This window comes from Tyto alba, unplaced genomic scaffold, assembly GCF_018691265.1.
Source record: "Tyto alba isolate M040663 unplaced genomic scaffold, T.alba_DEE_v4.0 Super-Scaffold_2, whole genome shotgun sequence".
NCBI lineage: Eukaryota > Metazoa > Chordata > Aves > Strigiformes > Tytonidae > Tyto > Tyto alba.
Genome location: NW_024881282.1, coordinates 33118924 through 33343092, shown reverse-complemented (window position 1 = coordinate 33343092; position 224169 = coordinate 33118924). Strand labels below are relative to the sequence as shown.

Genomic DNA, 224169 nt, shown 5'->3' with positions numbered 1-224169 from the left:
GCGGCCACGTGCCCGCTCCCCTGGCACACGCGCGCCCGCTCCCACGGCACGCTCGCCTCGCAAGCTCCCCGCCAGCCCGCTTCGCACGCCCGTGATGCTGGGCGAGCTCACGGGCGCGCGGGGAACTGGTGCCCTTGCCACGGGCGTCCCGAGCTGCTGCCCCAGCTGCTCCCCTGCCACGGTGTGCTCCTCACCCACCGCCCACCGTGCGCGCGGGTGTGATACCTCGTCCCCCCTTCGCACGGGACACAGGCTGGCAGCTCCCCCTTGCCACGCGCGGACACGTGGACACATGGCAAACACACACCATACACAAGTGGGGCACCGCGCATCATAGGATAATTCGGGTTGAAAGAGACCTCAGGACAGGTCTGGTCCAGCCTCCTGCTCAAAGGCAGGTCAGCAAAGTGGTCAAACGAAGTTGCTCAGAGCTTCATCAGGTCTTACAGACCTCTAAAAGAACAGGGACTGTACAGCCTCCCTGAGCAACTTTTCCCCACGCTTGACTGTCTTTGGGGACTTAAAGATCTTCCTTGTATTCAAGCTGGACCCCTCTTGTTTCAACTTATGCTCATTGTCTCTCATCATCCCATTGTGCACCGCTGTGGAAAGCTTGGCTATGTCTTCTACCAAGGCTCCCAGGTCTCTTCCCACAGAGCTGTTCTCCATCTGGCAGGTCCGAAACCCGTACCGTGGCCTGGGCCTCTTCCTTCCCAGGTGCAGGGCTCTGCGTTTGCCCCTCCTGAACTCACAATGTTCCTGCAGGCCCAGCCCTCCAGCCTGCTTATGTCCCTCTGATGGCAGCCCTGACCTCCAGCACGTTGATTTTTTCCCCCTCCAGCTAGGTGTCACCTGCAAAGCCTGGTGTAGGCGCGCACCATCACCTCCTCCAGGTCATCAATAACCACGTTAAACGGGACAGGTCCCAGCACAGCCCCTTGAGGCAACCCACTGGGTACCAGCCCCTAGGCAGAGTCCAAGACATCAACAACTACTCCCAGCCTGACCAGCCAACCAGTTTTTTACCCATCTGCTTGTCCACCTACTGACACCGCACCGCCTTTATTTGGACATCAGAACACTGAGGGAGATGGTGTTGAAAGACTGGCTGAATTATGAGACCAACGACTTCCACTACTCCCGCCTCACCCACAAATCCAGGCATTTTATTGAAGAAGGTGATCACGTTGTTCAGGAATGATTTGCCCTTGGTAAATCCACACCGACAGTTGCCAGTCATCCTCTTCTCCTTCATGTGCCCAGAAATGTGTTTCAGGAGGACCTGTTCCAAGGCCCACATGGGTCTGACCAGCCTGTAGTTCCCAGGATCAACCTTTTGGCCTTTTTTTTTTTGACGAATGCAGTATTTATCATTCTCCAGTCACGTGGGACCTCCTCTGACCTGTACTTCTGTATCTAGACTCTCCTCCAACCAGCCTCCCAGACACAAGCCATTTCACAGCTGAATGGCCTCCTGCCTGACCAGTCCTGTACTTCATTTGGTCTGACCTGCAAATTTTCCTACAGGGGCGAATGTGGCTTCTCAGTTCTCCATTGCTTTGCTCCCGCTGTTCCTAAAAGAGACAGAGAGGGCTGCATCCCCGAGCCCCAGGATTGTTTCTCTTCTCCTTGGGCTGCCCATCCTCTCACTAGAGGCCTTGAGAAGTTCACACTGCTGCCAAAAGCCATCCTCAGTGCCATGCAGAAAGGGAGAGGGGAGCAGAGCTGTCTGATCCCACCCGTCCACGAAGATGGGATGGGGCTGCCCCAGCTGATGGCTCTGCCACAGGACATGGCCATGGGGCAAAAGCCCAAACAGAGAGAGGGACCAGTTCAGCTCCTTTTTTTTTCCAAAAAATACGAGGGATGGAGTTGCTTAGAGGGAGATGTGCTGCTTTCAAGGTGAGGAAGAATCCAGAAGACTTGGCAAGGCAGAGGTGATGCCCCTCCTGTATCCCTGCATCTTGCCCAGGCTGCTGGGACAGGTTCTTCCACCACCCCTTAGGCACTCAGGTGCCTTGGTGCCAAGGCAGCACTCAGCATGCAGCCGAGGAGGACGAGGCTACACGTCTTCAAGTAAGATTCTGCTGATTCAGCCCTGAGTCCAGCTCCTCCCAAGGAACCTTGGCCCTGTCCTGTGGTCCTCTGATACATCTGCTCTCTGGCTTGACACAGCTCTGCGGGTGTATTCCTGTTTGTTTGTTTGTTTTTTTTTTTCCATTTGGTCTTTTTTTTTTTTTTTTTTTTTTTTACCAAAGCAAGCCAGCGTGGGTGTAATAAAGAGAGTCAGTTGCAAACTGACAGAAGCTGGGAATACCACAAGGATAAAAAAGGCGAGGTATATGGAAAAAAGCAATAAAGGCCCTTAATTACAGGTGTGGCCAAGAGCAGCTCCTATTATTAATGTTGCCGACACTTCCCCTTTTAAGACCCTGTTTTCAGTTGCTTCTAACTTTGTCAAAATTTCACCACTGGAGGAGAAATTTTCCACAGAAAGTTGTTGCCTCAGCTTGAACTGGGCACATTTATTTCATTCTTTTTGAAAATGGTGGCCCACCACTAGCTTTCCTGGGTTGGAGGAAATATATATATATGGCCCAGGGGATGAAAGCTGCGGATCTTCTGCACTTTCAAGCAAGGGCTTGGCCTTGGGCAGGATGTCAGTTTTTGTGTCATGGAGGCTGTGTTTTGCCAAATCGGTGAAACACCGCTGCTCTCCCCCACTGTCATGGACAAATTACATGGTTTTGTTAAACACAGGAGGAAGACTTGCCACAGCTTCACAGCTACAAAGATTTCAGCCTCTGCTAACCTGCCCAACCCTCCCTTGGCTTCTGAGGCTGGCGTGACGGCATATGGGCTTTCCCACGGAGGAGCAAAGCTGAAGGGAACTGGGAGGGTTTTCCCTTCTAGGGCCGCATCCTGCTGCTCTGCGTCAGGCACGGGGCTGAATCTCTCAATGCTTCCATCTGCTCTGTGCTCCCAGCCACCTCTCTTTTGGCTTCTGGGAAGCCCAGAGGAGGAAAGCCCGTGATTTGAATAGGGAAGGGAGGAAACTCAAAGGGAAAGGACCAAAAATCTGTGGGAAAGCAAATAAGACTGGGAGGTGGATGAGACCAAGAACTGCAGGGAGATGCTGGGGCTGGTTGGGCAAGGGGCTATTGCTTGGGAGGTGCTGGAGTGACTTGGGCTGGGAGCAGAAAGCAGGGCTGGCCAGGGCAGTGAGATGGGAAAGGGGAAGAGCAGAGGGGTAGTGACCAGAGATGGGGAACGAGAAGAGCAGAGGAGGGGTGATCGGCAGTGGGGTGGGCAGGGGGGGGACAGGAAGGAGGCCGGTAGCACTCAAACCATTTGCCTGGGGAGTGGGAGATTCTGGTGACAAATGGGAACTGTGGATGGAAGGGAGATGCCACTGACCAACTGCCCGGGAAGGCTTGGACTGGCGACAGGGAGAAGCTTGTGTGGAGGAGGACAGCATGCGGTGGGAGGTCTGGGACTGACTGGCCAAGGACACACAGCTCAGCCAGACCGGTTCTGTCTGGGCAGGAGACTGGGCCCAGGGGTGCGGTGGGGGAGAGACAGGGAAGGGCAGGTGACGTGGACCTGGAAGGGGGCAATGGCCAAGCCTGGAGCCCAGGGCTTCACGGCAAGCCTGAAGAAGGGAAGCCAAAAGTGGGAAAGCTTGGAGGGGACAAGGGAAGCGGGGAGGACAGCTGTATCAGCTTGTGTTTCTGGGATCACAGATTTTTCCAGTGCCCAGACAAGTCTTCTCCCAAGTCTTCTTCCCTCGCCTTACTGATCCTGTGCTGTTACCCCAAATGCCACCCAGCAGTGCGTTTCACCTCTCGTCAGCCCTGCTTCTAACTGAGGACAACAGGCCATTGCTACTATCTGTTATATCAGAATACACATTTCTCATCACTGAGAACTGGCAGCACCAAGGCTGGCTGTACAACTGCCCTTCAATGTCCTCATGCATATGAATTATGGTTGACTCTTTAATTACGTGGCCACAGATTTATTTTCCACAGGACACCTGCAGCACACAGGTTAGATGGTGCTCCAGATGAGTCTGGGCTGTGTCATGAAGAAGGCTTTTTGCAGGGACTCAGCATCATCTCTTTTCCTGCCTAGCCTGCCCCCCCCCCCCCAAAAAAAAAAAAAAGTGTGAAGAAAAAGGAGTGACTCATTGCTGAGACAGTTGTGTGTTGGCCTGGATCCCTGCCCCTGCTGCGGATTTCCTACCTGATGCTGAGCGAGTCACTCACAGCAACATTTTCAGAGGTAGCTATTAGCTATGTTTTATTTATTTTGGCGTTTTGCTTTGTTTTTAGCCTTGTGCTATCCTGGGATCCCGATGTCTCATTTGCAGGAGTATTTATTGCTCCCTGCTGCATGTGAATGGGGACTTGCACTTGACTGTAGAAAAGGATTTAAAATGCAGAGCGCTCCGGCAAAGCGCTCAGATCGGCATCCCCACCTTGTAGGCTGCATCTGACCTTACATCCAGGAATTCTGGGTCTTCTCTAAAACGCTATTCTCTTGCTTGGTATATGTATTGAAAAGGCAAATCTATTATTATTTGGGAAGTACTGGGAAACTATAGAGTGTGTGTCCTGTAAAAAAAGACCCTCTAAACGTTAATAACTGTTTTTTGAGTGAGGGCTGTGTGTTCTGAATAAACTGTGAGTTAATGCTTTGAACAACTCCGTTCTGCTCTGTTGGATGTGTCAAGCCACAGGTACCTGCCTCCTTGGGAACCTCTGCTCTTGAATTGCAGGTGGAGATGCATTTGTTCTCATTTCTCATCTTTTCTTGCTTTCACTGGCCTTGTAGAACTTCAGCACAGAGATGAAGTTTTCTCTGCTCTTTCCCTGATTCCTCACGTTTTCCTAGCACAGGCAAGTCCCACTGTGAAGAAGTGTCTTTGGTCTTCAAAGCAGCATGCCCCTCTCCAGATAGTGGGTGAAATGGGATTCTGCTCACTGCCAATCAGGCAGAGTTGCCAAATGTGACCTGGCAGTTTCTCTGAGGTCTGCTAGGTCACTGGCGCTCAGCTTTCCCACGAGTTTTACTAGGTGCTATGAATATCATATGCAGTGACTCTGGAAGGCCACCCAGCAGTGACACTGTGAATAAACGCAGCATGTCTAGCCCTTCTTTCCTTTTCCTACCTGCGGAATGACATGGCAGGCAGTGGTGAGGCCAGCGGGGTGCCCAGGGAGGTATAGCCCCCCTGGATACACCAGCCCACCAGGCTCAGCCCAGGACACATTGCCACGGGTTCCCTCTACAGCGCTGCAGTGTGAGCACTAGGGACTGCCCAAGGACCTTCCCACGAGAACAGGAACAGGACAGCAGCCAACGGGCCTGCAAGCAGAGCCACCCCACACAGCCCATCTTCTGCTTGCCTACCCCCAGCAGCAGCACGCCCTGGATCATCTAGGGATGCTTTGGCCATGTCTGAACCCCGCGAGAGGTAGACACGAGGTATCCCAAGTGCAGGTCCCCCAGCTGCTGAGCTAAGGGGCTTGGCTGGAGCCTTGACTCCCTTCCACGCTCTACACCCAAAGATACTTCCCAGGCAAACTAGGGAGAAGGGATGAGGTGAGGGCTCTTGGGGTGTCATCCTGGCATGAGGTTATGAGTGTGGCTGTGGCTCACTGCTGGGTCTGGGAGGTTAGACAGCCTTCCAGGTGCTGTTGTTTAAACAAAGTGTTAGTGAGACTTTGTTGTTGTATTCTGGTGCCTAATATAGGACTAGACCCAAGGGGATGTTCATTTTCGGAGAGGTGCACAGAGAGCAAAAGATGCTTGTGGCTACTGCTGCACACCAGTTTGGTAACTGGAGAGGAATAGACATGACCCAGCACAGATTTTAAGCATGGATTCTCAAATTTCTTCCCTTCCCTTCCCTTCCCTTCCCTTCCCTTCCCTTCCCTTCCCTTCCCTTCCCTTCCCTTCCCTTCCCTTCCCTTCCCTTCCCTTCCCTTCCCTTCCCTTCCCTTCCCTTCCCTTCCCTTCCCTTCCCTTCCCTTCCCTTCCCTTCCCTTCCCTTCCCCTCCCCTTCCCCTCCCCTTCCCCTTCCCCTTCCCCTTCCCCTTCCCCTTCCCCTTCCCCTTCCCCTTCCCCTTCCCCTTCCCCTTCCCCTTCCCCTTCCCCTTCCCCTTCCCTTCCCCTTCCCCTTCCCTTCCCTTTCCCTTCCCCTTCCCTTCCCCTTCCCTTCCCCTTCCCCTTCCCCTTCCCTTCCCCTTCCCTTCGCCTTCCCTTCCCCAAACTCTCTCTAGCTGGGGTCCTGCTGCTTCTGTTACATATAACACCTATATTTTTTAGAATCTGGGGTAGGAGTTAGGTGTTGTACCACTGGAGCACTGACAGTCCTGATGAAGATGGGGCTCTGTGGTATGGCTGCTATGCGCATAGCTAAAACCAGCAGCCCCTGGCCCAGGCTCCCTAATATAAATCTCTCCACAAGAAGAGGTGTAACTAGGCAATGCTCAGAGAGAAGAAGGTGGGTGTTATTAGATCACATGGTTAGCCAGGCTAACAGCACTAAAAGCTTGATTACAATTCAATTAAGGGAATGTTTCTAATTAAAGAGTTCTTATTTTAAGCCCTAAATGATTAAAATAAAGGTAGCTGAAGTGTCCATACACACATTCCGATTTCATCCCCAAGGGCTGCACCTACGTTCGGGATTTCCGTAAATTCCCTCCCGCCGCCTCAGCCAGCAACAGAGGGAAAGCCACCATGGCCCCCGTCCCCCCAGACCCTGCACCTGCCTGCCAGGCAGCGTCACCCCGAAACCCGCTCCCACCAGCCACGCCGAGAGCCGCTTCTCCTGGGACCTGAATCAGACCCATCCCGCCAGGAGCCTTCCCTGTCAGAGCCTGCCTCGCTCAGCGCCTGTACGGGCCTGCCACTCGCAGCAAAGTCGCGAGCGGTGCCGGGCTCCGGCAAACTCCCTCTCGGCTGATGTGTACCCACCCAGGGTAGGAGGGCAAGCCCTCGGTCGGATTCGGCAGCGGCTGCGTACTTTATTACCTACCTTCCCATCTGTTTGCTGTTACATAAGCTCTGAAACTACCGAGGTTCAATGGAGCATGTGTAAGGAAGCGTCATTACTACAAAGAACTCAATTAAATTTTAACTTCTCAGAATGGAGACAAAGTTCTCTGATAAAACTGGCCCGGCAGTGAGAGAGGGAAACTGCGCTGGTTCCCAAAGGCTTGCACAGAACAGGAACTATTCCCTGGTCTCCACGGCCCATCAACTTGGTGCAGGCACTGGCCGGCGGTGGGATTCAGCGTGTTGCGGCCCCACCACCTTGGTACGACTTGAAGCAATGACTCCTTTCCGCAACCGCAGTGCCGGCAAGGTTGCAACTCGGGCCTCCTGGTGCCAACAGCCCGCGCTTCTGTTGCGTGTCTGGAAGTTGGGGGTCCCGGCCTAGATGCACCCAGCGGCTGGCCTTGTATGGGGGGCCCTTGAGCTCTCCCCCATCACGCTCATCTCCTCCACCCTTAACCTAACTGCAGGAACTGCGGTTCTTGACTTTGGGATGACTGCCGAAGCAGCTCCTGCCTAACGCGGCACGCTGTTGCCTGCGAAGCTGGGCAGCGTTTGGCTTTTGCTCCACAGGACCCGCTGCTCTTCCCTTCTCCCTCACGCCACGCTGGCCTCCGGCCTCCCCCTGCGCCCCCGCTCCCAGAGCTCGCAATGGCACCTCACTCCTCCTTTGCCCGTCCAGCCCCAACCTCCCACCTCCCAGGAGCCTCCAAACACTGCCCCAGCCTGGGCTCCCCTCCTACACCGCCATGAGGGTCCAATACACCCTGGCTGCCTCCCCCTGACTCAGCTGGCTCACCCTGAGCTACTCTGGGGCTCGCTGCAGCACGCGGTCCCCCAAACACGGGGGGGGGTCTGGCCCCCAAACACCCCAGGGTCTTGAGGGGTAACCCCGGCTTTGCGCCCATCTGCTGTGTCCACCCGCGTTAGGGTTTACGTGTGCGCGCCGACATTTGCAAGGCTGTGCACCCCAGGGGGTGCCCCCGGCTCCTGAGGGGCGCGGGCTGAGGAGCCCTGACCCTCTCGGTGGGGTTGGGGCGGCTCTGACTCCTCACGGGCCTTCCCGCTGGACCCCCGCTCGGCATCTGCCGCCATCGCGAGGGGAACCCGCTGCCCTTGTGTCCCAAGCGGGGGCCGAGGGCTGCTGACCCTGCTGTGGTGGTGACGGCGCCATATTAGGGCTGCCCCCCCCCCCCCCCCGGTCCCCCCCGCAGGAGGGTGCCACGGGTGGGCCGTTGTCCCACTCCCCCCCCGCAGCGCACCGCTGAGGAGAAACCTTCACTGGGGAGCCCGGCGGCTGCTGAAATGAAACATCCCCCCCCAAAAAACCACCCTGGGGCGGGCAGACCTCCCCCCCGCCGGGCCTGAAGGGGCCCGCCGGGCGGGAGGGCAGCGGGAACGGTGGCGGGCGGTTGCGCCTTTAACGGCGGGCGGAGGAGGAGGAGGAGAAGGAGGAGGAGGAGGAGGAGGAGGAGGAGAAGAAGGAGGGCCGGGGCTGTGCTGGGTGACATCAGTGGGTTTGGCTCCGGGGCTCAATGGAAACTGGGTGAGCGCCGGGCTGTGCCGAGCACACGCCGGCTGGAGGGGACGGCGAGCGGGCGGGAGGCGGCAGGCAGCGCCGCGCCGCGCCGAGCCGAGCCGAGCGAAGGAGGGACGCGCCGGGCACGGCCGCCACCAGCCCTCCCCAATCCTCCGTCATCCTTCCAGCCGCGGCCGCCTGGCCCCCTGACAGCCGGCGGAGCAGCAGCCCCACACGGCCCCCTTCCCGTCAGGGTGGGTATGGGGGGCGCCTGCCTCCATCTTGGGGCGCAAACCCCGGGGGAAAGGCGGCCCCTCCGGCTCTTTGTGTGCGCGGAGGGAGGGGGAGGGGGCGGGGGAGGGGAGGGCAGGGCGCGATGCGCTGGGCTGGGGGGTGGGGGGGGACAGCGGGGGACAAAAGCCCTTTATGTGGGGGCGCGGGGAGGGGGTCGCCCCCTCCAGCGGCGGCGGATTTTGGGGGGGGGGGGGGTGTGTGTGGGGTGGGGTGGGGTGGGGAACACGGCTTCCCCCCCTCCCCTTCCCTTCCCGTTCTCCCCCTGCCCGGGCCCTGCTGGGGGGACCGGGGCGAGCGGGGAGGGGGCGCCGTGCCGTTCTCGGCGGGGGGTCGCCCCCCGGGTGATTGAAAACACCACCCCCCCACCACCACCCTCCCGCTCACTGATGCTCCTTGTCTCCTTCCCCAGCCCCCCTCATCGCCTGTTTCGGGGGGCGGGGGGGGGGCTGTGTGTGGGGGGCTCGGTGTTTCCTTTTGTGCGGGGTGGGGGGGGCAGTCGGGGCGGGGGTCCGCGGCCGGGAGCGGGGGGGGGGGGGGGCACGGCGGGGAGAAGTTCAGCGCCGTTCCCGGGGGTGGCTGCTTTTTGTTACCTACCCGGAAAAATAACAGCCCGGGTAAGACTGTCTTCGCGTAGTGTTTTGCCTGTAGGGGGTGGGGGTGTAAGGGACATATTATTATTTTTTTGTTTCTCCCTGTTTTTCTGTTGTGGCTATTTCTTCCTCAAATGTAGTCCAAATGCTCTGTACGTGGGGTGTCTCTTCCCCCAACCCCCCATTTTATTTGCTACTCCCCTTTTTGTAAGAGTGAAAGGGTCTGGAGGGGTTGGGTGCTTTGCATTCCAATCAAAATGTAATTTTTCTCTTTTCCCTTCCCGTTTTTAAGCCAGTTCAAATTACTGTTTTGCCAGCCTCTTTCTTTATTCCCTTCACACACACACACAGACACACACACACACACAAAAAGCCATGTAAAGCCTTTATGGTCTGTGGGCAAAGCAGCCCTCGCTCCCCACACTTCCACCGAACGCCAGAGCGGTGCTGGGCTCACCAGCCTCCATTATGGAGCCGTGGATTTGGTTTTGCGTGGCCTTTGCTAGCCAGGGCATCTTCTCACTCCCGACCCCCTCAAGCGGGACCGAGGTGGCCTTCCTGGCTCCCCCCTGAGATGGTCCCCGCGTCTTTGGTCCCCATCAGTGCTGGCACAGCAGTGTGAGATCAACTCTTATCGTGTGTTTATATAATGGCCTTTGTGCCTGTACGTGGGTATTTTATATTATATAAAGGGGCTTGGTGCAAAATGGTGTGTGTGGGGAAGCAGCGCTGGTGGCTGGATAGTATTTTTTTTTTTTTTTTTGGAGGCTGTGTAGTATATTGTAGGTGTCTGTGTCATGTTGGATATTCACGTATGCAAACGCTCATGCAGAGCACACACTCACTTTGAGATTGTATGTGTGTTAATCCCTTATGGAAAACTAAATGGTTTAACTAAATGATTGCCCTGCAGCCCCTGGGAACGCTGCCTTGGCTGGAGAGTGCAGGAAGGGTGGCAGAGTGGGGGGGTTAAGCTTGCTGGGGGGGGTGTGTGCGAGGGAGGGCTTTTTAAATTTTACACCTATAAATAATATATAGAGTAATATAAATTTAATCTATAATAATATAAATTTTACATGTAAAATTTCCCTTCTTTTTCTTGTAATAGTAGACCTGAAGATCAGATGCTAAGGGCGGAAGCTGTAGATGGTGGGGGAACGTGTGTGAAGTAGAAGCAAATGTGGTAGATGTTTGAACTCCTGGAGCAGTTGCTGGGGGGTGGGATGTGTGTGTCCTGCCCCCTTACCATGAATCCAGGCTGTTGCACTCTGGCTGTCCTCCACCCAGGTTTTTTAAGCACACTTGTGTGTGTGTGTGTGTGTTGCGGGGGAGATAAGGCAAAATGACAGCTGTGTGAGACCATGATTTTTCACTCCATTATCCTGCTTCCCCGCTTCCACCCCTCGCCCTGGAGCATTTTTTAGATTCCCCTTTGGAGCCTGTTGCTTAATCAGCTAGAAGGGCTGCTGCCTCATTGTGTGAGAAACCCTTCTTAACCTGGCTCCTGCCTGTCCCAGAAGGGTGGGACCCAATTTAGGCTCGGGACAGTGGTGTTGCAGAGCAGTAACCGCTGTGCCCTGGTGTGGAGGGGACCCTGCTGGGACCTGTTGCCCGGCCTCTCCAGCTTGCTCGGCTCTGCTTGCCCCAGCTGGGAGCTGAGCTCAAGTGGAAGTGCTCAGGGTTCTCAGGCCTGGGCAGACATGGCCACGGAGGAAGGAGATTTGAGCGCTGTCTTCCTGACAGTGGTGTGACGGGTTCCTGGGGACACAGACCTTTGATCGTTTATTGGAGTAGGAGTGTAAGCAAGTCAGATGTATGTTAATGTGGTTATACAGAACAGCAGGCAGCGGATAAAAATCATGTCTGCTGCGCCCTCACCCAGGTATGCCTGCCTCCTGGTTCAGTTCCCAAGGCTCTGCCTACGTTCCTTGTAGTAAGAAAGTCAGAAATAGCCACAGGGTTTTGTAGACTTTAGACACACAGAAACCCACATGCATAAGTAAATACTAGGTGAGGGGACTCCACCTCTAAGTGTTTTTGTGTGTGGTTTCTGGTGACTGAAGCTATGCTTTCAGGGTTCACAATGTCCCTTGAATGCCTTGATAGGATTATTTCCCTGTATGTTTCCGTAGCCCATCCATTCCTCTTTCTGTAATCCCATCTCCTGGGGCAGGAGAATCAGCTCTGGGTTTATAGTATGCCCAGAATCCTGTAGCTGGGATTACTTTTTTTGTGCTTGTGTCTCACAAGGCTATTCCTCCCTTCTTTCCTGCAGTGATGCTTCCTTCCCAGTGAGCTCCAGCAAGGGAAAGTTCCTCTCACCTACTTGTGAAAACATGAATCATTCCTCACCTTTCCTGTCCCCAACAGGCTCTGTGTCTGCATTTTGCACGCTAATAATGTGGCATTGCATAAATTAGGAGTGTGGCAGATCCCTCTCAAAGGAGACGCGTTGGCTGTCTCAGGAAGAGCAGTGGTTCCTAGAGTAAGTCGGTGGCCATGGAAGAGGCAAGGGAAAGGGGGCTGTTAACAGGGGCACTGCTGGAGCTGTGTTTGGCCTGAAGTGGTTGCAGCAGAAGTTGAGGTTGGCAGGGAGAACAAACTCTGTGGCCGTGGTCCTTCCACCTAGTTGGTTTTCTATGGAAGGTGAGTAAGCTAAGCCTGGGCATGTTGATGTGGCACAGCAGGTCAAAGGGTTAGCTAATCACCTCAGGGAAAGGGCTGAGGGAAGGCCTGAGCTGCTAAAAACAAACAGCTGGCACACCTAGGTAGGCAACAGAGACAGAGGGACTCAGATAGACTGAAGGAGGTTGTGATCCCATCAGTAGAAGCGTGTGGAGATAAGCAAGTGGCATTCCTAGTCAGTGTGCGCCTCGCAGGGTTCAGTTCAGTGAGATGTCTCCTCCCTGTGCCGACCACTCCTTGGGTCAGTGGAGTTGCTTGTTCCTAGCAGTCTGTCTCTTGCAGTCCTTGGGTCCTGTGCTTCACTGTCACCAAAGTGCTGGTCTAGGACTGGGCCAGAGAGCGTTCCTTTTACGGGTTTATGATGCCTGTCCCTTCTGGTGCCTCGTGTGGTTATCACTGTCCAGGTTCCAGGTCCTGTAGGTTACATGTAGTACCACCGTCTCTTCATGGTAGTGTGAAGCGATCACCCATTGAAACCTTCTTAGGAGGGACTTCCTCCCCGCCCCTAGAATCTGAACAAAATGGTGGGGAGGAGATTCAGTCCTTCTTCATGCCCATAATGGGAACATGGAAAACATTCTTGAAGGGGTCATGTTCCTGCAGTGTTTCTAGCTCACGCTGTCTCTGGACATCCAGGAGGTCAGGGGAGGGGATAGAGGCTGTGTGGAAAGTGAAGTATTTAAACTGTACCTGGCCTCTGGGTGAAGTGGGGAGGTCTCTTCTGTAGTCTTAGATGATTCACTTCCTGTTCCTGCTCTGACGCTGTGCTTTCTGTGCTTCTTTTCTCAGCACGACTGAACCATGGAGCTTCGAGTGGGGAACAAATACCGGCTGGGCAGAAAGATTGGCAGCGGTTCGTTTGGAGACATTTACCTAGGTGAGTGTGAGTCTCTGTCCTTCCACCTGCGAAGTTGCCTTCCTCAATCGTGTCATTGTTCTGGGGTTGCTTTTCTTGCCTGTTCATATTTGTGGGCAGCACGTAATTTTAGAAGTGGTGGAGAGGAAAAGAACTTCAAGGAATACTGCTAGCTGCCGTGCGTCTTCTGATGGCAAAGAAAGTGGAATGAGCTCAGCTTTGTCTCACAAATATTGGACACACAGTAGTGTTTGATCAGATTGATTTAGATTCGGACTATTTAGGGCATATTTGTCATACGCCCTACTCCAGGTCTCTCACCTCTCTTGAGCACACCTTGGGGGGTGTGTGTGTGTATAAACTCTGGAAAGAGTGGGTGGTGGAAAGGGAGGAGATGGCCATTCCTTCAGGGTAGAAGGAATAAAGTTTTGGGAATACTGATAGTGGAAGAGGTGTTTCAGCACCTGTGAGAGGTCTGAGACCAGGAGGTGTAAAACAGGTCAATGAGGCTGGCCTAGTTAAAGTCCCAGGGCCCAGATATGTTAGATCTGTAATGGGATTTAGAGTTAATGTCTGGCATGACCTGGGCTGGGAGCTCAAAGGACAGAGCCCATGAGATGCTCTGTTTCCTGTTACCATGGCAGGTCACTTAGGGAGAAGCTCTTCCAAGCCAGCATGCTGATGAGTAGGTATGTGCCCTGATGCTTTGCCTGCTGATGTTTTTATTGGCTCAAACCATGTGGGGCCAGTGGCCAGACTACCTAGTAGCCTGACCGATCCCTCCATGAAAGCTGGTGTGGCTTTACCTATCATCTAGTTCTCACCTTGGCTGTAGTCCTGCAGGCCAGTAGAATTATTGTCCACTCCCTTCTTGGTGTTTGCACCCTTTGGGTACTTGCACATGGTCGTCATGTGCTCCTTGGCTTTTAATTAGCTCAGTTGAGTTGTATTTTGCTTCCCAGTACCTCCACCACTCCTCACTCTTGCTGCTCCTTCAATTTTTCCCAGTTTGTTCATCTGCTGAGCAGCTTGGAGCCCACACAGCATTCGAGGTGTGGCATTTCCAGTGTCTGGCAGTAAAGGGCTACCCTTGAGTGATCTGTAATGTGATGCCTCTGCATAGACTGCTTTGGGTCTCCTTGGCTTCCCCCATCACCAACACTGTATCAGGTTGCAGAATTGGCCTTAGCGCACTGTCAGCTGTATTGTAGGTGATCTCTTCTAGGTTCAGCAACATCTTCCCATCCCTCCCCAAGTTCCTTTCGTTGAATACCTCTAGTTCAGATTACTTTACCCTGTGTTTGTAAATCACCTGTTTTCTACCTCTAGCTTTTATCTCTAGTTCCCCCTTGCTTTATTATTCTTTCTTGATTGGTGTTGGCAGCTTCTCTTGATTAAGTATCCTGTGGGAATCATCAGTGGCAGACTTTGTTGCTACCTTTATCCAGAGCTTGAACAAAAATAATAAATAATGGATCTGGGATCCCAATTCCACTGTGTGCTGCCTTTACTGCAGCCTACTCCTGTATGCCACTCCTGTGTAGCCTTCCAGCCAGTTAATGTCTTGGGTAACAGTGCTTTTAATTCGCAGGTGCTAGGGATTGAGGGGTGATAGCCCTGGCACCGTATTTTCCACCTGTGCTAGGGCTTGAAGCCTTTCAGGCCTTCTCTAGGACAGTATAAATTGTCAGGATCTTGCAAAACATCTGGGGTACACATGGAGGAAGAAGGGAGATACTGAATGGAAAGAGCCGATATTGTATTCCTCTGCACCACATAACAGGTTGTCTACTGGTGCTGGAGGGGGGCATGGAAAACAGGCTCTGGTGAAGGGGTTGTGCCTGCCTTACCTGTCACCAAACAACATGAGAGTCAGGAAGCCCCAGTGCCCTAGTGTGGTGAGCACAGCGGGATGCCTCCAGCTGCCGAGTTCAACCAAGTTACTTGAATGCAGTATCAAAGCCCTTGTGATGTTATTGAGGTGCAAGCCAGCATGTTTTGAAGCAGTGATAGCGAGACTTCTTGGAGCCTGGGTGACTCCCCAGCCTGGAGGGATTGGGCATGGAGTCTCTGATGGTGCGTCTGGAGGACGCTTGCGCTCAGGCTGTCCTCTCACGGTCTGCTCTGCAGACAGAGGGACTCATTCACGGGGACTTCTCTACTGCACCGGATCCACCTCACAGTTCCCTCTCTTGATAATAGTGTGGAGACAGAGCAGAGACAGACAAGCCTTGTCTGTCTCTGGAGGCTGCATGGCTTATCCTCACCTCTTTCAGGATGTTAGTACCTTCACCTGCTTTGTAATCGGTAGTGGGTACTGTGTGCTATGCTCTTTGGGTTTTGTTTTTGGGTTTTCCTGTCAGAAGAAAACTTGAATTTCTACGTGGATGGACCCCTGTTAATTCTTGTCTGGGGCTTAGAGCGTAATGCCTTGCTTCCATGCCCTGCCTTGGGAACAGGTGAGCTAGGGGGGCATATTCTCCCCATGTTGGCTTGGGAGGGTGGGAAATGAGATCAGGCTGCCCGTGGACCTTGGCTAGCCCATTTGCCTCTCAAAATGCTCACTCAAAAGAACAAACCCCAGTTTGCAGAGGAATTGTGGAGACCTTTTGGGGGGAGAGGTGCTTTGTCAGAGGTGTTGGCCAAGAGGCAGGGCCGGGTTGCTGGATGTGGGTAGGAGCCTTTGGGGCTGGGATCCACTGGAGCGGGCATTGGCAGTGGAGAGGAGCTGGGGATGGTGGGGCAGACAAAGCATGCTGGGACCTGTGCTGGTTGGGGACAGTTCCTGGTGGCAGACTCCTCCCTTGCTGGGAGGGGAGTGCCTTCCCTTTGTTTCCTGGCCTGTTAACTCTCTCTTGCCCTATCTGACTTCTTCCATCTGTTCTCATCCCTCCATTCTTCCTGCGCCAGGGGGGGACGTGCCTGTTGGCTTGCATGATGTGCAAGGAGGGCGGTGTTTATTGTATCAGACATGCAGCAAGGTTTCCACTCCGAAAAGATCCTGTTTAGCCAGTGACATCCTCTGTCCCCGGGGCCCCGTTTCAAACAGCTCGTGATGAATGAGTTGAATTTGTGCAGCCCCCACAGCGGAGCGAGACTGGGGGTGGATGTTAGGAATTATCCCCAATCCTACATACGTCTCTCGAGTGGCTGAAGCAAAGCAGGCTCTGCTGTGCTTGTCTGAAACGTGGTACTTACCATTCTGGAGAGGGAGTGGAGAACTGTTGCTTTTGTACTTGTATCTTTAAAATAGATGGTGGTTAGAGCATGGAACAAAGGATCAGAGAGACTTCCGCCAATGAATTCCCTCCTTGCTTGTGATGATCTCAGTCTGGGCAGATCTCTAGCCAAAAAATGGTAGAGGGAGCAACCTGAAGACATACGGGGGCTTGGGGAGGGGGTGAGCCTAAAGTGTTCATCTGGTGACCCCCTCATTAAAGAAGAGCTCCTCATTAGGTCTGATTAGTCCTACTTTTGCTGTTCCAGCCCACAGAGTTGTTTCTTCTTTTTCTAAGAGACTGACACCTGTATCTGAGCTATGGAGAGTGTGGGGCTGAAGGCCATGTTGATAATTTGAATGGCATACTCACATTTTGCAGAATCTTTAGTTTTCTTGATGCTTACCCCTTCTTTCCCTTTTCCTGCTTTACATGCTCACAGATAACACACCCCACCTGCAGACAGCCTTGTAGAGGAGTGAATCGTCGTCTTCCTAAACACATAGGGTAACGTGGAATTGAGAACTCATTTATTTTTCCACGGTTTAACTTCCGGGAGTAGGGTTCATTCAAAATGCTACTGCTGCCAAAAGTCAGCAAGACTTATTGCATGTGTGTCAGCAGATGGACTAGGAGAGGGAAAAATTCCCCCCAGGGAACAGACACGGGAGCTGCTGCAGAGTATGTGGAGGAAAGTCTTCACAAAGGCATGGGAAAGAGAGAAGGGAAGGAAGGGTTCTCAGCTAGTTGGATGTCCTGGGTGTTTCCGTGCTGAATGAGGAGTAATGGTTGAACACTAATTTCAAAGGTAGATACTAGTCTAGGGTGACATTCTTACTGTGATCTGAGCCCCTTTTCCAGTTCTTTTCCTCCTTGCGCTCCTGATGCTTGTAAGAAGGATCCTGTGGTAGAGTGAAGGGAATGTACAGACTTGCTTTGCTGGCCAGCAGTTTAAGTGGAAAATGTCAGCATCTTCCCAAAAGTAACTATGGGACAAATGGCTCTAGCTCTCAGGATGGCTTTTTCCCTTTCCCTTCTCCTGGCTCTTGAGTAAAAACACTTATTAAATTCATCCTACTGCTCCTCCTTCCCCTCCCTCAGAGCACCCTAAATAATTCCTCTCCCTCCTTAGTGTTTACAGCCTTCAAATATTTGCAGACTGTTGTCATGTCCCATTCTTCCTCCCCACCCTTCTTAGTTGTATCTCTTGTCTATGTTACATATTTAGCTCTTTTAATCTTCCTTAGTAAATCAATCCCTCTAGGCCCTGATCGTTTTTGTTCCTCTCTTACAAATTCCTAGCAGCTTGTCTGTCTCGACCCGGCGCTGTAGTATCTAGATGACGTCTTTTTGCTAGCAGGCAGCTCTTGGCTAACTTTGTGTACAAGCCAGAACTCTTCAACAGGAGATGGATCTCCTTGGGATCAGGCCGGAGAAAGGATCCAGTTGTGTGAACACTTCCGTTTTTTCTTTGGTCCTTGGATCTAGAGGTGGTGTGTGAAAGAGGATGGATGGGGACATCTATCTGCAGCTGTCCTTGTGGACTCTGGAAATCTTCTCACAGGGATCAGGAGGCATGAATTAAACAGACCTATCAAAACTAGCTATGAGATAACTACAAAACATCACCTTTGACTCCACATCATGTTTGGCATGCATGTTTGTTTTATGACAGTGCCCATAAGCTGTTGTTGATCAGAGCTGGTCTCTGATTTGTGTTTGAGTGCAACTTTTAACACTTCCAGATACAAGGAAGGGCTTGTCTGTGTGCATGTGAGGCAGGCATGGGAGGAGGGGAGAGAGAAGCAAGTCTTGAGTGTCATTCCCGTGATCTGTGTACAGATCTTCATTCTTTCCATTTTAGGATGATGTGAAACATCTGGAATCCTCTCAGCTAGTATGAGAGAAAGACCAGCCTGTTCCTCCTTTGACAGTGCGCTTTGGGACCAGAGTGCTGGCTTTCGTGGCTGGCAGCTCAGCTCTTTTCAGAAAGAAGCGCGTGGGGTGGTGTTTTTATGTCACTAGCAATACCTTCAACAAAGGCGTCTGAGTAGCTTAATTCAGTACCGGATTCAGTTTATTTCTTCATGCTTCTAATATAGGATATAGCAAATGTTTCTGTGTTGGCAAAAGATAAAGGTATTATTAAAGCCCTCAGGAGAGGGAGAAGCTGGAGATTTGGGAATTGTCTGTATTGAGCAGGTCAGGGCTGTGGAGAAACCAGAGGTAGCTGGGAATGTTAGCAATGTCTCCTCCTGAACTAATTGGCTCTGTTGAAACGATGTACCTGAGGTAACCAGTAATTTTGCTCTGGAAGAGGTACTCCATATCACTGCCTGGGGGGTTGGCTTGAGTTCAGGGGCTAAGTGTATGATCAGGGACAGCTAAAACTTCTACTCAGTTTAGGTCCTGCTGATACATACAGATTGACCTCCCAAAGTCTGGCATTTTTTGAGATAACGAAGCAGTTAACACAGTGTAGGAGTGTCGTTCTAGCCTGGCTGCAGGATCAGAGTTGGTTTCTTGTTCATGTGCTGCTTTCTCAGCTTGCCTTTGCAAACGGCAGGGCTGGAAGCTCTGTATGAAGCTGAAGTGGCTGAATCTCATTTCTGTCACAGAGAATAAATTTCAGGGCAAATCTTAAGGTTTTGGCATCTGTATGGGCCTTGTTAAAAGTGTTTAGCTTCAGTGGAAGCTTGTACAATCTTCATTTCACCCTCATTTCTATGCAGGAGCCAATATTGCGACTGGTGAAGAGGTGGCCATCAAACTGGAATGTGTCAAAACCAAGCACCCCCAGCTCCACATTGAAAGCAAGTTCTACAAGATGATGCAGGGAGGAGGTGAGATGGGGAGGAAGGGATGGGGCTGGGGGAGTGGTTGAAGGAGGAAATTATTCTGGAGGGCCTTAGAAAGGAAATTATTTGGTGTTACATATGATCATCTCAGCAGGGGATGCAGCAGTTTTCCTCCATTCCATGGGTTTAATCTTTCTCTTTCCCCAGTGGGTATCCCCTCCATTAAGTGGTGTGGAGCAGAGGGGGACTATAATGTGATGGTGATGGAGCTCTTGGGGCCCAGCCTGGAAGATCTCTTCAACTTCTGTTCCCGCAAATTTAGTCTCAAGACAGTTCTGCTTCTGGCAGACCAGATGGTGAGTTTCCTCTGAAGCATTTGTGCCTACTCTCTTTTTCCATGCCTTCCCCCCCCATCCTCTCTGCTTAAGAACTGCTATATCCCAGGCTTTTTTCCTTTAGCAGCGACTGCCAGGTTTCTATATCTTGATGAAGCTGTGGGCCTGGAATCTAGGCACTGCTGGCTTTTCTTGATCTCCATCCCTTCTTCCTTCTCCTGCTGCTTACCCTGTATTAGCATTGCATGCATAGATGCTTTTGCCTGTGTGATGAATGACTGGCATCGCTAACTATCTTGACTCAACTGACTGTGCCCTGAGTTTAAGACCATTAGCTGTTGTGGACCCTCTGCTTTCTCAAACTGGCTAAGTTTGAAAGTTGACTGGTGTCAAAACTGAAGCTCAAAGTTCTAGTCCGTACGAACTTGGTTCCCATCCTTCTTTGTGATGCCAATGGTGACCTCCTCAGATGGAGGACTGGGCTGGTGTGCAGGGTTTAATTCCATCTCCATTCTTCATCTCCAGATCCTTCTGCCTCTAGAGGGTGTCTTTTTCCTTGGCTGTATCTCTGATATTCTCTGCAAAATGTCCCTTACCCCTGCTCTAACAGGCCAGTGTCCTGGACAGGGTACTTTTTTTAACAGATGCAGTTATGATAAGTTACCGTCTCACTCTTTATTTATTTATTTATTCCCATCTTCCAGATCAGCCGTATTGAGTACATTCATTCCAAGAACTTCATCCACCGGGATGTGAAGCCAGACAACTTCCTTATGGGCCTCGGCAAAAAAGGCAACCTAGTATACATCATTGATTTTGGTTTGGCCAAGAAGTATCGAGACGCCCGGACCCACCAGCACATCCCTTACCGGGAAAACAAGAATCTGACTGGCACAGCCCGTTATGCCTCTATCAACACCCACCTGGGAATTGGTGAGTCTGCTGTTGCTCCTTGGTGAGGCTTTCCAGGAGAGGTAGTGTGTCCCCAGGAGGAGGGGGTTGGGTTCTGTGCCTGGCTCTGCTGCTGACCTGTGAGATGGTGGGTAAATAACCATTAGGCCTGTGTTACCTCACCTGCCTTTTGTGGCACTCTGAGCTCCTGAATTGTCTACTGGTATGTGTTTTTAGTACAGAGGAGCCCTATTTCAGCAGCAAGGCTGTGACCTCCCTGACTTTACTGCTACTAACTCTGCCTTGCATGGTTTTTGCAAGCTGATTAGGTATGTAAAGGAGACATTCGCAGGCACTGAGCCTTTAGGGATATGTGCAATTGAAACCTCTCTTGTTGACGACTGAGTGCCTTCCTCAGTGATTATTCTGTAGCTGTCAGAGCTGGAGAATACAGGCCCACTGCAGTATGGTGATACTCCTGTTACTTACCACTGAGGATGGGGACGGCCATGTGCTGGAAATGTACCAGAAGCTGAAACAAGGGGAGGCTTCCTACTGCCTGGACATACAAGTTTTGTGATTGAGGATTGCTGTCATGGGCCTTCAGAATATGTGTGTGTCTATGAACCATGCTGCCCCGTTCACCACAGAGAGACTGAGGCAGCTTTAGTGAGGGAGGGCTCTGCCCTTAGTGTCTGTGACTAGTACTGTGGGGATAAAACTAGGCTGGGAAAGAGTGATGAGAGTTCCGCCAGGTCTTCTGCTGGTGGTGGCCAATCTCCCAGGTTTTGTAAAAATTTTGTGCAGTTTAGTACCCACTGCACTTAAACCTCCTGAAGTCACCCAAACTCTTGTCCTTCGAATAAGCCCCTGATGCACAATGCCTGGTTGCTGTGAGGAACAGAAGTGAAAACCTCTTGCAGTTTTGTCTTCTATTCCCTGAGCAGATACTATTCTCCAATGTGTGACCTTTTTCCCCTGCTTGGGCTAAACTTTGTCCACAGTGCGAGATTCTTAGTTAACATAGGGTCTGTTCTGAGCAGGCTGACTCGATTCTGCTATTGGTTGTCAAATCCAAAGAGCAGAAACACTGAAGCTGCCCTGCCTGTGGACCCGGGAAGGTATCTTCTGTGCTTGCAACTCAGTTCATACCTCTGGGAGAGCTTATTCTTAAATGCATAAGCTGGGAATTTGAAAATCAGAGCAAGGAGCTCAAACCTTTTGAACTAACAGCTGCTGCAGGATTTCATGTCCTCATTCTTCCTAGGGAAAGCTTCCCATTCTCCCCTCTTGCAGATGGTTTCTCAGAAATCTGGAGTCAAGACTTGACCTGCAGAAAATAAAGCAGTTTCCCACTGTCTTTGTTGCTTAATACTGGATAACAATAGACTGAAAATGCTTTATTTATATCAAAATGGGGAGTGTTGTGTGGTGAGAGTGGGCTGTGATCTTCTGACCTCTTCCATGTAGTAAAAATAGTTCTCGTAGGGCTTTCTGAGTTGGTCTTCTGTATTTTGGCTTGACCTGCTTATATTTAACTGACTCTTCATTGAATTCTCAAGCCAAGATTTCCACAGCCGTGGTAACTGCCACGAGGAGACATGCACAAAATAATTCTCGCTACTATGTCTGTCGACTGTTTTGTGTGTGCCTGTTCTGTCTGAACTGGTCACGAGAGGCTAAATGTCTGGTTGTGGGGTTGTGATTTTTTTTTTTGAAGGACTTAATTATTCATCCCACCCCAACTTAGCCCTTTACTACTGGTGCTTGTCTTGTGTATCAGGATGAACAAACAATGTCTGAACACTAATCTGAGGGCAAATCATATATGCCATTGGTTTGAGCACAGCCATCAGTCTCTCCGTGCCCTTTGCTTTGCAAAGATCTGGGCACGAGTTACTCTGTGCAACAGGTCTTGGTTGTATTATCTACATGTTGCAGATAGTTCCCCTGAATGGCATAAAGGTAACATGACTGGCCCAGAGAAAAGGGGATGGGGGTGTCAGGGCCGCAGCTGGAGTTCCTGTTTCTCAAGACCTTGCCACAGGGTGTAGGACAGACACGTTTGTGAGTTAGCAGCATTGCCATGGGAACCATCACTCTGAATTTTTTGACTTTTCAAAGACTAAATTCTCTGTCTTAATGTTACATTAATGCGGTTTAGGGAGAGGGAAGGAACCAGGTGCCGGGGTATTCATGTGATGGGAATAGCAAATGAATAAATGCCTTTATTTGAATGTGCAAGCTAAGGGTTGGGCATTCCAATGTCTGGAGGAAACACATTCTTTTCCCAGTGACCGGGTGAAAAAGTAGGAGGCGAGATCGGGGAGGGTTTCCACAGCTGGAGACTTGCTGTTGGGGGAGTCATTGGACTGGGCAGGCTTTGGTTCATGCATTCCAGTCAATTTTCACATGCTCTGGGGATGATAGTCCCTTGCACCCTCTGGAGCTTTTAAAGTCTGAAATAGATGCCCAGGGGTGCCCAGGAGACAGCCTTGGAAGAAGCCTGGTGGGCTCTGTCTGGATAGCAGGAGACTGAGGGCAGTTCCTCTCCAAATGCGTATCTTATCTGCCATCAGTGTAGGCTGTCCAGAGCATATTCTGCTCGTTCTGCCCTCTGTCACCCATTCCATATTTTTGTGTGTCTTTAAAGGCTGTTGCCATGCAGTGGGGAATGAAAGGGGAAGTGTAGTCCCAGCGTGTGCAAAATCAGATCTGAGTATGTAGTCAGGAAAACATCAGTTGGTTCAGATGGCTTGCAGCTGTGCCGGCCCCAGTGAAGACAGCTGATTTCTAGGGAGTCCTGAATGGGGACAGCATTACTTTGGATAGGAGCGAGTTGGGGGGAAGCATTATCCTAGGGGACCAGGAGGCACTTTACACTACAAAGAAACAAGTTTTGTCACAAACCTTACATCCGAGACAACCAGTCCTCAGTCTCCTGTCTTTGCCCAAATGTGTCTTCCCCAGGTAACTCACCATCCTGCTGCTGACTCAGTTCCTTCTGAGGACCCTGCTTTGGGAAGGGAGTGAGGGTGTGGGCTGGCTGGGAGCCTCCCTGGGAGTGGGAGGGAACTGGCAGCAGATTGCTTGCAGAGTGGGTTGGGTTTGAGAGGTCATGCTGGGTTGCGTGGGAAGGCAACTTTGTATTTTTTATTGGAAGGGGTTTTGTGAGTGAGGGAGGAAAAGGAGGAGTGTCTTATAGAAGTAGCAGTCCCCTGTCTACTGTAGGAGAGTTGAAGTTGCAATAAAATGGAGAGAGGAAGCATGATGTGGTGTCACAGGTCATGACTATAATCCTGCTTTTGGATTGACTGTCACTGGGCATGCATTCACGTCACTTATGTTTCTCTTTCTCTTCTCAAACTGTAAAGTGAGATCTTTGCCTGCGTCCCAGGCATGCTGTAAGAGTTAGTCAATGATTGTCAGGCTTCTAAAAGTGGAAAGTAGAGAGGTTAAATAATATTTTTGGTGTGTAGAGGTGAACTTTTTTTCCTAACTAACTAGTTACTCCACTTCTGCTGTCTAATGTTATCTAGTATCCTGTGGCTGCTGGTGTATGAGGCCAGGAAAAAAAAAATAAAGAAACTTGAAGATAGCTTGGGGATGTGTAATAGTAACTGAAGATGAAACAAAGAAATGGGATGTAGGAACTGTTGTTCGTCACTGTCATCCAACATTTAATTCAGGATCTTGTAGTTAGGGTTACAGGTGAAAGCTACTATGTTTTGAGGTAGCTTCTGCTTCAGGCTCCTCATGGATTTGAATCTCACTGAAATTGTTTGAGTGGGCTGCAGTGACCACATGTACCTGAGAAATGATACTTCAGGGATGCAACACAATCAGAAACTTATCATTCAGCATTTTAATAATTGAGTGTCCTGCTTACAGGTTTTTTTTTTTCATTGATCATATTGCTGTGTTAAGGAATAGTTAAGATGTGTTTGCATGCATGCAATAGATCCTAGTGATCTGCTCAGTTTGGTTTTGTAACCCCTCTCCTTGCGTCCAGTAAGGACGTGTAGCATCCCCCCACTGACTTGTCTCCCTAACCTCAAGCGTCTAATCCTGGCCTTCCCCAGATCACTAGGACTCTGCTTAGACACACAGTCATGGAATGTCTCATGTTCTGGGTGGGGTCAGTGGCTGTGCTCAAAGCTCCTGTGCTCCATGCAAGTGGAGGTGTGTGATCCAGCCTACCTTAAGCAGTATGGAGTTCAAGCAAGATTTTGGAGGCAAGATCCCGATTTATTTCTAAAAGGCTGATTTGTCTATTCACTAGATTCTTCTGGTTCCTACCTTGCCTTTTCCTACTCCTCTGAGGGGCACTTCTGTGCTTTAGAAGGGGAACCCACAGTTACAGGCTTTAAAGCTACAGCATGGAATAAGTCAGGGGCTGGCAAATTGCAGGATTGAGGTTATCTTCATCACCTGTGCTTTCAGGCCCTGGATGTGTGTTCTGATTCCCATTTCCACAGGCTTCCTGTCTCAGGATGTAGGTCATTATCAAATATTATTTAGTTTTATTTATTTGGTATTCATAGTGTGTAATCGCAGCCCTCTGAGAGTACATGTATCCCCGCCTTAGGCTAAATGCAAAACTGGGTTTCTTTTCCCTTCTCCCTTCATAGCATCTAAACATCTTCCAGCCACTCATGTAGTTATCTTTGGCAGCAGCCTGATAAGATTAGGAAGTATTAGTCCTTTTAAAGTGGGCAACTTGAGGCAGTAAGTTAGTGAGGTCAAAAAATGGTGTTATTTCTGCATTCTCCAAGCAGGATGCTTTGGGGATCTGCATGTCTGCTTTCCCTTCTACTCCTCTGTTAGAGCATGGTGTTTTTATGGCATTTCATCCGCTTTGAACCAAAGGCTCTCTCCTCTCAGTTATGGAGTGATGACACCCTCCTTTTCTTCTACAACCACAGTGGTTTTTTTTCCACCCAGTATTTTTAATTTGCCAGGCCTTCTAATCCTCAAACGCAAGGAGGTAATGAAAGGCATGGAGAAGAAAGGCCCATGGTGACCCACAGCTTGCGTTGGTACATCTGGACATCTAGATCTGTGACCTGTTACAGCTACTCCTTCATCAGGGTTCAGTTCAGCTGGCAGAGTAAGGGGTAGCTGTAGTAATCTACCGGCCTTTGGATGAGGTCAGGTGGTAGCACGTAACCAATACTGAGAATTAACCCACAGACCAATACATAATCTGCAGCATCTTCTAGGACACAGCACTGACTCTGGCAAAATGCGCTGTAGTAGTAAATGAATCTAAAAGACGAATCTCTAGTCTTTCCTCTACCCTTGTGCTCTCTCTCAAGCCGTATTTTGCCTCTCTGTTATTGATGTAAGTTGTTGTTCTCTTCAAGATGTAAAATATTTTCTTCGCAGTGTTTATTTTATTTTATTTGTAAGCATGTTGGAGGAGCTGGGAGGAGTTTCACAAGTTAACCGATCAACATTTTCAGTTGCTGAGATTCTGTACCAACTCCATTTTGAGCTAACTTGCAACTTAAAATGGCGTGGCCATTCCAGAGAACAAGTTCAATGTGGAATGTTTTTGTTGGGGAAACCATTTTATTTTTTGTTTTGTAAATAAGCATCTAAAAGCGAGCCCTTAAGGGCAACCCTTGCCCTGACTAGAGTTGGTAGTGATGCCAGTTACATAGTCATTCCTCGTTTGAAGGGGAACCTTTTGTTCAAAGTATACCTCTGTATTCATGCTTATTTCCTCCACAGCTTGAAAAATGCCACCAATCCAGAAAGATCTTTGCACAGTATTACATGTTAGGCTTCTCTGAACTATCAACAAAGTCATTTACCACGAGAAGGGGTCACTAGTTCCTAGTTTCTAACTTGTGTAAAGAGTATCAGCAGGTTAATTAGAAGATGTGTTCAAAAGGGTTGTGTTGGGCTTACCTCTGTTAGCTTTGTCTTTCCGTGACTACCTCTGCCATGACTAATCCTCAGGGTGAAGTATCATTCTGGGTGGAGAAGTGTAGGTGCCCTTCCTCTGGGACTGGGAAGAGCCAAGTAGTAGGCAGTGTCACTGCAGCACTACTCGAGCGGTTGAATTCTTGTGTGAATTAAGGTTTGTCCAAGTGAGGAGGTAGTCAGAGTAATTACTCATTTATGAAGTGGGCTGGGCTGTATGGGGCGAGGAGCACTTCAACTCCTGCAGTATGAACGTCCCTCCAGGAATTTGTACTGGAATGTCTTCTACAAGTTTGTCCATCCATAGAAATCTACCAAAGAAGAGAGGGGGGTTGTTTCTTTTGTTCCTTGTTCATCTCCAAAGCTGTATGATTGCCAAAACAGTTTTGGTTGCTGCTCACTCCTTGCCCCTTCGTAACTTCTTCCAACAGAACAAAGTCGCCGTGATGACCTGGAGAGCCTGGGCTACGTGCTTATGTATTTCAACCTGGGGTCGCTGCCCTGGCAGGGCCTCAAGGCTGCCACAAAGCGCCAAAAGTACGAGAGGATCAGCGAGAAAAAGATGTCAACACCCATTGAGGTGCTCTGCAAAGGGTACCCTTGTAAGTGCTCTCATCTTGATGGCTGTCTTGTCTGGTGCATGGCTTGCTCTTCTCCTGAAACCCCACGGAGTCTTGAGTCCTGAAGGGCAGTGGCCAGTACCCCCAGACCAGGATGTACTGTTGACACCAGTGATGAGAAGGTTAAGAGACCGGTGGTGATAAGGTTCTGGTTCAGAAGTAGGAAATGTAGACGTTTCTGTGGGGAGTCAAGTCTTGTTGTAATAAGGGCATGAGGGTGCTGAGAAGGATCTTTAGGACCTCAGAAATAGTCTGGAAGAGGGCTCAGCAGTGAGGTGAGAAGGTATGCTGATGATCCTGAGTTATTCTGGGTAACAAGGGCTGAGTGTGATGAATCCCAGAAATAACTGGACAATGAAGTGGCAAATGCAGTTCTTTGTAGGTACATATGCAGTAATGTATGTGAGGGGAGAGTAGAAGGCTTGGTCCTCATGTCACGTGCAGAATAGTAGGCTCTGAGCTGACCAGTGCCACTCATCAGTGAGCTGTTGCAGCTACAACAGGTGGTTCTATGAAAGCATCAACTTTTTGCTTAGTGGCTGTTGGGGAAAGCAGATGGGGTGTTAGGAATTACTAGGAAAGAAAAGAAGCCCAAACAGTGTGCATAAATCCATGGCCCACTCGTACCTTGCATGCACTGTGCAGCTCTGGTCCATCACACTATTTCAAAAGTGATGCAGTAGAACAGGAAAAAGGCCCAGGAAAGGCCAGAAGGGTGATCAGAGGTGAGGTGATTTCTATACAAGTAATGAGTTTGCCGGAGCCTGGAAAAGAGGTGATAAGTGAGATGATGAAAGTCTACATTCTTGTTATGCCTCCAGAAGTTTGAATGGGAGCTGATTTGGTGGTCCCAGTTCTTGTACTGTATCGTAAGAGAAACAAAGCTGGTTCCCACTAGCTTCAAAACAAAATGATGTGGTTCTTCACACAGCCAGTAGTAGATCCATGGAACTCCTTCCCAGAAGATATTGCGGATACTTAAAGCTTAAAGGAGTTCAAGGAGAGATTGGACAAATATGTGGAAGTGAGGTCCACTGAGGGTTACTAAATAATTAGAAACCACATCCAGATCAAGAAGTTCCCTGAGCTGAAAGTAGGTGGAAGCTGGGCTAATGTCAATGGAAGTGTCGGACGTGCTTGCCCCAGTCTTTCTCCTCTGTAGCTGTCTGCTGCTGACCACTGCTTAAGACAGGCTGTTGAACTAGGAGGCCATCTGGTCTGAGCTGAGCTTCCCAAAATTCATTCAGTAGGCCTGCATTCATACTCTCTTTCAGCAGGCTCTGTGACTTGCTACCTCTTGCTTGGAAAAGCAGCCAGCAAAAAATAGATGAATGAGCATTTCCTCTGGTAAATATAGGGATGGGGTTTTCTTGGTGGCCAAAGCACTGCAACCAGCAGGCTCCGGTTTGGTTACACAGCTCTGTGTTTGTGCCATCCTGGTCCAGCATGCTGCTGCTGAAAGGCTGTGGTGGTTCCACGGTGGGACTTTGGGGGGTTGAATGGTGTTCAACAACCAACTATTCTCTGCTCCTTCCAGCTGAGTTTTCGACATACCTCAACTTCTGCCGCTCACTGAGGTTTGATGATAAACCCGACTACTCGTACCTGCGGCAGCTCTTCCGCAACCTCTTCCACCGCCAAGGCTTCTCCTATGACTACGTCTTTGACTGGAACATGCTTAAATTTGTGAGTCTGTGTGGTGAAAGGGCTGGAGGGACAGGGGTTGATTTCTATCACAGTGATGGAAAAATCATGGAAAAGAGGCAGAGTTGTTTGATGGTGCTAAATACTGTTGTATTATTGAGCGTGTCTGATGTAACGTGTGTCAATAGATCTATAGGTAGGTAGAGATAATTTTTCAGGAGGGAACTCTGTTTGGAGGCAGGACACTGTTGTGGCTTGCAGTAACAGCTGTAGTACTATATACTTTCTTCCCTGTTTCCTCCTGGAAGAAAATGATGCCCTTTCTGGGTGGAGTGGAAGATGGGGGAGCGGAATGTGTTTTGGGGGTGGAGCTCTGCTTTCTTGGTGTGATGGCGCATAGTGTGTTTTCTGTCTGGGGCTGCTGCTGTCTCTCCTGCCTGACAGCCACGAGCAGTGTGGGGATTTATCTCCTCAGGGAGCAGCCCGGAACCCTGAGGATATGGATCGGGAGCGGCGAGAGCATGAGCGAGAAGAAAGGATGGGGCAACTTCGGGGGTCTGCCACGCGAGCGCTGCCCCCCGGCCCACCTGCTGGAGCCACTGCCAACCGTCTTCGCAATGTCACTGAGCCCATGGCCTCCACTCCCACCTCCCGAATCCAACAGTCTGGTGAGCTGGGGGAGGGTGCCACCCCTGTCACTGGGTGGAAACTAAAAACTATTGACTGATATTCTTGTTTCACGTTTCTCTGCCCCAACAGGAAACACATCCCCCCGAGCAATCTCGAGAGTGGACAGGGAGCGGAAGGTCAGCATGAGGTTACACCGAGGAGCTCCTGCCAACGTCTCCTCGTCTGACCTCACAGGACGGCAAGAAGTGTCACGGATTTCAGCATCACAGGTGAGTGCCTGCTGCGACATTAGTGGCCTTGGCCTGGATCTCCCAGATGGGCCCCACAGCGGTTTTTACCTGATCTGCTGGAGCTGACGTGAGCCTGAAGCTTCTAGTGTGGCGAGGGGAGTGGTACCGAGTTAGGCCTCCACTCTTCAGTTACATATTTTATGGAGGCCATGCTCAGTGCTGTCTTCTTAGCTCTGCTTTGCTTGGAGTAAGCCTTCATCTGGTTTTCTTCCAGACCGCAGTGGTCCTGAGAGAAACGTGCCACCTCTCTGTTTTGATGTCCTTTGTGCCTTTTTCTTCTTTTCCATCCCTTACCTACTCTTCTTTTTCTCTTATAGACAAGTGTGCCATTTGATCACCTTGGGAAGTGAGGAGCAATTGCCACTGGACCAGTGTTTGCTTAGGTGAGCTTGTCCTCATGTCTGGGATCCCCCAAGGAGAAAATTTCTGGCATTAGGGATTAGGTTATGGCTTTGACGTTGCTGTGGGGGATTGGTGTATTTCCTTTCCCTTTGCCTTACTTTGAGATGTTTTTTGGCTTCAGAAGGAAGAGTAAAGTCAGCTGCCAAAACCCTGAGGGAATAGATTATCTTGGTTATGAAGGTAGCTTCCATTTCTCCAGGAAGGTAGGGAAGGTGGAGAAGGTGCTAGGCCAGGGAGTCGTTTCTTTAGTTCCTAATGAATGCTTTTCTGCCATTGATAGCATTGGGGAGGAGGGTGCTGAGCATGTAATCAAGTGTGTGAGACTTTGCAGAGTTAGCGAGTGCCTCTTGTAGAGTAGATGACAGTAGCTGGACAAGGTAACTCCAAGGGGTGGCAGGAGTGTAGAAGAAAGGGCTGATTTAATTTGTTATACTCCAGTTGGCATTGGAAGCACTGGGAATAGCCTTTTCTCCTAACGCCTCTTCCCTTTTTCTCTTTTTAATTCTCTTTCTAGTGTCTTCACTGTATTTTTCTTTTAAAAAACAAAAAACCCAAAAAACAAACAAAAACCTAAAAAAGACAAAAAACACACACACAAAAAAAAAAAAAAAAAACGACAGAATTTCTTTTTGCCAACGACGAGGAGTCGAGCTGTGCCCCTGTGCTGGCGTGAGCCGTTTCCAAGGGGGCTGCCTACGTCCCCCAGCGCGAGCGCCTTCGAGAAGCTGACGACGCAGGAGCGGTGCGGGAAGACCTCCGCTGCCCCCCCAGCCCCACCCTGGCCCTACTGCTGTCCCTACTGGCTACCCCCAGTTCCCTCTCCTGCCTCTGCTCCTGGTTTTGGTTTCTCTCTTTTTTTTTTTTTTTTTCCCCCCTTCTTGGATACCTTCTCCTGCTTTTTTTTTTTTAATTATTATTTTCAAATCATATGGTTTCTAGCCATATAAATTTTAACTTTGCTCTCTCTTTTTTCTGAGGGCAAGGGATGGTGGGGGGTGTGGTTTTTTGTTTGGTTGTTTTTTTTGTTTTTGTCTTTTGTTTTTTTCAGGAGCCTTATGGGCCAGGAGGGAATCAGATTCCAGCCACACTTGATGGTAGAAGTCTGATTTTTATTATCATAACAGAATTTATTTTATCAAGCATTAAATGAATTTTAAGCTGTGAGGGGAATTGTGGCAACAGCCTAATAATTGACTCGGGCTTCCTTTCCTTGGATGGCTTCTCTGCGTTTTTTTTTTTTTTTTTTTTTTGGCTGTCGGGTGAAGTGCCAGACTTCCCTGATCCGAGCAATCCTCACACACCAAGGGATCTCTGTGGAGAGGCACCTGGTCCCATGGAGGATGAGAAGGCTGGAGCTTAAATACAGGGAGAAATACACTTCCCATCCGTGCAGTGGGGTCTTTTTTCGTCTGGCTGTGCGTGTTTTTCTATTTTTTTTTTTTTTTTTTAAATTAAAACTTGTTTTAATTCCTGCGGAGAGAGTGTGGGACTTGAGGAGAAGAGGGTGGCACACAGAAACTGAAGTTTGGTGTTTTCAGTGTGATGGTTCTTGCTCTCTCCTTCCCTCATGCAAACCCAAGTAAGATTCACCGTACATGCACAATCCCTTCCTGCCCTCTCCCACCTGTCTCCTCCCTCCTTCCCCCCCGACTTTAGTTGTTTTTACATATAATTTAGGAATACTCAAGCTGCTTTGTGGCACTTGGGGCTTTGAAACACAATGATCACCACTGCGACCTATGGCCTGTAGCAGACACACTGTCACTGTAGTGTGGAGCCGATGGGTTGTTGGCAGGGCGGGGAGGGTGGGGTTAGTCTTCGTTTTGTTTGTTTTTATCCTTTCTATTTAACACTTTATTTTTCCTCCCTATTTTTTTCCTAATTTATTTACCCCTCTTACTGTCTCTCTCTTTTTTTTTTTTTTTTTTTTTAATTAAAGAGCAAAACTTTTTATTACTTTGTAATTTAAAAAAACAAAAAAAAACCTGAAGAACTTTGGGGGGGATTTTGTACTTTTTTCCTGTGTAAATATTGGACTTTTTTGAGCTTTATCGTGGTTGTTAATTTGAAGTAATAAAGTAGAAAATGATAAAGTGATGCCAGCATCTGTCATTTCTTCTTCCCTGGCATCCTTGCTGGGAGTGACATCTTACACCCAGGAAGCACTGTTTTGTGGCTGAACCTGTTCGTCAGTTCCAGGAACAAGTTTGATCAGAATTACTGGAAAAAAAGGCACAGGGCTGGAGCACCTAAAAATAAATCTGAGCTGATCTCTGCAGTTGCAGCCTTGGAACAGCGAAAGCTATGTGAAATCTGATTCAGGATCTCTTGGTTCCTGGATTTGAGCCTCCGGCGTCCCGTGCGTCCGGCCTTCAGGAGGAGAGGGATGGGACCTTTCCACACCATTGGCTCTGGGTGTGCACCGAATTCGGCAGAGGTGGACCCTGGGTTTTGTGTTTTCTTGCTTTCTTCTGTCCTTAAATCATGGAGGAAGGGGAAGGAAGAGGCGTCAGAGCAGCAGCCCTGAGCGCCTGAGGACAGCACTGTGCCTGCCGTGAACATGCTGCACTCCCTGCGAAGTGGCACCTGCTGCTTTGGTGTCCGTGGTGGTGCGGTTTCTTTGCGTTTCTCTTCCTTTGGTTGCCTGACCTGTCTGGCAGTAAATTACTGAATTTTAATTATTGATTTATTTCTAAATTGCTGCACCTATAGTTAACACTTCCCTGCCTGTTCCTTGCAGGCTGCGTAAAACTCCTGAAATTGAATTTTCAGAAACACCTGCTGGGAATAAATGATGGATCTTCTTGACTTTGCAAGTTCCTTCCAAGCCTGTTCTCTGCCAGCTGAGCAGGAAGAGCTGCTCCTTCGTTTGCCTGCTGTGTGGGCCTTCCAGCTGCTCCGATGAGAGAGGTGGAGCAGGAGGAAAGCGAAGAGGAGGGTAGTTCGGGGCATGGCATATTGTCCTTTTGCCTCTATCACGCCTTGGGCCTGCCTCCATTTTGAGTGTAGCTTTGAGGGATCAGAGCGAAACTGGACTTTTTTTCCCCTCTAAATCTTGATTGCCGTGAGAAAGAGGAACGTCGCTTATGTGGAAGCCACCACCCACCTCCCCCCCCCCCGTGCTTTTGCTCCCCCGCAGGGCTGCGGAGGCAGCAGAGCCGTGAGCCGGCTGGTGGATTCAGGGGAGGTTGTGGGCGGATTCAGGGGAGGTTGTGGGCAGGAGCTCTGTTTTGGGGGAACCACGGCCATTTTGGGTGCATCTGTGTTTTGAAAGGTTTAAATGTGTTTAAAAGGCACATTGCCCCTCTATGGAAGCGGGAGAAAGTGTCATCAAACACATCCCGGGTGGGATATTGCCCTCCTCTTGCTAACACGGTCCTCCATGCAAGCATGGTTTTTGGGGCTTTTTTAAGTTTTAAAATCCCTTGTTGTGGCTTGGGTAGAAGTACAGCTTTGATTTCCACCACCTACGTGTATGTTTTAACTCCGAGTTAAAACCGGCTGGGAGGTAGAGGTGGAAATCTGCTCGGGGAGATCTTCCTGAGGCCAGCGCTGCCCTTAACCGGCCGGGGGTGCGGGGGAAGGGGCGCTGGAATCCCCGAGTGTCCCTCCCCACAAAAACCGCGGCCTGGGCGGGGGTTCCCCCCCCCCCAGCCGCGGGCGGTGCCGCCCCTTTAAGAGCCGGGCGGTTACGTCACCCCCCCTCTCGCCCCGCCCCGGGGAGTGGGCGGGGCGCACGGTGCTGTTGCGCAGGCGCGGAGGGCCGGGGTGGGCCCGGCGTCGCCATGGGCGCCTGAGGACCCCGGTGCCGGCGCCCGCCCGCCCGCCGGGCAGCGGGGCAGGGCCCGACCTGACCCCCCAACCCCTCGAACCCCAACGGGCCGAGCCCCGCCCGCCCGCCCGCTCGCCGGGAGGTAAGACGTGGCGGGGGCGTCTGTGGGCGCACGGGGCGGGCCTGAGGGGCTTCGGGCGTGCTCGTGTGGGGCTCCCGCGATTCACACACACACCCCCCCCCCCCCCCCCACGCCTGCCCCGGTGCGGCTGCGACCTCGGCTCCCCTCATCCCCCTAATCCTTCCTCCTCCTCCTCCTCCCGTTCCCCGCTGCGGCCCCCGGCCCTCTTCCCCATTCCCCGGTGCAGCCCGAGCACGTTCTCCGGTGTGCCCCCGCCCTTCCCCCTCCCTTCCCCTCCCCTCCCCGCCATTCCCTCTCCAACAGATCCCAGCGCAGCCCCCACAATCCCCCCGCGACGCAGCCCACGCAGTTCCTGCCCCAGAGCACCTCTCTGCTGCAGCCCACTTCATCTCCCCTGGCACAGGCGTGTGTCCGTCCCCCCCCCCCCCCGGTGCTGTCACCCTTCTTGGTGGCATTGGGCGGGTGTCACTGTGTGCACGGGTGTGTTTGGCGCCAGGCGGGCTGGGAGCACCGTGGACCCCAGAGCGGGACGGTGGGCACCAGGTTTGTGTTTGCGGTGCTTCCTCTGGTTCAGGCTGGACGGACGGATGGACGCCGCGTGTATGCGCTTGGGGTAGGTGTGCGAGGAGGCTGTTGCTGCGCCTGTGTGCTCCCTGCGTCGCGGGTGAGTTACGACGGGTCTTGTCTGGATGCACACGGTGGCTTGAAATTTCAAGTGTTCCGTGAGGGCTAATTCAGTCTTGGCAACTGCAGCGTGTAGTGGAAGGAGGGCTTTGGAGGAACATGTGCGTGACAGGGTTCTGATGAATTGTGATCCAGGAGAGGGACTGGAGTGGTTTCAGGGACAGCTCTGTGAAAGCTGCTTGGAACACCACAAAGCTGTCAAGAGTGGGAGGAGGAGGAGGAGGAGTGGGAAATCTAGAGGAAATACTGAAGATGGTTCCTCCTTACAGAAAGTTTGAAACTGTTCTTGACACATAAGGATCTTGAACAGGAGTAGTTACTGAAGACATAGACAGGCTTCCCCAGAGGCAAGACCATTTACCTCTGTTGAAGAGAAAAATAGAAGGCCTTGATCAACAGGATGAATAGAAATGTCTGTTTCCTATCCTGCAAGAAAAAGACAACAATCAATGAAAATGTAATAAAGCATACATCCCACTAACAAAGACTTGATTTTTTTAACACAATAGTTAACTGTACCATTGAACTGTGTTGCTGGAAGTTACCCTTGAGTTTAAGAGCTTATCAGCTTCCCTAAAAGGGATCAGAGATTTCTCTAGAAATGTTCATGCTATTCAGGCTTCTAATACTGAAGGTCTGTATTTGTATAGTACTTTGGGAAAGTATAAATTCTCACACTTTTAGGATGTTGGCTAAGTACTAAACAGTAGGGCTTTAGGGAGAGCTTTTCTTACGGTGAAGGTATTCCACAAAAGCCTACTTCAGCCTCTTCTTTTTTTTCCCACCATTGTCCCCAAGAAAATGGGCTTTGAATCTGCTCTGGTCTAGCTGGAGCAGTTTTTAAGTCCTTAATACCATCATTGTTATGGTTGTGTTGTAAACCTTAAGTGGCATGTATGCAGCAGGTGGCTACTTTTGCATCCGGAGCAGAAGTGATTCAGTCTTGCTGTAAAATGATCAGGAAAATGTTGCTACTGAAGCGAGCATTTCTAGGCAGTTCAGTGGTGTGGGAAGATGCTTTTGTTTGTATTCCGCTCGGGTCTCTATAGTCAGTTCAGTGTGCTGAACGGGTTGTCTTTTGGAAACACGGGCCAAGGGGAAGAACGCCTCCCAGTCACTCGGGCATCTTTTGTACTTCTATTTGTCCATCTTCTTGGGACACGTGGCAGTTAGAAGGGGAAGCACAAGCTGGTCAGAAAATAAAGTTCAGCGTGACTAGCTGGTTTGGCATAATGAAAGTGTTCTGAGCTCGCTGGCTTCTAACGAGATGTCAGAATCCAGCTAGAAATCTGCCTTGTTCTCTGTCAGCTTGTTTGCCTGTTTGCTAGTAGCAGGCCGAGAGATGAGCTCTTGCGGTTTGCAGTTTTGGGATTAGGGTTCTTTTCTTCTTGTGGATAAAGGAAGGGTGTTTTTTTTTTTTTTTTTTTTTTTTTTTTTCCCCAACTCAAAACAACTTTTGAAACATCTTTCCCCACTCTTCTCTCCCTTGTGCCCCCCCTCCAAAATGCCAGTCCTTTTCTCTATTCAGTACTACTGCTGAGTTAACTAAAACATCTAATAACCATGTTTTGACTTCAAGCAACAACCTTTTAATTTCCATGTGGTGGAATTTACCCTTCATCCCTCCTCCCCTCCTGTTTTGGGTCTGTGTTTAATTGGCTTATGTTTGCAGTGATGGAGATGAGCTCTTGCCTTGCTCCTTCTAGCAGAAGTGCCTGTTTAATTTTCCAGTAGCTTAAAGGATATCTTTTTGTTCTTGCAGCAATGGCTGGTGGGAGCAGTGAATTCCTCAGGAGATGTTTGTTATTTGGTCCTAGCTGCTTCAAGAGCCCGGTGTTGCATTGCTCGAAGTATTGCAGGAAGGTTGAGCTAAAATACGAAGTTGCAAATCAGACTTGCTGATTCTGAAGAGCTGCTGCTGTGACTAGTTTTCACAGGGTTTTCAGGCTAAAATTGAGGAAGCTAAGGTTTTAAAGCAGTGATGAATGTACAGGTTGGGCTGTCTGCAGAATCAAGAGAATAGTAGTCTCAGAGTAAAATTGCACTTAATCTTTATACAGTACAGCTTTCCTAGTACATGACTGCTGGTAGCTATCCATGTAACATAGCTGCTGCATGTTATTGAACAGCCAGGGCCGGGGAGAGAAGCTTTTTTCTGTTTTAGAGTTTGTGATTGTTTGCACTCACCAAGGCCCTGAAAAATTGAGGTGTTCATTATGTTTGGGTTTTGTGTGCTGACTTGCCCATCTGCTCTCTTGAAGCAGTGTGTGTTGTGTGCTGTTCTCACTTCTCAAACTCTTTGGGGTTTGCTTTCTCGTGGTGGAAGGGTGATTTCCTGCCAAGACATTGCACCCTACCAGAACAGTTCGGACTCTGAAAGTGGTTTGATACTGTGATAATATGGATTAAAACAGCTAGCTAAAGTAACTGTAAAATATGATAGCGCTGGGGCTGGAAACACCCTTTTGAAAATGTTTTTGGTGTTGTGGTGGTGGTGTTTTGTTTTATTTTTTTTTGCTTGTGTTTTTATTTTATTTTATGTTTTATTTTTCTTCCCCCCCCACTATGGACTACTTTGGGAAAGTGCAGCTGGAAATGTTTTTGGAGCAGCAATTCCTCAGAAAGGTTTTGGAGGTGAAATTCTGCCAGCTGAAGCAGTGAGCTGCAACCACATTCCAGGAATCTTGCTTCAGAGTATTCCTTGTCTAGGAAGAGGCAGGGGACTGGAGTACTTGCTTATAGTCAGCTTCTCTGTAGTCTTTAAAAATCAGCTCAACCTCCATGTGGTTTTTGTTTGTGATGGTGTAAGTAACGTGTCTGGGAAGGCAACAGAACAAGTTCTGTCCAGGGAAAATGCAGTGTATAGACAAGCCACCCAGGAACTGTGCTGTATCTGGGTGTGACCAGATCTTTATAGCCCTTGAGGGGCATAATTTACGGGAAGCCTGAAGAGGGAGATAACTTGCATGCTCTACCTGCAGCATTGAATGTCCTTTAACCCATAGAGTACCTGGATATTTGTCTCCTCACATTCAAATCTGTCTTTGGATTGAAAGGATGGGAATACTGCTGTTAGCATTTTACAGTCATAGTGCCTGGGGGTCTGACGATACTCAAAGGACCAGCTATTTGAGGATGTGGTATAATGGAGAGTGACCAAGAGTACAGGGAGATGGTGTCATGGCCTCAAATTTTTGTGTCTAACCCGAAAGCCTTCCCCTCTGCCTGGTTGTGTTGTACATCTGGCCCCCGGTTCAACTTTGTAGCAAAAAGGTAAAAAAAGGTCTTTTCTGGTTCAGCAAAGAAAATGACTGCAACATGTTATCTAGTGCAGCAGGGAGGCTTTGAGAAGGAGATGAGATGAAATAATACCTTAAAAGCTGACCTTGCTGGCCCATTGTTCCCTCCCCAGTCTGTGAAACTTGACATGGATGCTGTTGGAGGCTGCTGAGCTGATTGCTTGGGAGCCTGCAGTTGCCTTGTCATTCCCAGCACAGATGAAGCCCAGGCAGTAATGTAAGGAGCTGTGCCTTTGTCCAGGTTACTTAAAAGGAACCTGGACAAGCCAGTCACCTGAGATTCGAAGAGAGTGAATTTCTCTTCCTGGCTCACCACATCGTGTCTCCTCTTTGCCAGCTTTGCTAGGAAAGGGTGGTTAGTGATGGGTGAAGCTATTTGGTGCTGGTTGTCCCATGGGAGCTGGGAGTGACCTTTCTCCTTCTCCAAACTCTCCTGACTTTCAGACTTTCTTTCCCCTGTCCCAATGGCTTTGTGATGGCACTGATTTTACATCAGAGTTTTAAACTAGAAGTTATTCATATAAATTCCCATTTAGGCAACTTCATCCAACTGAGTAATTTAATGTTACGGTGTCTGGAAAAATTGGGTTGAAGTTTTGTCTTTTTTTAAGCACATACCCTCTCAGGTGGATGCTTGGTGTGCCCCTTTCTTTATAGAGAAGATGCGTTGCTGTTGCTGCCTGCTCGGATAGAGATGGGGGATTTCAGAATTGCCTCCAACTGTGTTTTAGTATCAGTTGGAATCTGTCAGCTTCCAACAGTATTGGCGACTTCTCTGCAAACCTCTGTGGTCAGCTTTGGTGCTGAGCCCGGAAAAGGTGAGCAGCTTCTAGCCACTCCTGTGGCCTAAGTAGCCTTCAGAAGAGGATGCTGGGCAGGTTTTCCCCTCTGCTGTCTGCTTGTTGTGCTTTAGCTAGCAAGGGTGAGAATGGTTTCTTCCCCCAGGCATTGCTTTCTGCCTGTGAGTTTTCAGAGGTAAGGTTTCTGTAAGGGAAGTGGTGTGTTGGGGTTCATTCTCTTAACTGACAAAGCTGTAAAGCTGATCTGTCTAGGGCTTAGCATTTTTGTGTGGGGAGGAACTCTCCTTTCCCAGGAGTCCAGGAATACAAAGCTCCTAATTCTGCTTTTAGAAGTTTGCATTTGTAGGGTTTTTATTTTTCTTGATGGAGTAACAGGGCAGGGAGAGAAGTGTGGAGGGGGCAATGTGGAACAGGAGTAATGAAATTAGGAGTTGGTGATTTTGGGGAATTAAGAGGATGTATGTGTCTTATGTCCAAAGTTTTGTTTTGTTTTTTTAAAAAAAAGGCAACAACCCACAAATAAAAAATCAGGTGGTATTTTATCAATAACAGAATGGCTTCCTAGTGAGTGGCTTTGGGTGTTTTATTGAGAATCACTGTTTTTACATAGCAGTGATGAGCACTGCAGGAGTATTTGCATCAGAGAATGATTGCTAGGGAAGTCAGACGTGCGTCTCCCTCATACGCATCGCTGCACAGTTGCCTGGGCTTGTGATAAGATGTCTGGCTTCTTCCAGCACATTTACTTGCTAAATTTAAGTATGAATCTGATCTGATAGATTATGTATGTTATATTTTGTGTGGAAAAGTATGTTCCAATATAAAAAAGCTCCCTTCGTGTGTGACTGTGACAAGTTCAGTGGCTTTTGATTCTGCTGTAGAGTTTGACTTTTGATTCTTCTTAGAGTAACTCTGGCAACTTTAAAACTGTCTCCTCTGTCTTAGCACTTGAAGATGGGAAACGATAAATGCGAGTGGTGGTGGAATAAGTTCTCATTTAACTTTGTTCTTGAGAATATGGAAAATGAAATGCAAACTTTCTCTGTCACGCCGGACACAAATGTTTGCAACACAGTCCTTTTTCTTGTCATCTCTTTCACCTCTGCCAGTTGCAGAATCTTTGTAGTCTTCCTGTATTTCTCCCCTGGGAGCAGAGGGCTTGACTGATTTTTGTGGAGAGGGGCTGGTGGGAATATGGGAGAGAGACAAAGTGCAAGGCCTATGTGTTCGATACCACTCTTGAAGGAGCAGTTGGAAGGTTGGGGAACATCCCATCTACTCCTCTCCCTCCCCCTTTCTCTTTTTCCTGTCCCCTTCCCAAAAAGGGACTGGATGTTGGATGTTGACCTATCACAATGTGGGTCAGTCCACACAAAAAAAAAAAAAAAAAAAAAAAGAGGAGGAGGAGGATGTGGGGAGGAGGGCTGTGTGAGTACAGCGAGACAACAGAAATTAATAGAGCAGAAAAAAACTCTGGAAAGAGGAGTGCACGGCTCAGGGTAAAAGGGTTTTATTGTTGATTCTGAGTTTTTAAATGGGTGCATGGGGAGGGGAAGCTGCTCTTTGGATGACTCTGTGGATTAGCAAAATGGGTGGGGGCTGTGTGAGTTGGAAGTGGGGAAGATTTTTGTGGTGTTCTCCGAGTTTTAATTTCCTTAAAATGAGAAAAGAAGATGCTTGGCCTTGTTGGAGGTTAAATTGTTTCTGTGTATGGTATGCTCTTATGTGTACGTAGGTGTTGGATCATTTCTTGAATATGGCCTAGTGGGTGTGTACCTTGCCCTGCGGTTTGGTCGTCCTGGGTGCCTGACTCCTCTGCTTCTGAGGTTAATGGTCTTCCTGTTCTGTTCATGATGACGCTACTGGTTTTATGTCCCAGTGACACTTTTCTCTTGTACTGTACTGACAGCTGTTTTGAAAACTGTGACAGAGCAAAAGCTCTTCAGCGTTCAGACTGTTTACTCCTCTGGAGAAATAACATTGCAAAGAACTGCATTTGGATCTGAATTTGTTGTGCAAAGTGCATTAAGCCGATACGAAGTGCAGTAGCTGTAGATTCAGTCACCATGTGTTTTTGTGAATCTGTCAAATGCCTGTCTTCTAGCCGAGCACATTATTGCTCATGTGTGTTTGGAGTTATATACGTGTGCCAGTGTATGAAGTGTATGTTGTGAGGTGACTTTCACTGAATTGAGGTTAAGAAAGCTTTGCCCTGCACGAGTAGTAAAATGTAAATAAGTTGCACTAGTAAAAATCGCTTGCCAGGTCACACACTTAACTCACAAATTGTTTTGGGAATGCTGTTGGAGAGCTTAAAAATGCACTGTTGGGACCTTTTCATGTCTCATAGCTAAGTAAACTAGATGCCTCCCCAGAGAACAAAAGCAGTTTAAGAAGTAATAAATGTAAAAGCATTTGATTTTCTTTTATCGCTATCACTGGTTTGAGCTGCACCAATGACTCTCTTACTGTATAATGTTATGTTATTTTGTTCTGACTCTCTGCCTTCTCCTTTTCCTACCTTTTGCCAGATCAGCTGGTGATGCCATGCCTTTGGGGGTTGAAAAGACTTTAAATCAATTATGAATTTGTAATATATACCTAGCACAATGGAAAGAGCTGATCCCAGTTGGCAAGTCTAGGCATTCTTATAATTAAAATAGTCTAAAATAAACCTTGAACCATTTTGTCATGTGTTCTTGTACTCCTTGTAAGTCTAGGGGACATTCTGAAACCCATAAGGCTCCTGCTTTCACTAATGTAAAGCTCTGGCTTGTGTCCTAATAGATGCAAAAAATTCAGACTTTAAATCAGCTACCACATGGCACTTCTGCATTGGTCTTTTTGGGTCCAGAATATGGATAATTCAATGGAGTAACTCTTGGAGGAATAAGAAGTTAAGAGGGGAATGGAAAATGGTTTTGTGGTATCTTAAAGTGCGGCATGGTAGATACTTGAAACTACAGTAAGTGTGGAGTAGGTTTTAAGGAGGAGCAATTTCTTGCCTCACAGTTTCCAGGAGAACCTTGCAGCCAGGTTGTGCATGTTTTATTGGATCGTGTTTTGTACAGCAGAAGGAGGCTTAGCTGTTAAGACTCTTTCATGGGATAGCTTTGTGTATCATTCTTTGCTCTCTCAGCAGTTTAGAAATGAAATACTTTTAGCCTCAGAGGAGATGATCTATTTTAAAAACACAGATTGTGCTTGCAGATGGCAGAGAACGGCTTCAGGGTCATGTCGCTTGGGGTTCCTTTTCCTACCAACATCAGGGCAAAGCAAGTGTGCTGTCGCCCGCAGCACAATGGAGCAGGTCTTGCTCAGAGTATGCAGCCCTCTCCTCCTTTACTAGACTCTGTGAATGAATATGTGTTCAGAAGTACCCCTAGGAACTGAAGGACCAAGCTTGAACGTTTCTTTCCTCCTCTTTCACCACTTCTGTTGTGTCAGAAATGGGGTGTATGTATTTATGTTTGTTGACTTTTATGTAGAAATAGCTCCTCCTTGGTGGTAACATTTTCCATGACTTTACGCAAGCCAGAAATTAATTTTTTTTGTTTTCACTTGTGCCACATCCCTTCTGTTTACTGTTTGGAGTTTATTTTTGGTGGAAGAAGCTGCCGTGTTAATGTTAGCCATTAAAGGTAGAAGGTGTCTGTCTCCAAAAGATACAGCAATGACAACCTGCTCCTGGTCAAGAATTACTGTGCTGCTGACTTTTTTGTGGATGCAGGCCCTGGGGATACATCCCTGCTACCTTTATGTCGGTGTGATGTGTCTAGCAGAACTGGTCACCGTGCAGGTTGGGAGCCCCTTCCCTATCAAGAATCTCAGTAACAGTGTTTTGAGTCTCTAGGTTTTTATCAGGATAGTTATCTTGATATAAATAGCATGTACTTTGCTTTATTTTCTTTTCTTCTCCTTGCATTGAGAGTAGACCCTAATACTCCTAAAGTGCTTTGAGAAGATCTGTTAGATAAGCCGGTACTAGGTTGGTGTTTAAGCTAATGCCGTAGCAGGACAAGGTCCTGTCTTGCTCTGATGTGCATAACTTGTAATGGCATCTGGGCAGGAACACATAACAGCTCGTTGGGAATGGGGGCATCATCTCTGGCTTCCACGTTTGGGGATGTTGGGTGCAGACCTCACACAGACCTAAGCACTGCCCGAAGCTCAAGTAGCCCACGTACAGGAGTCGTACCAGCTGATCCAAGCTTCCTGCAGCCATCCTGGAATACAAGTAAGCCTGTGTCCGAAAGCCCTGTGTGTTTACCCAGACATATTTTTCTGTGTGCATGTTTGCAGTTTCCAAAGTTTGGTGCTTTTCCTGGCTATTGTCTTGGTCGCTTGGGACATGCTATATTGCAGGTTACCTCCGGGGGGAGCAAGGCAGTCAGTTGGAGATGGGGAAAGCTTCAAGAGTGAAATTTAGAAGTGTTGAAATGTTTTCCTTTAATATATTTAGGAGAGCCCTCCAGAGAGGGAGATAAGTGTGCAGGTAGCTTTACTCTCCCTTGAAATGGGAGCAATGAGGTGGAGGTGAAAGAGATGAGAAAACAGGATATGGCAGCAGAGTAAGGAACTCTACAAAATTTATTATGCATTATATTGGTTTGGTTGGTATTACATTGATAATTCAGGTTTCTGGATGTCCCTAATTTTCCATATGGTAATGCCAAGTGTCTTCCTCATGGTTTGGTACCCTGCTGTGCTGGGAACTGTATGGACAGAGAACAAAAAGATAGTTGTCCCAAGGAGCTTAAAATGCGCAAGAAACAATGGAGAAATATAACCAGCTGGGAGGAGTAGACAGAAAAGAGATTGCAGCCAGTGGCCTAACCATTGCCAGGTTATTGTGCAGCTGGAGTAGCAAAGGGGGAGAATGAAGAAAATCGAGGTGAGTATGAAGTAGCTTTGTGGCTATTGGAAAAGTCCTTTTGCTCTGGGTGTGAGGGGAAGTGGGAAGGTATGTGTTATGGCACTGACGTGGACTGTGATGGAGGTAGGCGTCCAAGAAACAAGTATCAAGCACATTCACTGTGTCAGGTAAGAGGGAAGCTGCTTACACCAGGGTGCTCGGTCTGTAGCTTGTCCAGGCAGCGTGTTTGCTGTGACGTGCTCCCCAGGCACCACCTTTGCTGGAAGCCTGTTCTAAGGATGTGCTGGGCTCGTGTCACGTTGTACGGTGGGGAAGAGGCATCTCGAAAACAAGGCCTATTAAGAGAATTGCCGTGGTCCTCTCATGATGCTCTTTTTAACAAGGCAGAAGAGGAGCTAGCAGATTCTGAGCTGGTGGTAGTGAATAAACTGAAATCCATTCACCTGGTTAAGGCTCCAATCATCTGTGCTATTATCTATTTCTTGAGTATACTACAGAATTGCTCTTACAGTTTCAGCTTCTTGCATACAGTAGTCTTTCGTAATAGCCTTGTGGACTGCTTATACTTGTCACTGTAGCAATCGTGTATGGAACTTCAGGAGATTAGAAGGGATAATTTGGAAGGTACATGTTAATTTTGCAGATTTGGGAGTACGGTGTTTGTGTTTCACTAGCAAGGAGAATGAACTGCAAGATGATGATACTTTTCCTTGATTGTAAGCAAGTGATTAAAAAGTTGTCCTCAGAGGCAACGGAGGGGTGCTGATGGATGAGGCGGATTGGGATTTGGGGTGGGAGAAGTGGAGCCCTGGTTAAGAAAGTTTTTATGTTTTCTTTCAGAACACAGTGCTGGGAAGAATTATTAGTTTAAATGGCTGTGAATTAAAGGGGATTAGGTGAAGAATGATGTATAATCCTGTAATTAATGACAGTTGATGTATAATCACAAGGGGGCAGTGTTAAGGTTATGTATACAACTTGAACTTTTAAGTGTCCTTGCTTCTGAATACATAACCCTTGTCATATCAAAATGCTTGTTGATGACTTTTTGCTGTTTCAGCTGCTTTTAAAATGAGCGCAGAGAAGCAGAGGAATTGCCTTTCAGATCTTCAGTTCTGCTGATGTTACCCGTGCTTCATGTGGGTCTGTGCTGTTGGTGTGGCTCGAGTAGCTGGAGCATGGAGCTTCAGGTCCTCTCCCTCCTGCCACTGGTGGTCTGCGGTATAGATCCTCTCCCTGATGAACTTTAGGAAGGGCTTAGCAGCTTCCTCTCTTGCATAGCTCCCAAAGTGCACTGGGATGTGCGGGATTGCACCTGGCTGGACTTTATTTAGAGCTAGGTTAACCACAGGTGCATCTGCTCTGATTTCATTTTAGATGTGCATTTTGTGAGCTTAGTGGAAGTACTCTCAGCACTGTGAGTGTCCAGTCGCTTCAGAAGTCACTTGGGTGGAAATTCCTTTCTTCTCAAAGCAATAAATACCTTGCTACCTTGTGATATCTCCATCCAGCCTTCATCTCTCCAAATTTTCAGATATAGTATAGATAACATAATGTATGTGTGTATATGGTTTGAAACTCAAAACTTAACAGTTATTTCCTGTACTGATCAGGACTGGAAGGGAATTACCCTTCAGTATATGCAGTTATGGAAAGCTGTAACTCAGAGCAGGGATATTTTGTAAAAAGAATTACTGGAAAGAATGAAGAAAAGCTGAGTTTGGCAATTATTTTGTAAATTAAACCATAACAGTTGTGCAGCTCCCTCTATATTAAGGAAATATCTGCTTAAAGAAATCTGGATATTTCCCAGGATTTGTACTTGTTCTCTTCCCCCTGTGGAAGAAAGCAGAAATGAGGTGGAATGTGGCATAAGTAACACCAGAGTGCTGTGCACTGCTGGTGCAAGTTTGGTTTGGAAAATCATGTGCTGGAGGGGCCATTTGCACACCTTAGTGTACATGTGGAAATGATTTGCTCCTGGCCTTCTGCTTTTACTGGGTGCCTCTTCACCAGTTTGTGCTGTGACTTCAGGTAGAGCAAGGCTGGGGCAGTTTTTTTGCAGATGTACATTCTCTTTCGTGTTCTGCTGTGACCTGTCAGTAAATGACAAACGTGTCCTTCCCTGCTGCAGCTGTAAACTGTGGTGATGGATTGTTGGCCTTTCTAAAGCCCTTTCCATCTGCTGGTCTTAAAGGCCTGCGTAAGAGCTACGTCTTGTGCTTTTACAGAAAGGGTATCCCAAAAACTCTGAGGAGGTTATCAGCAGGAAGCAATATTACGCTGGTCCCCTTGATAACCACGTCATTACTACACTGCATTAGAAGCCGCTCTTCTAGTGGACATGACCAATGGTTGCCTGCTTGTGATCTTGGTTTAAGTGGATTATCTTCCTCCAAGCTGGAGGTCACATTAGAGCCTGCTTACAACCAAATTGGAAATAATTGATGCGTTAGATATTAGACCTTCAAGAATTTATTCCATTGAAAGAAAATAGCTTTTCATCCAGGAAATGACCAAGGGTCATGCTGCTTTGAAATCTTGCATATCCTTGTGTTCTGGGTGTGTTTTCATGGGTCAGCTGGCTTTGGAAAGCCAATCAGGTTAAAGTCACATCATGTAGAAAACAATGCTGAGTTAGTAGAATTAATGACAGACTGGCCAAGTGTACCATGCCATGCAGTATTTGATAAAAGCATCATTTTCATTCTTATTCTAGCATCATTTTCATTCTTATCCTACTCGGCACCTACCTTCCGATGAAGGTGCTTTGGGTTGAGTGAGGTTTTCAAAATGGCAGTAGGAGAGGTGAGAATTGCTCCCTGGAAGAATAAAGATGCTCTTCTTTCCCCCTTGCTGCGCAGTGACACTGTGGTGCGTATTTTTGTTGCCTGCTGCTGCTTTTTCTGCTGCCTTCCAGATGAAAGCATAAGATCAAGACTCTGGCTTTTCAAGACACAGCCGAATAGCCAGTGCTTTCATGGAAAGTAGAGCTGTTAACTTAAGTGTGCCTGTCATGGTCCAGTATGGGTGATTTAGATACTTCCTTCTGATCTCAGGTGAATGCTGTATTCATCTTGCTCTTAAAGATTTTTATTGCAGAAGGGTGGTGTCGGTGTCAGTGGCGGTGTTTCATGATCTTGGGGAGGCTGTGTTGCGAGTGGTAGAGAGGTTCCTGAGTACCACATGATTTGTTGTATCACGAGGGGTGGCAGTGGCAGACTTAATCCAGCTCCTGTTCGTAAAGCATGTGAGCAGCCTGGTGAAAGGCATGTGAGAGATGCAGAGTACTGTTACTGTTAAGCTCCTGAGTCCTTTCGGCTGGGTTCAATTGCTTTTTGGTTCTCTTCCTTGACAGGTCTTGGCTCGTGGCCGGCTGTCTAGCAATCGCAACTGGAACCTCACACCAAAAGGCACCATGATAGTGATGAGTGACGTCACTGCAGCCCCCAGACTGGGGTCAACTGCCACCACTCCAGCTGTGGCTCCCAACTTCTCCTGGATGCCAGAGGATGGCAGCCCCACAGCTGTGGAGCAGCCAATATTCCTCATGACCACCGCTGCTCAGGCCATCTCAGGTTTCTTTGTATGGACAGCTTTGCTCATCACCTGCCATCAGGTAAAATCCTATCACTCATACTTCTCATCCTTTTCTTTTCCTCACATGGAGGAACACATATGATTCCCTGGCACATCTCTGCCAGGTACAGCTGTGTGATGGGGATTTCCAGACTCTGGAGTGGTACCAGGGCCTCTTCTTTGGGGTCTAATATATAATCTATGCTGATCAAGGTGGCAACTTTTATATGAAGGCCTTTTTCTACCCAGGTTAAGACTGTTTCTGTAGGGTGAATGGAAAGAAAGCAATCTGTTTAAAACTAGCAGGTGTAAAACATTTGGCCATCTCTTGAGTGTTTGCAGAAAGGTGTGTTATCTCAAGCCATCCTTTCCCAGGTCTTGTAGCTGAATCTAGCCATTTTGTTATTGTGTCAGCTGTTAGCTAAATGATCATGGTCATCTGTTGCTTGACATACCTCCTTTGATCTCCTGTGCCAGTGGATTCCACAGGCTCAACTCTGCTGTGGAAAGGAGTAGCAGGAAATGTTTTGGTTTTCATTTTTCTCCCCTCCTCTTTCTGGGGCAGGTGTCCTGCGAGCCAGAACAAGTCAAACCCTGCATCCTGTTCCGTACCTCTCTTTCACACAGTTGTCATGTGAACTGAAAAACACAGTGGGGAAACGCAAGCCCTGTTATTTATCAACCTGTGTTTTGTACCTGTTGGTTTGTAGATTCCAGACTGATGACTAGGATCTAGAAAACTACAGCCTATTGATGGAATACAGGGGCTAGTGAAGTTCAAAAATGGATTAGTCACTGATGAATAAGAGTAACACCTGCAGTTTCACCAGCTTGGGTAACAATTACAAGTGCCATGGATCCTCCTGTTTCAGAGCACAAATTGATTGCATACTGAGGGTAGGAAGAAATCTTGCCTCTGCAGTATAGCATTGCACAGAAAGGCATTAATGCCCTTCTCCGAAGAATCCAACGGAGGTCAGTGCCAGCGAGACACTGTTGATTGAAGCGCACTGTTGTCCTGTTACAAGGCAGCAGTTCTCATGCTCTCGTAGGCGCAGGGATCACAGGGCTCTTGTGACATCTCAAGGGCAAAGCTTGGAGTCAGCTGAACTCCGGTGTCAGCTGTCCCTGTGCTGGGTGAGGTGTGTCGCTGGGATTGTCACAAGGGAAAAATATCCCTCAGGTTTGTTAGTTTATTTTCAACCTGTTCTCCTCAGGAAATGAGGCTTTTGTGAGCTTCTCCTGGGTTAGGGAGAGGAAACAAAAGTATTTTGAGCCCTTCAGTCAATTTTGACCAGATCTGTCCAAGAGGCAGGGAGAGACAAGCAATGGACAGTTGGGGAGAGACAAGCCCCTCTCCCTTATGAGGGAAAGGCAAGATTATCAATGTATGCTTTTGTTAGACTCTGAGGAATCCTCATGGCACTCCCAAATGCAGGGTGAAGCTTCAGACAAACGCTTGTGCCTCTTCAGACAGCAAAATTGGTCAGTCATGAGGCACGTATGTAATAAACTAGCTGTTATTAATTCCGGCAGTTGGGGCAGCAGCTTGATGAGGGTTGCCATACGGAGGCCTTGCCTCTGGAGAACGTGCCCTCTGCTGACTGTGGTTGACAGTACCCGCAACTCGAACTGAAGCTCTGGCCATGTTATTAGGCCATTACAGGAGTGGTGCTCATCTTCAGGGTGTGCTTGTGGTCAATACCTTTTTCCACGAGGTGGGTATTCTGTGAAAAAATATCTTAGGTGTGGGATTTAATGAAGGCTAACAAACTGGGTGGTGGGACTGGGTAGGGTGGGGACGTTGCACTCCCCCCAGCCAGTGACTTAGAGGGATTGGCATGTGTGCAGACAGTCAGACAAAACAGGCGGTGTGGCTGCGTGGTTCCTTTGAGCATGGTGCACGAGCTCAGTGCTCACTTGATGGCTGATGCTTCGTGGCTGTGCTGTCACTGATGTGCAGAATGGCACTTTTTGAGCAGACAGGCTGTGGCTTATCAGCTCTTGGCAGTGTTGTGAAGGTGTCTCAGGTTATTTCAGGTGAAAGTCTCGAAAGCATCCAAAATCTGCCAAGAGGGTAAGAGCATTTACAATGAGCATGTGCTTAAGTGCATGCACCTTCCCCCTGCAGAGAAAAGCAGCCTGCAGTGTTCTGAATCTTAGGTACTTAAAACAGGGTAGCAGGAATGTAGGATTGATAATTGGTAAAAAAGGTACGAACAAAAGAATATGGGCAAGGTGATGATAATAACAGCAAATTAATTCCCGATAAGAAACTAGATTAGAAATGCTTCCACTTCCTTTTCCTTCTCCTTCCCCCTCTCTGCAAACTAAGGGATGCTGTATCAATGCCATATGATAACAGTGATTTTTTTTTTTTTCTTTTTTTATGTTCATCACCTTGAGGCTGCTGGAGGCAATCAAGAGGTGATTTACTGAGTTTGTTTTTCCTGGCCCAGTTGGCTCTCCAGTTCTACCTTCTCTCTGTTCCGTATACCGCTGATCCTGGTCTCCCCTCTCCATCCTCTCAGATCTACATGCATCTTCGCTGCTATAGCTGCCCAAACGAACAGCGCTACATTGTTCGGATCCTCTTCATTGTGCCCATTTACGCCTTTGACTCATGGCTCAGTCTCCTGTTCTTCACCAATGACCAGTACTATGTTTACTTTGGCACAGTGCGGGACTGCTATGAAGGTAAGGAGAGAGTCAGACAGAAAAAGGGGGAGGTGGGGTACGTATCTACCCTGAGAAAACTTCTGCTTCTGGTTGGGAACATGGAGAAAGTATCGCTGTCACCTAATGGTGTGCCTCACTGGATGACCATGGCTTGCTCAGTGACTGAAAATCACAGAGTCATAGGATGGTTTGGGTCGGGCAGGACCTTTAAAGATCGTCTAGTGCAACGTTCCTACCATGGACTGGGACATCTTTCATTAAATCAGGTTGCTCAAAGCCCTGTCCAACCTGACGTGCTCCCTTGCTGGCCTCTGAGCATGACAAGATGTGTTGAGCCTTCCTTCCAATGTTCTGTAGAGACAAAGTTTATGATTTTCTTGGGTCCTCTGCTTCAGGAAGGTGTAAAGCCAAAAATCCGATTCTACCCGGGTCTAGCGAAGTATCGGTTAGTTCCTGGCTCTTCTAGCAGCACTTAATCAGCAGCCAGACAGTTTCTTTGCCCCGTTTTCCTGGTGCAGTTTGTTAGCAACATATTCTGATCCCATCCTGTGGCCACTTGTGTGCTTGCACAGGGCAGCACAGCCATCACGTGCTGGGGCTGGTGAAGTGATTTGGATTCCTGCAGGAGAGAGGGTGCCATGTTCAGGATGAGTTGCTGATTGCTTTGTTTTTGGCTTTCTGCTACAGATAATACCACTAGTGTTGTATGTGAGGGAAACAGTTACTCTCCAATAAATGCTATGTAAACTTCCCTCCTGATCTTATCCAGAAAGAAGCCTCTACCCACCCAGCAGGAAAAAAACTGCACTCTAGCGCTGTATTTTTTGAGGACAGTTTATCACCATACCCTCATTAAATCGTAACTCATTGGTGCGGTTATTTTGGTGAGATCTGCATTGCAGAGAGGTGCCCCTGGCCATGTGAACAAGTTAATCAGCTGAAGGGACCAGCAGGCCCTCCTTCACATCCACAACAATGCTCTGAGATGCAGCAGCAGATGGCAAATGTGCACACGTGATTCAGAAGGCATCTTTGGGCCTGCTTTTTTTTTTTTTTTTTTTTTTTCCTCCCTTTCCTGCCCTGTTTGGACGTGTAGGTCTAGCGGGAAGCCTGCTGCTCTGTAAAACTCCTCTCCTAGCAACAGCCAGTATCGCTCTGCCTCACTTGCTCAGGGAGTTTGCAAACATCCGAGTGTCTGCTCAGAAGGCAGCCCATGCTCCAGAGTTCACCTCGGCGTGTTGGGTTGTAGGAGAAGACTACAGGTGGAGGTGAAAGCACCTTTGGTCAGGAGGTTCTCTCCCTTGTCTTTTCTGGGGATCACTTTGAGACAGCCTTTTTGTTCTTCCCTTCCTTGCCATCCAACCCATCCTTTCTTTTTTGGGAAGATTTTAGGTTGCGAAGTGGAGAGGAGCTCTGTTAGGGAATGGGAGGAGAAGACCCTACTAATAAATTTTGGAAGTTGTCTTGGGCTATTTATGGGCTGCATTTTGTAGTATGCATTAGGAGGAGCATATTTTAGTGTTGCTCCTTCATGTGACTGAGCTTCTCTACAAACCTGGGTGTCGGTAACACAGTAGATTTTTTTGTTATGTTGATGTGATGAGCACCATCTGATGAATGTGGATCAGGAATGAGAGAAGAGTTATTTTTTTGCTGGTGTGGTGAGCTTTGACAGTTAGCACTTCTTTTGGGGGATGGAGGGACAGATATTTCCCCCTCCTTTTTTTTTTTTTTTTTTTGTTTTTTTTTGTGTTTTCTTCCTCTAATGTAATCATAGATTGTGGAATGGGCAGCTGGTATTGTAATGACCATATTAGAGGGCAGGGGTCACTGGAGGACAATAGGGAAAGCTCAGCTTTTCTTCCTCTGGGTGCTGAGAGCTGTCAGCTAAGTTGCAGGAAAGTTGCAGGCAAAAGGGGTTACCACGGTTATTTAATTAATTTTCCATGGTTGGTGTTTTCTCTCCTAATTAAGGCTTTTGCAAAATCATTGCTGTGTGAACATACCTAACTTTGTTCAATAACAAGGATTACAGGTGGAATAACAACATCCCAATTACATATACAGAAGCAGATATACCACTGGCTTTTATGTGTTGTAGCATTCTTGCCAGCTAGGCATGTCTACAAGCCATAAATATAATGTTTTGAGACTATGACCATTCTGAGGAGTGTTGAGTACCTCTTTTCCAGGGCATAGTTTGGATGCTTATAGAAGAATTAGAGTTGATGTCTGTCTCTGACTTTGGAAGTTCATCCACGTGAGAAAATTGACCTCAGGTCTATTAACTGACTGCTTGGTGAGGTCAGCTTCTCAGCACTGTACATGATTAGGCTTTTGTTCTTATTTCAAAGTTCCTCAAGACTTCTGTTTCCATTCCAAGTTATTTTCTCTTTGTATTATGTCAGTGCTTGGGGCCAAAACCAGGATTTGGGTGTTGGCATTCCAGGGAATTTCCAGGTACAGACCGTCATAGAAAATAATGTTGAAAGAAGGATCACCTGGTCTGTCATTTTGCCCCAAGACTGTATGTGGCAAATTTAAGAGTACAGTCCTTGCCCTAAAAATCTCACAACTGCATGAGGGTCCAACAGCAAATATAACAAAGCAAGAAAGTGGCAGACAGGACATGTACAAGGTTACTCCATGTACAATTAAGTGGGTTTGGATCCCATGAAAAGGAAACGTCTGTAGTTATGATGAAAGCCCTCCCCACAGTGTCTTTACCTCAGTTTATACATATCAGCAAAACAGTCCTGAAGAGAATTGAAATGGGGCAGAGTATTAGCGGTCAGTCTGAGATTGCTCTTCCTCATCTGTACTGGGTTGCTGGGGAAGGCAGAAAGAGGTGGCCTGAGGGGAAAGCTATTTATTCAGCATGCAATAAATTTCAGCTTTCTGAGGAAACAAAGCACAGAGCTTGTTTTTCAAAAGTCTCCATCAGACATGAAACCAGAGTTTCACTGGTTGGTAAAACCCCTCTGTTTCTCCAGCACTTACGTCTGTAATCTGGTTACCTCCGAGACAGAAACTGTTCATCACCTAAAAGGTTAAATACAGGAGATCAGATATGGTTGATGAATCAGAGATAACTTTTCCAAATTATTTAGTACCAGTGTAATGTCCTGGAATAATGCACAGGAACCCTGTAAAGAATGGCATCTTAGAGATGCCAAGTAAAACAGAGACTGACCAATGTTTTAAATGATTCTGTGACCCTTTTGGCATGAGTCATGGAGCTGGCCTGGGACCTTGGCCAAACTCCAGTTCAGATAGTCTTGTGAGTGCTGAGGTAGGACGATAAATGCAGTGAAAATAATCTGGAGTGCTTTGAAGGGAAAGATGCTGCATAAGCAGTCCCTGCTAATGTTTGGTCTGTTGCCTGTACTCTTGGTCCTTGCACCTGTTTTGAAGTTGGTTGCCATTTTACTCTGATTGATGTCTTTGCAGCCTTTGTAATATACAACTTTCTCAGCCTCTGCTATGAGTACTTGGGAGGGGAGAGCTCCATCATGTCTGAGATCAGAGGGAAACCAATTGAGTGAGTATTTATTGTGTTTACAGCATGACACTCTCCTCCTTCTGTGCCCATCTACCATACCTCTATCCCTGCCCAGAAAAACTGTGTCAGGTGGCAAACGTCTGCTGGGACTGGGCAGCATGGATGATGATGATGATTTACCAGTACCCTCCTTTGAGACAGATCAGGCTGATCACATCCTCTTGGGCAAGCTGGACTGATTCACAGCTTTTCTGGACACTTGCCTACTCCTTTGTTTCTTTTCTTATTCCCTTCTCCTCCTTTAAATCTTTTCTGTCTTCTGTTGGTTGTGTGTGCTTCCTCTAGGATCTGTGTTTCTCCCCGTGCTACTCAGTTAAAAAGAAAAAAAATAATAAATTGGAGTATGTAGTCAGGATGTTGTTTTAAACATGGCTCTGAAAGATGGTATGGCTGTAACTGTAATCATCGTTGGAAAAAACACCAATCCTGCAACTTTACTACAGAGAGGTAGACAAAGAGGATAGGAATCTTGCACTCTAGCCCAAATCTTGCTTCTGAACCCTGTCATCTTGTGTTGGCTCTTTCAGGTCCAGCTGTGTATATGGGACTTGCTGCCTGTGGGGAAAAACCTATTCGATTGGATTCCTGAGGTTCTGCAAACAGGTATGGGCCAGAGGAACTGTGCCATCCTCCAGAAGTGAATGAAGCGTGTGTGGGTGGCAATGGTGCCTTTTGCTGCTGAACTTCTGAGATGAGCACTCCTTTGAGGGGGTTTATAATAGCATTTTGAGAGGCCTGCAGACTGCTGAGGAGAGGGGGTGTTCCAAGGTTTTTTTGTTTATTTGTTTTGAATGATCTTAACATTTTCTACTCAACCCTGTGTAAGGTGGGCCTTAGCAAAAGACCCAGTTTATCTCCTGGATCTGATGTTAGTCCTGGGAAGAAATTCTGATTTCTTCTTCCCTTTCTGGATTGCAGAGGTCCCAACTTTGAGAAATTGATGGCTGTGTTGTGTTGCAGACACCCCACAGTTGTGTAACAGCCTCCTGAATTCCCAGTGCTGCTGTTGTGGTTTGGAGATGGAGAGCGGGTGGAGGTTAAGTGTGATGCAATGCTTTGTAGGAGGAATCGAGCATTGCTCACCATGTGTGTCTGTCTGTGCTGAATTGGGTATGTGGAGAGGGAGGGAATGGGACAGATCTAAACCTCGATACAGCCCTTGTCTGCTCATGCCAGGTCAGTCACCTCTGGCTGCCATGAAACAGCAGGTGAGTTTCAAGGCTTTGCTCACTTGCTGAAATGAACACATGAGGTTTCTTTGGAGACAGTGTGAAGCAGGTCTGCTTCTTTGAAAGGGCTCAGGTCATTGTAATTCCAGTCACTGGGTCTAGATATCTGCCCTGGCTTCTCTTCCACATCATGACCCATCTTCTGTGTGTTAGCAATATGCAGGAACATCAAAGGCACAATGCACCCTCACAGTAATATCCAGTGTTAATCTCTGCTGCACAGTTGACCTTTTTCAAAGGATCATATCTTTCTTTTCTCTGTTCTGCTTGTCTCTGTCCCATATTCTGTCCTCATGGCTTTCCGTTTTCTTCCCTGATAATTTCTTTTCTAATCTGTTCCCAGTATGCTGCTTTGCCTGTTTCTCTTGAGCTTCAATTGCATACCCTCTGTTCGATTCAATGCATTACCTATTCTTTTTGCTCCTAATGTTAACTTTTACCTTTTAAATATGTCATAAGCAGACGCAACACCCGTCAAGGTGAATGAGTGCTGGAGAAATAATTTCCCTTAGACCTCTTGTTTCTTATGTCGCACAGCCTCTGGCAGTTATCTCCACATGGGTTGCACCTGGCTGTATTTGGAAAAGTTTTTCACAACAGTGAAGACCAGAAGCATTTCTTTGGGGGGCTGGGGGTTGGTTCTGCTGCCTTATGCAAATTCTCAGCTCATTTGGTAACTCTGGCTTAGGTGGGTATTTTGCTTTTCCTTTGGTTCTATCTGGCAGCAATTCTTCTAGTCAGGCCTGACTGTTGCAAACTGTTAAGTCTGCTGTGGAGGCTGGGAGGGAGGTGTCTTGCAAAGGGATGTTTAAATACTTCCGTCCTTCATGGCGCGAGCTTAAATGTTGCCATGGTGAGAAATCTTTGACACCAAGACTCACTTTCTGGTACTTCTAGACTTCCAGGATTGTCTAGTAAGACCTTTGATGGCAAATTCCTGGGAAGGCTGGCACAAAAGGGCAACAGAGTGCATCTCAGTGGTGCTGATCTGTGTGTTATCCTCTGTCGTGATGGTGATAGGAAAAGTGCTGGAAGGAGCACCTTGCCTGCTTTATCCCTGTTCTCAGCATCTCTAACACTCCTGTTGCCTCCCACTACTACCTGTCCATTTTCTGTTCTTTCCAGCCCCTTTCACCCTGAAGGAATCTGTGTGTTACAACCATTCCTTCTTTCTGTCTTCACCCCCACCCCGAGCTGTTCTCAGGCAGGTGCCTGCTGTGGGTCAGTCAGTCTGCCTGCGATGCCGGCGGCTTTCCCAGCAGTCGGGTGGTGTGCTGGTGGCTGCGGTGTCTTATCTGGACAGCTGGTTTCCTTGAAGATGTCTTGATCAAGATTCTTTGCTGGGTGTGTGTCTGGTGACCCTCACAGATGGGTCATACACCATCCATGTGCTTCCTCTGTGCTGTAGCATCTTGTAGGGAAGCAACTAAAAATAGGACGTGGTGGTTTGGATTGCAGGGAAATGGTTAAAACATACCCAGATTGGAAGGAGGGGAAGCTCAGAGGACAGAGTTGTTTACGAATTAGCTTGACCTTTTCCAGTTCACATATTTACAGTGACTCACTAACTGGCATGTGCTGGGGTTTTTAATCTCCTTGAAGTCTTATGACCGCTAACAAATTGCATCGTATCCAAAGCAATTATTCCTGTTTGGTTTTGCCATCTTTCCATACACAGCCCTCCCCACATGTGTGCAGGTCAACACCTGCCCAGGCTCTTCCAGCCTCCTTCAGAGAGACTTGGGTGACATTTTTAGGGTCACAACCCTCCGCTGTCTTAGGACCTCAGAGTTTGACGTCTCCAGAAAGTTGAAGCATGGGGTGGCTTTGAGAGAGGATGAGTCCCAGTAGGAGCAGTGATTTATACTGGGAGAATGGATGGAGCTGATCCCAGGTGCTATGCAGCCTTTGGGGAGATTCAGTGAAGGTCGTGTGGGCGACAACTGAATAGTTCTAAACTTCTGTTTGGCAACACACATAGCTGTGTATACCAAATGCCTTAACATGGTGGCAGTTGTCAAAGTTCTTCCTCAGAGAGCTGGCTTCCCCTCCTATCCAGGGAACCATCTTGCCTGTCTTTATGGCAACTACGTATGGAAGTTTGCTTCCCTTCCCTGATATCCCTTTGTTAAATGTACCGCGTCCATACCGTAGCACAGGGTGGGATATTTTTTCTCAGACCATTACCATGCATAAATGTGCTGCAGCACAGCCTATGAAAGGCTGCTCTGGAAGAGAGCAGCTGAGCAGTTTCTAGGAGCAACCTACAGAGAGGTTTTAAGTAGACGGCGCACGTACATCTTCTGAATCTGCTTTATCTCCTGTCGGGTGCTGCAGTCCTCGAGCACAACTGATTAGCAAGCAGTGGGGTCGCACTCCTTGTTGGGGCTGGATTGCGTTGCACTGCCACGCTGTTCCAGTGGAGACAGTGTCATGGTGATTGTTTGGGAACTTGGCCTATTGGACCTTCTGTCTTCTCAGTTCCTTCTCTCTCATTCCTGTAGGCTACCCTGCAGTTCTGTGTGGTGAAGCCCCTCATGGCGATCAGCACAGTCATCCTTCAGGCCTTCGGCAAGTACCAGGATGGGGACTTTGAGTAAGTTTGTTTGTCTGGCAAGTGTGACTCGGCTGCCCCTTCTCTGCCCAGCTGTGCTCATGGCCCATGTGTGTACTGGGCCTTGAGAAAAGATGGGGGGACAACACGGGCTTGAATATGCGTGCGAGCAAAGAGGGTAGGGATAAGCCTCCTGGTTTCAGATTTTTTTCTACCTCAAGTTGGGGGAGGAAATGGGACAGGGAGGCAGGAAGGAAACAGAGTCTTAGAGGTCCCCAGTGGCAGTGGCAAGGAGAAAAGATCATGCTGGAATTTCAGGCATTTGTGTATGTCCTCTTTTCAGTGTAACCAGCGGCTACCTCTACGTGACGATCATCTACAACATCTCTGTCAGCCTGGCACTATATGCCCTCTTCCTTTTCTACTTCGCCACACGTGAGCTGCTCAGTCCCTATAGCCCAGTCCTCAAGTTCTTCATGGTGAAGTCTGTCATCTTCCTGTCCTTCTGGCAAGGTGAGCTGCTTTTCCCTTCCCTTAGTAGGCAGAAAGAGCTCTCTGCAGGGGCTCAGACACTAGAGTTGATAGATCAGATGCTGATGAATAGCCAGAATGTCTTTCTGTATTATCACTATATTTGATTTCTAGTCTTTCATTGCTTTTCTCTGGGAAACCTGTTTTGCTCATTTTCATCTTTGTTTCTGTGCTCCTGAATCCTCACTGTCGTTGTGTGTGTGCATATCTGCCTGGCAAAATCAGCTCTTTGGGTGAAGAGTCCTTTGCGTTCCTGGAACAATCGTAAAGCACAAGCTGCCAACGTTTTATCTGCATGCTGCCATTTTATTGATTAAAGTGGCACATCTAAAAATTTTTAATACTTTTTTTTTTTTTTAGTGCTCTATAAATAAAATTTTAATGGTATGTCTGTGATTCATGTGAAGCAGCAAGCTGGCTGAATGCAGTGTGTGCTGCCACAGAACCGCCACCAAGCGGAAGGACATTCAGAGTATACACACATGATGCAGAGGCACATTCAGAAAGCCAAAATTCCACCTTAGCTTAGTGCTTCTTACTAATTGGCTCTGAGCATTTCCCTGTTCAGTGCCCTACTTAAGTTAACCAAGTTGCACTTCAAAGACTAATCGAGTAGAAACTTTGGTGGAATTCAGGCTGTTGGAGTACGGCCCATCCTCCCTGTCTACAGGCAAACCAATAAGCTGTCTAGTTTATCATCTCGGGCTATCTGGTCACACGCTTTCTGCCTTCTCTGGAATTCTTCAGCCACCTGGCTATGGACAGGGAGAAATAGCGTTCTTGCAATGCTGTGTCAAAACCACTTTATGCTTAAAAGCTCTGTTACCTCAGTTTTTGCTGTAGCTAGTGAAAGTGCTGAGATCACAGAAGTACATGGAACTATCTGACTGCTTCTTACCCTTTTGGACTAGATTAAGTCCTGCAGCAGCTGGTTCCACAGATTATGCATCAGTTGAGAATAGAAGAGAGTCAGTGTTTGAACGTTCTTTGCTTAAACCTATTTATCTCATTTATTCGTTCTTTGCCTGTTGTACAGGTGAGTATGGATGGAAGTATCTAGCCCACTGGGTAGCTCCTGTGTTAAATGCTACATGACTAGGACATACAGCACAGACAGCTATTTCCATTCCTTACAGTTAGTATGCGATCGTGTTTTCTGCACATTTACATGAGCCTGTTGCTTTGTTTAGGGATGCTGTTGGCCATCTTGGAAAAGTGTGGTGCCATCCCCAAAATCCACTCTGCCACCGTGTCTGTGGGTGAAGGCACCGTGGCTGCTGGGTATCAGGACTTCATCATATGTGTGGAAATGTTCTTTGCAGCCATCGCCCTACGCCATGCCTTCACCTACAAGGTGTATGCGGACAAGAGACTTGATGCCCAAGGTAGGGAATACGCCAGCACAAGTGGCATGTCTGTTTGGTAGTGAGACTGGGTGGAGACTGGTCCCTCTAGCAACCAACACACCGATGTGACTGCCAACCTGAGTGCCTGGAAAAACATCACATCCCCTCCTCCGTGGTGTCTGAACAGAGTCATTGTGCAATGGCTCTGCAGGGCAGAAACCTTGCCTGAATTGCGTTGTTCCCTTTTCAGTTCCCCAGTACACCACCCACGAGAGGTTGTTGCAGACCTGAGGGCTGCAAGAAGTTGCATCCTTTTGGTGGAGTGGGTTTGTCCTTCTTCCTGTCTCCCCAAAGGGGAACTCCATCGCTCCAGATTGTGCAACAGACTGAAGGCAGGAGGGACAGGGTCTGAAACAGGCTCTGTTTTGAATCTGGCTCAGGAAGATGAGGCTGTGCTTTGGCAATATGTTTGGCTTGGAGGAAGAGGATCTTCCTCTAACAACTTGGTGAATGGCTGAGCTGCTAGAAATCTTATTCCGGGGAAGAAGGAGGTGAACATTATCTCTGGGAAAAGGTGGTTCTTGTGCCCAGTCAATGCAAGTACATTCAATGTTCCCCAGATAAAGGGGCTCCTTCCTGCCGGGGGGAGTGTGTGCTGAGGTGTGGGAAGAGAGCAGCCCTTGGGCAGTGTTCATGTAGGTGATGCCTCCATCCCAGCCAGTCTCAGAGGTTTTGCAAGGACAATGGCCACCGCTGGGAGAGATGAGATCTGTGGGTGATGAAAGGGTAAACTGCTGGCCAGTACAGTGGGGGATGTTTTGGTGGTGGGTCTTGTTCAGTTCTTGTTATTTCCTCTCTCTCTTTTTCTTTCTTTCTCTGTCTATCTCCTCTCCCTCTTATCTCTCCCTTGCTTTGGCCACTGGTCCCTGATGCAGCTGTTCCATCATATGGGCCATACGGTAGGTACAGCATGCTCTGTGTGTTTGTCTCCGTTGTTTTTTAACTGGGATGCTGTTCTGTCCTGATTCGCAGCCTGCCTGCTGCCTGCACTGTCCCTTGTTCCCCCTTCCTCGTAGGTCTGTAACTCGACTGCCTCTTACAGCTGCTTTAGGGTTGTCTGGATTGTAAGTTGTAAAACAGCCCTGTGGGCAGTGGCATGACACCTCGCTCTGTCAGGACCATGTGAATCTCTCCAAAGAGTTGCAGAGGCTCTCAAAGGAGCCGGTTTGTGCTCTCATCCCAGCCTCCCTTCGCTTTCCTAATTGGCACAGATGATCAGCATGCTTTGGTCATTTGGGGAGCTCATCCTCAGGACTGAGCAGAGCCAGAAGCCCACACTGGAAATAGGACCTAGAAGCCTTGAGAAATACCAACTCCTAGAAGGACACGCAGCCTTCCTCTGTGCTCAGCACTTGGGTGGGACAGTCTCCAACCGTTGTATTGTACTCCACACTATCACCGTGACACCCTCCACCTGTGGGGTGGTTCTGCCTCTAGTACTGCCTGTTCCCCTCCTTTCCCTCCTTTGCGCTGCTCTCCACTTTTATGATCTCTTTCCTGCGGGCACTTCCACACCACCTCTTAGTCTAATTTCCAGTGAGCGGGAATGGCAAATGCTATTTCGCCTATATTTTCAGAATTTCCTTAGATTTTGTCTTGTGAAACCCTTTACAGGAGCGCTTCCTTACCTGACTGTCTTTGTTGCACACCCAAGCCAGCACAGGTAGTGTGTAGTGAAGGTTGTCACTGGGGGTATGTCCCATTCTCATGGCATGTCCCCCATTTTGTGCTGAGGCTAGCTAGCAGTGGCTGGATTTAGGAGCACTACTGGTAAAACTGGATACCACTGGTGTGGCCTTTCTTCAGCAGCTGCTTAAGGAAGTCTGTAAAGTAACCTCTGCAGGATCTAGGACTGCATGTTCCCTGTTCTCCTTACCTTCATGTTAAGGGATGGGGGGGGAAGGCAGCAACATTCTTCACTTGTCCCTCCCCATCTTACCCCCAACAGGTCGCTGTGCTCCCATGAAGAGCATCTCCAGCAGCCTCAAGGAGACCATGAACCCCCACGACATTGTCCAAGATGCGATCCACAACTTCTCTCCAGCCTACCAGCAGTACACCCAGCAGTCAACGCTGGAGCACGGTCCACCCTGGCGCAACGGCAGTCATGTTATCTCGCGTTCCCACAGCTGCTCGGGTGCCCGTGACAACGAGAAGACCCTCTTGCTGAGCTCTGACGATGAATTCTAGGAGGGGAAACTGCCAGCACAGGCTGTCATTTTCTTCCTTTCGTTGTTTTTATTTTTTTTTAATTTATTGAAGCAGAAACACGCAAGTCATATCACTTCCTAGAGAGTGCAGATTGCAGAAGTGGGCACTTCCCATTAGCTTTTGTGGGTACAGACATGATGAGCAGTGTGGAGGTTGGGGAATGGCCAGGACTCCACTCTCAAGCCCGTTCCTTACAGCAGCAATTGACTGGAATTAATTGCAGCAAAGCTCCAGGGTTTGGGGCTCTGGCCTCCCACACCTGCACAGCTTGGTGTGGAGCGTGACTGACCAGAGCCTGGAGTTGTGGCCAAAAATGTTTTTGGTTTTTGTTTTTCCAGCTGGATAACCTGACTGAGTTGTATTCCTTTTCCTGAATTGTTGACGTAGGCACAGTTTTCTCCCCCAGCTCCCTGGTACTAACATCTCTGTGATCTTGGGAAATGGGATTAGGATGCAGCGATAAGAGTTCCTGATGACCAGACCAGAGATTGGTCTCTCTACAGCCATTGCCTTGAATCCTGAGTAAGGAACATCTGCCCCCACCCTCCTTAAGCACCTGGTTGTGCAGTCCTGTACTTGAGTGAGTGAGGGGGAAAAGGACAGGACTTTCTTCCTTGTTCTGCTCCCTGCATCTCCCCTGCTCCTCGTCAAAGCTGATGCTTGTTGAAGCTCAGCAGGGATGGCATTACTGTCTCACAAGAGTGGGGTTTTCTAATCACCAGGTGTCCAAGCTTCCCATCTCCCCTGTGTTCCCGTGGCAAGAAGCCTCTCTGGAGTGTCTGTCTCCTGCTAACAAGACTAAGGACTGGCCATGATGGGTTCTAGAAGTTTGTAGAGCTCTGGCCCTTTCATCCCTCATTGGGAAAGGAAGATACGTCAACACTAAAACATTTTTCCTTCTTGTTTCCTGTCCTCCACTGACATAAATGCCCCTCTTAAAGGTGTGGGTTGCACCAGGTAGCTGCCAGAGCAGGTCCTGGTCTCGCAGGTAGCTCTCCACATGCTTATTGTCACTGACTTCCCCTGCGAGCTGCACGAGTTTTGCCCTTGGGCTGGAGTATTCAGAAAGGGATGTTGTACGTTCCTCCTCTGCTTTTTATCTCCACAAGCTGTTCTGGGCCAAACTGGAGCAGACTTGGAAACCTGACATGACCTGGCTGGTTAAAATTGTCCCTCTTTCCGTGAGAAACTCCTGGGCAGCAGTTGCTGCTACTGCTGCACATTTCGCAGGCCCTGCAGCAACTGCAATGCTATTGAGGGTGGAGCCAGCATCCATGGGAGTGGGAAAAGAAGCTTCCCTGCACTTTTGTTGGGGTTTGGATTAGGTGTTTAGTGGAGCCAAAATAAAAATGATCCCTCTGCAGTTCTATCCAGGGACCAGGAAATGCCTCTTAAAATCATCTAGGGGAGGAGAAGGGAGCACACTCAAGTGCTACGGATCCTTACCCCCAAGCAGGGAGGAAAATGGAGAGGTTGGAGCAAGCTGCTGTGTTCTTCTTGGCTGAAATTTCTCTGTTCCTCTCCCACTTGATGCCTACCCTGCCATCAGCAGAGCTGTGCGTTTCCAGACTGCCCCATGTTGCTCTGCTAGGAGAAACGGGGTGTGGTTTACTGCCTGGAGTTTACCTTTCCTCTTGTATCCTAATCGATGTGCTTGCTCATTCACTTTCTCAGAAGTGACTGTGAGGGAAGAGCACCTCACTGCCTCACGTGTGGTCAGGAGTGGGGGGCAAGGGGCTCGAAGAGAGGGTGGGTTTGCTCCCTGCTGTGAGGATAAGATAGGGGAAGGCTTAAGGACACTGTCTTCTTCCGTACTCACGGTGTCCGGGGATATGGTAAAGCAGGGGGGAGCGATGGTGCTGACTCCTGAAGGAGCTGGAGGCAGGTTCGGGGGATCCAGGAAGCTTCTCTGCTGCTGGATTTCCCCATTTGCACACATCCTGTGATGCCATGCAGTTAGTTACTGCTTTTCCTAAATCTGTCACTGCTTAAGTGGACATGCAAACGCTGCCTGCCGGGCTTTGTGTGGGCTTGGCTTAAGGCTCGCTTTTCCTCGTGCTGTAAGGCACCTGGAAAGCAGGGCTGAAGATCGAATGGGCTTTCCTTCCATCTTCTGTGGCTTTGATTAATAAGTCCTTCAGTGTGAGGTATTTATGTTAAACTTCCTCTCCCTCTTAGGAAAGTGGGCCATGTGACATGATCTCTTCCTCCCCTTTCCTTGCGTTTGCAGGCCTCGATGATGCCCTGGTGTCACTGAATTGGTGACTGTCCCCAATCTTTGTTGTGTTGGGTGGCTGAGATCTCTTGTATTGCCCTGTTTGAGCTTGAAGGTGATCCAGGCTTGGGGAAGCAGGTTTTTTTTTTTTTAAATCGTTTTGAAAAGTATGCTGCATATATATGCTGTGCAGAGGATCTGGATATTCTCAAAGCTTCCTGTACGTAGTGGGTTCAAGTATAATCCTTTTGCACTAGCTGCCTTCAGAGAAGCCCGGTGAAGAACCAGTGCCCGAACAACAGCCGGCTGCCATGCGTTATTATTTTATATACCTGTATATTTTTTAACACCGTGAAAAATCACCTCTGAGCTTTCTGCTCTCCCTCACCGCAGGCAAGTGCCAGAGCAAGGACTGGCTCTGCAGCCACTCTGGCTTAGAGATCTTATAAGACCCAGAGCTCGAGACCAAGGAAGCCAAGGCATCTGTGGTCTTGCAGGTCTGCTCGCGGTAGCCCAGGGCGCCAACAAACATGTTGGTTCCAGGAGTGGGCCCTTGGAGCTGCTGTCCCTCACCTGCTTCCCCTCTCTTTCCTTCCTTCTTTTTGTTTACCATGTAACATACCCATGGGATTTGTTTATTATTTTTCCATATAGCGTAGTTCTTTGTATATAAATGACTGAAAAAAAAAAAAAATGTATGATAAATAAGACAGAGTCACCTAGTTTTGTACCTATTGTGTTTAACTGATGTGAGCTCAGCGACAAGCCGCTCTCTATTTTGGTCTTTGTGACGTTATACTCTGCAGAAATGAGCAAATATGATGACAAATAAAAATATAGAGATAATATAGATTGTATTTAAGATGCCTCTGCGTGGTGCTGTCTGGGCGACTTCTCTGAACTGATTCTGAGGTTTTTGCTCACTGCAGGGGCTGAGGCTGAGCGGGCCAGTATGTCTTGTCCTCCTAGTCCTCTGCTCGGGAGGAAAGCTTCACACCATCGGTGCGTGCAGGAGCTGCTGGGAGGAGCAGTGCTGCAGCAGCCAGGGGCCGAGACCTCAAAAACCGGGAGTAGAGATGAGGCCTCATCTTGGGTGCTCAGTGCAAAACACCTCTGGGAGAAAGCGGGCTGCTTTCCCTGACGGGAAGCTCTGGGCTTTTCGGCCGAGGCAAGAGGGAACAAGAATGTAAAAGCAGGAACAACCCCGCGAGCGCCGTGAGCTGCTGAGGGGCTGGGACCTGGCCCACACGCGTGTCGGGGACACGGTCATCGCTTCCACCTCGGCTCTGAGGAAGGGGGGGAACTCTGCCCCACGGGGTGGGGTGTAAGGTGCCTGCCATGCTTCCTTCTCCTTTCCTGCCACCCACAGACACGAGCTCCCTGCTTTCCTCCTTGCTGCTTTGAGGGGGTGATGTTCACTGTTAAGCTTGCTTACTAAGCCCTTTTCTTCCAGAGTCTAAATCTGTGTGTGTTCTAAACCATCACGAGCTGTCCCTCATACCATCTTTTTTGGGCACGCTATTGAACGTGTCCTGCAGTAAAGCTAGAGGGAGCTAGAAAACCTGGTCTCGCTGAGACACAGCTCTGCCCTGAAGCTCAAGAAGGACCAAACACACTCTCGCTGTGGAAAAAAAAGAACTTGCTTTATTTGTAAAGTCTACAAAATACAGAGGAATCGGGTAGGACACATACTGTAAGTCAGAAAATAAATAAGTATTTTATTTTGCTCTATATAAGTATAAGATAAAATGTGATTTGCATATATAAAATATAAAGTACGGCTCTGTACCAACATCCTGGCTGTGCCGAGAGGCGGAATGGCAAAGAGGACGTGAAAATAACTTACGTTCGTGCAATAAATAAACCCAAGAGGAGTTGGGGTGGGGGGATGCTAACCACAGTGGCCCCTCCACAAGCGGCGGGCACCTCTCAGGGGAGGGATGGGGGCTGCAGCCGAGGGCGGCTGGCACGGCAATACCCACGCAGGGGCAGAAAGTGTTGGGGTGTGTGTGGGGGGGGTCATCGACAGATGCCAAGGAGGGTCTGCCTCCTGTTACCTCTCCCGTGCTGCCTGTATTTAGCAAACCCAACTCTTTTCCAGCATTTCAGCCTGCTGGTAGAGCTGGCTGTCCCACACTGGTGTCCAAGCTGGAGGAAAACCAAAGGGAGGAGCCTACCTGCCTGCCAGGTGGCTCCCAGGAGCAGGGATTTTCTCCGCCCCTGCTTCCCACCTCCTGCATCTCCACCCCTCTGCCTCTGCAGCTCTGGCTCTCTGGTGGCCAAGAGCACCTTTCCGTGGGCTTTGTAGGCGGTGGGGTGCCGGGGAGCGCTTGGTGGGGCCGTACAAGCCGGCCTGTGCTGAGCAAAACAGTGTTTATCTCTGCTCCAGCTGCCTCCGCTTCCTTCCTGCCAGCGCCGCTGTGTTTTGGAGACACCCGGCCAGGCTGAGCGTCCCGTAGGCAGGAAGAGGCGTGAAGGATGTGTGTGATGGAGAGAGATAAAAAAGCACCACTGCTTCTCCCCTTTGCGGACAACAGCCTGGGCCGACCCGCCGCTCACATCCCCCAGCTCTCCCCTGCCCGAGGGACCTCCCTCCATCACCATCACCTCTGGGCTCCCCCAGTGCCACAGGCTGCCACGGCGCTTTCCCATCCCGCTCACTCATACCCAGCACCAACCTGCAGTCGCTCTCTCTCCCCCTCTCACCTGCCACCTTCCCTCGCCACCTCCATCCCCAGAGTCTCCAGCCGTGCCGCCACCTCTCCCCCTGCTCCAGCCATGGTCCAAGTTGTGGGGCCAATGCTGACACCCCATCTCCATCCTATCCCTTCCCACCCCTTGCTGCAAAACCTCTCCCCACCTCCTGTTCCTCCCTGGTACGTGCTCCTGGGAACACCCAGCCCGCACTCAGCTCCCCTGTGCCCTCCCCCAAAAAAAGAGGCACCTGGTGTTTTCCTGCCAGCTTGGAGCCGTGGGATGCTTCCCCAACCGCTGCCTGCACCGGATCCTCCTCTCCTGCCTGCACCCCCCAGGGCAAGGGGTGCCCGGCCCGGGGGGCTGCAGCAGAGGAGGGGGCTGGATTGGAGGGAAGGGGGCAGTAAGGGCTTCAGGCACCACCGGTGGGGTCCTGTCCTCCACCCCAGCACCCATGCTGCGGCAGCCCTCCCTACACAGGAGGGCTGGAGGTCAAGGGATGGGAGAAGGAGGATTTGGGGCACAGGTCCCAGCAGGGAGGAGGGTCAGGGAGGGTACGAGAGGCAATTCGTGGGGGGAAGGCGCCCCGGGGAGGGGGGAGGAACGGGGTGGGGGGCTGTGCCCAGCCAGGGGAAGGGGGCCAGCACTAGGAATAGGCAGCCTGGTTGGTGCCGGACTTGACGATGGTGATGACACTGGCGGTGGCCACCTTGGCGGGGGGCCCGTGGGCGGCCACGGTGCGGGCGAAGCCCTGCAGGGCCTCGTACTTGCCGCGGAGGGTGTCGAGCTCCAGGCGCATGGCGGCGTTCTCCCGGGCCAGCTTGTCCACCTCCCACTCCAGCTCCATCTTCTGCTTCTGCAGCTCTTCCTTCTGGCAGACGCGCTTCACCCGGCAGCTGGCAGCGTAACCCCGGTTCTTCAGCGTCCGCCGGCGCTGCTTCAGCCTCGCCACCTCCTCCTTGGAGAGGCCCCGCAGGTGGTGGTTGAGCTCCCGCACCGACAGCCCCATCAGCTCCTCGTCCGACAGCAGCGGCGTGTTTTCCCCCAGCTCCCGCTTCACCTGCCGGAGAGAGGGGCGGTTGCCTGAGACCCTCCCCAAACCAGATCCCTGCCCCTCTCCAACCCCCTCAGTCCCACCGGTGTATCACCTTCAGGGCTTTGCTGGAGAGTCCGTCCGCAGCCATCCTTGCCTCGCGTCGGCCCTGCCGAGCAGCCAGAAGAAAAGCCGGTTACTGCCAGCCCGTGCCCCTCACCTCGGCACAGCGGGCACCAGCCCTGCTGGCCCCCCGCCCGGTGCCCACGTCCCCCCCGCTGGCTACATGACTCATCCCTACTCCTTTAAAAAAAAAAAAAAAAAAAAGAAGAAAAGCTACGTAGTAGTAATTATAACAGTGACTACAAAAAAAATAATAATAACGGGGGAAAGCTGGACCTCTGGTCCCTCCTTCATCCCACCCCAAGGTGGTTGGGCTGCTGCTGCTTTGCCCAGGGGACCCAAAATGCTCCAGCCCATCTGCCGGGAGGCCAAGGCTTCCCCCCCCCCCCCGGGGGAGGAAACCCAGGCGAGATCCGCCCGAAGCTGAAAAGAAAGTAAAAGCAGCAACCCCACGGGGCGAAACCACCCAGCCAGGACCTGCGTGGAGGTGCCACCCCGCCACCCCGTGCTCCCGGCTCGGGTGTCCGCAGGCTGCGGGGCGGGGGGCAAAGGGTCGGGGCCGCGGCCACGCAGCGTGGGGAGGGCGAGAAGTGGCCTCCCCGTGATTCAGCAGCCCAGAGGGGAAAAGTCACCGAAGCGACGACTGTCCCCTCGCCCGTGGCCGGTCCCCTCCCTGTCCCTGGGTTGGGAGGGGGGGGGGGGGGGGGGGAGAGCCAGGAGCCCGGGCTGCAGCCCAGCACCGCTTCCCCACGCCGTTAGCACAGCCCCCCCCCCCCGGGGGGGCCGGGAGAGCCCCGCGGGGAGGTGAGGGGCTGAGGAGCGGGGAAGGCGGCGGCTGGAAGCTGATGCAATCGGGGCCGGGGAGCCGCCGCCGTTCCCCCGGCCCCGGCTCTCTCCGGGGCGGTGGCCGGGAGAGAAGCGCTAATACCCCCCCACACACACACACCCCCCCTCCCGCCCCGGTCCCGGCCTCCAGCCGGTGCCGGACCCCCCCACCGCCCCGCGGGGGGAGAAGCCGGCGGCGGGAGCGGCGGGGCCGGCTCTTACCGGGCGGCTGCGCTGGTCCCCGCGGGGCCGCTGCCGGGTCGGGGCGTCGGGCGGCGCCTCCAGCCCCGCTCCCCGCGATTACTCACCCGCGGATTCTTTTCATTCATAAAAACACAGTCATGCGGTGACGTCACCCTCCGCCCCGCCCCGCGCGCCGCCGCCACCACCGCCGCCGCCGCGCGGGGCGGCCCCTGCCCTTAAAGCGGCCGCGGTGGGGGAGGGCAAGCGCGCCTCGCGCGGGAAGGACTGAGCGCAGCCACGCTCCAACACTGCTGGAGGTTTTTTTTTTTTTTTTTCCCCCCTAAATTTCGGGGTGACACACGCCCAGGGAACGGCCGCCTCCGGGAGCGGATCGCCCCCGCCCTCCCAGCGGAATGGGCCGCTGCCGCTTTAAGAAGCTCGCCCCGCCCCTCACAAAGATGGCGCCCCTCGCTTTTTCCGCCCTCCTCCGGGATGGCGGCGGGCGTGACGCAGCGGCCCCTAATCCAGGAGAGGGTGGTGCCGCGATTGGCGGGCCCGCGCGGGGGATGCTGGGAGGCCCGTCGTGCTCTGCGGGGAGCCGCCGCTAACCGGGGCGCCGGGCCCGGTGCTGCCAGGCCGCGGGTCCGTCCCGGCCCCGTCCCGCTCCCGCCTCCCCCGGCGGCTCCTCCCAGCGCGGGCAGGCGGCGGGGCGCTGGGGGTGGCCGTGCAGGGGGACGCGTTTCCCCTCCACCCCCTCCGAGAGGGAGGTCAGGGTTCGGCCATCGCTGCGAGGCGCTGAGGGGAAGAACCGGCGGCTCCTTTCCCGGAAGAGCCGGGAAAGAAACCGCCGGGGCCGGGCTTTCCTCCCGGGCGGTGTGTCACCCCGGCGGCTCTCAGTTCTGCTTTCCTGGCGCTGGGTCGCCGAGTTCAGGGCAAGGGCAGGGGCCGGGCGAAATCTGGGCCGCGTTTCCCGCAGGGCGCGGGGCAGAAGCTGCCCGAGGCTCCGGCGAGATGCAGTTCTTTGGGCGGCTGGTGAACACTATCAACAGCGTCACCCAGATATTCACAAACCCGTACCGGGTGAAGGAGGTGCCGGCTGCCGAGTACGCTGCTCACGCCTGCTTGAGGCAGGAAGGCAGTGTGGCCCTCTACAAGAACGGCCTCGCTCGCTCGTGGGATTGCCTGCTGGTGAATCCCCAGAGCCCACAGGTCGCTTTCCGGTAAGTGCCAGACCTTTAGCAGGCGCCGCTCGAGAGTGAAACTAAAGACCCGAAATCTCTGGTCTCAGGGCTGCAGTGTGTTTTGGCTGGGGGTGTGGGGCGGTTTATTTGATCACAGCGGGTGGGATCATGAGGCGCGAGAGGCCCCTTGCATGTGCTGGTGGAGGAGTCTGCCCCAAAACAGCTTGTGAGAACGGGGCAGGAGAGGCCAAACGCTGAAAACAGGCGTTTGTGAGATAATTGCTCGGGTCAGAGCATCCACAGGTACCTGCGCTTCCGCTCATACCTGCTGCAGCTTTAGTATCTGGAGCACTGGATGCTTCAGCCTGAAAGTTAATGCTCCTCAGGTAAAGGAGGTGCAAATGAAGTAAGCTCTTTTCTTCGGAACAATCAGGACACCAGATGAGGAGAAACGAGAAATTTCCCAGTGCTGATGTTTGGAGAAGAGCCGTTTCTCCATCCCATGTACCCAAGAGGTTGTTTCTTTGAGGAGCACCAACGCTGTGTTTGCCTTGCCTCCAGGCTCTTCCAGCTTGACAACGAAGGAGATGCCCTGGTGCGTTTTGAGCAGTATGCCAGGCTGCTGCGCCCTTTCTACGAGAGCTCGTGCCAGCCCTTGTTGCTGGAGGATCTCCAGCAGCTCAGCGACTGCTTCCGCAACCACCCCAGCTGGTCCTCGGCGCACGTCGCGGTGGAGTTCGGCCGTCGGGAGAGCTTCCGGCACAACCACGTTCTGAGGCAAGGGGGCAGTAGGGGTCCCGGGTGGGCCTGGCGCTGGGGGCAAGCTTAGAACAACACCTAGGCCAGGCACGGGTCTCCCAGCTTTGATGTATCAAAGCAGCGGGGGCTGCTTCTTGGAGGAGCTTAGCTCCTGTGGTTGCTGTTACTGCAGAGGTTGAGTTTAAAAGTGCCGGCCTTGGCGTGTCTCTTGCCTGGCGTGGTAGCCAGGAGGGTCTGAAGGTCGCTGTGTAAGCTCACTGGGAGGCTTTCAACCTGCTGCTGTGGGTGTTAAAGCCTGGAGCTCTGGTGGTTGAGCGAAAGGATTGAAGTGTTTTGCTAGAGGCACTGGTTAGATTCTTACGACCCTTGTGGAACTGCTTTTTGGAGGGGGTTGTGGCTCACCTTGTAAACCACGAGAGAGGAGGCGCAGTAGGACTGTCTTTCTGGAAATGGTTTTTGGCCACGAGCCCTTGCTCTCTTTCAGTGGGGAAGTTCACTGGGGACAGGGGAGACTAGTGAAGAGTTTGGGGGACTAATGGCAGCGCCTCCGCCAGGTCGCTGTCTCCTGCTTTCCTTTGGATGGGGGGGAGCTGCTCCCATTTGGGGGGCAGAGGAAGGAGCAGCATGTCAGGGAGAGGGTCCATGGCAGGGCTGCTTGGTGGCCCTTCCCTGGGCTCCTTCCCTGGCAAGAGGCCGGGCTTTTGGGAACCTCGTGGTTTGCACCAGCAGGTCCCAGATGCAGAAGGTACCTTCGTCTTGGCTCCCCGGGGCAGCTGCGTGTCCTCGTCTTCACAGCCCTTCCTCGGCCTCACGTTGACTCATCTCTTGCAGCTGCGTGAACAGCCAGGACAGTGAGGATGGCTGCACCCCGCTGCACCTGGCGTGCCGCAAGGGAGACATGGAGTGCCTGCTGGAGCTGCTGGAGTGCCACGCGCGGGTGGACATCACCGACAGGAACGGGGAGACCGTTTTCCACTATGCTGTGCGAGGGAACAACCCCCAGATCATCGAGGTGGGAGTGATTTCAAAGCTGGGGAAGAGTGGGTCTAGAATGGGTCCTCTCTGTGCTGTGAGGAAGAAGACAGGAAAATAGCTGCTGCACAGGGGAGGAAAAAGTCAGTTCCCTCTGCTGCAGCATCAAATTAATGCTCAAGGCTGATTTCAGCCTCTCTTTTCCCCCTTTACTGGTGCTCTTTCCCATAAGCAGGATCCAGATTCCACTCTGCAGTGGAACAAGGATATTAAGCAAGTTTCCTCAGAAAGTGTCCTTCATTGCTGTTTGCATCAGGCCTTCACCCTGCCTTTCCTCAGGCCCTTGGCTGTCCCTTCTCTATCTCCTCCAAGCAGGGTATTTGGTTCTGGGCAGAGTGCTGCTGTGGGGGAGTGCGTGTTTAGGCTGCCGTGAGGGAGTGTGTGTTGCCCACACTCTGAAGGACAGTTCAGAGCTGCCCTGGGCTCTCCCGAGCTGCAGAACCTGTTGTTCGAACTGGGTGGCCTCGCACAAGGGACAGCGATGAGAACCTCGTGTCAGAGACAGTCTGAAGCCAGAGGAGTTCTCGATCGCTGAGGAGCGCTGGACAGAGTGACGGGGTTCCTAATGGTGTGGATGGCCTTCCACATTGGTTCCTCAGGTCTGTCAGCTCCCCAGCACCCAGTGCGAGTGCAAGACTGGCTCTCCCCTACAGCTGCACCCCCAACATTTGCCCAATACCTGTTGTGACAGCTCTCCCTCTGGCTGCCAGACTCTGCTGGGGTTTCCTAATGTGTGATGGGGGAGGGATGATGATCAGGGCTTGCCATGCAGTGGAGCAGAGCGGTTCAGACCTTTGTATTAAAAAGGTATCCTCTTCCTTTATATCTCTGATGACAGCAACTTGGCTTGTTGCTGCAGAAGTACTTCCAGGTCTGATCTGTCTCCTGTTTTGTTTCTTTTCTCTCTTGATTCCTTGCTAAACCAGAGAAAAGAAACTCTAAATTCCTGCTTCTCTTGCGTGGACCAGGGCTTGCAGGATTTCCCCAGTATGGCAGTGGGATATTTTTCTGTAACAAACTAGTCAGCAGGTAACAGGTCTAAAATTTATGGGGATGTTGCGGTTTGAGCCCAGAGGGCAACTGAGCACCACGCAGCTGCTTGCTCACCCCTTCCCCCTCAGGACTGGGAAGGAGAAAATAAAACAAAAGGCTCGGGAATTGAGGCTAGGACTGGGAGGGGTGACTCACCCATTGATGGTCATGGGCAAAAGGCAGACTCGATTGGAGAAGAAAAAGAACATAAGTTTAATTTAAACACCACCACCACTTAATTTAACAGAGTCGGACAGTGAGGACTATAACCACATTGTAAAAACACCTCCCTGTACTCCTCCTTTCTTCCCGGACTCAGCTTTGCTCCCAATTTCTCTACCTCTTCCCCCACAGCAGTGCAGGGGGTTGTGGTCAGTTCATCATCCATTGTCTCTGCCATTCCTTCCTCCTCAGGGGGAGGACTCCTCCCACTCTTCCCCTGCTCCAGCATGGGGGTCCCTCTCACAGGAGATGAACTCCATGATCTTCCACTGACATGAGTCCATTCCATGGGCTGCAGCTCTTCCCAAACTGCTCCAGCGGGGGTCTTTCCAACGTGTCCCAAACCTCCCAGCAACAAACTGCTCCAGTGGGGGCTTCCCTCAGAGTCCCAGCCTTCTTCGGGTGCAGCCACCTGCTCTGGCGTGGGGTCCCCCGTGGGCCACAGGTGGGCATCTGCTCCACCATGGCCCCCCACGGGCTGCAGGGGGACAGCCTGTCCTCTCACCACGGGCTGCGGGGGAGTCTCTGCTCTGGCACACCTCTCCCCCTCCTCCTCCTTTCTTCAGCTGACCTCGGTCGGTGTTTGCATAGGTGTGTACCTCACAACTCCCTCTCCTCTTCCCAGGCTCCCCTTAAATATGTTATCACAGAAGCGCGGCCACCATTGCTAATTGGCTCAGCCTTTGCCAGAGGTGGGTCCAAGTTGGAGCTGGGGGAGCTTTGAGAAGCTTCTCACAGGGGGCCACTGCTGTAGCCTCCCTCCCCTGCTACCAAAACAGTGCCACCCACACACAAGCCTAACACAGGGGAGAATAGGAAAGTTCTTTCAAATATATCCCTGCAGGTGTATTTTAAACAGAATCCTGTTTGTATCTGAAAGCATTGGTGGAGTTTCAGGGGAGGTTCTGCCTGCTGACTGACGGTGGTAACTGATGGGGCTGCAGCAGGAGAGGGAACTACTGGTTTCACTTAGCACTCTCATTCTGTTGCTGAGCTTGGCTCACGCAGTGGGAGATGGTGGGAGTCCGCTGGGCTGCGTCATTCAAAGCGACGTGAGCCCCTTTTTGGCTGAGGGGTGTCTCAGAAGCACCCAGACTAGAGAAAGAGAGCCCAGAGATGCAGCAATAAACCCTTTAAGGAAAGAAAACGAGGAGCACTTCCGTAGCTGCCACGTTGGAAGTAGGGGTGGAGAGGACAGGCTGCAGGATCGTGAGGAACCTGGTGCTCCATAGTCTGTTCTGGGAGCTCAGGAGGAGAAACAGTGCGCTTCCACATCTGTCTATTTCTTTATCTATTATCTCCTCTTCCCAGCTCCTGGGCAGAACCCCAACTGCTGGCTTAGACCACCTGAACCATGAAGGGCTGACAGCTTTGCATCTCGCTTGTCAGCTGGGCAAAGAGGACATGGTTCGGTCTCTGCTGAAATGCCGTGCCAGCTGCAGCGTCGTGGGGACGCTGGGCTACCCCATCCACACAGCACTGAAGTTCTCCCAGAAGGGGTAAGTAACTGCTCGGGCTGCCAGAACAGGGCTCTTCCTCCGGTCTGGGGACCTGTCTGCTTGCTCAGGGCTGTCTGAGACCGGACCCCTTTCAGGGCAGTGCTCAGGAGGAAGATGTCCTCTGCTGTCCTCTGCTGCATCACCGAGTTGGCAAAAGAACAGAGAAGCGCTGGTGTAGAAAAGAAACGCTTTCAGAAAAAAAGTTTTTTCCCTGAATTTATCTATATATATTATTTAGTGTCAGACATCAGGAGAAAGACGCATATTTAAGAAAAAAAAAAGTTTGTGAAATACTTTCTCTCAGAATGAGCTGTGAGAAGGTGATTTACTGATGCTTAAATAATATTGCTAATTACTATACCTCTGTGTTTGAGTGCTCAGACCCTAATAAGCTTTCATTTCAAAGCCTCGTTATTCCTGTCTCCTGTGGGCCAAAGGTACTCTTGACTCTTAATAACACACTCTGGAACTGAATCAGAAGGGACACAAAGTTTATTCTCTGTTTTGTTTTCCCTGAAGAAATTTGATTCTCTTTGTATGTGCTTTATAATACTTAATTTTCATAGAGTGTCTGAGCTCTGCAAATAGGGGTCTCAAGTCAACACTAGCTGCTAACTAATTTTTCAGCATCCTCAAAACTGCTTTTCAACATTAGAGACATATTCACAGGCCAAAAATATGCTTAGGTCCCTTAGTTGGCAGTGGGGCTTAATCTCTTGTACATGGTTTATTTGGTGGTGTTTCAGAGTGGAGAGCATATGCTTGTTTTGTAAGTTACCTACCTGCACTTTCTAGGCACTAGATACTCATCTTTTCACAATAGGTGTGATTTTTTTTTTTTTTTCACACGGATTCTTAATTTCAGCAAGTATTTAACTATTCCAGTTTAATCCCCGTGTTTCCATGGAGAGAGAGGGAGAAGAGAAGAATTTCCCCTCCAGTATTGAGTTTCCAGAAATGCTATATTCCTGTGCTGGAGAAGCACCCAGATGTTGCTCCACAACTTGGAATTTGGAAGGGATTCTCCAGCTTCCTCCAAACACCGTGCTGCTTGTGTGCTTCCTGTCGCACCCTTCCTTTCTAAAAAGAGCAAAACAAAACTGCGGCTGAGGAACTTGGAGGGACCCTGCTGCTGCTGAAGGGTTTCCTGAAAAGCTGTGAGCGGGAGGCAGGTGCCGATGGGAGCGGAGGTCTTGGGTCGAGAGGGCAGCCCCCCCATCCCATCATCTCACTGTCTTTGCCAGGTGTGCCCAGGCCATCCTCGAGGTGGATGCCAGCCAGGTTCACTCCAAGGACCCGCGCTATGAAGCTACTCCGCTGCACTGGGCGAAGAAGGCAGAGGTCAGTGGAGCCAATCCGTGGTGAGGGCCATCCAGAACCCCATTAATTCCTCCTGCTGCTGACCTCTCCCTTTCCTGGGTGCATGTGCAGAGCCCTGGGAGTGTCAGAGCCCAGCCAGCAGCCCCGTGTTTGATTCTTTTTGCCCTGTGATGACCGGTGCTGTTTGCCACGGGGGATGGAGCAGTGGAGCCTTGCAGTGAAACAAAACGGTGGGCTCATCCCTAGGATGACATCTTTGGCTGTGAAACTGCCAGCTTGTCTCTTTTAAACTTTTTGTTGGGGAAGTTGCAGCAGTATCACTGTTACCCCTGGAGGGAGCACTCTACTCATGACTGACAGTTTCACGGAAGGAATCAGATTATTGCCTTAAAACTGCAGGGAGAGCGTGAGGTAGGCACAGGCTGGTGGCATGTGGGTTATGGTCCATCTTCTGCCAGAGACGGGCAGATCAGTGGTATGATGTGCCATGCTGGAGCACCTGAATGGTGCTTGTTGCAAGCAGAGGACATTCCTGAATGGTGCTTGTTGCAAGCAGAGGACATTCCTGTGATAGGACTGTTCCTTCCTGCAGTATCACATCCCTCCCAGAAGTGTCCTGTGGAGTGTCAGAGGAGACATAAATCTGCTTGGCTTATAAAAGAAAAGATCAAAAAGCAAACTACTTCCCTCCAGTCTGCAAGGAACGTGGCCTGAGTTTTTTCTCCATTGCTCTCAGCCAGTTGCTGCACTTGCATCTAAGTCCCGAAACATCCAGAAGCTCTAGCCAGATTGTGAAACCACCAGCTAGTTCTGTGGTAAAAGACAGAGAAACCCCATTGCCAGCGCTTCGAATCAGCTAGCCATGTCCAGGTTAAGGGTCCTGCCTCTTCCCCCTGCTTTGCTTGCTGTGAGGCCTGGATCGTTTGAGCACCCAGGTGGTTGTCCTCATGGTTGTTTTCTCTCTCTTTGACCTGGCACGTGCACGTTTGGGCACAGATGACACGGCTGCTGCTCGAGTACGGCTCCGAGGTGAATTTGATGAGCCGGACGGCTGACATGGCTCTGCACATTGCAGTCAAGAGGGGACGCTTCGACTGCACCATGGTGCTGCTGACACACGGGGCCCACACCAACGCCAAGGATCAGGATGGCAACACACCGCTGCACCTGGCCATGAAGGTGAGTTTTCTGCAGAGCCTGCTGGGGAGGAGAGAGGATATTCTCGAAGGGTTGAGGCAGGGACACATTCCTTTGAAATTCTGGCTGTTGTCTTTCGTGGGGTGACCCCTTGTGGGTGTTTTGGCTAACGAAAAGAGGACGGAGGGAATAAGAAATCATGTAGCCAAGGGGAGCGTGGCTCTTGACTGAGCTTTCTCTTGTCCCCTAGCATGACCACCTGGATATGATCAAAGCGATTGTCGTGTTTGGAGGAGACGTCGAGATCCCCAATGATTTCGGGGAAACGCCGGGGCTATTGGCAGCCAGGAGCAGCAAAGGTGAGGGAGCACGTCAGCGGCCTTACAGGGTGAACCCAGGCTCCTGTTTCCCCTTGGTGGCCAAAACAGTGTCTTGGGGAGAGGTGAAAACGTGCCGAGCATGGGTGATGCTCCTCCAACATGCTCTCCCAGCTTCTAGTCGCTCACAGGGTAGGCACTTCCTGAGCTAGCGCCGTAGGCTTTGTATTAATAGCCCTTGATGAATTTCTCCCCTGTGAGACAGGGGTGGAAGAGGAAAAGCTGGCACGCGCTCCCCCCCCTTTCCAGCCACGACGTCAGGCACTGCAGGCTCACAACGGGGTGCTGCAGTGCTGCTGAGCCACCCAGGCCTAAGCAGACACGGGCGGTTCTTCGGTGGCAAGAAGTGTGTGGCACACACCCTAGAAGCTGCACAGCACTGGGTACCCCTGCTGTGCGCGAGCCCTGCTGCCTGGTGTACGGGGAGAGGTACCCGGGACAGGCTTTCCCCTTCCCCAAGTCATCTCAGAGGTTTTGTGAGGGTCAGGGCTGCTGTGAATTTGGCGGAGCCCCGCCGTGTGCGTGAGCTGATTCTCTTTCTGATCTGTGACTCCCCCTTCGCCACCCAAGGTGTGAACCGGAAAGTGCTCTTAGACCTGTTGCAATCTGTAGGGACCGAACGCTGCCACCCACCCAACCCTGACTCCGCACGCCTGGCACCGTCAGCTGCCTCCTTCCTGGAAGGCCAACCTTCCTCACGGAGCAGCTTCAGCAGCTTAGGTAAAGCCTTCCCTGGCCCTCCCTTGCTCTCCTCCCTTCTTGCTTCACAGTGCTGTCTCAGATCTCTTCTTCAGATGCGCCGTGCTCCGGACACTGTCTGCTAGCTATTGGTTTCTGGTGATTCTGTCCTCATTCAGCTGTTTCAGGATCCTGTCTCTTTTCTCTGCTTTTCATGTGCGTGTATTCTAAACCCTTGTACTCTAAACTTTTGTTTTATTGACCCAATACAATGCAGCTTTGTAAAAAGGAAAGGGAAGACTGATTCCCTCACCCCTCTGGAAGAGTTGTAGGACGTGATTGCCTGTAGGTGCTGCTTTGGGTCATGTACAGAAGGGGAGGTACTTGCTGGTCTGCCTTGAGGACCTCCCAGTGTCGTGCTGGGCACAAGGAAATTAGAATTGTCACTCATTCAGATCCTGGAGGCCAGCAGCTGGGAGAGGGAAGGGATGAAGCCCAAGGATAAGCAACCATGGTCACAGGGTTTATGTTATGCATAGGAAAAACCTACCTTAAGATAGAAGACTCTGTCATAGCTTGTGCTCTGTACTGCCCCAAATGTGTCAATAAGCTCGTGGGTCTATTCTAGGTGTCAGGCTTTCCTCCTCTGGGGAGCTCCAGAGCTCGGGCAGGCGCAGCGGGAGGGGTTACGGAGCGGGCAGTGGGTGAATTGGCTCAGAGAAGCTCTGACCTTCTCGAGAGAGGCATGTGGGCAGATAACAGCTGCTTGTGATCCACTCTCAGTTTGGCCCTCCTGTGGGGCTAGAGCACACCCCCCCACACCACCCCTGGTCCTGGAGTGCATCTCTGTCACCAGAAGTCTCCCTGGCTGGTGACACCAGTACTTTCTTCTCACCGTGTCCTTGTGAAGGCAAACCCCGCTCTGTTTCAGCTCAGATGCAGTGATGGGACAAGGCCCTTTCCCGTCATGGACTCTGGCCCTTGAAGAAACTCCTCACCATGTCCACTGTCATCCACAACCACCTTCCTCCCTGGGTGCTGGCAGGACTGTTTAACTTCTCTCCCCCTGTTCTTTTTTCTGTTGGTTTCACAGGCCGGCTTCTCACCTAGCCTGGATTGGTGCCCTGCACCCAGGGTGGCCTGGGTGTACGTCAGCTGAGGGGTAATGACAAGCCACCCTGTCCCCACAGCTCTCCTGTCTAGGTTGCCTCGCAGGAGTAGATTTAGGTTTTATCTTACGACTTGCAGTAAACTGCGTAGTGGGCACTCTGCTAGGCTCTGCCTTCTCTCTCTCTCCTGCTGTGCTCATTATCTGCTTCTACAAATCCTTTGTCTTTGCATCTCCAGCTTCCTGCTCTAAAGGATGGGGTTTCTCCTCACTGGTGCGGCGTTATCTGGGGGGGGGTACCTGGTGGCTTTGGGTAAGATGGCTTGTGTCTCCTGCGGGGAGATTGGGAGGGGAGTTGGATGTTCTCTCTGTGGTTATGGTGGAAATAGTTTACCATGCTGGTGGGCGATTTGGGTACACTGACCAAGCTTTCTGGGGGCAGAGAGGAAGTAGGAAGAATAATTTAAGGTTTTCCAATTTGTTAAGTATAATTTGGTTGAGAGCGGTCTGAGGCGTGCATCAGAGGGGTCAGGTAGGAAAGTGGTCTCTAATTTTTTCTTTTTTTTTCTTTTGCATGTTCATTGCCCTCTAGGGTACAAGGACCTTCTGTATGTTTCCGCAACACTTGGACAGTTTTTGAAGGCATCAGATGTTGTGGACTCGCCCAGTGAGGGCAGAAGAAAGTAAGTGAGGAACAGCTTCTGTCCAGGCTCCTGTGCAACAGGAACATGAAATCCATGTGTGTGAATTCTCCCTACCCACACCCATGGGTGTGTCATCCTCAGAGCAACATCATTTACGTCCATTGAAGTTGCAGTTTTGCCAGAACTGTGCGATAAATCTCTGTTCCCATAAATGACCTCTGGCTGTTCCTGCCTGCAGCCCTGGAGCTGCAGTGGAGCCCGACCTCAGCAGGTGAAACCCCTGCGCTTGTCCCTCCCCTTTGCTGCTGGACACCAAACACTGTTTTGGTTTTGTGATTTCCCCATCTCCGCGCTCTGCTCTGACGTTCACCTTGGCCAGTCTGTGCACTGCCTTGGCAGTCCCTGCACCTCACCTTGCACGGAGCGGAGGGAGGGTTGGCACTGAAGTGCTGCTAGCAGGAGCTCTTAGGGCTGTCCGATTTTTATTTATGAGGCAATATCTGCTACTGCAGAATAAGGAACTTGAATGTATTTTTGGCTTGTGAATGTCTCTCTGGTGTACAGGTTAGAGGTGGCTAAAAGAGCAAGTGGTAGTGCACCAGCGCTTTGATCTTATTTACATCTGAGGAAGCACTGCTGGGTTTACTTGTTCACTGCTTACGCTGTCCACAGCAGTGTTAGTGTGACCAGTGTAGTTTCCCCACCCCCAGGACCGCATTCTCACGTGGTGTGCTGTGATTTGTAGGCTGTCCCACAGCTCCCAGTCATCTATGCCTGTCTCTCTCCAGTCACGACCGCCTCCTGTGCCTGGATGGAGGGGGCATCCGGGGCCTGGTGCTCATCCAGCTCCTCCTGGCTATCGAAAAGGCTGTGGGCCGTCCCATTCGTGAGATTTTCGACTGGATCGCAGGGACCAGCACTGGGGGGATCTTGGCCTTGGCTATTGTACACGGTGAGGACACTGCAAACAACGGGCCCCTTCCCACTCCTGTGGGCCCGAGCGCTCCTCTGCGGGGAGCGGTTGTGGGGTGGGAGCTGCCTCTCTGAGTCCTGAGTGAGATTTGTCGTCCCTGCCAAAGGAGGGAAGGGGTGTCCATTAATGAAGGGAAGGTTAGACCTGGCTTTGCGCTTGCTTCTCCTGTCAGCTGGCCCTTGAGCAGCTTTCTGGGTTTTGGGGAAGTGCGTGGTGACAGAGTGCAATGTTCTGTTCTTCCTGCTCTCTCCACGGGGGTTTTACAGCAAGGTGGTTGACACTTTCTGGTAATGGGAAAGTACGCTCCAAGCCTGCCCTTCCTCTTTAATTCTTCACAGTCGTGCTGCCGAGGTCCGAGCAGGTGACAGGCAGCTTGGGAAGGGGATGGGATTGGGAGTGACACCTCCCATCTCCCGCTGGTCCTGGAAGAGTCCCAGCTCTGATGTGCTGTTTGTTCTGCCTGCCCTTCCTCCCACCCCTTGCTCCTGCCAACGCTGCTGCCTGTCTCAGGGAAGTCCATGGACTACATGCGCTGCCTGTACTTCCGCATGAAGGACATGGTGTTCCAGGGCTCTCGGCCCTACGAGTCAGAGCCCCTGGATGAGTTCTTGAAGAAGGAGTTTGGGGAAAACACCAAAATGACAGATGTCCAAAAACCCAAGTAAGTCCTGCCTGAAGCTGCGCTTGTTGATGCTCTCCTGAGTGTGCTCTAGACCCCTCTCAGCAGAGGTGCTCAGCCTCTCCTTAGAGCAGATCTGCAGGAGTGTGATGTGCAGGCTACCGAAGCCGTAAGTACGTTGTTTTTTTCCATTTTACTCTTACTCTGTCATGTCCTCTCTCCTAGGGTTATAGTGACAGGGACGTTGTGTGACCGACAGCCAGCTGAGCTCCACCTTTTCCGGAATTACCCCGTACCAGAGACAAAAACCTCCACTGAATACAAGACAAGTGCATCTTTCAAACCACTCACTCAGCCAGAAGGTAAACGCTGGCACACAGCAGTTCACCTGGTTGACAGGGCAGGGGGCCGTTCCTCAGAGACAGAAAACGTCCTGTTCTTCCTCTCATTCCTCTGAAACTCGGGGATGTCCCAGCAATGGCTCGCCCCTGATCCTGACTTGTAGCTCGGTCCTAGTGACGGTTCCCTTTTCTCCTCTCTCCTCTTCCATTGGCTTCTCTTGTACCAGGAACAGGGGCTGGCTAGCGAGGTTCATGAGGAAGGGGTCTGCTAGAGGAGCCCTGCGTACAGTCAGCACCTTTCCCTGGGCTCTCAGAAGCAGATTGACACGGAAAAGCTGTGTAACTGAAGCATGCAGCCCCCCGCCTGCTTGCTTCTTTCTTTTTCTAGCAACCATAACCGGTTCACCCTCAAAAAAAGCATCAGCAAAGCCTGTAGAGAGTGAATTTGACCTAGGATGTGTAGGAAGCGGCGAGAACATCTTTAAAAGCCACCACCCCACCCCCCCCCCCCCAAATAATCCTGTGCATCCAAGCAGAGGCTTTGCTGTTGGGAGGAAGGCGCAACTACCTCGGGCAAGGCCTTGCGGGGTTTGCAAGCCCTCCTGCTTTGTGTTGGCGAAGGCGGGGTTCTGGCACGCAAGGGAAGCTGCGGCGAGAGGCCGTCTCCTTTCTCTCCCTCCAGACCAGCTCGTGTGGCGCGCGGCTCGCTGCAGCGGCGCGGCTCCCACTTATTTCCGGCCGATCGGCCGCTTCCTGGACGGCGGGCTGCTAGCCAACAACCCGACCCTCGACGCCATGGCGGAGATCCACGAGTACAACAAAACGCTGCTCAGGAAGGTGAGGGAAAGCCCGGCCCTGACCGGTAACCGGGGCTTTCTTGGCTCCAGTGAGCCTCGCTTGGTGGGGAGGAGGGGTTTGGGAAAGGATGCTTTTCTAGCCGATAAAACAAATTAGCAGCGCGGCGCCCTAGGAGGGGGGGTGGATGGAGAGGGATGCGTGTTGGGAGCGGTGGTTGAAAGGCGAAATATCTCTTCTGACAAGGGTGAGACAACCCCATCGGCCTGCCTTTGCGGCTTTGGGCGAGGATGATTCAGATGACGGTTGTGTGTGAGCCTTGATGGAGCTCTGCAGGGCCTTTTTCTGCCCAGAAAGAAATGGAGAAGGCATTGGTAGCACTCTGCGAGGCTGAAGACCGTGCTGGGGCCGGTTCCTCGGAAAGATGACTTAACTACTGGCAGCCACTGCCTCGTGTAGCTGAAAGGGGAGGTGTGTTGCCAAAACAACCAAAAGAGTTTGGACTATTTCACAGGCATCTGGTCTTAGGACTCCTCTTTGGGGTGATCCCATGAGTTTGGGGTGTAAGGGACAGAACAGTGCAGCTGTTGAGGTCAAGCGGATTAGACCCGTCTCGCCGGGCAGTACTGAAGAGGGAGGATGGGGGAGAGAAAAGGCTACTGAGCCTTTGGCTTTCGGAGATTCCCCAAGACTGCCGTGAAAGACATGCTCTGCCTTAATTGTTGGTCCTTGCAAATAAACCTTCTGGTTGTCCACAGGGTCGGAGGCAGGAAGTAAGAAAATTGGGGTTGGTGGTCTCCCTGGGGACAGGGAAGCCACCGCAGGTCCCAGTGAGCTCTGTGGATGTTTTCCGTCCCTCCAACCCTTGGGAGCTGGCAAAGACCGTCTTCGGGGCCAGGGAGCTTGGCAAGATGGTGGTGGATTGTGTGAGTACCAGGAGGAGGAGATGGGGGAAGATGCCTGGGGCTGCTTGTAGGGAGGGAGCAAAGCTTTCCACTCTTCAGCTTTTTCCCGTTGGAAGAAAATTGTATTTCCTTGGAACTGCTCCGACTGTGGCCAGTTCAAGGAATGGACGTAGCAGTTCAGAATTGCAGGAGCACAGCAGATCTGAAGCCCTGCCTGCCTTTTGGGGGTTTTGAGTGCCAAGGGAGATTCTTGCAGCTGAAAGAAGCTGAGGACAGGACGGTGGTCAGTGTAGTGTAGGAACATTTGCAGGCGTGAGTTTATGAAATGCAGGATCTTTCCAGGGAGCACTGATTGTTATCTGAGCAACCTGAATGTTAAAAAAAAAAAAAAAAAATCATGCCTCAGAAAACAGCAATTAATTTTTCTTTAGAAAAGCTTTGTTATCCCCAATGGGGAAATCAGTAAATGCTAGAGAAATGGGAGTATCACTAATAAAAAGCAGTCGTTCAGAGTTGTGGTTAGGAGTGTGTAATGGGCATATACGTTCTTGCATGCTTCAGAAAGAAGCTCGTTAAATGTTGTGCATGAAAACACTCCAAGTGAATGAAAGCCATAAAAGTCAGAACTGAGGTTCTGACTATAATCTTAATTCTGTTGCTTTATCTCTTTTTAGCTTCCTAAAGCCAGAAAATACCCAGAGAGGTCCCTCTGCTTCCCGTCATTCATTTCAGGGCTCCAGGGAAGCTGGGCCAGGATAGCCCAGAAAGCCTGTGATAACCACAGGCGCTGCTGGTACTGGGTTTGGACAGAAATCGATAGAGGTGGAAAGCCAAGGAGGCTGTGATTGAGATCGTCCTGGGGGGTTTTTTTAAGGGAATTCACTCAGTGCTGCAATGGATGGAAGATCTGTAGGGGGCCATCCTGTGTCCCAAGAATCAGGAGCACTGTTCTTATGTTTTTTTTAAAAAAAAAAAAAAAAAAAAAAAAAATTGAAACAAAACAGAAACAAAACCAAAAAAAAAAAAAAAACCAAAAACACAGAAAAACAGATAAAAAGCCACCCCTGTCTCGGTGGTGAACAGTGCGATCCAGGATGCACTTGCTCCTGGTTTTCCCTCTCCCTCTGTGGCTTGTGCAGTTGGGACGTGGTGCCAGGGTCTTGCAGGCAGGGGGACGAGGAGCGAGCGGCGTGGCAGGCTCTGACCCCGGCCCTGTCTCTCCCGCAGTGCACTGACGCAGACGGCCCGGCTGTGGCTCGTGCCAGGGCCTGGTGCGAGATGACGGATATCCCGTATTTCCGGTAGGAGCTTCCTCTCCCCTCTCTGCACAGAGCTATTTTTATCCCTCTTGCTTCAGATCGGGCCGCGGCACGCGTCATCCCAAATAGCGTCCCCTCCAGAGGCGTGCCCACCCCCTCGTGCCTCGGTGACATAAGGACCCACGGCCCCCTGTGTGACCTGAAGCACCGAGCGTGTTTTGTCTGGGGTCAGTTAGTGGGGGGGGGGGGCTGCTGTCTAACAGGGTCCTTTGGGGACGTGCATCCTGCCCTATGCCGCCGCGCACAGCGTGTCTCGAGGCTCCTGCCTTGGGCGGCGCAGTTGCTGAACTGTGGCTCGGCCTTGACCTGGGTTGGGCCTCGAAGGAGGGGGAAGGCCCCCCCCCCCCCCCCCCCCAACCTCCTGGCTCTGCCAGAGGGGAGGGCGAGGAGTGAGCACCCCGGGGGGAGCCGCTTAGCACAAGTCCTGTGCTGGGCAGGCTCGCCGCTGCCTTTGCCGCGCCGGCGCTCAGCCGGTGACGCTCTCCTGCTGGGTTGCAGGCTCAGCCCTCAGCTGCACAAGGACGTGATGTTGGACGAGGTGAACGACGCCGTGCTGGTGAACGCTCTCTGGGACACCCAGCTTTACATCTACCAGCAGCGGGAGCAGTTTGAGCAGCTGGTGCGACACCTCTCCCGGTGACGGAGCTGGAGGTTCCCGTGCTGCATCCCAGTGGTGAGGAGCAGCAGACACTGAAATGGCTTCGTTTTGCCCTTGGACCTAGGTGATGAGGTGGGAGACTACTACTACTAATGAGGAATTAATGATACGTAGTAGACAACAGTACCTATATACGTGTATTCCAGGACACACCCCATGTATTCCCAGACAGCTGTGAAATGCTGACAGTTATCTTCATACTGTAGCCCCATCTCTGCTGCTGTGCTCAGTTTTGCTGTCCTGCTATCTGACTGTACGGCCCTTCCCCGAAGCCAGAGCCCCCACCTACCTGTCTTGAGCTGGAGCAGCCCAGAGTCTGTCTCCGGTCTGTGCAGCACCTCTACTGACAAAGCACCGTGCACCTTCCCATGTCGCAGCATGAGCCAAGGCCGGATAAAACTTCAGTGATTACTGGGGCCGTGGTGTTTGGGAGCCTATAGGATTGGGGGGAAAAGGGATTAGTCTTCCCTCAACACGCCCTGTTTGAAGGGGAGCAGAAATCTCCACGGCAGATCTGACGCTCGGTGTTGTGACCGGCCTAGGGAGAAGGGGGAACCTTTCCTGAGCCAGTTGTCTTCTGTAGCACCTTCCCCTTCTTTCCCTTCCGAGATGGGCTGGCAACACGCCTACCGACTGCGCCCAGGGTGGGAGCAGACACCCCCCCACTCCCCAGCCCCCCCCAGACTGTTTTATGCCACCTGGCTTGCCGTCCTTACTCGCAGCAAGCTCAAGATGAGGGACAGTAGCCTTGGCTTGGTAAAGAGATTGTTTCTCTTCGTTCTTAATGTGGAATTGAAATGGTTTGAGATCAGTTCCCACCAAAGAAGCTGACGCTGTGACAATTTGGATTTGCCTTTTTTACTGCTGGAAATTCCATTGTGAATGCTACAGTACTCAATGTTTCTGCAGTAAATTTTCATATTTATAAATAATATGTGTATCTATTTGGAGGTGTTTTGAGGAGACACCTGAAAAACGGAATTCTTAATCCTTTGCTTTTGACTGGATGAACTGTTGTTGTGAACAGTGCTTCTATGCAAAACTAACACGACTTGAAATAAAGAGAGGTTTGCGTTTGGTTCCCCTGTCAAGCACTCCGTGGTTGTCTTGTCTCTCTCTCCATCCTACAGAGTCCCAGAGGGGTTCTGAGCTTGCAGCCTCCGAATATTTCTTACAGGTAGAAAATCAGGAGCTGGGGTCCTTGAGACACAGGGTTATTAAACCCTTTGTATGGGGTGAAGAGGTGAGTGGCCTGTCCCTGCCGCCAGCCCTGGGAGCGCGTGGGTGGTGCGAGTGGCTGGCCGTCCCACGAAGCACAAGGCTTACCGGCTGCAGCCAGGGGAGAGGCTTTGGCTCAGCTCCCACGTGAGAATCTTTTGGAGCTGGTCTGGCCTAAAAAGAGGAACACTGAAGACCCTCGGGAAACGAATGGCTGGAGGTGGGGTTTTAACTTGTAGTATCCCGGGGTAGTTCCTGGGCAAGGTAACTGCTGCAAGATTGCTGGACCTGGTGCCCACTGGTTCCTAAGGGACGCCGTTGGCAGGAGCATGGTTGCTGAGTCAATAGGGCTAAAAACTGATTATCTGCTTTCTGATCTTCAGTTTCACAAACGAGATTGTGGAATTAAGAGGCTTTTAATGTGGAGTAAAGGTTTTCTTTTTCTTACATAATGGAAGGGCTTACCTTCCTGTGGCAAAACAGAATTCCACGCTTTGAGAGGGAGAGAACGTGAGCTCCTTTCTGCTTTCTGCCCCTGGCTTGCACTCTCCCCATCTCTTTAGGAGTCTGCACCACCTGCAGGGACTCCCCGGAGCGAGGCTGTGCTCGGGCTCCTCGCACGCCGGTGGGGAGAGCAGGAGCTTGTGCCTGCTGTTGGGGCGTCTCACTAGAGACTCGGAGTGGGAGGGAGGCGAAGAGCCAGAGGGCTCTGAGGGGAGAATAGCGGGCAGGGAAGAGGTAAAACAACCCGTTTTGAGCTTTCCTTACGTTTCCCCCCTGCCCCTGCTCTTTGCTGCCAGTGATCTCAAGGCGCTGTGCGCGGGGTGGGGGGGGAACCTGAAGATGCCAACGAGCCACTTCCGAGCGGTGGCAGTGCCGGAGGCAGGGAGCCGTAGGGCGTTACTCTGGCAGGTGGCTGGCTCTGCGGGTGTCAGGGCAGGGAGAGCTGGGTACCCGGCCGGCGATCAATAATGCAAGGAGGCAGTCACATGCCCTTGCTGGCTGTCGCAGGATTCCTCTCTCCCCAGAGTCCGGTTACTTCCAGAGATCAAGTTCCAGCCTCTGGGCTGGTGAATTATTAAACTCCGGCAGCGCTCCATTCCCTTTGTACCACGTCTGTGTCTCTCTGCTGTCCTTCCTTCCTTGCCAGGGACGGGCTCTTTCCATCCAGCTGGCTGTGCAGAAGCACAGTCCTCCAGGTCGCTATAGCACCTTGTGCTCTCCTTTGCAACTTGCTTCTCTGTGGGAGAGAGAAAAGGCTCCAGAGATGGACCTGTCCTACAGATCCACCATCTCCATCTACAAGGTGAGCGCCGGCACCGAAGGCTGCTCTTGTCTGCCTGGGGGCGGGGTGGGGGGACCTGTGGGTGGAAGGAGAAGAGCTGATTTCTGCCAAAAGCTCCCTTGGGTGGAGAGCCACGGGCTGGATCCATCCCTAGGCTGAACTGCAGCAGCTCCTGTGGGCTCTGGGCTGTGTTTGATAGCAGATGGCTGGCAGGAGGGGAGGGTGATGTGGGTCTTAAGGCAGATCCAGGAAGGAATTGGGCAACCATGGTGGTTTGGACATGGAGCATGAAGGGTGGCGCGTCTCGTTTACTGGTAGGAAGAAGGAGTTCAGTCAGGTGTTTTCCCACTTGCTGGAAAGAGCAGTCTGATCTCACAAGCGCTTCCCTGCGCACATTGGTGCCGGACCAAGGTGGTGAGGGCTGGCAGAAGGAGGAATTGCTTATTCCAGCCTCTGGTTTGCTCTGCTGTAGGCGATAAACACCTTTGATAAATACAGCAGGTAAGAGTGGAGAGGCTGGTCTGAAGCAGTCCATCCCTTCTCTTACTATAAGCTGCCGAGTCTGGCGGTGCACCACGTCCTGGCCAGGAAAAAGCGGTGCTCGTGCCTGGATAAGAAGTGGTGGCCCTCACCCTGGTCGGCTCGGGGGTGAGGGAAAAGGTTGCTCAGATCCCCTTTGCAGTGAGTGGGGGGCCTTGGGAGAAAGCCATCTTCAGGCGACCGCTTGCCTCTGCAGCGGGCTGCCTTCCATTCATCGGGCCTCTCCCGGCTGGCTGGAGAGAGCTCGGGGCAGCCGAAGGTCCCGGTTACCTCCGATGCAGGGAGCTGACTGTGCGTGGCTGCACATCGCCACGGCCGTCCGGCATCGTGGCTGGGGGAGCTCCTTGGCTCCCTGCTGCACCCAGCCAAACTGCAGCAGGAGGGCACTGACCTGCCCAGCTCTCTGGAGCCTGGGGAAGACCGGCATTAACGTGCTTCTGCCTGGCCGCAGAGTATCCTGGAGCAGTTCAACCCCGCGCTGGAGAACCTGGTGTACCTGGGGAACAACTACCTGCGTGCCTTCCATGGTGAGTGGGGTCCTGCATAGCCAGAGCTCCAGACCATGCTGCTGCATCCCTCCTGGGCGTCCGCTGTGCCCTCACCCAAGGACAAGGTTGCTGGTCCCTGCCCCTGACGTGTCCTGGGCTGCCCTTAAGCACTCATCTGCTCCGGAACGCGCTGCTGTTATTAGGCACAGATGGGGAGAGGCTGGGTACCCTTGCCTACAGGCGAGGTACCACGGGGTGGATGTCCTGTGAGCTTCTTGCTAGGGCTGATGATGGTGGGAAGGTCCTTACCTCTCCTCTCCTCTCCTCACAGCATTATCCAAAGCAGCTGAAGTGTATTTTAAGGCGATCGAGAAGATTGGGGAGCAAGCGCTGCAGAGCTCCACTTCACACATGCTGGGTAAGGCTTTCCCACTCGCCATCCTCTGTCCGGTGATGAGCCACAATTACATGTTTTTGGCCTTCCTCCCTTAGCTGGTCCCTTTCCAGGTGTTGGGGAGAAGGAAGACAGCTCCTCCAAATGGTGTCTCACAGCACCAGGCCCTGTCCAAGCAGTGAGAGTCACATTTATTGTGTATCCTTGAATATCCCCCATGGCCCCAGCGCTCTGCCCTGTATCTCTCTGAGATCAGTGACCGAGCCGAGCTCTTGGGATGGACTTCTAGCAATGAACCTCTCCTGGAAACCAGCTCTTGCTTGCGGAATCCTGCCCTGAGAGCTGAAGTTTTCAGCTTGGAGGAACCGTTTTGCTCCTCCCGGCAAGTGTGAGGGAAAATCTGGAGAGCATGGTCTGGCAGCAGCTGATGGGGCTTACGCTCCTCCTGAGCCTGCAGCCAGCTGAAATGGCAGCTTGGAGCTGAGGGTCTCACACTCAGCAGCATAAATAATTCTGCAGCCTAATGATGGCTGCTGAAAATGTGTTCAGGGAACTGCTCTACCGTTACTAAAGTTTCTAGGAAAAAGCTTCCAGCAGATGTGTCCTTTCTGCAGACTCCTATCATCATCTCCACCACCCAGCTCGCTCCCCTGCTCCCCGTCATCAGTCTCTTCCTTTCCTGGTTTCATAATACCAACACCAGGGAAGCGGGACCCGTGCACAGCATCAGCAGCGGGTGCTGTAGCTGCTTTCCCGTAAGACAGCCAGAACCATGCACCTCAGCTGAGGTGCCACTGGGGTTAGAAATGGGGCTTGTAGGAGCTGTGGCAGCATAAAACCCAGCACCCAGAGCGCAGGGCAGAGCCGAGGCTGCCTGCTGGCACCTGGGGCTGTAGCAGAGTTACTGGTCTGGCAGCTTGGTGGGCTGGAACAACCCCTCGTTTGCAGCGCCTGGGGAGGGGTGGTAGAGCTGACCCCCCCGGGAGGAAGGCTCCCAGCCTCTCTCAGGGTGCAGAGAGCAGTGTATTGCTCTATCTGTTGGACTTTCACACCCGTGTTATCATCAGCCTGAGCTGCGCACTGCTGGTCTGCCTTCTTGGGCACACAAGGAAATGGCCACGGGATTTTTCTACCCTCTCCTGTCTCTTTCCCTGAAGGTGAAATTCTGATGCAGATGTCTGACACGCAGAGACTCCTGAGCTCTGATCTGGAAGTTGTGGTGAGTGGCTTTTCCTGAGGGCTGATGCAAGCTGGGGGGGGGGGGGAGGAAAACGGGACTTCCTTAACCACCGCTTGCCAGCGTTTGCCCCATCTCCTGCCCTCTCACACGCCTGCTGGCAGCTGCCTTCCTCCCTATCCCTGCTGCGTGTGACAGAGGCGTGGTGACACAGCTGGCACGCCCAGAGCCTGGCCGGTGCTGCACCTTTGGTGCCATAGGTGGGCTGTCACCCCCTCTCCGTGGGCACGGTGGCAGGTACGCAGCAGACCGAGCGATGCCTGGCTCTGACAAAGCTGCGAGGCTGGCTGTCCTCTCTTTCCCTGGGTGGCGGCGGTGGGACAGGAGCGGAGGGGATGCTAACCCTTCCAGACACTGCAGTTTGTGCTCGTGCCGAAGCTTGAGGGTCGGGGGGTGCCGAGTACTGACCCCCAGGCTGCCTGGCTGCTCCATGGTAGCCCCGATGTGCCCATTTCTGGCTTCTGTAGGGGGCCCAGGAAGCAAGAGAGTCACTAGCTTTACAGGTTTTACGAGCTGCCCCTCACCGCAGTGCGTGTAACACACCGTATGGTGAAGGGACGAGGGTGATGGCTCCTTCACCTCTTCCAGGCTCAGACCTTCCACGTGGACCTGCTGCAGCACATGGAGAAGAACACCAAAATGGATGTGCAGTTCATCAGTGTGAGTGATTGAACTCCCTTCTCCTCCTCAACACTCATTTCTCTCTCCACTCCCCGCAAGGGCTTTTGCTTGAGCACTTGAGGTGTTTCCTTGACTTTCCTCAGCAGGAGTTAGAGGGGGGGGTTATCTTCTTCTCCTGTCATGGACCAACACTCCCCCCCGCCAAGTTTGGCTGATGATGGAGGGCTAAAGAGGGCAGGGGACTGTTCTTTGTGCAGTGGGACTTGCCAAACGCTTCAATGGCACTCAGAGACCCGGCATCCCAAAAGCAGAGTTCCCAGCTTCCCCAAACCGCAGCCTCTGCGTGGGAGTGGGTCCTGTGCCACACTGGTGGGTAGTGTCATGGAGGGAGACAGAGGCCTGGGGGCTTCCTCCCAGTGCTGGTGGAGCTGGGCGCCAGTTCTTTCTCCTGAGTTCTTGAGGTTCATCAGCGCTCTGGGGCTGTTCAAAATGAAAAAAAAAAAGGCAAAGAAGGACTATTTATAAGAGGTCCAGGTGAAGCCTGATTTCAGAGGGACTTAGATGTTCAACCACCCATCAGAACAGGACCTGTGCTGCATCACAGTGTGGCTGGGTCTCTGGTTCCTCACTGAGCCTGGTTTTTCCCTGGCAGGAGAGTCAGAAGCAATATGAGATGGAGTACCAGCGCAGAGCCACCAACTTGGATAAGTGCATGGCAGAGCTATGGAGAATGGAGAGGGCCCGTGATAAAAACGCCCGGGAGATGAAGGTGTGAAGTGATTGAAGGAAAGGGAGCTGGAAAAAGAACTGGATGGTTTCTCTGGAGCCGGGGCTGATTCCTCAAAATCATTGTCCCTCTTTAAAAGCAAAGGGGTTGACCCTGATGTTCAAAAGGCAGCTGGCTTATCTGGAAAGGAGGAAACCCCTTTTCTACAGGGTGCTACTGACCTGTGGTGCTTGCTTCTGCCAGGCCCCTTCCTCATTTAGCAAGCCTCAGTGCGCAAGGACTTAATCCCTGGCACTCTGCTCTAGCTCCTCGGTGCCACGCCAGCACTGCGAGTGGACTGGGAATCTGGGAGACACAACGACCCGTTTCAACCCTTCCCCTGCCACACGTGAGCCCACTCTGCTGGATTTACGCTGATCCCTTCCTCCCTCTTTCCCCTGTGGCCCAGGAAAATGTGATGCGGCTGCGCTCGGAGATGCAGGCGTTCGTCTCTGAGAGCCAGAGGGAGGCCGAGCTGGAGGAGAAACGCCGCTACCGCTTCCTGGCTGAAAAGCACCAGATGCTCTACAACACTCTCCTCCAGTTTTACAGCAGGGTATGGCCCTGGTGTGCTGGGGAGCAGAGCTGGGGCAGCAGGCAGCATGGCTGGAGGGGGGAGCATGCAGGCAGGAGGGAGCCAGGATTGAAATCCCTCCTTGGAGGAAGGCAGCATCTGTGCATGGACTGGGCAGGAAACTTTTTCATTTCTTGCTGTGGGGTCCAGGCTGGCTGTACTAGGCTGGGAGAGCACGGTTGGGACTGAGGATGGTGCTGACGGCGGGGTTAGTTGGGTGTGTGAGCGATGGGAGAGGGAAGGGTGAAGTAGGTGTTTATAGCAGGGTCATTAGGACTAGGCTCTAGAAATTCACTCCGGCGGGGGCTCTGTTTGGCCGTTCCCACAAACCTAATTGTGAGAGGACCTGGTCCCACATCTAATGGACGTGGCAGCCCTCGGCTGCCTCTGTAGCGGATCTGCCCTGTCCATCGCCCCTTCTTCTCTCTCTCCCCAGGCTCGGAGTATGATCCAGACCAAGGCGCCGCAGTGGAAGGAGCAGCTGGAGGCCAGCCGCAACCCCTCCGCCAGCCACTCGCAGGGGCTTCTCACAGCCCCCCATGGCCAGGGGTATCCATCAGGCCGGCTCACCCCCACCCACCTCGAGATGGTGAGGAGCCCACAGACAGCCTCTGCCTCGGTGGCGGTGAGGCTGCAGCTGCCCGTTTCAGGCTGCAGGGCAAGGCCAGTCCTTGGCTGGCTGCGGTACTTGCTGCCTTGCCCAGCTCCCGTGGCCTTTCCTGGCCAAGATGAAGGGAAGTGTGTGTGAGGGGGGGCTGTGATGGGGGAACGTTGCTGGGTTTGGCTTTCTGAGAGGGACTGGGTACCTCTCAGAGCATCTCCTGCTTGAACACAGCCCCTTTCCTTCCAGCAGCCCCAGCGACCCCTTGGAGACTTTGCTTCTCCCATGACTGGGAGTAGATCCAGCATCTTCTCTCCGGATACTCCAGAAATGAGACTGTCTCCTCAACCAGAGGCCCCCAGGCGGACGCTGCGGAGGACACCATCAGCCAGTATGACCCATGCCTGGGAGCAATGCTGGGGGGAGACACGGCGGGTGGGCCTTTCTGGAAACAGGGTTGGATGTGGGGAGGGACCACCACTCTGTCAAACCACCTGTCCTCGGCCACGTTCCTGGGCATGGTGAGAGGACAGTGCGTACAGGAAAGGCTGAATGAAGGAGGGGGTGAACACAACCTTCTGAGCAGGCTTCATTCAGGACAAGGCCAGGTCTCCCGGCTGGCTGTGTGGGGGGGGGAACCCATGGGTGTGCAATTTTCAAGGCTCCTTGAACCACGAGAGGGCTAGCTGTTACTGGAGTTCCCATTTAGGTAATGCACCTTCCCTTGAACTACCAGATTAAATACTGCCCTGCCCTACAAAACCCAGCCAGTTACCTCATGTCTCACCTGCTTTACCTTCCTGACAAATTTCGGCTTAAAAATGTTTAATAAAAAAGCGGGCAGGAGGAAAGGAAAACGACCCAAATTCTCAGTTGCTCTAGCAGGGCTGGGAAGAGGGACATCAGCCAGTCATTTAGCAGGCAGTGCCTGTGCCCCCAGCCATCTAGCCAAAGAGGACATAGTGCAAAGCAAAAGGTTTCAGCTTGAGCTGATTTCCTCCTGCAAGATGAACGTTTTACCCTCTCCCATGCCATGCCCTGCTCTCTGCCCGCAGAGAAAGGCCATCTACTCCTCCGAGGTAATTCCTTGACCAGGGAAGCGCTGGTCCCTTCGAGGCACCGTGGGTCTGGCAGGAGGATGCCAGGCTCCAGCCAGACCCTTGGGATGCCTCCCTGCAGGTTTGCTCCCTACCAGCCGTACCTCCCGTTCGGGTTCCTTCGGCGAGGCCGGCAGCGGTGGCGAGGCCAGGAAGAGGAACGGCACGGCGAGAGTGCAGGCTATCGTGCCCCACGCGGCGGGCGCCAACCGCACCCTGCTGCGGTTCGACCCCGGGGACGTCATCACGGTGCTGAGGCCGGACGCGCAGAACGGCTGGCTGTACGGCAAGCTGGAGGGCTCCGCCACGTACGTGACTTCGGCGCCGTAAATCAGCCTGGCAGGCTGCTGTAGGCTGGTTGGGTCTGGAGCCGGGAGGCTTAAGCCCAAAATTATCTCCCCGCGTGACCCGAGCACTGTGTCCCACCCACCATCTGCGTGGGGCATCGGCACGTGCTCAGTCACGGGCTGTGCCTAGCACGGGGGCTCTTCGAGCTGAGGAGGTGAGGCAGGGCGAGTGTGGATGAGCTGCCTGAAAAAGCTCCAGGGGCTTTGGGTAGAAGAGCCAAGGGACGTCGCGACCCCCTCCCGGCTTGCATGGCTGAGTGACTCCTGTCATGGTACCCAGCTCAGGGCCATGAACTGCTGGAGTTACCTGAGAGGCCTGGTGTTTCTCAGCTCACACCGCAACTGCCACCACACCCTCCAGCCCAGACAGGGCATGGAAACTGCTGCACCCAGCGCTTACTGAATTACTCCCTGCGATGCTGCCGGCCAACACCTGTGTGCAAAGCCTGCCCTGTTCCACACGGCATCCCTGCACCGTGCTCCGCAGGGAAGCTCATGCTCAGATGTGGGATGGGCAAAATCAGTGCCTGCCTTTTTTTTTTTGGGGGGGGGTGGGGGGTGGGGCTGCTTTGCCCTGAGGAGAAGGGATTCCCACAGCTTCCTTGTGCTCTGGCCTCGGTGACCGTGCTCGGTCAGAGCGTCTCTTCCTGGATCGCACCAGCGTTGCTCACGGGAGCACGGATTTTGCACGCCCTCTGAGATGAGCGAGTCCTGCTCCAAGCTCAAGGACTGTCTGGCAATAACCCCGTGCCCCACTTAGGGGTGAAAGGTGTTCCGAAACCCTGTCACACCGAGGCAGTGGCAGCAGCGGCTTGGTGGATGGGTGTAGATCAGGAGTGCTGGGCAGCTGGATCTAAAGAGCTACAAACCCTGGTTGCCTGGAGCTCATCCACCTCTGCTTCTGTGCCCTAGATGCGGGTGGTTCCCCGAAGCTTATGTCAAGCCTCTAGAGGATGCGAGGGAGATGGAGGAGCTAGCCACCAGGTAAGAGGACAGCAATTGGCCAGGCAGGAGCTGGAGTGGCTCCTGGTAGGTCACTAACACCAGTGGGGCACCTGTTTGGGGTGTGCCTTGTGGAGAGCTGCGGTATTCCCATGCTGGAGCATCTGCTGGGAGCCTTGCTGTGCCCTAAGATCTCACAGGCTTACCCTCGATGGCTCCCCTAACACGTGCAGTATCTTCCCAAAGGTGCCCGTGACTGGGCCAGTCCAAGCCGTGGGTATTTTCTCCAGAGACATCCCATAGATACGTACTTTTTGTGGCTAGCACCTGTGCCGCTCCCTATTCCTTGCTCTTTGGCTCTCACCCAGCTGTCTTCTCCTCTTGCTCAGGTCCTTCCCACTGCGAAGCAGTCACAGTATGGATGACATCCTGGACCATCCCAGCACTCCTTCCTCTAGCAATTACTGGCCTGCTGCTGCCCAGCCCAGTTTGCCGAACTCGCCTCCTGTCTCGGTGGGTGCCAGCAGTCACCAGAGTGGGGTGGCCACCCCGGTCAGTTCCGTCTCCAAGGTGAGTGCAGGAGTGACTGGTGGGTGTGTGTGGCGTGGGCCACGTCTGACTTTCATCCTCCAAAGCATACCTTTTCTGCATTGCTCTGTTGAGAAAGAAGAACACTTTCCAGATGTTGGTGTGTGACCTCCTCCCTTCTTGAGCTAAGGGGTCTCATTAGGACTGGCCTTTCTCACCCGCTCTGTTCACATGCTACCGTGGCCTGGTGGCTCCTGCCAGTCAGCCTTGTGTGTGCAGAACCTCAGTGCCTGGCTTTGCTCCCCCGATGGACTGCTTTTCTGCCCCTGCCTTCTCATTTCTTTCTCTTTTTGCTCACCAGGGACCCTTCAGTTCAGTCCTTTTCTCCATGACTTCCCAGCCCGCTTTCTGGTGGCTCCAGGGCAGCACCTCTTTCTGCTAATAGTAGGACCATGGAGTGATCAGGCTGGGCTGGGAGTGGGTGACCAGCTAACAGAGATGCCATCCTTCTCCCTTCAGAGAATGGCGAGGAGTTTCATAGGGCTCCTCTTCTAAATTCAAGCAAGGGTGGGGTTAAAGTCACAGCTGGGACAGGGGCAAAACTGGAGGCAAAGCTGAGGGCACAGCCATTTTGGAGAGCCTTAGAACATGTTGTGTCCAAACCATGGCTTATGGATGGCATACTGAGAAGGAAACCCTCCACCTATCACTGCTTTCAGCTGTAGGGAATTGACTGTTGAGGACAGAGTTAAAGTTGAGAACAGTTAAAGGCGAGGGCCTGGGAGAGGGGAGAATGGTGCTGCCCAGGGGCTGTTACTTGCTCAGTCTCGTAGGAGGCTGGGAAACCTCAACTCTGGTTGCCGGTTCCAGGCCAGTGCGAGGTTGAAAGTCACTGGATGGCTCAAAGGACTGGAAAACGCAACATTTGATTACTCTTTTTTTTTTTTCCCCTTCATGTCCTGCTCTGTGGTTTCAGGGAGCCTTAGGCTGCACAACACAGAGGGGAGCAGGCTTTGTAGCCTATCCCTTTGCTCTGGGTCACTGATTTCCATCCTGTCCCAGGGCTAGGGTGTAGGGATTGAGCAATGAAGTGTGTGGAGCATTTGGAGTACCATGGCAGAGTGACTGAGCCTTGTGAGAAGTTTGGAGAGACTCAGCCTTGCTCTAAACTTATGCCCAAGGCATCCTCCAGTAGAGCCGGGAGCAAATGGGGGTGTGTGTGATTTCCCAACTGGAATACAGATAGCCACATGGTGTCTTTCTTTGCCACCAGCTACAGAAACTGGCATACTTTAGCAGGCAGTTGTCACTCTCTACTGGCCAAGTATAGGGCCACAGGGCCTAGGTCCATCTTCTTCCATCAGGTTGGTCCACATTTAAGCAGTATGTGGTGTAGGGTAGGTAGCTACAGTATTTGAGTTCCCTGTGGATGCAGGAAGCATGTGAGGGCACTGACGATAAACTCTGCCAGGGTGTGTGTGGGCAAGATGAGGGGGGCATCTCTGGCTGTGCTGGCAGGGTGAAATGTAGCTCAGACTGTCACTGTTTGCTGTGCTCTTCAGACATGACACTTTGGGGATCTGAGGCATCTCCTTTCTTCCCCAAGAAAAAGGGAGGTGTCCTAGGGGAATAGGGAACCTGTGGTGTAGGGAAAACCCCTCACCACAGAAATCAGGGCGTTATCTGTAGCAGTGGATTTATGGGCTTTTGCAAAGCTTGAAGGACTAAGGAGTCAGAGCCTGTTAATAAGACTTCGGCTCCTAACTCACTTGGGTGTTTTGTGAAATACTCCTCTGTGTGTGTGCTGTCTCCTGCCCCACATCTGTCTCTCCATTCCCCATCCCAGATCGCTCACTGCTGCCTTTCTTTTCACTGCAGAAATCAGGAGTATTTGACCAGCCCCCTGAACTCTTCCCACGGTGAGTGAGGTGTGGAGCTCTGCTCTGGAATCATCAGATACGAAAGGGCATTTTTATAGTGCTATTAACCTTTTGGATTATCAAATGTGGGAGGAACAGGGGAGTGTCTGGATGAAAGCAATGCACAACCCACCTTCCAGGACAGGAGGCAGAGGGTGGGCCATTCTGACCTCTGCTGACTGGGAAGGCTCTCTCCTACCTCTGGTAACACAAGGTAGGACCTGAGCATATGGCCAGACCTGCATGCGCCTTCCCATCCATTCTGGAAGAGCTACAATAGCAGCTTGCAGCCTGAGCGTGGAGCTACCCGATATGTGCAGCTCTGCCTGCCTGGAAAGGGCTGAGGCGTAAGGGACGTGTCTTCTAGCTTTGATGAGTCAGGTCTGTGGAGATAAGACTTGCCATAAATCCCTGCTTTCCTTCCCCCCTGCAGCTGGGTTGGTGTCTCCATGTTTCTGGCATGGTGCTGTGGCCTCTTTCTGCTTCCTGACTCCTTGCTTTTGGAGGGTCAGGAGCCACCAGTGTAGAGTGCTACTGCAAGGGAGAGCCTTATGCTAGTGTCCTTTCTTCATCCTATGGAAGACGGAGGGTGAGAAGCCCTGAGGAGAGCCCAAGGGGAACCACACGGGATCCTGCAGCAGGGTGTGTTAAGGAGGGAGAAAACTTACGCAGCAGTCAGCTTTACCACACTCTCCTCCTCGGCCTGGAGGTGGCCGTCCGGCAGGACTAAACAGCCTTTGCTTGGTCAGCGGGACCCCTGCATGGTCTTTGCAGATTTCCTGACGGTTGCCTGTTTCCTTTCCCCTTGCAGAGGTACCAACCCCTTTGCCACAGTCAAGCTGCGTCCCACAGTCACCAACGACCGCTCAGCACCCATCATCCGATGAAGCGAGGGGCTGTGGACGGAGGACAATTTCATCAGGGAAGGGGGAAGCATTCAAGTGATGGGCTGTGACCCCCAGCTGGGCAGCAACCTAGTGCTAACACTCACAGAGTCACCCCTCTTTTCCCCTCCCTTACCTCCGGGACATCGGGACCCATCTCGCCTGGCTGTCTGGTGTGCTTTAGCCAGCAGCAGATCCCTGCTGCTCTTTTTGGATTGCCCCCTCATTCCCCCTCCCTGTGTGATGTTACTGTACCTGAGTGGGAGAAGTCTGGTGTTACTGGTGCTGGTGGCCTGGGAGAGGGGATGCTGCTGGTATGGGAGGCGGAGGGACAGAAGGGTAAGATCATCCGCAGCATGGAGCAGTGCTACCAGGATGACGAAGGCGAAGCTTTGCTTATCCTGCTGTGGGCAGAGAAGGACGCTTGCCAGACAGTCCGTTTGCTACCAGAAAAACGAACGCCAAAGGGAGTGAGTAGGTCACAAGAAGGCTTCCATCGATGTGGTCCAGCTGACGGGGTAGGCAGCGTGCAGCTCTGCTCTTGGCCCCTTTGGCAACCGTGTCGTGTCTGTTTGTAGCAGCATCTGCCATTCCCACCCCCAGCGCAGCCCCGTCCCTTGCTGGGTAGCCCCGGGGCAAACGACAGCACCCAGGGCCACTGTCCTGCTCCTTCATCTATTGTCCTGGGGAAAAGATTTTGTTGTTGTTTTTTTTGGTTTTTTTGTTTTTTTTTTTTTTTAAATAAAGTGGAGAACGCTGTTTCCATAGCCATCCCAGTGGCCGGCACATCACCTCTGTCAGAGGACGCAGGGGGAGGAGGACGTGGGGTCCCCACCAGTACTGGGGCCATGATGGCTGCCCATGGCCCCAGTGAAGTGGCTTTAGTGGGGCAACCACCGGCCCCCCCCGTGGACGCGGAGAGGGCACCAGGAGGGCTGCCCGACCCACTGCTGGCTGCCCCTCAGGCCCCCCTCATGGCTGTCCTGCCACTGGAGGGCAGCAGGCCCCCACGTCCCGGCTGCCATGTGTGGGCAGGCCTCCCCGCAGGACAAGGCTTGGCGGCCATCTTGTCTTCACCCGCTGCTGGGCCTTGTGCCCCAGGGGCAGCCCGGGGCTGCTCGGTGTGTGTGTGTGGGGGGGGGAAAAAACACTCGCCTGGGACCACCAGCCTGGCCCCACCACCACCGCGGACGCCCTGGTGGGATGTGCTGGGGGATCCCTCACGGGAGAGGGGGGTGCCCGCGAGGGAGGGAGCGCGAGCGAGCGATGGCCAGGGCTTTAGCTGATTAGCCTCGTTATTAGAAATTAAACCTCGGCTGTGAACATCACAAAACCCCTGCAGGCTGCCAGGAGGCTGAGGGGCTTTAGAGCCCATGGGCCTTGCCCTCCCCAAAACCCCACCTGGGGTGCCCCCTCCCTGGAAGTAAAACAGGTTCCCCCGTGTGTGGCTGGAGGCTTGACTCATCCCTGGCACCTGCCAGGCCCCCTTTATGGGTGGCAGCCGCTGAGCAGGGGTTGGGGTTTTTTTTTTTGTCGGGGGGAGGTTAGGGAGCTGCCAGGCATGGGCTGGATCTGGCGCTTTGAGCCATGGCTGGTGGCAACTCCTCAGCCGGTCCACCTTGTCCTCCTCCTCTGCTGGGCGCCTGCCCTGCAAATACATGCCAGTGCTTCTCCATCCTTCAGGCTGACGGCTGAGGAAGTGGTGGGGGGGGGCTTTGAAAGCAGTCCCTTCCCCCCATTTTGCCCCTTACTGAAGCATGGGCCCGTGCCCTCACCCTCCATCGTCCCCCTCCCTGGGTCCCTCCCTCCCATCTGGGTCCATTACCGGCACCCCTTACCCTTGCACTGCTTCCTCCTGCCTCAGCCCTTCCGAATCTGTCCCTGCTAGCCTGCCCTGCTCTGCTGGGGGAAAGGCAAGGAGCCCCTGGGCAGCAGGATTACTGGGGGATTCGGGCCGTGGCAGGCAGTCACCTCCTCCCCATTGGCTGGAAAAGCCTCTTAAAAGTGGAGAAGTGCTTTCTGCCCGCTCAGCACCCGCCAGTCTCTGCCGATCTGAAACCATAAGCAGCTGCTGACCCACATCCACGCTGGGAGCACCGTGGGGCACTACCTGCACCCGCAGGAGACAAGGGGGTCCCCTGCACGGGGCATCCTCCGGATCGGCTACAGGCAGCTTTGCTAGGCAGCGCTGGAGCTGGAGGAAAGCAGGCTGAGAGGGGGATTAGCTCTCCAGTGAGGAAGTAGTTGCCCCAAAGAAAGGAGTTGGGGCACAAGCAACTGCTCGACAAGTGCTGGATTCCCGCAGGCATCGCTCCGTGCCTAGCTGACGGCGTGCCCACCATGGAGCAAGGAGCCAGCGGGACCATCTAACCAGGCATCCTCGTCCGGAGCTGGGAAGTGCCAGCTAGAGGGAGAAGGGAGTTCTGCTGACAGGTCTGCTCGGCCCTCGGGGGCTCAGCCCGTGCTTGGGAGGTCACTGCTTCGTTGCGCAGGTCAGTGGTGTGTAGGGATGCTTGTGTCCTGGCACGGGCTGCCAAGGGGACTGCTCGTCCCAGGCCGGCACTCGTTTAATTCTCCAACAAATGCTTTCCCGGGGCTGGGGAGGCTGGAGGTACAAACTGTGGTCCTTGCGTTTAATAAACAGACAGCTCCACCCCAATCCATACTGTGTGGAAGCGCTAGGAGCCATCCTAGCGTTTATGTGGACCCTCCTGGATGCAGCTTGCCTGGCAGAGTGGGGCTTTGCTGGGCATCGTCCAGCACTGGCTGCTCCGTGCATGTCCAGGGACAGACAGCTATGGCTGAACCTGCTGTGGCCTTCACCCTCCCAACCTGGGCTTGTGACTTCTGGTGTCAGCACAAGTTTTTTCCAGGCACCCACCTGCAGCTAGCTCTGTGGCAGTGCCTGCTCTGGCCCCGTTACCTCTCACGCACAGGGAAGGGCAGGCACCCATGCTGATAAGCTTTTAGGTGCATGTGAACCTACACGTGGTATTTTTACCTGTGAATAAAGCTCCTTAACTGAGGAGGAAATAATAGCAAGCTGTAAATTGTGCAAAGGCAGGTGCAGGGTACATGGTGTGACCACCGTGTGTAGCTGTGAGCAGAAGAGTTAGTGTATGTGCTGCGGTGTTAAGAACAGGCAGCTCTGAACTGCCTGGCTTAGAGCTGGGATAAATCTTCAGCAGCACTGTGCCATATAGCATATTCGTTTTAGAGGCATCTCCACGGGTGAGCTTCATTAGTGCATTTCGTCTTTTTCAGCCAACATCTAGCTGAAAAAAGGTAAAAGCCCTTTCATGCTTTGCTGTATGGTTCTGTAGCACCGAGCAAGTAGCTCCTGCAGAGGTACCCATCCGGCTCCAAACTCAAACAATACTGATGGATATTTGTCTAGTGTGCTCTTTGAAATCAGATGCTGTTGACTCATCATTGACAGGTGATGCTATAGAAATCTCCAAAGAGCATGCCACAGATGGACAAATATTTTCTTGCTAGGAAGCTGGAGGGGGGGAAAAACAATGAATTGCAATGGTTTGATTGATTCATTTCATTTGTGGTGCAGAACGAGATCAAGAAGAGGGAGCCTGGGAGAGGGGCTTGGATAAAAAGGCTCAGGGTATGTTTTCTGGTAGCCACTCTTATTTGAGTAGCTATGTGTAGCAGATGGTGCAGTAATGGAGCACCAGCACTGATTGAGAAATCGTTGTGTTTTTGCAACAGGTCACCTTTTGTACAGCTGCACCTAGATTGTCAGTCAGGGAGAGGAGCAGCGGGCAGGTAAGGGCAGAAGCTAAGCAGGACTGTTCAGTCTGGCTGTTTGGGCACCAGTGATCCAGATAACACTAGAAAGAGTGCGAGCAGGGAGGTATGGGAGTCTGGAGAGTGTATAATTGATCTTTTCTTCCTTGCAATGATTCTTTGCCTTGAAAATGTCTTTATAGCACCGTGTTCTTAGTTCATGCCTCTGCTCCTTCTCACAGTCCCTGAGACCTGGGATGGAGGGGAGAGACTGGAGTAGCCAGTGCTGGCCCCTCTGGTTCAGCCCAAGAGCTCTTAGGATATGGCCATCCAGAAGAGCTGCCCCAATCCATGCTCAGAGCCAGATCCTGCTCATTTTTTAATGACTGACGGCGTCCTGAAGGTTTGGGGAGCTCTGCTGCAGGGACCCATGGTGGTGGCAGATCCCTATGTGCTGCACTGAACAACCTCCCCTGAATATTCAGGATCAAGGGTCCTGAAAGAAGGGGAAGGAGGGATACTGCTGAGGGCAGCTGGTGACTCTAATCCCACCCTTCCCTCCACAGGTCAACCTTGGCTTGGGCACCTGACTAAAATCAACTGGCCAAGACCGTTTTGTGCCTCCTCATGTTGATGCACAGTGGGTACAGGTGCCATGTCCTTTACTGAGAGGTCCAGAACTGACCTAGTTGTCTTGTTACGCAAGTCCTTCTTCTAGCATCCCCTACACTACAGTTTTGGACCCCTCTCAGAGCAATTCCCAGCCCTGTTTCCAGCCTTGTCTCTGCATGTTGAACCTCCTGCAGCCTGAGAAAGAGCTGTTGCCCTCCTCTTCTGCAAGATTCAGGGGTATCATGGGGTAGGACTGCCTCTTGCCAAGCAAGAGCCCTTTATCTGGGCTCTGCCCCAACTTGTGCCACTCATACTTTTGCCTAAAGGATTTGCACTTGTTTAACATGCAGAGCAACAGCAGCTATGGGAATCAGGTCAAGTTGTCCCCATTGCTTGGAGGGCACAAAGAAGAGGGACTTCCTTGAAAAATGCACCCAGATCCAAAACTCCCAGGTGCTAGCCCTGTGTGTCCTGTCCATAAGAATGTCCTTGTCCCCTCGGCAGTCTTCAGTCAGTATGTGACTGATGGCATTTCCCACACATGCCAGTGCCAAGGGATATTGGGGGGACATTGCCACCATCTCTTAGTCCTTCAGCCAAGGGAGCTGGGGAGGGGAGAGGACCCACCTTGGGAGTGTACTGCCATCAGGACAGTGGTAGGGCAAACCGGACCCAATAAAGCCCAGCTCAGGCATGGAGAAAGCCCCCCCCCCGCTTTCTAATGCCTGTCTGATGCTACTTAAGAGCATCTGTAATCAAAGTCCGGTGATGGTTTTGCATACAGGTGTGAAAATAAGCCTGACTGACCAAGAAACTGAGGCCAATGGTGCTGGGAGGAGTGTGGCAGAGACCTGGTGCCTGAGGGAGAAATCAGAAAAACATACCCACAGCAGCCAACTGGAGCAAAATTCCTGGGCAGCTTAAGAGCCCCAAGAGCGACTCACAAGACATCCCCTCTAATTCCCTCCTTCTCCCCCCTTAGGCTTTGTTCCGGTCCCTCCATGTAGGTACAGAACCCTAATCTCTCTGGCATGCAAATAACCATGGTTTGCCGTGCTCTCCCCCTTCACCCATTTCCCAAATCTGTCCCCTCACGGCAGGGAAGGGAGGGTGAGGGAGAGGGCTGTGCACCGGGGCCTCCCAGAGGAGAGCACAGCGGGCTTCATGGATCTCCTGTACCTCACTGCTGGAGGCTTCTGAAGCACGGAAGGTCCTGGAGGGTTCCCAGCTGGAGCAGACTGGGACGGGAGAGGCTCAAAGGAAGAACTTGGGAGCCCGAAGGGGTTCACATTGCTGGCTCTCACCTTGCACCAGTCTGCAGGCAAGGCTGGATATGCAGCAAGCGAGGTGCTGCAGATCCTGATGCCCCACCAATGTCAAACGCAGCTCTCCGGTCTTGGATAGAAGCTGTGACCCTGCTCGGCTGCATCTGACCAAGGGTTACGGAGCTGTGGGCTGCCCAAACTCAGGGGGAGCTTCCCACCTCTGCCCAGCTGTGGTTTGACCTCGCACTCCGAAGCAATCCTGCCTTGCCTTGGCAGGATGAAGGTGCAGAGAAATGATGTGGCCCCCCCAGTGAGGCTCTCGGAGCTTGGAGATGGTGGGCATGGAGAGAAACCTTGTAGTAAATGTTTGTCTGCTTGGCTCTTCTCTTCTTGCAGTGCCTGGAGATTTCTCTCTCTTTCTCTCCCTCTCTGTTGCCCTACCTCATCTCAGCCTGCCTTTCCCCTCCCAGGCTAGACAATGGGGAGACCTGACCCAGAGGAAGGGCAGCTCCCAGCTCCTGTGAAGCCCCCGGATGGTGGCTGGGGCTGGATCGTGCTCCTCGGCTGTTTTGTGATCACCGGCTTCTCCTATGCCTTCCCAAAAGCCGTCAGTGTCTACTTCAAGGAGCTTATGAAAGATTTCCACGTGGGCTATAGTGACACAGCCTGGATCTCCTCCATCATGCTGGCCATGCTCTACGGGACAGGTGATGCTTGGACACACTTTCCCCCTGCCCAACTTGTGCCTTCCCCACCCTGCTACGGGCCCAGACCATGTCCCCAGGGGCTCTCCTCACACTCGCTGGCCCAGACATGAGCCAACATGCAGAATACAATTGTCCTTAACACTTCTCTTCTAGAAGCGTGCTGCATTTCTTGTCCCTGTTTCCTCTGCCCCAGGAGACCTCTGAGGTCACCCCAACTGCCTCTCAGACAGTTGACATGGGGTTTGCTCCCACTGCTGAAGTTCTGCCCCTGTCACACCAAGCCCCTCTTGTTCCCAGGGAAGAGGGGATTGAAGGCAGAGTGAAGCAGATGTCTTTACATCACAGCCTCTTTCCCTTGGCCGGGTCCGGTGGAGGGGTATCTAAGCAGCCAAGTAGTGATCTCTGTCATTAGGGTTTCATCTTCCCTGAGTGCCCTGCCTGGGCTGTCTGCCCCTTCCCAGTTGTCCTGTCTCCTTCTGATCTCTTACTCTGTCTCCTCTGCTTCCTCCCAGGACCAGTATGCAGCATCATGGTGAACCAGTTTGGCTGCCGGCCTGTGATGCTCATTGGTGGGCTGCTAGCTTCCTCTGGGATGATCCTGGCATCTTTTACCACCAACATCATCGAGCTTTATCTGACAGCGGGCGTGCTGACAGGTGAGAGCCCCAGGAGGTGGGGGAGGCACAGACTTGCCAGGGGAAGAGCCAAGACCATGTTTTATCTCTCTTTAGCATTGCCACGTCTGGCATCAGGTCTTCCCTCACCTATTCGCAGCTGCTCACAGGAGGCATCTAGTCCTGAGTGTTGCACCTGTGGGAGATGCATCTGCTGAATCTAAACAGGCAGGGCCTGTGGTTGAGTTGAGAGGGACGGAAGAAACATAAGTGATGCTCAGTGATCATGGCAACTGAGGTGGCATCAGTATATAGTGGTTAGGGAGAGAGGCAAAGTTCCTGTTTAAGGCACAGGGCCTGTCTAAACAGCTACCTGATTCAAATACACTTCACGTAGCCAGGCTGGTCTAGCCCATCTTCTCCAGGGGCAACCCGCCACGTGAAGGAGCAGAGGCTTGTGAGGAACACACGAATCCCAACATGGGACTTCAGAACTAGGATAGTCTGGAGGGGAGCTTTCAGCTTGTCGCAAACCATGTCTCACGTTCTTGCCCTCCCTGTCTCTCTCCTGGCTCTCACCCTCATGTAGGTCTGGGTATGGCGTTGAACTTCCAGCCCTCACTGATCATGCTGGGCACCTACTTTGACAAGCGCCGGCCTCTTGCCAATGGACTGGCTGCTGCTGGGAGCCCTGTCTTCCTTTCCTCCCTCTCTCCACTGGGGCAAGTGCTGCTGGAGAAGTTTGGTTGGCGAGGAGGGTTCCTTATCATGGGGGGCCTTCTGCTTAACTGCTGCACTTGTGGGGCAGTCATGAGACCCCTGGATATGGGCATGAAGCGGAAGATGGGGAAAGCTCAGGACAAATACGAAGCCAAGGAGATGCTTCCCATAGGAGGGAAATCAGAGGAGGGAATCAGCACCACTGATGGAACCAAGAAAACCAAGAAAGCCAAGAAGAAGCCCAAGAAAGGAAAGAAGCTTCTGGATTTTAGTATCTTTTCCAACCGAGGGTTTATAATTTACACTATTTCAAAGTTCATCCTCGTCTTAGGTCTCTTTGTGCCCCCCATATTGCTGGTCAACTACGCCAAGGACACGGGCGTACCAGACACAGAGGCTGCGTTCTTGCTCTCCATCATTGGTTTCATAGACATCTTCGCCCGCCCGGCCTGCGGCATGGTGGCAGGGTTGAAGTGGGTCCGCCCGCACGTGGCGTACCTGTTCAGCTTTTCCATGCTCTTCAATGGCTTGACAGACATCTGCAGTGCCAGGGCTAGCAACTACACAGGGCTGGTCATCTTCTGCGTCTTTTTTGGCATCTCTTACGGCATGGTGGGGGCACTGCAGTTCGAGGTGCTGATGGCCATCGTGGGCTCCCAGAAGTTCTCCAGCGCCATCGGGCTGGTCCTACTGATTGAGGCTTTTGCTGTGCTCATCGGCCCACCCTCTGCAGGTAGGTCTCTTGCTGCAAATCACGGGTGATTTGTTCGGCTGCCGTTCCCCAAATGGTATTGCAGGTATCGGGCGTGGGCACGGTACTCGAAGAAAGACCCTATTTCTCAACTTTGAATTTCCTCTGGAAGATGAGATCTGAAGGGAGAGCTCCCAGTCTCACTCCACGCACCACCACACTGAATCTGAGCAGGGGCAGAAGATGGCAAGTGAGATCTCTCTCTCTGCTTTGCTCAGAGACCTGAGTGACGGCAGGCACACCGAGCTATCCAGAGTGGCATGGCTTCCAGTGTCCCTCGATTCTGATCAGCGGCACATCCCCCTGGTCTATGGTGGGATCCAGGTCTCTGCCTTCGCTGCCGCGTTGGGTTTTGCAACAGCTGCAAATGTTGCATAAAATCATGGGATTGGTAGGGGCAGGCACGTGCTGCAGGCAAACATTTGAGAGTCTTCAGTAGGACAAGGCAAGGATCTTTCAAGTCCTCCTTGGCGCCCATGGCCTTTTGATTGCTGCTGTGAATAATGACCTCAGTTTGTGTTGGTCCCAGCCCCAAGGCACGGGCATTTTGGTGTCGATCAATTCAAAACAGTTTGTAGAGCCACCTGAAGCATTTACTGTTACTTTTTTTTTTAAGAGGATTGAGACACTCACAGCTTCTCAAGCAGTCTGGTTTAGGCCACAGGCCCTGGTAAGGTCCATGCCCCACAAACAGCCCATAAGTAGGCTGTTGAATGTGAGAGAGACCCTTCACTTAAGAGGCTGGTGTAGGTTCCTGTTAAGTGTCTCATCAGTTCCGAGAAAGCCAAACCATGCCAAAAGATCATTTCCAAATGAAGCACAGTCTCCTGCATGTGTGATTTGTGCGGAAGGGTCAGGGACAGACCATGGACAAACCCTTAGGTAGGGACCACTCCCTTGCTTCCTGCACTCCCATCAGCTGCAACACGCGGGCTAAAGCCCATCAGTGAAGACCTCTGCGTGACTGATCTTTTCCCCAGCACATACCACCCGTTATGAGCAAAACCCACCTCCAGCGACTTCCTCCCAGTCCTCAGGTAAAAATTGGTGGCCAAGAGAAGACCCTCTCGAATTTCACAATAATTCACGTTACATCTTACAAGCTGTGGGGCAGTCAGCAGTCCCAGGCCAAGGAGGGTCAAAGAAATGCGTGTCTCAGAGGCTGCTGCAGAGAAATCGTAGAGGGAGAGGGGGGTTTAACAGCATCTTGCTTCTTGGAGCAAGGCACACCAGTGGGTGGTGATGGGGACACCCCTCAGCCCTCCTGCCTCAGTTCGGCTCTGCCTTGGTACCGTGCACGCACGCAGTGGGGTGCAGGGTCACCAAGGAACGGTGTTGGGGGGAGCCAAGTCGTGGTTCCCACCTCTCTCCCCAGGGGACCAGCAGGACCCCCTCCTTGTACAGGAAGCTCGAGTGTGCTGGCAAACCCCCCAGCTCCGAGTCGGGGGAGCGGTCTCGGCTGGAAGAAGGGAAGGAGGGGTGGGGGGGTGCTGAACAAAGTAGCTTTGTTTGGTGTAATCCTCCTGAGCTGCTTCCCGCTCCGTGGGGCTGAGGGGGGTTTGGCACAGGATAAGCTGCACACACACACACACACACACACACACACACACACACACACGTGTGCGTGCGTGCACGCAGGCTCCTCGCTCGCCATCCGGCTTGGGTGAGCGGGGGCACATTCACCCGCCGAGGAATTCGCCGCCTGCCTCCCATGACTGCTCCGGGAGGCACCTCGGCGCGCCCTGCGGCTGGGACCAGGGGGGCAGCATGTGCAGTCAGGAGCATGCGGGACCGGGATGGAGCCTCTGGTCACCACGGTCCTGTCCTAGCTCAGTGGGTGACACCCTGACCACTGGCTGCTCAGGCTCCCCAGCATTGAGGACTGGGAACCCTCCCTTCATTGCCAGCTCCAGTGCATTCAGAAGATCCACTGAGAACATCTCTTTGGCAGAGAAATCATCAGGTGTGGGCCAACCGAAGGGATTTCTCTGCCAAAGAGATGTTTTTTCTCCCCCTCTGAATGTTTTCCTGACACGAGAACTTAAGGAAGCCTCTCAAATTTTGTTTCTTTTCTGGGACTGGACAAGCTAAGTCCTCAGAGGCTCGTCTCACCTTGGCAAGAAGATAGGCCCACCACGACACAACCATAACATCAGTGTGTCACGATTATTTAACCTTGTCCAAATAAGGGAAAACACCAACCCCGCACTCTTACAGTACTGTCACTGGTGGTACAGTGTGGCTTTTGCCCAGGGTGATTTTTTTTTTTTTTTTTAGGTAGTCAGGCTTCTTGCTCTTCCCTTGAGAAATGGGTCCTCAGCCAAATGCAGGTGCTGCCCGCCCGTGCTGGGCTGTCTGTGCAGGGGTGCGTAGGCTCGGGCTGACTGTCTCACTTCTCCAACCCTCAGGCCGCTTGGTTGACGCTCTCAAGAACTACGAGGTGATCTTCTACCTGGCGGGCTCAGAGGTGGTGCTCTCCGCTCTCTTCCTGGCCACGGCCACCTACTGCTGCCTGGACCAAGGGAAGAAGAAGGAGCCTCCCCCAGAGAAGAACCCCTCCGCGGGCGGTGGGAGCGACACAGAGGAGGCAGAGTCCGATGTGCAGGAAGCTGAGGAGCACAGCAGCGACAACCACCAGCCGGGCCACAGCAGCGACAACGCCGCGGTGGCAGCCAGCGAGGAGGCCAACCACGTGGCAGAGGAGCAGAGTGGGGAGGGAGGCGGGTGTCCCGAGGGGGATGGGGAGGTGTTGGCACGAGATGGCAGCAATGCTGACCAGACGGTGGAGAGGGAACGGTTTTAGCCAGGGCAGAAGGACAGGGATGTCTAAAACTGGCCTTGTTTGCATGCACCTCAGTGTGGGAGGGTAGGTGGGATATGGGGTGGAGAAAGTTGAGACAAAAGCCCGTGTAAGAAATAAGAGGGAGAGGAATAAGAATAGCTGGTCCTTATGTACATATGTCCACATACCCACCCAGTGATATGTCTACTTGCATCCTGCACCCATGCTGGTACAACACAGGCTCAGAGCAGCCCAAACACCAAAAAGAAAAAAAAAAAAAAAAACATATAATCTTCTTTCCTCACTTCCCAACCAGCCCTGGAGAAAGTCTTTTGAAGAGGCTGCCAAGGACTCTCCTTTTCCTTCTGCATTGTCACAATACAGAACACAAACAATTAGAGACTCTTTGTAATCAGATCTGGTACGCTTTGGTCTGGTGTCAGTGTTTCCTCCGCCCCACTTCCACGGTCGGGCTAGCGCGAGCCGAGCTGGCAGTGGGTCGAGGAGGGGGTGTAGTTCATAGCTGTCACCCCAGGGCCACCCCCAGCTGCAGCCAGCAGGGGGGCAGACCCTGAGGTCCCTGCAGAACCTCCCTCGGGCACTGCCAGGCTGGTGGGACACCGGCTCCAACCATCGCTGCCTGGAGCATCTTTTGTAGGCGGTAAAGCCGGGGCAGTGACACACGATGCTGCTCGTCCAAGTCGGTAAGTGCTGAGTCGGAGGCCGCTGCTGAGGCGCAAGAAGAAGACACCCGAGCAAGACTAATGCCATTAGGTGAGCAGCCATGAGACGGAGCCTCGCCGACAGGTATGGCAGTGAGACAGCTTTATCTAGGCTGAAGTGAGTCCTGTTGACGTAGGAACTTGGCCCCTGTGGGGGCGGAGGTTTCAGGGCAGGTAAATGACCGTGTCCCAAGCGATTATCCACTCGGCAGGAACGGCACCAGCCGCGTGTGTGTGTGTTTGCCTTTTAAATAGAGAACACCCCCTTGTGTAAAGGAATCAAAGGTAAGGCAGAAGGAGAAGCCGCAGCCCCCGGGTGCCGCTAACGAGGGTGCTGAGCACGTGGTAAGGCAGGCATGACCCTCTCACCCCCGCTGCAGTGGTGGATTTCTAGATTCAGAGAGGACAACCTTCCCTGGCATGCTTAAACCACTCCTAAGCTGCTTTAGGACTGGATCTTTTATAAACACTCCCAGCCTAAGCCTTTTCTTCCGGTTTCCTGAACTGTTTCACCTCAGAGGCCCCAGGGGAACCTGTGACTATAGCGAGGGATCAAAAACTAAGCAGAGGGCTACAGGGAAGGCAGCTCGTGGGACCATCAAAATGGGTGTTTCATTTCAGACCAGAGCGACTACAAATCAATAGGTAATGGGCGAAGCTTGCAGGACCCATAAAGCCATTTAAACCATGAGAGGGAGCGCGGTCTTGAAGGAAAGGGTTTCATTCGAGATGCTCCCAAGCACAGGCAACAGTAAATGAGCAAAGATAAAGCTGCTGAGGAATGTCGGTTTAAGAAGAGACATAAGAATTGGAAAGTGGAGAGCAGAAGGTAAACCCCAAAGGGCTGTGCCCTGTTCCACCACAGCCAACACTGCTGCTGTTAGCTCTGTCAGTTAGCCAGTCACAGCACTGACTTTCAGCTTTTTTCCGATTCAAACCACCTTAGAAACACCCCAAATCCGACTGAGCACCGCGACGAACCCCAGATGCAAAGCTCTGGCAGAATGAGCAGGAATGAGAATGAGCAGCAGCAAGGGTGATGGAGCCCTGTAGGCTGTCACGCACTGCTCCTCAAGCCTGCTCTCCCCTCCCCATGAGGGAGGGTCACCCGTTTCTGCTCTGCAGCTCTTTCCCCAGCCGCCCCAAACCCCTGTTCCCCAGGCCAGGTTTTATTTATTCACACCACTACCCGCTCCAAGCAGGGGCTCGCAACTTCCCCAGAGGTCCAAGGTCCACAGTGTGAAAACAACTGCCCTTGTCAGCACCAGGCAGGTCACTAGAACAAGGTCCCCTCTGTTTCCTCGTCACCAGTCAACATTTCCCACTAAGCCTCCTGCTCTTGAATCTTTTCACAAAAGTACACAAAAGCCCTTAGGGGACAAGATCTCAACTCCAGTCAGTGCTGTAAGATACCCAGACCTCTTCCTCAGTCAGGCTGCAAAAAACCTGGCTACACTGCTTTCCACTTTTCATAGTTAGCTTTCAGGCAGGCTCTGCTGAAGCATTTTCATGGTTCCTCTTAACTGCTTCGTATTTTGGTGCAATGAACAGCTCTGAAAGAGGATCAGGGACTTCAGCATCAGCTCAAGCTTGCGATGCCACTGCTGAGCCGTGTGGAGAAGCTGGCCAAGGAGGGGTGCAAGGATACCACTGGGCAGGACCGAGGAAACGGGTGGCTTTACAAGGCTGGTGTATCCCCTGGAAAGCCAAGATGCAGAGAGGCTGGTGTGACATGGAGGACTGGCCTCGCTACAGCATTTATAAGCTTCCTCCTCTGGAAACCTGTGCCGCAGTGACCACTGCCTCTTGGCACAGAGCTCGTCCACCAGTATGAGTAAGAAAATAATGGCCAGCACATGACACTCCTTCCCATCGTTATATTTTAAGATTAAAACCAATGGAGGATGAGGAAAAAAAAACACTAAAGAAAACCCATGAAGGGCAGGAAATGGAATGTCACATTTTTCTTTATTCGAGACAACAGTCAGTACATCAGAGTCCGTTTAAATCTTCCAGAGCAGCTTGACCATGGATGGCTTGCTTCTAGGCACCCACAGAGATGATGAAGCTCCAAAAACAAACCAAAGAGAAAAAACAAAACAAACATCTCCATGATAAATTAATGCCCTTAAATAACCTCTCTCACTACCACTAGAATGTAATGACAGAGAAGTCAAAACCCTTGCCTCCGAGAAGCACATTGCTCCTGGCAGTTGTGCTGCCTGCTAAAAGAGAAAGTGCCACCTGCATCTGGGATCAGCCCACAGGGATGGAGGGAGAAAAGAAAAGGAAGGAGGAAAGCAGCACCCTCAATTACTTCGGTTTTCCTTTCCCCCCTTCCCTTGTGCTGGGGAATGGGACGTTAGCTACTGCTTCTGGCTGGCCCGGAGGCAGCACACAATGGTTGTGCAGAGAGCAGAGCAGGAGGTGATATGCTAGTCACACTTGGCACTAAAAAAAAAAATCTCAAAGCCTCTGCCCACAGGCCATGTCTTCCTCTCTCCCTAATGCTTCCTGTCACTCCTCTTTAGTTCAAGGATGGGACGTCTCCTTTGCAGTTCTAAGGTGGCTCCTCCTGGCACCTGCACAAGGGAAGAGCGTGCAGGACTGGCTGCACCTCCTCAAGAAGTACGTTTGGTTATTGTCCGTCGCAAGGAGCCGTAAGAGAGAGAACAATGGAAAGGAAATGCGTGCGGCCTTGCTGCTACTCCTCAGACAAGCACGCTCACCTCAGCGTCTCTGCCGAGCAGGGGGGGCTCCTTCCTGAGCCAGGTCCTTCCTTCCCTCAGGGAAGGGCAGAGCCACATCCTGCAGGGCTCTAGCGCTGGGGTGTAGCTACAGAGCATGCAGGTGGTGCCAGCTGTGCAGGAGCTCAGGGACCGTGAAGACGACGGTAGCCAGGAGTCAGGGGAAGAGACTTGTACATCTTTGCAGCAGCCCAGTGTATGAGAGCTTCCTCCAGCCCCGTGCCTGGGGCGGGGGGCTGATCAGATCCCGTGTACCACCATGATCTAGGCATCCGTTCGGACTTGCTCCTATTTCTTAAAAGCAGTGGCACAAAGATCTGGGTGCAGCGAGAGTGATCATCCTGCAAAAATCCGTCCTGCAGCCCACGGGGACAGATGGAAGAGACAGAAGCAGCTTAAAATAGGCCAGAGAATGGGAATCTTGAAGACAGCGAGGCAGCGGGGTGAAAAAAACAATGCTGGTGCTAACGCTTTCCCATAGCACAAGGGGGGGCCAGAAGGGGGCTGTTCTTGCCACTCGTAAGCATCTGCAGATGTTTAATTGGAGGGGAGCGGTGCGCCCCACGCGCTCGGCAGTGTCCTGTCTGCACGCAGAGTCACACGGCGGTGTGCTGTGCTAGGGGATCTTCCTCCCCGCACCTCAGTACCCCAGGTGGGCAGCAGGAGTCTCGGGGGCAAAAAGGAACATCCAGGCAAACAAGCACGGGATGAGAGAGGAAAGCAGAGGTTGGTCCCGATCCAACCAGCCACGCACCCCCCCCTCCCCGAAAGCAGAGGAGGAGTCCCAGGCTGGACATACACAGAAAGTCACTGAGGATGAATCGCCATGTAAAATACATGTTTTTATAACAGTCTGCAAAGTCTTTCCTCTGGCCACGCTGGCACACTCAGGCATCATCAATGAGCTTTTCACCGTTTGCATCCTCCTTCCCACTACCCTCTCTCTCACTTCCTCCTTCGTCGTCTTCTGCCCCATCCGTGTAGGTGTCCTTCTGCCCATAGCTGAGAGTAGTGCGGGCGAGATCCACCTCAATGGGGAAGACATCTGCATCTCGGAGCACGGCGTAGCAGTCATCATAGTACTTGGACATCGTGGAGACAAAACGTTGAAGCTGGAACACGATGTCTTGCACTGCAGGGGAGACAAGTTGGGGACAAATCAGGCGAAAACCCCATTCACAAGCAAACCATGAAGGCCGTGATCGAGCCTCCCTTGCCAGGATTAGTTACAGTCTCCTACACATTAATCTCTTTTGGCCTCTGAGGGCAGATGTCTCGGGCGCGGTCACAGAAGGGTTTTTCAGCAAAGATTTCTGAGCTGAGACGAAGGGGGAGCGTGAAGGCCAAAACCACACCTGCCCGACCCCTGCAGCTGCTGGACACAGCAGTGGTACTCACCATGTTTCTGGTCCAGGAGCTCTATTTTCTCTAGCACGTCCTTCCTCATCTTGGCAAAGCGCGTGCGAGCCTCCTGCCGGCAGCGTAGGATTAGGCGGTATTCATAGTTCCCAGTGCTGACCCGGTAGAGGGGTTCACCCAGAGCCTGCCAAAAACGCGGCGCCGTTTGAGGCTCCCACAACAGGGCTTGCACACGGAGTCTGCCTACCCATGCGGACTTACAGTGACCTTGGGTTACTACAGCCCTCTCTCAGGCTCACTGCAACTGCAGTCAGGAAGCACGGAACACGAGGAACGCCGAGCCACGTCAACAACTGGTGGTCAACGGCACCAGTTCGAAGGCCAAACACGCACCAACCGCGGTAAGGAAAGGCATCGCTACCAAGCAAGGACAAAAGGACAGGCACCTTTCAACCCAGCATGGAGAAAGTGGCACGGCTTCTTACCTGAACTGTTAAGACAGGCACTACGAACAACTCTGGGGTCTGAGGAATATATCAATTCCTATCAAACGCACAAAAAATTCTGCCCTCCTCTGCAAGCTTCGCTCTACACGGATTGTGTAATATATTACACATCTACACAGGGAACCCTGGGGTATCCAGACACAATGCTGGGAACCATCAGGGAGGGAACTAGACACTGTTCTCCAAGATAGTTCTGAGAAAGGGGTTAGGTCTGTCAGCAAACCAGCATTCTTATCTCACACCTGTAAACATAACATATATAAAAATCTGTGTTACTGATTATGGCTTGGTAATGCATGCTGCATGCGCCAAAACCCAGAGATGTTACTCTGCTGGGAAAAACTGGGATTCCTTCCTTCCCATTTAGCAGGAAGGATATAATTAAATGTTGTGTTAGGGAAGTTTTATTCCTTCCTGACCCATTTAGCAGGAAAGATAGAATTAAATGTGGTGTTAGGGAAGTTTTATTCCTTCCTGACACTGGGAATTGGGCATTCCAAAAATTCAAATCCCTGCTCTGAGATTAGTATCGAAGATAAAACAAGATCTTACTTTTATGCAGGGAAACTGGGCATGTAGGGGACACTTTTACCTATCTTAAACAGAGCTGCCAAGGATTAGTTGCAAAACTCTAATGAGACAGTGAACTGTTACTGGAGAATGTTGCCACAGTTTTTTTTTTTAAGTCTCCCAGTTTTAAATTCTGTATTTTTAGGAAAAACCTATTGTTAAGAGAGATACTTTAATCCATATCCCTCAGCTACAAATGCAGCTTTCACATGTTTTGCTAGAGAAGCTAGACCTCCATTTCTCAGAAACAACTCGAGAATTAATGATAAGCTGTACACTACACACAAATGGAATCTGTGAAGGTAACACCTTAATCCTCCTTACACAAGCTAATATTACTTAAATGCTGAGACAGGCTACCACCAAGCAAACAAACTGCAGAGGAGACGTCTGGGGCCTCTAATATCCCACAGCACCAGTAATTCATGACCGTTATTGGCGCAGTGCTTCCTAGTTAGCATTTAAGGATCTCCAGTTTCTAATAAGTTAAGAAGGAATGTGTGTAATTCTCAGTATGTGTTCATTAGTTTGGGTGCGTGCAGGCACAGGGGTGCTTTTGCATTTGTAAGGCAACGTGCGCGGGGAAGCTGCAGAAACAAGAGAATGCAGTTGTCACTGCCACAGGGCTGGTACTCACAATGCAGCTGTACTCTTCATCATCCATCTCTTTGACTTTCAGGCAGTAGGACTTCGCAGAATTTAAAATAAAAAGAAAATAAAAGCAAAACAAGAAGGAAATATTAAGAATTCAAAGTGATTTCATCATCACCCATAACCCCAGGGTTGAACCATTTCAAGCCTTCCTTCAGTGCTGCAGCTAGGGACACTGGGGAAAACACAGTGGGATCAGAGTATATTAAACATCCCAGGAGGAAAGAAAATCTATTTAGAGAAAGATGGGGAGAGAAAACAGTGGGGGAAAGAGGAGGTGCTTATTATTTATATTACAGGAGCAAATATTTGGATAAATATAACCTAAGTAAGAGAAAAATCCTGCGTTCATGTACCGTTTGGGAAAACACAGTACCAGAAAATTACAAGGAGGTAATAAATTAAGTGGGGGAAAAAAAAAGATGAATTGTGGGAAGGACTGATGTGGGAAGAGATGCTGCCATATTCACTTGCCTTCGGGCTGCAGCTCCAAATACTTCTCTCAACTGGTAAAAGGAAATAGATTCCTACAGTTAGAGAAAGATGCACTTAACAACCCTGCCCTTTTTGTGTGTAGAAAACAAGGGCTGAGTGGAATGGAGGAGTTAAAAAAAAGGCATGGTCTAAATGAAAGCCAATGTGATTTGACAGCTGTTTAATTTGGCTAAAAAAAGACTGTTGAAAACTACTTCAAAATTATGGGCTGGAGAGCTATTTTAGGGGAGTTCAAGAGCATAAGCTGCACAGGAACTCTTTACAAATAAATAAGGAAATTAAGTTGGTCATGTACAAAATAAGCCATCTGGATTCTGGGAGATCTTTCTTAACAGTGAGAACTATTGGGTTAAAAGCACTTGTCTGAATCTGAGTAATCTGACAATAGACAAAATTTGGAAAAAATAATGCATTCTCACATGGATTGTGGGAGGATAGATATGTGATCATATAGGCTATATGTGACTTTCAGGCTACGATTCTATGAAACTTAATTTCAACCAGCACTTAAAAAAAAAAAAAAAAAAAAATGCAAGCAGCTCACCAAATATTCAAACTTGACGTCCAGGTATTTTTTGATAGTCAGCCTTGTATCAGGGATGGCTTTATTCAGATATGTATTCAAGTCAGTAAGCATCTGCAAGGGAAATATCATGTTGCTGAATCTAAGACCAAAAAGCATGACTACAATTCATCAACTGCAACCTTCTAACCAGCACAGGTCATGAGACAGTCTCGAGTTAACTCTTTTTTGAACTAGAGCGTATCTGAAAGAAAACGTTTGATCTTGACTCAGAATTGCCATGGTTAGAGCATCCATTACTGTCACTGGCAAGTAGTTCCAGTGTTAGAAATGCGTGCCTCACTTGTAGTCTGAATTTATCTTTTTTTCGATTCACCTTGTTTCGGTGTCAATTAGTTCTGGAAGCTGCTCTCCCTGATTCAAAAGGCCCACTACCCAACGCTGGCCATCCAAGACGGCACAGAAAGTGGTGCCCAAATCAACATTTAATCCTCTCTTTGCTAAACTCAGTGGACAGATCCCCTGGAGACTATCGCTCAAATATATTGATTGAAATCTTTAAATTGTTCCTGGACTGCTGATCTAAACTCTTTTAAATGTAGTGATATCTTTTAATTACGGGTACCAATATCAGGGAAAGGGCTCTAGGGACTACACTGATCAAACTACTCATTCATCCCCAAAACAAAAGGACAGGACTGCACCCATGTGCAAAAGTCAAAAGGACAAGATTGATATATTTATTATGCTACCTCTTAGGCTCTTTATGAAGGAAAGCAAGGACAGTTCTTCCCACAATGAATGATCTTTAAGACCACACCTTCAAAGACAGGCTTCTGCCCTTCTAGGTTCCCCTCTTTTCCAGACCCTTTACTTCTATGGTTAAATTTTTTACCGGCTTAATTGTTTTCAAAAGGTGAATCCCAAACTTCTCAATGTTGCGATGGGCATCAGCAAATTTCACAAAGGCTTCACTGGCAGCAGGTTGTGGCTCCCGTACACCAATGACAGAGAAAACGTCTCCAAATGCTGGAATAAATACAAAACAGATGAAAGAAGTTGACCCTGGAGAAGAATCTTGCCTCCAGTATTACAACTACTTCCCATAACCTTGCACTCAGCTGGGGAATGATGCTCCCTGAAGACCAGAAGTTGGCAGATCAGAATGTCTCATGTGAAAGACAGGGCCTGTGTTAGCACCGTGACTGCTAATTCCAGGAGGACAGCCCTTCCTAGATCATTTCTGCAACATTTAGTTTTCTTTGGGCGAGGGAATCGCACATCTAAGTACTGACTAAAACTCCTGAAACTGGAAGTCAAAGAAATCTGCTCCCTTCGCTCAGACTCTTTACCTCTGTGTGTCTGGGACAGCTCAAAGAAAGCTCTGAGAAGACTCTTGGTGTGCTCTGTCAAGCCTGTGATGGAAGCCAGAAAAAGCACTTAAGTCATTTCACTGAAACATAACAGAGGCATCCTTCCCTCCCATCCGGTGTCTGATGCAAGACACAGTTTACCTTTGTATAACTCCGCAGTCCTCTCCAGCTCCTCCAGTCTCTTTACCAGCCCATCTAAATGGATGACAATACAGTATTACAAGAGTCAAACCCAGGACACAGTTAAGACCTCATCAACTGGAAAAACGCCAGTTTCATAGCTTTGGTTCAAATTTACCTTCACCTCTTAACGCCCATCCCCTGGTCCAACATGAGACGCTTTTAAAATAACTGCAAACTTATTTTACAGTGTGGGGTCATCACCTATTAGCATTCACTAAGTGGGTCCCCACTTGACATTAATTTGACCATCGGTAACATTTAAATGGACCCAACAACAGGATATATCACTCAGGAAGGGCAGAGGCAATCACAGCAGAAGGGAAGAATTACGAAGGAATAATGTGGAACACGTGAGGAACAGTAAAAAGCAGGTCAACACAAAAGGGTAAGTGTTCCCTTAAGAAAACGTCCTCCTGGGCAATACTTACCATTGCAGAGTATGGCTCGGCTTAACCCCAGGGCATCTGCTGTCCCTGAGCTCATGTTCTCTACCAGTCGATGCTTTACCTTCTTCAGTACTAAAGGCCAAACGAGAGTTGCAAACCAGAATCAGGGTCATTTCCATGGGCATGAAAAGCACGCTAGCATACTTCACCTCTCTCCCAGACATTGAATAAACTGGCCGGTCTGAACTTAACTCACTATTGAGGTAGTGAGCAGAAAAATACCACCACAGAAACTAGTAGTTTGGTCCAGCCGTGCACAGCACACCTTCTATCTTCTGTCTGTTCTGCTCTCACATCCTGTATACTTCAGTCAATGCAGCTCCAGCACTTCTTTTGGAAGACTATTCCAATCAATCATTTTGCTATAAGCTACCTATCATGACATTTGGAATTAAAACTTTGCTTATGCTCCTTGCTGTATTACTTCAACTGAAGTTAGGAGACAAGGCTGAAAGCAAGACCAATAGGATTTAATGTTCAAGGTCATCCCTTCGCTTACTTTTATCTTTTGGATCTTAGTTAAACCCTTTTGTCAGCCCTTGATGGAATTCATTTCTGTCTTTGGTGGTCATACCCTGCAAATTACTAGAGACAGTTACGTCCTCTTTGGAATCAGATGACTCAGCTACATTTAGAGGCGAACTTGCAGGGGTGCCAAGTGCCTGCAGCTCCCAAGAACTCAGCTGGAGCCAGGGTGTTCATCATCTCTGGAAAATATCATATTCTCACATCACTTCTGTTTCCTCAGAAATTCATCTCACTCCTCACAATTTTCCTGAACCCCTGACAATTCATTAGAACCTTAATCACCATGAAAAGAAATGAAAGCACAAAGAATAGATAGATTTTTTAGGAAAGTGAGAAAGGTAGACCACATAAAGGAGACAGCTGTGTAGACTTAGTTCAAAAGACACACTTTGTTTTAGGAATAAAGCCTCTCTCCTGTAAATTTACAGTTGTACAAAACTCAGCATAGATAGGTATTTCATCACTGTTCTCCAGGCTGAGAAACTGCAACCACTGTTTTTCAATAGACACATTTATGTGCACAGCTGAAAATCTCAATAGGTCAGCATAACTTACATGTATTAAAAATAAATACATTAAATTATTATCTAGTTGCTACCTACTTTCATCATCCATGCTAAACACAGCGCAGAAAAACAAGCCTCCTGCAACAACAGTCATGCCTCAATTTAACCTTAAAGACTATTTCAAGAAATCAGGGAAAGATTTTTTTTAAATCTGTAATTCCCTTTGACAGCTTCCATTTGAAAGTGACTGAGTTAAGAGGAAAAACGGAACCAGAATTTTATTTTGAGTTTAGCTGGGACCAATCTTTTACTCCTCCGTGTCATTTTAACATTCTAGGGAGAAAGAAATCGATCTTACCAATATCCAAAGACTTGCCCTGCTTTGGGTCAGCCTGAAGCTTGTTGTAGTGTATCGTCACCTCTCCCTGTAGAAAGAAAGAATCCAACACTGCTGTGCTGCAAGCAAGTAGCAGTGGCTTCCTTTACCAATGGACAATAAACTGTCAACTACGACCCAGAAGCTCCAGTGGCCCCCTCCTACCTCTCACCTTTACCATCTGTATCATCTTGGCCACCTCCACCTTGGTCTTCCCTTTGACAGACTTCCCATTCACTCCTGTGATTTCATCACCAGCTGCTACGGTGCCATCTAAGGCTGCTGGAGTGTTATCAAATACCTAGTGGAGAGGAGAAAGAGCACAGGTAGTCTGGAACTGAGAGAAAGAGGAAGTTGAATGCAGAGCTAAAGAACAAAAAAGGGACATTCCTCCTATTTCACTCGGTTGCATTTTGTTCATGGTGAAGCTGCGGTTTTTCCCCTTTCCTAACTAAGAGGCAGGCTGATCATCTTGTTCCCTCAGGAAGTTCTTGCCTCCAAGACATACATCCTCAAGTGTAGGATTTCTTGATGTTGAGAACGTCACACCGTTCCCCTGTGATTTCTAACACACTCTCCAGGGAGAAGGATAATTTCAGAATCTTTATTTTAATTCTTCCACACCCATTAGGTACTAGGGTAAGGAAATTTTACTCACTGGAAAAGTGAGATGATGTCTCCCACTTCGAGAAAAACAAATAGCATAGGACTCTCTACAATTTCCATCTCTCAGGCCAACGTTATTTTACAAAGCTGGTTTTATTCCTTCTCCCTGAGTGCCCACCTGGACAATGTAGAGGCAAGGGCAGTACTGTGCTCCTCCCCCAATGCTGATCCCGATCAGGTTCTGAGAGTCTTTCTTCAGGGTCACTGTCCCAGGTACAGTGGGGATCCCCCTACAATGAGAAAGGGGGAATGAACAACTGAACACGGCAGGCAGAGCTGCACGTGTATGAAACAGCTCTGGCATCTGAGTGGATACAAACTGAAAACATAATGGGCACCGCATATTTGAATTCATCACCTAGACTCTATGGCGGAGATAATCAGCACAGGCCAGCAAAAAGACCTTTTGGGCTACCTTTTTTGAGACTGCATGCAAGGATTAGAGGTGAGAGAGACACCCTCCTCCTTCACTAAGCACTGAGGAAACACTGTCATGTTTTAGAGAGTGTTTCATCTGCTCTTGGTGCTGGAGTGAGAGGAAAACTTGCACAATATAAATGAGGTGCAAGACAAGTGCTCCATGTTAAATTAAGTGCTAATCTCATCAAACCTGTTACATGTGCAGGAAATGCCAGTGTTTCCCTCCTTACAGATCTAAGTACTCCAGAGTTTCTCTTTCTCTCCACTTCTTGTCTCTTAATTCTCTTCCTTCCATTATAAATATTTTTTTTTCTGGCTAAGGTCACTAATTTACAGAAGGTTTGTCAGTACTGCTTCGTAATCAGAAATGCAGGGTAGTCACTGTAGAGCAACAGAAAGTGTTTTCCTTTGCTCATCAGCACAGTGATGCCTCCTCCCCCATCCCCGGAAGGAGCAAGAAATCAGGACCAAACAGCAAGACTGACTCTCCAGCACGCAGCGTCAGGAGCAGGTAAATTTATCCACTCCCATTAGGTCTTGTCTGCAAAGACTATTTCTATTGTACGCACAAACCAGGACAAGACAAGCAAAATACTCACAGTTTATCTTCCTCAATATCATAGTCCAAATCTGCAAACATTGTTTTGGTTGAGTGGAGCCTGTTTGTCTGAAACTGCTTAATCCAAACTCCCTGAGAAGAAAGAACAGAACAAACCCCATGAAACCAGTGACCTCAACAGTAAACTGCAGAGGATCAACCTGCAACCCTTGTTGATCTTCCCCTCTTTTTTTTTTTGAATGTGACAGCATGGTCTGTTCTTATATCAAAGATGGAAAAACATGTCAAGTGTCTCTGACTCTCTGCTCTGAATGAGACAGGAGTAAGTCCTCCAGTTTGCATCCCGCATGTTTCAAAACCCACACACGTGGAGTATTTCCAACGCACAGAACAAAACGTGGTCCTTTCTGGAAGCTGCTTCTTCACACGCTCTACCTGCACCATGGCTGCTAAAGACATTTAGAGTTTTATTCCCCACAACCATTAATGCATCTCCATTTTGTTCTTGACTTCACGGCAAGTTATGCCACTTTTCGAGGCTCATCTCCTGTCACAGGCGGCTACGCAAAGCTCCTCATAACTCCTTTTCACAAAAAGCCTCATTGTTTCCTCACGCACAAGCCCCCGTTTCATTTCCCATTTCATTCCGGGCAGTAATTAACAGACACGCTTTGGTTCCGCCCCCCCTTCGGCAGCACCAACGGCAGGGTGATGCTGCCCGGTACCGCGGCGGCTGCCCCCCGCGCCGGTTACCGCCACATCCAACCCCAAAGGGCGAGGGGCTCCTCCTGGCAGCGGCCTCGCACGCCGGGCTCAGCCCTTCGCCCCCCCCCGGTGCGACCGGAGCCGCCGCCCGCCCCCTCACCGGGCTGGGCCGGCGGCGAGGACCCGGCATGGCAGGCTCGGCGCTGGGCCCTGAGGGCCCGGGGGGGGTGTGTGGGGGGGGCACCGGTGCGGCCGTTCGGGAGGTCCCGGGGCGGGGGGGGGGGGAGCAGGAGCACGGCCCATGCCCCCACAGAAACCGTCGCCGTGGCAACCGCGGTGGAGAGGGGCGGGGTGGGGGGTGGGGGTCCCGGGTGCTCACCGGAAGCGGCCGCCTGGCGCGCGGCCCCCGCCGCCACCCGGCGCTGTCAGCCCGCGGACACGTCACCGCCGGGGCCAGCCCGGAAGCGCGCGCGCGCGCACCAGCCCGGCGAAGCCCCGCCCCCCGGCCGCTCGCCCCGCGTTGCCATGGGGACGTAGCCCGCTCCCGCCCCCCCCCCACACACACACCCCTCCCCCGCGGGGGCGGGGCCGGCGCGTTCGGTCTTGCCGCCATCTTGGGGAGCGGCGGGGCGGTGGCGCTGGGTCCTGTCACACCCCAACCCCCCCGCCCCGGGCCCCGCTCCCCGCTCGGGGCTCGCCTCGGCCTGAGGGGAAGGGGCCGCCCAGCCGGGCCCCTCCGGTGCGGCCGGTTACGGGGGAGAGCCGCTCTTGAGACAAAGTGTCCTGCGGGTGTGTCGTGTGTGTGTGGTGTCCACCCCGTCCTGAGGCCTTCGGGCCCCGCCGGGGGTGTGGGGGGTGGCGGACCCGCGGCCTCCGGCCGAGGTTTTGGGCAATGTCCGACTCCTCTCTAGGTTTCTGAGGTACCTCAGCCACCGCGTGGCAGCGGGAGGCAGAACCTTTGGGGTCGGTGAGGGGGAGCTGCCGTGGCCTGTCCTGCTGCTGTTACTGCGGAGACCTGTGAGCTGTTGAGTCACCTTGGAGCGGCACCCAAAGTGTGCCCGCCTCGAGGAACAGACGCTCTTGCACTTGTCACTTGGAAAAATATAGAGCTGTTACCTATAGAAGGTGACAAACCCTACACGAATACGCCAGCCTAGGGAAGGGAGCGTTTCAGAAAGGCTTCTCGTGAATGTGGATGCATCCCGAACTGATGATTCAGATGACGGCGGGGACACAAAGAGCTTGGGAAGTGGTTGGCACAGTCGCCCCTGCTGCTGGCAGGCCAGCAGCGACCTGGGGAAGCAGTGATTTGGAAGCCAGTCAGCACAGCTGTATGCAAAACCACCGCGCTGTCGTGTGGATGGCAGGATGGCCAAGCTTCTTGCTCATTTTATTCCTCTGCGATGTGTGTGTGTGTGTGGGGGGTTAGTGGTTAGGTGTTCAAATGAATTTTCTGCCTCCATCAAGACAGCACCATCACTGGGAGAATGCTTTGATTTCCCAAAAGAATGTGGTTGCCTGTTGCGTTATGTGTCATCTCTTGCAGACGCTGCTGGCTTCTGAGCAATTACCAGGCTGCCAAACCTGACTTATTGACGCGGATCAAAAAAAAAAAAAAAAAAAAAAAAAATTGTACTCTTTGAACTGAAAACTCCTCCGTGACCAGGAACTGGCTGATGACAATGACCTCTCTTGCTGGCTGAGAGGGTGGTTAGTGTTTGCAGTGTGCAGCCCCATGAACCTCTTGACTGCCTACTTCAAAATGCCGACTGAAGCCACCCACAATGCTGGAATACAAGGGCAAGAGCGTGTTGTTAATAATCACTTTGAAGTCCTGCGTCTACGAGGTGATTTATTTATGAAGGGAAGCTGAATGAGAAATGCAGTCCTTCAGGTGGAAGCTTTCTGAAGAGACTGACATCCTGACCCTCGATGCTGACAGGAGTTTTACATCAGTGAAGCACTAGAATTGATGAGCCAAGGCCCTGATCTCTGCACGTGAGGAGCTTGCTGGGGCTCAGCAGTACAATGGCCCTTGACTGCAGCTGAACATGATACAGAGAAGACAGACCCAGACTCTTCCCAGGGGCTTTGCACAGCAAAAGACAAGAGGCAAAGCCTTGCAAGTTGCAGCACGAAATTCCAGTGCAATAAAAGGAAAACAAAAATTCACTATGAGTGTGGGTAAGCACTGTTACAGCAGCCCAGAGATGTGATGGAACATCGAACCCTAGAGACAGTGAAAATTTAACTGGACAGATTCTGCAGTGCTTTGGTCTTGAAGAGAGACCCTGCAGCATTTGGAAATGTTTTCCTGTGCAATTCTCTTTCAAATTCTTGGATCAAAACAACCATCCATAACTTTCTTCTTAGAATACTTACTTTGAAACGCACTTTTTAAAAAATCTGTCCTCTTGTCCTCCCTCCTCAGAGCGTATAACTTCGCCATTGACAACTAGGGGTTAACATTATTTGTGATACAATTACATTGCAGCCCCCGCTGAAGTCCAGCCCCTGGTTAGCCCAGCACTGCCGAACACAGAGGAAACCCCGTGTAACCCTCCCCAAAGCTGAAATTAAGGCAGACAAGGGCTGATTGAGCGGATGTCACCCAGCAGATGGTGGGTGGAGGCAGAAGTCGGGCCTGCTGGCCGTGCCGTGCCGTGCCGTGCCGTGGCAGGACCGCTCCGTGCAGCGAGTTCGGGGTCTGGGGGGGGTCCCCACACCGTCCCTTTGCTGTCTCTCGCTTCGTGACCGTGGGTTTTGCAGGGTCATCCCGGAGGAGGTGACCACCGGGCCGGCCAGCTGGGCTTCGTTTCTAAGGGGGGAGCTCCACCGTGTGGGCGCTGCTGAGAACTTCTGCTGCAGGCAGGGGACCTGGGTTCGCAACGGTGGGCTATTTCTGCTTTACTGCAAGGAGAAACAAAAGTTTCTCCCACACCTAGGAGAACACCTCCATAACATAAATCATTTGGTTGTGCCCATGGGGATTGCTCAGGGCCTTGTGTGTGGCTGGGCAACAGACTGGTTGAAAGAAGGCCCGGGACCTCATTTCTCCTGCCTCCAGTTCTGCTACCGGAGCTGCAGGGGGAAAGAACAGGCAGTGAATGTCTCATTTCCTGGCAGCTCCGGCCATTAGAAAGATAGACGAGAGGCAGAACTGGCCTGAGGTAAAAAGCCAGACCTTCTGACACTGACAAGGCCAAAACCTGTAGGTCTGATGCGCCTTGTTTTTGTGTTGCTCCGCTGATGTGTGCACATTGTGTACGTCCTTCGGTATGTCCTGCAAGCATCGGCCTTTGTATGCGTGTGCTGACTGATCCTGCCTTTTGTCTACTGTTGCTCCAACATGTCCAAGATCGATTGGGTTCTCCCTGCGTGAGATGGAGAATGAATCTGCATGTGCCCTAAAGCCACGTCTGTCTCAATATTAGAAATCCAGCCGATCGCCTCCTCCCAGGAGAAGAAGTAATGAATTACTGATGAAAATGGTTATCTAAAATCCAAAGAAACCAAGGCTGGCTAATGTGTAAAAAAATCCCAGGAAGCTGTTAATTTTCAAGAATAGGTCTGATTAATTGTTGTATCAAAAATCTGAAACACAGCTTTATATGCTGAAAAGTGGGCTCACAGTCTACCGGTTCGGCTTGGATCAAGAGGGCTCAGTTTGCAAGTGCAGACATTCTGCCACCCCCAAATAGACAACGCATGAAAAGTCAGCCCGGGCTCTGAGAGTCAAACTCCCTTCTGCTCGTCTTTCATCATGTGTAATAAGGAGTCTGCAAGCAGATCACACGTTGCATGACTAGTTAGCTTCTTGGCACTCAGATGCATTTCTCTGCACTGGGTCTGTGCTGAATCTCGTGTTTTTGGCTGCTTTTCTGCTGCTGTTGTCAGTGTCAACACAACTAACGCTGTGCGAACATCCTCCTCGATTGATGTCCCTCGAGACGTGTTGTCTGTTTTAGGGGGAACTTTCAGTGGGTCAGTGTGGGGATCCTATTCCTTGCCCACCACCCCACAACCTGCCTGCCTTGTCCCTGCCCCACTTCTGCTGGGTACTCCAGACCCCTGCAGGGGCCTCTACATGGTGCAGGTGGGAGATGGAGGTGATGGTGGCCCCACTGAGGTGGAACAGGGGAAAGTCATACGCAGGGATGGTTTATGACATGCCAGGATGGGTGTTTGCTGTTAGAACTTGCATCCTGGGGCTACCAACTCGTAGAGGAAGGGGTGAGAACCATTGAAAACATGGCTACAAATGACCTGACTGGTTGTTTCCCAACCTTATTTCCCAGTCCTTATTTCCCAATCTTACTGCTGCTGTATGCAAACTCCTCCCAGAATGAGATGCACCTTCAGTTCATTCTGACAAGCTGGAGATACCCTACCTGATGGAGGCACCAAGCTCTGAGTGCTTGCCCCGTAGGGTTTCACCAGAACACAGTACCACTGTCCTTTGGAGTTCAGGTTGACTTAGTTTGGATGGTGAAATTTCACAGTTTTGGGGTGAAAAGTAGTATTTTTGTGCATCGATTAATTTTTTTCTTTTGTACTTCCTTCCCCCCCCCCAGGTGTTTCAATTGTCCTTCCTCTGAAATTTCCTGCATTTAGGATTATCAGAAGCTTACCCAGAGGGAATAAGCCTGGTGAAATGGACAATGCTCCGTGGCAGATGTATTGTATTTCCATGTGTACCAAACATATTTCATTCCCCCTTGACTTTGTCCCCAAAGATTTCTTCTCCTAGTCAGGGAGACAGGTCTCAGGAGCCTCTTTTCTTACCTACCACTAATATACTGCTCAGTGCTGACCCCCAGAAGGTACAGCTGTTACCTATATGAAAGGTACACGCAAAGGCAGTATTTACAACCTGAAAAAACAGCAACTTAAAGCCGAATGGTTTTTCTGAGACCCTGCAGGTGGAAAGCACGAGCCCTGGCTTGGCTGATCATTTTTAATTTCTAAGGCAGCTTTCAGCCTTTCCACGCCAGGGGCATGACCACGTGCTGTTGCACAGCCCAGGAGGACTGCCGGTCTGGCGAGGCGCTATCAAAGCTTGGGGTCCTTGGATTGAACCCTTGGGGCGTTGAGCCCCACAGTGGAATAGCAACGGGGCATATGGGGGCCCACATCTCGTGAGCAGTGGCAGAGTGGAGGGTGGGAAACGGACAGAGACTTGCCCTCATTATGCATGGGTCTAACATGCCCAATTACCCCATCCTCTCCTCACCTCCACAATGTGAAAGACTCTTGTTGAGAGTGGTCATAATTCACGGTGAACACCCTGCCTACCCCTTACTCCCTTCACACCCGCTGCTCTCCATTTTCCTTCCAGAAAAAAATGTGTCTTTGATGAAATGAAATGGCTCAGTCAAAGAACCCCTCAAATGGTTGGGGACCCCTGCACTTGGCCACCCTTGCCCACTTCCCAGCTCTATTTCTGGCTGAGTTTGGAGTTTAAGTGGGCTGACCTTGTGCCCTGACTGCCCCGGGGGTCAGTGATGAAAGCGGATGGAGGCTTCAGAGTCAGGTCTCTTGTGTGTGACTCTTTTGTTCCCGGGACAGGGGTGTGCAGTGCCTGGGACAGTGCTTAATTGTTCAGGGGCACTGCTTTACCCGTCATACCCTTCCCCGGGTGGCCCCAGCCCTTCTTGCTCATGCGTGGGAGGGAGGCAGCTTCCCCACTTGGGGTAGGGAGGAGGAAGCAGAGTCTGGGCTGCTCGGCATCATTTCTGGCTGTTTATCAATCTGTGTAATAAATTTTGCAGAAAGCCAGAAAGCCAAAAAAAAAAATTCCTGGCATTTTGCGACTCCTGTCTGTCACCGGGTACCTCCTCCATTGTCCTGCCATGCAGGCAAGAGCAACATCACCTTGCCCTGGCCAATTCCTGGGTCCATCTGCTGTGTTCCATGGGATGCACCCTGCCACCGAGAACTCCCTCTGCCCTTCTGCAGGTGCTTAATGAGGAAAGCCCGATGTGTCAGGCCTGAGGCACTGGGCTTAGCCCGCGTGGAGGCAGTGGGTTTGCACCAGAGAACGCAGAAGCTTTGCGTTGGGGCACATCAGCAAAGCTGGGTGGTATTGTGGGGGGAGCAAGCCCAAGGCTGGGCTCACTGAGGCTCCTGGAAAGCTTTTGCTAGATCTGAGCTGGGCACCCACACCTCGCACTGCCCTGGGGACACGCAGGGGAGCAGTGGGTTTGCTGTAGGTATGCGTGGGCCAGGGGAGGATGCTGGACAACCTGTGGGCGTGATGATAAAGAGCGGAAAGTTTACAAATGCCCACGATGGAGGTAGGTCAGCAGAGTTCAGCATAAGCGTGTGGGAAGCCTTGTACCACTCGATACCTCTTTGGCTGCCCCCTCAGCATCTTTCTTTTTGCAGCGAGTCCTTCCTGTGCTTTACATCTTCATTACAGCTGGAGGCTGGGGCAGGAGCCTCCCCAGCAGGCCCTCCCCTCTGCCGTTTCGGCGAGTGACTGCGCGGAGGAAATGGATAAAAGGAGCAGAGGGTCAGGGTTTAATTACCCCATTGTGTGCAGAGACGAGTGATGGACAGAGACTGTCAGTGGGTCGCCGATTAGCTGCCGTGGAGCAGACAGAGGAGGGGGGAAATGTGATGAGCCCCCAGGACAGACCAATGTTGGGGAGAGCCATGAGACATGGAGATGGCAGCTTGTAACGGGAGACACTTTTTCTTTTAGTTGTTCCCCCAGTCCTTCATCTCCCTCTTTGTCCCAGCTCCATCAGGAGCCCTGTAGGCTCAAAAGCCTCCCTGCTGGGCCCTGGCTGCTTCACTGGTTAGGGTCAAGGGCTTCTGGGGTGGCAGGTCCCCTTGGAGAAAGGAGAAGAAGGTGGGACATCTGCCAAACGTGCTGAGCTGCTCCTGTCTCCCTGTGGGAAGATGGCAAGAAAGGATAGAGGGAGGGAAGAAGGGCGTGAGGGAGGGAAAGGAAGGAGGCTGAAGGAGGTGGCTGCTGGCGGGTGGGGTGTAATGCACACGCAGTGCTCCTCTGTGCAGGTGTGAAGGTCTCCTGCAGAGACATCAGCCCAACCAAAGTGGAAACCAGGCTGCCTGTCTCCAGCCCCACCGCCTCACCGCTGCCTCTCTTGGACATGGCTGGATGCCTCAGGTGATAAATCTCTCTCCCCATCACATTCCTGGCATCTTTTGGCTCTGGGGCTGCAAGAGACCAGGATTATTCTCTTGGCAGATTTGGCGACCTGGTTTTCTGTAAGGAGAATACAGGAGTAACGAGTTTCAGTAAGTCTTACCCCTTCGGCTCCCAACCCCGTAGGTACTTTCTCCTGCTTTCCTTCTTACACTCATATAAAGCCCTCGTTCCCCATCCCACCACACTGCCTCTGAGCCCAGCCACCCTTTTCTACACACTGAACAACTCAGTCAACTCTTTTCCCTGCCCCTGCCCTCTGTCCTGCCATACAATGTCACACCTAACCTTCTTCCACCAGTCCTGTTACCCTTGGTCTCAAGACCTTTCTTCTCCTTTTCACTACAGTCCCTATGCACATCCTCTTTTTGATTCTGGCCTTCAGTTTCTAACTCCATCCACAGTTGTCCTCCAAGGTTCTGCTTCCCGTGTCCCCTCTCCCTATCACTTCTACTCTTTCCTCTCCCTTTCTCGCCTTTCCTCACTCGTCCTTTACCCCTCTTTCCTGTCCCCTTCACCCCTCATCTCCCAGAGCTGTTTGCATGAATCGTCTCTGGAATCATGAGATCACTGTTTTTTTCTGTCTCTGTCAGTGGGAACATCACATTAAGGAGCATGGATAAATGACCGGGGGCCATTGGGGTGACTCTGGCACCCCCTCTCCCCACCCTCCCTACCCCTCTCTTCTTCTGTATCAAAGGAAGCTTTGTTGTCCAAAAGCAGAAAGAGAAAAGCAGATAAAAAGGCGGAACATGTGATCTCATTGGCTTTATTTAGCCATCCAGCTATCCCTCCTCTCTTTTCTTGATTCATCCAAAATTATCTAAGTAAGAATCCATAATCCATCCTTGGGCTTCTCATCTGTGAAAGAGATGGTGGTAGATTCTTTTTTCCAAAGCGACTTCAACAGCTGACCTCTTGGTCTCCACAGGGTGCAGAAATGACCCTGGTGGGGCTCTCTAGGGAGTGTAATGCCTTTGGCTACAGTAGTCTCCATGGCAGGACTGTGGGATCCCACCCTATGAAGGGGAATTGGAACCAGGGAGAAGCAAACCCTTTTCTTTGTTTCACCATTGCTAAATGGCGGTTTCTAAGAGGATCCAGCAATGTGTTGCTTCATCATGGGGCACTGCTTGGTGGGGAGGCTTATGTTTACAGCATTAGATGCACAACATTTGAATTAAAGAGTTTCTGGACCTGCCAGAGACTTGCTTTCTTGACCAGAGTAAAATTCTTCATGTCAGGGTGTTTCGGTTGTCCTTTGGGATGGAGATGATCAATGTTTACCTACTGAGGCTGACTGTACGCTCCTGGCGAGCACCCTGTACAACAGAGCAGTGGGAGCAGTGGGGCACAGCTGGAATTGCACTAAGGATCTCTTTGTCTGTGTTGGGACTCATTCAGATGCTATCAAGTCAGGAGGCAGGAAGAGGATTATTATATATTCCTTAATTGTTACATATTAGATGGGTTTGATGCTTTACAATGAAAGCTGCTCTGCACGCAGTTTCAAAACAGATACGGTTGACTTAGCACAAATCTTTATTGTGGGCACAGCCATACGAATATAAGGAGTGTGTCAGCGCACCGTTTTCATGATGTTTTAACCAGCTTGGTTAAAATCCACTGGACAAGAAGCCGTTCTAATGTGGGAATATAATGGCCCTTTTATCTGTATAGGCCGTTCCCCTTCTCTACAGGAATAAAAATTCTCCACATAATGACTTACATCCACAGCTTTGTATGCGTGTGTGCAGGAAATCACTAAGGCTGAAATTTATTCATTGCTTCAAGGGCCTTCCAAAATAGTTAAGGCACTGAATGGGAGAAGGGTGCAAAAAGCTTGTCAGATGGAGCCAGACAGCATACGCTGTGTTCATCTACAGCACAACACGGACTGAGATGGACTCGGGACAAAGGGTGGTCAGAGGAGTCAAGAGGGTTGGTAGAGAAGAAGATGCAAGATTTGCTTCAGGTGGGACTGAAGAATTTTATTTTCTTGCAGAAGGCAGTATCAGTGAAGGATATACCCATGTGCTCTAAAAGGTAGGGAGGTGGGAATCTAACTGGGGAATTGCTTCTGTTGCAGAAAGGTCATTGTGGAAGTTCCAGTGACTTTAGCATCATGTGAACTTTTACATATCTGTGTATGGACGTGTAAAATGACTCAGTGAAGCAGTATGTGCAGGGAGATTGTAGCTAGAAGGATGTTTGTGGGAATGCCTGAGGTATAATTTCAATGGGGTGTGGGAAGACATGATGTCCATGGGGACGTTCTATGGCTTTTCTGTGGTAGGAGAGCACGCACAAGAAGATTTACAGCAGTGGTGCAGATAAACTGTACGACATTACAACCCATCCAACAAAGGGTGTCGACTCCAGCTTACAAACAGCTGAATCAGTAAATGTGGAGGCAAGAAAGTGACTTTTTTTTTTTTGTGCCTCCCATGTGTTTTTTAATAAATACAGAGTTCCTATAAAAATCTAGATCCGTTGAAGCTGCCACTGGACTCCTGCCAGTTCTGAGTCCCTATCATTTGATTTTCCTGAAACAGGCACCATGACTCCATTCGCAAGACATTTCCATTAGCATGTTGGGCTGATTCAACTTATATCCTGCCCTGTTGTGTCTGACTCATTTTTCCCCATCTCTAGGAGAAGCCTGAGGGAAGGCAGAGGGCCCTTCACATAGATGCTCAAGGTCTCTATCAGATAATAGCTGAAGAAATATTTGCCATGACCGAGCTATGGTCATTTTTTGCCATTCCTTAGTCACTTGGCAGCCAATGGAGGGAAGAGGCGAGAGCAGGGTGGGGGAGAGTAAATGAGACAGAGAGACAAGAACAAAAGATTCTTTTGTGGTACAGAGAGAGAGAAAAGGGAAAGCACCACCAAATGCCCAGAAGCCATGTTTGTAACAAGAGACCTATTCTCTCAGCTACTTGGAAAACAACTTGGAGTAAAAGGCCCTGGTTGAATTAACCCTTCATGGATGCAACTTACTGAGCGTGCAGGAAAGAGGCATGGCCATGGGAGGCGTAATCTGTGTGGGGAGAGGTAGCAGTGTTGGCTCTTGGACAATTTAAAGCAAGCATTGGTTGTCTGGTAAGAGGAGGTAAATGACGTTGAGCGGTTTGACCATACCAAAGTTTTAAAATGTCAGATGTCCTTTCTTCATAGGAGCTTCGGTTTTGGCAAAGATCACTGGAGGGTTTTTTTGCAGCATATGAGGTGATGACTCTTTTCCATTGACATTTTTTCTTGGGACGCTGGCACCTAGGACTGTGAAGAGAGAAAGGAAAAGAAAACACCAGCCCTAAAATATGTTTTACTGCATCATAATCTTGTCCCATCATAGCCTCTGTGAATTCAGTTCCTATTGTTTGCCTTCAGAAACTCCGTTCTCATACATTGCATCTCTCTTGCTCAAGTCTTAGACCTCCCTTTGGCTGAGAAGAACAATTTTACTGAAGTTAAGGGTTGTTTATACAGATGAGTTGAAGGTAGGCCAAATCCCCTATCCCCAAAGAAACAACAAGCTTTATTTCATTGTGAACACTCTCCCTTAGCCTTCTCCCAGCCCTTTCTAAGGAGGCTTCCTCTTTTGTCGAGTGGATCTTTGTGTGAAAGGGGACTTCTGTGACGATGCTATGAGAAAAAGTTCTACCCAAGCAAAGAGGATCTGCATCTGCCTGAAGATCAAATATGAGATGTTGGCATATGCCAGGTCAGTTTGTATCTCAGCTTGCTGCCGGCTGCTCTGCAAATTAAAAGAAGCAAGACAGCCAGATCTGAAATACAAAAGGGACGGCACCCTGCCTCTGGAGCCTCCTCATGTAGCGCCAGGCAAAGGGAAGCAAAGAGCAGTGTGGAAATGGAAAGACAGTCCTCCCCTCTGCTTCCCCGCCTCACCCGGGCAGGAGCAGCATCCCACCCGCGATGGGTCACCCGTCCCCCTTGGCTCGACGGCGCGGGTGGGGAGGATGCTGTGGGCGCCCAAGGAGCCTGCAGTCAGGTGGGCTGCCAGGCGGACGTGGGAGGCACACAACATTACGACTGTGCTTTCGTAAATAAGTGATCACATGGGACTCGTGCGCGTGTGTTGGAGCAGTGCTTTGAAAACAACCAGGAAAATCATGGGACAGCAGAAGTCTGCGGGCTCCCGGCCCTCCCCCCACTGCCTAACCTTCTCCTTCCCTTTCCTCTCCTTTCTGTCTCTCCCTGTCTTGCTGAGGTGGTGACCACAAAGGCTGGAGCTGAATTTTACTCCCACTAATCTCATCCCGGGCTTTGGGGTGTTTGTGTTGGCACTTGGTCTTGGTGTCCAACCTGCTTGTGCCACTCAGACCACCTGTGCTGTGTGATGTCCCCTGCAGCCCTGCCAGGGAAATTTCCAAGTTCAGTCTCCTAGAGGGATTGAAGGACATTTACCGAGAGGGGGTGCTACATATGATTAAACCCATTGCTCAATGGGATTTTCACTATTGCAGCTCTGAGTCCAGCAGAAATTGATTTTTTCTTGGCACTATGGTTTTGATACCTGACTGGCACTTACTGGAGTCACTTGTCAGGTCAGAAGAGTGCATTCTGGAGTTTGAATTAATTGCACTTTGGAAACTAAGAAACTTGAAATTCTCCACTGCTCCCTCGTACAACTCATTCACAGTAGCACAGCAAGGCAGGCGTCTCAGAGCTTTAAGACTTCAGCTGAGCTACGAGCAGGTGGTGTTCTGTGTAGAACAAGTGCCACCACACATAAATGCATGCCTTTGAGCCTTGGCTCCACTAATGGCCTTTTATTATAATTCTTACGTGTGTATGGCTACCAACCTTGCTGAGTGCAAAGAGCTCAGAGTCAGGAAGAAACCGAGGAATTTGATGGGCTGTTCCAGGTGAAGCTCAACCTGTCCTGCTGCCCTAGCACTTGGGTGGTATTTCCAATTACACCTTCTACTGTACGTTCCTCCAGCTATCATTTCTTCCAAGATGGCCATTCCTAGCTTAGAAGCTAGGATCTTAGCATCCAGTTCATAAGATCTTCACCTTTTTCTGCGTTACATGTTCCCCCAAATGCATTTCTGCTGACTGCAGTTTCCTCTCCTCTCCTCTCCTCTCCTCTCCTCTCCTCTCCTCTCCTCTCCTCTCCTCTCCTCTCCTCTCCTCTCCTCTCCTCTCCTCTCCTCTCCTCTCCTCTCCTCTCCTCTCCTCTCCTCTCCTCTCCTCTCCTCTCCTCTCCTCTCCATCTTCTCTCTTCCCTTTTCCCTCTTATCTCTTTTCCATCTGTTCTTCAAACAGATGGAAGAATTTTAAAGCAATGTCCTTATCTTTTCTTTTTTGCCAGAGATCCATCTGAATTTGAGTCAAGAAGATCTACTAGAGGCAAAACAATAGGGTGCAAGGCGTGGGAGAGAACTAAAGAATGAATGCGCCTATATCAGCAAAGTGCAGGGCGTTTCAGGGGACCAATGCTGTTAACCTGTTTGAAATGAAGTGCCACAAGCTCTTAAAGCCATGGTGACCTTGGTAAGATCCAGACTTTTTTACCTGAAAACGCATTTCCAGTGTCTCAGACCTGAGCTTCTGTTGCCTTGCGGCTGTGACATCCTGGTTCACCCACTTACTGGGTTTGACTTTGAGTGCAACTGGACAAGTTAGACTATACTAGTCCCTGAATGGAGTGTGACTTGAATTTGGTCAGAATGGCCTGGGTATGGCTGGCTTGGCCTGAGTTACACTGGCTTTGATCCGACTGAGCTACGCTTACAAGGACTGAGTGCAATCTGAATGTGGGCTTGAGATGGCAGGTTGTGATAGGCACGTTCTGGGTAGTCTAGACTTGACTGGGTTAGCTGCCTTAGACTGTGTTGCATTTGGAGCTAAAAATGAGACTGGTTTGGGCTGAGTTAATGTTTACAGTGGATGGGAATGGGATGATGGGAGGAATTTGCCTGGATACAGTGCTGCTGAAACGGGGTGAGTGACTTCACTGTGTCTGGTTTCAAAGTCTCATTTCGCTTATACCAGAACCTGTCGCCCCATCTGGGAAGCCGTTTGCTGGACCAGCTTTCCATGGATAGGAAAAAGATCATTTAGCAAGTGCTGAAATGGGATTCCCAAATGGCTGAGAAAAATCTTTAGTTCCTCAGTGTCCAGCTGCTCCAGGCCATCTCCTTCTCCCACAACCTGTGAGTTGTTCATGCCAGAAAATCTGCATCTTCTTCCCGATCTGGTCCACCAGGTCAAATCCGTTCATCGCTCAACGTCCTAGCCTTAAAAAGGAAAATCCTCCTGTCTGAGCAATTCCCCAACCAGAGATGGCTACCAGTGTTTGAAGTGAGGAAATAGGACCTGGAAACCTTGCACACTACTTCTTTTTTAATGACTAGGTTTCCTTGATAGCGCAAAATTTCATGCAGTCTAATATGGTGTGTGTAATGCATTGCCGTAGTGTTATTTATTGAGGGGATAAAATAAATACTGAAACTGAACACTGGGTTAAGCCCCAAATAAAGGAAAATTCAGGCTGTTTCAAAACAAACAATGTCTCAACATAAAAGACTTTACCTGAATGATCTGGCAAGTCAGTCTAGGTGACAGCGCTGCCACACGCCTTCCCTTCCCACTTGTTCTGGCTCTGCGTTTGAAAAACAGAAAGAAATGTGTAGCGACTGGTAGGAGATGGTGTGGTCCTGGGGAGAAGCAGAGCCCGTGTCCTTACACATCTATCAGAGAGTGGAGCAGGAGAGCGGAGGGTAGCACAGCGCTGTACAGCTGCAGGGCTGCTCACAACAGGGCAGAGCTCGCGGAGAATGTGCTCTTTGTTCCCTGCCTTTAAAGGGTAAGAGAAACACTTATGCATGGCAAATTAGCCCAAAAATGTATTTCTCTAAAACACCCGATTGTCTGGCCAGCTCTGCAGCTGCAGGGAAGTTCCAGGGAGAGAAGGGGGAGGCGGCGGGAAGGAGAAGGAGGGAGGCAGGGAAGGAGGATTTTGATGGCTGGGGGGGGGGGGGGGGGGGGGAAGGCAAGATGATTGTGCGAATGAGGGAGAAATTCTCAAGCCTCGATTCAAACAGAGCAGGCCAGTGAGTGAGGGGACCCCTGACGGAGGGGCCACGTCGGTGGCCAGGGGACCACGGATGCTGTGCGGTCTCCTGGGGGGGGGGGGGGTAGGGAGAAGAGGGGGGGCAGGAGGCAGCTGGGCTCCGGCCAGGGCGGGAGCGGGCACTGGCGCAGGCGGCGGTGCCGGGGAGCCCTGCCGCCCGGCAGGTTCAGCTGTGCCATCTGGGCCGGGACGCTCCGCGAGCGGTGCCATGCTCCTCTAGTCGCCGTGTTGCACGTCCCCGAGGGCAACGAGCTGTGACTCCTCGCCCTGAGCAAAACGCACAGGGTGCGACTCTGTGCAGAGGTGCAGGGCCTGGGCTCTTCCCAAGAGGTGGCACTTGGGTTTAAGACGTCCCAAATGTACCTCTTGATTAGGAACTTGATTTGGGCTGGTTATGAATCTCCAGCCTAATGCTGACACCCTTTTAAAATCTCCCCAGACCCTTGCTGGCAGACGGGTGATTCCTTGAACTTCCCTGGGTTTTGGAAAGCAAAACCCAACAGTATGGTTCCTGACAACTGCTCGGACTGTGAAGTTCATGGTGAGTGACACAGTCCTGCCCCTGCCCCAAGGGATGCCACTGAAAGCAGAGTCAGGCCCACCCTGAGCACAGCGGAGACCTCAGTGTCCGAGGAGCGTCTCCCACGCTGTCTGGGATGAGATGTCCTCTTCGTGTGCATGATGAGAATTTGCTTTCTCTCCCATTATCTGCTGACGTGGAAGGACAGGTGCTCCCCGCTGCAAACTACAGTGCTTTGCAGGCACAGACTTTAGGCAACCTGACTCACCCTCGTTACTACTGACCGAATGCTCTTGGGGACATCTGTGGTGTGATCCAGATGCTGCTCTCCGGGGAAGCAGCTCAGCTTTGCCTTTGAGGACGCTCAGGGGTGCACTTGCCTGCTATAAATCCAGGTTCCAGGACTCTCTCCTTTCTGTGACATGACAGGACCTACTCTGGGCAGACAAGAACATCTCCTTCAAAGCCACCAGTGCCACCTACTGTGAGGGCAGATGAGATTGGTAGGTACCCTTAGGTTAGGCAAAACTTAGGCTGACCATGAGAGAAAAAGAGAGACATGAGAGTCGCAGAGGGGATTTGGCTTCGATACATTTCTGTGACTGTCCAGCTCTGGTGTAGGGGTGATGTTGCCACTGGGTTCAAGTTGGCACAGGCAAACTGTATTCTGTTTCCAGGTTGCTGTTAAATTCACTGGTAACCAGATTTTTCCAAGGAAAACCCTATAACTCTTCGGAATTGTAATCCAGAAGTCCTATGAAGTCCCCTCTCACTGGACTGGAGGAAGGGAAGGGCAGGTGGACCTTGATGTTTTATCTGGACACATAGTGATACTGACTGCTGGTGAGAATTATTCATTCTTTCTTTTTAGAGCTTACAGGAAGATGCTTTGGTTGACAATGGGTATGGAGGTTCCTGCTGGATATGGAGAAGTATCTGACTGGTGGAAGCCAGAATTAGGTTTTAGTATTTCCTACAGTAGAGAAGCTGATCAGACTTGTGTTGGAGAAGGAGCGTGATGGGCAGAGGAGGAGGTGGGGAGCTGAACCACTCTTGAAATGAGGGGTTGGGAAGCTGTTGACAGCTGCATAATACTGTTGTCATTACCTGGCTCACCTCTATGCAGCCACTGGGATGGCTCACCCTCTCGTTTTACATTTATGTGGGAGAAGAGGGTACGAATAATGTTAGCTTTAATCAAGCCAGCAATATTTCTCAGCTTTGACACACTTCATTTTCCACTCAGGTGAAAAGGGGTCCCTCTGCGTGCATTGCCACGCATCCCTGTGGTAAGGGAGAGTCTGTCCCATCGCCTCCTCTCCTCCCTTCCCTTCCACTTCTCCTCCAGCTTCAGACCTTCACAGCCCTGCCACCCAGCTCCTCATATGTCCCTTTAGAAACACCCTGAGCAGCAGCTGCACGAACGTGTGACCACGTTGCATGAGTTTAAGCCTCCGCTTTTTTAAGGCCACAGAGCTACAGGTGGGCTTCACGCCTGACCTTCGGGGAGAGGGTGGCCCTGCCATGAGTCACGAGATCACCTGCGGCAAAGGGGGGGCGCGGGGAAACCAAGAATCCAGGCACACTCCAGCACTTTGTGGAGACCCTGAGACCTCGCAGGGATGGCAGGGCTGTGGCATCATCTGACAGTGGGAACGACTGGTGTTGGGGGAGCATTTATTGCTAAATAATTTCCCAAGAAATGGGACTTCAGGGGAATTAGACCAGTTGCAGATCCAGACCTAATTCAACAAGCACTTTTGGCTGGAAAACGAGTGTGGGAGGGGGATTTTTAAAACATCAAAACATTTCATTTCAAGACAATCTTCCTGAATTATTCTCTTTTCTAAATGCCAAAATGTTGTGAATGGACATTTTCAAAGGGAATTTCTGACATTTCATTTCAAACCAGCATTTTGCATTTAAAACTTGACCCAGGTTGAAAGATGAGAGGTCAGACACAGGAGCCCAATAACCACAAAATAAAACCTGCTATTTCAACTTCAGCAGAATGTTTCGACCTTTGAGTTATGCCATTTGAAAACAAACGGAAAAATCACAGCAGAGCTCCTGTGCGTGTCCAGATCATTGCACCCCTACGCGACACCTCTGACGCAGGAGACATCGGGGCAGAAACGGCTGGTGTGGTTGGGATAAAACCAGCCAGGTAGTGGCCTAAGATGAACTGGAGAAAGCCCTTGAGCATCCCCCAACAGATTTTTACTCCTATCTCAATTAAATTTCAACCTGATCTCAATAAGGCTGTTTATGGTGGGATGGGCACCTCTTAGGAACGCTCACATCTGTTCAGCTCCGTGGGTAGCAACAGGCAGAGCAATGAGGAGCGAAGCCCCCGTGGCTGTGGCAGTTTCACCGGTGCTGTCATCTAGCTTCAGGCAAAGTGGCGACCAAAGTGCCGTCGTATTCCAGCACTGTCCCGCTGATCCTGATGAAAACCACTGGAGCTCCCCATGGGTATGTGTCCATAGGCAGCTCCAGGGGAAAAAATGCAAACGTAAGCAAGGTCTGGGTGCAAGAAAATCAGTGCTAGTTTGGGAAGGGGCCTTGGTACTTCTCGTAACGGGTGGGTAGGTTGGGGGACAATGATCAAGCGGGGTGAAGGACAATGCCAGTGCTTTGAGATGCTGTGCCCCACAACTGCCTCTTCTATACAAAGGCAGGTTGAGACTCGAGGGACGTGAAGAATAGCCTTCCTCCCCCTTCCCCGCCAGCCCCTCGCTCCCGCCGCCCCATCCTCTCCGCCACGCGCACGTGGTCCCCGCTGGCCATGAATAGAGTTGGCACGGGTGGGCCCAGCCCGAGCCACTGGGGCTCATGCGTCCCGACCTGAATAAGCAACATAAAGGCACAGAGCAGCCCCGTCGTGGTTCCGTCGCGACCCATCCTCCCCAGCTGCGACAGCATCCGCTGCAGGCCCAGACCGACCATTCTTACCACGTCCTTCTGTGCCGTTTGTCTTTCTCTCCTGCTCTCGTCTCCCCCTGCCTCTTTTTTTTTTTTTTTTTTTTTTAATTTTTTTTTTTTATTTAATCCCCTTTTTTCGAACATATCATTACAGGAACAACAAAAAAGATGGGACAATACAGCCATTGATGAACTGCTCTCGTCCTCCTGTCCCAATCCCCCCCCACTCCCTCCCTCCCCTCCTCTGGTGCGTGCCAACACTCTTTCCACCCGCCCAGGGCTGGAGCCAGCGCCAAACAACCTCTGCTAATAAACAAGAGGAACCAGATAAACCAGGAACACAATAGAGGGATTTGTTGCACTTTAGTGATGGTGGGAACAATGTCAACTTCGTGGCGCAGCTGCGTGGACCCCCTCCCATACTCTCCCCCCACCGCCTCGCGCCCCCTGCGCACTTGCAGCCCAACACTGTGATTTATGAAAGGCCAAAGGTCACCGTGCATTAAAAGGCTCCTTTCTTGCATCATTTATTAACCCCTCTATGACAAGGCGTGCTCATTGTGGAGGTGGTGGTGGCGATGGTACAGGGAGTGGGAAGGGGGCGGGAGGAGTCCGTGCTGGCGGCCCCGCACGTCTCTTGGAGGATGCTGAGATGCAGAGCTAGTGCTTAAGCCTGGTTTTGCACTGACCTGGGGTGTGTGTGGAGGAGGGGGAGCTTTGGTGAGAGGCGTTTTGGCCAGCAAATGCAACTCGTGCACTCCAGCACGGCTCCGTTCACATTTCTCGGCCCGCACTCACGGCCAGGCTGGTGAGCTTAGATCACGGTCCGTGCTGCGGCCGTGCACGCACCTAGGGCTGACCCGAAGGGTTGCCCTCAAGACCCCACGGTCCGTATGGTACGACTGACCGTGTTGCATCACCAGAGCCCTGGGTCACCTTGTGCTACCAGGTGTGGTCTAATGGGCCTCCCGGGATGCAGCCCGGGCAGGGAGCCGTGCGACAGGATGGACCTCTCCAAGGTCTCCTTCCCAGGCTAGTAGAGATGTGGCCAAAATCTCTCCTTGTCCCACCGGGGCTGGTTGCCATGACAGGCAACACCTCAATGTCACCAAGCAGCACTTTCAAGCCTTCCTGTGTGGCCGTGAAACACCAACGTGATATTTCACTGTCTTGACCTCTTTCTCCTGAAACTGCAGTGACCACGTCAATTGGGGCAAGGTGATGCAGCAGCAAAGGCTTCAGCACGGAACTCTGTGGTCCCTTGAGCTACTGCCCCATGTCCCCGGCCATGCCTGAGAGCTCCCCGGAGACCCTGTCCATGGGCAAGCTTGCTTGGGAGGAAAAACCCCACAGCCATCACAGGCTGGGGGTGATGGGTGAGCCCTGGAAAAGGGGTGTCTGCCGGCGTTCACGTCCACCACGAGGGCAGCGGGGTTGTGCTGGCGCCTGGTTGCCTGGCCCGTCCCTCCTGGCTCAGCGGCGGGGAGGCTGCGGCGTTGACGGGTTGGGACATCTTCCCCCCCCCAACCCCGGGGACAAAGCGATGGGTAACAAGGGACAAGCCTAGGAGCTAGTGTGAGCCCTCAGGGTGAGCCCCTGCACAGGGCAGAGGGGACACGGAGGCTGGGGTGAAGGGGAAGACGGTCCTGCTGCCCAAATGCCGGTCGGTAACGCTGGTTACCAGCCAAACTGCTCCCGCCTCAGCTTTGGTGCCTCGGCCTCGGGCCGTGCTCCCTCGCTCGCTCTCCCTCACATTCCTCCGGGAGCTGATCAGGGCTTGAATGACACCCCAGATGACTCTTTGCTATTAATTCCTGTGAACAGAAAGGGCTCCTTGTTCTCCCAGTCCTACTCTCTGGAGGAATTACAGGGGCCAAGGCAGCAGGCTGAAGCCTTCCCGACTTAACCCTTCCCCCGGCTCCCCAGGAGCCTCCCTGCATCCAGAGGACTGGCAGAGGTGAAGATCACCCTGGAGCCCCCTCAGCCACCACTGAGCCCACTGGGGTCACCCAGCACTGCTACAACCACAGGTCCCATCGGGAGGGTCCCGTTTTCTAGTTGTTCTGCCAAATCTTGTACAATTCCCTTCCTCTCTGCTCCGGGCATCTGACTGAGAGCACCCAGCTCCTGCCATGACATCGCACTGGATATGTCAGAATCCATCCTAGAAAAGGCAAAACCGGTCCCCTTCTTCCCCAGATCCCCACCCCTTCAGCGGTTGTTTTTTGGGGTTTGCTTTTTGGAAGTACACTTGGCCTCTCCAGCAAGAGACGAGGGGGTTAATACACAGGGAGGCTCCGTGCCACCCATCAAAGCAGGTAGCAGACAGACATGCTTGCCCCGTTCCTCTTTGATCTTCCCAGACCCGAGTAATTCAGGAAAATTGTACCTTTTAGCCATCACAAGTCCTCGCCATGCCCATGAAACATTGGTCTGGCCAAGACAACGGGATGGGAGCTGCCTGGGGTCTTTGAAATGCTCAGAGGTGATTCTCCTCTCTCCTTTCCACGAGGATTTCCCTACACCTCCTCTCCAAAGCAGCTGGCACTGTAATCTACTGCTTTATAGCCAAAAACGCCGCTGAGCAAAGTCTCCTGCTCGGCCACACCAAGGCACACGCACACGCAGTGTGGTTTCCTGCACCTGCAGCAGCCCTCACTGCGCCTTGGTGAGGGGACGGGGCTTCTCCTGCTCCGGAGCTGGGTGGGACACTGTAACCATGCCCCAGACCCAATCCTCAAGGAGCTTCCTGAGGACTCCCATCCCATCCTGGGGTGATGGGAGCCCAGGGCCACGCACCGATCGGCATCACCCAGGCTGTGTCACCCATGGGGAACAATAATCCCGGAGGAGGGCAGCTACCGCAGTGTTTTGTTTTTGTTTTTGTTTTTTTTTTTTTGCTGCCCCATGCAGAATATTGCATTGACAGACAACCTAGTCAGGCAGTAAACAACTCCAGGCATCGCCCGCCTTTTGTTTCCACTGATACCCCATGACAAAAATTACTGCACACCCCCTGCAGCTAACTGCCCGGTAACCACAGGGATGTGGCGCGGTGCTGCCAAGACCCAGGCAGGGCTGCAGGCAGATCTTTGCTTTTCCTGAGTGACCCACACCACTTTCTTTTTCCTCGGGCTGCCTTGCAGGCAGCCAGTTCACCGATGCCTGTGACTGGAAGCAGAGAGGCATCTGGGAAGGTCTAGGACCGATATTGGGAGCTTCAGCCAAAACCGGCGGTGGGGTGATGAAGACCAAAGCCCAGCCGTGGTTCCCGTGCCCAGCTCCCTGTTGGGAGGATGCCTGCAGAACAAGGCAAATTGCAGCGCTCTTTGGATATTGTGGCCACCACAGAATCCTGGAGGGTGACACAAACGTGGGCTTTGGGGACCCTCTGCTTCTGTTCATGGAAAGGTCTTGAGAACAACCCGCTTGCTGGGAGCCTGGGAGGGCAGTCATGACATCGGATCAAGGAGGAATTTGTAGAGAAGGGCATGAGGAAGTGGTGGAGACAGGGCTGGGCTTGGGTGCTCCGGCAAAGGGTACGACCTGGTCCTGATCTCTCCCAGGCTGCCATCAATCACGTCCCATGATGTCTCACGAGTGAGACCAGCTGCAGACCCATAGATTTTCCAAGCGTTATGGTAGCCTCTCCTTTTGCTCCTCCCCACTTTTCCTCGGAGCATCACACTCAGGTGATCTTCAAATAAAAAGAGTAACCATTTGAAATCTTCCTATTTTTCCCAGTTCTTTCATGACTTCCTCTGTGGATGGTTCAGATGGTCACCTGGCCATCCCCGCACTAACCTCCGCTTCCCCCCAGGACTGAGTAAGCAGCTATTTTATGGTCATGGTGATGAGGCGTGATAGGGCCCTGTGGCATCTCCACACCAAAGAGGACAGGCAGTACTCACTGAGGATGTTGGATATACTATTTCTGACTGGGGCAGCAGAATGCCATCTCCAACCTTCCCACAACTGCCTTGGGTTGCCTGGTCCTCTCCCTTTCCCTTTCTCCCTCCTGGACCACCATGGGACTGATCATTCAGATCTCCCCACACTACAGCTTGGGCAGGGAGACGTCCCCCCTTCTGCCCCCCTCCTCTTCCTCACCAAGCCCTCCCCTCCAGCCACAGTGGGACCAGCAAGCCTCATGCTGACGAAGATGCAAATCCCACGTGGGAGCCAGGGAGGGTCGAGGGCTTGGCTTTGGCAGAGGAAACCTGGCTCCCCTCCCCAGTAGGCAGGGAGGGGGGAGACTTCTGCATCCCCCCTCCCCGGCACAATGTTGGGATGTTCGCCCCCCTCCTGTCCTTCCCACAGCGTCACGGGGTGGTGGTGGTGGGGGGACACACGGCCCGTGCAAACCCACACCTGGCAGGGACAAGAAGGGCAGCAGGGGCAAGACTCCCTCCCACCCTCAAACCCCAAACCTTGCCCCCCCCCCCCCCCCCCCCCCCCCAGCCTCCTCCTGCCCCTTATTGCCTCATGTGCCCACCTCCACAGGAAGGGGATTTTGCAGAGAGGCGCTGGCGCCCGCTCGTCCATCCCAGTGGCCGTCCCCATCCCGGCCACCGCCGCTGCCTCAGCTCCTCCTAGCCCGGGTCTCCTCTCCCGTCTTCGGGTCTGGAGCAAGCTGGACGCTCTTAAAAAGCTTTTTATGTGCGCGCGCGCGCGCGCGCGTGTGTGTGTGTGTGAGTGTGTGTTAATCACATGATTGTCGTTCACCTGTATCCCGAACAAAGACGGCGCACTGTTTAAGGCCCAAACAAGAAAGCCGGCAAGGGAAGGGGGGGGGGGGGGTGTGGGGTGTGTTGGGAACACTGAAGGGGCCGTTGAGAGAGCAGGCGCGCGCGGGAGAAAATCCTTATCAAACTCCCAATTCATGGGTCTCCCTTTCCCTCAGCACACTGTGGGTATTGTTTGGCTCGGGGGGGGGGGAGTGGGGGGTGTGCAGTGTGTGTGTGTGTGTGTGTGTGTGTGTGTGTGTATTTTTTTGAATGTCTGTGTCGTCCCCCCTCGCTCCCCGGCTCTGACGCTGTTTTACTGTATGGAAAGATTTCATGGGGAACCCCTCCCATTTTCCCAGGCAGTCCTGGGACAATACCAGTGCTGTGCCCCCGAGCTGGGCAGGGGACAAAAGCTGGCCCTGGCTCTCACACTGGGGATCCTGTCGCTTCTCTGCTGCGGACAGGCTCTCCCCTCTTACTCCTCCTTTGCCACGGGTGCAGGGGATGGGTGTTATCTAGCAAAATCCCTCCCCAGCAACCTCAGTGGTCTCACCTTGGTGGTGGAAGTGTCCCACCAACGTGGTCTCCTGCTTGAAACCCTACTGGGCAGGTGTCCCTGCCTGCCCTTGCGACAAGGCACCTTGCCTGCCAAGCACCCAGCCCAGAGCAGGGTGCCTTTCCCATCGCCCTTGGGAGCGATGCAGACGCAGGTGGGACATCTCCACTTCCAACCCACTCTTACCCCTTGCTCTCCCAACGTGGCTTTGCGGTGGAGAAGTGGCATCCTTCCACCTTCGCATATTGGGGACTGAGGACCAAAGGAAGCATTCACTGACAAGTCACAGGAAATTTGTGGCTTAGCAAGGTCTCCGGCTCATGAATTACCCTCACTGATAGATCCCTCACCCGCAAAGGACTGTTCCTTTTGGTGGACCTGGAGCATCTCATCCATTGAAATATATGCTGAAAAGAAGGGGTGGAAACCTGCTGTATGAGCTTTTCCCCACAGACCAGTCATTAGGAACACCTAAGACCACTTCTGCAATGGTAGCTGCTGTGGCCAGTGGTGGCTCTTGGAGGGTCCTTGTCTCTTAAAAGGGCTCCCAGGGGATATTGGAGTAAGAGACATGCCGCCCCAGTGATTCCTGAAACGGGGATGGTGTCTTCTCCTTCCCCTCTGCCTGTCTTCTCACCTCACCTGAATAGAAAGCGTCACACCTCTTCCTGCTGAAGTAGAGGCATATTTTCCAGAGCCGTCTCTCCTGCATCTACCTCTTCATAGCACAAGAGGTGACACATGGACAGAACAGACTTGGAAAAGGATATAGAAGCAGTCAGTGCCGTGAGAGGGGGCTGAAAACAGGGAAAAAGGCACTACAGGGAAAGAGGGTTCGGAAAGACGAGGCAGGACCAAAGGAGGCAAAAAGCAAGAACTGGAAAAAGGCAGAATAAAGGGGGAAAAACCCCTTCCCTGCCATTTATATGTGAGGAGACACTGAGGCTTCAGCTTGCAGGGGCTGTGTGGCCTGTACATGCTCCTTTGAGGCTGTCCCTGTCTGCAGCTGAGGCACCCACAGCTCTTCCAACAAGGCACGGACAGGACCTGGCTCCTGTCTGGCGGGCGGCAGCAGACCCTGGCAGGGATGGTCAGCGGCGGGACAAACATCGGTTACTGAGATCCCTTCTGGGTTTGATCCCTTTCTTGGCCCAGCTGGGAGCAGTGGGTCAGACACTCTTCTGCTCCCCCAGACCCTGCGGGGCATGCAGGAAGGTGGGAGCCCCACCACTTGCTGTCTTGCTGGGGTCCAGCACTTTTTCATTCTCCCTGCAGAGCTTGCCAAGAGGCTGCTGCATGTGGAGTACGAGCTGAGTGGGCTGTGAAGGTCCTCTCAGTGCCCTGCGGGCCTCCTTTGTCTCCTGATCGGGGATCAATTCCATCAAAGTGCTAGACTGACCCCCAGCCTCTTGCTCCCTACCCCTTGGTGACCATCACCCTGTATATCCTCTCTGGAGGGGAACAAGAAGTCCCTGTCCCATTGCCTCTTTCCCATGGAGTCCACAGGAACCAGCCACCCAAAGGGAGGGCAAATAAACACCCTTTTCTGGCCATTTTCTGTGGCAGTCTTCCTCCTTGCCCCAGGTTGGAGGTTGGCTGCAGCCAGGGGAACAAGCAGAGCAGTGTTTCTTGGCAGCGACTATCTCCCTGTGGGACAGGACACCAAACCTCCCCTCCCTCCAGTTATCCCACACCTCATACGCAGAGTCCCTGCAGCTCGAGGAGGACCATTGCTGGCCGGAGGAAGACACCAGGATCTTGGCAGCATCTCGACTTTGCATCCAGTGGGCCACGGACAACTTTGTACAAAGAAAATTTGCTCTGTTCATTTTCGCTGGTTATCTGTCTGCCAGACAGAGGGTGAGCTGCCAAACTGCCCCTGTCTGTGCTGCAAGACCCCTTCTCACAACAACCACAACGAGGATCTCTCTTGGTGAGATAACTCATCCCGTACTGGGACTCAAGGGTTACCAATCACTGCTTTGGTTGAGGCACCAGGGTCTCTGTGACGTTTTGCTAGGCTCTCCACTGGGTTTTCTCAGCATCCAAGACAAAAGCACCCACATTCCTTGCTTCCAAAGGGACAAAGACATCATGTGAAAAAGAGTATCTGAACCCATCTTTTTTTCTGGAGTACGTAATGCTGAAGAGAAGAAAGATAGGAGATGATCCCTTGAGAGTTTTTGTTTGAGGTGTACATGAGGCACCTGTAAGCGTGTCTGCCTGCTTGATGCCAGTGGCATCCAGCTGTTCCCCCTCCCAGCTCTGCTCAGACTTCTCGCTGGGCTCTGGTAAGGTTTTTCCAGCAGCCACCCTATGGTTTCAGAACTTTGCTTAGGCCAGGCAGCAGCAGACGTGCAGGGAAATGGCCCTATGCTGTCAGCCAGGTCTTCAAGGGCAGTGGCCAGCCCCACAGGTCTGTTCTCAGGTCTTTAGCTCAGGTACTCAGCACCATCCCTTGGGTTCCCTTACGCTTCATGTGATGCCAGACAGTGTTTTTGCTGGGCCTTTCTAACACAAAGTTTCTGGGGAGTGAATATCTGCTACAGGAGTTGAAAATGTTCTTGAAATCCCCTGAAGCTGGTTCTCTGGGTCACATACATTCCTCTCTCTGTATTTTCTGACTTAGCACTGAAGCATCTTCAGGCTGGCTCTGTAGCAAGGAGCTGGGACAGGAGCTAAGTTTATCTCATTGCTAACTCAGGAGGGCCTGGGAAGATCATCGGATTTTTCGTGAGTGATCTCTGATGGTTACAGGGTTTATGTTGGTCTATACCAGCCCCGGTGACAAAGACGACTGAAAAAGCCAACTACCAGAGGCATCTGGAAAGGAGAGTGATCTAGAAAATGGAAGCTGTGATGAAGAACCTCCTAACCCACTGAGTGCTGAGATCCTCTATGCGTCCCAGTGCACGAGCAGCAAGAAAGAGGGTAAGAGAACATGAGAGAGTCCTTCTTGTCAGGAGACCTCCCTTTCCTTTTGAAAGACCCCACATGTGCCTTCATGAGAAATTCAGCATGTGGGAGGAAGCAGACCCTGCTTGTCTTGGCAAGACCCTGCAGAGGTGAACATGTCGTGACGAGCCCATCCCTACGGTGCAACAGTCCTAAGAAGGTTCAGACTGGTACCCACTGTCCAGCAACACGGTATTTTCTGTGGACCTGGTGTCCTCCATCCTTGGGACATCCCTGACCTCCTGCATCCCCTTCCCCTCCCCGCAGACTCAGGTCTGAATGAGGATGCCCTTTTGGCAGCATCTTGACCCCTGGGTCCTGGGCCAACTTGTTGCAGCGCAGCGGGGTCCTTGTGAGACTCTGTGATGGGGACCAGGGACTCATTTGGCACGTGGGGGGAACACCAGACCTGCAGGAGCAACCGTGACAGCACGGGGAAGGAGGGGGATCCCAGTCCTGGGGTGCACACCCATCTTCCCCACCACCCCAAAACCACCCCCCCAGGGCTTGAATCCTCCAGCACCGTCGCTGGGGTGGCCACACTGCAGAGAGCAGCCCAACGCTGGCGGCTCTCGTGAAGGAGCTGGCACTGGGGGAAAGCGGGGAACGTGCCGGCGGCCGAGGTGGGGTGGGGGGCCGCCTGCATCCCCTCCCCACCGTCCCCGACCGACCGTGTTCTGGCTCTGAGGAGTGCTTGGCTCCACCTTCCGCCCTTCCCTCCCCCGGTGCTAAGCAGCAAAGCCAGATAGAGACATCCAGCCGGGGTATTAGTAAAAACCAAGCCTCCCTCTAGGAATGGCACTCGCCTGAGAGCTTCCCCGCGCCGCGCGCCCCGACGCCGCTGGGGCTGGGAGGGAGAACAGGGGGGCTATTGGGATACAAATCACAGCCCTTGCAGGATCTGCCCGGCACACCGGCCAGCAACGTAAGTTTCCCTACCTGAGCTCGCTCGCGCTTTTTTTCCCCTCTACTTTATTTTACTTTTTTTTTGATTTCCCCAGCAAGGGTCCTTGTCACCCTCTGAAACTGGAGGGATAGCAGCCCTTGCTCTGTGTTGGCTCTTTTTCAGCTAAGCCAGAGACAGAAGCATGCTTTTCTATCACTTCTTTTTTTCTTTTTTAATTTCTCTCTTCCGTTTATTTATTTATTTATTTATTTATTTTATTTATTTTTTTTATATTTCTGGATGGGGGGGGAATAGAGAGGCCTTTATTTTTAGAGTGTTTCTTTCTCCAATGGGGGAACTGCTGCACAGCGGCAGGGACTTTCAGAGGTGACTGGAGACAGAAGGAGAGAGGAGGAGTGTGTGGGGCAGGCAACCCAAATCCCTGGCTTGTCTCAAAGTTAAACTTGGTTTGTGTTTTTATCTGTATATACATATATATATATATATATGTATGAATGTGAATATGTATATGCAAAAATATAGAGACAGGTGTATGTGGGGGGGGATGCAATGTAGATGTATGTTAAGCCTGTGGTTTATGAGCTGGGAGAGGAGGGTGAGGGACGGGGTGTCCCTGCAGAGGCACTTTCCCACAGCTGGGATCAGGGTCTCTGTGTGCAGATCCAGGGCCCGGGCGGGTTCCTTGCCCGTCGGTGCCACCCGCTCAGCTTCCCTGGCAGCCGGGGTATAGGTGCCTTCTGATTTATCGATGCGGTGCCAGCTCTCCCCCTCCCACACCTCTCCCCCGCCGGGGGAACCGCGCTGGCATTTCACCACACATCTCTGAAAGAAAGGGACTCTTCCACACGCAAGTTTTGTGGCTTGTCCCACCATCCTGCCCCCCGTGGGGAGCTGCGCCTGGGCAGATCCATCCACGTCTCTCTCCTTTCAGGTCCCCAACCCCCTTATCCCTTTTGCCGCAGGCCCCTCCGCACATGTCAGCTCCAGACGATTGCAGAGATAGGGAGAGATATCCCAATTAATCAGGGGCCCCGACCCATCCCCACCCCCATCGATCACGGGTTTTGCGGTGTGCACGGCAATTGCTTTGCTTGCGCTTTTATCGAGCAGCCCCTGTCTCGTGGTCAGCTCTTCAGAGACCTCGGAGTCCCTTTCAGATTTGGTGGTTGCTTCTCCTTTTCTCTCTTTTTCCCCTCTTTCCTTTCTTTCCTTTGTTTTTGTCTTCCTCCCTCCCCTCCCCAGTGAGAAGAAGGACACTAAGAAGGAAGAGAGGCAGGGCTCGAGAGCAACGATGGCTGATGACCAAGACCTTTCAGAGGTGGAGATGAGCCCGGTGGGCTCTGAAGACCACCACTGCCTCTCGCCAGGACCTTCCATGGCGTCGGACAACTCCCCACATCTCGGCAGCTCCGGGAACGGGGAAATGGGGAAGGTCAAGAAGGAACAGCAAGACTCGGAGGCGGACGACGACAAGTTCCCGGTGTGCATCCGTGAGGCAGTCAGCCAGGTGCTGAGTGGCTATGACTGGACCCTGGTACCCATGCCCGTCCGGGTCAATGGAAGTAACAAGAGCAAACCCCACGTCAAGCGGCCCATGAACGCCTTCATGGTCTGGGCACAGGCTGCCCGGAGGAAATTGGCTGACCAGTACCCGCACCTCCACAACGCCGAGCTCAGTAAGACCTTGGGGAAGCTCTGGAGGTAAGAGCGGGCGGGCAGAGGGGGAGTGCGAGGGCTGAGGGCTGGAGGTGTCCTGGAGAGGACTGTGCGCTCATGTGGAAGGATGGAGACTTTGTGGAATGGAAGGGGGGTCCCCTGAGGGGACTTCCCTCCCCGCGCGGAGCCCCCTCACAGGAATCCCGGTCGGTGACTGGGGCAAGAGTGGTGGTTGGACGCAGTGGTGGCTTCATCAGCAGGGATCATCCCCATCCTGGGCGGCAGCCCTTTCCATGTGTTTCCCACTAACTTCCCCTGTTGTTCCTGGCCAGGACACTCTCGTCCTCTTCCTCTCCTGCTTGACTGCTGGAGGAGATCTTGTTTTCTTGGCTTACCCACTCTGTTGGGCCAAGCTGTGCGCTAGCAGGAACCGGGCTGAGCCCCATCCAACTTAACTCACTGGTGGCTCCCTCAAGTCCGTTTTGACCTTGGGTCCCAACACCAACAGGGGTTATTTTCCGCGCAGTGCGGCAGAGCAAGTGGGAAACCAAGTTAGGGCTGAGGAGGAAGGTCGGGGGAAGGGAGCCACGCGGTCGGAGCCCCGCACCCATCCTCCCCAGGACGGTCCCGGTTTTGGCAGGCCATGCAGGTGCAGTGAGATGGACAAGGAGAAAGCGCTAGAAAGCGGGGCTGAGGCTTACAGAAAGGAAGAGAGGTGCAACAGTCCCACCCTGAGCAGGCTCTCCTGCAGCATGCTGGCTCAAACCAGCCCCATCTCCCTTTGCACCCAGAGAGATGCCCCTCCCTCCTCACTGCCACACACACACACACGCTTGTCCTTCTGGCCCCACCAGTTTGTCGCACCCATTTTCACTTTGGCTTCGTGAAGATCCCTGGGTCCTTTACGTACCCTCCCCAACTCACTCCTCCTTCCTCCAGAAGACCGACGGGCTGCCCTGATTTATTGCAGCCAGCCCACGGGCGCGCAGAGGGCCGTTGTGCCCAAGCGAAGCATGTCAGGCTGGCCGTGCCACTTCTTTCCCACCAGATGGTCTCTGCTGATAACCCCATCAACCTGTTATAAACACTTTCTGCCACAAGTCCCCATCACCGTTCCCCCCCCCACCCCTCCCTCCTCGCTTGGCACCAACCAGCACAAACCAAGGCTCGTGCAAGTGGAACCTCCCATTCTCTCTCCTGCCCTGACAGCATTTTGTGGAGGAAACCCTCAACCTTGGGTGGGCCAAGAGACATTTTTCCAAGCAGAAGCAAAACACACCCCATCCAGCACCCGATGCCGAGGTCTCCTCCTGGCTTCAAGCCTCCTTGCTCACAAAGCACCAGGCCCCTGGGCATTAGCTTCTCCCTCTGTCAGCCCGTTTACCCCGATGTGTCAGTGTCTAGTGTAACCCCAGCAAAGGGATTTCTTTGGGAAGTCAAAGGCAGGGCATGACTGCGGGTGTCTCATCTGATGCTCTTTCCCGCTTTGTTCGCTGCTGCCTTGCTTTTCACAGCACTGGCTCCTGCCTGGGGCTCTGCTGCCAGCCTCTGGCCTGTGAAACTGTGCTAGAACTTGCGTGTGCGTGTAGGCGAAACCCACCTTTTTTTTTTGTTCCCAAAGCGTTATTTCAAAGTATCGTTCCTTTATGGCAAAACATTTCCGGCTTTTAGAGCAACGGCCTCCCTCTGGACGCTGCATTCCCCCTTGAAAGTATAGCGAAATGTAGTAAAACCCTCCGCAGATATTGCATTCAGAGCCCAGCGAGACACAGCCCTCAGCCCACGGCCGCATCCACGCACTCAGCTGCCACCCTGCTCCCGGGGCACAGCTCCCGCCGCTGGCTGCGTGGGACTGGGAGCAGGGGGGAACGATGCCGCCGGGAGATGGTCAAGATCCCCAGGGGTTTCTTAGGGCACCGTGCAGCCAGGGAGTGTGGGTCAGGCAGAGAAGCTTGTGGGATCGGGCCTGGGGTGATTGCGTGCTGCTGGGTTTGCAGCTGCTTTGCTTGGACACGTCTCCTCTCTTGAGTGTCCCTAGTGCAGGCTGTGGCTCTCCGAGCCGCAGCAGCCCCGCCGGGGACTGCACAGCAGAGTAAGCCGGGTTGCGGGTGCAGACGGTGCCTGGCCTGGGTAGGACCATGTGCGTGAGTCTTTCTGTGAGGCTGGGGGGAAATATCAGCCCACAGAACTCCCGGGGAGGTGGCCCAAAGGTCCCCAGGATAATAGCCCCAAGCCTCTCCTGCCAGCCATGGTACAGTTGGGTCTTCCTTCACTGAAGTTCCCACTGCCCTCATCTACACCCTGTCCCCAGGGTATAGCTCCTATGCATCAGCACAGCTGTGGGCAGCCTGGTTGTGCTCTGGATGGCTTCATCTCAAACATTTAATGAGGGCCCCGGGAAAAGGCCCTGGCTGTTCGCGTATCCCCACCCTTACAAGGCAGCCACCCCAACCCTACATCACTAGTTGCTTTGGAAAACGTGGGCGACATATTTCCACATGGGCTGCTCTGAGCTTACCCATGTAAAGGGCTTGTCAGGCAGGGAGACGAGCACCTGCGAGCACAAGAGATTGTCTGCAGACCACCACTAAAACCAAGCATGTCCCCAGTGATCCGCGCTGGGTGGGAACAGCAGAGGCTGGGAAAACTTCTTGAAAGGCAGCTAGCAGATTGAGCGATAACCCCAGTGCTGTCCCATGCACTCCTCTGCAAAATAGGCTGCAATGGCCCAGGCTTTTTTTTTTTTTTTAAGGCCGGCATTTGCTCCAGCTCTCTGTCACTGCTATATCGCTCACGGGTCCCAGCCCTCATTGGGAGGGGTGGCAGGACATGCCCCAGCAGCCACACTACCCATCTGGCCCCAAATACGGTGCTGGGGGGCTTATGGCCTCATCCACCTCCCCCAGTCTGTACCCACTTAGGGTGCATGAGGGGTACAGTTGATGAATTGAATGTACAAAAAAAGAAGGGAGTGTTTCTGTGCTTGACGGTCATGGAATCCTACCTTGGCTGCTTTCCTTCCCTGGGGTGGGACGGGGAGCAGCTCTCAAATGGAGGCCAGCGGCTGAAAATGTCAGTATGACTCTCAGCCAAAATGCCAGCCAGCACCACCTCCAGGGCTGAAAACAAGCAAGGCACGGGAATAAGGGGAGGAAGGCTCGGCAGAAGAGAAGCGAGGGGACCCAGTGGAGGGACCTTTGCATGGGGGGTGGCAGCACCCAGTGAACAGGGTCATGCCCACGAAATCCTGGGCCGTGGAGGTGTAGGAGCGCCCGCCTTGGCTGCCTTCTGCTCCCAGCCAACCCTTGCCGTGCATCGGCCCCGATGCCCAACCCTACCACCCCACTGACTCATCGGCAGCTGAGTCCCGGCACAGGGTCAGGCCTCTGGCCGCCGAGCCGGTGGCCTGGCACGCAGCGCGGTGCAGTGCCGGGCGGCAGAAGGGGAGGCTGCAAGAGGCGGGCAGAAAGATTTGAGCCCTTCTTTCTCCTCCCAGCGTGGGGCGCTGGATGCTTGCCCCTGTCCCCTTGGCTTGGGGGTGAGCATTCGGTGTCGGGGAGGGTGGCGAGGGCTCGGTTAAGCCCCATGAATGGCTTTGCTCTGTGATCCATAACTTCTCTGCCCGTGCGAGATTCCTTTGCATTATGGCCTGGGAAGCGTGGGGGGCAGGAGGGGGAGGGCAGGAAGCAAGTGAAATCCAAATCCCCCCAAATCTCCTGGCCTTTGCCTGCTCGCACCAGTTTCACTTTGCTAAAGCCGATTTGAGCTCTGGTCCCAGCAGGAGGGAGGAGGGCGCAGGCAGCGCAAGAAAGGAAAAGGCAAAGACACGGGGAGTGGACTTGCTGCTGTCCTGCTGGTGGCACTGCCCGTGGGCTGCTGTCAAGGGGAGAAGAGGTGAGGCACTCGGGCATCGCTCAGAGGGCAGGGATTTGACTCCTGCATAGCCTCAAGCAGCTCTGCTTCACATCATCCACAAGACGGATCTGGGAGGCTGAGCTTTGGTCTCCATGGGAGGCTCTGCTCTGAGTTTGCCACGCAGTCCGCCCCGCAGATCAAAGCTGGCTGTGCAGCCTACAGCCCCCTCGCTCCAAAAGGTGCCTGCGTAGGAAGAGACATTTCATTCCCAACCACAGCATCTTACTAGTTTTAGCACCATCTGGGCTGGGAGTGCAGGGATGCTGGAGCCTGGCTGCCTTGTAGTGAAGTGTCCCGGGTTGCAAGGCTGCAGTTTTTGCCTCTATTCTCCATCTCCCATGGAGATGGGGCGTTCTGCAAGGCTGCAGATTTTGCCAAGCAAGGTCGCTTCACAGTCCATGAAGTCTACAAACGTTGGCCATGATGTCCCTTTGGACCGCTCGGAGAGCCATCTGGAGCAGTGCAGGCTGAGGGATTAGAGCCCTCCGGGACGTGTGAGTGTGGTGTATGGTGGCGGGAGGGAGACAGGAAAGCTGGTGTTGGATTCACGGTGGCTCAGTTGCTTTAATCTCCGGGATTAAGGCAGTGGAGGAATGTGGTGTGCGGCTGCGACCTGCTCAGGCTGCCTGGAGTGAACCCAGCTCAGCACTGTAACGGGCTCCAGCCTGTGCCACGCACCTTCTGGCTGCCGGCCGAGGGGATGCACAAGGAGCAGGGGGAAAAGGGGTGCTTAGGAACCAACCCATTACTTGCTGGTGACCCCTTTGATCCCCTGACAGGTTTATCTGTGTGCTTCTTGAACCATGCCTCCTCTTTGTCTTCAGTTTTTCAGGCCAGTTCAGGCCTCTCTATGTTCCTCAGTGCTTACAGCATAATACAATTGGTTGCATTTCAGTGCTGAGGGTTTCAGAAGCACCAAGGTGCTGGCACAGCCCCATTCCCAGGTAGTTCCTTTGTTGGGGAGAAAAAGGCACGGGCATCTCCTAAACAGAGTAATTTTTGCCATTTGGGAGCCCTAACATTTCTAACAGCTCTTGGAGTTGCAAGTCATGGAAAGACTGGTCCTTTCTGAGAGCGCTGGTTTCTGGTTGGAAACAGGATAACCTTGAGTCACAGGAGTATTTGAGGGGAAAAATCGTAAAATGAAACTGAAGTGCTTCCAGCCGAAACACTGCTAAAGGCTTGAGCAATGAGGCTGATCTCATCTTCAAGTGCTCTCAGCCATCCTGCCTGTACATTTCACCATTTTCTCAGAGAGCCTATCTTAACTAGAGCAGCCCGTGATCTGGCAAGAATACAGAGAAGGAGCTTGCATTTCTGCAGTGCCTTTCATCCAGAGACCAAAACTCATCTATTTCTACAAGGCTAGCAACGTGGCAGCTGAATTTTTTACAGCTCCTTGGCTAAGTTCAAGAAGGGCTGGTCCTTTGTGCTTCAGCCTCTTGCATTATCCATGTCTAAGGTGAGCAGGAGCACCAGGAATAGTGGAACACACTGTTTTCCCCCCTTTGAAATTTTCTTTAATTTCCTTCTAGAATACTGCAAGATGCTTAAAGGCCCAGCAAGCTCCACACAGCAACATGGGTACTGGTGGAGTCAACAGCAATTGCTGCCATTTGTGCTCAGTAAAGCCTCAAACTTGGAGCAGAGCCTATGGAAGGGCGGGAGGTTAAACTGGACTAATACAGTCTGGGGAACAGTAGGAGACATGTGGAAGACAGCACTATAGGTACCAAGAGTGTCACACACTGCTTGAGTCTGAAGGATGATCCCAACTGCCCCTAATTTGCCCGAAGTCTTTGAAGGCAGTTTGTCCAGCCTTACTTTACACGTCTATGAAAGGCTGTGCTTTGCCTTTGGGCAATGTAAGAGAGGGTGTTGAACTTACTGAGGTGAGAAGCATCACACAGCAGGGGAAGAGGGACCCAGTGCTGGCACCAGCCAGTGTCAGGGCTCAATAATTAATGAGGAGGAGGAAAACATTGTTGTCTCCACTGAAACACTTCCAAGCTCTCCCTGTTGTTCTGGGAGATACCCTCAATAAGGCAACACCCGACATCTGGATTTACATGCTGTATCCCAAGATGCTGTGTTTAGGTGTGGTTTTGTTTGGTTGGTTGTTTTTTTTTTTTCTGACATACCTGCCCCTCTCTTTCCCCTCTTCTCTTCTTTACCGCCTTGGCCTCTGCAGGCTGTTGAACGAAAGCGACAAGCGGCCCTTTATCGAAGAGGCGGAGCGGCTGAGGATGCAGCACAAGAAGGATCATCCCGACTACAAGTACCAGCCCCGCCGGCGGAAAAATGGCAAGGCCACTCAGGGCGAGGGCGAAGGCCAGGTGGAGGGGGATGCTGGCAGCGCTGCCGCCATCCAGGCCCACTACAAGAACGCCCACCTCGATCACAGGCATCCCGGCGAAGGGTCGCCCATGTCCGATGGTCATCCAGAACACTCTTCAGGTGAGTCCCAGGTCTCTGTGAACGTACTGACAAGTTACAGCCGACTTGGAGGCGCAAAAAGGACAAGTCATCACGGTGAAACCCTTAGCGATGTGGTTCACACCTTGCTCATGACCCGACGAGTTCTGCTGCAGTCAGCAGGATAGGGACGCGCCTGAGTTTCATTGGCACTTGCATTCCTCTGGTCAGGCAAGGTATTGTTGCATCCTCCCTCTTTTGCCACGAGATGATATAAAAAGGTTTAGGTTTTGGCTGGCTATTTCTTCCTCCACCGAAGCTTCCAGCCGGCCAGTTGCTGACATGCTGGGAGGAGCAGAGCTGGGCTTTGTATAAAGCCAGGCATAGAGCGGTAACTTACCTCTTCTCTCTCTTTCCTCCTCAAAATATTTTTCACATTGCAGGTCAGAGCCACGGGCCCCCCACACCTCCTACCACCCCTAAGACCGAGCTGCAGGCAGGCAAAGCCGACTCCAAACGAGAAGGGCGTTCTCTGGGGGAAGGGGGAAAGCCACACATTGACTTTGGCAATGTGGACATTGGGGAGATCAGCCATGAAGTGATGTCCAACATGGAGACCTTTGATGTCAATGAATTCGACCAATACCTGCCGCCCAACGGACACGCCGGCCACCCAGGCCATGTTGGGGGGTACGCGGCAGCGGCGGCTGCTGGCTACGGCCTCGGGAGCGCGCTGGCTGCAGCCAGCGGACACTCTGCCTGGATCTCCAAGCAGCACGGAGTCTCCTTGTCCACTGCCACCTCATCGGTGGTGGACTCCAAGGCCCAGGTGAAAACGGAGGGGTCCGCCCCTGGAGGTCATTACACTGACCAGCCCTCCACCTCCCAGATAGCTTACACATCCCTGAGCCTGCCCCACTACGGTTCGGCCTTCCCCTCCATCTCCAGGCCACAGTTTGACTACCCGGACCACCAGCCCTCGGGACCCTACTACAGCCATTCCACCCAAGCCTCCGGCCTCTACTCTGCCTTCTCCTATATGGGACCTTCCCAACGTCCCCTTTACACTGCCATCTCTGACCCTGCACCCTCCGTGCCACAGTCCCACAGCCCCACACATTGGGAACAGCCCGTGTATACGACTCTCTCCAGACCGTAGGGAATGGGGAATGGTGACCGAAGCAGCGACGGAAAGGCTCCGAAGAATCAGCACAGGCAGAAGAGCCTCCGAACTCCGAGGTCACTCAGTGCCGTCCAGCCACCAGAACACACTGAGTATACAGAAGTGCCTTTCTTGACCCCGGCTATCGCTGGCTCACCCGCCTAGAGGAAGGTTTTTCGTCCTTTCGCCCTTTACCAATTTCACGCAGGCCACGTCACTGGCTTGCAACACCTTATTGGCCTTCTAGATGAGGAGGATTCTCGACATGGAGTGACTGGTCCGTGGTGGGTTTCGTTGTGCGCACCCTGGACCGTATGATGAGAGAGACTGTCCTTTCCTTCCCCTCCCCAGACTGCTCCAGGGAGTAGTTAGCGAGTGTTTCCAACAGGCCACAATGGCCAACACTTTGTCACCTGCTGCGGGTGAAGGGTGGTTGCTCAGCCTTGGTGAAGACGTTGTGGGAGGAGTAGTAGGGAAGACGGCACGGCCAGCCTCCTCGCGATCAGCGTCGTGCAGCACTCCTGCCTGAGATTCACACATGCATGAATCTTGAACCCCACTGGAAGACCAACCTACGCTTGCTTCCCTGCTGACTTCCACAGCTGCGTCCTTGCTTTCCTCCCCGCCTCTTCCCTCCATCCCGTCTCTGTTTAATCCCACACTCTTTCCTGCATGGAGATTTTAAGGCTTGCCTGAACAACGCGTAGGGCTCAGGAACCACATTGTTGGTCTTAGTGTTACTCATATCCCAGCCTGTGTGCGCATGCGTGTTCATGTATGGAGGTGTGGGAGAGGTGGGGAAGGAGCAGTGTATCATTAAGGTGCTGTGGTCGAATCCTCCTTTCTTACAATTACTCTGTATCGTTCATTTATGTCTGGCATTTCTGGCATCTCGGTCTTTTCTAATCTCTTCAATATCCCCAACAACCTCTGAGCAAACTTGGTCCTTGCTCTCCCATGTCTGACTGTGCTTGCCTGAAATGAAGAGGCACCAAGAAAGCTACTATGCACTGCCAACACCCTGAGTTGATTCCAATACTCTCTTTGAACCCCCACTCCAAACTCAGGCTGATGGGGTGTGCATCCCTGCTTGTTTGTTCATCATGTCTTCCAGTCAGTCGACACCTCCCTCCTACCTATGCTGAGGATGGAAAGATGCTCTGCGGCTTTAAGCAAGGTAGATAACACACCCAATCTTGGACGAGTGCAAAGAAAATAAGCCTGTTTAAGTGCAAAGGAATTCGTTTTCCCCTTTGGGTTTCAAACTGGAAGCAACCAGCTCTCGCCGTCAGATCAACCTCCTTTTTTTCAGTCCAACACCTGAGGACAGTCTGCTTACTTCTCCTTTGTCACCTCCAGGACTGGGGTGGTTTGTCATGCCATGGAGTGAACTGGCACAAAAGTTGCTGCAGGAAAAGATGACTCCTGGCAACTGATCGCGGAGACATGTTGTGGGACCTTCCAATGGATATTCCAGTCTAAAAGATAAAATACTTTGACCAAACGTGGACTGTGATGGGTGCCGCTGTATCCCTCTGCTGATATGACTGTCAGATGCCCTTCCTGCCTCCCTTAGTTATGGATGACTTATCCTTGTGGTGTCTGAAAAGATCACGTAGAATGTTTGCTCCTTGTACGCATGTAACCTCTGCCAGCCCTGTCCCCTTATTTATGCAAGTAGCACCTTCCTCCCCCACCTCCCTTTCCCCAGTCTCTATGCTGTCCTAGCACCATTAACTCTGCATTAAACATATGGAATAATAAACTTAAAAGTTTCATTTTCATGTGTCTGGGTTTTTTTGACGTCTTTCCTGCGAGTCTCTGGTTTTTCCTCCAGTAAGTGCATGATGGGTCACACCACCACCACACAGATCCTGTGTGCAGCCTTCCTCTGCCTGTCATGAAGAGGACACAGGCAGAACTCTGACCAGCTTACCAGACACCTTCACGGAGATGAAACTCATCTTCTGTTCACACTCCAGCTCCAGTCATTTCTTCGGTGAGAAATGTAGTAACACAGTTTTCTATTCTTCAGCCAAGATTCAGCACATGCAATTAAGCATTCACCCAAGAATTTCTTAGTGCGATTGTTAGTGCTCTCCGGAACAGGAGCATGGGTTTTCTCGTTTTGGTTCCTCATCATCAGGTGGCAGATGACTTACCTTGAAAAAAAACCTCCTCCCATACACAAAATTGTGTGTTTCGGAAGCAGCCATTAGTTCCTCTGTAGAAACTCAACCCCTAGCCTCTTGCCTTCCACAAGCAAGAGCCTAAATACAAACACACACACGCAGAGACTATATACAAGAATGGAAATATACCCCTTCTTACTTGTTGAAGAAGACATCCTGGGTATAGACAGGTCCTGGGAGGCTATCTGAGGATGTTTGGAAAGAAAATGTACAGCAGATATCGGTCTGCTTCAGAACATCTCTCAAGACAACGGTAGCAAGGTAGGATCCCAGTTAACACAAAGACTCCCCAACAATTACAAATTGATTCCAAAGGGTTTCAATGCTGACTCGTGATTGATCCAGCCAGTTTGTGTTCACGAAACACTTTATGGGTGACTAGAGTAAGCTGGACGTCTAGGAACCATGGAACGTGTTCAAAGCTCTTTAAAACTCACAGCACTATTTGGACAAAGTTCTATATAGGGCCAAGAGCATCATCAGCAGAATGGCTTAATGGATCTAACAATGGTGATGCCAGCTAAAGAGCGCCATTCCAAATAGCACTGTGGCCATGCACTGGAGAGGAGAAGAAATCTCTACCCCAAATTACAGGCTGTGGGAAGAGTCCGGAAGGGAACTACCACACTGCTGAACAGGTCAGGAGCATGTGTGGGGAAGAAGGGAAGCCACGGTGGGGTTAGGGGTAGGAGAGCTGATCACAGGGGTGGGAGAGAGAGAAGGGACGTGGTGTGGACGAACAGAGGGGTGGGAAAAGAAAGATCTTAACCACACACCAATACCCTTCTCCAGCTCTTCAAAAAGCAAATCAAGAAAGCGAGTGGGATCTGCCTCAACCATTCTCCAGTCGGAGGGTATGTCTCCTCTCAACTGGGAGGGTCCTCACAACCAAGACAGGACTGAGAATGTCACTGGTAACAGAGGGGTTAACCGCTCCTCCTGCAGCCTAGCAGGAGCTGGCCCGGCATCCTTCCCTATCCTTTTAATCGTATCTGATACAGATGCAAGGCTGGGGAGGGGAGGCGGGTAGGGAACAAAGAAGCCATTTAAAAAAAAAAAAAAAAAAAAGACAAGAAAACGACCCCCGCGCTCCATGGCGGACGCCAAAACGATTGCACAAAGGCACCATTTCAGGGCTGAAATTTCACCGCACCAACGTGATTAAAGGATTCCATGGAGGGTGGGGGGAGAAGGCTGAAGGCCACAGTGCTGCAAATTAACCTTTTCTTGGTAAGGATGGCCTGGACCAGGAAGCGTTGGCGTTCCTTACAGTCAACCCCCCCTCCCACACCTGCAAGCATCTCCACATTCCCACTGACCTGTCACTTTGCCCAGGGACCCGTTCAGCTCTTGAATTACTGCCTCCAAAATCAGCCCCTCCTGTGCACACCAACAGAGGATGGCTAACTGGTGCTTTTACAGGGAGCAGTTAAGAGAATGACATTCACGGTTGGTTATATGAGCTGAGTTCCCAGGCAGGTGGATAGAAACTCCCTTGGGGACACGGATGCTCATGTGCAGGCACTGGCCACACATACAGCATGGAGAATGCACGTTTGGTATATAAAGCACAAGCTTTAACACAAACTAGCTGGAAATATTCTTCATAGATCAGTGTAAAGAGAAAAATTAACATAATGCAGAAACCATAGGTGAGGTGCACCTTTTCCCTTGTTCTCTTTAAAAAAATAAAACAAAAATTCCAAGAGCACTTTGTTAGTAAGATAATTGAAGAAGACTCAGTAAGTTCTTCTCGAGCTCAGAACTTCCTCATGCAGAGCAAGAACCTTAGAGCCCACAGACCAAGAAACGAAAACTAGGCAGGGGCTGGCTGGAAGCCTTTGCTTTGTAATGCATCCACCCAACTCTGGAGCATGTAACCTCCCTGCGCATCAGAAGCGACGGTGCGGGTACCTGTAGGGACAAATGACTATCAGGAAGATAACATGCTACAGAAAGGAACTCTAGGATTTAACTACTGTTGTGCCACCAGGGTATGTACCAGAGATGGCTGGAGAGCCCCCACACAGCCAGGGCCATCGCTCCCACCAGAGAATGGCTGTATGAGCAGCAAACGCAACGACCGGCAAGCGCCGAGTTGGTGGGACTGCGAGCGGCGACTGTGCTTCCGGCTGGGGCAGTGCCACTGAAAGGGGATCCCCACTTCTGATAAGCAGCAGGAGCAGGGAAACAATAGGTGATTTGATGAGAGCTGCTCTACGATACTCCTGAGAAGCCCCACAGCCAGCCCCGGCCAGAGGGGAAATTGGGGGTTTCCACAGCAACCTGCTCAGGGCACAAAGGCCCAACTGTCTAGGGGGAAGCAATGGAGGTGTCTCAGCACTCCTGTTTTAAGAAGGGACAGAGGTGGAGGGCTGGAGTCTTTCTGAAGCCAAAGTACCTGCAAAAGCATTTTCGTACAGCAGGAGTTTAGTTGGCTATCCATCCAATAATCAGGGAGGAGCAGTGCTGGAAGAGGAGGAGGAGGAAGTAGTTACTGCAGTCCTTAGCCTAGCTAAAAGGTAGGGCCTTCACAGGTGAAAAAAAGCTGCAAGAACAGCATGACACTTGGCTCCCTAATCTTACTAGTACAACCCATAATACTGAAAGAATCATGACCAAGCTAGTAGAGAGAAGTATGAAAGTCTCCTGGGCATGTAAGACTGAAATGAAACAGAAGGTGGGAAGAAAAAAAAAAAAAAAACAAACCACAGAACACATTTAACTTAAAATGGGGAAGTTTATAATTTATTTACACAAATATAAACAAAAAAATAGAGAGATCTCTGGAGAAGGGAAGAACCAAAACAACAGCTGGAGGCTGATCAGTCTGTGATAATTAACTCATCCACACCCCAGTCTTCATAGCTCCCATCTGGTAGGTAACGACGGATGATTATGGGGATCTTGCGTGCTCTGAAGGGAGGACAGAGAGATGAACAGAAATGCCAGAGCCTTCACTGTACCACTTCAGCAGGCAATGGGAACCGAGGTGCTTGGTGGCTTCAGTAAGCTCATCAGGTTTAACTGAGAGATCTGTGTAGCACCAGGGACTTGGTATTATACAGCAGAGGGAAGTCCCAACCACCTCCCCTCTTCAGAGGTGCAAAGCACTGAGCGCCCTTTGGTTGTTTTGAGTCCAAGACCTACAGAAGGTCAGCCCTCTGTTGCTACTGCAGGAATTAAGCCCTGTGATCTGGACCCACTGTGAGACAACACCATGCATCTAACATGGATATAGGGGAGAAAAAAAATGCATAAAATTTAAAAAAAAAAGATCAAGGGACTTGAACAAATTCACTTTTTGTTTGCTGGAAAATTTTTCCCCACAAGACACTACAGAAGTGGCAGAATTCTGAGAATGTTCACTACAAACTGATACTTACAGGGTATTTTGCACCCCGAGAACATCAGTTACGTGTTAAGGATACATGAAATAGGGACTATTCAGGTACCAAAGCCTGGTACAGCTGGGTTGGAGCACAGCATCTGCCAACAGTGCTTCCAATTAGAAAACAAGAAAATGCTGAAGACAATTTAACTTAATGGAAGTAGATTTAAGTCAGCAGAATGTAATCAGACAGCCTGGAATCTAACCAGGGCATCAGGTTTCAACCATATCAGACTTGAAAAGTAATACAACTTCTTTAATGATCACATTCAGGGCCATTGTTTTTCCAGTAGCAAAAAGTAGCTCCCTCATGCCAAGAATTGCAACTGAATTTTGGCACGGAACAGGATGCCGCTACACTCCGTCACACCCCGATTTACTTTCTAGAGCTCATGCTCACACAGTGACCAGAAGCAACTCAGACTGAGCTTGGAGATCTGACAGGAACGTGATAAAGGGAGCTGTAACAGATACAAAAATCCACAAGAGCAACTGCAATACACTGAGAAACTGGGGGAGCAGAGGGACAATTCAGTTCAAGAACAGGGACTTAATCAGTAACTGAGTCCAGTTGCTCTGCTTGAAGGATACCTGCGCGTGATCTAGGTCACTGATCATGCAGGCAAACTGGGGGCCAGCAGGGAGCTCTGCTGTGGAAAGGTGGGCCTGTAAGTGGTCATCCAAAAGCTGCCTCTGCTACAGTCACAAAGGATTTATTTCTCTCTCTGTAAGCAGGGGATGCGCCTGTGTGCAAGAGTGTGGGGAAAGAACATTCTTAACGAGGTCTCCACACCACCAGCCTGACCCTTTTTTTTCCCCCAGCACTTCATCTGAACACAGGCCTGTTCAGGTGGCTGCTTCAAATCGGTTCCATCCCAGGAATTAAACTGATTCCAGAAAGACGAGGACCTTGGGTTCTTATCATAGAAACAAAAAGCACTTGGACTCCAAAGTAAAATATGTCAGAGCACTCCTAACCATCGGTTCTTTGCACAGGCAACTAAGATGGGAGAGAGCAGCTGCAGAGAAGTCTCAAGGTAAAAAAGGGGAAAGCAAATGTACTGCTCATTGTTATCGAGGGAAGACAAGGTTGTCTTGGAATAAGCTGCTATTTAGCAGCTGGGATGAGGACAGGACTGCTGGCTTTCTGGAAATCAGTATGCACAATGCCAAAGTCTGGGACTTACTTGAGTTCTTTCATGGCAATCAGCAAGGGGTCTGTCTCTCCTTCCAACTCCACCATCACAGGGGCACACATCCTGGGACAGAACATCAACAATGATTTGAGCGAATGCACAGAGAGAGAAGAGGGACAGCGAAGCACGTGCCTGCCTATATCACCTGGACAACGGCCAGTAAAGTAGGAGGGTGGGACACCACCTTGGCAAATCTGATTTGCTCTCTTATGCACTTCAGGAAGAAAATTCCCCCAAGTGGCTACAGACTGAGCTTTTGCTTGAATGCTCCGTCTTGCCCCATCCCTCAGCCTCTGCTGGTGCTCAAGGGCTGGTCAGATCCACACGCTTCTAGCCACCCTCTGCTGTACTCAAACGTGAGGGAAGAGTGGTTCTAAAATTAATCCAGTTAAGACAGTGGAAACACAGTAAAACGAGCATGCCTCCTCAACTCCAGCCCATCTGTTACGTTCCAATTTGCTCACACCTTTCAGGCTCTGTTCGGGGAGGGAAGCGAGGGGCTGGATTTACAACGCACTCTACCTCTAGGAAGAGGAAATTAAGTGTTTTGCAGAGGCTCGTAACAGCAAAGCAAACACGGGTGACAACATCCACCCATCAGACAGCAGCAGCGAAGAAAGTTCACGTTATGCGTGGGTAAGGCCACTGGGGGCTGCTGCTGGCCTAGGTTCAGCACCGAAGGCAGAATTTGTAGGTGAAGCAAAACCAGGAGCCAGAGTGGTTTGGATTGGAGGCCTGGCATGGGCCCATCTCATCTCCCCCGTTTTTCTGGCCTTCCACCAGCTGAAAGAATGTGCACAAAATAGCTTCACAGAGTGAAGACTCTGCAAAGAATTGCTTGGCAAAGCGATGATTAAGGAAGGATCTGATCACCAGCTACGAGCTTCTAAGTGATGTAGAGGGGAGGCATTATTTTGAAGGTGGATATAACAGAGATGAAACTCAGAGATGCATTTTCAGAAAAACATTGCCACTGCCTAATAATTTTGCTCATTAGGCAGTTTTTCCAAAAGTGCAAGGCTTTTTGATATGCCTTATTAAAACAAGTCTAGACAGGTAAATGGAGGAAGTTGAGAGCAGCCAGCCTTAACAGCACTTAAAAATAGAATTATATATTATTACCTATTACAAATGAGGCCTTACTGTTCCAAATGCTTTAGAAAAAAAACTTACAGCTTTCCACAATGCAACTGCACTTAAACTAGATTTTAGGTTGGTTACTCCATTCCCAATTCCTACAGCTCTGTGGGATGAACTGAGGATGTTCTGGAGCATCCCTCCCCCCAACACTGGCTTTTGCAAGCCGGAGCTTTCCAGCCCACACCAGCTCCCACATGAAAGACAGAAGCCAGGATCAGCTTGTCACATTCCCTATTCATTTTGCCAGTAACAAAGGAAAGTTCACAGCAGCGGCTGAATGCCCCCCGCTCTAGGTAGAAGTACCACAGTCTCAGCCAAGGAGAGATACAGAGAGCTCACAGGCAACTAAGAGCTCCACGGTCCCGTGCTTCAGCGTTGACCAAGACGGTGATGTGAAAGCTCAGCAGTCACAGAAGGCATTACGAGAGATCCAGGAGTTTTTAAGAAAAGAGGAAAGCAGCTTTCACATGGAAGGGAGGAGAAGCTCTGGCAACGCTTGGGATGCAGAGCGAAATACTCACGCTATCTGGAGGGCACGAGTGCCCAGGACTCTGGCTCGCTCGTATTTGGTCATGTAGGGGGTAGTGATCCGCTTCTGGTTCGCCTGCTGCCGCTCTCCCGAGGGGAGGATCTCCACGTTCTCCTGTCCCTCCTGGGGAAAGCAGACCGGCACCGCAGCTCAGCTTCTCCCGCCGCGCCGGGAAGAGCCCCGCCGGCCCCCCCCCGCCCCGGCCCCGGCGGGGCACCCACCTCCTCCGCGTTCTCCAGGTCCTCCAGGCCCTCATCCTCCTCCACATCGTCGAAGTCGTCCCCGTCAAAGCTGCGGAAGGGACACGCGCGTCGCACACCGGGGCCGGGCCGCCTCGCCACGGGCCCCCCACCCCCCCCGAGTGCCCGTCGCACACCGGGGCCGAGCCGCCTCGCCACGGACCCCCCCCCGGTGCCCCTCGCCCTCCCCGGCTCTCACTTGTCCTCGTTGTCCGACATCTTGCCTCCCCGCCCGGCGGAAGTAGGACCCGCTTTTCCGGTCCTCGCCGTGACGTTAGCGGAAGTTCCCGAGCGGCGGCGGCGCCGTTGCCGTAGCGACGCGACGCCGCGCTGGTTCCACACCCCCCTTCCCCGTTTCCCCGTTAACCTGCCGGGGCGCCGCTCGTCCCTATGGAGACGTCAGCGCCCGCGGCGGCCCGGTACAGCCCGGGGACCCGGGAGTTGCTGAGAGGTAACGGCGTTACCCCTCGTTTGGGTTTGGGTTGCCAGTTTGGGGGGGGGGGGAGGGGGGGGGGGTAGGGTGCCCCTGCCCATCCCCAACCGCCGGAGGGGAAGGCGTGGGGCCCCCTGGGGCTGCCGTCTTCACCCGCGCGTCACGTTTTCCAGCGATGATGGAGGAGTCGAAGCTGTCGCGATTCCAGAGGCGATGCCTGATGGACTGCGTGAGGCGTGAGTGCCAGCCCTCTCCCTCCCTCCCTCCCTCCGCCCGCCGCGAAGAGCTTTGGCTGCGCACCCCGGGCCGGGGGGGCACCCGCCCCGCTGCCCACTCGGGTGGGCGAGGGCCCTCGGGAGGCGGCACGGCAGCTGCCGCCACGAGGGTCACCCCCGGGGAGCAAGACGCCGTGGTGTGACTTGAACCACACAGCCTGCATCCCGTCCCCCTGCGCACCAACGACCCCGGTGAGACAACCGTGGCCCCCCCCGGCGTCTTCGCTCGCCGGGGATCAACAGGCAGACCTTCTGCTGGCGGTAGCCCCGGGGGCCATCCATCCAGGCTCCCTTCTGTCTGACTTGCCCGTTATTTTTGGTTTGCTCTCCAGGCGGAGACGCCCTACCCCTCCAGTGCCACCCCGCATCCAGCAAAGAGCCGGCGCCTGCTTGCTCCCCGCCAGTTTGCCAGCCGAGCAGGCTTTCGGCTAAACCGCACCTCCGACCTGCCAAGGTCTGCCAGGCAGGAGATGCCTACACCCGAGAGAAATTCAAGCCACGGGCAAGGCGTGAGTCGGCAAACATCGTTAATAAATAAAGGAAGCCGCCTGGTCCCTCTCTTGCTCTTACGTCCATCCCCCCGCCTGCAATCTCAGTAGGGGCAGGGCGCGTCTTAATTGCTCTTCGTCCTCACGCTTGCTGTCTTCAGGGATGCTTTAAAAAGGGATCTCTGAGGGAACACCTGCTGGAAGTGCTCGCTGACTTCTGCCCGCTGGCAGGGTGGTCAGGACTCGCACAGTCCTTGCGTAAGAAGGGAGCACTGTGTAATTTTCTAGCTTATAAATGTGAATCAAGCCCCTGATGCCAGTTTGCTTGGCTCTGCCCGCCTGTGTGCTGCTTGCGTGGTTCGGTCTGGGGATGGGCTGTCGTTAACATAACGCTTCCTCTGGCAGCTTTAGCAGGGAAGCGGTGTGGCCTGTCTCTGAGGAAACAGGCCGATAATCATTTTTTTTCCCCTTGGAATTCACAGGGGATTTGGAAAAGGAGAAGCAAAGGCTCCAAAACATCTTAGCGACGGGGAAGGACGTGGTGGAGCACAAGGTGAAGCGGATGCTAGTTCAGACAGAGGAGGAGGAGATACCTGAGCCTGACCGGTTTGAAGAATGTACGTTTTTACGTCCCTGGAGAAAGGCAGGCGGGAAGCCTGGGAAGGCAGCTGCCTCCGGGGGCTGGGGGCGGCAGGCCGTGGTGCCGGTAACCTGAAGCCCGTTGCAGAAGGAGGCACAAAGCCCAGTTTCCAAGAGGAAGGACTTGCTGCTGCGACGCTGTGATCCAGCCGTCCTCGCAGAGCTTATGCTGCAGAGGTTTGCTGGCAGATTCAAGCTCCCTGGGCTGACCCCACAAAATGAACTCTGCTGGCAGGGGAATACACCAGGGACGCGCAGGATGACCTGGGCGGGAAGCCCAGGTACTGCGGGTCCTTTTCCCAGCCAGTGTAACTCAACATAGACTAGGACGCTTGCCAGCCTGACCGTGGTTTGGGCTCTGTTTTCTTTCACTCCCAGATCAGAGCAGTTACACTAGCGAAGTTTAAATGTCGAGCAGAATTTTAAGGAGTGAGGGACTTCGGCCTGCTGAGTATTCTAGGGTGGCAAGACCTTGCCTAATACCTCTCTGTGCTTGAATTGTTCAATGTGCGTGTACACGCCAGCCAGCCCTTCGCTAGCCAGGGTAGCACAAAGATGGCCAACGCTAGAATAATGCAGACAGGAGGAGGGATTTGGTCCCTGCTGCAGAAGAAGTCAGCACAGCTGGCCTCATGCGTGCTTTGTATCCTCTAAAACTTGTCACGAGCTGAGTGTTGTCCTTGACAGATCTGAAATGCCCATGTACGTTGTACTGTGGCAAGGTTTGGACCAGCTGGCTGCACCTCTGTGCTGCAAAGCGGCAGCTAATGTTCCGTGGCCGTGCCGCTCCTGGGAGCAGCGATGGTTGCGGTCACTGGGCGATCCATGTTAACTAGTGAACCTCAACAGCTTTAAGCAGGTTCTGTCTCCATCCACAGACTGGATAAATTGCCCACAAGCAACAGAGAACTGTCTGTACAACAAAAACTAGGAAGTTACCATCCCTGAAAGCTGGGGAGCGGTAAGAAGATGGGCAGGGGGGACATTTCCCATTGCGTAAGGGACTACTGGGGTATTTTGATGACATGTGCAAGATGAGTGTTACAGCAGGCATCACCCTTCCCCTGGCAGGAATGCTGTTCAAGCAGAGCTAGGAAGTTGCAGGGTTCAGATCCAGACAGAAACGTGTTTCCTTGCCTTTGGGCTGAATCCTGTTTCCATAGTGTTTTCTCTTACCCCTCAGTGGTGAATGAAGTTCAGGAGAGGAGGGAATTCCTGGCAGAGATGGAAGCTCTAGGACAGGGCAAGGAGTATCGAAGGATTGTCCTCACTGAAATCTCACAGGTACGCAAGGGCCCTGGTGGCACTGGCCACACAGTTCGTGGGGGGAATCCCTGGTGTCAGAGACCTTAAAGCACAGTCTCCTCCCATTCCTGAGGGGGGAAAGGAGCAGAGAACTGGGTGTCTCACTTCATGGCACACAAAAGGTGTGAAGTTGGGGAATGGGGAATAAAGGTTTTCAGGCTTTCTATCCAGCTCTGCACGTAACTTAATCGGGGAAACAGAACTTTTGTTCTTGGGATTGGCAAAAGAAGGAAAAAAGCGCTGCCAGTTTTCTCCCTGCTCAGCCCTTCCCCTTTGTACTCTGCAGAAAATGCGTGAGATGGAGATCATTGACAAGAAGAGAAGTGAGGAAATGAGAGAGATCATGACAAAAGACTTCACTGGTGGGAACAAATCCGATCCCCACGACTAGGCCAAGGGAAAAACACGAGTGCAATTTGTTCCCACCTCTTCTTCCCAGACTCTTGGCATCCGAGTCTCAAGGGCTGGTCTGTGCCTGTGCCCGAAGAGGGGGCAGCACCACCTGTTGCCTAAAGCCAGAAGGCAGGAGCAATTTGCACAGAACTCGCGACAGAAGAAAGCGGTTGTAAATTCCTACCCACGCGCTGGATCCCTTCTTGCTCAACAGTATTCAAGAGATGAAAACACACAGCAGTGGCTACCGAAACAGGACAAAGCAGAGCCTCCTTTTGCCTACACTATGCGTCAGAGTACAGCAAACCCACCGATAAAAATGTCACTCCTGTCCATCCACCCAGCGGGGGAGGTTCCTCACGACAGCACGTCGCGAACACGCGTGCTGCCACCCACATCTATGACCCACTCGTGTCCCCCCCCCCCACCCCGACTCTGGGAGGGGCTGTGCTGGCAGACGGCGGGGAGGAAGATGCAGCCGCTCGCCCTTGCGCAAGCACGAGCCTCCGGCATCGCTGCAGGTCAGCGTGATCGTGTGCATCAGCAAACTTCTCGGGCCACGGCTGAACGCTGAGCTCAGGCACCCAGGAACGCAGCTGCCGCCGGGCAGGGAGAGGGGATTTCAGCCCAGCGCATGCTGCTCCCTGCTGCGGGCTTCCTGTGTTTTTTTTTTTGGTTCCTGAAAGCATGGTATGCAGAATAAACAGCTCTCGGTCTCCCACAGAGCCTGGGAATGGCTGTTTGCTCACCTCGTATGTACCTCCACCTCCACCCTCCAGCAGGCTGAAGCATGATGCCCCGCTATTCCTGCATAAATCCCAGCATAAAGTCTGCCTCCTGATTTCCTTAAGATCCCATCATCTCCTTCCTAGCAATACTCTTGTCAGCCACTCCCCAAAGCCAGGCAGCATGTCCTGCCCCCGGGACAGCACGAGCGCGCAAAGGGATCAGAAACCTACACCGCAACTGGTTTTTAAATCCAACGTTCCTTTTATTTCTGTTCAGGTGAATGGAAGTTCTGGAGTTAGTACAGTATAATTGACAAATCAGAGTTCTGACCGGGCGCAGGGCCAAGGGGTGTCAGGCTGCAGCGATCCCGATGGCCTTTGGCAACAGTGACGTGACACCAGGCTCTAAAGATTTGTTTCTCCTCGGAGAAAAGATGCACTTTGGGACCTCCCCTCCCCTGCCACTGCTCCTCGTCAGCCTGCTGGGGTATGGCACAAGCAAGATGGTGTCACCAGCGTGGTGTTGAGCTTGCCACCTCCCAGCCACGGGGGCCACGCTGGGACTGAGGAGGGTTTTGGGTCTTTCAGGTTTTGGGAAATAAGGATCCCTTTCCAGAATGCTACGCCAGCCACCTCGCAAGGCACTGCTCCAAGAGCGTTTTGGCTAAATCCTGTTGGGTTTTTAGAAGGGACTGCAGCAGATTGCTTGGGGCTGGTTATGTCTAGTTTGCTAATGGGAAGGCATGACAAACAGCTGACCAACCAAACACCCATGAACTCTAATTCAGACTGATCCAACAATTCAATAAATAGCTCCTCACCTTGGAGGAGAAGGCAGGGAACAAAAATGGAAGGAAGAAGGGATGGTTGGAAGAACACCCCCCCCCTCCCACTCCCTTCTTCAATGTACACACACGCACACACACGACAAATAAAATAAGGGTTTTAAAAAGTTGTAGGATGGGTTTGAATCCATCTAGTAAAGGAGGTGTAAAAAATAACCAGCCAACCCCTGCACACTTTTGAAGTCTACACAGACGAAGCTGGGTGAAGGTCAGTTGTGCCCGCGCCTCTCTCCCCAGCCGCTCAAGGGTGGCACTGGTGAGCAGGGGCACAAGCTTGGTGCCCCTTGCTGGCACTGAGTCAGTCTTGAGCTTTTCTGCCCTTGCCTGGAAAAGGAACGTTCCTCCTCCCCCCGAAAGGCAGCAGAGCCAGCGGCGGTTAGCAGCAGGGGGGGGTAAGATGTCCTGAGTAGGGCGCGTGAGCTACGTCCTAGCAGCTGTACACTGTCCCCATGGGTCCTCTCAGCCCTGTAATGGAGCCCACCCAGCCCTGGCGCTCGAGGGAGGGGACAGCTCAAAATAAATAGGGCACCACTTATTTTTTTGGCTATGGGTCTAGAGCCTTGTGATGCGGGAGTGTTTTCGTAACATTTTAGTTTAGGCCAGTAAGACGCAAAGAATCCTGGTTCTAATGCCAGAGTTTTCTCCTGAAGTTAAAAATGGGACAGGAAAGGGACAGGAGTGGGTGGGCAGGGAGGCACAGGCAGGCCCAGTCCCCTCCTGGCAGAGTTTGGAGGCACGTGGAACTGTCACAGTTAGCGCGGGAGAAGGGACGGGGGGCAGTTAGTGCAAGTTTTCCCACAAACACCAAACTCCTTGGCTTGCTTCTCAGTTAATAACAAGAACACGCAGTGGGGTAACGTATCCGAAAAGCAAATCCATCTTCTCCCCGCCTCGTTAGCAAGGCTTCACAGAGGGGACGGTCATGCTCCTCCGCAGCCTTGGGAAGGGGAGAGCTTTGGTCAGACTCCCCCCACTCCGGGCAGAGGGCTGGCATCTCCCTGGGGTGGCAGCTCCGGTGCCTGGGGCGGGAGTGTGGGGAGAGGCGAGGGGAGCAGAGGGAGACAAGCCCCCGTTCCTGGCCGGCATCCCAGCCAGCTGCAGAGAGGCCAGGGCAGCCGGGCAGCACATCTCTCCCACTGCTGGTGTTCCCCTGCTCTAGCTTTTCTCCTTGGGTGACTTGCTCTTGGAGTCATGCTTGTTGCCCAGCATCTTAAGCACCTTCATGGGCTTGAATTTGCCTTTCTTCTTGCTCTCGGTCTCCGTCTCCTTGTGAAATTCTGGGGGTTACAAAGGGCGGTTGTTACCGGGGGATGCCGATGGTTGTACACACACACACACACACGTGCGCACGTGACGAAGAGGGGCAAGGGCGAGAGCCATGAATCAAAGCCCTCCACTGCACGCACGCTTCTTCCTGTCATAACCGGGGCGCGCAGCACAACCGTGCCCCAAACTGTAACCACCCTACAGGGAAGGCTGCAGACTCTACACAGAACAGATTCAATCTCTCCTTCCGCATGCAGTGCTGCCCCTCGCTGGGTCGGCGGTGAAGCTGTCACTCCAAAAATCTTCCCGACTGTTTCTTACCTTTCCTCTTAATCATGGCTTCCAACATTTTATCCTCCTCCTCCTCTCTGAAAGAAAGAGTGGGAAATAGGTCAGCGATTCAGCTCGGAAAACAGCTGCTGTATTGTTTAAGGCTAGAGAGCCTCCCACTTATAAGCCATGGAGAGGCAGATCCATCACTGTCTTGTGAGCACTTGCTACCAGCAGGATAAATCCCACGTGCTGCAAGTACTGCCCTGTCTTTCCCACACGAGGGATTCAAATAGACAAGAATCGGGAAGCCTGGAAAAGGCATCAGCAGCTGGGACATCTTGGGACATCCCCGTGAGCTGTTTGGGTGGTGCTGAGTCAGACAGGCTACACTTTTCCCTTCTCCCCCAGCCCACCCCGCTCCTCGCTCACCTCTGCCGGTCCTCGTCCAAGCAGTTCACAATGGCGTTCCTCTGCTCAATGATGGTCACCAGCTCCTGCATCAGCACCTTCTCCCTCCCTCGGTCCTCCTCAGTCCAGTCCTTCTCTATCCAGCCAAACCGTGAGGAAAAACAGGCAGTTAAATGGCTGAAGGAGCTCAAACTCAAAACTTTTGGGGCAGAGATCCCCTAGCATGATCCCCCTGCCGTGCTGCAGGGCCAGCTGGGCTAGCAGTGCTGTGGAGGGAGCCCTGTAGGTGACATCCCATGGGGACAAAAGGAGCACGTGCCTGCACAAGGCTGGGACATGGCAATGAGATGGGGCAGCAGTTCTGAAGCCAGCTGATCGCGCTGGCATCCCTAAAGATCCGAGCCCCACCAAGACAGAGTGGGGGGGATGAACCCCAGGGGGGAAAAGGGAGGTAACTGCACCCAGAGCGATGCTTTACCTGGTTTGTTGAGGAGGCAACGCAGTTCATACTCCACGTCCGACTGCCGCTGCTCCAGGTTCTGCTGCTTGAAGCTGCAAGGGAAGGGGGCACGTCCAGGAACCACTGCAAGGCTCCGGAGAGCCAGAACGTCATCCCAAGGTACAGGGTGAGCTTGGAAAGAACCTCTGAGATGCTGATCTTATCCCGTGCAGCCAAAGGGCCAGGGAGCCACGTGCCAGTGGGGACCAGCCCAGGCTGCTCAAGGCCTTCCTGGAGGAGATGCTGCAGGGGCTCTGGTGACTTGCAGTGGGTCAGTTCTGAGTATGTTTGGATACCTTTGTCTGCTTGCCCTCTTTCCCTCCCTTCTCCAGGCAAGGAGGCCCTGTCAGGCTCTCCCCTGGAAGCACAGTTTCAGCAGGCCAGAGACAGGGTTCCCCACGAGAGCGTCAGTGCCTCCCCACGCACCAGCACACACTTACATGTAGATGAGCTCCGATTCGTGGCGCACCAGCATGTGCTTCTCATGGATGAGTTTGAACCAGTCCACCAGCAGGCTGTCCTCAGGGCTGTCTGCCAAGCAAAGGGACAATTCAAAGCCATCCCCAGCTCTGCAGGATCCCATCACCCTGCAGCAAACTGGGCTCTGGCACCGGGCTAGATCCAACCTGAGCTCAGCCTGTTCCTGGGCCCCAGAGGGACCTCATCTCTTCTCCCACCTGTTTCCACTCTTGGGACATCTCCCTGTCCAGGATATGGCTGTGACCGTTCTCTGAGCCCAGTACAGCCCCTTGTGCTCTTCCAACCTCAGCATCAGCAGGGAGGAAGTCACCACTACCACCTCCTTGGCTGGACACGGTGCAGCCCTAGGGTCCATCCTGCCCCACACCCCCAGACAGCCCACCCTACATACCATTCTCAGCACTGCGAAGTTTTTCCTCCAAAGCCACCCCACGGTGCTCCAGCTGGTCCAGCTGGTGCTCGATGGCATCCATCTCCCCATAGATGTCTTCCTCGGGGATGTACTGATCTGTCTGCACCTGCCAAGCCGCAAGGCAGAGAATTCCATCACCATCAACCTCCCGTTTCCAGGGTTAACCCTAAGGCTGGTCAACACTAACCAGGGTGGGAAGACAACAGAACACTCCATCTAAGCATGGACCTGAAATGCCCACCCCACTCTGGAATAAAGGGAGACCATGGTGCTACCATCAACGGGGTCTAGCCCGGACACCATCCGCCACAGCCACCCGGGCAATCCCTACCCACACACGCATCAGCAGGGTGCACGTCCACAGCTATGGCCCTGGGGGGAAGAGTACAGAGCTGGCTTTTGTCCCCCTTGCCCCCAAAGGCTCCTTTACCTTGCGTTTGATCAGTGGGAAGCCGTGACCCGGTGCCGGAGGACGCACTGGCTTGGAGCCCTTGGGAGGTTTCTTTGCGGAGGGGGAGGCAGCAGGCGATGGCTTCCGGTTGAAGGGATTCTCTTTGCAGGAAGACTGAAGAGGTGGGACAAAAGGAAATATGTGAAGGCCCAGGAAAGGGAAGGGATAAAGCATTCCAACAGCTGAGACTGAGCAGACAGGGCAGCCCGAGGGTTTGTCCTGTCCCACACCTTCCTGTGTGATGAACACAGCACCGATCTCCACCAGCAGCCTACCCACGGGGCAAAAACCAGCTGCGCTGCTGTTTGCCATCAGCTCCCCAGCCTTTCTGTAACAAGCAGGCTGACCCGTTTTCCTTCTCGGTTCCCCTCCTATTTGTTCTGATCGCACAACGTCCTACCTCTTCTCTAGCACGTGGGGCAGGCAGAGTATGAACAGAGCCACCGCTTAAGGAGCACATGCCCCAGGCTTACTTTCAGGGAGTCACAGACCAAAACCTTCCGAAGGGGCGAGCCTGGACTCGTGACCCCCACTGTGACCGAGTGATGGATGGGGAAGAAAAGCCCCCTGAGCTGGATGGGAGGAAGGTCACCATCTCACCTTCAGCTGCGGCTTGGGTGAGGAGGGAGTCTTAGGGCTCCCAGCACCCCCATCGGAAGCCAAGAGGATGGGCGTAGGGCTGGCCCCAGCAGGAGGCTTGGGGGGCAGCCGGCTGGGGCTGGTCTTTAAGCTGCCGGTGGAGACGCTCCTGCCGGCGTGTGGGGTGCTGGGCTGCACCTCCCCACTGAAGCTGGCCAGCTCGCTGGAGGAGGAGAAGGAGGAGTTGGTGGAGAGGCTGGCTGGGGCAGCAGGACTTTCGCTGGAGGAGACGCTGGCCAGTGGAGTGTCAGTGCTAGAGGTCTTGGTGGCCGTCGGCGTGTGGACAGTGGGCTCGGAGGAGCTTTTGGGCACTGAGGCCTCGTCGGTGTCACCCAGCACCTTGGCTGAACCCTCGGAGTTGATGCTCTCGAGGCTAAGGGCTGGCGATGGGGTGGAGGATGATGGCTCGGAGTGTGACAGTCTGGAGATGGGGTGGTGGGCTGCAAAGTAAAGGCAGAGCTCAGGGAGGAATGGGGGCACAGCCAGGAGAAAAGGGGAGGAGTGGTATGTACTGGAGGCAGGGGAAAATGCAAAAGGAACCAGCGTCTGCCTGTCCTCAGGGAAGACAGAAGGGATGCTCCAGCACAAAGGTCTTGCTCCACTGGGTAGAGGACGTGGCTAGCACAAGTCCCAGCACAACCATCAGTGTATAAAGGCCTGGCCTGCCGGGGTGATGCAGAGGTGCCTGGGAAGGGGAAGCCTCCGAGGGGCCACACGGGGATTGTGGAGGAAGGATAAGGGAGCAGGGGGAAGCTCACCTAACAGGGAAGCACTGGGGGCTCGCGGAGCTGGCCGCTTCTTCGCCTTTGGGCTGCTGGTGGGAGTGATGCCGTACCACGGGTGGAGAGGCTTGGCAGCAGTCTCACTCTGCTCCTGCTCAGGAGTGCTCTTTTGGGTGGCAGCACTCTCCTCTTCCTCCTCGTCCTCCTCCTCAAAGGGGTTGTACGGTTTGGGCTCTGTGGCATCAGATCTGCTCTCCTCACTCCTGGCTTTCCCCACCTCCTCCCCATCCTCCTCCTCTGAAGTCCTACTTGGAGTCTCATGGCTGCTGCCTGGTGGAGGAGGGGGAGCTGGCTTCTTCTTGGGCTCCACTTGCACTAAGGCCATCCACGGTGGGTCCTTGGCTCTCGCAGCAGCTCCAGCCCTGGGAGATGAGAGAGATTGAGCTGGTAGGGAGCAGAGACAAGCTGGGACAGCAAGACATGGAGAGGGACTTAGCCCTCAGGGGAAAGGACGGATGGAGCAGGATGTCTCCCATCTTTCTCATCCAAGGGTGGCCCTAGTCTTCCTCAGACACAAAGGGTCCCATTCTCTGCGGGCAAACCTATGGGCCTGAGGGAAGCACAGCCTGCCTGACTTGCCCACTGGGCCCAGTGTTTTGTTTTCTGAACACGACAGCCTCCATCTGCTAAGCAGCAGTAAAGGCTGAGCTTTATGGGCACAGCTGTTCTCCTCTCCCTGACACTGTTCCTACACCCAGCTCTGCTCCCCAGGCTGTGGATGGAGGGAGAGTCGAGATCGGATACCTGCCCGCTCTGGTCACGCTCCCTTCCTACACTTCAGAGTGTCACCTTATCATCCGAACGTCCCGGGGACCAACTCCTCTTTGCTAACTCCCGCGGCTGGAAATGCTGCTGCTCCTCTGGGGGCACAAGCCCACGGCAAGCCTGCACCAGGGCTCAGTGAATCACTGCTCATCAGGAAAGCGGCCGTCACTTGCCCCACGCACCCGCCCCTTGGCCACTGCCAACGCCGGGTGCTTGTGCAACCTCTGTCCCAGGAGCAGGCAAGGATGAACCAACACCAGCAGGCTCCTGGGTAGGAGCCCAGGAGGTCTAAAGGTTGCAGCCAGGCACCCACAACATCCCTGCACTGGACCTTTCCTGGGACAAACCCTTCACAGGGCAGATAAGCGTCCCCTTCTCAGCACCCACAAGCAGGGCCATTTCGGAAGGGACTTGGCAGTCTGCATGTGCCACAGAAACACCTTCCCAAACTCTTTACAAACCCTAAGAGACAAAGATCCTGGGAGGTACAGACAAACGCTGTCAACCTGACTGTACTGGGCTGGCACCCGTTAGGTAAGGGAAGAGACCTGATCACAGTCTGCATCCTCCTAAGAGTAAGGGCTGATGGAGGTGGGAGAGGAGACCAGAGCTGAGCCATACCCACAGCCCCACCTCGCTGTGGGGGGTTTGCAGGCGACCTGCGAACAGAAGGACGTACCGATCAGAGGAGCAGGGTCTCCCTCGGGGTTTTGGGACAGGGGGGCTGGGTTCAGGTACCCTACCTAGAAAGACACAGGGTCAGACTGTCACAACACCAAAACGACATGAAGAAAGAGGTTAAATCAACATGAGCCACCTCTTACACATCTCCCCACAGCAGGCTGGCTGTTGCCACTCTCTGAAGGCCTCACTGTGTTCCTCCCACAGTCAGTGCAGTCAGTCAAACCCCAAACATCCCCTTTGCTTTTTTCTCCCCACCCCATCCCGGGAGCTGCACCTGGAGAACTGCCGTGCCCCTCTGTCCCCACGCCTGCAAACTGCTCTAGCCCCGCCACCCGCCCTCCACACTGGCAGCACCCCCTGGAGAGCTCTGGAAAAATGTAAGGGAGCAGGCAGGCGTGAAACCTAGTGCTGCTCTCCCTGCTCTGGGGATGGCCGGCAATCGAAGGCTTGGTGTCTGAGCCTGAGATCTATTCGGAGGCAGAAGGGTGTCAGGCTGCAGAGAAGGAATGAAACTTGTCCAACCTGGTGCCAACCACCTCGGCTGCTGGGGAGGTGGAGGGTAACCCCTGTCACCTCTGTCCCCTCTTACCGTTCACCATGCCAGGCCCACACTCGCTGCCCTCGCCCTGGAGAGTGGACCTGGGCCGGGGGACAGGGTGGGAAGTCGGAGGAGAGAGGGCTGACGCGTCGGTGGCCCTCCTTGGGGCAGGGGTGGGCCGTGCGTCTCTGAGCCGTCCGTCCAGCGAGCTGACTTTGTCCTGGGTGAGCACGGCGGGCTTGCTGGGGAGGGGAGGTCTGGGGGGAGTTTGGGAGATGGGCACCCCGCTGCCTGCATGAGCAGGGGGTATCGCTGTCTCTGCTTTGTTGGGCGTGCTGCTCTTCTCTGCTGGGACAGCTAGCCCCTCTGCGGGCAGCGGGGTCTCTGCCGTGCTCTCCAGAGAGTTGCCATCGTCCTTCCCCACCTCTGCTCCTGCAGGGAAGGCATCCTCACCCACGCCACCAGCCCCGGTTTCAGTTCTTAGCTCTGGCGACTGCCGGTCTGGGCTGGGCCTCCTCTCCGCCTTCCCACTCATGGCCAATTTACCACGATGTTGCGTGCAGACAAAAGTCCCTGCCTCTGACCCGGGCTTGTATGACCCTGGGAGCAGCGTGCTGGAGCACTCCTTACACCTGCCAACGAGAAGAGAGAGCCCCGTGAGATGGGGGACACCATCCTCTCCCTCAGGGAAGGCAAAGCACTCGGGAGATCCTCGCAGGGCCACGGAGTTAGTTCCCACCCCTGCTACTAAATCCTACCGCGGTCTTGGGGAAGTCATTTGGGAAAGGAGAGGAACAGACAAACATCACTGTGTCACTGTATGAACCCATGGGGAGTTCACAACTCAACTGCTGCATGCATTTGGCTTCCTTCTTCAACTCAGAAAGGATTTAAGAGCTGTGAAAGGGCAACAGCTGCTATTAGGATAACGCATGGTTTCCAGACCCGTAAAAAGTAGACACCCACAGTTTTCTCGGAGAAGATGAAGCTGGTGGGGGACAGAAGAGAGCGCTACAAGACCACAGGTGGCCCTGGGAGGGGGAGAGGGATCAACCGTTCACAGACATGAAACTGGGAGTATCAACTGGCCTTAGGAAGCAGCTGGTTCAGAACCAGCACAGGGAGGTTATGGGCTGCCTTGAGGGGGCCAAGGGTCCAGGCAGGTTAAAGAACCATCAGACACATTTGTGAGGGGGAAAAAAAAAAAAAAATCCAAAGAAAACCCGCCAAACTCTGAGTATTAAATAAAATTATGCAACTTCCAACTCAGGAAATCCCTATGCTGGAGGAAAGCCGAGCCTGGTCTCATGCTCACCCTTGCTGGTGCTGACCATGGCCCCCACCAGGGTCATGGCATTTGGCTGGAAGGATGCCGTAGGGGCCGTTCTTACACTCTGCCTTGCCTGTTGAAACTGGGCTAATAGCTTCCCTGTCCTTCATTGTCTGCCACATCTCCTCAGATCATCCACTCTTTCTCCCCACTGAGCCTTTGAATCCTCCCTAATCAAGCCCTCCAGGTACAAGCGTTAACACACAGCACTGGCAACCAAGTCAGCCCTTTTCCACCTGGGAAGGGAGGCGGATAGCATACATGAAAGGGAGCCAAGGGCAAGGGGCTGATCAAGCACTCCCATGAAAACCAAGCTTGTTCCTTCTTGTCTGAATACCTGGTGCTTGCAGCAGCTGGCTGCCCTACACTGCAAGCAGAAAATTTCAGTGAGGAATTTGGCTCTGGGTGTCCAGTTGACTGGGGTTTCCTTTGAAATGTAGAGCAGAAGTGTGAGGACACAAGGGGCTCTAGAGAGAAGGGGTATGATGAAATGAAGAGGTGCCAAGCTCAGACAAGGGAAGAGGTTTGTTTTGGTTTTATGTCCATCAACCCACAGAAAATGATGCCACAGGATGTTCCCCACCAAACAGGGCCCATGAATCAGCAGGGGGAAAAAAAAATTACAAGAAAAGCATAAGGAGGGAAAACAGAATAAAATTACATAGATCTCACTACCCAGTCTGAAGGCAGACACGGCACCTCTCCTATTCCTAGCCCATCAGCAATGCTACACCTGCACCCCAAAAATCCTGCTTTTGCCCCAGGTGGGAAGCTTGATGGGCCCCAGCTCAGCTCTTCTTCTGCGATGCTGTTTCTATGACACACCCCTAGCTGGCTTAGGCAAGAACTGTTTATACAGGTGAAGGAGGCCTCCCATATCTTCCCAGTGGCTCAATATTCCTGTCCTCAGATGCCAGCTGCCCACTTGCCAGCTCTTGTCCTCTAGCCCACAGGAGAGATCTCATCCCTTCATCATCAGAGCAGGGAAAGCAAAGTGAAATGACTTCACAGGTGCTGCAGGTAAAGACCTGCACCCAGGGAGTAACCGCAGAGCTGCTGATGTCTAATCCCTCATTCCTCAGTTTGGTAACTGTCTGCAGCTCTTCACGTGCTCCTCAGAGATCAGCACCACCCCAGGCAGCGTGGGAGCCTGTATATCCAGTTGAGGATGTGGAGTGTAGGTGGAAGGAGGTGTGTAGGATGATGTCCTGGCTTAGACCACACTGAAAGGTGGTGGGGGGGTGGGTCTGGGGAGGCAGGCGGTAAAGAGGCAGAGCATCCTGGTTTATAGAGGTGGGAGAAGCACACGAGGCTGGGATCCCAAGCCAGTGAAGTGAGAAAGCACAAGAGAGCACGGGAGGCAAGCAGCACAGGGCTGGACAGACCTCCGGGACAGGGGGCTGGCAGACAAAAAAAAACCCTCTTCAGTATCATTTTGGGCACTGTCATCTGTGTTCCGTGTTACACAAGGATGGGGTACGGCTGGCCACAGACCTCCAGTCTGCCGAGGAGCGTGGCTGCCCCACCAGGGCTGGCCACAACATACCTAAAGCACTGGCGGTGGTAAAGCTTGCCCTCGGCCAGGTAGCGCTGGACCAGATGGACGTGCTGCTGGCAGGCTGCGCAGGTACTGCTGAGCGTGGCGCGCTGGGACCACTCCGACGGGTCAGAGGGGGCATCGTCCTGAGACACAACGCATGGGGAGCTCAGGATGGGGGTCACGAGCTGCACACACCCCCCCTCCCTAGCCCACGGCTCCCCCAGAGCAGCTGCTCCCTGTGCAAGGCCCATTGCTGAGTGCTTGTGGCACGGCTCAGGGGCTGACGACACGCGGAACAGCTGCTCCCCGAGTCCAGGCACAGACAGGCTGCCCCTTCCCAAATTAGAAGGGGTCACTCTAAAAGGTGCCTTGCCCCTGTCTAGGGCTGAAGGGCTGTGGAAGGGACTAATCTAAACCGCAGGCAGCAGGGACCTGCAAGAAAAACACCCCTCTCTTTGGAAGATGTGCCACCACAGACATCCGCTAAAACCTGAAATAAAGGGCCAAGAAAGAAAAAGGCATCCTTCCTGCTCTTTCCTCATCTACATGGTTATCCTCCCGTAGGAAGGAGGGTGCTTCTGCTCTGGGTGGCTCAAGGAACCATCCAGCACCAATCCACCCGACCTCTTGCCTGCCATGGACAAATTTCAGTCCACAGACTCCTAGGGAGAAATCACTCTCTCGGCTGGGTCCCCCACAGCACCAAAATCCCAGAGAGCCCTCCCACCCCAAAACACAAAGGTAGCCCCCCGCAAAGACCCACCCTGCTTGTGAGGGGCTCTCTCCCATCTCCTCACCCACAGCACAGGGAGAACCACTGCCTCAGGCTGACTTTGAACCAAGAAATTAGGTACCTGTGGTGCCGGGGGACTCTCCACTGCAGCCACGGGCTTCTTGTGGGACAGCAGAGGAGGCGAGGAGGCAGCAGCTGGGCGCTTCATAGGCGGAGGGACTCTGGCTGGAGGCACAAGGCAAGGAGGTTCAGGCACTGAGAGCAGCAGTGACTCACACCATTCGTGTGGGGGAAGGGGAGGGGAAAAAAAAAAAAGACAAAAAAAAACCAAACCATCATCTAGCCTTGTGACATAGGATGGGACTTGCCGCTCCTGACACTCGGTGCCTATTTTAGGTGGGAGAGACAAACACAATCTAATAATGGGTCAGCTGCGAGGCTGCCAGAGAGGCTGGCCCTGCTGTGGATCCCCTCCTGTGGCCCAGGGACACCAGCCTCTCGCTGTGATTTGATTTACTCATCAAATGCTGTTTGGCTTCCTTGTAACCAACTCCCTGAGCAATGCTTAAAGCCCAGAGCACCCCGGGGTAACTGCTGATGTGTTGTTGTGACCCACTGGGCTTCTGGGCTGTCAGCAGGTCTGCAAAGCATCCCTCGCCTGTCGGGGCTGGCACTCACACACCAGTCCCCGCTGGGAGTTCAGCATCCCCGGAGAATTATACACATGTGGAAGAGATTTATCTGACGACGTGGCTAGAGAGCTGAGCAGTGGAGACCTGGAGCCCCTGTCTCCACCCAGGAGGGATGACCTGGAAGAGCTGTCTCAGAGCAGCACTTAGCTCAGGTTGCAGTTGCAAGGACAGACGAGCCAATTTGAGACACTCCACCCTGGCTCCCCTCCTTCTGTCCTCCAGTCACTTTACACTTACTGGTGTGATAAAAATTAGCTGCGGTAGGCAGGTTGCCTATCTCACTTTCTCCCATTTTAATGGGTTAAAGCAGATCACAAAGGGGTCTGATGGGAACCAGGGGTGGTGGCCCAACCCAAGCAGCAGGAATGCAGAGCAGAGGGAGGCGAAACAAGGCGTTCCTCTTTCGGCAGCCTGAGCTATTACATCACTCCCCACCTCTTGTGAAACCTCGCCCTTTCCCACTCCCTGTTCCAGGCCTTCCTCACCAGCACCAGCACGATCCAGGAGAGGCAGGTACTACCCACTCCTCTCCGCTTCCCCACACACACACACGCACACAAGGCTCCCATTTGCCATGGAGAGGAGGAAGCACAAGGTAATGCTGGGTTTCCCGTACTCAAGTGAGGGCAAAATGGAAGCCAAAGGGGTGGGAGGACACTCACCTTGGCTGGGGTTGTTGAAATGGTTGTAATACTGAGACACGTAAGTCATGATGCTGAGGCAGTCGGGAACTTTCATGGAGACCATGTCATTGGGATCTAGCAGGGCTGGGATGCCCAGCTCCCGCTCTGCCAACTCAAAGGCCTGCAGGAACAGCAGAAAGACGCATTAAGGAGAGAAAACTGATGCTCTCTGAAAAAATAACAGAGAAACCAAGTTGGAAGGACCCTAGGGAATGTTAAGTAGTAAGACTATGGCTGGATGGTTGCACTCAAAGACTTGCAATCAACAGCTTGACGTCCAAGTGGAGAGCAGTGATGAGTGGAGATGCTCAGGGGTCAGTACTTGGACTGGTGCTGTTTAACATGGACAGTGGGATTGAGTGCACTCTCAGCAGATTTGCCGATGACACCGAGCTATGTGGTGCAGTCGACACACTGCAGGGGAAGGGCTGCCATCCCGAGGGACCTTGATAGGCTTGAGGTGGGCCCATGCAAATTTCATGAAGTTCAGCAAGGCCAAGTCCTGCACGTGGGTCAGGGCAATCCCAAGCACAAATACAGGCTGGGCGGTGAGTGGATTGAGAGCAGCCCTTCGGAGAAGGACTCGAAGGTATTAGTGGATGGAAAACTGACTCTGAGCCAGCAATGTGCGCTTACAGCCCCAAAAGCCAACTACATCCTGGGCTGCACCAAGAGAAGTGTGGCCAGCAGGTCGAGGGAGGGGATTCTCCCCCTCTACTCCACTCTTGTGAGACCCCACCTGCAGTGCTGTGTCCAACTCTGGGGACCCCCAATGTAAGAAGGACATGGACCTGCTTGAGCAGGTCCAGAGGAGGCCACAAAGATGACTGGGGGACTGGAGAACCTTCCTTACAAGGACAGGTTGAGAGAGATGGGGTTGTTCAGCCTGGAGAAGAAAAGGCCCCAGGGAGACGTTATAGTGGCCTTCCAGTACCTAAAGGAGGCTACAAGAAAGATGGGGAGACACTCTTTATTAGGGACTGTAAGGAGAGGGTGAGGGGTAACAGTTTTAAACTGAAAGAGAACAGATTTAGATTAGATATTAGGAAGAAATTCTTTACTGTGAGGGTGGTGAGACACTGAAACAGGTTGCCCGGAGAAGTTGTGGATGTCCCCTGCCTTGAAGTGTTCAAATCCAAGCTGGATGGGGCTTTGAGTGACCTGATCTGGTGGAAAGTGTCTCTGCAGGGGGGATTGGAACCAGATGATCTTTAAGGTCCCTTCCAACCCAAACCATTCTACAATTCTACAATTCTGTGATCTATGACCCCAGATGGACAGAAGCTCCCAGACATGCCGCTTGACTGGAAAGGTGGCATCAGAAGCAAAGGAACAAGTTGCTGCAGCTGCCCTTTCCTCCAAGTCACTTCAGCTGCCTGTGCCCCTGCAACTCCCACCTGAGGGGTCTTGACATTTGGCTGCTGTACTGGAACAGGGAGGGTAACTCTCAAGAGGTCTCAGTTTTCATTGGGAAAAAAAAAAAAAAAAACAAAACAAACAAAAGCCAAAACAAAACAAAACAAAAAACACCAGTGGTTTTTTGACCTGTGAAATGGGCACACCACCAGTGCCCTCATCCAAGAGCCCAGCAGAGTCTTGGCTGGCACCACGAAGATACAGGCTGGAAGATACTTCTAGCAACACAGCCACACATCAGCTCTACTGAGCAGTGTCCCCAGCCGCCCCAAAAGAAACACCAACCCTGCCCATCCTTTCATGCCCTGGGGTGCCACAACTTCCCCTCCCACAATTAATATAGCCATCCCAGCCCAACAGCCAGCAGCCTGCCATGCACAAGTCACTTCAGTACTTTTCTGTGTCTCAGCAAGCAGAAATGAGAAAGACGTTGTGATAAGAAGCACACAGCTCCTACTATTGCACTCATGGCTACTTGAAAGGAAGGTGCAAAGGATGAAAATAGCTGTTTGAGAGCTTCCTTCTTAGCAGTGCATGTGGATTACTGGTTATCTGCTGGCCGTCCTGCTGTTGAGCCAAGGGCAGCCTACCCAAATTGATCTCCAGGGGAAGGGGGATGCAAGACTACAACAGGAACTGAAGAGAAAGCGAGTCAGGAGGGGATGAGAGTGGTATGGCCACTGAATGGTGAGGTACCAGGTGCAGGGTGTGGGTAAAGACCAAAGGTGCCTGGTCTTTGGGGCACAGGATGCTGTGCAGGGTGTGGGATCTAAAGAAAAGGAATTGAGAAATAAAGGAAAACCAGATACTTGCAGTGACTGGGGGTGTAAAAAGCCAGGTGTGGACACCCAGCTCTACTCAGCGTGGCTTTAAGCCAGTTCTCTGGACTGAGCCTTGCTGAACACAAGGCTGCAAGCAGCAGGGAACAAGGATAGATCACAGTTTAGGGGTCACTAATAGGACAAGAAACCCATTGCATGGCTCTCAAATGGGAAAAGATAGCTGCTAATGGCTGAAAGGGACGAACTGGTCTAGGAAAGGTCATGGCCAGGACCCAACTGGAGAGCCCTAATCCTGAAAACCCAAATGACCTAGCTCAACTCATCTTGGTTAGGTGATGGCCCATGTCTCTCCACAGACTATCAGATGCAGTCTGCAGCAATTAGGTCTTTCCCTCAGCAAAATCCCAAAGCTGCTGCTGCTCTGTCCTACCCCTAGCCCCTGGGGTTGAGCATCTCCCCATGACCCACTGACGGCTTCTGCTGTTGGCTCCAGCTGTCCCAAGCAGGAGATGAACATTGGAGACCAGCCTAGGTCCAGTATGACCTTCCTCTCTGCTTATGCCTGGAGTAAAACTACGTTCCTGTTTCCATTGCCTGCAAGTCTGGAACAGCTGAGGTCAAGATGACGTTGGACCGTTTTAATCTTCACCTGAGGTGTTGTCTTGGCAACTACTAGGATAATGATCTTCTCTTCAGTGCAGGCTGGAAGCTGATGTTTCAGATTCCCTTATGTTTCAGAGAAGCTGTTAGAAACACAGATTTTTCTTACACCCTCACCACTGTCACGCGGTCCTCCTACACTATATGACCTCCATCAAGTCATTCTCACGTCCCTTCTTCCTTCTGTGCACTGCATAATTGGGACTTACCAAGCGGTTATTCTCATAGACATCATCCTTGGAGAGAGAATCAAAGTCTCTGAAATGAGAAAACACAAAAAAGCCAAATGAGGTGCAGAGGAAAAGTGCCCCGATGCTTCCACATGCAGGTTCTCAGGACAGCCAACTCAACATGGAAGATCCTAGATAAACAAAACCTTGGCAAAGCAGATTTCAGGTTGTAAAAGAACAAAGAAACCAAAGGGAAATTGCAATAAAAAAAAAGAAAGCAAGTCCCAAATGGGTGGTGACCAGGAAATTAAAATGTCAGTCTCATCCTCACTACCCGCTTCTCCTGCCCTTGAGATTAAAGGCTGCAAAAATACCAGGGCCATGTTCCGACCAGCACCACACACCACTGTGCTGAAGGGTGCACGACATCACCCCAAACCGGCCCCTCCAAGGCCACCTGCACAACAGCAGGAGGATAGGGAAGCAGATCCTCCACTTCAAGAGAAAGAGCTGCCTCTGCTAGACCTCTCCCTCCTACAAGAGTCCTTAGACAAACCTCCCTGCACCACCTGAGGGAATTTGAGGTCAGCCCAGGATTTGGGGCGACGGGTGGTCTTAAACTGCACTTCTGTCCTTGCTTGCCCCCCAACACTTGCAGCACACAGCAAACCCTCCTTGGCTGCAGCCTTTACAGTGAGGCAGCTTGCTGAACACAAGGCGTTCAGGGCACAGAGAGGATCCCCAGCAGTTCCCAACCCAGGCACACTGTGGCATTTCACTTGTTCCCCTGGATCCCCTTGGGGGGGATCGAATCAGCCCAGCCACAGGGATCGACTAACTGCCTTCATCAGAGGAGCAGAGGGCAGAGAGTTAGAGCGGTCTGCAGGTTTTCAACAGAGGGGAGGAAACAGAGGGAGTTAGTTATGCCTTTTGCATGTGTGCGTGGGTATAATGTGTGAAAACAGCATCATGCTAAACTGATTACAGCCCCTTCCTGCCAAGGATCTCAGCTTTGTTACCAAAAAAAAAACCCTCAGGCAGCAGCTCGGTGTGCCTGCAAGCTGGATTCACAGAGGAGGACACAGCCCAGAGAGATTTAGGGTCAGGCAAAGCCACCCCAATGGTCCAGAGAGAGGTGCCAAAGTTTTGGGAGACCAACCCAGAAAGACAATTCAGATTAGAGGAGGGGATGTGTCCCCCACCCCAAGGGTGGTGTGCAGGAATAAGGTGAGACGGCAAATCCTCAGCCGTGGGCCCGTGGAGAGGGGCTGTGGGAGCCTCCCTTCCTCCATCCTCCTTTGGATTTTTATTGCCTTTTCCTGTAACACCGCCCCGGCACCACAACGCAGGGCAACCGGCCCCTTCTCGAAGCCCCTCGCGCGCCTTTCCCAACGCTGCAGAGGAAGTCTGTGATGAGCTTCAGGAAGATTTTCCCAGCTGCCTGCGCCACCATAAAACTACACTTCCTCCGTTCAAAAGCAAGAGGCTGCTGGTGCCGTTTCCTCCCAGATAAATGAAACTGCAACCGCTCGCTGCTGCTGCGGGAGCAGACGGACGCGCAGGAGATGGGCTGTCTGTTCAGCTCTGCGTTATGCACCTTTCTGAAAGCTCATGCAAAAGACAGACACAGAACCCAGCCTGTTCAAAACACCGCAACTTTCCCCTCTCTACACGCTGCTGAAAAAAGGCTTCGGCCGCAGCCTTTGCTTTGATGTGAAAACTAGTGCCTTTTTCATATTTCTGACTAGTGTCCACTGGGAGATGGTTTTTTCCCTAAGGTTTTTTTTTTTTGCTAGAAAACTCCTTTAACCTTGCTGTATTTTTTTTTTTTTCCCCCCTTTTAAAGAAAATACCAGCTTGGGAAAACAGGAGAAGAGATGACAGCAGAGTTGATATATCAGCTGCCTACTAAACATTCATGACCTTCATTTTGAATGCCCTCACTTTCAGGATATGGGAGTGGTGCAGCTGGAAGCTCAAAGACTTCTTGGTGGCCCGGGCTGGGAGAGTAGTTTTTGACAGACAAAGCATCATGTCCATTCCGCTCTGCCCCAGCAAACCAAGGCCGTTTTAGTAAACCAAGGAAAATCTGCCTGGGTAAAGCAGATGCCAGCAGAGAGGACGTGAAGCTCAAGAGGTAACAGGGGAGCTACCAAGCAGCAAGGGAATAGAAGTTTTTTTTTTCACTAATGTAGGACCGCAGGCTCTCAGCTTTTACCAGAGATATTGAAGTCCATCAGTACGAGGCCCCAGGGATCACAGTTTATTCAGTTCCCCTCTGCTGCATTTTCCAGCTCCCCCTGTGAACAAGCCAAAGAGGACCGTGCCGATCTCCGTCACTCCTGACATGAGCACTCCCACACGCTGCTCTGTCGCGTGGCATCCCCGAAGCTCTGGACATGTTCCCCGTACCAACGTGCAAGGAGCGTGGCCTCTCAGGCAGGGGGGAAAACCACCCTAGACATACCCCTGTCCTCTCTACAAACTGCCTCCTCTGCAGAAAGGCCAGAACTTGCCATCTCGCAGCTCCGTGACATGTGGCTGCCTGTCACGTTATTTCCTTGCCCTGATCTCAGCAGCCTTCCACCCAGCCCTGCTCTGGCTCCTCTCCTGACAACATACCAGACCAAGGGATCAGATGTAAGAATAGGCGAGAATCTGGCTATCCCAGTTGAACAACCGTCTCGACTCAGCAAACCCCAGCGTCGTAGCATATCCTGGAGTAATATTTCCATGCAAATAACATCCCAAGCGCTTACCTAATTAGATACATACAGAGCCACTAAGTACTCCAGGGTTTAGGGCAGCTGCCAGGGAGCACAGCAGACCCAGGGAAGGGGGAAGGGTGCGCCATACAGCTAAAACCAGAACAAATTCCTGGATTCCTCAAATATAAATCATGAGCACTTTAACGGCAGTGCTGCATAACAAGCCCTTCAGCTTTCCAGGTCTTGTCAGGGAAATGCAGGCAGTACATGGGAAGGAACAAATGAGATTTGTGATCCTGCCTGTAACCAAACCCATGGCTCTAGGGACACAAAACAGCATTTCTAATGCATGGCTCTCATCTCCTGTTTTCCTCAAGCCTCCATTTCTCTCAGCACTCGAAAGGCATGTGCCATGCCCTCTTGTTCTCCTTTCCCCTGAATGCTAAGAACCTCCCCTGAGCTCCAGGGAGGCTGCACAGCTTGGGACGCTGAAAGATGCTTTTTGCTTCACTAAGCTATGGCAAATGTCTTGTAAACACTAATGTTGTGCTTTAGATTTCTAGAGCACTGAGTAAACAAACTCATTAATCCCTACAGTCCACTGTCAAGTTGGCCTGGATGCTTGCAGTTTAACTGACAAGTGAAAAGAAGAGATTAAATGTCTTTCCTCAAGATCACACAACCAGCAGCATAGTCAAAGGCTAAATCCACGTTTCCCATTTCCCCAGCCGGGAGAGAGGCAGTGAAACCATGAGGTGCATTCAGTAGCAGAGCTAGAGGCCGGGACTTTCTGCTTCACAGTTCAACACACAGGTCCTGCAGGTATGCACCTCATCCTTGGTGGTCAGTTCAAGACACCTTTAGCCAGACTCAGTAGACAGTGAGCTCTTCCAGTCTACTTCTTTTTTTTTTAAAAAAAAAAAAAAATAAAGAAACAAAAATCTGGTTTCTGTTTTCAAGAGCTCTGCAGAAGCTGCTCGAAGCTCTCCAGGGGAGCATCCTTCTGATGTCACCTGCCTTATCCCAAGGCAACTGTGTTCAAATCAAGGAAAACTATCCTCAGCCTCACTTACCCATATGGCTTTTCACGACAGTCTCTTCCCCAGCGTGTCACCTACCAGCACTGCAGCACAATGGGGGGAGCGTCTGGGCAGGGTCAGACAACCAGGACAGACCAACAGCCACCACAGCAGCAAAAGAAAGCCCAGAGGATCAGGGTGCCAGAGGAGTGGTGCCACACAGGTAGAGAGAAGAGCTCCAGCTCTGCTCTTGTAAGAATGTCCTTGCTCCTCCCCTCTGCGACCCAGGGGGAAGCCAGCAGGAAGAGGGGAAGCACCCGAGTAGAGAGGAACTTCAGACTTCGGGGATCAGCGCGGCCGAATCGTGTGGGCCAGGAGAGCCCCGCACGAAGGAAGACCACGCAAGGTCAGAAACACACCCGCAGATCCCTGCCAAGTCCCATTACTGGGCTGACTGAAGGCACTTTAGAAGTAAAGAAGGGCAACCACCACTCTTCCTCTGCCGTCGGGAGATTTACTGCCTCTGATCCAATCTTCCCACTTCCAAATTGGGACAGGATGAAGAAGCTGGAATCAGATGAAACAATGCTACTCTCCTGACCACCCTCTGAAAATCCTTCTACAACATGCCATGTCCTTGTAAGGCACTGGGTTTTGCCTCTACAATACAGCTGGTGCAGAGGACCTGTGAAGTATTTAGTTAGGACATCTGCCAGAAGCAGATTTAAGCCCACTGACAACTTAAGAGCAGCGGCTGATGCTTAATGGGATGGTAAATATGGTTAATGAAGAAGCATCAGGTGGTTTTAGTGGTGTTTATTGTAAGCTTTTGCTGATGCTTTTCGGTTCCCAGTGACCATGTCACCAAAAAAAAAAAAAAAAAAAATTAAAAAAAATTAAAAGTTTCAGAAACATAGTAATTGCAAGTATTTCTGTCCTTAATTTGCCTATTGCCCTCTGGCAGTCTTGAGGCTGGAAGTGTTTTCAGAAGGTCTATCCTAGCTGGCCAGAACAAGCCATACAACTCGAGAGCTGCTGGGACACAAGACCACGCAGCTCCCTCAAGACCCAGAGCGATGCAAAGCCACCGTACGTCTCAGCTCTTGGCGGCTCCCAAACGCCACACTGAGGGTTTTGTGGCAGCCACCTGAAACACAGCAGGCAGCACTTTGGTTTCTAGCCTGCCTGTTCAGCTTCTGCTTGTTAAGAACACAGGCCTGTTTTGCCCTCTCACGGCCACCACAGCTCCACAGGGGAGTCACTGGCGACCCTCCGCCTGCCACAGGTTGCCGTCATGACAAAAGGCTGTGCTGGGCCCAGCTCAGAAAAAGAGGATTTGGTCAATTCAGGCAACCTCAGAGGAAGAAACAACGTGACAGGGGACGCACCACTGGGCTTTGCCGACAGGCGAGGAGCACCTACACGCCGGAGGCACGGCAAGGTGGGGCGATGCCTACCTGCACTGCAAGGGCTACTGAAGATTAGAGCAGATGAGGGGGGTGGATTTGATTCCCAGCAGTGCCGGGGCACGCAGGGTTACTGTGGCGGCAGGTCGGGGCAGATTCCTTCCAGCAGCTCAGCCAGTTTCTCCAGCCCGACACCATGCCCCCAGGCAATCCCAAACTCACCGGGGCTGCCTCCTGAAATTCGAATTCCCCCTCAGAGCCACCCTTCGAAAAGGAGGCTGAAGGAGGAAACTCAACTCCAAGCCATTTGCTGGGGGAGACTAGAAAGGCTTGACATCCCTGCTGGAATTTGCTACCTCCTGCTTTCCCTGTGCCATCCACAGAAAACAAAAGCTGGAAGCAAATGCAAGAAGCTACCTGGTCCAGGGCTCTGCGTGTTTCAGAGCGTCACGTTTCAGGAATGTCCCTGTGGGGAAGTGGGAATGCCCACCTCTGGCAGAGGAGAAACACCCCAACGCCCAGCTGGCAGTGCCATGCCTTCTCCCTGGCCGGCACCGCTCCCCAGCTGGCTGCACAGACCTAAGCCCACCTCCGTGCTCTCCTCGCCCTTTAAACCACTCAAGCTCCTGCTGACCCCGACCTCGATGGGTCTACGAGCCCGGGTCAGAAGGTCGCTCGCAGAAACAAGGCATCCTTCGTCCCGGTCCCCCGTTATTTTAGAAGGTGACAGAGGCTGTGCTCTCTGCCCCTGAACCCCCACCACATCCACGCACGGGGAGGCTCCGTCCCTTCCCCGCCAGCCGGCCCGGAGCCGCCTCTTACAGCGTCTCCATCTCCCTGCGAGCCCCCACACCCCCCGCCCCGCCTGCCCCCGGGGGAGCTGCGAAGGGGGACGGGCGGCCCAGTCCCGGCAGAAAACGGGGCTCCCGGCGCCCGCCCCCCCCCCTCCCCTCTTCCTCCTCCTCCTCCTCCTCCTCCGGGCCTCGGTGACCGCGGGCCGGCGCCGGCGGGGCGCGGCGCGGCCTGCGCGGCCACCCGCCGCTACACTCACAGGAGGTCGGGCCGGTGCCGGTGCAGGATAGCGCAGAAGGCCAGGCCGTCGCGGAAGGAGGCGCTGAGGTCGCGGATCTCCACGCCGCGGTAGCCCTCGCACTGCCGGCGGCACCAGGCTTGCAGGGCGCCCCGCGGGCCCGACATGGGGGCGGCCGCTCCGGCTGCCGCCGCCGCCGCCGCCGCTGCGAGCCCAGGGGCGGGGCGGGGCTTCCGGGGGGGGCGGAGCTTTCCGGGGGCTGATGGGCGGGGCTTCCATGGCGGATGGGCGGGGTTTCCCGGGCGGGAGGGCGGGGCCCGCAGGTCCCGGGGCCCGCCCGCGGCGAGGAGGGGAAGGGCCGCGGGACGCGGGTGTGGAAGGGGACGGAGCGGTACCCGAGAAAGCCAGCGCCCAGGGCTTTCCGCTCCCAAGGTGAGCGGGGCAGCGGGGCGCACCGCCCACCCCCCCCCCCCCAGGTTGGATTCGCAGAGAAAAGCCCTGAAGGAAAGTTGCAGCCTTTTCCCCGCCGCCCCCACCCCCAACTCAGTCCCTGGAGGAGGGGGAGGACTGCAAGCAGGGCCTGCGAGCAGCTGGGACAGAACTCGGGTTTAACTTCAGCAAAAGGAAAAAGGAAAGGAAAAAGGAAAGGAAAAAGGAAAGGAAAAAAGGAAAGGAAAAAGGAAAGGAAAAAGGAAAGGAAAAAGGAAAGGAAAAAGGAAAGGAAAAAGGAAAGGAAAAAGGAAAGGAAAAAGGAAAGGAAAAAGGAAAGGAAAAAGGAAAGGAAAAAGGAAAGGAAAAAGGAAAGGAAAAAGGAAAGGAAAAAGGAAAGGAAAAAGGAAAGGAAAAAGGAAAGGAAAAAGGAAAGGAAAAAGGAAAGGAAAAAGGAAAGGAAAAAGGAAAGGAAAAAGGAAAGGAAAAAGGAAAGGAAAAAGGAAAGGAAAAAGGAAAGGAAAAAGGAAAGGAAAAAGGAAAGGAAAAAGGAAAGGAAAAAGGAAAGGAAAAAGGAAAGGAAAAAGGAAAGGAAAAAGGAAAGGAAAAAGGAAAGGAAAAAGGAAAGGAAAAAGGAAAGGAAAAAGGAAAGGAAAAAGGAAAGGAAAAAGGAAAGGAAAAAGGAAAGGAAAAAGGAAAGGAAAAAGGAAAGGAAAAAGGAAAGGAAAAAGGAAAGGAAAAAGGAAAGGAAAAAGGAAAGGAAAAAGGAAAGGAAAAAGGAAAGGAAAAAGGAAAGGAAAAAGGAAAGGAAAAAGGAAAGGAAAAAGGAAAGGAAAAAGGAAAGGAAAAAGGAAAGGAAAAAGGAAAGGAAAAAGGAAAGGAAAAAGGAAAGGAAAAAGGAAAGGAAAAAGGAAAGGAAAAAGGAAAGGAAAAAGGAAAGGAAAAAGGAAAGGAAAAAGGAAAGGAAAAAGGAAAGGAAAAAGGAAAGGAAAAAGGAAAGGAAAAAGGAAAGGAAAAAGGAAAGGAAAAAGGAAAGGAAAAAGGAAAGGAAAAAGGAAAGGAAAAAGGAAAGGAAAAAGGAAAGGAAAAAGGAAAGGAAAAAGGAAAGGAAAAAGGAAAGGAAAAAGGAAAGGAAAAAGGAAAGGAAAAAGGAAAGGAAAAAGGAAAGGAAAAAGGAAAGGAAAGGAAAAAGGAAAGGAAAGGAAAAAGGAAAGGAAAGGAAAAAGGAAAGGAAAGGAAAAAGGAAAGGAAAGGAAAAAGGAAAGGAAAGGAAAAAAGAAAAAGGAAAGGAAAAAGGAAAGGAAAGGAAAAAGGAAAGGAAAGGAAAAAGGAAAGGAAAAAGGAAAGGAAAGGAAAAAGGAAAGGAAAGGAAAAAGGAAAGGAAAGGAAAAAGGAAAGGAAAGAGGAAAGGAAAGGAAAAAGGAAAGGAAAGGAAAAAGGAAAGGAAAGGAAAAAGGAAAGGAAAGGAAAAAGGAAAGGAAAGGAAAAAAAACACACCAGGCAACATCCTTTCTAGCTCCCGTAGGCTGCTCAAGGCAGGAGCAGGTCTCCGCCGCCCTAGGAGCAGAAGCTGCAGAGGACACAGAAACATCAGACAGTGGAATAGGTGTGGGATGGAGGTGGCTCCCCGGGTAGGCACGGGGCCAGGGAGGGCTTTGAAGATAAGGACGGTTGGAGTCGCAGGCAGCACTCCCCAGGAAGCCCTGGAAGAAGCGGAGGAAGGGCGCGATACAATCTCAGGAACACACGACATCAAGGAGATGGATTGTCATGAGAGCTGGCATGTGTGCTTAGTGTGATGGTCTGACTGGGGGGGGGGGGGGGGAGAAGCACACTGCTAACTATTAGTTTAGTTTGCAAAATATTTTCTTCATTTCCAGTTAGATAAATGAGGGAGGGGGGGCAGTAGCTACCTCTGTGGAAGACCAATCCATCGCACAGAAGCTAAGCTTATTGCTGGCAGACCCAAATCCATAGGAGTCCCTTCTCTTTAATTTTTTAATGGGTTCTATATTCCTTTCTCCAGCCAGACCTCCTGCTTCATTCCTCTGTTTCATTCTCTCACTCCACAAGCCCAGAGCTGTGACATGGGAAAAATAACTTCTCTCTGAATGGCTTGAGCAGCCTCCCCCCCTCAGTGCCTGAGATAAGCTGTGGTGTAAATCATGGGAAAAGCTACCGTGTAAAGAAAAAGGAAATGAAGCATTGTCTCTGTTTTGTAATGACCAAGCTGGCTGCTCAAGATCCCCCAACCTGCCTGACAGCGCCTTCCTGATATATCCTAAGGGAGAGCAGGAATAGGGATGTTTTTTCAACCGTGTTTTCCAGGGTCCACAATCACGCTCACTCCCTTTACGACTGCAGGTCAGAACACTTCCACGAACCAAACCCCACTGTGGCAGGTGAGGCTCGAGCTGTACCAAACCCCCCCCTGCTCCCTGCAGAGAGCCTTTCCAGCGGCACCAGCAGCAGCAGGGCTCTGTTGATGCTGCTGAACGCCCTGCATTCCTCTAGCTTCAAGCAGTGCCAGGCACCGCAGCTCGCTGAGCCCATCTTTCCGCCCAGGGAGAGAGCTGCAAGCTCTTCTTGGCTTCCTTCCACCGAGTGCCAGTCCCGCTCCGTTAACCTTCAGAGCTCCCTCAGACAAGGAGTGGAGCCAGGCAGATCAGCGGATGGCCTCTGCATCCTCTGTAAGCCACGAACAGAAGGCAGCAGCATGTTCACGTACCTGCCAACAGCCTGTAACTGTTGGGTTTAAGATGATGCACACAGGCATTAAAAAGTCTGCAATTCCAACATGCCAATCACAGATTAAACACAGACCAAATCCCAGTAACACACTGGATTCCTTTGCTATGCTATTAACTAGAACTGACCACGGAGATACTGCTCAACCAGAGGTTCTCCTGGTGTACATTTATCTTAGCACAAGTTCTGGGAAAGATTCAGGCTTTGGATAATAAGAAGGCAGGAGGGGAGTTGCTGTCGGCCGCTGTCCTCCCTGTGCTTGCTGTTGGTAAGCACACCCAGGCAGAACTGCCAGCCCTAAATACAAAAAGGACCTGATTCACTTAGTATGACACCCAGCTCCCATGGGCTGCTGCAGTGCAGTGGCATCTCAGTCCTTTTATTCCTTGAATGATATGGCTGCCTCAAACCCTTCAGAACTGGAGGTATTAAATCTTTAGCACGTGGAACACTAACAGCAGCAGCTAGAAGGCCAACAGGAGTTGCCCACTTAATCGCAGTCTGTGCTGCCTGTACCCTGCCTGCCTGAGTCACAGGACTCTGCGATGCGAAACACAGATTACTTTTGAGCAGTATCTAGGACAGTAGAAACTTGGCCCTCATGCAAACACAGCGTATAATCCAACAAAGGCTAATTATTCCTGACTTCTAAACAGAATCACATATGAAGCCAAGCAGGACTGCCAGGACCCCTCTCAGTGGAAAGGAATGAGAGGGAGAGGTACAAAGAGGCAGATGGTGTATATGAAGCACGCTTTGTGTAGCTTTTCTATTACATACACAAGTTTTTCCTCGGGCACCTGTTTCTACCGCTCAAACATCAAACTATTTAAAGACAGCAAGAGGAGAGAGGGGAGAGTGTGTGGAGGGCAGATGAGATGCAATTCATTCTTTGCATTCTCTTCCTCAGTATTTACAGATCCTTGATTCCCCTTTATTGAGCTATTTTTCAGCTGATTTTTCTCTTTCAAGGCACTGCAAGTGACTGGAGATCTGCTAAAATTAGCATTTAAAGGGTTTTAATAAATTAAATGGCCTTAAGGAGTTTTCTGGAGAAACTGAACTCCATTAAATTATGGGCTAGGACTTGGGCATCACTTGTGTGGAAATAAAACACAACCTCCAGCAATGACATCCCATCAGATGACCACAGTTAAGATTGGTTGAATGTTTACAAAAATCCTGCCCGTTCCTTCAAAAACATGTCAATCCACTTCAGAGCAGTTGTACTTCCTAACAACTGAAAACAACCAACCAACCAACCAAAAGAGGGGTGGAAAGGCAAAAATGCAACCTTCTAGGAAAGCAACTACAACTCAGGTTCATTCAATGTGTGGAGCAAGAGCTAAAAGGAGTATTACCTTGTAGTTCTTTCCACATCCTCTGGAAAGACTGTGGAACAACTCATTTTCTCCCTGTTCATCAGCTCTGCAGCCTTCCCTGTCCACCGTGCACAGTGCCTTTACAGAGCATGGAAAGAGATCTGCTCCCCACTGTTACCTGCAACAGCATGGACCTAAGAGAACACAAACCAAGAGCAGCTGCCCATGTCTCCAGATGCAATTATATTCTTCCATGGAGGAAAAATAAGTGAGTACATCAGATGCTGAATGCTCACCAGGAAAATTCCACTAATTTATTAGATGGCTTGTCCTTTGTAGGATAGTTTGAGCCAAACGAGTCTGCTTATTTAAAAAATCCCCTTCAGAGTCACAGGAGATTCCAGAAATACCAGAATCTTGAGCTCCCCTCCCTCACCACAAAGAGAATAATCTCTCCCACCCACTTCTCTGTTCAGGCTGATCACTGCATCCACAGAACTTTCAGGGTCTCTGGCCCATCTTCTTCAGGGTTCGATTCAGCTGTAATTAGAGAAAGCAATGGTCAGAAAAATACAGGGACTGGCACACGCTACTGTTCCTCTCAGCAGCCTTTATCCAATGCCTTTACTCTTTCCTTCACCAACTCACTGACAAAAACAGTTCTCACGCAAGTGCAGACAGTGTGAGAAGCAGAAAGGGAACTACTAAAACTCCCTCCTCCTTTCCAAGACAGCAGAGGAAGATGTGGGGAGAAGAAAGGGTCCAAACTTCTAGCAGCAGTATCACAACCCTGTATTGCTCAAGTCCCCACATCTCAGGATTTTGCTAAGTTTCCAGTGTGCAGCAGCCTCTGCCGGGAGAGTTGAGCAGTGACAGAATGTCACCTCCTGGCTGAGCACAATGCTGAAGTCATCTGTGCTCCAGAAATCTTTGAGGCCACTTTCTAGAGCCATAGTTATGAGAGTAGAGATACTATCTTGGTTGTTACAATTGTCTAGGGACAAAGAGACAGCACCCTTGGACAGTAAAACCCTCCTCTTTTTCCACTGTGGCTCAAATGAGCACTTCTCACGCAAAAACATACTATTCTTCAAAGGTCAGCAGCTGCTGCTAAAAACACCTGCCCTTGCCTAGTACCTTGCAGAGCCAGGGCTCGCCCCAGCAAGGCATTACACAGCTGTCACACAAGTGTGGCTCTTCCAGGGCCTGCACAGCCCAATGCTTGCCTCACTTTTCCTACAGAAACACACAGCTCTCCTGCCCAGGCCTCACCTCCTCAAACTTGTGGATCTGGCGGATGAAGAAGTCCCCATAGCGTCGAGCAACCTTTGTGTCCGCGATATGGATCATGTCCTGGAGGAGGAAACCGCATGAGCTCAGGAAGAGGACCGTGCTAGCAGGGAGACAGCAAACACCGCCAAACAGGGGAGGCAACCAAAGGGGCTTCGCTCCAGCTCTGGTTCAGCATCACACACACCTGATCTGGGCTAGTCCCTTAGCAACTGCTCAGCTCTCTAGGGGCTGCCTTCCCTATACCTTTGCCTGGGGTGGGTCCCAAATTCACATGGTATTCAATTCCCTCATTCTTGCACACTGCCTGGTTTTGTCTCTCTTTGCAACAGATTAACAGTTCCAACCCCAATCCGTGCGCTACTTCCAGCAGCTAAGAGTCATGCTATCTAGCAGGAGAGCTAGGCTGAGACATAGCGGGAGACCTTGCAGGAAGCGGTCTGCTCTAAGGACCAAGAACAAGGGGCAACCTCTTCTCCTTCCTAGAAAGAAACCTAATGGTTACTGGTACCTTCTTTGAAAACGAAGTCCTAAAAGCCTCTCTGCTATGCTTCCTGCTGCCCGGAGCTCCAAGGGCAGGATGGTGACAGGACCATACCCTGTGTTTAGATTCCTCCTAGAGCTAAATGGTGCTCCAGTGAAAAAATGGGACCTGTAACATGATCAAGCAAGATCTCTGCTTTGTCAAGCAAAGGAGAGATGTGAGACCTACAAAGCTGACAATCTGACAACCTGACACACTGACAGCACTATCTGTCACCCAACTGTCATCTCCCAGCAACACCAACACCAGTTCCCTCTGTCCCGGGAAGACATTTACGACCTTTGTTTTCTGGGTACAACTACTGCCAAAGCTGCCCACGACATCTCATCACTGCTCATACACGACTATGACTTCACTGTGGGCAGCCAAACCCTTCACACGGCAAAGAAGGAAGGGATGTTTCCCACAGACTGGAGCAAAACTAGGCGCTGCCACTTCAAGAATTTCCTGCGTGAAGGAACTTCCTAGCCAGCAAGGGGCAGTTACTGACCTTGTCAATATAGAAGTCAACCTCAGAGGCAGATTGGAACTCCCCGTCCAGGGCAGAAATGCCACTGGTCCATACCAGGTTCTTCATCTTGTGCTTGAAGACAAGCAGCTGGATACGAAACTCCTGCTCTGTGAGGTCTAAGAAGCCAGCCAACTTTGCCACAGGCATGGTGGTGTAGAGCTTGAGGAAGCTACGGATGGTGGAAAGCTGGGCCTGCTGCTGAACCTCATCAGCAAAGACCTTGAGCTGCTGCAGGAAGGGCTCCTTGTGGTAGTTGGGGTGCACATTGTCATAATTGGGCACCACGGGGGAGAGGAACTTGGGGCAAGCGTAACTGAAGAGCTCCTCATAGACTTGTGCGTCACCCTTCTGCATGCGCAGCATCTTATCCCCGTATTTCTCTCGCAGCTGCAGGTGGATGCTCTCATCTATGCGCATGGGGTACATGGTGAGGGCGATGGCCAGGAGCGCATGCATCTGCTCGTTCTGCTTGTTAATCTGAGACAGAGAGAAGAACCTGTTAGCTTGCCAATGTGCTCAGGCTTTATGGTGCCGGAGGGAGCTGGGAGCTGCATTTTTCAGAGACAGACCCTTTACCCAGAGGACCGATGGTCCTAATGCCCAAGGGGGACAGCACAAAGAAGCAGTACCTCAGGGCAAAGCAGAGAGATGAACGATGTATCGATGGCTCTCATCAATGAAAAAACAGAGGAGAATGGACAAGAGTAAAATACAGCGTGAATGTATCCAGAGCCATACAGAACCTGGATGGCCAGAAGCAGCTTTGACTGCTTTGGTGCAAAAAAGGGCAGAGGAGAAGAGTTAGATAGTCTAATAACCATCACCTGACAAGGGACAGTTATAAGGGAGGCCAGCGTAGAAAAGACTGAGAAGGGAGATTTATCTGAGTGTGGGATGAAATGGACAGCTGTGTGGCCGAGACAGACATACCAAATTTTTGAAGTGTCACGGAATTAAGAACGGCAGGATTTGCCTACACGAAGAATTAGAAATGAATCATAAGGATGAAGAGGAGACAGCAGCAGCAGGGGGTAAAACAGGCACCAGAGACAGCTTGGGTGGAAAGAGAAAGGAGCTCTGTTTCACTGAATTAAAACACTCTGTGAATGATTATCTGGTAATGGAAATATAGCCAACAATGGCAGGAACCTGAAATGCAGGACTGAGTTTGAAGAAGCATCAACAAGAATATCATTAGCAGCCATTATTCATTAACACCACTGCCTAGAGGGAGAGTGCAGATGGAGCCAAGGCAACTGTATGGTGAACAACTAAAGGAACTAGTAATACAGCTAAGAGAAAATATTGCTGCATATGGCAAAGGAGTTCAGAGGATTCCCAGTCACCACCACCAGCACAGTCCAGGAAAACAGGGCTGGATGTAATTAGATGTGGGTTATCAGGTGACAGAGGAGGGGCAGGAAAGAAGACAGCAGCTTTTTTTTGGGGGGGGGGGGGTGGGAAGCCTAGACCTAATCTATTTCTTACCATCTCATACTTGTAGGTTGTCCTCTGAAACATGCTCTTGGTCCTTTGGATGTAGAGGAGGATGTTGGCAAAGACACGGATGGCATCCTGGTAACGCCGCATCATAAGGTATGCGAAGCCCACATAGTAATAGGTGGTCACCTGGCACTCAGGCACCCGGGAGTACATGCTCTGAGAAGGAAGGATCAACACGCTGTGTTAGAGGGGAGACAATCACCTTTGATCCAAACAGCTCATTACCCAGAATCCAGCCACCTCTGCTTTCACTCCCATCCCAAATATACAAAGGGGAGGGTTAATTCAGGGTACCTCACCTCCCACCCATCCCTGCAGCAGTTTTCTCACTGTTTATTAGATCACCCTGTTTCCTGTTTTCCAGTTTCAGCTTCCTTCAAGCAGAGGACTCTTGCACTGTGCTTAATATTGCTTTGCTAAGTTCCCTTTCCCCCTGTTTCACTCCACGTCCTGTGACAGACAGCACATACATAGATCTGGGCCAAGCCCATGTTGCAGCTGGACTTTTGTTGGCCACTGCTATCACAAGCAGCACTCAACTCTAGGGCAAAACCAGGCAAGGTGGGAATGGGAACAGTGAGGACAAGAGTCAAAAATACAATAATGAGCCACTGACAAAGGTGGGAATGATGTGTTCAGCTGGCTACCACTGTGCTACCGCTTAGAGTTCAAATAATAATCCCTGTAACAACACAGCAAGCCTCCTAAAAAAACTAGGTGCTTGTGTTGCAACAGCATCCAGCATTATCATATGGCCTGATTTAATTCCAAAGCTCCAGCTGCGTTCAGCTACAAACTCCTGACAACTACAACAGCTACAAAGAGCTCCCCAGCAGGAAGATTCGTTATGCCAATCTTTCACCAGCATGTTTAAACAGAGGCATTTGGAAAACTGCAACAGAGGGTTTAAAACATGTTGTATTACCTTCTTGTTGAGCTCAATGTTCTCCAGAACCTTGATTGCTTGGTAGTAATCCCCCAGCAGAGAGTGCAGACGCAGTAGCCCAACCAGGCTGAAATAGCCCAGCATCTTGTACAGGGAGTGGCGACCATATTCACCAGCCACGCTTTCAGGGTCACCTAGGACAAAAAAAAGGAACAGTGATGCTTTCCTCCAAGGAAGCAAGCTCCCCTTTCAGCAAGGGGAACTCTTCAACACCTCTGTGTTTACAAGCAAAGGGAGCAAGACCTCAAGTGTAATCACCAGCATTTCTCATGTAAGGCCAACAGAACCTGTTCCCAGTTAATCTGTCCACTGATTAAAGGTTTAATCCAGCTCTCAAACAAAGCTAACCAGACTCGGCCAAATCAAAGCAAGGCAGCACAGGCACCAGTTTTGCTTGGCATCACCCAGCTGGCTCACCTCCACTTGTATAGACCTCCAGCTGTCGGTTGATGTTGGATTTGTCCACCAGAGAGTGCAGCACATTTAGGACACTGTGGACATTCCAGATCTTGGGGTTGGAACGAAGGAAATCAATTTCCTCTTCAGACTTCTTGGCTGTCTTGCAGCGGTACTGGCTGAAAGACTGGAACTACAGGAAAAAGCAGAGAGTCAGTTAGAAGCTAGTTTGGAGATGTCCAGTTAAGTGAACTATGCTTACATGTTGATCACACAAATGCATTACAGTAAGTTACAAGTTGCATGAAAAAAAGTTTCCGCTGAGATCACTTGGCAATCAAAATGGCAAATGATACCACCTTTAAAGCACCTAGGGGAAAAAATGATACAGAGCAGAAGGAAAAGGATAGAAGACAGAATGAAGCAGAGAGGGAACTCTTAGACAATTAGGACTGGCACCTAAACACAAATTTGCTGTCTGAACAGGTAGCTAAGAAAATGACCAAGTCATAAGATGTGTCTGCATACACACGCATCTGCTTCTACACATGCACACATCTTTTTTCATCCTCAGGCTTGAGGAGACCGCACTTGAGGAATTCCAGGCAGCTCTGTAATAAAAAGTTTCACAGAAAGGAATCTATAGAGAAGAACCAGTAGCATTTGAGATCTGTATTACTGGACTCCAGAACAACAAGGGGAAAAATACTTCTTAACATCAAGATCCTAGTCCACAGATTTCCAATCAGGTCAGCAATCTCTCAGTGGAAGCATAAAGGCTCTACTGACCAAGAAATACAAAAGCCAAACCATAGAACACAATAAAACTAGTTTGAACAAGTATCATAACGTGGTCTTTGTGACTAAAGCCTATTTCACTCAGGCTGCTCTGCACAAATCAGACAGAAATCAAGGTGAGTTTAAAAAAACAAAAATCCCCTAAGCATCAACCGAAACAGAATTATCAATAGAAGTCCAGGACTCCCCAGAGAGTTCCCTGTAACTTCAAAAAATCTGAACATTTACAAATCTACTTGATGATCCAGGAATAACAGTGCTCATCAAAGTTTTCTGACCTGCAATGGTATCCTAGCTATGAAAATCACAAAGAGGCAGGAGTTAGAAGAAAATTCATAGCGCTAATAGAGGCAAGGCCACCCCAAAATGCCCCAGTCTTACAGTCATATACCTGGTATATAAATTCATCAATGATATCCCAGAGCCACTGGTTGGGCAGTTCCAGAGGAGCAGGGCCATCAGCATCTGCAGAAGAATGTAACAGATGAGAGGCTTAATACCTTGAGCAAGAACAGTGGCAGAACTCGAATAGACAAATTAAAGAACACAAGAATTTCCCTGAAATGGGAGATGCAGCAGCAGATGAATGAAGCTTCCAGCAGGACGGTGATATGTAGCCTTGCCTACCTCAGCTGCCTTCACTTTTAAAGAATACGAGCATGTATGGGGTTAATCTCTAGAGAGTGACTGCTCAGCAGCAGTGATACTCAGAAGCTGCGCACAGACTGTAGGGTTTATCCCAGCTGAGCTCTTTTCCACAAGAACTTTGGCAGGGAGTCACTAACACTAAAATTTCTTCCGAGGGGAGTCAACAACAGTAAGCAGTTGTGAAACACTGCAAGTTTTCTCTAGCTTACAGATTCATTTTGCTTTTTACTAAAGATAGGTGAAGCAGTTCTCAGCAAGATAGAAAGCTAAATAAGTTTTATTCTTTACAGTATTTCAGAAAGCACTAGAAACTATTGGTGCTTTTTGTCATTTTAAATGCATGGATGTAAAGTGCTTTCCATTGAGCAAACTCAAACATATGGAAAGCTCATAGGCTATTTCTTCCTATATGGTTTATAAACAAACATGTTCCAGTTCTTTGGACCCTTACTCCAGCTCTGCCCTCTCCGTAATTCACAAACCAGAAATGAATGGCAGCAACTCACTGAGGATGTAGTTGAAGAGATTGCAGTAGTTGTAATAGGATTCAAATCTCTGCTCCAGCGTGGGCCCCCCCTGCAGTGAGAAGTCAGCACAGACTGCTTAGTTTCAAGTATGGCAGGAGTGAGTTTACGGGCAACAGCGTATGACAGACAGTCAATAGTCACAGCAGTAAAGGGTCTATTTCAAAAATGTTAGAGGCAATATTCAACCAGGACACCCACCAGCACTACTCAGAAAACCTGAAATTGTATCACCATTGTGCCACAGAATAGAGCTGATTCTTGACATTCAGGTAGCTTCTCCCACGACGACCGAGCATTCAAACCTTCTGTGAATAGGATGCATTAACCTTCCTTGTCCTCTCTGCTGTTCAGACTTAAGAGCTTCCTATTACCTTCAATAGCTTTCCTTCCTTCTCCCCTCATGAGAGGCCTTAATAAAGCAACAATTCTGCTTCTGGACAGTATTTCTAATTGCTTTGAAAGACCAGTAAACACAGCAGGGAATTGCTCTTCCTACAATCACCTTTCTTGTTTCACCTGGAGACTTTCAGGGGCAGCCTGAGAACCACTAACAGCACAGCTTGAGAAACCAGTCTCTCCTGTTAAAGCCTGACTGGGGTTAATACAGCAGCCTTTTTAAAGTGTCCACTTCTCCACCCTCTGGTCCAGACCAAAACTGCAGTTATTACTTATTTTACCCCATAAGTGATGATGTATATGTTCAGCTTCTTTCCTTAAAGAACAAATAAATACTATGATTTTCTCAATGATTTCAAATTAGCCCAAGGGAAAAAAAAAAAAAAAAAAAAAAAAAAGTGAGGTTTGGTTTGTTTTATAGAGCATTACAACTTCTATTTCCTCCTCCCGAATCCTTTATGGTGTCAGTGTTTCCCTCTCCACAAGGCACTCTGACCCCATGTGGTTTTTTTAATCACAAATAATGCACCCTCTTCTTGTGACACCCCCTCTCACACACCTGCTAATCTGAAGAACAAAGAGCCACAAGGAAACACACAAAGCCAACTGATCTATAGGCCTATCAAAAAGAAAAGTCAGTTAGCTCCCAACACCTCCTCCTTCCCTAACTCACTAACCACTACATTTGATGTCAGTAACAAACTTTTACCTAACAGCCTCCTGAAAACTCAGACCATGTCTTCTGATTCACATAAGCTGCCAGGGAAACCTGCACACTCATTACTACCAAGCTTGAGGAGACAGCTAACGAGACTCAGAAAGACAATCAAGTCTTTCTTGTTTTTCAGAAATCAGTGAATCCTTACTAAACTAACAAAAGGCAAGAATTTTAAGCTACCCTAAAAGCAATTTGACTTATAGTCCATAAGCCCATACTATCATGCCTTGCAAAAATTATGGAACCACTGATACTGTGGTAGCAGCAAGATTTGGTAAGTTCTATGGCACAAAGTTGGCATGCAACCAACAGGAAGAGACAGGACAAACACTCACGCTGACTTTGGCGTAGATGTGCCTGTAATACAGCTCCTTGTATAGGATGAGGAAAACAGCATCTGGAAAAGATGACAGAACTGGACATTAGTAAGCCACAAGGCTGAGCCAACTGGATCTCTCAGATATTATTGTGGCAGGAGGAGCACCACTGGCATAAAGGGAGGCACAAAAGGACACTTCCTTTGGTTTTGACTTCTCACCTGGCCCCTACTGAAGGAGTTGCCAGAGCAAACAACTATAACTGACTTAGGTGGCAGCAACAATGCATCTGCCCATTCATGTATCAGAAGTAATTTAGTTCCTTCTTTCTCTGACAAGCAAAGAAAAAAGTAAAGACTTACCGTTTCCAACCTGAGGGGCAATGGCCTCAGCCTCTGGCCATGGGGTATTCTTAAAAAACCTCTCTGTCAGCTTTGTCCAGCTGAAAGATAGACACACATGTGGTATTAGAAAATTCCTCCCAGTATGAGGCTGCTGGAGGTAGCAATGACAATATAGAGGCCTTGAACTTGATGAAAATAGAATACCAGTACCACCCACTTTTAGTTAGTCTGGAGTTGAAACAAAGAATGAGACTGGCAAACTAAACAATTAAAGTCTTCAATTTATCCCTGTAGAATGGAACAGTAGAGTCTGTTACTTTCACATTCCCTTTATGGTAAGGTAACATAGCTAATCAGCAGGAGTAGAAGTATCTGTAGGGAAAAGACACAACAATTCCACCTCACAGCTTTCTGCAGGCTGCCTAACTAGCGGTACTGAGGTCACCTTCTGTCGCCTCCATACCTGTTAGGCACAGGACTGGCATTTTCCTTCAGACAGGTCACAACTAACCTAGGCTAACATTAGACTAATTGCCTAGAAATATGTTTTTTTCACCAGTGATCAAATCAAACCTAATGCTGTATTTTAGAGGAAGCCCAGGTTTGGTACAAGGCAGCTAGTCAGCCTTTGGTTTTAAGAGCAGGGTGCACTTCCATCACAGCTTAAAGAGTGACTCCGATTGAGGGAAAGATGGCTCTGTACCTGTTTTCATAGATGTCTTGGATCTCGTACACCTTCTGATCAATCACGTCACTGGAAACACGGCTAGCCTGGAGCTCGTACACCTTCTGGTCAATGAGGTCCGACACCGTCTTGTGAAAATACTGAATGAAGTTTTTGATCACTTCGGGGATCACCTGGTAGGTCTGCTGCTCGTACTGCCGCTCGTAGGCCAGGTCTTGCTTCGGGTCTCCTGAGGGGAAAGCGGAGCAGTGAAGGCGGCTGCCCCCCGGGCCTACAGACCCAGGCGGGCGCCAGCAGGCCCGGTGCACCCGAGGGGCCGCCGCAGCCGCGGCCCGCACTCACCCGTGTGCATATCATAGTCGTTAGAGTAAGCGTAGGGGTCGTAGGCGGCCTGTGGAGACAAGGCGACAGCGAGTCATCGCAACCAGCCCTGACACGACCCCCGCCCCGAGTCCCGACCCCCGCCCCGCACCTCGTTGTCGTAGTCCTCCCCCGGGTAGGCCATGGCGGCGGTGCGGCAGGGAAAGGGCTCCGGGCGGCAACGTGGGCCCGGGAGGGGGTAGGACCAGGGGCGGGTCCTGAAAGGGATGCGCCCTTCCACTGGTTGGAACAACTGCCTGTCTTCAGCCTGCCGAACGGCCACTGGCCTGGTGCTGCCCTCTCTCCCTCTGACTGGATAGTCTGCCTGCCCGTCAGACCTCCCTGGGCACCGCCTCGCCTCTCTACTCGCCTTCCTTCTGCCCACACCCTCTCCCTCCCCATTGGCTGCACGCACAGCGGTGCGGCGCCTTCGATTGGTCGAGCGGACACGGCCCGCCCCGTTGCTATAGCGACGGCCCCGACCCTCCCCTCCTCCCCCCCCTACCCCCGCGCGGCGGCGCCGCCTGGGCCGTGAGGGGATGGAGGGAGGCGGCGGGGCCGCGGCAGCGCCCGAGGCGGCGCCGGTGCCAGAATCTGAGTCTGATCCGGGATCGGGGGCCGGGCTGGCGCTGGGGGGGGCGGCGGCGGCGGCGGCGGGATCCCCCCTCGGCTACCTGCACGTCCTGTGGCAACGGGAGGAGCCCGCGGGCAAGATCCCGGCCCGCCGCCTGCGCAGGGCCGCCCGCCTCCACCGCCGGCTGGGGCCTACGGGCAAGGAGAGCCACGGTGAGCGGGGAGCGCCCCTTTCTTCGGCCGGCCTCGGCGGGGTGGAAAGGCTCCGATCTGGGGAGCCGGCAGAGCTTTGGCTTTCCCCTGTGCGGGGTCGGGTCTGCTCGGTGGGCGGCTTGGGAAGGCACCCGTGGTGCTGCCAGGGGAGGGCGCCTGCCGGGAAGGGGGAGGGCCCGTGGGCTGCCTCAGGAGGAGGCGAGGAGAGCACTTCTTACCTGGCACCTTGATCTCCTGCTTTCCCTTCTCCGGGCTGAGCCGGGACCGGCGTGGTTGGGGCCCTACACGGGGGTGGGATGTTTCACTAGGGAAATGCTCCTTTTTCCTCTGTGCTTGCCAGTAATTGTTTTCTTTTCTCCGTAGCTCTGAAAAGGCTGCGTGAAGCTGCCAATAGCAATGACTTGGACACAGGTAAGACTTCTGCCAGTCCTACTTGGGGACCTCTTCCTGGAAGGGCAGTTCTGTTGAGAACCTTTATTTTAGGAGGGGAGGAGGAGGATGCAGGTAGCTTGTGGGCATGGTGCTTTAGGTGCTGCAAGTCTAGAAACTGCTTTTCTGGAGCTTTGTTTCATCCTCTGAGCAGAGTGAGGCTGGTTATGGTATGCACTTTTTCACTGCATCTGGTTCATAGTGTTAGTTTTCCAACTGCCTCAAGCTAAATCAGCACTACGTTATTCCAGATTTTTTGGTATGTAACTTTTAACCGACTGTAAGCAGCAAGAGGGTAGTGTTTTGGTATGGTGGAAAAGCTACAATTATCTAATCCATAACCTGTGTGATGAGACAGTGTGACCCTATAGATCAGAACCAGGATCAGTGCTGGACTCTGCCTCTCAGAGTGACTTCAGAGAAGGCTTGTGGCCTGTCTGTGACTCCCTTTGCCTCTCTGTACTGTAGATTAGGTGGGGTTTGATTTGAAGTGACCAGCAGCAATACTGGTGTTTATTATCTGCCCCTTATCACTGTCCCTCCTTAGACTATACTGTCCCCTCAGCTGTGCTGGCCTAACTTTATCGAGCCATTCTGTGAACAGAACTGGAAACTGGTTTGACTTTTAGAAACTCCCAGTATATCAGAACAGGGGGTTGTCTGTCGTGCTTCACCCTTCGGCACCACAATACACCTTGTGTCGTGACCTGTTGGAGCTCTGTTGGTGCAGAAAGGCTTGGCTTTACTCGCCAAGTCAAGAGGAAGAATGAAAGGGTCAGGCTTTACGAAAGGCTTGGTTTCAATCTATCTTAAGAGTTTTACACCTGTATTTGGTACACAGGGCCCCCTGTTTACAACCCTGCTTTGTTTTATGTACTCTGCAACTTGAGGAAGTGTCTGAAGTTGAATTTATTCTTCATCGACAAGTAAAAATCTTTGTTTCCTGTGGTGGCACTGAGTGGGAGAGGTTATGTCATTTCCTACTGCCTTCGGGGAAGGAATAGGTAAAGCATTCCCCATTAATGATTCTCACTGGTGGCACTGTCAGTCTTCCTGTCTTTCTTCTGGGGTGTCAAACATCCCTCGTTCATTCCACTTCCATCTTTTCAGGCGTTTCTTTCACTTCTGCACCCCATTTAAAGCAGTAGGTGTACAGGAAGAAATTAAAATGTGACTGTATTTTCTATATTTTGATCTGTGGATTCTGAGACAAATGGTGACTTTCAGTGGTCTGAGCTATTTAGTTTCTTGTCCCCAATACTTGTCAGTCTTGACTGTTGCAGGATATGCTATTAAAGATGTCAAAATACAGCAGATCTGTCAGTGTTTTTAACAGCTACAGAATGACCTTTATTTTACACACTGATTACTATATCAGGATGGTGTCAAAACAACAGGAGTATTAGCCCTTACAGTTGCCCTTGCACATGCTGCTGTAGGTGCTTTTATGTCTCTCATCTTTTCAGCTTTTACTTGTCTCTTTGCCTTTGTTATACCCAATACTGGAGAGTCATACTAGTTTGTCTTTCTGTGTGAGCAGGTTTTTCCTTTTTATCTGGGAAAAGGAGGTAGTTTAGGGTACAAGAAATGCCAGTGGTGACACTGAAGAAGTAGCTGGGTCGGAAAAGCAGGAGGAACAAGTTCGAGTAGGTGATGGTATGGCTACTCGTGCTGTTCACTAGCTCTCTTCAAAACATCGTCTCCTAAAGGTCCATCTGTGCTGTGTTGGCAGGCTGGTGCACTCGCCTGCCTGCTTCCCAAACACTGTTAATATGGCAAAAACTAGGAGTATCATATGGATCTAAGAAGGGGCACATTCAAAACAGGTGCAAAGAGGTGGCTTTTCTCCCTGCATGTGGTTACACTGTGCAACTTCTCATGACGGGTCCATGTTGGTGTGAAAAGATTACAGAGATGCAGAAAACGACCACGCAAATCTACAGTGAAAGCCCACGGCGGGATCGTAAGCACAGGACACTGATTCTAGCTTGGGATGCCTGAGATGCAGCTGACTAAAGGCTGTGAGAGCGAGCCCCACACCTCTGCAATCTTTTTGTACTCTTCTGTTGGCATTTGCTGCGGATTGTCCTTGGAGCCTGAAAATTTGTCTAGATGGATCCTTAGCCTTAGCCATTACAGCTGTTGGCTTCTCTTTTATGGCAGTACATGGAAGCTGGTAGAGGCTGTAGCAGAGGGTGGAGGGTACGCTGCCTAGGCTGGCTCTGCTGAGCTGGGATGCTGGTGCAAGTCCCGTTGACGTGGCAGCTGGCAGAGTGTGTGTCTACCTGCAGAGGAGCGGATAGCAGTACCCCTTTCTGATCAGGTGCCCCTTCAGCTTACCTGCTTTCTTCTCCTTGGCGCCGTCAGTGCAGCAACTCTTGGAGGAGGGAAGTGACCCCTGTGCCGCGGACGACAAAGGCCGGACAGCCCTGCACTTTGCCTCCTGCAATGGCAACGACCACATCGGTGAGTGGGGAGGGGGAGTTCTGTCTCCCAGCCTTTCTGTAGCAGAGATTTTGAAGGATGCTCTTTATTTTGATTCAGCACATGACAGGTTGCTGGTTTCTGGGTGTTTTGCAGCTCAGGGTTTGCCATGTCCCAGCTCTAGGGCTCTGCTGATGCGGAAGGAAGAGTGTCCTTAGTCCCTGTTCTTCCCCTCAGGGAGCCCAGGGGCAGCGGCAGTGCCTGGCTTTGTGCTGGGTCCTTCTGCATTGCTGTGCAAACCTCTGTCCCCTGTTTCTGGGAGGAAATAAATCAGCTGAACAGCAGCACCCATAAGGCAGCCTGGGGGCTGCCGCGTGGACCTGCAGCCCATGTGGGCCTGACCTGTGGGGCAAAGGGAAGGCACTGATGTGGCTCCGTTTCTTTGTTTCCAGTGCAACTGCTCCTGGACCATGGGGCTGACCCCAACCAGAGAGATGGGCTGGGAAACACTCCCTTACACTTGGGTAAGTGCCACACAGATGAGCTTTGCATGCAGAAAGGTGAGGAGAAGGCTGCCTTGCTGTTCCTTTCCTCTCCACCATCCTTCTTCCTGTGCATCACAGTATGCATCCCCAGCTTTAAGGACCTAGGAGGGACTCTGTGCATTTCATTAGCTTCACTCCTCACAAAGGTTTAAGGGTCAGAGTTTGGTAAAATCAATTTCCCTCCTGCCAGCCCCAAGGAGTGTGAGATCTGTTCCAGAGAGAGTACCCAGGCTTGAATGTGAAGTTACCGTTAGCAGTTGGGCCTGTTCCTCTTGCCCATGGCAAAGAGCCCTTTGGGAAGCAGCAAGCTCCACCTCCACGCTTGAGCAGAAACTCCTTTATTATTTTCTAGTACCTCTGAGTTGTGTGTCCTGTGTTTTCCCTCCCCAGCTGCCTGCACGAACCACGTTCCTGTCATCACCACACTGCTGCGCGGAGGTAACATTTCCTCTATAACAATTACAGCCTGTCCCTTTCCTGCCCTGCCCCTGTTTACACTCTCCAGGGACACCAAGTCTTGAAGACAGACCTCACTTTCTGTCCTTGCTCATGCATCTTGCAGGGGCCAGAGTTGATGCCTTGGATCGAGCTGGCAGAACCCCGCTACACCTTGCTAAGTCAAAGCTAAACATCCTGCAGGAAGGACTTTCCCACAGCCTGGAGGCCGTACGCCTTGAAGTGAAACAGGTAAAAGAAATAGTCTCACGTTCTGGTACGGTGATGCAGCCCCTGGCAGTCTCGTGCACCCTTTAAGGGTCAAATATAATTTAGCAGCTGTTTTAAATACCTGTCTGTAGGCTCTTAGCTGCTCTGGGGAGAGTTTGACATTTCCTTCTTTTTTCAGAGACCTTCTTTTTTCCCAACCACTACTCTGAATTTTTGCAGGACCTCTCTTGGCTCTGGTAGGCCAAGAATGCTTTGAATGTCTTAATTCTCGGGCTGTTTGGAGCACTCTTTTTTCCTTCAACCACCAGATGCCTTGTGGCAGGAGCGGGACCACAGCATGGGGCTGTAGCTGTGGTGTGCACATGCAGGGACCATGCATTCCTAGCACAGTCTGCCCTGCTCTGATACGTGGAGGCATGGAATAGGAAAGCAGTCACGGGGCTACATCACAAATGCACGAGGTGCGGGCCCTCGCTTCAGGAGCAGTGTAGAAGTCACAAGAATTTTTATCCTCTGGGCTCAAGTGGATCCTGCTGGAGTGGGACGTCCTCTCTCCTCACAGTGAGGGAAGCTAGCTAGCCATAAAGAAAAGCTTGGTGCTGCCAGGGCTGGACCTTATGCTTCTTCAGCTGGGCGTCTCTCTCTTCCATGTTCTTAAACCAGGCACAGGGATCACGACTAGTCCATCTGTGGCTGATCAAGGCCTCTGGTGACTTACTGGGCTCTGAGGCTGCCATTAGTGCTCTCCACTTGCTTTGCATGTGTTCTTCTCTGTGGGTCATGTACTCTGCCACCTCCCACAGTGTCAAGGCTGCGCTTGGCGATTTAACTGCAATTTAATTTTTCCTGTAAAAACATCCCAGCCTGTTGCAGCTGTCTGAGGTTTTGCTCCTATGCCTGTTGGTTTCAGATTATCCAGATGTTGCGGGAATACCTGGAGCGACTGGGGAGGCATGAACAAAAGGAACAGCTGGATGACCTCTGCTCCAGGTTACAGATGACGAGCACAAAGGAGCAGGTAGGCAGCGTTGAGCTACTGTGACTTGCCTACTCGTGTTGTGAATTCTGCGTTTAGGAGAATGCAACTGCGGGAGCAGGGTGACGCTGAAGACGTGATTGTGGAAGTATTCTTGCTCACGTTGGGTAAAGTGGGCGAGTTCCATGATGACTCGTGGTACTCCTTTAGGTTGGAATTCAAAATGCAGAAAGCATTGCCGTGCCCAGCAGTTCAAGCAGAGAAGGTGATGGGCTGAGGGCACAGGTGTTTTAAGGCCAGGATCAGCACAACCACACAGGGTAGCAGGGCCTGTTTGTGGTTGATTTTTTTTTTTTTTCTGTACAAAAGATTGGCCCGTAGAAACAGGCTTAGAGGAAACCGCCCTGTTGCCATCGTTGATTTCTGGGTAATGCAGCAACATGCTTCTATTTTAAGGACTGGCTAGATGGCATGAGGTGGAGGTCAGGCATCTGCCTGAGGAACGCAGAGAAGCTCCCGTTGCCTTAGAATAGGACTGGCTTGATCGTGAGGACAGGAGCCCTTCTACACGATCGTGGGACCAAAGGGATGCTGTCCTCACATCAGCCCAGCGTGGGCATTACTGGCAGCCCTGGTGCAAGGGTGGTCCCTGCTCCACAGGGGTTTCTTCTAGGGTGGTGGGCAACTGCACAACTGCATTTCCCTACGTAACGGCCAGCTGTATTCTTCTGGCAGGTGGATGAGGTTACAGACCTCCTGGCCAGCTTCACGTCGCTCAGCCTGCAGATGCAGAGGATGGAGAAGAGGTAATGGGCTTCCAAATGCATCTTCCTGATGCAGCAGGAGAAATCTTAGAGGGCAAAAGAGGGAGCTGAAGCTTGCTTCCCAGATCGCTGAATAAACTTTGCTGCCAGCGGCCATTCCTGCCAGATCCACGCTCTGGTGGTGCTCAGACTGATCCTGTTCGTGCTGCCACAACTGCCTCATGGGGGGCAGCAGGCTTTGGACAACAGAGATGACAGACAATAGAGTGCTGCAGCTGAGACCTTTGGAAAAAAATTGCTGCTCTTCTTTTTACCCGATGAGCTGGCGCTGAATAGGATACCCCTTCCAGAGCTATTTTGCCTTCTCCTAACCACTTCAGCTTGACGTAGGTGGTGGCTGATGCCATGTGCAGTCACCAGCCCTGACTTGTGCACTCAGCAGCTGGCCAACATCACAGAAATGCTTGGAACGGGCACCTTTTGCCACCTCCACAGTACTCGGTTGCATGGGGTAGAAAGTGGATGCCTCAGACAACAGAAGGCTTTGTGCTGTGAGAAGAACACACACTTAATTCTGCATGCTAGCAGCTGAGCAAACATACTGCCTCAAGAAACATGCCCTGAGGCTTAATCCTAACCTTCCCCAGAGCCCGTGGTCGGAGGGCAGAGAATCTGTGTGGCTACAAATGGGATACAAAGCTTTTTAATCACTAGACTAACAGCTTTCAGGGGCCCTGGTTTTTAAATCACTGCTGCAAGTTAGTGATTAAATACTACAGTGAAACATTTGCAAAGAATACCAGGGTAGACAGCTAGCAGGTCAGCGGTGCCCTGATGCAAGAATAAGGTTTGGGGGGGTGACTTGATCCTAGTGCAGTTTTAGGCAGACATCTGCATCTTGCAAAAAAAAAAAAAAAAACAACTCCACCATAAATGAATTTTGTGTTTCCTGTTACTGGCGGTCTTGGGGCAAGAGGTCCAGTTGCAACTGGAGGTGATGTGTATTCAGCTGTAGTATTAGGCTGGGATGGAGGTGGATTTACAGCTGCCTCAGGAGCACCAGAGCTGACCCGTACTGTGTTTCTTGCTTGTCATGGAGAGGTGCTGCTCCAGGACCTTCAGTGCAGCGTGAGGAACGAGCTGTGACCTCTGCTGGGAGCCTGAAGTGGTGCAGCTATGAAGGATGCAGGGAATTGCCCTTGCTAATCTCTTGCTTCTGCCCCACTGTGGTTAGTAACGCAGATGTAGCTAGCTTTGTTTTGGAGCTGGGATCCATAAATCTTGTTGTAGGGTGCAAATAGCAGCAGGGTGGCAAGAACATGCCCGATAGCAATCAGAGTTCCCACCTCTGTGCCACACCTAAATGACACGGTGTGCTGGTAGCGATACCCACCCCACAACTTGGGAAACGCTGGTTTGGGGGTGTTTATTCTTAGGGTTCAGCTTAACCATGCGACAGCCACAGTCTGGAGCGTTCTTCAGAGGCCTTCAGGTGTTCTCTAATATTTGGCCTCTTGTTCAGGAAGAGGCTGAGCGGACCTCCACGTTCAAAGCTGAGATACCAGAAATACTCATGACTTTTAGGTGGGTTCATCCGCAGGGTGGTGGAGGCCATGACTGGGACTAACAGTCTCCAGTTTGGCTGGAGCTGTCACTGTGAATACCGATACTTCGCTGCGATATGCTGGATGGGAAGGATACTGAGGGGGTGGGAGACAACCTGACCTTTTTGTATTTTGAACTTCAATAAAATCCCGTCAACCTTTTGGGATTCCTCGGCCAAGTTCTCTTTTTCCGAGTGGTTCACTCTTTCTTTACATATGCTCCAGGCCCCACGCACGGCGCTGGATTTGGTCACTGCTTCTCTCATACCTGGTACTGAAATCAGAAGTGGCAACACAAAGTTGTTCAAATGCCAGACTGCAGATCAAAGTATGTGGTTGGTGACTCACCTTCTGATCTTGACTCCCATGGCCAAGAAATCCAAACTTTTAAGTCTAGTTAGTTGCTGCGAAACAGTACAAATAGAAGAAGGAGAATCTCAGCGGGATTGCTTCAAGCTGGAAGATGGGATGTTTTGCAAAGAAGAAAAGCAGCCTGACCCATTCTGTACTCCTGCAAAAGCAGGGAGCTGATGGGGAGAAGGTGGCTGAACTCATGCCTTGCCCCATGCCAGATAAGATGGCTGTGCTGTAGAGGGACGTCTGGGCAGGGCAGAGAATTCTTAGGGTGGTTTCTCTGTGAGGAGCCGGGTGACTTTCATGTCCAGTCTTTACTTACCTTGTTTCTTCCTGTCTTCACAGCTGAGTCTTGGTATCCACATACACCCATCCGCCAGCGCTTCTGCGCTCAACAGCCTTGTTGCTGAGGAGACCGTTAAGATGCCCGAAGAATAGGCAGCTCAAATGCTCTTTATTCCTGCAGTTACCTTTGCTGATGCCGTCTGCTAACTAGACACAGCTTGGAAGCTTTCCTCAAAACCCACCATACACCTAGCTGGGACGCAGAAGCGAAGCTTTTAGCCTTGAGCACACGTGATGTTGTTGTCCACGGCTCTTCAGGCCTTTGTCTTGCCTGGTGCTGGCGTTTCCCAGAACTGCTCCTGACTGCACGCTCGGGGAGGAGGGGGGAAAGGTGGGGGTGCTGCAGCCAGCCAGGAGGAATTGCCTTGCCTTTTTTGCAGCGCTGCTCCTTTCAGGGGAGGTGAGGCAGCGCAGGCAGTCTCCTGGAGACTGGCACAATGAACTGAGGCAAACAAAATGAGCAGGCTTATAGGAAGTTTTGCCACCGCTTTAGCGGTAACAGCAGGTAAGAAAGAGAAAAGGGGGTCTGGTTTTCAGTGGGGGGAAGAAAAGGCATCATTTAGGAATCATATTCTCTGAATCACCGCAGACTGTTCTGCTTTCCTGCCTCAGGGCTGAAGCACTGGGCAGGTGAGAGCCATGTCATGTGTTTGGCACCAGACTGTGAAAAGTTTTAGGTTTCTTTGTGTCAGCCGGTCATGCCAAAGGCTTGACTATCCTGCTGTGCTCAGCAGCTGTATCTAGAAAGAGAGAGGTACTGGGGAGGGAAAAAAGGAAAGAAAAGGTTCCAGGGGAGGAGAAGAATGTGGCTTCGTGCTGTGCTGAGAGCTGTTCACTGGCACTGTGTGTTTTTTCTGCTGCTCCTGGCCTAGAGTCCAGCCTCTCACAGCAGCTCTTCCCCCTGCCCTTGCACCCTGGGCCACAGCTCTCCCTGCGCAGCCCATATGGGTGAGGCTGGTGGCAGCTTTTTGCATCTCCTAGAGGTGTCTGCCGCAGTAATGAAGAATGAAAACAGGTTTCCTTCTGCTATTTATTTTGCCAATAAATTCAATCTAACCTTCTGATTTTCCTTGTGCTACGCCGTCAAACACACCTCCCAGGTCCCTTTCCCAAGCAGTGGTGCATCCGCCGCCTCAGGGCCACGATGTCAACCAGGACTTGACCCAAGGCCTTGCTTGTCCCTCGCTGCTGTCTGGCCTGCAAACACACTCCATTTCCCTGCTTCATTCAGAGCACAGGTCTGCAGTGATGTGCTGAATCCCCAGCCACTGAACCCAGCAGCAACCTCCCCATCTTTGCAGCCACTGCTGTGCTGTAAGACGCAACCAAAACCAGCCAGGTTGAGGATCTGGCTCATCCAAGCCAGTGAAGACTGAAAACCTGCTTGCGTCTCGCTGAGGACCCACGGCAGAAGAAGTAACAGCCCTGAGCAAAGCCTCCCAACAAAGCTGCAGGGATGTTATCGGGCAACAGGCCTTTCTCTGAAGCAGCCGCTCACCAGTGCAAGCGAATGCAAAGCGCACGCTGCAGTATGTGCAAACATGAGGAATCTGCTCAACTCTTCAGCAGCTGAAATAATTAAACTCCAAGGTATCATGCCAACACATGAACTCCCTCACTTTCTCCACCTTCGACTTTCTAGCAGACTCCAAATCCATCCCTGTAGTTATCTGCTCTGCTAAAGAAAGAAGCTCCACGAAGCATCTCTGACAAACCTCTCACCCTTTCATCTGCTTCCTCCACTCCTTCCATGAGCAAGACAGAGCTCTTCTCCTTCATCACAGAATAGTACTTGCAGAAAGATGCTTTCTTCGTGTGCTGTGCCTGGCTAGTGTGGGAGAGCAGCCGTGGGAAGCTCGGGGCCCGTGGGGCGACTAGGTGGAGGGGCCAGCAGTTTTGATTAGGAAGCTGTTAAAGGAGATACAGCAAATAGCGTTCCTCTGTTTTTTTCCTGAAAGCTGCGAGAGGGGAAGAGAGCACACGGTTGTTGGAAGAACTAAAATAATCAGCTGGCAACCTGCTAAGGCTGGTCACGGATTAGGAGCCAGCGGCTAAACCCAAAAGCAAATAAGCAGAATTTCCTATAGCTCATAGTGCTGCGTGTGCCCTGTCTACCCCTGGCACACCATTACTTCCCTGCCTGCGAGCTCACACGGCTGTCCTGGCTGCTTGCAGAGTGTCTGCGCGGGGTCCCGTTCCCACCAGCGCAAGGGGGAAACCCAGGCAGCACTCGAGCCTGCTGCTCTGCCAGGGAATTAGGAGCTGTCCTCCTCCCGGCTTTCCATCTCCCCCAGCCCCATGTGTCTGCAGACAGGGGAAGCCCTGCCACCCCAGCGCTGTCGGATTTGCCCGCAGGGGCCGAAGCAGGATGAGCTTCTCGGCACCTGGGTCTGACATCTTCCCAGCAGCATCAGGCCCACAGCACGCACGCTGGGGAGGTGCCGGGCACCAGGGCCAGCACACAGCTGGCAGGGCTACGTTTCTCCTCAGATGGCAGCTATGCCCGGCTTGCAGGGGAGCTAGTGCCAACCACTAGTCACAGAGCCCTGACCTGCTCTCACCTCTCCGGTTCCCTCTGCCCAGCGCCAGCTCCCGGCACGGCTGCCCTCAGCCCGTGTGGCAAACTGGCCTCTGCAGGGTTAAGGCTGAGCTCATCAGCCTGGGTGATGACAAGTAGGAACGAAAATATAAGCAAGGAGTCATTAATTAAGGCAAGAAGCTGGGAGCGGAGACTGCAGAAAGCTAATCAATCTGGAGGGGAGGCTGAATGGAAAGCAGCAATCAAGCTCCTTCAGCTTTAATTAAACCTGGCTCTATATCAAGGACATGACACCTTTTCTTCACCTCTGCCTTTGAGTTGAGAAACCAGTTGGAGTGTATACGCTGTTACTGGGCGGACAGGAATTCCCTCCTGGCTCTGGAGCCTCCCCAGCCCAGGCTCAGTGTCTGCCCTTCCCACTCACGGGCTCTGCAAAATTGGGGCTTAGCACCAGGCAGAGCTTGGGGATGGGAGTCAGGGCTTGCAAACACTTGCCATGCTAAGCCCACCTTCTCCCCCAGGTCTCCTCTCCGTCTTGTTTTATTTAGGCTTCACCCCAACGTGCAGCAGTCAGTCCCAACCTGATCTGCTCCTTTTGCAAGCCGGGGCCAGAAGCAGGATCAGGGGTGAGCAGCAGCCCGGCCGCGCGTGGGCAAGAACAGGCAGCGTGGGGCTGTGCCTCATCGCTGCTCCCGACTGCCCGTTCCCTTCTACCTCCAACGCTTCGGACTGCGAAGTGAGTCCTCACCCACAGAAGTGATGTATACATTCGTGTTACCCTGAGGCTGCTTGAGGCCCTGTGAGCTGGCTGCCAGCCACAGTGTTTGCTTGCAAAGCGTGGCTGCGGGACTAACCATCCCCGGGCAGGTGGGCAAAGCAGGCTGGACACGTTTCCGAAAGCCATCGGCTGCAGAGGAACAGCAGCCACCACGGAGGAAAGGGAGCTGGCGAAATCAGAAAGAGGGATAGGAGGTGAGGGAGGCTCAGGGTGCAGACAGCAACATCAAACACTTGAATGGAAAAAGAAAAATAATTCCCAGAGCAGCAGCACTTCAGCTGGCCTCCGCACAGGGAAAGAGGTGTCCTTGGAGCTGAGCTCTAGCGAGGCGTGCAACAGCTTCAGCAGGGGTTAGAAATACCTCGTTGCCTGGGAATTTTAAGAGCAGGCAGGACAAAGCAGCAAGTGAAGATTTATGCAAGCAGAAGCAGGAGACAGAAAGAGGAGAGAAATAAGGGGAGGCTCATGGCTCCGCTCACGCACATCAACAGCTCTGCAAGCACCTTGCTGCCTGACGCCCCCCAGCCCCGCCGTACAACGCCTGCAGCACTGAGAGCATCGAAGGGCACGGTTAGGGCCAAAACACCTTTACTTTTGGCGCAGCCTCCAGCTCCTCGCCCAAGGTCCCGCCCTGCATGGGGACAAGCGAGGACACCGGCAGCTTCCGCAGCCCGTGCGGGGCTCAGGACACCACCGAACAGGCTGCCCAGCCTCCAACAACTTGGTGTTTGATGCAGCTTCACACTGGCAATCGGCTCCCCGTGATCAGCCGGCTGGCAGGAACTGGCTCCTCTCTGCCAGCTGCGGCTCCCCAGCATTAGCTCCCTCGCTGTTTTAATTAGCTAGAAAGCAAGGAGTGTGATCCCTGCAGATTTCCAGACTGGTGTCAGCCACAGGACCCAGTCCTCGAGTCCCGGCCTGGAAAGTCAGCCCAGAGGGCTTTGCTGGGAGGGGTATCTGCATGCATGTGCTGGCTGCGGGCAGCGGGGCGTGGGGAAGTGAACTGCTGTGGAAGGAGAACCATCTGCCTCCTTCAGGGCAAAGGTGTGTTCACTCTGAAGCCTACTGCTGCTGTGATGATCTGTAACTGTTTCCCAGCTTCAGTGTGGAAGTCTGGAGCGTCCCACAATGTCACTGCTTTCACTAAACACTTTTCTTTTGCCGAGCTTTCCCACTTGCATCCGGCTCTGAGGACATTACGAGTACAGATCTGCCTCGTTTAAAGAGTTACATACTCAGGAGCCACACAGCGCTAATTGTACGCCGCGTGTAATTAAGGAAAAGGAGGGCTGTTGCAATCATGTAAAGTTTACTGTAAATATTGAGCTGGAATGGTGGCAGGTCTGCTGATTTGTGGCTGAGGCATCCCGGGCCTGGCTGCAGGATTGTGGAGGAGGAGGCCGAGGAGCTCTGTGGGTCTTGAGTTCAGTTTAATGGGTCTGAATGAGCAAGCTCATCTCTTTCACTGCCAACAGAAAACCATCTCAGTGGGGATAAGGTATGGATCTGATGATCCTGGCCTCTCCCAGAGGAAAGCAAAGTCCCTGGGATGTGATCAGGAAGCATGATGCTAACAGATTTCTCCCTCACTTCTCTCCATGGAGGTCCTTCCACAGGCTGGCCCCTTTCCCTTCCTCAGGGCTTGCCTTGCCAGCAAAAGCAGTCCCCTTCCCGCCTTGCAGTCTCTCAGGTGACTTGTCTTTTTCCCATTCCTATGGCTTCTTCCTGGTCTTGACCTACAGCACCACCAGAAGCTCCCAAGCCACAGGACCGAGGTTCAGGGGCTACATCTGCACACGACAGCAAATTAAGCAGGATCTGTCCTGCTTGCACTCGCAAGCCAGGTGGCATTGCACAGCTGGTGTCCCCATGGCAAAGCTGTCTCGTCCCCCACGGAGAATGGCCTCAGGCAGCTGCAATCACCTGCAGCACATGGACTTGGCACGGTGGGGAAGCCGAGTACCCCTCCTTGGTCCCCTCTCCCTTCTCCACTCATGTCACGACGGAGCTGTGCGAAGTCAGCCACGTGGCCGGACCTGGCTCTGCCAGGCACCGCTGCAAATCACAGCAGTGCAGCAGTGCAAATCCCACCAGCCCCCTCCCTCACGTTTGCGCTAGGCTGATCAAAGGCCTTGCTTGGATGGTGTTTTTCTGGGCTCCTCTGGCAGCCCGATGATGCAGAAAAATGCGGGTGGGGGTCCAACGCGGCCAAGTGACACTCGCCCCAACTCCAGAGCAGTGTGACACTGCTGGGCTGGGGAGGAGGCTCCTGCCGAAATGTGGGTGCTCTGCCAGCACATCTCTTCCTGCCTCCCTCATCCCCTTTGTCCTCCCTTCTGCCCTCTGCATCTAGCCCCTTGCTCTGCCCTGCCTTCTCACCACCACTTTCTGTCCCTGGGGATGGCTCCTTGGATCTCCACCCTCCACCTGTCCTTTCACCATCCCTCCTTTTCCCTCTCTCCGCTTCGGTCTCTCTCTCCCACAACTTTCTCTTGAACACCAGCATTGCTGGATCTGCCTTAAAACCTTCAGCTTTGCTTCTTCTGTACACTTCTGCAGTGTCTGCAAAGTCAAATAAAACAAATTACGCCCTGCTAGTGCATTGGGAGCACCAGACTGTGGTCAGACGGCTCACACAGCCTCCACTGCCGAGCCCCATGCCGGGCAGAGATTGTATCCAGCACGCAGCAAATGCAGCAGGCAAAGCAAATTAACCAGGGTTTATTTCGGGCAAGCAGGGGAGAAATTCCAGCACCTTCTGGTGATCGTGAATTTTGTCCCACCCTGCCATCCCCGCGGCACTTCCCATCCTTCCCACTGTCAGGCCAGGGGGATGCTTGGCCCCGCTGCGAGGTGTTGCTGAGCTGTTACTACAGCCAAAGGCTCCTCCACAGCTGCTCGGGGCAGCAGGGACAGAGCGGAGGAAAGTTTTTCTCCCAGGTGGACAGGGGTCCTACAGTGATCCCGCAGCAGTGGCCGTCTTGGAAGATGTCCCAACCCGCTGAGTGGTGTTGGCCTCACGCTCTCCTAGAAACCGTCTTCATCAGGTAGAAAGGGGAACTGAGGAGACAGGATGGAACTAAGTGCACATGGGTGTGATGGGCCTTTTTTTTTTTTTTTTTCTCCGGGAGCATGAGGCAGAACCACCTCACACCTTTCTCCTTTGCCTCACCCCACTTGTCACCTGGCTCCACAGCTCATTCTGCAGCTTGGCTGCTTTCTTTGGTGACAGCCACCAATTCACGCACAGCCGTCATCATTACACAGAAAAAACTGTCTGGCTAAGTCAGTAAGCCACACACGTGGGGCTAATATCACTGAATAACGTCACTGCTCAGAGAGAAACATGTCCTTCAGCCCCAGAAGGAAGGGATGAAACTCTGAGTAGCAAGCAAAGATCAAAGAGGAGGCAGCAATCCCTCAGGAATTTGCAAAAGGCAAACAGAAATTAAGCAGAGGGGCAGATCAGGTGGAAGAATGTGGTGGAAGGAGGAGTTACTGGGTTTGTTTAGGAAGAACTGAGGATGGCTATCAGGAAATATTTCTGAACTGCAAGCAGCACTATG

General features: G+C 51.8%; 13 protein-coding genes and 1 long non-coding RNA gene across 35 annotated transcripts; 8 read left to right on the top strand and 6 right to left on the bottom strand.

Moving 5' to 3' along the window:
* Positions 1-8576: 8576 nt before the first annotated feature.
* On the top strand, positions 8577-31683 carry CSNK1E (casein kinase 1 epsilon). The gene is made up of 11 exons (XM_032996869.2): positions 8577-8841; positions 12946-13033; positions 18963-19073; positions 19236-19384; positions 20068-20296; positions 26617-26787; positions 28343-28491; positions 28925-29117; positions 29209-29348; positions 29687-29752; positions 30286-31683. Exons 2-10 carry the CDS (start codon positions 12958-12960, stop codon positions 29717-29719), a joined length of 1251 nt encoding a protein of 416 aa, XP_032852760.1. The 5' UTR covers positions 8577-8841; positions 12946-12957; the 3' UTR covers positions 29720-29752; positions 30286-31683.
* Positions 31684-33503: 1820 nt separating this feature from the next.
* On the top strand, positions 33504-64167 carry TMEM184B (transmembrane protein 184B). Of its 5 annotated transcripts, none has more exons than XM_042792891.1 (11): positions 33504-33685; positions 46703-46963; positions 49330-49350; positions 49455-49620; positions 53053-53143; positions 53692-53767; positions 56898-56989; positions 57291-57460; positions 58669-58863; positions 59760-59783; positions 60833-64167. In XM_042792891.1, exons 2-11 carry the CDS (start codon positions 46763-46765, stop codon positions 61072-61074), a joined length of 1278 nt encoding a protein of 425 aa, XP_042648825.1. In that variant the 5' UTR covers positions 33504-33685; positions 46703-46762; the 3' UTR covers positions 61075-64167. The 5 variants fall into 5 exon arrangements, with proteins under 5 accessions (XP_042648825.1, XP_032852639.1, XP_032852637.1 ...); XM_032996748.2 differs by lacking the exon at positions 33504-33685 and adding an exon at positions 42480-42705; XM_032996746.2 differs by lacking the exons at positions 33504-33685; positions 49330-49350.
* Positions 64168-64931: 764 nt separating this feature from the next.
* MAFF (MAF bZIP transcription factor F) lies at positions 64932-68329 on the bottom strand. Its single transcript, XM_042792892.1, has 3 exons — positions 68208-68329; positions 67153-67206; positions 64932-67064 (listed from the first exon to the last, which is right to left on the bottom strand). The coding sequence occupies exons 2-3, from the start codon at positions 67186-67188 to the stop codon at positions 66651-66653; spliced, it is 450 nt and encodes a 149-aa protein (XP_042648826.1). The 5' UTR covers positions 67189-67206; positions 68208-68329; the 3' UTR covers positions 64932-66650.
* Positions 68330-68590: 261 nt separating this feature from the next.
* On the top strand, positions 68591-85861 carry PLA2G6 (phospholipase A2 group VI). Of its 3 annotated transcripts, none has more exons than XR_006165349.1 (16): positions 68591-69388; positions 69911-70126; positions 70940-71120; positions 73706-73893; positions 75138-75234; positions 76210-76392; positions 76601-76709; positions 77298-77447; positions 79106-79196; positions 79946-80109; positions 80641-80791; positions 80975-81111; positions 81773-81927; positions 82644-82811; positions 83465-84091; positions 84608-84654. XR_006165349.1 is itself a non-coding variant. In XM_042792889.1 (16 exons), the coding sequence occupies exons 1-16, from the start codon at positions 68661-68663 to the stop codon at positions 84747-84749; spliced, it is 2934 nt and encodes a 977-aa protein (XP_042648823.1). In that variant the 5' UTR covers positions 68591-68660; the 3' UTR covers positions 84750-85861. The 3 variants fall into 3 exon arrangements, 2 of the variants coding, with proteins under 2 accessions (XP_042648823.1, XP_042648824.1); XM_042792889.1 differs by having other exon boundaries at positions 84018-84091; positions 84608-85861; XM_042792890.1 differs by lacking the exon at positions 77298-77447 and having other exon boundaries at positions 84018-84091; positions 84608-85861.
* A 991-nt stretch (positions 85862-86852) lies between these two features.
* BAIAP2L2 (BAR/IMD domain containing adaptor protein 2 like 2) lies at positions 86853-98933 on the top strand. Of its 2 annotated transcripts, none has more exons than XM_032996705.2 (14): positions 86853-87291; positions 88262-88337; positions 88630-88716; positions 89850-89911; positions 90518-90589; positions 91203-91319; positions 91726-91872; positions 92327-92479; positions 92744-92882; positions 93671-93896; positions 94848-94919; positions 95267-95447; positions 97284-97324; positions 98136-98933. In XM_032996705.2, the coding sequence occupies exons 1-14, from the start codon at positions 87253-87255 to the stop codon at positions 98209-98211; spliced, it is 1488 nt and encodes a 495-aa protein (XP_032852596.1). In that variant the 5' UTR covers positions 86853-87252; the 3' UTR covers positions 98212-98933. The 2 variants fall into 2 exon arrangements, with proteins under 2 accessions (XP_032852596.1, XP_032852595.1); XM_032996704.2 differs by having other exon boundaries at positions 92741-92882.
* A 1295-nt stretch (positions 98934-100228) lies between these two features.
* On the top strand, positions 100229-109800 carry SLC16A8 (solute carrier family 16 member 8). Of its 8 annotated transcripts, none has more exons than XM_032996783.2 (7): positions 100229-100700; positions 101774-101827; positions 101932-101988; positions 104278-104533; positions 105046-105189; positions 105737-106600; positions 109027-109800. In XM_032996783.2, exons 4-7 carry the CDS (start codon positions 104305-104307, stop codon positions 109419-109421), a joined length of 1632 nt encoding a protein of 543 aa, XP_032852674.1. In that variant the 5' UTR covers positions 100229-100700; positions 101774-101827; positions 101932-101988; positions 104278-104304; the 3' UTR covers positions 109422-109800. The 8 variants fall into 8 exon arrangements, with proteins under 8 accessions (XP_032852674.1, XP_032852678.1, XP_032852671.1 ...); XM_032996784.2 differs by lacking the exon at positions 100229-100700 and adding an exon at positions 101255-101493 and having other exon boundaries at positions 104297-104533; XM_032996782.2 differs by lacking the exon at positions 100229-100700 and adding an exon at positions 101255-101493.
* A 2271-nt stretch (positions 109801-112071) lies between these two features.
* Positions 112072-123216, bottom strand: PICK1 (protein interacting with PRKCA 1). 2 transcript variants are annotated; one of them, XM_042792450.1, is made up of 13 exons: positions 123115-123216; positions 122071-122162; positions 121170-121281; positions 120558-120686; positions 120368-120434; positions 118958-119047; positions 118488-118541; positions 118326-118388; positions 117869-118002; positions 116995-117087; positions 115942-115992; positions 114268-114412; positions 112072-114001 (listed from the first exon to the last, which is right to left on the bottom strand). In XM_042792450.1, exons 2-13 carry the CDS (start codon positions 122109-122111, stop codon positions 113757-113759), a joined length of 1224 nt encoding a protein of 407 aa, XP_042648384.1. In that variant the 5' UTR covers positions 122112-122162; positions 123115-123216; the 3' UTR covers positions 112072-113756. The 2 variants fall into 2 exon arrangements, with proteins under 2 accessions (XP_042648384.1, XP_042648383.1); XM_042792449.1 differs by lacking the exon at positions 123115-123216 and adding an exon at positions 122896-122996.
* A 17589-nt stretch (positions 123217-140805) lies between these two features.
* On the bottom strand, positions 140806-145073 carry LOC116962611. The gene is made up of 2 exons (XR_004407675.2): positions 144955-145073; positions 140806-144156 (listed from the first exon to the last, which is right to left on the bottom strand). It is a non-coding gene; the product is annotated as an uncharacterized LOC116962611 (long non-coding RNA).
* Positions 145074-149365: 4292 nt separating this feature from the next.
* SOX10 (SRY-box transcription factor 10) lies at positions 149366-160530 on the top strand. Its single transcript, XM_032996832.2, has 4 exons — positions 149366-149622; positions 150847-151305; positions 157367-157632; positions 158034-160530. Exons 2-4 carry the CDS (start codon positions 150896-150898, stop codon positions 158747-158749), a joined length of 1392 nt encoding a protein of 463 aa, XP_032852723.2. The 5' UTR covers positions 149366-149622; positions 150847-150895; the 3' UTR covers positions 158750-160530.
* A 3134-nt stretch (positions 160531-163664) lies between these two features.
* On the bottom strand, positions 163665-167772 carry POLR2F (RNA polymerase II, I and III subunit F). The gene is made up of 5 exons (XM_042793426.1): positions 167639-167772; positions 167422-167491; positions 167193-167323; positions 165523-165594; positions 163665-163860 (listed from the first exon to the last, which is right to left on the bottom strand). Exons 1-5 carry the CDS (start codon positions 167656-167658, stop codon positions 163770-163772), a joined length of 384 nt encoding a protein of 127 aa, XP_042649360.1. The 5' UTR covers positions 167659-167772; the 3' UTR covers positions 163665-163769.
* On the top strand, positions 167715-172280 carry CUNH22orf23 (chromosome unknown C22orf23 homolog). The gene is made up of 6 exons (XM_042793425.1): positions 167715-167890; positions 168046-168108; positions 168480-168656; positions 169118-169252; positions 170458-170558; positions 170866-172280. The coding sequence occupies exons 1-6, from the start codon at positions 167830-167832 to the stop codon at positions 170968-170970; spliced, it is 642 nt and encodes a 213-aa protein (XP_042649359.1). The 5' UTR covers positions 167715-167829; the 3' UTR covers positions 170971-172280.
* Positions 171940-194135, bottom strand: MICALL1 (MICAL like 1). 6 transcript variants are annotated; one of them, XM_042793418.1, is made up of 17 exons: positions 193933-194135; positions 187788-187836; positions 184700-184841; positions 183679-183732; positions 183467-183600; positions 182619-182755; positions 179794-180374; positions 179200-179263; positions 177732-178117; positions 176935-177413; positions 176314-176448; positions 175863-175989; positions 175432-175522; positions 174971-175044; positions 174514-174628; positions 174133-174179; positions 171940-173822 (listed from the first exon to the last, which is right to left on the bottom strand). In XM_042793418.1, exons 1-17 carry the CDS (start codon positions 194076-194078, stop codon positions 173701-173703), a joined length of 2883 nt encoding a protein of 960 aa, XP_042649352.1. In that variant the 5' UTR covers positions 194079-194135; the 3' UTR covers positions 171940-173700. The 6 variants fall into 6 exon arrangements, with proteins under 6 accessions (XP_042649352.1, XP_042649353.1, XP_042649354.1 ...); XM_042793419.1 differs by having other exon boundaries at positions 183467-183570; XM_042793420.1 differs by lacking the exon at positions 183679-183732 and having other exon boundaries at positions 183467-183570.
* Positions 194136-198695: 4560 nt separating this feature from the next.
* Positions 198696-208600, bottom strand: EIF3L (eukaryotic translation initiation factor 3 subunit L). Its single transcript, XM_042793424.1, has 13 exons — positions 208506-208600; positions 208376-208424; positions 208052-208262; positions 207367-207446; positions 207023-207084; positions 205553-205622; positions 204790-204863; positions 203622-203793; positions 203184-203338; positions 202244-202414; positions 200735-201232; positions 199683-199763; positions 198696-198950 (listed from the first exon to the last, which is right to left on the bottom strand). The coding sequence occupies exons 1-13, from the start codon at positions 208536-208538 to the stop codon at positions 198912-198914; spliced, it is 1695 nt and encodes a 564-aa protein (XP_042649358.1). The 5' UTR covers positions 208539-208600; the 3' UTR covers positions 198696-198911.
* Positions 208601-208894: 294 nt separating this feature from the next.
* ANKRD54 (ankyrin repeat domain 54) lies at positions 208895-218317 on the top strand. 2 transcript variants are annotated; one of them, XM_042793174.1, is made up of 9 exons: positions 208895-209179; positions 209543-209590; positions 211976-212074; positions 212485-212556; positions 212968-213015; positions 213140-213264; positions 214154-214261; positions 214955-215025; positions 217287-218317. In XM_042793174.1, the coding sequence occupies exons 1-9, from the start codon at positions 208933-208935 to the stop codon at positions 217288-217290; spliced, it is 822 nt and encodes a 273-aa protein (XP_042649108.1). In that variant the 5' UTR covers positions 208895-208932; the 3' UTR covers positions 217291-218317. The 2 variants fall into 2 exon arrangements, with proteins under 2 accessions (XP_042649108.1, XP_032852629.2); XM_032996738.2 differs by lacking the exon at positions 217287-218317 and having other exon boundaries at positions 214955-216749.
* The last annotated feature ends 5852 nt before the right edge of the window (positions 218318-224169 follow it).

What these genes read in the sequence shown, in the direction of transcription:
- CSNK1E (XM_032996869.2), top strand. Translation starts at nt 12,958, where the DNA reads ATGGAGCTTCGAGTGGGGAACAAATACCGGCTGGGCAGAAAGATTGGC. An exon ending in GTTTGGAGACATTTACCTAG is followed by an intron (nt 13,034 to 18,962) that starts GTGAGTGTGAGT and finishes ATTTCTATGCAG; the next exon opens with GAGCCAATATTGCGACTGGT. An exon ending in CAACACCCACCTGGGAATTG is followed by an intron (nt 20,297 to 26,616) that starts GTGAGTCTGCTG and finishes TTCTTCCAACAG; the next exon opens with AACAAAGTCGCCGTGATGAC.
- TMEM184B (XM_042792891.1), top strand. Translation starts at nt 46,763, where the DNA reads ATGATAGTGATGAGTGACGTCACTGCAGCCCCCAGACTGGGGTCAACT. An exon ending in TGCTCATCACCTGCCATCAG is followed by an intron (nt 46,964 to 49,329) that starts GTAAAATCCTAT and finishes CATCACCTTGAG; the next exon opens with GCTGCTGGAGGCAATCAAGA. An exon ending in TCCTGAGGTTCTGCAAACAG is followed by an intron (nt 53,768 to 56,897) that starts GTATGGGCCAGA and finishes TCATTCCTGTAG; the next exon opens with GCTACCCTGCAGTTCTGTGT.
- MAFF (XM_042792892.1), bottom strand. Translation starts at nt 67,188, where the DNA reads ATGGCTGCGGACGGACTCTCCAGCAAAGCCCTGAAG. An exon ending in TCTCCAGCAAAGCCCTGAAG is followed by an intron (nt 67,065 to 67,152) that starts GTGATACACCGG and finishes TCTCTCCGGCAG; the next exon opens with GTGAAGCGGGAGCTGGGGGA.
- PLA2G6 (XM_042792889.1), top strand. Translation starts at nt 68,661, where the DNA reads ATGGCGGCGGGCGTGACGCAGCGGCCCCTAATCCAGGAGAGGGTGGTG. An exon ending in AGCCCACAGGTCGCTTTCCG is followed by an intron (nt 69,389 to 69,910) that starts GTAAGTGCCAGA and finishes CCTTGCCTCCAG; the next exon opens with GCTCTTCCAGCTTGACAACG. An exon ending in ACAACCCCCAGATCATCGAG is followed by an intron (nt 71,121 to 73,705) that starts GTGGGAGTGATT and finishes TCCTCTTCCCAG; the next exon opens with CTCCTGGGCAGAACCCCAAC.
- BAIAP2L2 (XM_032996704.2), top strand. Translation starts at nt 87,253, where the DNA reads ATGGACCTGTCCTACAGATCCACCATCTCCATCTACAAG. An exon ending in GCGGAGGACACCATCAGCCA is followed by an intron (nt 92,883 to 93,670) that starts GTATGACCCATG and finishes GCCTCCCTGCAG; the next exon opens with GTTTGCTCCCTACCAGCCGT. An exon ending in CCCCCTGAACTCTTCCCACG is followed by an intron (nt 97,325 to 98,135) that starts GTGAGTGAGGTG and finishes TTCCCCTTGCAG; the next exon opens with AGGTACCAACCCCTTTGCCA.
- SLC16A8 (XM_032996780.2), top strand. Translation starts at nt 104,305, where the DNA reads ATGGGGAGACCTGACCCAGAGGAAGGGCAGCTCCCAGCTCCTGTGAAG. An exon ending in GGCCATGCTCTACGGGACAG is followed by an intron (nt 104,534 to 105,045) that starts GTGATGCTTGGA and finishes GCTTCCTCCCAG; the next exon opens with GACCAGTATGCAGCATCATG. An exon ending in CATCGGCCCACCCTCTGCAG is followed by an intron (nt 106,601 to 109,026) that starts GTAGGTCTCTTG and finishes TCCAACCCTCAG; the next exon opens with GCCGCTTGGTTGACGCTCTC.
- PICK1 (XM_042792449.1), bottom strand. Translation starts at nt 122,925, where the DNA reads ATGCCGGGTCCTCGCCGCCGGCCCAGCCCG. An exon ending in CCGAGCCATACTCTGCAATG is followed by an intron (nt 118,542 to 118,957) that starts GTAAGTATTGCC and finishes TCATCCATTTAG; the next exon opens with ATGGGCTGGTAAAGAGACTG. An exon ending in GCTCCTGGACCAGAAACATG is followed by an intron (nt 114,002 to 114,267) that starts GTGAGTACCACT and finishes TCTCCCCTGCAG; the next exon opens with TGCAAGACATCGTGTTCCAG.
- SOX10 (XM_032996832.2), top strand. Translation starts at nt 150,896, where the DNA reads ATGGCTGATGACCAAGACCTTTCAGAGGTGGAGATGAGCCCGGTGGGC. An exon ending in ACCTTGGGGAAGCTCTGGAG is followed by an intron (nt 151,306 to 157,366) that starts GTAAGAGCGGGC and finishes TGGCCTCTGCAG; the next exon opens with GCTGTTGAACGAAAGCGACA. An exon ending in TCATCCAGAACACTCTTCAG is followed by an intron (nt 157,633 to 158,033) that starts GTGAGTCCCAGG and finishes TTCACATTGCAG; the next exon opens with GTCAGAGCCACGGGCCCCCC.
- POLR2F (XM_042793426.1), bottom strand. Translation starts at nt 167,658, where the DNA reads ATGTCGGACAACGAGGACAA. An exon ending in ACCTGGAGAACGCGGAGGAG is followed by an intron (nt 167,324 to 167,421) that starts GTGGGTGCCCCG and finishes TGCTTTCCCCAG; the next exon opens with GAGGGACAGGAGAACGTGGA. An exon ending in ACTCGTGCCCTCCAGATAGC is followed by an intron (nt 165,595 to 167,192) that starts GTGAGTATTTCG and finishes GTTCTGTCCCAG; the next exon opens with GATGTGTGCCCCTGTGATGG.
- CUNH22orf23 (XM_042793425.1), top strand. Translation starts at nt 167,830, where the DNA reads ATGGAGACGTCAGCGCCCGCGGCGGCCCGGTACAGCCCGGGGACCCGG. An exon ending in GACCCGGGAGTTGCTGAGAG is followed by an intron (nt 167,891 to 168,045) that starts GTAACGGCGTTA and finishes CACGTTTTCCAG; the next exon opens with CGATGATGGAGGAGTCGAAG. An exon ending in CCTGATGGACTGCGTGAGGC is followed by an intron (nt 168,109 to 168,479) that starts GTGAGTGCCAGC and finishes TTTGCTCTCCAG; the next exon opens with GCGGAGACGCCCTACCCCTC.
- MICALL1 (XM_042793418.1), bottom strand. Translation starts at nt 194,078, where the DNA reads ATGTCGGGCCCGCGGGGCGCCCTGCAAGCCTGGTGCCGCCGGCAGTGC. An exon ending in TACCACCGCCAGTGCTTTAG is followed by an intron (nt 180,375 to 182,618) that starts GTATGTTGTGGC and finishes TCTCGTTGGCAG; the next exon opens with GTGTAAGGAGTGCTCCAGCA. An exon ending in TTGGACGAGGACCGGCAGAG is followed by an intron (nt 174,180 to 174,513) that starts GTGAGCGAGGAG and finishes TCTTTCTTTCAG; the next exon opens with AGAGGAGGAGGAGGATAAAA.
- EIF3L (XM_042793424.1), bottom strand. Translation starts at nt 208,538, where the DNA reads ATGGCCTACCCGGGGGAGGACTACGACAACGAG. An exon ending in CGACTATGATATGCACACGG is followed by an intron (nt 208,263 to 208,375) that starts GTGAGTGCGGGC and finishes CTTTCCCCTCAG; the next exon opens with GAGACCCGAAGCAAGACCTG. An exon ending in CAACCTACAAGTATGAGATG is followed by an intron (nt 201,233 to 202,243) that starts GTAAGAAATAGA and finishes TCTCTGTCTCAG; the next exon opens with ATTAACAAGCAGAACGAGCA.
- ANKRD54 (XM_042793174.1), top strand. Translation starts at nt 208,933, where the DNA reads ATGGAGGGAGGCGGCGGGGCCGCGGCAGCGCCCGAGGCGGCGCCGGTG. An exon ending in AAACACTCCCTTACACTTGG is followed by an intron (nt 212,557 to 212,967) that starts GTAAGTGCCACA and finishes TTCCCTCCCCAG; the next exon opens with CTGCCTGCACGAACCACGTT. An exon ending in TACGCCTTGAAGTGAAACAG is followed by an intron (nt 213,265 to 214,153) that starts GTAAAAGAAATA and finishes TGTTGGTTTCAG; the next exon opens with ATTATCCAGATGTTGCGGGA.